This window comes from Vicugna pacos, chromosome 13, assembly GCF_048564905.1.
Source record: "Vicugna pacos chromosome 13, VicPac4, whole genome shotgun sequence".
In the NCBI taxonomy this organism is placed as follows: domain Eukaryota; kingdom Metazoa; phylum Chordata; class Mammalia; order Artiodactyla; family Camelidae; genus Vicugna; species Vicugna pacos.
The window spans coordinates 40,481,871-40,713,169 of record NC_132999.1 but is presented as its reverse complement, the minus strand read 5'-3'; the positions used below and the strand labels follow the sequence as shown (position 1 = coordinate 40,713,169).

General features: G+C 47.3%; 9 protein-coding genes, 3 long non-coding RNA genes and 2 other non-coding genes across 23 annotated transcripts; 6 read left to right on the top strand and 8 right to left on the bottom strand.

Moving 5' to 3' along the window:
- Positions 1–27,644: 27,644 nt before the first annotated feature.
- On the bottom strand, positions 27,645–35,259 carry AIRIM (AFG2 interacting ribosome maturation factor). Its single transcript, XM_006212670.4, has 5 exons — positions 34,985–35,259; positions 34,502–34,779; positions 32,238–32,417; positions 30,195–30,313; positions 27,645–30,022 (listed from the first exon to the last, which is right to left on the bottom strand). Exons 2-5 carry the CDS (start codon positions 34,774–34,776, stop codon positions 29,985–29,987), a joined length of 612 nt encoding a protein of 203 aa, XP_006212732.1. The 5' UTR covers positions 34,777–34,779; positions 34,985–35,259; the 3' UTR covers positions 27,645–29,984.
- A 165-nt stretch (positions 35,260–35,424) lies between these two features.
- On the top strand, positions 35,425–48,208 carry CDCA8 (cell division cycle associated 8). Its single transcript, XM_006212669.4, has 11 exons — positions 35,425–35,528; positions 35,690–35,802; positions 35,944–36,072; positions 37,892–37,932; positions 39,169–39,241; positions 41,033–41,115; positions 42,548–42,612; positions 43,517–43,612; positions 44,750–44,876; positions 45,615–45,701; positions 46,871–48,208. Exons 2-11 carry the CDS (start codon positions 35,706–35,708, stop codon positions 46,913–46,915), a joined length of 843 nt encoding a protein of 280 aa, XP_006212731.1. The 5' UTR covers positions 35,425–35,528; positions 35,690–35,705; the 3' UTR covers positions 46,916–48,208.
- Positions 48,209–48,803: 595 nt separating this feature from the next.
- EPHA10 (EPH receptor A10) lies at positions 48,804–87,522 on the bottom strand. The gene is made up of 17 exons (XM_031684047.2): positions 87,417–87,522; positions 85,243–85,307; positions 83,833–84,511; positions 78,004–78,159; positions 77,155–77,505; positions 64,569–64,702; positions 61,799–61,970; positions 58,826–58,934; positions 55,406–55,467; positions 55,134–55,259; positions 53,928–54,113; positions 53,444–53,505; positions 53,003–53,206; positions 52,625–52,774; positions 52,186–52,379; positions 51,413–51,568; positions 48,804–51,264 (listed from the first exon to the last, which is right to left on the bottom strand). The coding sequence occupies exons 1-17, from the start codon at positions 87,520–87,522 to the stop codon at positions 51,150–51,152; spliced, it is 3,027 nt and encodes a 1,008-aa protein (XP_031539907.2). The 3' UTR covers positions 48,804–51,149.
- On the top strand, positions 77,402–81,146 carry LOC140700709 (uncharacterized). Of its 3 annotated transcripts, none has more exons than XR_012079268.1 (4): positions 77,402–77,482; positions 79,089–79,154; positions 80,695–80,822; positions 80,906–81,146. It is a non-coding gene; the product is annotated as an uncharacterized lncRNA (long non-coding RNA). The 3 variants fall into 3 exon arrangements; XR_012079270.1 differs by having other exon boundaries at positions 77,410–77,528; XR_012079269.1 differs by having other exon boundaries at positions 77,410–77,532.
- Positions 85,413–86,941, top strand: LOC140700710 (uncharacterized). The gene is made up of 3 exons (XR_012079271.1): positions 85,413–85,487; positions 86,462–86,578; positions 86,668–86,941. It is a non-coding gene; the product is annotated as an uncharacterized lncRNA (long non-coding RNA).
- Positions 87,523–93,877: 6,355 nt separating the features above from the next.
- Positions 93,878–93,950, top strand: TRNAV-GAC (transfer RNA valine (anticodon GAC)). The gene has a single exon. It is a non-coding gene; the product is annotated as a tRNA-Val (tRNA).
- Positions 93,951–106,926: 12,976 nt separating this feature from the next.
- On the top strand, positions 106,927–113,206 carry MANEAL (mannosidase endo-alpha like). Of its 2 annotated transcripts, none has more exons than XM_072974734.1 (4): positions 106,927–107,567; positions 108,755–108,864; positions 109,721–109,797; positions 110,915–113,206. In XM_072974734.1, exons 1-4 carry the CDS (start codon positions 107,015–107,017, stop codon positions 111,549–111,551), a joined length of 1,377 nt encoding a protein of 458 aa, XP_072830835.1. In that variant the 5' UTR covers positions 106,927–107,014; the 3' UTR covers positions 111,552–113,206. The 2 variants fall into 2 exon arrangements, with proteins under 2 accessions (XP_072830835.1, XP_072830836.1); XM_072974735.1 differs by lacking the exon at positions 106,927–107,567 and adding an exon at positions 107,815–107,858.
- On the bottom strand, positions 110,796–111,612 carry LOC116282975 (uncharacterized). Its single transcript, XR_004192524.2, has 3 exons — positions 111,489–111,612; positions 111,153–111,283; positions 110,796–110,941 (listed from the first exon to the last, which is right to left on the bottom strand). It is a non-coding gene; the product is annotated as an uncharacterized lncRNA (long non-coding RNA).
- Positions 113,207–113,700: 494 nt separating the features above from the next.
- YRDC (yrdC N6-threonylcarbamoyltransferase domain containing) lies at positions 113,701–117,297 on the bottom strand. The gene is made up of 5 exons (XM_072974736.1): positions 116,906–117,297; positions 116,242–116,356; positions 115,999–116,118; positions 114,435–114,577; positions 113,701–114,106 (listed from the first exon to the last, which is right to left on the bottom strand). Exons 1-5 carry the CDS (start codon positions 117,295–117,297, stop codon positions 114,031–114,033), a joined length of 846 nt encoding a protein of 281 aa, XP_072830837.1. The 3' UTR covers positions 113,701–114,030.
- Positions 117,298–117,395: 98 nt separating this feature from the next.
- Positions 117,396–118,567, top strand: C13H1orf122 (chromosome 13 C1orf122 homolog). Its single transcript, XM_072974737.1, has 3 exons — positions 117,396–117,557; positions 117,649–117,850; positions 118,092–118,567. Exons 1-3 carry the CDS (start codon positions 117,523–117,525, stop codon positions 118,185–118,187), a joined length of 333 nt encoding a protein of 110 aa, XP_072830838.1. The 5' UTR covers positions 117,396–117,522; the 3' UTR covers positions 118,188–118,567.
- Positions 118,568–123,655: 5,088 nt separating this feature from the next.
- On the bottom strand, positions 123,656–158,796 carry MTF1 (metal regulatory transcription factor 1). Of its 3 annotated transcripts, none has more exons than XM_006212663.4 (11): positions 158,706–158,796; positions 156,613–157,071; positions 142,678–142,916; positions 141,728–141,859; positions 139,630–139,703; positions 139,054–139,190; positions 135,772–135,849; positions 130,878–130,974; positions 129,580–130,175; positions 125,819–125,882; positions 123,656–124,411 (listed from the first exon to the last, which is right to left on the bottom strand). In XM_006212663.4, exons 2-11 carry the CDS (start codon positions 157,018–157,020, stop codon positions 123,984–123,986), a joined length of 2,253 nt encoding a protein of 750 aa, XP_006212725.2. In that variant the 5' UTR covers positions 157,021–157,071; positions 158,706–158,796; the 3' UTR covers positions 123,656–123,983. The 3 variants fall into 3 exon arrangements, with proteins under 3 accessions (XP_006212725.2, XP_015101982.2, XP_072830834.1); XM_015246496.3 differs by having other exon boundaries at positions 125,819–125,879; XM_072974733.1 differs by lacking the exon at positions 158,706–158,796 and adding an exon at positions 158,411–158,505.
- A 1,042-nt stretch (positions 158,797–159,838) lies between these two features.
- INPP5B (inositol polyphosphate-5-phosphatase B) lies at positions 159,839–200,064 on the bottom strand. 5 transcript variants are annotated; one of them, XM_015246494.3, is made up of 24 exons: positions 199,995–200,064; positions 199,281–199,362; positions 198,799–198,893; positions 197,832–197,929; positions 197,655–197,684; positions 196,293–196,403; positions 193,081–193,443; positions 179,968–180,064; positions 178,077–178,244; positions 177,096–177,197; positions 176,164–176,278; positions 175,714–175,830; positions 174,896–175,083; positions 173,253–173,364; positions 171,049–171,158; positions 170,079–170,214; positions 168,070–168,180; positions 166,979–167,141; positions 165,760–165,995; positions 164,164–164,277; positions 162,780–162,864; positions 162,291–162,418; positions 160,945–161,056; positions 159,839–160,679 (listed from the first exon to the last, which is right to left on the bottom strand). In XM_015246494.3, exons 2-24 carry the CDS (start codon positions 199,335–199,337, stop codon positions 160,564–160,566), a joined length of 2,964 nt encoding a protein of 987 aa, XP_015101980.2. In that variant the 5' UTR covers positions 199,338–199,362; positions 199,995–200,064; the 3' UTR covers positions 159,839–160,563. The 5 variants fall into 5 exon arrangements, with proteins under 5 accessions (XP_015101980.2, XP_031539918.2, XP_072830831.1 ...); XM_031684058.2 differs by lacking the exons at positions 197,832–197,929; positions 198,799–198,893; positions 199,281–199,362; positions 199,995–200,064 and having other exon boundaries at positions 179,968–180,060; positions 193,299–193,443; XM_072974730.1 differs by lacking the exons at positions 196,293–196,403; positions 197,655–197,684; positions 197,832–197,929; ... (1 more) ...; positions 199,281–199,362; positions 199,995–200,064 and adding an exon at positions 180,532–180,557 and having other exon boundaries at positions 178,077–178,240; positions 193,081–193,138.
- TRNAA-GGC (transfer RNA alanine (anticodon GGC)) lies at positions 178,642–178,714 on the bottom strand. Its single transcript has one exon. It is a non-coding gene; the product is annotated as a tRNA-Ala (tRNA).
- Positions 200,065–208,614: 8,550 nt separating the features above from the next.
- Positions 208,615–227,890, bottom strand: SF3A3 (splicing factor 3a subunit 3). Its single transcript, XM_072974732.1, has 17 exons — positions 227,626–227,890; positions 227,304–227,351; positions 225,913–225,965; positions 225,685–225,790; positions 223,426–223,498; positions 222,964–223,055; positions 221,970–222,052; positions 221,070–221,208; positions 220,036–220,104; positions 219,414–219,481; positions 219,148–219,255; positions 218,262–218,331; positions 216,079–216,243; positions 215,873–215,983; positions 215,015–215,105; positions 209,950–210,005; positions 208,615–208,901 (listed from the first exon to the last, which is right to left on the bottom strand). Exons 1-17 carry the CDS (start codon positions 227,719–227,721, stop codon positions 208,824–208,826), a joined length of 1,506 nt encoding a protein of 501 aa, XP_072830833.1. The 5' UTR covers positions 227,722–227,890; the 3' UTR covers positions 208,615–208,823.
- Between the last annotated feature and the right edge of the window lie 3,409 nt (positions 227,891–231,299).

Genomic DNA, 231,299 nt, shown 5'->3' with positions numbered 1-231,299 from the left:
TTTCTTTAAAAAATTGAAATATAGTTGAATTATAATATTGTGTTAGTTTCTGGCATACAGCATAGTGATTCAGTTCTACATATATATTCTTTTTCACCATATGGTACTACAAGATATTGAATATAGCTCCCTGTGCTATACAGTATAAACTTGTTGTTTATCTATTTTCTCTATAGTGGTGTGTATCTGCCAGTCCCAAACTCTCATCTTATCCCTCCCCATCTCTTTCCCCCTGCCAGTAACCGTAAGTTTGTTTTCTATATCTGTGAGTCTCTTTCTGTTTTGTTAAAAAGTTCATTTGTATCATTTTTTAGATTCCACATACAAGTGATGTCATACAGTATTTGTCTTTCTCTATCTGACTTACTTCACTTAGTATGATAATCTCTAGGTCCATCCATGTTGCTGCAAATAGCATTATTTCATTCTTTTTTATGGCTGAGTAATGTTCTATTGTATAAATATACCACATCTTCTTTATCCAGTCATCTGTCAGTGGACATTTAGGTTGCTTCCTTGTCTTGACTATTGCAAATAGTGCTGCTGTGAACACTGGGGTGCATGTATCTTTTCACATTAGCGTTTTCTCTGGACATATGCCCAGGAATGCAATTGCTGGATCATATGATAACTCTATTTTAAGTTTTTTAAGGAATCTCTGTACTGTTTTCATAGTGGCTACACCAAATTACATTCAAGGTGGCCGTGTTTGAGGTTGTCCTTTTCATGATGATTTTACCTACACTGTGTATTCTCTTTAAAGGAAAAAAAAAACTTTGCTAATTTGATAGGCAGGGATGTTATCACTGCTTTAATTTGCCTTTCTTTGATAATTTATAAGATGGAATATATTTTACACATGTCTCCCACTAAACATTTATAATCTCTCTCCTGTGAATTAAAAAAAATTTTGAGGTGTAGTTGATATATAGCAATACTCTCTCCTGAGAATTTTGTATCCATATCATTTGTCCATTAATCTACTGAGGTTTTTGTGAGGGTCTTCCCCTTAATTTGTATAAGATCCTTAGATGGTGAGACTATTCATTATTTGCTGGTCATATTTACTGCAACTGTTCCCCCAGACTGTTGTTTGCCCTTTACCTCAGATTACATTATTTTGCCCCATGGGGCTCCTGGGTATACATCCATTCTCCTGGTGAGACCATGAGTCCCCAAAAGTAGGCAGCGACCGGACCTCAGATATTTCCCAAATCTCTCAGATCCTTGTCAGGGTCTTGAGCACAAAGCAGGTTTCTAATAAATCATTTTCCAGGATCCAGACAGGCCTAGTTTTTCTATTTACCAGGCTGTGTGACCTCGAGCAAGTCACTTAACCTCTCTGAGCCTCAGATGAAGATACTATAACATGGAGCTAATGATTGCACCTGCCTCATAGAGTTATGAGAGAATAAAAGGTATAAATGCATTTGTTTGCTATATATTGAGAGTGCTGGGCTGGGCATTGGGGTTACAACACTGAAAAAAACTGAGAAAAATCTCTGCCCTCATGGAGTTAAATTCTGGTATGTACAGACTAACATGTTCATTGCCTTGAGACAAGGCCTGGCACATAGTAGGGCCTCAATCAATATTTACTTCTTACCCTCTCCTCCCACATGTTATTTCCTGGGTTATTCCCCTCTCCTGGCCTGCTCATTTTCTCCACAGTTCTTGACTTCAGCTCAAATACCTGTAAAAGCTTCTTTGAGGAAAGGAACAGAGTGGATGCATGGCTGCAACCCCTACAGCTGTGCAATAGTTAAAAGCAGAGCAGTAACATGTGCCTTGGAATGGGGAGGGGAAGCAGGGCTCATGTCCTGATGGCCTCCTGTGGCTGGGAGGAGAGATCCCTGTCAGATGGCACTGGGCAGCTCCAAGCGTCACCAGCACTGCCTGCTACCCAGCGGCATCCCTTCCTCCCCAGGAGCCCATGGTCCTTTGGACTCAGGGGATTGACAGGAAGACTGGGAGAGTCCGGGGAGGTTTTCGGTGGGGGGGTGCTGCCCTTCCTCATCTAGGCAGAACCCCTCCTACTGGGATAGAGGCCCAGGTGGGAATGTCTGCTGAAGGAAGAAATTCCCCAGGGTGCGGAGCGGGGATAGGTCTCCTGGCTGCAGGATGGAGTCAGCAAGCTCTCACTCAGCTCCTACTGAGGGCCAGGCCCTTGGGTGGCATGCTTTCAGTGGGTCCTCACCACAAAACCTATGTCCTGCCCGTTTTGCAGGGAGCAAACCAAAGCTTGCTCAGGGAGGTGAAGAGCTTTGCCCCCAATTACGGAGCAAGTTAGCAGCTGAGAGGATCTGAACTTGGGTCTGTTCTGACTCCAAGAACAGAGGAGAGAAGAAGGAGGAGTCCTCAGTTTGCCTAAGAGCCCAGAGCTCGGGCGGGGAAGGGAAAGGAGCTGGGGGCCTCTGGCAGCGGGGCTGGGCCTCAGACCGCACCACACACACACATATGCCAGGCTGGCTGCTCTGGGCTCATCGAGGTCCAGCAAGGAAAACCCCTTTCCCACTTGCTTTGGAGTCTGAGTGCGGGCAGCAGGGGCCATGGCTCGTGGACAGCAGGAGGGCTGGCCTGGGGGACGCAGTGGGGGCACAGTGGCCTTGGAGACCCCACTCCTCGCTCTCTGGGTGTTGGAGCTTCTCTGCCCCACAGCAGTCCACCGCTATGCACACCCTACTTGGGGTTCCGGGGGCCTGGTGGAGGGTCGACTGAGCCTGCCTGTGCACCCCAAGCAGGAGCGGCCCTGGGTTGGTCTGGCTGGGCCATGATAGAATCCACCTGTGGTTGGTGGGGACTGGGGTAGGTGGGAGGGCAGAGAGAGAGGGGCTCTCGTTTCCAAGTTCATGGCCCAGATCTGGGGACTTGGGCTGGTGAACAGGAGGTGCCAACGAATGGACCATCCAGGCAGAGGAGTCATCACCCTGACCTTTCACGCCCTTCCCCAAGAGCCTCCCTTTCACCTGGAACTGCTTGAGGATTCCTCCAGAGGTGGGGTGACCGGGGTGAGCATGGCCAAGCATTGAGAGAGGTGTTTATCATCTCTCTGCCCTGCTTACCCCAGGTCCCGAGTTGGGTGGGGCTGTCTCCCCTGCCCCAACCCCACAATAGTGCAGCCAGCCTGCTCAGAAGCTGGAGAGAGGATGACTTCCTCCCTCAGCCCCCACCCCAGCATTCTAGCCCTGGTCCCTGTGAACCCAGACCTTTCCCTACCTAGCTAATCCCCAGCCCTTCCCTGGGCGTTTCAATGTGTGGGGCTGGGTATGAATGTGTGATGAGCTGGGAGGAGAGTGCCGCTGTGCGCTGTGGGGGTGGAGTGTGTAGGGAAATGTGCGTGTGTTAAGGATTGTATATGGGGGAGGTTTTGCTCCTGAGCACGCGTGCCTTCATTTATGCCTGCTCATGTGTGTGTGTGTGTGTTGGGCTGGGCTGCTGAGCAGGCATGCACGTCCAGCTGCATGCATCTGTGGGGAGAGGGCGGGGGGAATCAAGAATCGCAGGACTTCAAGGTCCCCAGGGAACCTAGAGATCTTTCAGTCCCACTCTGTGCTTGAGTACTTAGCATAGGACCAAACACGTGTGGGTGTGCGTGTGTGCAGGGGAAGGCGGAAGTAGCAGCAGTGACAATGACCCATCCGTGTTCTGGTCCAGGAGCACCCGCTCACTGCCAGGCACCAGGCCAGGTGCTCACCCATGAGATGTGAACCAGCACGATAGCCCCATGAAGTAAAGAAGGAGAGGACATCCTTTATAAACAAGGGAACTGAAGCTCAGAGGACTCAGCACAGTCACTGGACTCAGAGGGTCAGCGTCCAGACTGGAAGCCAGGACTTGATCTGCCCCCACCCCCTACCCCTGGAGCTGTGAAGCTCACCTGTGACCTGTAAGGGATTGAGATAGTGGAGGACCTGGGTGGCGGGCCCACAAGAGGACAGGTGCAGAGCTGTGCACTCTGGGGGGCGGTGTTGACTGGGTGTGTTGGGTTTGAGCACATCTGTGGAAGCTGAGAAGCAGGGCGTGTGCAGTGAAAGTGAGTGGGGTGTGAGTGTGTCAAGGATGCAGGGAGGACTGCGAGGGTCTGGGGGGGGGGCCCAGTCCATGTGCTTTTGAGTGAGGGTGTGTGAAACGCATGGAGTTTTCCTTTTTTCTTTCTCTTCTCTAACTTCAACCAGGAACAGATGTCTGAGCAAGCTAACGAATTGGAAACATCTGAAACAACTGTCCGAGCTGAAGCATAATAAATAGAGCTTTCATCACATTCCCAGAAAGGGGGTCGCTGGGGACGGGCTCCGGGGAGCATTGAGAGGGGCTGGGGGTTGAGAGTAGCCTGAGGATGGGTGGGTGGAAAGAGAGACACACCAGTCTCCCCTCCCCTGCCAGGGAAGGATGGGAAGACAGACCTGTACCCAGCGCCTCCTAGCATCCACAGGCCTCAGTTTTCCTATTTGTGTCGCTGGCTTGGTGTTCATTCTGGGGAGGGAGACCTGGCACCCTAAGGTAGAAACATTTTTAATTTGGAAACAGGCTGACAGTTGGTTAGACATGGGCCTGAGGGCATAAGCCAGGCCTGAGAAACCCTCAGACACATAGGAACCCTGGCCCCCGGCCCTGCGCTCCTTGGGCCTGGCCTCTGCACTCAATGCACACACAAGTTCTCCTGCTGGATTTTAGCTTTCTAAAGGAAGGCACGCTGCCTTTCCTGTCCCCAGATATGTCCATTTGAAGGGTCTGATAAAATTACAGCAGGGCTGGGTAGCGGGGTGATGTGCAGGCAGGGGCTTGGAGAGGGGTATTGGACATGGGGTGTCCTGGCAGGCCTCGCCCTCACCCCTCATGATGGCTTCGGCCCAGGCCCACATCTGCTGCAGCTGCAGACACACGTTCCTGAGCGCTGCCCAGAGAATGGAGACCTGGAGGCCTTGTTCTGACAGGAGCCAGATGCAGTGCCCAGGAATTCCAGGGAAAGAGAGATGCGAAGAGGTGGGCCCCAAGAAATAGGGTCTTTAGGCGAGGCAAGCAAGAGGCTGGATATGGGAGAAGGTCAGACCACAGGCTCAGGATGGACAAGGGTGGTCCAGAAATTTGAGCTCCAGACATTTTGATCTCAGATCACAGGGGTTGCATCTCAAAGGGAGGGCACTGAGGGCCTGTCCCCAGCCTGCCAGTTCATGCCTGGGTCTCTGTTCGGGGGTCCTCTGTGGTAGTAGAAAAGAAAACTTCCCGTGACCCTCCAAAGCCAGAGCATCCTGAGTCTCCACCAGCTGTGTGACCTTGGCCACCTCTGCAAGCTGCTGGCCTCAGTGTCTCTCTGTGAAATGGGGTACATTAGCTCCCATCTCGCAAGGTTGCTACAGAGTCCACAGAATGAAGTGTGATTGTCCACTGAAGGAACTAGAGAAAGATCAATATTCCATCCAGCAAATAACAACTGAGGGCTTACCCTGGGCCAGGCTCTGGGCTAAATCCTGGAGTTTATAACAGTGATCTAGACATCCTACCCTCCAGGCCTTGGCACACGCTCTTCCCTCTGCCTGGAACACCCTTCTTCCAGCTCTTTACCTGACTACTCCTCCTCACCCTTCAGACTCACCTTGAATGCCCCTTTCTCAGGGGGCCCGTCTCCAATCCTCTGCCCAGGTTAGGACTCCGTGATTTGTGCTCCCCTAAAGTCCTGCCTTCACCCACTACAAACAAGCATCATACGTTACTGTGACTACTTGATCAAGGACGACACCCCATCCCACCCCCTGGCCCCTAAGAATTTGAGCTCTATGTCGCCACTACTCACTGCCATGTCCCCAGCCTTCAGGGTCTGGTATGCGACTGTACATTCTTTTAAGCTAGCATTTCCACGCATTTACCATGTGCCAGGTGATGTTCTATGAGATTTACACGTATAATAACTCATTCGGTCTTAACAGTCCTGAGGAGGGTACTATTATTATCCATCTTTTAGCGAAGAGAATTAATGGCCCCAGCTTATGCAGGTAGTAACAAATGACTGAATGAATGAATGAGTGAACAAATGAATGACATAAAATAAGGTCACCACCTAGTGAAGGAGGCAGATAATTGGTTACAATACAGAGAGATAAGTTGCAGTCCAGGAGCTGTGGAAGGCTCTACCCCAGGAATGAACGAGGGGAGTCATTAACAGAGCCCAAGTGACCTGGAGCTCAGGCCTCGGGCCCCAATAGAAGGAAGTCTTGTTCTAGATCACTTTCAAGGTGATCTTTCTGGTCCCTCTGGCCTCGGATGCTCAGACAGGCGGGGCCTCTCCCTTTACACAATCCCGGTGCCTTCCCTCCCTGCCCTCTCAAAACCCAGGCCCCCGCCTTTCCCTTCTAAGCTCTCCTGCCCAGACTAGGGGGACCAGATCAGCCACCCTGCTCGGGTGTGCTCACCTGTGCCTGCCTTGGTCCCCACCCCACCTCTTCCCTGTCTGCTGAGGGCATCATGGGGACAGGTGCCAGGGCCTCTTGCTCCTCCCGCTTTGTCCGAGCAAACAAATAAGCCGAACGTTCTCAGCTTGGATGAGACAAGGTGTCCTCCCTGATCCAAACCAATGCTTCTCCTTGGCAAGGGCCTCTGTGAATCCTCCCACCCGCCCACCGACCCTCACAGATCCTTTCTTTTGAGAGCCAGCCCCAGGCCCCAGCACCTCAGGTTGAGTAACCGAAGGCAGTTCCCAAAGGACCAGAGCAACAAGGTCCGTCTGACAAAAGTCAGATTTCGTGAGAACTCCTTGACCTTGGAGCTGAGACCGAGAGCTGCGTATCTCTGTGGGTTGCAGCCGCTGGGGAGAGCTGGGGAGGGCTCGCCAGGCAGGGGCTGGACAAGTGCATTTTCAAAGTCCCTTCCAGCGCTGGAACCCTAGGGTTTTTTGCTTGTAACCCTGCCCTGAGAATGAGGACACGCCTGAGTGTGTCTGCTACGGGCGTCGGTGTGTGTATCTATGCATGTGCCTGTTGACATGTGTGTACCTGAGCGTGTGCCCCAGAAGTGTGTGTCAGTGACTCTAAGTGACTACATAGAGTGGCTGCGGTATGTGTCCCTGTGTATTAGTACATGGCATTGTGTGCGGATGGACTGGAAGTACAGACATCTGTGTGTCTGCGGGGCTGCGGGGCGCAGGGGGTGGCGGGGGATGGCTGATGCTGGTGTGCACATGCGTGAGTCAGTAACTGGGAGTGAGGGTCGCACTTAGGTCTCTGGGTGCTTATGCGGCTGTGACAGACGTGTATATGCTGTGGGATGTGATGGGAACACTGGCGGCTTAACAGTCACACCCTGTCCTGTCCCCAGGGGGTGCCTGGCTCAGACTCACAGAGAGGGTTTCAGAACCTTTGAGAAGGTAGCATCCGGGCCCCCTCACAGTCATCCAGACAGACCCGCTGGGTGGGGAGGAAACCAGAGCCTTCGGAGGCTCCCGTGGCCCTAACTCAGTTACACGCTCATTACACAGCTTCTCCACTGTGAACCTGGCATTGTGGAACAGGGCGGGGTTCAGCCTGCCCCCTACCCTCACTGGCTCTGCAGCCCCCACGCTGTCCTCCTGCTGGGTGTGGGGAAAGGCTGAGGATGGAGACCTGGTCTTGGAAGACTGTCCTGAGGGACCCAGACCTGCCCTGGGGAGCCCTAATCTGAGGGGAGTTAACTAGATGAGCCCAGGGCTGGATGACTCTTCCATCCTCCAGACAGATGCAGATGAAGCTCCACCGGCTCCTGCTCTAAAGGACTTCTCTCAGGAAGCCCGTTCCCTGTCCCCCTGGGCCGGCACTCAGGGAGGGCTGGGGGCACAGCGGCTGTGTCCAGTGTGCTGGGAGTCACCCCGGGAGGTGGGAGAGGCCTGACTGCTCTTCTCGCACGAGATGTGCACTTACTCACACCCCCAAACCTTCACAATTTGTGTGGTTTGCAAAACCCAACGCCAGCCTAATGAGAAGCACATTCCCTCCCAGCAGAAGCTGAGAGAGGGCGGCTCAGCGCCCCGCCACCCGAGGGAGGGCCTCGGAGCCAGAGGAGAGAAGGCCCGTCCATCCCTCTGCCCACCCTCTCCAGCCCCCTCCTCTCTCCTCTTTCCCCTACAACAGGGTCCCCAGGCCTTCACTTTCCCTCCTGGGGGGGTCATTTGGGAGCCAGATGTGGAGCTCCAGCCTCTGCTAGGGAGGGGAGCAGCGGGAGGGAGAGAGAGAAGGGCCTTTGGAATCAAACAGATGTAAACACTGGAATTTGGGCTCCACTACTTACTTGCACACAAACTGTGTGATCTTGGGCAAGTATCTGAACCTTTCTGAGCCTTCACAGCAACGCTCAAGGGTTGCCAAAGATTATAAAGTAGATCGTGAATGCAACACCTGGGAAGCAGTGCCTGACACAGTAGGTGCTCCATGCCTGGAGACTCCGCAGGGATGGAGAGGACAGAGAAAACCTGGGGGAACGTTTAGCTAGTGCAGCAGCAGGCTCCGTGGGTCGGGGAAGGCGATGGCTGGGTGCTGAGAGCCCCGGGCCTGTGGGAATTCCAGCTCTGCCTCTGATGCTTCCTCGGGGGCTGCGCGCAGGTCCTGGACAGTGGAGTGGCTGCTGCAGGGCAGGCGCCAACTACCTGAGCTCAGATCCAGCTCCACACTTACCAGGTGTGACCGCAGACAAGACAGTTCCTTCTCCAAGCTGTGCTTTTCTTCTCCCTAAAGCAGAGAGGATAATAGCGCTACCTACCCCAGCCTGGTGATGTGAGAAGTAAATTCCTGTAAGGGCTCCCAGCTCTGATTGGTGCTTGGTAAGCCTGCAAAGAAATTTGTTTCTCTCTCCTTAATCTATTTAAAGTTATCTGATCAAGACTGATCTAATCACTACACACAGTATCTTATTTAACCCTTAAAATACCCTGTGGTCAACCCAAGTGTCCATCAACTGGTGAATGGATGGAGCATATGGGGTGCACCCATAAACAGAAGCCCACTCAGTAGTTAGAGGGGTGACGGCCTGCTACCTGCTACAATACGGATGCATCTCAAAACATGATGCTAAATGAGCAAAGCCTGACACTGAAGACCACGTACTATATGGTTCCATTTATAGGCGATGTCCAGAAAAGGCAAATCCATAAAGATAGAAAATAGATTAGTAGGTGCCTGAGATACAGAGTGGCGACATGCACATGAGGGATATTGGGGGGGGTGATAGAAATATTCTGAAATTGGACTGTGGTGATAGTTGCACAACTCTGGACATTTACTAAAGATCCTCGAATTGTACACTTAAAGCGGCTGGGTTTTACTAGAGAATTTTATAACTCAAGAAAGCTCTTTAAAAAAAAACCTATGAGATAAACATTCTTAGCACTTTACCCTTAGAAAAAATTTGTAGTAAATTTCTGGAATTCAACGCCAAGTTTGTTTGCTTCCAAACCCTTTCATTTGGGAGAGAAAAGAAAAAACCAAAAAACAACCTGAGATGGACAATCTCTGACCCCAGTTTCCTCCCTGCTTAGGAGCCAAGAACTGGCTCAGAGAAGTGAGGTGAGGAACAAGAAGGGGGCCTGGACCCTAGAACAGTCATTCCCTGGGGAAGGCGACGTGATACTCCCAGTTCTGCCCCATGGGCCGTGGGCACTTTACCAGGTGCCACTGAGTTCTCGCTGCCACTGTCCCCCCGCCCACATATACACACACAACATGTAATATATATATATAAGGCCATGTTCTGAGCATCTACGAAGCTCCAGGCTTTGCACTCAGGATTGCACAGACATTATTTCTACACTTCAAGGTGATGCCACAAAATAAGAACTATTATTTCCATTTTGCAGTTGAGGAAAGTGAGGCTCAAGGAGATGAGGGAGCTTGCTCAAGGCCATGCTGCTGTGCACCAGGTGTGACTTGAAACACAGCCTAAAGTTCCAACGCTTCCTTTCCCCCACCTATACCAAGCTGCCCCGAATTTCTCCATCTATGTCTCTCGGGCTCTCAGTCTCTATGCCAACCTCCTTCTATCTCTGTCTTCCCAGCTCCCTCTTCGATCAGTCTGTCTTTTCTTTGTCTCTCTTTGCTTGTCTCTGTCTCTCAGCCTCTCTGTCTCTGTCTCTGGGTGTGTGTGTGTGTCTCTGTCCCTGGCTCATTTATTTTTTAATAACCACAATAATGAGAAAAGCTCCTTTCCGACCCTCCTGGGGAGGGAGACAAAAGGAGGGGAGCCTGGGGAAGAGGGGGAGGGATAACCTCCCCTCTTGCTCCTGAGAAATTTAATAAAGGGCCTGAGAAAGTGCTGGGCTCCACGGCTGGCCAGTACCCTGGGAAAGGGGGCAGCCCCCTCCCCCATCACAGAAACGGCTCTGCACGGGCCTGGGGTCAGGGGAGGGAATGTCTCTGTGCTGGGCCCCCCTTCTCCAGCTCACAGGCTTTATCTCTCCCCTCCCTGCTGGTGGGAGCCGTTCCCCCAGCTAATCCGCCCCTGAATATGGTCCATACCAGACTCCCTCCCCTTGACCCAGACCTGCCAGCTTTCCCAGGAGAGCTGCTCAGAGAGGAGAATCACTCAGGAATTGTAGCCTCTGGCCTCACAGGAGGTCAGGCAGTCCAGCCCCCTGCCTTCTGCTGTGTCCAGGCCAGTCCCCCACTAAGCCATGCCCAGCCCCTCCACCCCCTGCTAATGTCTGGCAAGAAGGGACTGGGCTTGCCCACCCCCATCCTGGCCTGCACTGATGCCTAAACATTCAGCTGGTCCTGAGAACCTCCCCAAAGGCCCCTAGCTCCTGGCTGGAGAGCCCAGGATCCCGGGAGGGTGAAGGCTCAGCCTTCCCCCTGCTCCCTTGAGGACCAGCATCGGCCGGGCCAGAGAGAACCGGTTACAGGTGTTCCTCTGCCAGTCCCCAGCCCCAGCTCAACCTCCCAGGGAGACTTGGAGAGGAGCATAGCAGGTGGAGGAATGCCCTGGTCCAATCTCCTCACATGACTGACATGGCCCCACAGTGAGGAGCAGCATGCTGATAAGATGAGGCCAACTCATCAGACAGAACATTGAGGCCAAGTCCAGTGGTGCACATGGGCACATCCAGCTCCCCACCCAGGAATGCGCTCCAGGGTCCTGTCTGCCCAGGGAGGCTGTGGGCCTTGAGGCTGCCCAGGCATAGTTAATCTGCAGTTCCCAGGTGTTTGGACAGCCTTTCCCAAGCTGGGAAACCACACTCTGGCAGAGCTTACAGCATCTCTCACCTGGCCAGGAACTGGAAGGAGAGGCTGGGGAGCTGGAGCTTGGGACACTCCACCAGGCCCAGGGCTGAGTTCCGGGGACCGAGGGAAAGTAACAATGACAGCTTACTCCAGAGAGCTTGCAAAGTGCCATGTACTGTGTTAGTGCGTTACCTCACTACATCCTCATAGCAGCACAACGTGCTATCTGCACTTTAAAGGTGAGAAAATTAGAGGTACAGAGAGAAATTGGGTTCCTTGTCTAAGGTTATATAGCCAATCAAGAAGAGAGACACAATCCAAACCCAGCATTGAACGGCACTGAATGGAGCCCAGCTGATGCCAAGGCCCAGGCAGGACTGCTTGCCAAGGCCCAGGCAGGACTGCTTGCCCAGGGATAACGAGACATCCTTCTTGTCTCAAGGAGCTCACAGACAAGAGAAGAAGGAAAGTGGGGCTGGGGTGCTGGGAGGGGCTGGGAGGGGCACTAGGGTGGGAGCCAAGGGACAGAGCGTTTCAGAGATGGCTGGAGCTGGGACTTAGTCCTACTTCGTTAGAAATAGGAAGGCAGAGCAGTGACCTCACAGGCACTGCTGACAGATGCCGGCTGCAGACAGGATCTGTCCAGATTAGCAGAGCTGTCTGGTGCCCATGGACAGCCAGAAAGAGCCCACACTCCTGCACACCTGGGCTGAAGGGCTGACCTTGCCTTTCCTGGGCCCTCTTGCCTCGGGCCATGGGCAGAGGAAGGGAAAAAGGGGCCAAGAGATGGAACGGGGAGATAGGCGCATCCCCAGCTCCCAGCCTGACTCTGCTCTGTGGCAGGGCCTGCCCTGGACATTGTGGGGGTGTTAGATGAGGCTACTGGGGGAGCTCCCTGCCCCCCTTGAGGAACTGACTATCTGGCATCCTAGAATCTTTTCAGAGAGCTGTGGCCATGGGAAGCAGAGTGTGGTGGGTACAGAAGGGGAGGCAGATGAGCCAACGCCAGAGAGTCCGAGCGGCCAAAGGCCCCTCTTCAGCTGTAGGACGACGTGGTGAGGGGAGGCCTGTCTGCTTCCTTTTCTAAGTCTGTAGGAGCAGAGATCAGAAAAGTAAAATATTTCCCAAATACCTTACCCCATTGGCAAAGCACTCTGTGCTTTTTAAGACCTTTCCTTGTTCTCTCAGATTATTTTGGTTCCTCCAATCATTCAAGACAAGGATTATAAACTCCATTTTAAAAAAGAACCCGAGGCCCAGAGAGGTAAAGATCTCTGCCTGAAGATGCACAGCCTGTGAGGAGCAGTATGCAAAAGCTGTGTCTCCCAGCTCCTTGTCCAGGGTGGAGTGGGGGACCCTGGTAGATGGCAAAGTTGGATGAACTTAGGGGCGAGCTGAGCTGGTTCTGATCCCCTCTCTTCCCAGCAGGCAGCTGCAGGTGGATGGGCACAGCTCCCACCTGGAGTTTAGCACCAGCCCCATAGCAGCCGATGGGCAAGTGAGGCTTTTCAGGACACGCACGTGTTTCCACTTTCACTGGAGTTGGGAACTAATAGCAGAAAACCTGTGAAGCTGCTAATGGGATAATAGAGAAAGTATTTATTTATTTTTCGAAGGGGCCTGCAAGGAGCTGGGGCAGGCTCAGTGTGAGGCCACGGAGGCGGGAGGTCAGCCTGCTGTGAACAGGGATTAAGCAGACACCGCGGAATGAGGGGGTTTCCGAAGCAGAGGCAGGAGGCAGGGTCTGGTCGGGTGCTCTCAAAGTCAGCTCCCCCTGGGGAGGGCAAGGCTGGCCTGAGGACTCAAGTCGCTTCTTGGCAGGGGCATTCGTGCGCTGAGCTGTCCCTCTGCACCTGCCCCTTGCCATCCCCACCCAAGGTGCTGGCCCTCGGGAGGCCATTACATCGATCTGCCTCTAGGCAATGTGTCCCCAAGACCTCCTGAGGAAAGCCCAGGGAGCCATCTCCCTTCCTGGGCAGCTCCAGGAGGAAGGTGGCTTTTACTGCTCTTTCAGGTAGAGCCGGGACCACCCACAGGTAGCTAGTTCTATTTGAGAAATGTCTTCTTTGTGAGCAAGGCACCATGGGCCTAGCCTCTCTGGTCCCTGCTGTTGAATTAGATGTCAACACCTTTCCAGCAGATAATACTGCCCTTGGACTTCCCGATCCTAACCCACTTGGGAGCCCCATTGAACTTGAGGGCAACAAGTCCCTTAGAGGTCATGAGGTCCTGTGGCTTTTGGCCGTGGGTTTGGGGGAGGCTAAGCAGGTGGGACCCCAGACCCGCCCCCACCTCAACCAGAGCAGCGCCACTTTGATTTGTTTTATGCATCGACATTCCAACTCAGGTTTCTTGCTAAAATACTAAAGTGTCCATTACTGGAAAAAACAAAAAGCATTTAACTATCCCTGCCCTTGCCCACTCTGTGTGGCGAGTAACTCAGGGCTCAGAGAGAAGAGGCTTACCCGAGGCCACACAAAGCTGGAACTTGACTGCAAGCCCCCTGCCTCCTGGCCCGGTGCTGTCCCTCTCCCTGCTGCTGGAGTAACCAGCGTGACTTCCGGAAACAGAGAAAGACTGAGAACGGCTCTTTAGGGAGTGAGGAGGCAGGAAGGAGTGTGCCGGTTGGTGTTCCCTGGGCCCTTGTGAGGTTTTTGCTTTGTCCTCTCTGGGTCACACAAGGCATACACAGCAGAGATGACAGTGATCACTGGGGTGGAGGCAGTGAGGATGCAGTGGCTCGTCTGCGGTCCAGCTGGGAGGCCTCTGCCTTTGGAGCTGACCCAGACTGAAGATGCGCCCTCCCTCCCTGCAGAACTGCCCCTTCTCACTGGCCTGCCGGGTGGCAAGCTGTTCTGGCCCAGGTTCTAGGGTCCTCTGTCCACACCAGGCTGAGTTCCCCCTTTCAACCCCAGCCCAGTCCGGGAAGGCAAAGGTTCTAGAGATTCCCACCCCGACCCTGCCAGGGAGGTATTTCAGAATTCTCAACGCCCCACACCATGCACCCAGCTGGTGAGAGCTCACCCCAATTCGTTGCCAGTGCCTCTCCACCGGGAAAGCTCTTAAGATTCCGGTCAGATGCAGGCCTGCTTCGCCAAGCCCCGGATCACCACAACTACATTCTACTTCCTGGGGAACATGTGCTTGACATTTGTCAGTTTCATTTCCAACCCGCCCCCTGCCCCCACGTGCTTTCCTGTTCTGGTCCCTCGTGCAGCCTTGTCCTGAGGGGAGCGAGGAGAGGCATCAGGGAGGACACCCATCTGCTTCCGCCCTGCCTGGCTCTGGGACAACCGGCTTAAGTTATTCCTGGAGATTTAGGCAGACATCAGGAAGAATTCCTGACCACAGGGGCTTCTAAATTGGAATGGGAGCTAGAGGAAGATGGTGAAATCATTGGCCCTGGAGACATTCCATGGGGGCTGGGCATGAAGGAGGGTCTGAGGGACTGTCCAGGGTGGAGGTAGGTCACCTCCTAGAGGCCCCAGCCTTACACCTGACCACAGGCCCAAAGTCTGTGCCTCACCCCTTTGACAAGTATTTGTTGAACATCTGCTTGGTACCAGGCATCCACTAGGTTCTGGAGGAGAGCAGACAACAAAAGACACTGTGCCTGCCCATCTTAGGTCATGGATAAGGAACCCTGCAACTTCAAGATTTGCATTGTTAGTGACAGACAAAGAATGAGGAGCTAAGGACCCAGTCTAGAAGGGAACTGGGGAAGACTTCCTGGAGGAAGAGTTTCTTAGCTAAGACTAGAAAAAGAGGGAAGGCAGTAAACAGAGAAGATCCTGGAAAGATGTCACCCAGGGCCCGAGTCCCTTGGAGATAGACCCAGAAGCTCAGCTGGGGTGGTGTCAAGGAGCCTCTTTCCTTTCACTGGTGATTTTTTTTTAAATGGATAGCCTAGTGAAGGGAAAAATAAAATCACCGGACCACACAAATAATAGTAACTGGCTGGATGTTCCTATCAACATTATATTTTTAGCCCAGTGCTTGGCACACAGGAGGACCTCAATACACATTTGTTAAATGGACAAGACATTTGGTCGGTCTGGAACTCAGCCCTCCTACCTGTCCTCTTGCTCCTCCAAAACTGCAACTTGTCTCAGCTTAGAACCCCACCAAGGAGAGAATTAACCTCCAAAGCATTCCAAGTCATGTTTTTACCAGGCCTTTCTCCTACTACTGTGTCCTACAAGGGAGCAAAAAGGATGACAGCCATTGTGTACTGAGTGCTTACCATGTGCCTGGCACCGTTCTAATCACTTTACATGTTTTACCTCATTTAGTCCTCATAATTGTCACATGAGGTGGGCTGTTTCATGGTCTCTTTTTTTTCACACATTTTACACATCAGGAAGTTGAAGCACAGAGAGGTTACGGATCTTACCCAAGGTCACACAGCTAGGACATAGGTGGAAAGAAGCACTTTCTGTGTCGCTCGCTATAGGGTATCAGGCATAGGTGGGTCTTTTCACTCTTAGGATAATTAAGAAACATAGGTATCATCATCCCCTTTTGACAAACAAGAAAACCAAAGCTCAGGGAGTTAGTTAACTTACCTAACCTGGACTCCTCCTCGGGAATTTGGCCCCCAATAGGGTGCTCTCTCTCCCCTGCACCCCATCGGTTCCCTGGGGCCTTTCCTGAACGGGGGTGCAAACAGCTGCCCCTGGCAAGCTGTGGGGAGGAAACAACTCCAGGAGGAGAGCTGGCCCAGGGACTCGCCAACAGGATTTATGTCCTGTCCAGGGTGGACAGTTTGGCTGCTGTATGAAAGGCTGAGCAGAGCTCAAAGATGGAACTTATTCCCATTAAACGATTGCAAATGTCATGCAGCACGGCCTCAGAGCTCCTTGCGCACGCACCCAGGCGGCTGGAGGCCAGGCCGCTCGTACAAGCATGCCCACTGACCTCATGGTTATTCCTAATGCAATTAGAGCCCTCTAGGAGACAGTGGGTTCCGACACAGAGCCTGAGCAACGTGCTGTCCGGGGGACACTGGGGCCCCTCCTGCTTGAGAGATGGCGCTGGGACAGAGGGTGTTGTTCTAATTAATTGAATGAGATCTGTTCCAATGCAGATGGATGCAAAAATTACCTGCAGATGTGACTATGCACAACCATTTTAACTGTCCGGGCTGTCACGCAGGCCCGGGGAGCCAGGGCCTCTAAGAGCAGATTCATTTCATGCAGCCCCCTGCCTCCGGGCAGGGTAGACTTGTACCAGAGTGAGCTGATGAGTGATTGCTACCTCTTTAGGGCTTCCCAGCCATCAGTGCTTCTCGGTCCTGGGTTGTCCAGAGGTCCAGCTGGCCGGGTGGGGCTCCCAGGGGTCCTGGCTAATGGCCTCGTGGAGAGCTTCTGCAGAGGCACTGGGAAGCAAGGCGCCAGTGGTCCTCTGTGCAGGCTCCCGAGGGCCAAAGTCCTCTTCCACGTGCTCTGTAAAGCCCACCACCCTGGGTCTTTGAATCCCTATGCATTTTGGGGTTGTGAAAAAATGGTAACACATTAAAAAAAAAAAAAGACAGCTATAGCAGTAGTTCCCACACTGATGACACAAGACCTAGAAGAATATTGACTCATTCATTCATTTCGGCGCCCATGAGTCTCCAAACTCTGTTCCTCACTGAGATCAGACCTGGCCCTGTCCTAGAGGAGCTTACAGTCCAAGGAAAGGAGATGGATATATAAATAGCCAGGTAGGTCAGAATGGCCGCCATTAAAAAGTCCACAAAGAATAAATGCTGGAGAGGGTGTGGAGAAAAAGGAACCCTCCCACACTACTGGTGAAAATGTAGTTTGGTGCAGCCACTGTGGAAACAGTATGGAGATTCCTTAAAAAACTAAAAATAGATTTACCCTATGATACAGCAATTCCACTCCTGGGCATACATCTAGGGAAACTCCAAATTGGAAAGATACATGCACCCCAGTGTTCATAGCAGCACTATTTACAATAGCCAAGTCATGGAAGCAACCTAAATGTCCATTGGCAGATGATTGGACAAAGAAGATGTGGTATCTTTATACAATGGAACATTACTCGGCCATAAAAAAGAATAAAATAATGCCACTTGCAGCAACATGGATGGACCTAGAGATTATCATTAAATGAGGTCGGACAGAGAAAGAAAAATATCATGATATCACTTATATGTGGAATCTAAAAAATCATACAAGTGAACTTACTTACAAAACAGAAAGAGACTCACAGACATAGAAAACAAACTTAAGGTTACCAAAGGGGAAAGGGCAGGGGTAGGGATAAATTGGGAGTTTGGGATTAGCAGATACAAACTAGGTACAGAATAGATAAGCAACAAGGATCTACTCTACAGCATGGGGAAATATATTCAATAACTTGTAACAGCCTATAATGAAAAAGAATATAGATGTATGCCTGAATCACCAAGCTGTACACCAGAAACCAACACAACATTGTAAATTAACTATACTTCAATAAAAAATAAAAATAAAAAAATAAATAGCCAGTTACCACAAAGTGGGATGGGCTGTTCTACTGGAAGACAGGGTACTATGGGGATTTAGATGAGGGAGGTGACTCAGCCTGGGTGGTCAAGGTTGACTTTACGAAGGAGATGATGTTTCAATTGAGCCCTGAAAGGTGAAAAGAATCACCCTCCAGGTGGATGAGGAGAGCAGGGCATCCTTGGCAGGAGAACCCCTGTGAACAAAGGCTCAGTGACAGAGGTGATCTGAGGAATGCTGGGAGATGAAGCGGGCGTGGTGGGCTAAGGAGGGTCCTTGAATACCAGGCTGAAGAGTTTGAGTCTCTACCTACTCTGGGAATCTTTGAAAGATTTCAGGAGTCAGTGGATACATGGTTAGATTTATGTATGTTCTAGAGTGATCCTCTTGACAGAGGGGGGACTGAAAGGAGAGAGACTGGAAGCAGAGGCCAGCAATAGTCCTGGTAGTGAGAAAGGAAAAGAAAATGACAGATTTGTGAAAGGTGTGGACAATGCCACCATCTTGGGGACTGATATGCAGGAGCCGGGGCAGGGGGACCAGAAGGCAGAAAAGAGGGAGGAGTCAAGGCTGATGAGGGTGGGAGGAAGGGAGCCACGGGGGAAGGAGGAGGAGGACCCTCAAGGCACCACTGCCCAGTGGTCTGGTTCAGGGAACTAGGATTTCCGTGTTATAATCCTGGCTGCTTGCAGAAGTGTTTTGAGGGCTTCTCTTCTATTTCCCCACATCAAGTCAGAATGTTAATTCCCACCCCTTTTTCCATCCATTTCCTCTCAATATGGTGAAGATAACTGAGAAACATTTGGGGGAAGGTATCAGGAGCACTTTGAGGGGAATCACTGGGTAAAGTCAGTCTATTTGGTGTTTTCTGAGCCCTCTGGAACCACTCTGGGTGAGGGGCAGAGAAATTTCAAGCCCAGCCTTGCCACTGAGCCCAGCAGCTTCCTTACTCAGCATCCTTAGTGGCCGTCCAAACGTTCCCCTCCCTCTTCAAGTCTCCGCCTGCCTGATCTCCCTTTCTGCAAACCACCTTGCCTGCTACCTGCCATCCAGATGACACTCTTTCCACTTCCTACCCTCTCCCCAAACTCACTGTAACTATTTCTGTCCTTCTCTCTCCAGGTCCTGAGCCAGCCTCTCTAGGATGCCATTAACCATCCCCTCTCAGCCTACACAAAATTTCCTGTCTCCTCCATCCTAAAAGACCCCCTCTGCATCTCCTTCAAGCTATTTTCCTCCTGAAAGTCTTTCTGCACACATCCCTTCCATGTCTTCATCTTTTTTCACCCCTCAACCTACTTCAAACCAGTGTTGAACCCAACTCAAGAAACCCAACTTACAGAGGTCACAGCCATCCTCATCCTGCGTGACCCCTCTGCACTCTTCCCAGCCCAGACCTTCCTTCCTTCTTGAAATGGTCTTCTTTCTTGGCCCCTGACCCCCAGGACTTGCTAGCTCTGCTCTGAGCCTCTCTGACAGCAACTTGGGCCATGTCCTGCAGCTTGGGATTCCCCAGCCAATTTCCATGGATGGCTTTTCTCCTTTCTGCACACATGCTCCCAAAGCTTTATCACTGTAGCCTTGACTCCTCTAGTGATGTCCAAACCCATCTATCCAGAAGCCAGGTGGACACCTCCCACCCTTGACACTGCTCATATTCTGTCCTCCACCACCCACCCTAAAACTCACCCAGCTCCTGTGTCCCCTGCCCTGGTGAATGGCCAGCAAGCTGGCACCATCCTCCCCTGCTCCCTGCATTTGATTTATCACCAGGTCCTGTTGACTCCATCTTCCAGATGTCTCTGGAATCGACTTCTCTCCATCTCCGCTGCTGTCATCTTGTTCAATCTTTTATCTCACACCTGGACAGCCTCCCGGTCCTCCTCTGCCTGAAGTAGTCCTCCCTCCAAATCCCTGCTTGTCTGGTCTCTGCCTTCCCCTCCCACCTCATCTGCCACCAACTCCTTTCTCTCTTCACTCTAGACCCCTTGCCTTCCTGCTCTTTCCTAAACACACCGAGCTCGTTTCCATCGCAGGACCCTATGGAAGCTTTTTCCACCAGATTAGCAGTTTTCAAACCTTTTGGTCTTATGACTCCGTGACATTCTTTAAAATCGGGGACATCAAAGAGCTTCTGTTTGTGTTCATGTGGGTTGTATCTATCAACATTTGCCAAAATAGACATTAAATCTGAGAATGTTTTAAAACACCAGAACACACAATCACATGCCTCGTTAGCTGTCAGAGTGATGATGTCACTAAATGCCACAGGGCATCTGAAAACTCCCTGGTACGCTCTTGAGAGAGTAAGAGTGGAAAAGGCAAATAGCATCTTAGCACAGCCAGCCCTCTGTATCCACAGTTATGCATCTGTAAATTCAACCAACCAAGGATTGGAAAAAATCGGGGGGAAAAATTCCAGAAAGTTCCAAAAAGCAAAACTTGAATTGACCACATCGGCAACTATTTACATAGCATTTACACTGTATTAGGTATTATAAGTAATTTAGAGATGATTTAAGGGAGATGATTTAAAGTATACATGAGGATGTGCATAGGTTATATGTAAATAGTACAACATTTTATATAAAGGACTTGAATACCTGTGGATTTTGGTATCCTGGAGGGGGTCCCAGAACCAACCCCCCATGGATACCAAGAGACAGCTGGGTTATAAAACATTTCTACCCTGCAGATCCCCTGCAAGGGTCTCGGAGTCCCCGGGCGACACTTTGAGAACTCACACCCATCTGCCTCCTTCACTGCATTACTGCTCCATATTCCTTACAGCACTTACCACCACCTGCAATTCCCCACTTTCTTGCCTGCTTACTGTCTCCCCACTAGAATCCAAGGCTCCTAAGGGTAGAGGCCCAGACCCCTGTTCACCTCGGAGCCCAGCACAGTGCCTGACTTATGGTGACACTCAGAAACAAGATTCTTAAATAAATGAGTTGTATAAAATCAGTTGTTCTCTGCCTTTGCTGTGTATTAAAGTCACGGGGAGGGGATGCTTTTAAAATTCCTGCATCCCAGCCAATTAAATCAAAATCTTGGGGTGGACATCAGTGCTTTACAAATCTCCCCCAGTGATTCCAGTTGCAGCCAAGAATAAGAACCACTGGCCTTAATTCTTCAGTTCTCACTGAGGGAACGACTGTTTATTCCTTGCTTGGTGGGAGCTGCACAGGGTCTAAATGATGCCCACTCCATCCCTTGCCTTCTCCTGCTGGGCCAGGCAGCCAGGCTGAGGGGCGGGGATGGAAGAAGCTGAGTCTGGGGTCCTCCACTGAAAGTTAAGTGACTTCTCACAGCCGGGGCCTTGGGTCAATGTGCTCGCTGGGGTAGACAGCTTGCACCAGTGGTACTGGTTAGTCTCCTAAGCAGGTCTCGGGGCGTGCTGCACTGTGCGCTTTCCACCATGCAGTCGTGTGAAATTCTGGTACTTGGGCAACTCGTGGAGCATGATGGTGACTTCAGTAGATAGAGGTAGACATCAGACAGGTCCCAGATAGCCCTGAGCAGCGAGGTGGCTCACATCCACCGGCTTTGCCTCTGAAGTGTAGCCAGGTATAGCCAGGAAATGACACACCTGCTCCTACCTGAGTCAGGCTTCCCTCACTGAGCAGTCCCTAGAACTCCTGCCTGCATCAGGGAGTCGCAGGCCTTGCTGTGAACCACTCAGATGGGGAGATGGGGAGGGGTGGGCGGGTAGGGAGAGGTGAGGTGTCAGCCACCATCCCACGCATCCTGCACTTTGCCAGCTCCGCTCCACTCCTGGGCTCGCTTCCTCCCAGCAGTTGTCAGAAGCAGATAAAGGTCTCCATTGCACAGGGGAGGAAGCTGAGGCCCAGAGAGGTCTCACTGCCTTGCCTAAGGGCACTGGCCAGGTCTGTCTTAGATGGCTAGGTAGTGGATTGAAACACTGGAGTTCCTCAAGGATTCAAATCCCGAGTCAGCTATGTAACCTTCAGTCGAGTCACCTGCCCCTCCTCAGTTAGTCTCATCTGTAAAACGAAGGAGATATAACTCACAGGGTGATTGTGCTGGATATCAAAGCCCCGAACATTAGCCTGAAGCAGGGAAACTGCTCAACAGTGATTCGCGTGTAATTCTTCTTGGGCTCCCAAACCCCTCTTCTTTCCATCACAGTCTGCTGCTTCTCGGAGGAGCATGGCCTGTAATTGTACATGGTTTGAAGTTCTTTTACATTAGCCCACTGAATCCCTGCAGCAGCCCTGTGAAGTTGAAACCTTTGTCTACCACCCTGCTTTCTTTTTGCTTTTTTGGTGAAGACACTGGGGTCCAGAGAGGTCAGGTCACTGGCTGAGGTCCTGCAGAGGTGAGCGGCAGGTGTCCCAACTCCCTGTCCAGAAGCTTCTCCACTGTGCACTGCAGCAGTGGCCACAGAGGTCTGTGGCTGACCCCAGCCCCCAGGAGAGGTTCCGCCCTGGATTCTCTGAGAAGGAGAGGAGCGGGGAAGCCCGAAGTGGGACAGGGTGCAGAAAAGAGGGTGGAGCTATGTCCTTGATGTGGCGGCTGGGCCCAGCCGGGGCTGTCGCCAGTCCTGGGGTTTGGCTGGGACAGCAACCACCACTTCCGCCGGTGAGGCAATGCCGGGTGGATCTGGGAAGCCCAGCCAGGCAGGGCTGGCGAAGGGAGGATGTTCTGCCTCGCCTGGCCAGTGGCTCTTTGTCATTGGAGTAGGGGTCCACTCCTATCCTGTTTCACTTCCGTCACCTGGCCCTGCTCCCAGGCACAGAGAGCCAGGGCCCAGACCTCAGCCCAGAGGGTACCCAACAGAGGAGAAAAGGCCTCAGCCTCCAGTCCTCCAGAGGGTGGAGGGAGAATAAAACCAAGAATTATTAAGAACCTACTGTGTGCTGGGCCCGATCCTCTGTGCTTTGAATGAATTAGCACACTTAATTTTCACAACAGCCCAGTGAGTCAGGGGTTATTATCCTCATTTCACAGGAAGAGATTAAAGCCAAGGCCCCAGTCCTAGGTGGTAGAGCTGGGATTCTGCCAAAGCTCGTCATCTTTCTAGGACACCATGGCTTCACAGGAATCCACCCCCACCCCTTGCACCAGCCCACCAGGTGGGGCAGATGTACCTTCCCTGGGCCAGGCAGCTGCAAAGGCCTCTGCAGCATTTCTGCTGCTTGGTTCAGTCCCCAGAGGTGCCGAGTCCCTGGCTGGGCCGGTAGGTTTGTAAGGATGGATATAAAACATGAAGTGATAGAGATCCAACGAATGTGCTGAGAAAGGCAGGCTTACTCCGAGTAGGGGAAAGAGAGAAGACATTATAGAGTAGATGGTGTCCTAGTTGGGCTTGGAGAAATAAGGTGGGTCCCCTTTCCCAGGGCAAGGAACTGTGTCTTGCCTTCGGGGTGGAGGTGGGGGTTAGCAGCTGTTTTTTCTAGCAGAGGCCTCAGCCCCTCCACCAGAGCAGGCCACTTCCTCCTAGCAGAGGGCATTAACTCCAAGTCTTTTCTGGAAGGTGATGCACGGCCAGGAGCAGGTGACGACACTTAATGAGTCAGGTTGGAAGAGGCCATTTCAGGGCCTTTAGAGATGCTGTCACGTGATAGGGAGTGGCTATAACCGGAAGACAAGGTAATGGGAGCCATGGGGAGTGAGGCAAGGCCAGATTCCTCGTTAACAGGTAAGGAACCTGCTCTCCACCGACTTGGACTTGGTAGGTGACAGAGGGTCTGACCACAGCTCTGGGGCAGCTCCTTGCAGTAGGGCCAGAGGGAAGTGGGGCAGGGCCAGTGACATCATTTGCAGGGCCCCGTGCAGAATGAGAACTTGGCCTTTGTTCAGAAACTATTAAGAATTTCAAGAGGGCAACAGCAAAGCATTAGGGCAAGCTGGGGGACCCTTGTAAGCATGGGTCACACACCCAGGAAGCTGCCCTGAAGTGGGGTCTAGGGAGAGTGAGCAAAAGATGAGGCCATGATGGGTAGCCCCAGGGATCTTCTACGGCCCCTGACCCAAACCAAGAGACCCTGTAAACAGAGAGGTGAATAATCTGAACGCAAAGCCTGGGCCACACAGCATTTCCTAGACAAACAGCCTGCTTCACTAAGGTGTTTGTGGCTTTCCCAAGTAACCAGTCCACCTCCTCCAACCAGCATCCTCAGAGACTCCAGGTCTTGCCTTATTTGGAGGAGGGAGGGCATTTAAATTTCCTGTGTTGGGGGAGCTTGAAATGCTGGGAAAAGATGTCATGCTTGGAGACCATCCGGGGAAAAGGCCTCTGGAGATGTTCCTTTAATTTACAGAACTGACAACCGAGGATTGTGGCCTTTGGCAAGTACAAAGGGTGATGGCCCAGAAAAGAATCGCAGTATTAATAATGGGCTTGGTTGGCACCATCCTCCTGTCCCCGGCCCTGGGGTTCGTGGGGCTGGGAAGCCTGATCTCTGTTTCAGCAGTGGGATCAAAACCAGCTTTCAGGGCAACATAAGCCAGACATAATTTTTAGCACAGACGTAACTTTCTAGTTCCTTTTTCCTACCCCTCATTTTTCAGTTGCCTTTAAAGAGGCCGCAGAGAACTGAAAAACAAATCCAAGTTTAAAGAGACAAGTGCAAAAATGCAAACTGGGCAAGGGGACAGAGCCGCCAGCTGGACAAAATGTGCCTGGAAAACAGCATCCTCTGCTTGGCAGGTGCCGGGGATTTATGGTTGAGTTTTGCAGACGTTTCATCGCGTTATGAGCCAGCTCAGGAGACCCTCATAAAACTCTGCTTATATGAAAAGAACAAACGAGCTGATAAAAGTCAGCTGCTGCCTATAAACACGCTGTGGGGATTGCAATTGAGTGGTGGATTTATTAGTCTGGGCTCTCTGTGCAAATTAAGAACTACTCCGCATGTCTGAATCGGGAAGATGCTGCTCCCTGCTCACATGATGGCAAACGGGCCAGGCTGACCACCTCCCCCGTCACTTACTCCATTTGAGACCAGAGGGAAGATTCTCGATGAGTTTAAGATGCTGGAGATCTACTCTTAGGTTCCCTCTTCTTGCCTCCCACAAAAACCCATGGAAAGGCTCCATAGCTCTCTGGCCACTGCATTACTGGCACATCTTTTATGACAACAGGTCTCACAAGGGGCTTATGTATCTGCTGGGGCCTACTAACTGTGCACTTCGCCCTTAAACATCGTTCTATCACCGGCAATTAGTTCTGTGCTGGGCACACATGGAGGTCTCTAAATGAATGTATCTGGATGAGGCAGACTGTAAGGAGCCATGTACATCAGTTACTGCTACCCGACTCCAAACAGCATAGAGGGGTTGGGAGAACAGAGCTGAGATGCCTGCTGGAATTGAGAACCAGCGAGGAGCTGGGAAGCAACAAAAACGGAAGAAGGGGTGCAATGAGGGAGTTATTCAGGCTGGTTGCTTCCCCAGGGAAGCACGACCTTTGTGGTTATTCTACTCTCTCTCTCTGCTGTTGTTTTTTCTCTGGATTAAGGCTATTTCTTAAATAATGACCCTGCAAGAGAATGAGGGGGTACCTGATAAGGATACAGCTACCTCGCCCCTGCCCACATGTACTGGATCAGAATCTCTGGGGCTGGAGCCCTCATGTGCTGGACCAGGTACCAGTCTCAGAAAAAATGACTCTCCTTTGCACTCGATAGAAACCAAGAAGGTGCCTTCCAGGAATGCTGGGGAGGAGGGAGAGTGCTTGGAAGGACTGGCTTTCTCCTCCCAGCCCCTGGCATAAAGGGCAAAAGTGTAAGACTCTGGCAGACAGCCTCAGGACTCACTCCAGCCCTCCTGGCTATGGGATCGGAAGGGAGGGTAACTGGCATGGTTGCAGCTCCCTCAGCCTCAGGTGCCCCTGCCAAGCCAGATGGGGCAGCGCTGTACTCAGTGCTTTGTTTGGAGGACTCAGGTCCCACGTGTGGCTGGGTATTAAGGAAACCAACTCTTGCCACAGCTGAGGAGGTGTTAGGGATGCTTTTGCCTCTGTGGCAGAGAGGAAATGGTGATATAAAAGAAAGACCCTTTATACCAGAACCTGGAAAACCCTGGGACAAATCCAGGCAATGTCACTTACCAGCTGTGGGCACTGAGAAAATCACTGTGTTTCTCAGAGCATCTTTGTTTCATTGCTTGTGAAGGGCTGAGGAAGATGTTGAAGAGCATAGCCCAGAGCTACAAACTTGGTAGATGACTAATAAACCTTAAGTGAATTTTCAGGCCCTTAAATGTTCATAAATTTACCAAAAACCCTCACATACTTCCTCCCACTTGAGCCTTACAACTCTGTAAGGATTGATATCATCATCTCATTGAACAAACAAACCGAAACTCAGAAGAAATAACTTGCCCAAAATCACCTGGCTAGTAAGAGACTGACCTGAGATTTGGACCCCGATGTGGGTCACTAGCAATTTTGCAGGGTTACCCCGGAGCTGGTTATCAACACACTAGCTCCTTCCCCTCATCCCTGAATCTGCTCCTCCAGATGTGCACTCTCCCTACCTTCTCACAGGGAGAAGGAATTGCAAATAACCCAGTGCTCAAACAGGTTGGCGATGGTACCCAGCTCCCATCATCCTGACTACGTCAGAGAGACCGTACAGCCTGGACCCTCCCTGGGCAGGGACAAGTCTTTCTCTTCAAAGCCTAGGATCCCACAGGCTTTGAAAACCCCCTACCCTGCCTGAGAGAAGAATCTTGAGGTCAATTCTAAATGCAGATAGGGTAGAGACAGGAAAGAAGCATAAGTTCATTTCTCCCAACAGATTGTCTCCCTAACAGGGAAGAAGGTCCTGACTACCAAGGGTCTATTTCCCCAACAGAGAAAATGACTCACATTTGATATCTCAATCCACAGGCCAGTGGCATGCTTAAAGGAAGAGAGCTAGACGTAGTCCCACCACGATTCTCCCTAAATTAGTTTATAAACTTAGTACAATTCCAGTAAAACTACCAAGAGAATTCTTTTACTGGGGGTGAGTGGGTGGGGTGGGATTAGCTAATTGAAAATTCCAGGGGAGGAAAAGCATAATGAGCAGGGGTGGGAGTTCGAGGGAGGGTTGCTGAAACCTAACAGATACTCACTTTAGAAAGAACCCAAATGGCCATCAGTAAAGTGCTGGTTAAATAAAGTTACCCACACAACAGAAAACTATGCAACTGTTTTAGAAAAAAATGAAGCTCTATGTATTCACACAGAATGATCTCTAAGATAAAGTGGGAAAAATGAGGTACAAAACTGGGTCTGTAGCATGCTACTATCTGTGTAAAGTTATGGAGAAAATACAAAAACATACTTGCTTGTATTTTTCATCTATTACTGTAGAACAAATTACCCCAAAACTTAATGACTTAGAACAAACAATTATTATCAGCTTCCTTGGGTCGGAAATCCAGGAACAGCTGAACTGGTTGTTTTTGGCTTAGGTCCCTATGAGGTCCCAGCTAAGCAGTTAGCTGGGGCTGTGGTCTCATCTGAAGGCTCAGCTCGGGGAAGAGGGTCTGCTTCCAACCTCACTTGTGGTTGCTGGCTGGCATCTGTCTGTCACATGAGCTCTCCACAGGGCTGCCTCACAGCCTTGAAGCTAAATTCCCCCAAGAGAGTGAGCGACAGCACTCAAGACAGAAGCCACAGTCTTTTTCCATAGCCTAGTTTAACCACTTCTACCATCTTCTCCTCATTAGAAGAAAATCAGTAAGGCCAGCCCACCCTGAAGGGCAGGGGAGTATACAAGGGTGTGGATCACTGGCATCACTGGGGCTATCACAGAGGACAACCACCCCGGGACTTATACAGGCAAAGAACATTTTTAGAAGGACACACTGGAAACATTTAACACTAGCTGCCTCCAAGGAGGGGAACTGAGTAACATGGTAGGGGTGAACTTTTCACTGAATATACACTTGTGCCCTTTGAATCTGGTATAGTGTGAATGTACCACTTCTTCAAAAAATAAACCAAACTTATTTTAAATTTAAACAGAACATTAGAAGGATAGCAATTTAATAGAAGAGAAGCTAAGAAGGAACAATTATACTTCAATAATACATAGTTATTACTTAGCACCATAAACACACTTAAATCAATTTACAGTATGATTACTTGTTTCAATGAGGGAAGTTTAAAAAGCTCTTTATCATACTCACACAGATGCACACACCAACAAGCAACTCCCATTTACAGAACAAAATACATACTCCTGAGCCAGGCATTCAGGGCTCTTCACAAATTCATTCCAGTCCACCTGCACAGACCCATTTCCTGCCACTCTTCTGTCTGCCTACGGGCTCTGGCGACCTGCTAGACTGAACTATTACTATTCAGTCTGTCCCAGTTCTAGGGGTACAAGCTTTCCATTCCTTGCCAAACACTGCCTTTGCTTAGACTGTCTCTGTGCATTCAGTGCCCTGCACTCCTCCCCGAGCCCAAGAAAAATCAGCCTCGAGGCCCGACTCACATGTCGATGTCACCATGAAGTAGTCCCAAAAGCAGTTAGTTGTCACCTCTATACTCCCACGGAATTCTGTTATTTCAAATACTTCTGTTATTGTATTACATCTGTTCAACTTAAAGTCTGGTCCTTGGATCATCACCATCAGCTGGGACCTCATCAGAAATGCAGAGTCCAGGGCCACACCCCAGACCTACAGAATCAGAATCTAAATTTTAACAAGATACCAGTGATTTATATGCACATTCAAGTTTGAGAAACACTGGTTGGACTATAAGCCTTTCTAGGGCTCTCCACCTCTCTCCCCAGAACACATCATAAGACCTGATACTGAAATGTCTTTTTTTAAAGTTCTTACTTTTTTTTCAGTCCATGCTAAGCATGCACTCTACCATTGAGCTATTTTCCTCCCCATCCCCAAATGTCTTAAGTTCTATTTACAACTCTTATGTATGTGATAGAATTGATAAAAAAAATTCCTGGAAGAATATACACATTATTAAAAACAGCTATCCAGTAGGTGGATAACGTGCATTTTCACTTTCTGTAATAGTTCAATTTTTCACAGTCAGAATGTGTTATCCTTAAGGTAGAAAAACGTGAAGTTTTGGAAAAATATATGTAAAATATAAGACATAATACATGAATATAATGGTATATAATATATAAAATGGTACATAATGGCACTGACCTATATTCACAAATATGAAAAACTGGCCAACTATATTAAGGGTTTTTTTTAAAAAAGACAACTTAAATAATAGACAATGATACCCTATTTGTTTTGTTAAAAAAATTGTGAATATGGACGTTGAAAAGATACATATCAAAATATCTCTGGTGGATCTTGTTTTATACTTTTCTACATTTTAAATGTTTTCTACAATTTTCTTAAAAAGCACATATCATTTTTGTAATAAAAATAAGTCATTTTCATTTTGAAAATATCTATATTCTTTTAAGCCCCTTCACATCCAATGATCCCTATTTTTACATCGGTCTAGGAAGTTGGCAGGTCTGGCCTGTCCATGACCACCTCACACATAAAGGCACTGGGCCTCAGAAACACAACCCTGATCATGCGACTCTGGGCTGGTGTTCCTTCTCTGGCCCATGCAGCTACTCCCAGATCAGTGGACTGTGGCAAGTCAGTTGCTAGCTTTGGTTAAAATAAAAAGAACCCCTGTTATTTTAGGAGTCCCACTATCCGCAGTTACTTACTCTTAGGTAGCAAGAGCAATAGGGGAACCCCTCCAAAGACAAAGCATTCAGAGTAATTCATGCAGCACCACCTCCCCCTGGTGGCAGGCTCTGGAAACTGGAATTGTCTTGATAAGGAACTATTTCAGTTGGAGGACCATTACTGTTTTCCATCAACATCACCTCTACTTCCTTAAATCATCAAGCCACTTTCTCTTTTGTCAAACAGTCAGGTGTCAACACAAATACATGAAGCCAGGACCTGGTGTCAACGAGGCGCAGAGCTCTGGATGGTGCCGAGGGCAGTGCCACTCTCCACCCTCACCCCATCCTTTCCTTCCTTACCCCTTCTGTGGCTGTTGCTTCTGCCCTCAGAGTTCTCCTGCACCACCTTTCCTGCAGCCTCTTTGCCTCTGTCCACTCCCCTGAGCCTTAGGAAAGGGCAAGGGGTGACCACGTACCCTCAGCCATGAGCTGGTATGAAGAAGCCCCAACATCAGAAACTTCTAGCACAATCCTCCCAAAAGCCCATCCTCCGGCTCGAGGCACTGATACTTCCAGCGAGTCAGGTTGCGATGCTAACACATCTTTAGAAATACCAGAGTACAGCAATGTCGGTCTTCAACTGTGTCCCCTGGTCTCCAGAGAAACACACAGCTTCTTCACTCTTCCAGGAAGAAGGAAACATTCAATAGGATATCTGGAACACGAAGAGAGAAAACACGTGGCACACCACCTCTCCAGAAAGCACGAACCATCAGAGTTACAGAAGATACAGAGGCACTGTGAGGGCGTCTCTACCGCTTCCAGAGAGGCGAGACACAGAAAGAAAGGAGGGGAGGAGACACGAAGGACTGAGTGCAAACCAGTACCTCGTACAAGGTCTGGGTGTTCGTCTTCTGAAATTCGGTCCCAGGCTGTGGGCAAAGCTTGGATGTTTCCCAAGTCTCCCCACTCGACAGAGGACAGGAGGTACTTCCTCTTCAGGTACCTTCCTGGGAGTTAAGGAAGGTCTTCAAAAAGAAAGTAAAATACGTTGAAGGTGGAAAACACGCCGGAGAGAGCTCCAGGGAGCTAGAAAGTTGTGAAAGAGCAGCTCGCACTACACTCACCAGGTGGGCAGGACTTGCCTGTGCTACAGATCTTTACTGAGCCCCTCTTTACACACGTGGCCCCGGGCTGCGGGGTAAAGGGCGGAAACACTGCCACTGCCATCTGGGATCTCACCGTAGTGAGGAAAAACCCAGAAACTGAAAAGCAAGATTCTAAATGACAGGAAAGATAAAGCTCAGTGAAGTTGAGGATGAATTCATCCCCTTTAGAGGACAGCAGAACGATTCCAACTGGTAGGAATAGCTGAAGCCAAGGCCCAGAAGTGAGGAAGCACGAATGGATTCAGGGATTCAGGGACAGTACATCTTCCAGCGTGACTGGCATGGAACGACGTGGAGTAATAGGAAAGGCGGCCCGGAGGGCAGCTGGGACAGGAACACAAAGACCAATGTGGGGTCCTGCACTTTTCACCCTTGAAGCAACAGAAGTTACTGAAAACTCCTGTACAAGCAACAGGATCAGAACGACACTTCCTGAAGAGATCTCTGGAGTGTGGCCACTAACTAGGGGTGGCTTAGAGGGAAAGAAGCCAGAGACCAAAAAACATGTGATAAAGAAGCCAAGTGAGAGGTAAGAAACCATGGGAGAAGCAGTGGGGACAGAGAAGGAAAATGCAAGAAGCACCAGGGAGACAGAATGGAAGGACACGACAGACGACCTTGCAAACGTTCTCAGAACAGCACCTGGCACGTGACAAGCGCCCAGTGATGCTGGCCACAGCGACTGCTCCCACTGTCAACACTGCTGTTGCCACCATTGCTGCTGCTGCCACTGTTGCAATTTAAAAAGAAAACAGAGCGGGAAAGGGGGAAGCTGCTGCTTCAATTTCCAGGCTAAGTGATTAAACGGGGTTGACTCTACAAGTGAAGGGAAAAGGAGCTGAAGGCAAGGGCTGGACAGAGTTCAGTTCTCCATCTGCGCTTGCAGTTCTGTGAGGTTCCAGTTGGCGGCACCTGCAGGAAATGGAAAATCAAGAAGAGGGGCAAGAGTAAAGGCTGGGTTTGGGAGTGATTCAAACAAGGCAGAAACCTCAGCCAGAGGAAGGATGTGGGTATCAGGCAAGAAACATCGAAGAAGGTGAGAGGACTCCAACTAACGGGCCTTTCTGCATCCACGCAAATCTTCCCTCAGAACACAGGTGGGCGATTCTACCGAAAACAGGTCCGTCCAGGTTACTCCTCTACTCGGAACCTCCTATAGCTTTCCATCTCACTCAGAGTAAAAGCTAAAATCCTTTCAAAGACCTCAGAGGCCCTACCAGGTCTAGCCCCATCTGTCTGACCGCATCTCCTGTTAGACACCCCACTCCCCGCCCTGCTATTTCCTGAACATACAGGGCTCACTCTCACATCAGGGCCTTTGCCCTTGGTGTTTCTTCTGCCTGGGACACTCTTCCCTCAAATAAACACACGGTTCTCTCCCTCACCCTTTCCAGGTCTTTTCTCAAATACCACTTTCTCACCAAGGCCTGCCCTGCCCACCCTATTTAAAATCACAAGTGCACCCTTCACCCCTTACTTTCCCCACTCCACGCTTTGTTTTCCTGCATGGCATTAATCACCACCTGACATTCTATACATCTTCCTTTTTCTAACGCCCATCTCCTAGCACCTAGAACAATGCCTGGCAAGTAGCAGCTACTCAATAAATGAGTTGAGGAATGACTGTACAAAGGAATGCAGGAAGAATCCAGGTTCAGGAACCAAAGAGAAATGACCCATACTATATATTTTGTGAAAACTGAAATTAAAAAGACTTCCTGGAATAGCTCTGGGACGACCTGAAATGTTTGCAAAGGATACGAATTTCGATAATGTCTCTCAATATCTTGCAACCACTCCAACATTTCAGACACGGAGGGGCTCGTGGCTGAAGCCTGCAGGACAGCGCCCACACCGAGGGCGTCTGCATGCTGCTCGTAGATCTGAAGCACGTGTTCCACGTGGCTGCTGACCACATCACGCACCTTGAGGAGGGCGTCTCTGGGGTAAAGAGTCGGATTTAGGCAATATCATGAGAAAGACCTAAGGCGGGGTCCCTCACCCTCAGCACTATGGACATTTTGGACCAGATTCTCTGTGGTGGAGGGCTGCCTTCTGGGCTGTAAGATGTCCAGCAGCATCCCTGGCCTCTACCCACTTGATGACATGTCCCCACCCTTCTCCCAAGTAGTGACAATCAGTAATGTCTACAGAAGTAGCCAGACATCCCAATGGAGAAAACTGCTTCCAAATGAGACCCACCGCTCTAGGGAGATTGGTGGTGGTGCCTTGGAGGTAGGGGTGGCTCAAGAATTAAGAACTGACTTAAAGAGGGGAAGGCTGAGATATATGGCTCTCAAAGCTGTGTGATGAGCCCAGCTGCCAAAGAAAGTAAAGACCAAGCGGCATTTCTGGGGCTGCCATAAAGCCATACAAGAAGAGAAGATGCTCACACAGTCCCTTGCCATGTACGTGAAAGGGAATTAGCAAGAGGTAACTGATGCATCAGAACAGTACTCTTCATATGCCACTTCGCCTCATCTAAGTGAATTCTTGAATGGGTAAAGTTTGGGCTCTTGATGCACAAAGACTACTGTGGATTTTACAGAAGTTACTCATCCTCAATCACAGATAAAAATGGTCTCTAAATTTTATTCACTGTGCATCCTGAGTACCTGGAACATCGAGACTGGCACAGGACAACAAACACTTGTCTGATGAATGAATGAATGAATGAATGAACAGGACTTTGTGATGATTAAATGCAGTAATGCATATTAAGTGCTTAGGGAAGTGCCCGGCTATGGGAAATTGTTATTATTCCACTGGTAACTCGAAGGGGCCCAGCCACCAAGATGAAGGCTACAATGTCCCTAAGGGCAAGGCATTCCCAAGCATAGAATTGCAGCTTTCAAAAATGACCGTGACTCACAATTTAAAAATAGACTGAAAATGACAGCCCGATACCCACACACAAGTGGCTAATCAATTGAAACAAAAGTTCACTATCTTAGAACATTCCATGACATAATTTAATTGACAATCTCTTCTACTCAACTAAGGAACTAAGTCTGGTTCACTGTGGTATTCCCAGCACCCGTGCTTGGCATCTCATAGATGTTTAATGAGTGTTTTTTGTACAAATGAATACAAAGAAGGCCCTCATCTTTGACAGTTTTCTATTAGGCTATGAAACAGACTCTATACACTAGGACCTTTTATCCTGGTCAAGGAGAGACTATATATGCCCTGTCTCTTTTCTATCCTCAAATACCTGTAACTCTAAGCTAGAGAGCCTAACAGTAGGCATGATAAGACCCCAGAGAGGTGCTGCTCCTGGCACAAAGACACCAATGTACAGCGGAACAAAGTGGTGGTTAAGAGCTCTGGCCTTGGTGTCAGACACACTTGCGTTAGAATCCCAGCTTTACTATTTATTAACTGTGTGACCATAGGCAATCTGCTTGAGCCTCAGTGTCCTCACCTGAAAAATGGGATTAAGTGAGGTTAAGTCACAGAGGTGCTGAAAATATTTTATGAGATAATATGTGTAAAACCCTTAGCTCTGGCACCTATAGCTTCAAGCTGCTTTTTATGAAAGAAAAACTGTAAACGAGGGTTAATAAGTTTTCTCCATTGCTCTTCCATTCTGCTTTGGTAACTTTTACCAAGTCCACGACTGCCATGCCTGGCCTAACAAGGGAAATGCCAGAAAATGGCTTTTTGACAGAGGTCCCATTGCAATAAATGGAAAGGAGTTATGGCTCAGACTCCCAAGTACCATACTCTCAAGTAAGGAGAAAAACACCCTTCTGACTGATTCGAGCTTACTAAACACCCAGTTTAAAAAAAAATCTTTCCTCCAAGAAGCTCTCCCTTCTGAGAAATATGGCCTACCTCTGTCTATGGAGTGTGTATCTAATTTTAATTTAACCTGAGCACCCAACCCCCACACCTCGTGGCCTTTCTCTTGCCTTCTGAAACAGCCTGCACTCTACGGAGTACGTATCTCTCCAAATAAATCTATCTATACTAAAAAGAAAAAAAATCTTTCCACCAAGAACGAGCGTCACTGAGCCTCTTACAGCCTCTCCCATAACTTGTCCAGGACAATGTCACCAGCCGCCAGCTGCTTGCGCCTCAGCCGCTCCTTTAAGTCTGGGAAAGCCCGCAGTGACGGCACATCCTCAAATCGCAGATTCTGTGCTGCCTGCAGCTGCTCTGCCAAGTTGCTGAGGGAGGTCAGGAGGGGCGGGCAATCCCTAAGAATGCTCTGCCACAGGCCCTGCTGCTCCTCCACCACGGGAAAGCACTTCCTCAGGGCCTCCTGCACAGCAAACAAGGGCCCGTCTTGAGTCATCTTCTGTTAGGAAAACAAAACAAAACCAGAAAGAAAAAACAAACAAACAAAAAAACCAGCATTAGGGTCCCAAGTAGGCAGGGGAAGTACCGGGTCAAGGATGGGAGTTATTTCTGTTCTCAGGTGAGATGCAGCTAAACCAGGGTTTCTCCGGGTAGGGCCGTCTATCCCTCCCGACAGGAGTTCCTAGCGCGAGGCGTTGTCTTACCTTTAGAGGGGCTTCTGGAAGGCAGGGCCCCTGCTTCCCACCTCGGGAGGATTTCCCAAGTATCCCTCGGAGGTTCGTCCGGGCTAGAGCGGTCTCCTGTTTTAGACTGCAGCTTCCCCAGGCCGACTCGTGCTTCCGAAGCTAGAATCTTCTCTCCTCTCCTTGAGGCTGCGGGTCACTTTCCCTAAACCAGAGGGAAAACTTAAAGCTAAAGCAATCAATGCTTCAGGCCCTTCCAGAGCCGCCAACATGCCCCCCGCCACCTATCTGCGCATGCCCCAACGTTGCTACTAAGTCGCGAAAATATGTCGTAAAACCGCAATGCCTTCTGGGTGCTGTAGTCTACGTGAGGACTGGCTGCCGGATCGCGGAGCTTCCCTGTGATTGGTTATCGTGGGACTCTCCTAAGACGGCGGCTTCTTACTGGTTAGCCTGTGGCAGTTTGAATTTGGTGGAGGCGGTCGCACGTCCGGTTAGTCCCAGAGCCGCTCCCTCTCCCCTGAAGCCGCCAGGAGTTTCCCGGCCCCTGTTTCGGGACACACAGGTGGGTGCCTCGCGAATCCTTTAAGCGCAGGCCCTGAAGGGCAGGGGTCCCCCTCTAAACCCTCTCGGGTGCCCTCCGCCCTCTCCCGCCCCTTCGCGGACCCCTTTCCCTCCCCATCTCTGCCGCTGACGTCTGGTGGCTCGGCACCCCGCTCCCCGCAGCCTTCATCGAAGCGCCATGGCTCCGGCTAGGAAGGGCGGCAGTCGGGGAGCCAAGACCAACTCGCTACGGAGCCGAAAGCTCGCCTCCTTTCTTAAGGACTTCGATCGTGAAGGTAAGGGGCGGAGCCCGCCTCGTCGCGGGCATCTGGGACAATCACTGAGTGCTGGCGGCGAGTTGGGGCTCAGGCAGCACGGATTCCAGGCCCCATTTGCTGCCCGGTGACCTGTGTCCTGTCCGCTCTGCCCTCTCTCAGTGCAAATACGATCCAAGCAAATTCAGTCAGACAGGCAGAACCTCCTCAAGGAGATGGATAACCTGTACAACATCGAGATCCTGCGACTCCCCAAGGCGCTGCGCGAGATGAACTGGCTCGACTACTTTGGTAAGAGCTGCTAGAGCTTCCCCAGGCCTGGGCCCGGAGCCCCTCTGTGGTTACCATGACAGCCTTCATCTTCTTAGTTGGTTCTCCATGGTCGCTATAGGAAATTGCAGCCCTACCCCTTACCTCCGCTCTCTGTCTCACCTCCCTGCTTTATTTTTCTCCATAGCTCTTACCTTCATCCGCCTCTGCAGTAGGCAAATGTTTTCTCTAAAGGACCAGATAGTAAATATTGTAGGCTTTGTGGGCCAGAGGGTTCTCTGTTGCAACTACTCAGCTTTGCTGTGTACAGTTCCAAAACAGCTGTAATAAATGGGCGTGGCTGTATTCCAAGAAAAATTTACTTATGGGCACACTGAAATGTGAATTTCACATTGATTTCTTGTGTCATGAAGTACTTTTTTTCTTTGATTTTTTTATCCAGCCGTTAAAAAAAAAAACGAATGAATGAATAACTTGATTTATTACCAGAGCTCAGACAGAAGGATAACCTCAAGAAGCTCTTTCTGCAGCTTATGGGAATTGCCAATTTAAAAATGGACAAATGAAATTGTAAAGTGCAAGGACTCAAGAATCTTCCTGGCAAGAGAAAAATCCCAGCCTTTTCCCCACTCCTTTGATAAATGTCCAAGGAAATGCAAGAGGCTGTCCTTTCTGCTGCGTTACCCTTTCTGTAACTATTTGCCTTATTGCTAATTACTCAGTATGTAGTCTCCTTCCTGAATAGAAAATGCATGTTCTACTCACATAGTAGACATTTAATGACCCTTTTGACTTTCCCTTTTACTTATTAATTTATTCATGCATTTCTACAAATGTTCATTGAACCTATGTTAATCATAATGCTAGGTGCTAAAGATGCACCGGGAAATAAAACAGACATTGTCCTTGCCCCAGGAACTTAGAAGTTAGTAGAGAAGGATCATGTGAAGTATTTGGACGTGATTGTATAATTAAAACTATAAGTACTACGAAAGAGAATAGGGTAGTGGTCAGTAAGCATGTTTATACAGTGCTTCCTCTGCCAGACAGGCGTTGTACCAAGTGTTTTGCATATATTAACTAATTTTATCATAAGAACTATGTTAATTATTAATATTATTCCTGTTTTATAGATGACAAGATTATGAAGGTCTCATAAGTTCATTAGTGTCAGAATCTACTTGAACCCAGGCATTCTGTTTCCAGAGCCTGAGTTCTTAACTATTATACAGGATACTATTAGTATTTCCAGCAGGAGGATCTAACCTAAGTTTTTATTCTACGTTTAAATCTTACGAATATCTCATCATTCAACACACATTTACTACATACCTGCTCTATGACATATTTTGGCCAGAAGCTATGGATATTATCTCTGTCCCCAAGCAATTCAGTTCAATGTCTGGGTGGGCACTTCAACAGCTTGAATCATTTGTTGGGTGTGATGAGAGTGAGCAACCCGTTCAGCACATTGCAGCAATCTGTGTGAGAGAAAAATAAGCAGAGTTTGGGGTTCGAGCTGAGTTTTGAAGGATGAATTAGAAATGCATTGGGTGCAGAGGAGTATTTTGTGCAGAGGAAATAAGTACCAGGGCACTGAGTCATGAGAGACAGTGACACACTTTGGAAATAACAGGAACTTTGGTGTGGTGGAACCTAGAAGAGGGCATGAGAGGAATGGGTCGAGGTTGGAGAAAGATTTGAGTAGGTTGTAAAGTTTCTTGAATGTTGAGCCAAGGGCATAATCTGGTCCAGTTTTAGAGTGATAACTGATTGTATTAGGGAAAATTGGTTTATTATGAAAATCTGACAGTAACTAAACAAAATATTCTTTTCAAAGCCCTCGGAGGAAACAAGCGGGCCCTGGAAGAGGCAGCAACAGTAAGTGACTTGTCCTATTTTTAAACTGTGGATTAGTTTTTAAGTTCAGTGGGTGCTAACTGTGGAAGATGTTCCATAGGGGACATCATCTATGTCAAATGAAAAAATTACAGTTGTCAAATATTGAGTACAGGAAGGACAAATAGTTTTGAGCCCTAAAAAGGGAGACAGTTCTGCTTTTGGCAGGTTTCTTGCAGCAATTTGCCCTGACCTCTGCAGGGAAAGTACAAAGTCCAGGTTCCTTTAAGTCTCTAGGTCATGACGGGTGATCTGGCCTGCTACATAACAAAGGGCCAATTGCTTTATCCTTTCATACTGTAGAAGCTCTCCTCTTGCTTGGGACTCTCCGGATTCCCCATCCCATCGCGCCTCCTTCCTCCCAGTATGAGTACCAGGACTGAAGGCTGTAGGATGGGGAGGCAGAATAAAGAGTTGGTAGATCTGTACTGCCTGTTACAATAGCCACCAGCCACATGTGGCTATTTAAATTAATAAAATAAAATATGCAGTTCCTCAGACACACTGGCCAGATGTTTGGTAGCCAGTGTCTGTTCCATCTTATATTAAATCAAGTACAGCATTGTTTCTTTTTGAGGGGGGGGTAGTAATTATGTTTATTTATTTATTTTTCGAGGTAGTACTGGGAACTGAACCTAGGACCTGGTGCATGCTAAGCGTGCACTCTACCACTGAGCTACACCCTCCTCTCGCTAAAGTAGTAGCGTTTGTAATAGCAAAAGACTGTAAACAGAAGATTGGGCAAATCCATTGTGATAGAGTCACAGAGTGAGACTTTATATAGCAGTGAAAACAAATTAACTGCAACCACAAAGAATGGTCAAGAACAAAATCAAGTTAAATACTGTCTAAGCACATAAACATTTTTGGAGAAATACATACACACACACATAGACTCAACCTTGTTTTAAGAAAATGGAATGGTAGTGATTATCTCTGGGGAATGACAGAGTTAGGAGGCTGGTTACCTTACGGGGAGAGAAAAGAAATAAGAACAGGGAGAAATACATAGCTAGAGGCACATTATTGGCAATGTTTTAGGCCTTGGGTTGACTGGTAGGCTTATGAGAGTTTATTATATTGTGTTACAACAAACATGTAATAATCTTTTATATGTATCAAAGAATATGTTTTTAAATGAATTGTTTTTAATCTTAAAATATTGTTCCTTGTATTTGATGGCATATACCTAGTGTTTTCTGGCTGTGTTTGTCACAGGCTGACCTGGATATCACAGAAATAAACAAACTAACAGCAGAAGCTATTCAGACACCCCTGAAATCTGCTAGAAGTGAGTACTTTTCAAAACCCCTTGTTGAACTGAGAGAGCTGAGGCCAGGGTTGTTGGCCAGCTGCTTAGGGAGGCCTCATTGGAGGAGACTCTTCCTTCTAGTGTCTGCTCCTCAGTCTTGTAAATCCAGAAATTTGATTTTGGCCTCTGTATTCAGTTAATTGTATGCGGGACTGATAACTAATAAAACTCTGCAGACCAATGTGTGAGCTAAAGGGAAGGTGGGGGACGGGAAACTCCTGGAAACCAAACATTGTTGCCTGCCTGTTTCCCTGAGTTAGAGAGATGAGCACGCTTTAGAGAGGTGTTATAAGACGTGGTAGGACCAGCTGAGACTCTCCCTGAGACAGCTGTGAAAGGACCAGCTTCCTCAGCACATAGTTCCATGTTACTCAATTCAGTGATCCATCCATGTAAAATTCTCCCACATACACGCCCCACACTCTGAGAAACACTGTCCTACAAGGAAAGTTTTGGGGAAGCCAGGCTGTAATTAGTGAGCGTAGGCTCAGGCCAGGATGGGCTCTCTTATGGACCTGATGTCGCTGTTATCAAGCTCTGGTAGCTCAACGCATTCCAACTTTTGTGAGAATGGACCTGACCCGAGGCCTGAATTCCAGGGCTGGCCCACCAGGCACATTCTCCACCAGGCAGGGCCAGAAACACCATCCAGGTCTTACTCCAGCTTGCTTTCTGATTTCCACTTTTTTTTTTCTGACTTGGTGGACGCAGGACAGGGTGGGGTTTCTGATTTTGCCAATGGGACCTAAACACACTAGGACCCATGCCAAACAACAACAGAAATGGGTTTTGTGCTGTCTTGACCACTGGACTTCAGTTACATTGTAAGCTATCAAAAAAAAAAAATATATATATATATATATACTTATATTCTTACTTGTATCAGTTTAGGGGGAAAAAAAAGCTTAAAAGTCATTTAGTCTAATCTCTCCTCTCACAGTTAAATTTCTCTGTGGAATTTCTCTGTTGAATCCCTGCTTGGGATTTTCTAGCCAATGGTTGTACATATTTAGCAATGAGACACTCCACCTTTTATCACTATGGTGGTTAGAACATTTGTTCTAATTTTGAATCAAAAGTTCCTTGTGGTATCTCCATATTAATATGGTCCTGCCCTTTGAGGTCCCATAGAGCTATCTTCTCTATGACAACCCCTTAAATATTAAAAATTGGTATTATCTCCTCTGGAATCATCCATCTTAAACATCCCTCAAATTCCTCTTCCTCCTAAGATGACCATTGTAATAAGTAGTAATACTTATTATAATGTGTGTTCAAGTACCATCCAAAGGACTTAACATTCATTCATCCTATAAATACTTAATAAACACTTATAAGCACAATTCTAGGTTTGGGGATACAGGAATAAATAACAAAGACCCTGTTTTTATGGAGCATACATTCTAGGCCTCATAATATCCCTATAAAGTGACTCTTCCCTTTTATAAATGAGGTAAAGTGAGGCATCACCACGAAAGCCATATGACCTAGTGAGTGGCAGGGCCAGGCCTCAGGCTCAAGGCCATCTGACTCCAGGGTCTATGCTCTTAACCAGAATACTGGGCTGCCCATACAAGGCATTACACGGGGCTTCTTAACCACTCTTGTTAGTTTCCTTTGTCTAAACCCTCTTTTTTAAGGTCATCTTTATATTACATCTATTTCTTGATTAGAGCCTAAGATTGCCTAAGTTTTATTTCCTATAAGAAATGTTGAATGCATACAAGTTTGTTCTCATGAGGAAATCACTCTATTAAAACTTTCTTATAGCACGAAAGGTAATGCAAGTGGATGACATGATAATGGAAGAAGAGGAGGAAGAAAGTAAAAATAAGAATCCTCAAACCGCACGAGTAAGTAGGCAATCAGCTTCAGGGCTGGAGACTGTCAGGAGAAGAGGAAACACTTAAAACACAGTGTTGTTGTGTGCTCTCCCCTGCCCCCTGCCCCCCGAGCTCACAGAGTTTAGTAGAGAAGATCCCACTTAAATGGCTGACAGCAAAAGCAGTAACAGAAGCGTGTACAAAGTGCAGGGAACGTAGAAAAGGAAGCGATTAAATCCTACCAACCCCCCGTAGGACACAGTGAGAGAGATTTCACCAGCTGGAGAAGAAAGGGAAGGGCATTCCAGGAAGAGGTATGAACGTGCCCGTTTAAGGAACCAGGAAGCAGTTCGGTATGGCTGGGACATAAGCTATGAGGGTAATCTGGGGAGAGCAGGGGCCAGATAATGAATAGCCTTGTGCACCCAGCTTGGAAGTTGCAATTTCATGAAGTAGGTCATGGTAAGTGACATGACCAGATTGGTATTTCAGAACGATATTCAGGATAAACAGGAGGGAGAAAAGCTAGAGACAAGGAAACCAGTTGTGAGGCTGCTTGAATTCTTGAACTGAGACACTAACTGTATAAAAAGAAAAGGAATGGCTTCGGGATAAGTTTTACAAGGAAGAGTGGGCAAGATTGCTGGAGGAAAGGAGGGACCAGAGGCAACTGAGTAGCTTCTAGCTTAGGCAACTGCCATCTGATGGGATGTGGGGTCACAGGAGGGTTAGGGCGAAGGGGAGCAGTTCATGTGTCAGTCATTTGATATGCTGAGTGTTTACTACTTCCCCAGGGTGTCCAGTCCAGACAGAAGTCTCAGCCTGGCGCTCGGGGAGAAGCAAGAGATTGAGAGACACTGACTCCCAGATCTTTAGGTGGTTGTACCAGTGTGGGAGTCAAGGTTGTGCAGGGAGAGTGTGGAGGGGGAGGCTGAGAATGGACACTGGAAGGGAAGGGAGAAAGAGCAGCTCGAGAGGCAGACTACAGAGGGCCAGCCAGGGAAGCGGGAGTGGCGGGTTGATCTTGGAAGACAAGGAAGGACTGTCCGAAGGTAAGGAGTGATTCTTGGCAGGCAGCTCCGAGGACTCAGCAAGGGTGAGGACTTGCTGAGGGTTCCTCGGACTGGGCACCCCAGTGCCCTTAGTGACCTTCACGGCAGCACTTTATGAGGGGGTGGGGCAGGGTGGGGGGACCAACCAGGCTGCACTCAGTTCAAAAGAGTGTTACTTTTAATCTTGGTCAAAGTTTTTAATCTTGGTCGAAATCGTCTATTTTGAAGTCTCAGCCAGTATAAATTCTCAATTGCTCAGTTATGTTCTGTATTATTTAAGTCACGGGATTCTCTGAGATAGACCTTCTGATGTTCAGTATTAGATTTCTTTCCCAGAGCTGGTACCCCTCTCCCTTACCTTTCCTTGCAGGGCTTTTTGTAACCTCAGTTTCATTTGATTGTGACTTCAGGTTAAAAGGTGTCCTCCATCCAAGAAGAGAACTCGGTCCATACAAGGAAAAAGCAAAAATAAAAGGTAACAGGTTTTCCAAATTTAGATATGTTTTTGGTTTTATTGGAGAGCCACGTTCATCATGGCAGAAACAGGCGATGAAAGGGCTTTTGTGACTCGTATTTAAGCAGAGCTTAACATCGTTGGATCCTTGAGGATCCGAGCTGAGGAGCCTGTAGAAGTGAGCTTACCCAACACCGCCTCCAGTTCTTCCTGCCCACATTCTCTGTCCTCCCCAACTTTTTTTTTTTGAATGCAAACAGGGGGATTGAGTCAGAAACACAGTAAGCACTGCCTAGTCAGTTGACCGACAGTCCACATGCAGAGCTACTGCACAGTCGGGCACAAAGTGGCTGTCACCTCCGTGTAGTTAGTTTCTTGAAAGTATCCTCCTGGTCCTGCTAAGTCATGAATCGCCATGGACTTGGCTTGCTTATGTTGGAAGTCGGGGAGAGGATCTGCATCTCAGCCAGCTCAGGAAAGTAGTCACTGGGGCGTGCATGGGAAGGGGTGAGCCCCTCCCATTTCTCCCTGGGCTGTGGTAGCTGCCTGGCCAGAGGACGAGAGCTCCAGCCACAGGCCTGTAGGTTGCTGAGGGACTGTCTCTTTCCTCATGTTCTGTTAGCTTGATTGAGAAGTCAGATTCTGGAGGCTGACTGCCTGGGTTCCAAGTTCTGGCTCTGCCCTCAGTGGCTGTGTAATCTGGGGCAAATTACTTAACTCAGTCTGCCTGGGTTTCTGCATCTGGATATGAGGATGATAGTGGTGCTTCTCACAGGGCGGCTGGAAGGGCTGCATGAGTTGATGTGTGTAAGGTGCCCAGGACAGTCCCTCCAGGTCCGAGCTCTCCAAGCGGTACCTGCCTCTGCGGCTGCTGTCTCTGGACCTGAGAGTTGGCTCACCTCTGATGGCTGTTTCTCACCTGTAGGTCAAGCCATTGTACCACCGTTACCCCAGCTGTGGGCCGACTGGAGTTGTCTATGGTGAAACCAACTCCGGGCCTGACACCCAGGTTTGACTCAAGGTGAGTACTGCGAGCAGCACTTCCCTTAGATTTTGATGGGAGCCCAACATTCGACATCCATCCAAAAGAAGGGTGTTTAAGAAAATACTAGGAGGCCCTCTCAGAGGAGGGGAGCCACCTGGGCCTCCCAGTGTTCGCCTCTCCCCTGAGTGCGAGGTCACCTGTTTTCAGTGACAAAATGATTTTTTCATCTGATGAGGGAGGAGACAAGCCTGTCTCTGATGATAGGAGGCTGATAGTAACTATTTTGGTCTTTTCTGATTCTGATCAAGCTCTTTTTTAATGGGCAGATACTCTCCCATACCCTTGATAGGAGTGAAAACTAACACCACCTTTTGGGAGACTAATATAAACAAGGATGTTCTTGTATTGTAAATTAATCCCTTCCATAGCGCTAGTCACCTAGACAGGAAGTGCTGATGGCCATTAAAAAGTAGGTGGATCTGCATGTGCTGATGGGAAAGAGCTTCATGAGCAGGAGCATCTCCGAACAGGTTGCAGAACAGCGTGTCCTGGGTGGTCCCTTTTGACAGAAGTGTCTAGAAGGATGCATAAGGAGCTGAGAGTGCTTATCTGGGGTGAGGAGAGTGAGAAAGACTTACCATCTACTTCTAATTCTCACTCTCCCTTAACTGTTTGTTTTTCCCCATGAGCATATAGCAAAGGACATTTAGGGGAAAACAGATGGCAACATTTTAAAGGTCTTGAGAAAGTCAGTTTGGGAATTAATATAATGATGTCATCTCTGAATCATCCTCCTTTGACCCTGGCAAATTCCTCTTGATGGAAGCACTTATCCGCTCTTGGACATACATTAACCACAGTTTATTTCTGGCCTTGTGGATGGATGGATGGATGGATGGATGGATGGATGACTGGCATCCATATGGAGCTTTGGACCTAAAATTTACATGGATAAGAACTGACTTCGCTAGATGTATGTTTGATAATTACAACCTCCTCTCTCCAGCTGTGTGTAGTCATTACTGCTTTTTAACCCTAAATTTAGAACTCGCCTTCTTAGAAATGTGATTTGAAAATTGCAGCTTGAGGCCAGATGGGGTTTGGAAGAGCTCATAGCGCCTGGTGTCATTCGATCTGCCAAGCCATCCTTACAGAGATTTTCCCACTTTCTAGGGTCTTCAAGACCCCGGGCCTACGTACTCCAGCAGCCAGAGAGCGGATTTACAACATTTCCCTGAATGGCAGCCCTCTTGCCGACAGCAAAGAGATTTTCCTCACCGTGCCAGTGGGAGGCGGAGAAGTAAGTGTTCCAGAGGGAAGTCAGGCCACAGTGTGCTGCTTACTCAGCGTTTTTCTTTCTTGTCCACCATCCACTTCTCCCCCAGAACCCAGAGTCCTTCTGGTTGCATGGATCCTGATCTCCACAGTTCTGTAGGACTCAGAACCCAGTTTCCCCTCCCAGGTTAGAGCTCCAGACTGGGAAGATCCTTGCCCAGCTCTGGGTTCCATTTGTTCATCATGCACATTTGCCCACCTGTCTGGTAGCAGTTTTAAGAAGTATAGAAGACATTCCTGCCTTTGAGAAGCAGTTCTGCAGTCAAGATAGGCTCCCAATTAACCATAACATCATGAGATGAGTGCGGTAATGGAGATACTAAAGGCAGGGCAGAGGAAGGCACTATGAGGTGTGTGTTTAGCCTAGAAAGGGGAGCGTGAGCCGTGTCTTCCATCTTGTATACCTTCGAGGGGGTCTGAAGCAGGCTGAGCAGAGCAAGTTGCTGACCTCACCTCTTGTGGGGGAGGGATGGTTTATCTCAGATGAGGTCTGCAGGGCATTTCTAAGCTGATGTCAGGCAGATCCAGCCACTGGCTCAATTCTAAGTCACTGTCTCCTTAGGGCTAATCCCCCTCTTGTCTGCTTGGTCACCCCCCACCGCAAGGGCAGGACATCAGGTGGACCCCCAGGACACACTGGGCTGCTGGGTGGAGATTCCTGCCCTGGGACATGTGCCAGTTTAACCCTTTCCCCCACACACAGAGCATGCGGTTATTGGCCAGTGACTTGCAGAGGATTGATATCGCGCAGCTGGATCCAGAGGCGCTGGGAAACATTAAGAAGCTCTCCGTAAGTCTTGTGCTCATCTCCGCACTAGGATGCCTCCAGTCACCTTCTGGGTTTAGCTGTTCTTAGGATTGCCTTTTGGGTCTCGGCTAGTGCTTTACATTTACAACTGTGTGGTCTTTCCGCCAAGGGATTTTGACTGTTAACCTGCTTGCCTGGCAGCAGTTCTGTCCCTAAACTGATGTGTTTTGATCCATCCCGGAATGCCTGCCACAGAAGTTCCACAACAGGATCAAAATTCTGCCTAAGTTCTGCCTCATTCAGGCAGTCAGTGCCTGTATGTTAGGGCGCCATTGACCCCCAGGAACTGAAACTTCTTCACAGAAGTTTAGGAACAGGGCAAGGGGCTTGTTACAAGGAATCCCACAGAATCAGAGAAAATGCTGACCAGCCAGGCCCTCTGAGTGGGGGGACCGCCAGCGCTGCGGGTTTGTGGGGCCCTGCGCTGGTGCGCCCGCTCCCTCAGAGCTCGTCTCTAGGGCCCGAGCAGGGACTTCTCCTGCCCCTCACCCCCCTCTCAGCAGGTAACCTTCTCCACAAGGCTCTTGCTTCTTTCTCCCTTAATTTGGTTCTGCGTGTGGCTTTAGGTAGCTACACTTGCCACTCTGGCTCTGTTGTTCAACGTGGACTGTCCACTTTCAGTCCTCATTTAAATTCTTAAGAAGTGTTGAAGCAGCTCGGCTTTGGTCAGACAGGGCTCGCTGGTGCCGTCGGCATGGTCTTCGGTGGCGGACGGGAGCGCTTGGTACAAATTTGACAGCTGTGGCATCCTCTGCAGGGGGGCGGGGGAGGTGAAAGGTACATCCCAGGAAGGGGGCAAGGGTGGAGCTGCTTTCCCAGACTTGTCCTACAGAATGCAGGCCCAGTGCAGAGATCACGCACACCCAGCCACGAACCTGCTGACCCCCGTCATTAACTGGCTGACAGCATACTGTTTTCAAATTCTACCTTCACTGGCTCATTTGAGATGTTATTTTGCACCTTTGTTCAGGTGAGAAGTGGAGATTCAGAAAGGTTAATTGGTTTGTGTTACAAATAGAGAACAGAGGGCTGAGATTCACTCAGACCTGCCTGACCCCAAATCCAGTGCTACCTGAGCAGACTGAGTGGCTCCCTGGGCCAGTGTGCCTGGCACCGTCTCCTATAAATGACCTCTCTCCTTTTTCTTTCAGAGCCGTCTTGCTCAAATCTGCAGCAGCATTCGGACTCACAAATGAGGCTGCCATTCCAAGAAACCAAATTTGACAGGACGGATCTTCACTGGGTACTTCTGGGACCCTCAAGGGACCTGTTCTCTTTGGGCTTATTGTTTGAGTGTGAAGTTCCAGAGCACAAGTGTTCCTCTTGGAGAATTCAGGAAGCAGGAAGACACTGTTCTCGCTCAGTTAGATACAACTTTGCTACTGACGCCTCCCAACCCAGGTGACAAAGACACTGCCTCTGTGTCCCTGCAGCCCAAACTTCCTGTCATCCTCCCGGCTGGATTCTCCTTCCTGCTCTCGGAGCTGCCCCCCTGCCTCCTAGAACTCCATGTCCTCTTTGCCCTACCCTGGCTCCGGTGGGGGCCGCGTGGAGGAGCCTCGCGTCCTCTGGAAGACTGCCTGCTCACCCTCATCAGAGAGCCCTCTGCAGCTGGTGTTTCCGCTCTGTTTGCTTGAGGCTGGGAGCTTCAGGCTCAGAGAGGTGAGCTCCATGAGAGGGCGGCGCCAGGAAGCTGGGAGGGACTGTGCACATGGGGCCAGGACCTGTCACAGCAGTGACCCCTGCAGGACACCTCCCCCTTCCCTCGCCCAGCCCCTCCTTCCTCCTGGGCTGGGTACTGACAGGACCCTGGACTCTTCCACCCGCCATGACCAGTAGTTTTCTTTCAGGCTGACTTGTGGAATAGTATTTTTTATTTTCCCTGTTTACCAAAGACCAAAAGTTGGTTTGGAGGCAGTTTCCCTGTCTTGCTCCTCTACCTCTCCAGTTAGTGGGAATCCGGATAAGGGAATCCAGGGCTTAGACTAGCCTGGGGTTTTTACATGACTGGCCGCAGAGGGGCTCTAAGCTCTCCGTGGTCCAGTGGTCCCGTCAGGTTTGTAGACTTCGCAGAGAGCGCTTCTCTCTTAGGTCCACCACGGGAGCGGGTGTAGCTCACCTGGGGGCCTCTGCCCTGGCGCGGGCTGTTATGTGGGCACCGAGCTCGCTGCACTCCAGCCAGCACCTCTGCCCCAAAGAACCATGGCACGTGGTCCAAGAATGTGGGAGCTGAGTTCCCACCCCAAGCTTGAGAGCGCCGTGTTCTGTGTGTGGCTCTTTGTTGTACTCTGTATTATTTTGCTACATAACCATTATAGTAATCCAGTCCTGTTCAAGTCGTGTTCTTTCTGAGTTGTCTTATTCTCCCTTTCCTGAGACTTTTGTACATATTGTTTGCCTGAGTAAAGCTATCTGTAAGCTGATTTATTCTAATCAGAGCTACTGAAAGGTACCTGTTTTCAATAAATTGTGGGTTTGCTTTTATTTGATATTCAGCCTGCCTGTCACCTCCAAGCTGTGCTGCTCAGACTAGAGACAGTTCTGGAGCTGAGGCTGTTGGAGGGGGGTGGGGGGGTGGTCTTTGAACAGCTACTTTCCTCAGAAGATTTGAAAACCTTTACTTCAGGAAGAATCTCTCTAGTATCTGAAGATGGGGCATACATTTCAGCTCGGTCCAAAATCGAACTTGTCATTTCCCACCTTCCCTCACATCCTGCTCAGCCTGCCCTCTCCTCTCCTTATGTGGTCTATCTCAGGGAATGTCACTGCCACTGAATGTTGCCTCCACCAAGAAGCCTTCCTTGGTTTACTGCTCCTGAGAGGAGGCAGCATCCTTCTCCACACTCCCTGGCCACCCAGTACTCACTCCTATTGTTGCCCTGATCCCACTGTCCTGTCATGTTTCCTAAATGCGTCCCTTGCTAGACTGAGGGATCTTTCATGGCAGGGACGGTCCAATTTGTCTCTATGCAAAGAGATATCAGACACAAACTTTGGAGACCCCTCCCTACGGGGTGGGGGGCAGAAACACTCCCACGCACATTACTTAATGGTTATGCAGTTGTCACTGACAGAGGCACCATATCACAGACAAGTTTTTATTACTTTGTCCTGCATATAGAACCCAAGAAATATAAAAACATCTCCAGAATTAGTTAATGGAACCACTTCCCCCACCCCCCCAACCAGCCCCTTCCCTCCCTGGATGGGCTCAGATAGGGGTGCTGGGGGCTTGCAGGCCACCTCTCTCTATCCAGTGAATAAGTTCCGTATAAAAATAGATCTGTAGAGGGCTCCCAGGGAGCCATCAGCCCGCATCACACTCGCACCTGTGCAGGGCTGAGACCTGGGACCCTTCAGGATTCTGGGACCTCACTCCTCAGTGAAAGGGAGGTCTACCCTGGACACCGAAGTCCTGCCAACACAGCCAGGGCACTCTGGAACAGCGTGGGGAGGGGACTTTGACCTTCAGAGCATGACTGATGTAGCTGGAGACAGGCATGAGGCTCCCTCCACCGAGATAGGATGCTGGTGTGTCCTTCCCAGGCTTCCCTGGGGGCAGTGGGGGCAGAGCCTGGAGCGCACTGGCATGGGGCCCTCCAGCCCTGTCAAAGGTGGAAGCAGTATCTCGGCCTCCCCTAGTGCCCCCAAGGACACTGAGCTGGGGCAGGTGCTCAGGAGATGGGGGACGTGGTGGGGGGACTCCTGCCCTGCTGGCAGAGCGAGGCCAAAGGCACTGCTGGGAGGCACCATCCCCCCACAACTGGGTGCTCCCCAAAGATGCGCTGCATCTTCCAGCCTCCAGGCTCCTTCTCATGCTGGTGTCTCTGCTCGGACTCCTCGTATCCTAGGCTCTCCATCTTGGCCTGTGGAAAACTCCACCGACCCTCAGGAAAGAGCCCTCCCCCAACCACTTCCAAGGCCCTGTTCAATGTATGCGTCAGACTCCCAGCCAGGGAACCTTTCCAGACAGCCCTCCATAGACACACATCAAGAGCATCCATCTGCCCCTCCCACCCACCAGCCTACAGGCCCCAAGTTCTCCTGTGGGGGACATATAGTACTTCGAGGAACCTGAACTCATCTCTCTGCTTTGCCTGAGCCCTCCAAGGACTGGCTGTGTCTCATTCACCCCTTCCTGCACCTTTGGTCTCCTTCCAACCCCTATCGCACGCAGCCAAATCCAGAGCAGGCATATGTCAGGGGTGACCCTATCCAGAACTAGCTGCCTTTCTGCTGTCCTATGAAAACCCTGGCCTCATCATTATGCCTGCCTCTGGGAAGCCCTCTTGGATAAGGACCTCTGGAGTCAGCTCAGTGCTGTCAGTTCTGCCAGAGCTCCGCAGAGGTCGTAGGGAGGAGGCACTCCACGGGAGGCTGGGTGGTGCAGGGGGCGGAGCTGGGTTACCTCAGAGTACCCCTGGGCTGCCCCGGGAAAGAGTGTTGGTTTTACAAGGCAGAACTAAGGACTCTCCAGAGCCAACCTCAGCCCTGGATAGGGAGCTGGGAACCAGGGTTCAATGCCAGCTCTGGCCCTTGGTTTTCCCACCTGTACAGTGAGTGTCAGACCAGCCTGTTAAGAGAGAGAAGCTCTATCTCCGAGAGTCACATCCTCACCAACCCCCAAGCCTCGGGAGCAAAGCTTTTGGGACCCCGGGGAGAAAACACCTCCCCTCGTGCTCTTCCCAGATACCCTGGCCAGTGAGTTAATAAAAGGAATGCAAAGGGAAGGCCTAGAGGGGCCTCAGGGGAGCACCAGGACCCTCACCCTCACCCCAGATGGTCAGCCCAAGGGTAGGGGAAGCAGAAATCAGCTCCTGAGTCTAGGGCCCGTGGGGTCCAGCCCCTGACCCAGCACCAGCTTTGCCTGCTTGAGCCTCCGGACCAGGGTTCAGACCTCCCAGCTGGAGCCGAGGGAGCTGAGGACCCGCGGCCTGTCATAATGGGCTGCCAGGAAGCTGTGGCCACTGTGAGGTCTAACAGTAGCTCAGCACATCAGGGGCCCATGCTGGCTGCTGGCCAATGGTCTGTGGGAAAATGGGGCACCCACTGGGGTAGGCCCCAGATCCCAGTGGGTGTGGAAGACCGAGGGGCATGAACCGGGTGATTTAAAGCTACGTCTTCCTCCCTGCCCCTGCCCACCTTGGTCTCTGAGACCCTGAATTTTCTCCCACTGTAATTTCAGGGGTCCTCCCCAGGTTTTGAATCTTTATCCCAGAGGGACTGAGTCAGCCAAGGTGTTCAGACTGGGGCAAACGGGAGGAAAAGGCAGTGAAATGGGGGGAACGAAGGCCCCGCACAAGCTCTGGGCCCAAGTGGAGAGAGAGAGCTCTCACTTACACACCAGTGGAGCACAGTTTGCCAGGATCCCTGGCAGGGCTGGGGGGCTAGAGCCCCCCCTGGAGTCCTGGCCAGGAAGGGCTGGGCCACTCACACCTGCACCCCCTGGCCCTGCATTTGGAGAACCCGGGCCCGCAGGGCACTGATCCCGCTGAGGAGATCCTCCCGGTGTTCCGCAGACGAGATGCCCAGGCTCACCAGGTCCCTGCAAAGAGGGGTCGGGGGTCAGACCCAGCTGGCCCCACCCTGCTTCTGCCCTCCTTCCCCCAGCCTGGACAGGGAAGGCCCTGCAATCAGGACAGGCTGGGCCTCCCAGGCAGGCAGGGGCAGGGCCCCGGGTTTCTTAGACTCACTGCGCAGTCATGGCGGCCACGGCCTCCAGGCTCCCGTAGCCGGCAGCAGCGAAGCTGTCCTTGTAGCGGCCCAGGTCCAGGGCCTCCAGCCACGCGCCCACGGAGCCAAAGGAGGGGAAGGTGGAGAAGGCACGGTCCGCCAGGGGCGTGGGAGGCCTGGGAAGCAGAGCAGCCGCAGTCAGTCCACAGCAGGGACCTGGTGCCCAGACCTTGTCACTCCCCTGAGGAGAGGCCATCTGAGAAAGGACAGGAGAAGGGGAAGATGACCGAACCCCAGGGCAGACCTGGCTCCCACAGGGACCAGCACTCTCAGAGCAGGCAAGGAGTCACAGAACTCGGGCAGGTGGAGAGTGCGTGGCGCAGGAGCCAGCTAACAGTACGGGGAGTATGTGCAACAGTCTTGAGGGAGGCTATACCTAAGACAGTTTGGGAGGTGACGCATATTGGGGTCAACTAATGCTAATTTCACTTACATAATATTGGAACTACAGATTTGTTAGGACTGTTACCACATTTATTTATGTGGTCTTTGTATTTGGGATACATGGGGCAAAACCCAGGACAAGCAGAAGTGACTAAGGTGAAAAGTCCTATGTGCCTAAGGCCGGTGGGAGAATTAGATCATATGGGGCAACCGGGTGGGCAGTCGTACCTGGACAGGTGGAGTAGGACAGGTGGGGAGGCGATTCGTGGACAGATGAGAGTTCAGCTGTATCTGGTATGGGTGGGGATAGATGGAAATGTACCTGGGACAAGTGAGGTGACAGCTATACCTGGGACAGGTGGTGTCAGCACACTTCGGGGGTTCTGGGTCCTGCACCATCTTGCTCAGGATGCCGTGGATCTGGGAGAACCTGGGCCGCTCCCCTGGGTCCTTCTGCCAGCAGTCAAGCATCAGTCGGTGCAGGGGGTTGGGGCAGTTCCTGGGGGGTGGCAGCCGGAAGCCGTCCTCCACAGCTTTGATCACCTGGGCCACGGAGGTGGGGGCAGACAGGAGGTTTTAGGTACCCCCGACACACACACCCACACACACCCCATTCCAAGAAAGACTCAAGTGGTAGCCCGGCAAGACTGGAAATAAGAAGACAGTGAAAAGGGACCTGGGGCTAAGAGGTCAAGAGTCCATGAGCAGAGGTCAGGGAGCTGGGGTCTGAGGTCAGAGGGCAACAGGATCAGAGGGCGAGGAACTGGAGCCACAACGGTGCCACTCACGTCTTGACCAGACATGTCCCAGTAGGGCCGCTCCCCAAAGGCCATCACCTCCCACATGACGACACCGAAGCTCCACACATCACTGGCAGAGCTGAAGTGGCCAAACTGAAGTGTCTCAGGGGCGGCCCATAGCGCCGGGCTCCGGCCACTCTGTGGGCAGGCAGGCAGGTCAGGGGCAGGAGGGGACAGGGTCACACCCAGGGTTCCCCACCCACAGAGCCCCAGATCCAGCCCCACCTGCTGTCCTCCCTGCTGCTCACCTAGGGAAGGCACACCCACACTGGCATGGACAACCGCATGGAGGGGCAGGAGTGACCTTGACCCGGCAGGGAGGGGGGAAGTGGAGAGCTGGGGACTCCGGTGATGGGGATCCCTCACCATGGTGGTGTAGACAGCCTCTGCTCGGTCCCGAGGTCCCCGGCCAAAGCCGGAGATCTTGCAGATGAGGCCACTGCTGACCAGCACGCGGCGGGCTGCCAGGCCCCGGTGGACGTAGCCCATTTCCGACAGATACTTCATGGCCGACGCCAGGCCGGGCAGCAGCCCCATCAGCTGCCCGGCCACGAGCTGGCCCTCATGCCGCTGTGAGAGAGGAGGAGGCCGAGGCTGGGCTGCACTCTCACTTCCCCTGTTGCTGTGTGACCCCAGGGAAGTCACCTGGCCCTCTCTGGGCTTCCATCTGTCCCGTGACCTGAAAGGTCAGCCTGGCCAGTGGACACCTCAATGGGGAAGAAGACCAACTCCAAGTCCCAGCAAAAGGAAAAGTGAGAGGCCGAGAATAGCCTCATCATCAGTACCCCCGGGGCCCAGGCCACTCACCCTGAGGAAGCCGTCCAGGGCCCCGTGGCTCATGTACTCGGTGACAATCATCAATGTGCTTCCTGTGCCCAGGACAGGGAACACACACACTAAGGTGCCTGCTGCCCTCTGCACACACACATGCTCCCCCAACCTGGGCCTCAGAGCCACGATAGCCAGAACCAAGGCCAAGTTCCCGGTCTTGCCACCCTCCCAAGGACTCTCTGTGCTGAAGAACAAGAGGTAGAGTCTGAGGGGGACAAAGGCCAAGATTAGGAGCTGCAGTGAGTTAAATGAGAAAGATCACTGAAGGTCCAAGAGATCCACCCCCACCGAACATCACCACACATCTAGAGGCTACCCCAGGGCAGCGAAAGGGAGCTGAGCCCTGCTGTCCGTGCTGGGCAGGGTGGGCCTCCCTCTCACGGCTGAGTGGAGGGCCTGGGGGCACCCCATCTCCCACCCTGCCATCTCCCCCCAACCCCAGTGAAGCCCCAGGCCCTACCTCGGGTGACCACGCCCTCCAGCCGCACCACGTGGCTGTGGTCGAACTGGCCCAGGGTGAGGGCCTCGGCCAGGAAGCTGAGCCTCTGGGAGTCGGAGCAGCCCTCCCGCAACGTGTGCACGGCCACGCGGAGCTCCTGGCGGCCGGGCAGCTGCAGGCAGCCGCAGCACAGCTCCCCAAACCGCCCTGTGGGGAAACACACGTCAGACACCACCCTGGAGGCCATCCCCAAGGCCAGCCCGGGCAGGGTGAGCCAAGGAGAAAGCAGCTTCTGGATCATGGGCCGTTTCTGGCCCAGGACTCAGGGCACCTGAGTTCAAATCTTGGTAAACTGAGTATCAGCTGTGGGAAGTGGGCTTCTGCTCTTTCGCTCTTTTGACCTCAGTTTTCTTCTCTGTGAAATGGGGAGTCCTCCCTGCCTGCCTCAGCAGGAAATTCCAAAGCTTCAAAGGGAAGATGTTGCACACGCCAGCACCTGGAAGGCTATGAAAGCCCAGCATGATTCAGGCAGGGTGACGATGGCATCTGTCCTGCCACGCTGCCCCTTTCTGGCTTCTGCCCAGAGGGTCTGCTGCTGGTGCCAGGGAAGAGCGTCGGGCTCCTGGTGAAAGCGGCTGCCTTCTCTGAGCACAGGGACTGAGGATTTGTAGATGGGAAGAAGGGAAGCCAGGAGGCAGACAGTGTGCCCATTTAATGGATGAGAAACTGAGGCTCAGAGCAGAAGAGAGGCATGCCCCTGGTCACACAGCTGGCCAGGACTAGCGCTCAGGTATGCTTGGTCCCTCAGTTTGTAAAGGCCCCTCCCACTGCCCCAAGAAAGCCTGGGACTAAACTTTTGCCAGTGGCAGTCTGCAGAGGCCACCTCTGAAGGGGCCTGAAAGGAGGGAGCTCTGACCTTGAGGACCAGCAGAGAGAAGGCAGGCAGGGTCACTGATGCCTCTGCCGCCTCCTTCCCCAGGGACCCTGCTGGGCAGAGGTCTGGCTAGGTGTGGAGGTGGGGTTTCCTGGACAGGGCGGGGACTGGGTGGTGGCGGGGCCTCCAGCAACGGGGGGGGGGGGGGGGGGACGGGGGACGGACGACTTGGGGGTAGAGGTGGTTTTACAGGATAGAGGTGGGGTGGAGTGGAGGAGGGGCTTCTACAGGGGGCAGGAAGGCACAGAGGCAGGGCTCCCCAACAGACAGGGCTTCCAGGGTGCCCAGCTCACCTGTCCCAAGGCTCTTTTCCAGGGTGACACTTTTTGCATCCAGCTCCTTGGCAAACAGGTGAACAGCCTGTAGTGGGTCCCCACAGCTCTGGGGGTCCAGGAATGTGCGGCGGGTTGGCACTTTGACTGGGAAGGCAGAGAGGAGAGGCATGTGAGGAGAGGGGCCTCCCTGGCTGGAGGGATAGGGGTTTATGCAATGACAGCGAGGAAGAGGATTGCAGAGTGAGGCGGGGTGGTAGCTGCCCTGCCCCAGCCAGGCCCAGACAACTCACAGTGGAAATACAGCTCCTCTTCATCATGGGCGTCCCGACCTCCTTTGCCATAGCTGCAGGGCCTGGGGGTGGGGGAAATGGTGCATAGTCATTCTTGGAGTGGGTGTCCCAGCCCTTCCCATCTCACCAGTACTCAGGGCAGCACCTCTTTGTCCCTTCGAAAGGACAAGGTCTGTGCCCCTGGGGAGGGACCTTCTTGTCCTGCTGGTTTGAAGCTTCTCCCCACAACACACATATAACCTTGGCCCCGGGCCTAAACCCTCACCCCCTCAGCATTCTGAGTTATTTTCACTTTGAGACAAAATGAATTCTTGCAACTTCAGCGCTAGCCAAATCCATGCCCTGACTTTTATGCCCAAGCTGCCCCTTGCCTATAGCCGAACAAAACAGGCAGATCTTGAACCCCGGGGCAAGCTTCTGGTCTAGTCAAGGAAAAAGCAAACAAACAAGAAAAACAAAACTCAGCAAGTGAACCAAAAGCCATTCACAGGTCCAAGCAGGGGAGAAGGGCAGTGCACGGTGGAAACACATAACAGATGGACCTCGCATGGCCGGGGCCATGAGGATGGTTTCCTGAGACAAAGGCAGCCATGGACCAAAGGACTGCATCACAATCAACAAAGTCACACACAGGCTGGCATCTGGGGTCCCCTGAGGCAGGGCTTTGCTGGCCCAGATAAAGGCTTTGGTTTTTGTTCTGGCGGAGGCGGGGAGGGGCGGGGGAGCCCCTGAGGGGTTCTGAGCAGGGGAGTGAGGTGGTTCAATTTGCATTCTAGGAAGATCCTCCCAGCTGCTGCTGTTGTCTCTGCATGAGAAGGCGGTGGCTCCCGCTATGGGGTGACTATGGATACGGAGAAAAGTCAGAGGACTCGAGCCACATTTAGGTGACAGGGCTTGGAGATCACTGGAAGGCAGAAAGGGAACGAGAGAAGGCAGGAACAACTCGTGGTGTTCCGGCTTGCCCAGCGGAGTACGTGGGATACCATTTACCCAGACAGAGACATGACAAGTTCTCGTTTAGACATCTGAGTTGGCAGGGATGGTCGGTGAGTAGGGAGTCAGCTATGTGCGTGTCTGGAGTTTGGAAGAGAGGTCTGCTCTGGAGATACAAGTTCCGGAGCTGGGAGTGTTGTCCAGGGAGAGGAAGGAGCCTGAGAAGTGGGACGAGGAACAAGTCTGAGGACCCCCACCATTTAGAGATTGGGGAGAGGAGAAGGAAGCCATGAGGCGATTGTGAAAGAACCTTCAAGAGACACTGGAGGGAAAAAGAAGGGCAGTCGGCCGGCGGTGCTGTCACAGGAACCAAGGAAAGAAAAAGTGGAGCGGAGGAGCGAGGTCACGTGGTGGCTCAAGGAGGCGGGACAAGGGGAGGCTGGAGAGAGGACCACATTTCAGTACTAGCAGGAAAGGGGAGAGCTGTCACAGAGGTTGAAGTGGTCACTCTGGTGGTCACCCGCGTGGGCTGTGGACTTCCACGGCACAGACTGTTTTCAGCCCCTCCAGTCACTGTCTGTGGGACCAGGCTGCTCAGCTGTCTCTTTAATAAAATCAGGATAAAGGCAGATAGCACTGGTGCAAAGAGCTTACTAAGCGCTCAGTAAATGTCAGCTATTACATGGGGAAGAATGGGACATTATAAATAGCAACAGGCTCCTGAGATGGTGGGAAGGGGTGGGTTCCGGTCACAGGCAGAAGGACTGATTCCGGCAAGGAGGATGGCACCTCTTTTAGAGCAAAAGGAGGGAGAGGATGGGTGCAGAGAGGCAGATGTGGCTGAGGAAGGGAGCTGCGGGGATGGGGGGTCTGCAGGGCGACAGCGGAACTGGAGTCACCATCTGGGGTGATGGCTCGGTCCCCGTCAGGAGATGGGAGAGGGCGGCTGAGGTGGAACAGGAGAGAAAACCCTTGAAAACAAGGAAGTCAGAAAACCCAGAGGCCAAGGAGTGGGGCAGGTTGTCCAATGGCTACTGAAGTCACCCAGCATGGAGGCAGGATGTCCATGAACCAGGGGAACAGCTGGGAGAGGTGGGGAAGGATGAAGGGGACAACGCTGAGTGGATGGAGGAGCGGCAGAGAAAACGAGAACTTTCCACTGGATGACACCCTGTAGTGAGAAGCAGGGTGAGCCAGGATGGACTGGGGAGGAAAAGGGGAGGTGAAGAGGCCACTGCACAGAGGGTCCTGCAGAGAGTAGAGAGGAGATGGGCAAGGAAAACGTTACAAAGCTGGGCCACGCCTGCCGGAGAGCTACTCCTCTCTGTCCATCAGTGCTGATTCTCCCCATGTTGATGCTGTTAGACATTGAGCAGGTTTTGAAATCCACTGCTGGCTCACTCTGCCTGCTCTATTACATCTGTCTCCGAGGCACTCCTGGGCAGCTGCTCCTGTGCCACAGAGGGTGCCTGGAGAGGCCCTCCTTGCTTGCCTCACTTCCCTGTCCTCCTCCTGTTTCCCTGAGCCCCTGAGCTCACCACCGGGACAGGAAGGAGCTTCAGCCTTTCTGGCTCACCTGGCCCCGGGAAAGAGCTAGCTCCCAGACCTGAGGGTCAAGGACCGCTCCTCCTCAGCCACCGCAGTGCGTCATTCAAGGCCAATTAAATAGTCCCATCCGTGCCAAGTGAAATCTCTCTGTCCCTCCAGCCCACAGGCAACCCCAGGATGCTGACACATGGCTCCCCAGCCAGCCCATTTCTCTCCTCTGCTCCCCTACTCCAGCCCGTCGCCTGTAGACTTGCCAACCTCTCCCGCCTGCTGACCTCAGCCCTAGCCTGGAACCTGCCTGGGGTGCCTCTGCATGTGGCAGCGTGGCCCTGGGAAGAAGGGGCATATACACGCCATGAGGTTTCTGCTGGGTGCGGAAGGCTGCAGTCTACACTGAGCCAGACCCAAGCTCCCCATCTTCCCCCTCTTCCCATCCCTTGCTCTGCCCACTCTGCTGCAAGCTTCCTTCTGCTGGGGGCTGGGGGTTTCTGGCTTACGAGTTCCCCTCCCTGTACTCCCTTCTCCCACACACATCCACACACACACAATTTCTGCCTTTCTTCCCTTTGCCTGTGTTCAAGGGCCTCCAGATCCCGTGGGAACAGGGGCTAGGGGCCTCTGAGTGCCTCAGGAGGATCCTAATCACACCAGAGCAGCCGGTGCTTGATTCCATCCTCAGCGATGCCTTCTGACATTTAATGAGTTAAGGAGCTAAATCCCCTTCATCCCAGAGCAGCAGAGCTCGCTGCAGTGCTGGCTGCCGCAGCAGCAGTGTGGCGGGGGAGGGGCCATGTGCCAGCCATGCCTGTACCGACACAGGGGTGTGCAAATCCGCATGCGTGCACGTGCAGGTCCAGATACAGGTGCCAGTGAGCACGTGTTCATGCGCATGGAGATGCGGCCCACCAGGGGTCAGCCAGGCTGGGACCAGCCACCTACCTCCTCCAAATGGCCAGCACACTCATCACAGAGCCTAGGACGAGGAGGGCTGAGATGGTCACCACGGTCACGACGACTGCAGGGCTCTGGTCCCTGGACCTGGAGGCAGCTGGGAGGAAAACCACAACATTGAGGCAGGAAAAGGACCAGGCTCCTGGGTCAGCCCCAGGACAGACTCCTGTCCTCATCCCACTGCAGGTGTCCCATAGCACCTCCGCTGTATGGAGGCGGAGAGTGGCAAGATATGAAGCTAGAGGGGGTGAGAAGATGAAGGGAACAGGGGGAGGAGACAGAACGTGAAAGGCCTTGAACACTAGACCAATGCTAGGCCAGGAGTGTGAGCTTTATCCTGAGGGTAGCAGGGAGTCAGGAGCTTTGGACAGGGCTTCTGCCCATGGGGAAAGGAATGAGGGTATCTGCTTGGTGGGGAGCAGGGAAGGAGGGAAGGTGCTTGAGAGAGGGGAAGCTTTGGGGTAACTATCAAGAATGGGGGAAATGCTGCACAGCCCTGAAGACTAAACTGAGATTAGGAAAATACACCTCTGCAGGCAGCCTGGGAATGGGACAGAGGAAGACATCCAAGTCTGGGGACAAGCGGGGGGGGGGGGGGCGCAAATGCAGCATGATGTCTAGGGAATGAGGACCAGCAGAACCGGGGAGTGTTTCTGTTCTGCCAGGAGAATCTGCGGTGGCTCAGGAGAGACGGGAGAGACGGAAGAGACTGGAGAGACGGCAGTAGGGCCAGATGGCTGAGAGCCTGGGAGATGAGGTCAGATCCCAAGAACTGCTTTGAGGATGTCACAGAGCAAGTCAGGAGGGACAGAAGAGGAAGGGAGAGTTAGAGGCCAACAAGGTCAGGGTCAAAGAGGGGATTTCAGAGTCCACGTTTCCAGAGGAGGGGAACAAGGTCCAGGGTCTGGCTGGTGGCAGAAGGTGGTGGAATTTTGGACTGTTTGAAATGCGGTGTCCACGTGGACACAGAAATGGAGGATGGAGATAAACAGCGATTGTGGTCGGTGGCCTCCGAGATGGCCCTTCTGGAACCTCCACCTCCGGGTATTCATTCCCCGTGGGTGTGGGCTGCACATAGTCACCGGCTTCTAACGAACAGAACACGGCAAAAGTGATGGGATGTCATTCAAACATTAGGTTACAAGAGATCATGGCATCTATCTTGGGCAACCTCTTGCTCTCTCTCTCACTCAGTCTCTGGAAGAATCTAGTTGCTGGACTATGAATAGCCCTTGGAGAAGCCCAGGAGGCATGTGTCTGTCTCCAGAAAACAGCCAGCAAGAGCCCAAGTGGGGAGGCAGATGCCCCACTTCCCCCAGGTAAGCCTGAGGTGACTGCAGCCCCAGAGGAGACCTTGATTATAGCCTTGTGTGAGACCTGAGGCAGGTGGTACCCATCTAAGCTGCATCTGTATTCCAGACCCACAGAAACAATGAGATAATACATGTCTGTTGTTTTCAGTTGCTGAGTTTTGGGGAAATTTGCTACACAGCAGTAGGTAACTAATACAGCATGGCTCTTCATTGTGATTGGGATTTGGGGTCACAGCTCAATGGAAAAAGTGCTCTGCAGATTGGGAGAACCACTCCACATAGCCAGGGGCCACAGCAAAGGAGGCCGGGAGCTGGGCAGTGTCTACCAGCTGAGAAGCACCAAGTTAACAGAAGTCATCGGCCCTCTTTAGCCAACGGCCGCCATCTCCTGCCCTCCGCCACACCCACTCCAGCCCCACCCGCGAGTCTTCATTCGGATGGCTTCCTCTATCCAAAATGCCTTCCCTGCCCATCTCCACATGCTCAGATGTTCCCCAGCCTTCAAGACCCAGCTCTAATCTCCTCTTGCCTGCACCTTGCTGAGGTCTGGCAGAGACAGGCATTCAAGCGAGAAGTGCTGTCTCCTTCCCAGAACTCAGACTCCCTCAACATTTTATCTCCACCTCCCTACGGGCTCAGAACTCTTCCTATCTTGGATTAGACTCGTGTAGCAGGTTGGAAAGGATGATTATCTTGACAGCTGGTGCCAGGATGCCTCTTAGGGGGAGCTGCCTTTGTCCGGGAAAATACTTTCACGAGCTGCACGGGGTAGATAGAGGTGAGATCCCAAGGGCTGGGTTAGCAGCAGGAGAGCAGCAGAAGAGAGCGCTCAGTGCTCTGCAGGCATCAGGAAGGGGCGTGGGGGCGGGTGGGGAGAAGAGGAACTGGGAGGGCAGAGGAGGGAGGAGAGGGTGGCACAATGCCCTAGAGAGGCTGGAGCTGCTTTAGAATCGGGATATCTGATGTTCAGCAACTGTTTTCTTTTGTTTTGATAACAGCTTGATTGAGAAATTATTCACATACCATACAATTCCCCCGCTGAGAGTGTGCAGTTCTCACCATGTTTGATTTTGTTTATCGCGGCAGTTGCAATTCCCCTTCCGGTGCCTCAACCCTCAGGGAAGGCTGGATGCTAGGGTGCCGGACCTCAGGGCCTGGCAGTCCAGAGGGTGAGCTGGGCCTGACCTCTCTACTTCACACTCTAAGGCCTAGTGGGAGGAGGGACAGGGTCCCCCGTTTGAGTCTGTATCGTGGCAGAGAGAAAGTAGCAGAATGGAAACAAAGATTTAGTGGTCACGAGCAAGAAGCAACCAGGAGACTAAACTCCTCCCAGGAAGAGAGCAGGAATCTTGGAAAAGGCACATGATGTTTAGCCGAGACAGGAGGTCCTAAGAGGCAGGGAGACACCAGCTGAGACCTGGGTTATAGTTGTTCATGGACCCCTCCCCTGTGAGTTCCTCCAGGACGGGTATGCAGTCTAACTTCTATCACCGAATAGGCACTACATGCTGGATTCCAAATTCAATCATCAATTATGCTGTAAGTAAACTTCTGCAGATTCCCTCAACTGCACAGATAATCCCCCTCAATTTGCCTCCATGCTCCAGCCGCGGGCTGGGTTTTCTCTCTACTTGCCCATGTCACTTACCCTCCCCTGGGGTCTGCACTTCGATGCTGGGGTTGAAGCTCTGGGTCTCCCAGGAGGGCCCAGGGGAAGCCGCCCGGATCTGAAAGACGTAGCGGGTAGCCGGCTTCAGGTTGGTGACGGTGACCGCAGGCGCCCCTGTCTTCACCGTGGAGTAAGCCTGCTCACTCTGACCCTGGGGAGGAACCAAGAAGTGAGGCCCAGGCCCAGGGCCGGACCCACGCTCCTGGGAGGATGATGAGGGAAAAGGAGCAGGGAGGTGGGAGAAGTACCCTTAGGGGGCATCCCGTTTGTCTTGGGGAGAATCTTACGGGTTTCTTCCACGGAATCCCCAACACCTTTCTCCACCACGAGTTCCCACTCATACCCAGTAGTACTTATAGCTGAGAACAGTCCCACCTCTGAGTAAGAGAAACTTTAGAGAAGGTGCTAGCCTTCTCGGGGATGCCAGGATGAAGGACATCAGGGCCTGGTGGTCCAGAGGGTGATCTGATCCCTCAGAGGAAAGAATAAGAAAATGAGCCCTGACACCTGCCCGGCCCTTGTTGGCTCCCAGAGCTTTTCCTTCCCCTTGGCCTCTGACTTTCACACTGTCCTGCAAGGCACAGATTCACAGACAAGGAATCAGGTGCAAAGCAGTAGAGAGGCTCTTTCCCAGCCCCTCTCTCCCTCCAGAGAGTGGGGATAGCAACAGCTGTCACTGAGGGCCACTCACTGCCAGCTGCAGGGCTCGATCCTATAGGAGCCAACTTCTACAACCTTCACAACAGCATTTCTATCTCCTTTTATAGGTAAGGGTCACATCAGGGAAGGGTCAGGGTGACACCTCCTCAATTCCTTCGGGTCCCATGCTTTGTGCTCTATACCACGCTGCCTCCAACACATCTGATGATGGTGACATGTGTGCTAGAGAGGCTGCCGTCCTTTCGTCTCTGCCCGTAACTCCTTTTTAGAGCCTTGCTACACGCACAACCCCCAGAGGTGCGCCTCCCATATACCTGTGGCCCCAGTGCTCTCGTCACAGTATGCAGGAATCAGGGCAGACTGACCCCAGCTGGCCAGTCAGTCTCCCTTCCAGGCATTTGAACAAATCGGGGGACGACAGTGAGGTAGATTGCTGCAGGACCTCTGGGATGGGGCAGGCTCCAGGTGGCGGGGAGGGGGAAAGGAGCGTGGCTGCCAGCCTCGCAGCTGCAGCCGTGAGATGCTGTGAGCAAGCCCACCTGCAGCGGAGGTGAGGCTCGTGTGGAGAGAAGTCAGGATGAAGAGTTTGTGACTCCAGCAATGCTACTGGTTATCGGGCCCCATGAGATGTTTCTGAAGCCTTTCAAACACACAGCCCCTTTTGTACTGGCTCTGCTTTTCAAGGGTTTTTGTTCCCAGAAAATTCGCACTCCCGAAGGGCCTGGGAGCATCCACCCAGCTCAGCGCTGGGGCTGTATCTGTGCTCTGATCTCTTTCTAAGCGACCACTGCATGCCTAGCTCCTTCCCAGTGACTGTCCCCGCCTCATCTAGACATCAGGGATTCCCACAGCTCTGTCCAGACCACTTTTCTCCCTCACATCACCACCTCCCACAGTCATCCCTTCCCATCCCCTGGCTTCAGCTCCCATCTCTATGCTGAAAGCTCCCAACTCTCTCTCTCTCCCCAGGCCAGGCCTCTCCCTGGAGCATCAGACCTGTGAGTCCACCTGGATGTCCCCTGGCCCCCGAATACTCCATGAGCAAAACCAAGCTCACCCTCTTGTCCCAAACCCGCTCCCCCTGCTCAGTGTTCTGCACCTCAGCCAGTGCCACCCCATCCTGCAGGTTGCCCGGGTCAAACTCCCAACAGAGACTCAGAAGTCCCTCCTCCTTCCTATTCAACCTTGCCTGCTCCCAACTCACACACTTCTCCTATTCAAAAACCGTTATCTGATTCAGCAAAGAAGTCCCTGGAGTCACGTAGGAGGGAGTGAAGTTCTGACACATGTATTGCTAAGTAGAAGGCAAGGCTTCGCTTTAATGAATACAATTTGCACCAAGGAGAGAATCAGTGTAATCGCAGATTGCATATCAAATTCAACGACAATAAACTTATGGGGAAAAGAGATCGTGGGCTGGGATGTAACTCTCTCTGTCAAACTACAGACTGACAACAGATACAAGAGGTCAGCAAAAATCAGCACAAGAGTATTATCCTGTAAGAATCAATTGGCGATATGGAGTTTACAATAAGCATTGTATATTTTCTGTTATTATTTGCAAATGATGGGTTACACATTCTTCACACCAGTCAAATTATAGTAACAATGCATACGCTCATTGTTCTATAGAGCTGGCCGTTAAACATTCACCAGCTCACTGCCAGCCGCAGGGCACCACCTGACCTAGCAGCCTGCTCCCACAGTAGTACCATTTTGTAAAAATTGAAACAATACATTTCTGCATTCTTTTTCTTAAAAAGGTTGCAAATTGTATGTACATGATTCTGCTGCATGAAATCTCAGTCAGCCCCTAGAGGCTTTTTGTCAACTGGAAATACTAGGCAACAGTAGTGAAAACGGAGATGGCCAGTGATGAACGGAGACCTGGGGAGAGAGGGCAAGCAGCGTGGTCCATGGTGTGGAGGGGACAGGAAGAAACGCCAGCTGGGGAGGTCACTTAGGGAGACCAAAGAGATGCTTAGAAAGAAAGAACTTTGGCTGGGAGGAGCTGGTGGAAGCCAGCGGGAGAGAGGGGCGGATCACAGCCGGGAATGCAGCCCCAGGTCCCTCCCAGACCCAGACTCACCTTCTCGTAGTATCTGATCTCATACTCCGTGCCGTTGGCCCCCGGGGCTCCAGCAGTGATGGGCTCCCGCCAGGACAGGGACACACTCTGGGGCTCCACTCGGTCCCTGCGGATCTCATCCTCCTCCCAGGGCGCTGAAAGTAAGTAATGCCAGGTTCTGGACTCAGATCTGAATGTACTGCAGGGTTAGGGGGCGGAAAGGCGGGACAGGCGGGGATTACCGGTGGGGGCCATGGGAGCACATTGGGGCGGGGCCAAGGGTAGGTGGGCGGGGCAAGAGGCTCCTGATGAGCGAGGCCTGAGGGATAAACTCTGTGAGACTAGAGGAAAAGGAGACTGCTCTCACCCCACTGCTCTCTGCTTCCTGGCTCCTAACAGGAAAGCACAGGCCACGGGCTGCTTGCCCACCCCCTACACTAAAGCTTCCCTCATGGTGGCTGGTTCTAATCCCCCAGGATCTTTCTACACTTTCTGTGGTTTGGAGACATTAGAGAGCACAGGCAGCAGGAAGACAAGCTACTTAACTACTCCAACGGTCTGGTCAAGAGGCAATATGCTCAACAAACTAGGAACAGAAGGAAACTACCTCAACATAATAAAGGCCGTATATGAAAAGCCCACGCTAACATCACACTCAGTGGTGGAAAACTGAAAGCTTTCCCTTGAAGATCAGGAATTAGGCAAGGATGCCTGCTCTTGCCACTTCTGTTCAACATAGTACTGGAAGTCCTAGACAGAGCAGTTAGGCAGGAAAAAGAAATAAAAGGCATCCAGATGGGAAAGGAGGAAGTAAAAATGATCTCTGTCCACAGATGACATAATCTTACACGTAGAAAGCCCTGAAGATTCCACGAAAAAACATTGTTACAACTAATAAATGAATAGAGCAAAGTTGCAGGATACAAAATCGAATGTAAAAATCAGCTGCCCTTCTACATGCTAACAATGAACAGTCTGAAATGGAAATTAAGAAAAACAATCTCATTTACAATAGCATCACAAAGAATAAAATATTTAGCATCAAAAATAAAAAATAAAAAAATTAACCAAAAAATAAATTTAAAAAAGCAAAAGACTTGCACACGAAAACTACAAAGCACTGCTGGAAAGAAAGGAGACATGAATTGAAAGACATCTATGTTTATGGAGTTTAGACTTCATATTGTTAAAATGTCCATACTACCCAAAGTGACCTATAAATTCAATGCAATTCCTATCAAAATCCCAGTAGCATTTTTTGCAGAAATAGAAAAAAATATTCTAAAATTCATATGGACTCTCAAAAGACCATGAATAATCCAAATGAGCTTGAAAAAGAAATACAAATCTGGAAGTCTCTTATTTTTTAACTTCAAAATGTTACAAAGCTATGGTAAACAAAACAGCATGATAATACTGGCATAAAGACAGAAATGTAGACCAATAGAACGGAACAGAGAGCCCAGAACTAAACCCTCACATATGTGATTAAATGCCTCTCCACAAAGGTGCCCAAGGCCACGCAATGGGAAAAGGAAAGTCTCTTCAATAAATGGTGCTGGAAAAATTGAATGACCACATGCAAAAGAATGAAGTGGGGCCCTTGCCTTACACCACACAGAAAAATGAACCCAAAATGAGTTACAGACCTAAATGTAAGACCTGAAACTATAAAACTCCTAGAATAAAATAGAGAGGAAAACTTCATGATATTGGATTTAGCAATGATTTCTCAGATAGGACAACAAAAGCACAGGCAACAAAAGCAAAAATAGAAAAATGGCTCCAAACCAAACTTCCCTGCACAGTAAAGGAAACAATTAGCAAAGTGAAAAAGCAGCCTATGGAATGGGGGGAATATTTGCTAACCACATATCTGATAAGAGGTTAATGTCCAGAATATATATAAAGAACTACAATTCATAAGACTGAGTAGTATTCCATTGTATGTATGTGTATGTGTGTATATATATATATATTTTTTTAATCTGCTCATCCATTGATGGACACTTATGTTGTTTCTGTATCTTGACTACTGCAATCTACAATAAACATGGAAGTGCATATTAAAAAAAAAACTACATTTCAACAACAACAACATCAAATAACCCAATTCAAAAATGGGCAGAGTTGGGGGAGGGTATAGCTCAGTGGTAGAGTGCGTGCCTAGCATGCGCAAGATCCTGGGTTTATTCCCCAGTACCTCCATTAAGAGATAAATAAATTTAAAAAAACTAATTATCTCCCCTCCAAAAAATGGGCAGAGGACTTGAATCGGTAGTTCTCTAAAAAAGATATGCAAATAGCCAATAAGCACATGAAAAGATGCTCAATAGCACTAACCATTAGAGAAATGCAAATCAAAACAAGGAGATAGCACCTCATATCTGTTAGGATGGCCACTATCAAAAACAAACAAAACAGAATAGAAAACAGCAAGTGTTGGCAAGGCTGTGAAGAAATTGGAACCCTGTGCACTGTTGGTGGGAATGTAAATTAGTGCAACCACCGTGAAATACACTATGAAGGTTGTTTTAAAAAATGAAAATAGAACTACCATGTAATCTAAAAATCCCACTTCTGAGTCTGTATCTCAAGGAAATGAAATCACAATTTTGAAGAGATTTCTGCACTCCCATGTTCACTGCAACATTATTCACAATACCCAAGATGTAGAAACAAACCAAATGTCTGTTGACGGATGAATGGATAAAGACAAGAAAATTAAAATTATTATATGTATATATTTAATGATATGTCATGAAGCCATTAAAAAAAGAAAGAAATCCTGCCATTAGCAAAAATACAGATGAACTCTGAGGGCATTATGCTAAGTGAAACAAGACATGGAAATTCAAATACCGTATGACCTCACTATTATGTAGAGTCTAAGAAAGCCAAACTCATAGAAACAGAGAGTAGACTGGTTTTTGCCAAGAGCTAGGAGATGGGGGAAATGGGGAGATGTTGGCCAAAAATACAAACTTCCAATTATAAAATGAGTAAGTTCTGGGGATCTAATGTATAGTATGGTACACTTGAAAGTTGCTAAGAGAGATCTTCAGTGTTCTCACCACACAAGCATGAAACGTAACTACATGAGGTGATGGATGTGTTAACTACCCTTACCGTGGTAATCATTTCACAATATACACATGCACCCAATCATCACCGTGTACAACTTAAACTTATACAATGTTATATGTCAATTACATCTCAATAAAGCTGAAAAAGAGAGAAAACATGGTCTCGACATACAATGGGAAATTGTTCAGCCTAAAAAAAGGAAATCTCGTCACATGCTACAACATCAACTTTGAGGACATTATGCTAAGTAAAATAAGTCAGTCACAAAAAGACAGATATTGCATGACTCCACCTATACAAGATACCTAAAGTCATCAAACCCTTAGTAGAATAGTGGCTGCCGGGGCTGGGGGCAGGAGGAAAGAGGAGTTGTTTAATGTTCATAGAGTTTGAATTTTGCAAGATGCAAAAGTTCTAGAGGTGTTTTGCACAATAACATGCCTATAGCTAACACTAGTGCACTGTACACATAAAAATGGTTAATACGGTAAATTTTATGTCATATGTTTTTTACCACAATAAAAAAAATTGATGTCCAGATCACACAACCCAAGTCAATTAAATCATAATCTCTATGGGGTGGGACTCAGGCATTAGTATCTTTTTTTTTTTAAAGCTTCCAGTGATTCCAATGTGCAGACTATTTTGAGAACCACTAGTCTAGTCCAGATGACGTTGGTAGGACAGTAGCAAACAAACAAACATAAAAAGATGCAATAATGCTGGAACTAAGGCAGGTACCATCAGGTTACTGGGAGGAAAGATCATGGCTTCAATTTAGGTGTATTGAGCAGAGGGGTTCCCAAGAGAAGATGCTGGAAAGGCAGCCAGTGGTTCTGAGGCTCACAGAAGGTATCTGGGAGGGAGATGGAGATCCCAGAGCTAATGGAAGGTGACCTGAAGACACTGCCCAGGAGAAGGCACAGAAAGAGAGAAGGAAACGCTTTCAGGAAATCAGCCTCCAAAACAACCAAATTTAAGAGGCAGGCAAAGGAAGAGGAGCTTGGAAAGGAGGAGCCAGAGAGGTAGGAAGAAAACCAGGAGCAAACCAGGCCACAGAAGCCCAGGGACGAGAACATTCAGGAAAGTTCTCTCCTGACTCTTTCCGTTATTAACCTCTAGTCTTCAAGCAAGAGCCTCAGCTTCCTCATGTGTCGATTGCAAACAGTAACGACCTCATTAGGCTTGTGGTGAGAATTTGATGAAGTAACACATATGAAGAGCTTAGCACAATACCCTTCACAGAGCAAGCACTCAATACAAGTTTATCTGTAAGGGGAGCTGCTGGCGGGCAGTGTCATATGCTGAGAAGAGAGAGGGGAAGATGATGGTTCAAAGTGCCCACTGTCTTTAACAATGTGGAGGCTCCTGGTGACTTCAGGGGACTGAGGGGAAGTCGGCAGCAGGTGGCAATGGGCCAAGGAAGTGGAGACAAGGGCTTATATGGCTTGCTCTTTGAAAAGTGCGTGAATGCGGCTTCCAGTTTTAAATGGTAACCATCTAGCAGCCCTCAGCTCCAGTCTCTCCCAAATTCTAATACCTAAAGATACAGAAAGAGTTGAAAACACAGAACGTCACCATAAACTAGTCTTGATGGCTGATTGCCAGATTGGAGGGAGGGGGAGCAGAGTGGCATATTTCCACCTGTGATAAAACCAATGGAAACAGACTGAAAAATGCAATTGTAGTAACCCCCCAGGCTATGCTGCCCACAGAGTGACATGGCCTCCCATCCTAAAAATAACTTGAAAGATCCTTTATCCTTCCTCCCACTGTCTGACTCTTTAAAAAAAAAAAAAAAGCAAGGTCTTTGTCAACGGGACAACGCACAGACATCATGCTATCGCTTAGTTGTTTTGGAGGAAAAGTGTTCTTCCCTGTTCCCAGAGAGAGCCTCTTCAGCCTAAATGCACTTGGAGATGGCAGATCCCGGACAAGGTGTAGGTACCAAAGGGAGAACAGTGAAGAAACATCCTAGGAAGTGGCACAATCCCTTGTACAAGCAGATAGAGGGCAGGGAAAGGAAAGAGCTAGAAATGTCATTTTTAAAAACATTTGTTGAAAGCTATCAGATGGCTAGGATATAGAGGTAGAAGATTCAGCCAGCACCCAAGTGGGACCAAGACTACAGAAGACACTTATTGGAAATCTATTCAACAGCCATGTCCCCTTCCCTGCTGGCTGAGCCCAGTTTTTGATTCAGGGTCTAGGGTCTCCCCACCCCCAGGTGACTCAGGTTAATTCTGATGGTTCTAAAACACCTGCATGCACTCACTCCCTTTACCAATAATTGGGCTAGGGTTGGGTTTATAATCCTGTTCTGCCCAACTTAACGAGAAATCACCTAAGGGAAGGAGGGATTCTGGGAAAGATTTCTTGCTCTTAAAGAGACATCTGCAAGGAAGAAACAGTTCTTTTTCTGCCCTGCATCACTAGGATGTGATGTCTGGAACTGCTGCAACCAACTTGCCACCTTAAGGGAGCCAGCCTGTTATAAGGATGGCAGAGTGTAGAGGCAGAAAGAACTTGGGTCCTCGAGAACACTGTTGAGCTGCTCAATTAACAAAGCTCTAATTCTACTCTTCTTAGGTAAGCTAGGAGATCATGCCAGTTGCGTGTCATTTGGATTAAGATGTATTGTTACTTGCAGCTAAAAGCCTTACAAACCGTCCGAAGGACAATTCACATATCTTGGTTTTTTGGTTTTTGGTTTCTGCAAACATCAAGAACAAGTAAACAGAAACACCAAAAATGGGGCATATGAAAAAATATTTCTGAATAAGCAAAAAAATTGTTATTCTGAAGACTCAGGAGGAGCAGATCTTTAAGAGTCATTTAGCACGACAGTCAGAAGAACAAGTGAGGAGGCTGTCTGGCATCTTCAAGAAGATGAAAGAAAACACAGCCTCCTGAAGTAGAAACAGAAGGCCACGAAGAGAAAACAGATGGAGAAGAAAAAGAAACAGAATGGGATGAGATTAAAGTGGAGAAGGTGAGAAAGGCTTGTAGGGAAACTAAATGCACATTAGCAAAATTGAAAAGAAAATTCATTATAAGTATAAGGAGCTTAACAAAATCACAAGCAGAATGGGAAATTTAAACTGCTTAGTCTTTGGAACATCAAGTAGACAGTAAGAAGGAAATGGTGGGGATAGGGTATAGCTCAGTGCAAGAGAGCATGCTTAGCATGCACCAGGTCCCAGTTCAATTCCCGATGCCTCCATTAAAAAAAAAATATATATATATATAATACATATATATATATAAAACCTCTTTCATACTATATATATATATATATACCCAATTACCTACCCCCCACGCTATATATGGAGAGAGAAAGAGAAAGAAAACATCCCAGTTCAAAAATAATACACATTGCTTCAAAGTAGCCATGGAGTTGTTAAAATGTTTACTATATCTTAGCCCGCAAAGAAAACCTCAATGGTTATTTTAAAAAGCAAAAAATTGTACAAACCTTTTTTCTCTAAACATGAAGCAGTAAAATGAGAAACAAAAAGATGACAAAATGAAAGCAAGTCAACCAGAAATTAAAACACATTCTCTAAAATAATCTTAGTCAAAACTATACTAGAAGAAAACATAGGTCTACATTTTCATGACCTTGACTGAGGCAGTGGGTTCTTAAACATGCAACCAAAAGCACAAGCAACCAAAGAAAAAAATTAAGTGGACTTGATCAAAATTTAAAACTTTTGAGTTTCAAAGGATACCACTCAGGAAAGTGAAAGACAGGTGGCTGACAGAGGTGGGGAGTGAGGGGCAGGCAAAATGGGTGAAGGTGGTCAAAAGGTACAAACTTTCTGTTATAAAATAAATAAGTTCTAGGGATGTAATGTGCAGCATGGTGACTAGAGTTAGCAATACTACACTATATATTTGAAAATTGCTAAAAGTAGATCTTTAAAGTTCTCATCACAAGGAAATAAATTTGTAACAATGTGGGTTATGGATGTTCTAGACTTATTGTGGTGATCATTCTACAACATATACAAATATCAAATCATTATGTTGTATATATGAAATTAACATTATGTTAAATGTAATTATATCTCAACTGGAGAAAAAGTGAGTGACAACCCACAAAGTAGGAGAAAATATTTGCAAATCATGTATCATAATGGTTGTTATATGTTGAACTGTGTGTCCTAGTACCTCTAGAATATAACTTTATTTGGAAATAGGGTCTTCACAGAGGTAATAATGTTAACATGAGGTCATTTGTGTGGGCTCTAATCCAGTGTGACTGGTGTGCTTATGAGAAGAGAGAAATTTAGACAGAGAGACAGACATTCATAGAAGGAAGATGATGTGAAGACACACAGGATAAAGAGGGCCATGTGATTGGGGTGATGTGCCTACAAGCCAAGAAAGGCCAAGGACTGCCAGCAAACACCAGAGGCTAGAAGGAAGGAAGAATTCTCCCCTAGAGCAGTCAGAGAGAGCACGACCCTGCTGACATCTTGATTTCAAATTTCTAGATTCCAGAAGTGTGAGACAATAAATTTCTTTTGTTTTAAGCCACCCAGTTCTTTGTGCTTTGTTATACAGCACTCCTAGGAAAGGTCTAGTATCCAGAATATATATGTTAGGGGGAAAAAAAACCCTCTTATAACTCAATGACAAAAAGAAAACCCAGCACGTGAAAAGATGTCATTAGCGGAATGCAAATTGAAACCGCAATGAGCTACCACTTCACAGCCACCAGAATGGCCATCATTTAAATCAGCAAGACAAACAATAACGAGTGTTGGTGAGGATGTGGAGAAACTGGAACACTTGTACATTGCTGGTGGGAATGTAAAAAGGTATAGTTGCTTTGGAAGACAGTTTGACAATTCCTCAAAAAGTTAAGCAGCTCCTCAAAAAGATAAAAAGTTTCCATATGTATTGGTCAGCTCAGGCTGCCATAACAAGAGACTACAGATGGGGTGGCTTAAACAACAAAAATTTATTTCCTCCCAGCCCTAGAGGCTAGAAATCCCAGATGATACTTGCAGATTTATATTTGTATTCTAGTGAGGGCTCTCTTCCTGACTTGCAGACAGCCACCTCCTTGCTGTGTCCTCACTTGGCCTTTCCTCTGTGTTTTCAGAGAGAGAGCAAAGGAGCTCTGATGTCTCTTCCTCTTCTGGTAAGGACAACAGTCCTTGAGATTAGGGCCCCTCCCTTATGATCTCATAAACCTTAATTATTTCCTTAATGGCCTTATCTCCAAATGCAATCACACCGGGGGTTAGGGCTTCAACATATGAATTTAGGGGAGACAATTCTGTCTATAACACCATGTGATCTAGCAATTCCACTCCTAAGTATATAGCCAAGAGAACTGAAAAACCTATGTTTCCACAAAAACTTGAACATGAATGTAAATAGCAGCATTATTCATAATAGCCAAAAAGTAGAAACTGCCCAAAGTCTATAAACTGAATAAATAAACAAAACTGTGATATATTCATACACTAGAATATTAGCCATAAAAAGGAATGGCATACTGATACATGCTAAACATTGACAAACCTTGAAAACATTATGCTAAGTGAAAAAAGCCAGACACAGAAGTCTACATATCGTATAATTCCATGTACATAAAATGCCCAGAATTGGCAAATCCATAAAGGCAGAAAGTAGATTAGTGGTTGTTAGGGGCCGGAGAGTGGTAGGAGGAATGGAGAGTGACCGTTAATGGGTTTCTTTGGGGGGTGATGAAAATGTTCTGAAACAAGATAGTTAGCGATAGTTGCAAAGGAAAAACAACTGAATTGTACACTTTAAAAGATACGTGAAATTTTATGGTATGTGAATTATATCTACAAAAAAAGACAGTACTAACGATGTGATATATTATATATAAAAACATACTGGATGTGACCAAAGCTACACTTAGAGGAAAATTTATAGGCTTAAAATACTAAAACTATAATATAAAAACGAAGCACTAAACTCACCTAGAAAAAGACTTCAGGAAAGCAGGAGGATGGTATTAATAAAGATAAAAACCATAAAATAAGTGACAAAAGTATAGAGCAGTGAAATTGATAAATTCAAAAGCTGATTATTTGTCATAACCAATAAAAAAAACTTCTGGCAAGAATACTCAAGAGAAAAAGGAATAGGCAGAAGACTTAAATAGAAGACATTTCTCCAAAGAAGACATACCGATGGCCAATAGGCACATGAAAAGATGCTCAATATTGCTAATTATTAGAGAAATGCAAATCAAAACTACAATGAAGTAACACCTCACACCAGTCAGAACAAAGGCCATCATTAAAAAGTCTACAAATAATAAATGTTGGAGAGGGTGTAGAGAAAAGGGACCCCTCCTTCACTGTTGGTGGGAATGTAAACTGGTGCAGCCACTATGGGGAACAGTATTGAGATTCCTTAAAAAGCTAAAAATAGAGTTAACATATGATCTAGCAATGCCACTCTTGGGCATTTATCCAGAGAAAACTCTAATTCAAAAAGATACATGTGCCCCAACATTCGTAGCAGCACTATTTACAACAGCCAAGACATGGAAGCAACCTGAATGTCCATCAACAGAGGAATGGGTAAAGAAGTTGTGATATATATATATATATATATATATATATATATATATATATATATATAAATAAAATACAACACAGCCATAAAAAAGAATGAAATAATGCCATTTGCAGCAACATGGATGGACCTAGAGATTATCATATTATGGGAAGAAAGTCAAACAAAGACAAATATCATGTGATATCACTTATATATGGAATCTTTAAAAAAATGATACAAGTAAACTTATTTACAAACCAGAAATAGATTTACAGCCATACAAAACAAACTGTGGTTACCAAAGGGGAAAAGGTAGGGAGGGATAAACTAGGAGTTTGGGATTAACATATACAAACTACTCTATATAAAACAAACAAAAAACAAGGACCTACTGTATAGCACAGGGACCTATATTCAATATCTTATAATATCCTATAATGAAAAAGACTCTGAAAAAGAATATATATATACACACACACACACACACACACACACACAGATATGTATGCATATCTGTGTGTGTGTATATATATATATATATATATACACACACACACACACACACACACACATATATGTATGCATATCTGAATCACTTTGCTACACCTGAAAAACACAACACTGTAAGTCAACTGTACTTCAATAAAAAACTTAAAAATAAATTTAAAAAAAAGTTGACTGTGGCTTGGACAGATGATCCAAGCCAAGATGAATCTGTTTTTTTTTTTTTTAAAGAAGTTATGGAAAAGATAGAGAATATCATCAAACAGAGACCAGAAGAAGGAACAGGGCCCAGAACGTTTCCCAGGCAGTTTTGCATGCCTTCAAAGAATGATAATTATGCTATTTAAACTGTTCCAGAGCAGAGAAAAAGAAGAGATTATTTCCAATGACTTTTTCAAAGCCAGCATTACCAAAATGTTAAAACTTGACAAAGAACACAATAATTAAAAAAAAAAACCCACTAATCTCTCTTATAAATGTAGATGGAAAAAAATCAAAATATAAGCAAATTAATTCAGCAAATGTTAAAAGAATAATACCCTCATATCTAGTAGTGTATAATCTAGAAATGCAAAAAGAGCTTACATTGAAAAATCTGTTAATAGAATTCACCATACTGACAGGTCAAAGGAGAAAAAACCATGTGGTCATCTTGAAAGATGCTTAAGAAGCATTTTGTAAAATTAACATCCATTGCTGATTTTTTTTTTAAGTTCTAGTAAAAAGTGAAAGTAATATATGGTCAAGAGGCTAAAAGCACAGGGCTTTGGCGGTAGACAGACCTGAGTTCAAAGATGGGTCTCGACCACTATGCTAACTTTGGAAAATTCACTTGGCCTCTCAGTTTCATCATTTGAAAGACGATTATCATTCCATTTAAGCGAATTAATATAAAAAAATTCACATTGCACAGTGCCCAACACAGAGCAGCACTCAATCAGTGGCAGCTTAGTATTTTTATTAATGAAATAGAAACAAAGAATACGTCCTTATAAATCCATCTGTACCAAGATTGTTAATAGAAAGTACCAGATAAAAACTTGTATTACATGTATCATGCAAAAGGGACTTTATAATAGATAGTTCTAGATATGGATACAGAGAGAAAAAAATCTGGAAGGATGTACTCCAAGATATTAGTTATGTACCTCTGGTTAATAGGATTATGGATGCTTTTTCTTTCTCTGTACCGAATTTTGTAAAATGGAAACGCAATGGCAAATGTTAAATCACAATAGAGAGAGTAAAACAAGTAAACAGAACAAAACTGTTGTTCCAGAAAACCAGACAAATTGGAAAATCTCTCCCCAAAGGCAGAGGAAATGGATTAAGAGCCGAAAATGACAAAGGAAGTGACAAGATTTGAGAATCAGAAAATGGATGTACAACCTAAGGCTTAGAGAGATTCTTAAGAGAGAGATTGGAGCTTTCAGAAGTTCTAGTCAAAGCAATAACTAAAAAAATTTTTTTCCCAGGAAAACAGAAAAAAGGTGTGTAGATCAAAAGTTTTACTATGTTCTAGCCAAACTCAATGAAAAGAGATCAATATTGGTTAAATTTTATTTTCACCAGTAGGGTAAAGTATTATACAAACATCCCACGCATGCTCACATTTATACCCAAGTTGCTTACAAAAGAAAGAAAATGACCCCGGCCTCAGAATTCTCTGCAACACAACTGCCAGAAGACAGGGAAGCAGAGTCACAAACCAATCATATGTTCTCAGATACGAAAAGACTCAGAAACCATACCACTCACTGATCTTTCTTGCAAAGGATACTTGAAGGATTACTTGATGGTGTACCCCAGCTGAGTGAGAGACAAATCAAATTAAATGTCAAGAATGAGGAAGGCATAGTATAAAAAGATTGTAGGTCTTCATTTATTCATCTCAGTTCCAGACTCCAAAACATGACCGTCGTGTATTGACCAGTGAATTCTATCGCCCCTGCAGTATGACCCTCTGGGCTTCCTCGCCCTTTTCCAGGACCGGGAAAGAGATGACTCATGCAGCAAAACCCTTGCAGAGGCCGAGAGTCAGAGGAAACAGGACACACCAGGTCCCTCTTTCTAAGACAGGAGGGGAGGAATGATTCTGCTTCCTACTGAAATTTTTGAAAAGGGAGGGCAAAAGATCGAGAGACTTTCCACCTCTTTTTCGGGGAAATGAGTAGTAAGGCAACTGCGGTTGTGAATGTGGAGCAAAGGCTTCCAGCGAGGTCAGGAGAAGGAAGAGCACGCACTGGCTCCGGCAGACTCGCTGAACACTCATAATCTCTCTGGCCCAGGGGCACAGTCACCTGCATCCTCAATCCCTCCCCCGTGGCCTTCTGGACCCCCTCGGTGGGAGGTTTTGGTGCCCGGCGCTGATCTGAAACCCGCGACCGAGGTTTATCTGGAGTGGCTGCAGGCCGTGGGGATGCTCGCGGTGCGCGGGACGGGGAAGCACGCGGGGCGGCCTTACCCCCGGGCCCGGTGGAGACGGTGACCTGCGCGTAGGTGGCTCCCGCGGCGGCCGCCGGGCCCGACACGCCGTTGAGCGCCGCTACGCGCACGGTGTAGCGGGCGCCGGGCCGCAGGTGCAGCAGCGTGGCGGCGCGCTCCCGCAGCCCCGCCTGGCGCGGCAAGAAGGCCACGCGCGGCCCGCACGGCTCGCAGGCGCCCGCCGGGCCCTCGCGGCCGCAGCGCAGGCACAGCAGCGAGTAGGTGACGTCCGAGCGGCCGCCCGAGTCCGCCGGCGGCAGCCAGCGCAGCCGCAGCGCCAGCGGCGAGCGGCTCAGGCTGTACTGCAGGTCCCGCGGCGCCGAAGGCGGCCCTGGAGGCACAGGGGCGGCCGCCGTCAGTAGGCGGCTGCGGGAAGGAGGCGCGGGGTGGGGGGCGTGGGGGCAGCGAGGCGGGACAGGGCCAGTGAGGAGCGGGATGTGGGAGTGGGGCGCGGTCAGTGAGAGGGTGGGAGGACGTTAGCGGGGGGACGAGGATGAGGATCTGGGGACCGAGCGGGCTGTAAGGGACGGGAGTCCCCCTCCTGCCTGGAGAGTCCGGAGAGGCCAGGGCGGGAACGGTGCGGGGGGGTCCACTCTATGATCCCCCAAGAAGCCTAACCTCATCCCTCTCTCTGTGGTCCTGTTCTTCCAACCCTAGGCCCCGGCCCCTATCCCTCCCCAGCAGGCTCCCCTCCCTCCACCCCACCAACCAGGTCGCTGGCCCCACATGCGCCTTGGTGCTCCCTGCCCTCACCAACGCCTCGACCACGCCTTTTTGAACCGCCCCCTCCCTGCCCGGCCTCTGGAAGGCATTCAGGAGAGGGACTCACGGGTGCAGGACGCCGAGGGCGGGTCGGTGGGTGAGCGCGCGTAGCTGTCTTGGCACACGCAGAACGTGGAAGCGTTTTCCAGGGCCCGGCTGTGCTCGGGGCAGGGCGAGCAGAGGGGCCGCCGCGGGGACACCTTGTAAAACCCTGGGGGACAGGCTGCGGGGAGGAACTGCGTGAGGAGGGGGCTCCTCCACAGCTTCTTGCTCCCCCACTGTCCTGACTGCCTCATTAGGGGGCTTATATCCTCGAATTCTGATGGGGAATGGAGTGGGGGGACCACTCAGCTACTCCAGCACTGAACAACCCAGTATTACCTAACCCTTACTAAGCCCCTAATGTGTGAACACGAGTATTTCACTCTTAGTAATTCATTAAATGCTCACAACCACCTGTGAGGTATGTATATTAGCCTCATTTTTCAAATGAGGAAACTAAGGCTCAGAGAGGTTAAGTAACTTGCCCCAAGTCCCACAGCTAGTAAATAGTGGGAGTCCAACACAAGCAAACTGGTTTCAGACCCCACACCATACTGCCCTGACGCCCACCAGAAGAAAAAAATGCCAAGCTTTCCAGTCTTGGTGTGAGAGCAGAAAAGAGGTGCCTCCAAGGGGTGTTCCCCGGTTACCCAGGACAGACACCCTCCCACTCCCAGTTACAAACACTCTGACACAGACACTGTTGTCAGAGCTCACCCTCCCACCACCACTATTTGGGGTTAATGCATCATAAATCCTCAACTGACACATTTGGTTCCAATTTGAGAGAAGAGCCAGCCAGGTGGAGAGAGAAAGTTCTAGGTTCTACCCTTGACACATCATCAGTTACTTTGCTACTCTCACTTCCCTTCCCCCAGAACTCGTTTGTTAAGAGCACAGGCTTTTGTATCTAAACAACCTGGGTTTGCAGCTGTTTTGTACCCCTTATCTGCTGTGTGGCTTTGGGAAAGTTGGTCGACCTCTCTGAGGTTTGTAGAGAACACTTATCTCCAAAAGGTGGTTGGGGGATTGAGATAAAACAGGCAAACCGCTTACAGCACAGACAACATTTACACAATAATGGGAGTAATTACTATTCCTCCATCTCAGGCCTGAAGTGGAAACAGCTAAACACCCACTTTAAAAAATTTCTCACCAGCTGGGCCCAGGACGGAGGTAAATGGCTCCTAGCCCTCTTCTCAGAGCTGGGGTGGTCCACACCTTGCTCCCTGCCCCTGCCAGGACTTCTCTATCCCTCTCCTCTAGTGTAGCGGGTTGTGGAAGGCTGGCTGCTCTCCAGTCCCAGGAAGACATAGTACAGCAGAAGGGGTGTAGATTAGCCCTTGGGAAGAACTTTCAGGCTGTCCAGGAGAAGAGGGCAAGGGAACTGAGGGTTCCCATTATCTGGAAGGCTTAATCTTGGGAGGGTCCATCTCACCTAGCATCCTGGGCTTAGGGCAGCTTTAGGCAGGGCCTCGGAAGCCCAGGAACCTTTAGAAATCTCTGCCTTCAGAACAAAGCGTGGAACTCACTAACATCATGGCCTCCCGAGCAACAGTAACTCGTGCTGGAACTCAGGAGACCTGGGTTCCAATGTTACCTCTGCCACTTCCAGCATCTCTCTGGCCTCAAGAAACCCTCAGTCAAATGTGAAGCATGACCTGCCCACCTCTGTTTGCTGAGTCTCACAGCAGAGGGGAAAGAATGCTGGAGGCTCCCTTTCTCCATGTGCATGTGGGCATCTGGGGTCCCAGGGATGGGTGGCCCCATTAGACACTGGTTACCAAGAGACTGTGTTTAGAAGAGGGTTGTACTGAGGGGAGGACTCAGGAAGTGACTCCTGACTTCTGGCCCCTCCCTCTCTTCCTCAAGGTCAGAGTCACAATTGCAGGATTCGTCTAGTTCAACTCCCAGTGGCCCTCAGGCATCTTTCCTAGCAGTAGCCACTGTCTTTGCTCAGATACTTGGTAATGGGGAGCCCACCTTCTGCTGGGGCTGCCTCTGCTGCTGGCAGTTAGAAAGTTCTGTTGAGCCCAGATCAGCCTCCCTGCGTGGCACCCGCCTCATGCCACCATGACAGGGTCTCAGTGTGCCCTGTGGAGCCATAGTATGTCTGCTTGGGTCCCTCTGCTCCAGGGCAGTCCTACAGAGATTTGAAGACATGGGTCATACACCCTGATTTCCCCCCAAGGGAAACCCCAAGTCTTTCAGTAATTGCTCTAGTGGCTGGGAGAGGAAGAACAAAAGTCCGGGTCATCTGCCTTTAGAGAGATCTCTGTATTTAGCAGCAGAAGGCATGCGGAAGGCCTTCACTTTCTAAATACAAATCTGACCATTTCACTTCCCTTTTTAAAACTCTCCAACAGCTCCACAATGCCAATGCCCTGCTCCCACCCTGCCATGCCACACTGAACTCTTCTTTCCGCACTTCGCACTTCGGGGTCTTGTCCCTTCTCTCCTGGCAAACTCCTATGTTTTTCAAAACCCCAGTTCAAAATAATACCTCCCTTGAGAAGCTTTCCCTGGCATCCTCTCCAGTTCCCTCCTCTCAGAGGCAAAGTTGATGCTGTTACAAATGGCCTTTATCTGGTCTCAGCCTAAGTCAGAAGTGGGATTGGATTCCTAACTGTGTATCTGTCTCTCTCGTTGCCCAGAGTGTATCCAAACCCCTTCCTCCAGCCCCTGATCCATTCATTCCACATTTTTTTTTTTTTAGCGTCTACTATGAGCCAGCTGCTGTTCTGGACACTGGAGCGACAGCAGTGAATAAGACAGACCAGCATCCCACTGTCCACTGGTACAGATGCCTTCCTCCTACCTCACAGGGACAGGGGAGGCCATCAGGTGATTATTCTCTCAATGCCTGGTTCTCAAATCCACCAACTCCTCCATCCACACCCATCTTCCCTCTCCTTCCTTCCTTCCAGATTTGCAAGAGGGGTGAGTCCCACTCCAGTTGAAGATCAGCCCCTCCTTCCCTCTGGATCTCACCCTTCACCTCCTCCCAGACTACCTTCATTCAGGCATCTCACCTCCTGATTCTTACCCTGCTCTTGTCTACCAGCACTTCCCCCTGACAGTACAGGGAGTGGAGCTTTAAAAGCAGTCCACTTTAGGGTGCGGGCAGTAGGGCACTGTCTGCAAAACCAATAAAACTGACAAAACATGGCCTGCTTTTTGTTAGCAGCATGCATCAGCAATTCTGACCCACATCGGTAATAAAATACTTCTCCTTGAGGCCAGCCGCTCCCACCCCGCCCCCCATTTGGTACCCCTCTGGCTCCTGCCCTCATCATGTAAACAAGGCTCCCACCTACAGTAGAAAACCTCTTTCCACCCAATGTCCTCCCCAAGACATGCCACCCTCTCCTCCCCTTTCAAACCGAGCCTCCAGAGAGGGTGTACCTTCCCTGGCTCTAGTTCTGGCTTCCTTCATCCTACCCACTGCAGCAGGTCACTCTCTCTGTCATTCAGCTGAGACTGCTCTCACCAGGCAGACACTGGCCAATCCACACCTTACCTGACTGCTCACCAGTGCTGCAGGCCATTCCCTCCTAGACATCTTATTGCCTTTGACTACCATGAAATCACACTCTCCTCCAGCCTCTGATCACTGCCTTGCAGTCTTTCATGGGCTCCATTTCTCCCACTTCGCCTTATGTGTTACTCTTCTGTGAGACGTCATCATTGGCCCTCTTGCTTCTTACCCCATACATTCTCCCTGGTCTGTCCCCACCACACCCGCGACTTTAAGTAGCATCTCTCTCTGTTGCTGAGCTCCCAACCCATGTTCTAGCTACCTCTACTTGAAGGCACCATGGAAACCATCAATTTCATAGGTCCATCCATGATCTGCATTCTCTACCCCAGTGAATTACTCTATCCATTCAGTCCTCCAGATGCATATAAGTCAAAAAGACTCCTTTCTCCTCCGGGATCACATGGTCACCAAGTGCTGTGGATGCTTTCTCGTTATCACATCCATCCTCATCTCTCAATGATCCCTGCCACTGCCTTAGTTCAGACCTTGTGCTCTTTCTCCTGAACTATTGGATCATCTTCTTTCCTCGTCTTCTGGTCTCTATTCTTTCCTTCTCCAATCCTTTCTTTGTAATTGTAGCTCGAGTTATCTTTTGAAAATAGAAATCTGAATATGTCACCTCTCTGCTTCAAATCCTCCCTAATGATCTAAAGTCTAAAGTCTAAGCTCTTTATCCCAGTGTTCAAGGCCCTTCATGATTTGCCCCTACCCCTCTCCAGCCCCATCACCCCTCACACCCCCAAATGCCCCCTGCTCCGGCCATGCTAACTTACCAAGCCCCAACCATGCTACGTTCTCTCCTGCCCCTGTGCTTCTGCACACAATCTCTCAACCCAGAATGCTCTCAGCTGTCTGGAAGAAAGGGCTTCTCACCATCTCTCTCCACCCTTAGAATTGGGTTCTCCAGTCTCCAGGATCCCTCAGCTTTCTATTGATACATATCACACCCTATAATGACTGCTCATTCACACAATACATTTCCATTGGGCACCTACCATATGTCCTGTTATGGACATTGGAGCTGCTGAGACTAATACAACCCATTGCCTGAGCTCAAGAAGTTCCTAGTCCAGTGGTGGAAATACACATAAGTAGGTCACTGCTTATACCATGGAGTGAGTACAGAAATAGAGGTTTGGAGAGCACAGAGGTAGATCGCAACCTTACCTGGAGAGCTCAGGAAAGTTCATGTCTCCAAGCCCCTTACTGAACCACAAGTTCCCCCAGGGAAGGGATGGTGAAATTCATCTATATACATATAGTAAACCCTCAATAAATGCAGATGGTGTGTTCTCAATTCATATTGAATGGATAACTGAACAAAGAAATGAGAGCAAGTTTAGTCACCGCCCCCTGCCCTGTCTTCCCACCACTGTATTAATCCCTCTATTAGACCATATATCACCCTGTCGTGATTTTTAAATTTTTACATCTCCATCTAGGCTGTTAGGTTCTCAAGAGTTGAGATTGTGCCTGATTCATTTCTGTTGCCCTGGCACCCAGAAAAGGGCCTGGTTTAGAAAAAGTATCACTTGATCTTTCTCCATTAAGTGCACACATCCATCCCCCATTCTTACCCTCAATTCAGAAAGCCACAAATAGGGGAAAGAAGAGAAGGTCTGATCCTGGGGCCCCCTACAGACCAAAGAGCCCAACAGAACCGCAACATGGAGGCTCCCCCTAGGGCGCACAGTGACTCTAGTTCAGAGAAGTGGGTGGGATCTTAGCAGTCATCTAGTGCAGCCTCCCAATCTCTTGCCCTCTCCAGCTCATGTTGTTGACTTGCATGTTGTCAGTGACAGGGAGCTCACTCTCTATAATGTACCCAATCCCACTAGCCCCTTGCTCGAGGAGTTGGACTACTGTAGTGCTCTTCTTTATGCATAAGGGAGGCAGGATGGTGTAGTGGAAAGAACTTGAGAGTTGGGCAAATTTGGATTCAAATTCTGGTTCCCCATTTCCTAACTGCAGGTGAGGGGTTAATCCCTCTGAGCCTGTTTCCTCATCTGCGAAATAGGGATAATGATGACTTTATTGCTCTGAATAAGTGAGAAGACCTGTGTGAGGTGCTTGTCGTGGTGCCTGAAATATAGGTCCCTGATGCTTCTTATATGGAGTCAATGCACCTCCCTCAACTTCACTCACTGGTTCTGGCTGCGGTCACTGGAAGCGCCACAGAAAGTCACAACTCTGGGCTCCACAGCCTACGGCTTCCCCACTCCCCACCCTGCCTCTTTCATCTAGTGCACACTCTCTCCCAACTGCCATCTGCGTGCTACACTTCCACACCACACCCCCCAGAGCGCTGGATACCTTCACAGATGTCACCACGTTCCTGGAATCCCGCACTGCAGCTGCAGCGGCCCACGGGCACCAGCCACTCGCCATCGGCGCCGCAGTGCATGCGCGGGGGGCTGTCGGGCTCCCCTTCTGAGTGCGCCACGCACGTTCCGGTCACCTCCACCAGCGTGGAGAAGGCGCTCTCGGCTGCGGTGGCTGGGAACGCCGCCAGGCCCCGCACCGTGGCGCGGCACTGCTTGTAGTAGACGCGCACGGAGACCAGCGCCACGCATGCGCCCACGTCCTGGAAGGCCAGGTGGAAACCTCGCCGGCTGAGCGGACCAATCTCCCGCACCTCTGTGTTCAGCTTCATCTTGCGTTCGCCCAAGTCCCCCTGAGTGAAGCTCTCGTCTGCCGCGATCGTGTCAATCTTGCGGGGCCTGTTGCCCGCTGTGCGGGGACGCCCGCGACCCAGATCGGCTTCGGTTTCCAGGTAGTAGACATTGAAAGTCTCCTTGCAGGTGCCCGCGGCTCCTGGGATGCTGCTGCAGTCGCGCAGTGTGAACTGCAGCTCCACGAATATGCGCTGCCCTCGGCCACGGCTGATCCAGCCAGTCTGCAACCAGTTGTCCTGGTTGGGCTCCAACACGTTGCACACCTGGTATGTGCGGATGGGACGGTCGTGTTCGTCCACGCCGCTAATCTCCTCCCACTGGGGTGTAGAACAAAGATGTAGGCAGCTCAGAGCCAAGGCGCCCCCAAGAGGTCAAGTCCTGGCGGTGATTCGGGCTGAACCCCCCCCCCCCTTCCCCTTCATTCTGCATTCTCTTCTCCCCTCCTTCCCCATATCCACCCCTGAAATTACAAGACACAGAGATGGGAGAAATGTTGGAGACAATTGATGCGGAAACTGAGGCTCCAGAGAGAGGTAACTTGAGTGTATACATACGTCGAGTTAGTAGCAGAGCTGGAGAGCTAGTGGAGGTAGAGGTGGAGAGCTAGGAATGGGGTCTCCTGACACGCAGCGTCTTTCCTCGACACCAAGCTGCTCTTACACCATCACATCTCCCCACCACTACCTCAAGTTTCCAAGCCTCTTTTTGTATTCCAGGTCTTTCTTGTTCTGTCAATCCACCCATCAACAACACTGCTTGGAGGGTCTACAGAGTGCAAGGCCCCGTCCAGCATTGGCTCCATCCAGATGCCATATTTCTGTTCCTAGACACGGCTAGCTCTCTTCTCACTTATCTTTTTGCTTTTTTTTTTTTTCCTGACCGAAGACTCAATGTTTTCTAATAGGCCACTCTGGCCTGAAGCCAGGGCTGGTGGAGACCACATGCTCCGAGGAGCATTTTGATCTGATGTAACCATGAGGAGCTAAAAGTTCTGAGTCCTGGATCACCAGAGTGTCCTAGGGACAGGGAGGGAAAGGCTTACACTTACCCCATTACTCGGCAGTGCAGTCCAGCCCAGCTCAGCCTGGGAGGCTTTGGAATCCAGGAGGATGACTAGAGAGAGGGGAGAACAGAAATGCCAGAGAACTAGAAGTTCAGGAGGGTGAGATCCTTGGTAAGTTCACTTCATATTTGCTAACAGGGAAAATGAAGACTGTGGCGAAGGACACGGACAACTTTTCCCCACACCACACTTCCTCACAAGGGGTGTGAGGCGCTCTAGTCTAAAGACAGGTAATCACAATGATTAGGAGGGAGCCTATATTAGTTTCCTGTAGCTTCTCTAACAAATTACCGCAGACTTAATGGCTTAAAACAAAACAAAACAAATTGTTATCTTACAGTTCTGGAGGTCAGAAGTTGAAAATCAGTTTCACTGGTCTAAAGTCAGGGTGTTGGCAGGACTGGTCCCTTCTGGAGGCTCAAAGGGGAAAATCCACTTCCTTGCCTTCTTCAGCTTCTAGTAGCCACCTGGATTCCTTGGCTTGTGGCTGCTTCCTCCATTTTCAAATCACATCATTCCAATCTCTGCTTCTGTCATCTCATTGCCTTCTCCTCCATCTCTAACTCCTCCTGTGTCCCTCTTATGAGGATCGTTGTGATTACAGTTGGGCCCACCCATATAATCTAGGGTAATCTCTCCATCTCAAGATCCTTAACCACATTTGCAAAGCCTATTGCTATTTATGATAACATTCACAGGTTCTGGGGATTAGGATGTGGAAATATTTGGGGAGCCATTATTCAGCCTGACTCAGAATCCATGACAAGTACTCTAAGACTGGTTCTAAAAATGGGAGGGGGATGTCAGTGATCCACTCACCTTCCCAGGTTCCCTAAATTATAACTGAATGTCAAGAAGAGGGAGAAAAAGGATTCCTATATATACCCCTGAATTCACTTATACTCTCGGGGTTCTTCTGAGGTCTTGGGTCACCAGGGATGGAGGAAACTTGAAGCTTATTAGTTTGACTCTCAGGGCCTCCGGGGAAAACGAAGTGGAGAGACCCTGACAGCAGCAAGAGAAGTGAAAATCTCTCATCTCCTCAGCCAGGGCCTTGGTCAGGGGCTGTCACCTCCACTGCCTTTGAAAGACTGTCAGGGCTCCTTTAATATGTGAAACCACGACCCCTCCTACACAAGAGAGGCTTGGAGTCACTTTCTTCCCCCAGAAGGCATCTGACCAGCAGTCTGAATTCTGCTCTTAGTATCAGTCCCAGAGAAGCACTGGTCTGGACAGCACCGCAGCAGCTCAGAGTCCAGGCCATCCCCAAATCTCGGAAGATTACTCATCTGGAGATTAAGAAAGGAGGTGGGACTCCAAGGTGAGAACATTTAACAGGGTTGGCCCAAGAGGCATCAGCGACAGTGGGCAGGACCGCTGACAGCTTCCCGATTTCTGTTTAACTGACAGCACATCAGAATTGCATATTGGAAAGCATCAGAGATCCAGCGCCCTGACCAATCCCTCAGCCAACGCCTCAGATTCCAGTTCTTCCGGAATCTGCACCTGGATATTACGCCTCTGGACTCAACTGATTGTACAGCTCCCCCAGATTCAGAGTCAGGGGCAAGACGCGGGCTCTGGTACAGCTGACAGCCCGAAACCTGGCAACGCGGTTTGCGCTCGTTAGTCTTACGCTTCAAATTCAGCACTGCGGACAGCTCCCTGGTCAGCACGTCGGGCAGCTCCGGGACACAGAACCCACCCTCCGTCCTCCGCCTCCAGCCGCCCCACCAGCGCTCTACCTCCTGTTTGCCACGCAGTGATCCCCTAGCCACCGGCTGTTCGGGCTCCATTCTGTCTCCCCATGCTCCGATCTCACCTCCGCATCTCCCTGCCCCCACACCTCCCACCTCCAATCGCTCAGCCTGTCCGTCTCACCAGCCTCTGAACGGCCGCCTCTGGCTCCCACGGTTTCTGGTCTCTTTCTTCCCTAGCCTCCCAGGTCTCCAGTCCCCGAGTTCCTCAATGTTCCTCTCTTTTTCAATGCTTAGCCACCTTTTTTCTCTGCCTCTCCAGTTCTTTGCTTCTCGCTGCCCGCTTGCTTCAAACCCCAATACAGACTCTAGTCTCTCCATACACTCCTTCCCCCAGCACCCCACTTCTCCAGCCTCCTATGTTTTGGCATCCCAGGCTCCAAGAACAACCACCAGTCTCACCTTCCTCGGCAGTCCCGGGCCTCCCTGGTCCCAAAAGCAAGGCGAGACAGAGCGGCATCAGGCAGACAAACTGGCGCAGCCGATGTGGGCCGGCTCTGGTCTCCATGGTCCGCAGACCGAGCTGTCAGTGTGGCGGCGGCTCAAGCCGCGCCAGCCCCAGCACCGCTGAGCAGTGCCCCCAGACCCCAGCACCGGCTAGGGGCGGAATCTCGCCGGTGACCATCATCCATGAGGACCAATCACTAGGCACCGCCGCGAGAAGCCCACCAATCTTTGCCAGGGGTGGAGTTTCATAGGCCAGAGGCGGAACAGAGAATTGGAGGGGGGAAGGAGGGGGTCCCGCCAATCTCCAAACCGTGGGGGTGGGGCAGCGCTGAGTGCTGACAGGGCTCATGGGGAGGGGGATGAGTTGGCGTTGGTGGCCCAGAGCACTGTACCTTAGCCTCTTGTTCCTGAGAAGTAGACAATGTGGGCGTGGCTTAAGGAGGAGCGAACCTCGGAGAGGCAGCGACACCTGCAGCCTCTGAGCTAACGTGGAAGACCCCTCGTTCCCAGGAATTGCAGGAGGGTTTTGAATCCTGGTGTCCTGACCCCAAGCTCTAGGGAGCTCCTCTATCTCCCAGGCCTTGTCTTCTCCCTGTGTCTGCGGCTCCTGGTGTCTCGTGGCTCGGTCCCGCCCCCTTTTCTCCCCGCCCTCTTCACACACACACACACACAGACACACACACACAGCGGCTGGCGAAAGGGGCCAAGCCCGACTCCGAGAGCTATTCGAGAAAGAAGAGTAAAGTGGAAGACAGACTCCCACCTACTAGCAGCTCTTCTGAGGCTGGGAAATCATGTGGACGCCAGCATGGGCGGTGATAGATTTTGCATGAATGATTGGTTCCTTAGGTCCTTGCTCCTGCTACCAGGACAGGCAGTGCTCTCTACAGGCACCCCTTTCCCCAGCGGGCTCAGAGCCTGGAGTTCCTCCCTTTATAAATACCCACCTCTCTGCCCACACCAGGGGACTGGTGAGGAGCGCGGTGGCCAGCGAGAGAGGAGGAGCATCTCGCAGAGTTCACCCAACGCTGAAGAAGCCTCAAGGAAACGTGGGACACGACCTCTATCTAGTGAAGGTCATTTATGTGCTTGCTGAGGGTTCAAGGCGTTGTTGGTGGGAAGGGCTGGGGCCCTCCAGGAGGAGGGAGGCGGCTATTGAGCGCCACCATCTGGGCTGAACTTGAGCGGAGAAAGCTCCACCCACCCTATGGTTTTTTAGAGCTTTTTTCTTGGGGAACCCAACCTCTGTCCTTTGGAGGCTACAGTAGCTGGAGAAGCCTTGAGAGTGAGTGGGAATCCTGCGTGGCCGGAATATCTGCGCATTTTGTGTATATGTACACCACACCCCTTCAGTCAGCACTTACTGGGTGCCATGCCCTGTGCTGAGGATACCTGGGTGAATCACCCTGTCCCTGCCATACATAGTCCATACCTCCCTGAGCACCAAACAGAATTAAATTTCCTGGCATCATGGAACACTACCATTTACAAGCGCTTTCATGTGTCATTTCTGTGTGTGTGTGTGTGTGTGTGTGTGTGTGTGTGTTATGTGTACATGCATACTTGCTAGTTCACAGACACACTTGCTGGACAGCAGCAGTAGACAGAGTGGCTGTGAGGAATTGGGCTACTTTGCCCATAGAAAGAAAGGTCATCAGGAGGGGCTGAGGCTCCGAGACCGCAGGAGGCGGAAGCTCTGAGGAAGCAGGAGGTGTGGCATCCTGCCGGCCTGTGGATGCAGGCGGGGCCTCTGAAATCAGACGTACCTGAAGAAGGGCTCTTACACCCCCACCTCCTTCGCATCTGTATTCTCCTCACGCTCGATTTTCCCCTCCCCCTCCCCCCAGCGCTGGGAGATGGTATTTTTAGAAGCTGCTTAGAGACCCAGGACTCCTTTCATTTCACAATGAGTCCTCACTCAACCACTCTTCATCCCTCTCTTCAAAAACGGAGTCCCATCCCATTTGCAGTCTCTAAAGCCCCTGCCTGAGCTCCAGAGACTTTAGCCCAGAGGTTCAGATCTATGTGCGAAAACAAAATGCAGACGCCCTATGATCCTCACAAGGATCGTTCAGAAGCCAAACAGATGGGGGAAATTGTCTGGGGAAAACCACATAGGAGGCCCCAACAAACCCCTGGCTGTTAGGAGTCTCATTCCCGCCTTCTCCCACCACACACACCTGCAGGCACCTTAGGGCAATCACCAGACTGAGGTCCCCAGAAAGAGGGGAAAAAGAGGAAAAGAAGGAGAGAAATAAACCTTCTCTTTCTTCCTCTGAACAGTTCACTTATAATAAAATCAGAGCGGAGAAGCCCCGGTGTGTGTGGATATATGCAAATCATTCAGATCTTAATAATAGTTGCTCCAAGGTCGACACCACTCTCACCAAGAGGCAGTGGAATAGACACCTCAGTGAAGAAATTCAGGAGGGCTTTAGATGGAGACTACACTGTGGCTTATTGCAAAGTTTAAGTGCTAGGGGCCAGTCAACCAGAGGCGAGGTTAGATCCCTCCCTGGATTAGCAAACTCAAGGGTTGGGGCTCAGGGGATTCTGGCCATGGTGCTTAATTAACTGAGCTGGAGTACCACTGTCACTCTTCTCTGTCTGTGTTGCTGAACATACCAGGTTCCGGACCCTCCATTTTCAACTGCACCTGGGACTTCTCTGCTGCTGCACTCAGGCCTCTCGGCCCACCTCTCCAGTCTATAACCAAGATCCAACTATTCGAGTTTCCAGGAGACAAACAGCCAGCCTTACTCCCTGGAGTAAGAATGAAGGAGCCTGGAACCCATCCAGAAATTCCAATATTCTCTTCTCCTTTCCAACTCCATATGAAGTAATGATGGCAGAAATGTTTCTCTCTACTTCTGCTTCACTACCTCCAGGACGATGGACAAATACCTGTTGGAGCTGAGCAGTTTAATCCAACATCCAAATAAAGAGAATTGGATTTCCAGGAAGCAGATTCAACTTTACTGCAACTTCCATCCCCCAATTTTTGAAAGCTACAAATCTAGGGGCTGAAAATTTGACCTCCTCCTTTTGCACAGATGCAGAAAGTAAGTTTGTCCTGGCTGCACAGAGAAAACCATCACCTCCATGAAGAAGACTAAGATTGCGCCAGAGAAATCAGGGCAAAGCCCTGCTCTCAGGGAAAAGGACAGGAAGGATACAAAGAGCAGTGGGGAGCCCTGCTGCTTTAAGAAACATCTCTGATTTGTCTCTTTCCTCTTCCATTCTGTCTTTCATTCTCCAGTTTAAGAAAGAAATAAACATACATAGGGTTATTTTTTTTCCTAGGACAATCGACTCACAGGCAAAAATCATGTTTAAATTTTATTTTCTAAGATAAAGGAAATATCAAACATTTAATTTATTGACTTAGAAAATTAAGAAGCAAAACCTTTACATTATCAAACACAACTGCTTAGCCTTTATAAGCCTCTACTCCCGCACCCTTCCACCCTGTAAAATAAGGATAAAAACACTTTCAGAGTTATTGTGGGGTCAGAATATAATTTATATGTATGGCCCAGCACAGGGCTTGGCACGTATTTCTGATACATTTTATTATTCAACACCATGGTTAATTAAGGTGAAAAACAGAAGAAAGGAAAAGATAAAGGAAGGTTAGGTGATGAGGTAGGAGGAGAGAGACAGAGAATTAGGCAGTCATAGAGGAAAAGATAGAATGAAGGATAAAGAAAGAGACAGCTCTTTGAGATGAATGTGGCTAGAAAGCACAGGACCCTGGAGGAAATGTGCTTGAAGAGACAAGAGTGTCATCAGGGCAGGCTGGCTGGCCAGCTGCCAAGTGGCCTCAGAGGTGACATTTACCTTGGTGAATTCATCATGGTCCACGCTCATAAATTTGACTTGAACAGCACTAAGAGAGAGCCTATATATTGGAGGGTTGGGAAGTAGATGGTACTAACTCAGCTCCTAGCTTGCTATCTGAGCAAAAGAACCAATGCATTAATATACGATGAGAAATGGAACTGCCAAAGGGGCCAGAATGCTCACGTTGCCCTGTCTAGCAAATTCTTCCCCTGTAGGAAAATGTGCACAGGAAGCCAATTTAGGATGTGAAATAGAGAAGGGAGTCGTATGGTTTAAATATTTGATGACATCAGGCTCTAGTAGCCTTATGCCTCCAAATCCCCAGTGAGGAGAAACCTGCCACTGGCACCTGAGTGACTGCAGCATGGGCCAGGTCTGGGAGCGGGATCCACCAACATGTACTTCTCTGACTTTTTTTAACTGTTGTTTTTTTTTTTAATGGAGGTACTGGGGTTTGAACTCAAGACCTCTTGCATGCTAAGGATGCGCTCTACCACTGAGCTATACTGCCCCACCCCTCTAACTGCTTTTTTAATCCTAGTTCCATTTCTGAGCAGTCCATTTTAAGACTGAAGCAGCCCTTTTAAATTTAAATGACCAAAGTAACATAAACTAATAAAAATATCATAAGTAAAAAGTGAAAATTTTTTCCATTCATTCCACCCCATAAAGTTCCATTTTAAAATTTAAACCATGTTAGCAGATTGAAACATACCTTCCCTAATATTTTCTATGCACACACACACACACACACACACATCCTTTTATTTACAGAAAATAAATATATCTGTTAGTGAAGTAAACAGCATTGATTGTCTACTCAATACTTTGGTCCTCTCATATTTTTAATTGCTTAGAGAGCCCTAAATTTGTTTGGATGTTCACCTACTGCAGTCTTTTGCTCAGAGAAGATCTCATCAAGTTCAGGGATGAGTAAAGATTGTTATGGATAATCATTTTGATCCCATTCCACGTGTCAGGGTTAGCTTAGGCATGGACATGAGATACAACCAGGCCTTCTGACTGGGGATTCTCCTAGTAGAAAGAGATGCATGACAGTCTATATCCCACTTACTCTCTATAAATCATGCCTGCACTTGACACCTGGAGTTGCTGCAACCATCATGACATCATCAAGGGAGCTATCTCAACAATTTCAGTTAGGAGTTTTCAGCTGCATTTAACTGGAAACCCAATTAAACTGGCTTAAACAAAAATGAGAAAAGTTTTTGGTTTCTGTAACAGCATGGGGTGATCTGTGTAAAACAGCCAGATTTTGCATTGGGACTGTGGTGGAATGTTAGGTAATCACCAAACTTGGGTATTCTAAAAAAGGAATGCAATTGCAGTCCTAGGACTGAAAAATACCGTCATGAATTTAACACAACAGATGGACCTAACAGCAGATTAGACACAGCTCACTCTAGGATTAAAGAGTTGGGAGACAGGTCGGTATAAACTATCCATACTGAAGTACATAGAGAGAAAAGAATGAAAAATATAGGTAAGAGAGTTATAGACATCTGGGACATGGTGAAAAAGCCTAAATACAAGAAATTAGAGTCCTAGAAAGACAGAAGAGAGAGGATAGGGAAAAAGCAATATTTGAAGACAGTAGTTGAAAATTTTCTGAAACTGATGAAAGACATATACTTAATCCCAAGGAAGATAGACACAAAGGAAACCACACCTAAGCACCTCATCGGAAAACTGCTGCAAACCAAAAACAAAGAAAAAAGCAATTAGAGAGAAAAAAGCCATATTACTTCCAAAGGAACAACACTAAGACTAACAACTGACTCACCAACATAAATTATAAAATCCAGAAGATGATAGAAAGGCATCTTTAAATGCTGAAAGAAAACAACAGTTAACCTAAAATTCTATACCCAATGAAAATATCTTTCAAAAATGAAAGAAAAATACATACATTTTCTGACCTGATCAAAACCTGAAAAAAATCATTCATCCACGGGCCCACACTAATAGAAATACTAAAGGGAATTTTTAAAACAGAATGAAAATAAACCCAAAAGGAAGTATGGATATGCAGGAAGAAATAAAGAACAATGGAAAGGGTAAATACATGGGTAAAAGTAAGTGGACAATGACTGTATAAAGCAGTAAGGTCTTGTGGAGTTTTAAACATGCAGAATTAAACCACCACCACAAAAATGGCACACAGTGTGGGAACAGAGAAATGAAGATATTTTAAGATGCTTGCATTGTTCAGGAAATGGTGAAAGAATTAATTTATATTGAGCTTTAACAAGTCAATGATACATACTGTAATCACCATGGTAATCATGGAGAAACAGTTTTAAATTATATATGCAAAAGAAGTGATATAGTGGAATACAGAATAATAAAAACAATCCGAAAAACGTTTTTGAAAAAGAGAAAGAAAAGGAACATAGAACATATGGGAGAAACAGAAAACAAATACTATGATATCTTTGACACACAAATATTTAAGTACCTATTTTAAATATAAGCGGACTAAACACCCATATTAAAAAAGAGTGTTAGATTGGTTTTAAAAAGCAACTCTTTACTGCTTTAAAAAATCTTGGGGAGGGTATAGCTCAGTGGTAGAGTGCACGCTTGACACGCACGAGGACCTGGGTTCAATCCCCAGTACCTCCATTAAAATGAATACATAAATAAACCTAATTACCTCTCCCCACCAAAAAAGAAAAAAAAATCTTAAATATAAGAATACAGGTAGATTAAAGTTTGTAAAAGACATACTATACAAACAGTAGCTAAAAGAAAATCAGTTAAGCTAAACTAATATAATGCAAATTAGACTTTAAGGCAGCATCACCAGATACTGCATAATGTATAAAATGCCAATAAACTAGGAAGAAGAACAATTCTAAATTTGTATGCACCTAATAAAACAACCTCAAAGCATATAAAAGCACATCATACATACCACACCTCCAGGTCTGCAGTATAAAGAGCAATGAGCTTAGGGTCCTGGGAATCCGAGAAAATAGAATTTGTGTAGAGGAATGAATGTGGAAGACAGAGTGCATCCAGGGATCTGAGCATAGCCAAAGAATATCCGTGTAATTAACTGCCAGCTCCTGCAACAGACAAACCTCCAAATTTCAGTGACTTAATTCAACAAATTTACTTCTAGCTTTCGTTACCTGTCTGGTAAGGTAGGAACTCTGCTCATTCACAATCCTTATGGAAAGAGGCTGACAAAGGCTTTGTCACCTTGACTCTGCACCATCAGGAACATGTGACAGGGAAAGGGGGATGGATGAGACACACAAATTCTTAACTGCCTCAGCTCAAAAGTAACACAAGTCACTTCTGCTCACAGATCATTGGCTAGATCCAGTCACATGGCCCCATTCTAACTGCAAGTGCTACCAAGTCCAAGCTCATACTGCTCGCTGCAGGACCAGCCAATAAATGGAGAGATGAGTTGTTGGGGCAAGGAATAGTGACTTTATTCAGAAAGACAGCAGACCGAGAATATGGTGCACTAGTGTCCCAAAGAACCATCATCTCCAAGTTAGAATTCAGGCTTTTTTTTTTTTAATACTAAAAGAGAAGAGGGTAAAGTCCTGGCTCCAGCCAGACTCTGGAGGGGATGTGTTACTTTCTTCCTTCCTGCAGCCACTCACAGATGGGCCTGGTCAGGTTGCTTCTTGTGAGCTAAACAAAGGTATTTTACCTTAACGTTCACCACCTGGGCAGCAGGGTTCCCAGAGATGGGCCATTATGTGTAATTTAAGCTTATAGGCAACATCCCTTTAGTGATTAACTTGTAATAGAATGCAAAGGTTTTTCCCTATTATGCAAGGAGAACTACACAAATGTAGGGAAGCATATGGGATTTTTAGTGCGTACTCTCTCTGTCACAGAGAGTCCCCAAATCCTTAGAGGAAAATATGTTCTTTCTTGGTACATGGCATTATTTGAAAATTGTGTTTAAAAAATCTTGTTTTCCATGTATAACTGAAAAATTGTGCTCTACACTGGAATTTGACACAACATTGTAAAATGACTATAACTCAATAAAAAAAGTTTTTAAAAAATCCTGTTTTCTATTTTCCCAGTAATCTCTCAGTTGTTCTGCCTTTAAAATATCTTCCATCTCTCAATCTCTCTCTCCTTCACCCTCTTCTTTTTGTATCAGTTTTCCATTGCTGTGCTAACAAATCACCACACATTTATTTCCTTACAGTTTCCATGGGTCAGGTCTGGGCACAGCTTAGGTAAGTCCTCTGCACAAGGTCTCACAGGCAACAATCAAGACGTCGGCTAGACTGCATTCTCATCCAAGGCTCAACGGGGGAAGGGCCTGCTTCCAAGGTCATTCAGGTTGTTGGCAGAATTCATTTCCTTTTGGCTGTAGGGCTGAGGAGACTGACTCTTTGCTAGCTGTGAGATGGAATCTCTGCCACTCGAGATTCTCAACATGGCCAGTCACTTCATCAAGCCCACAGAAGAGTCTCTCACCTCAGGGGACATCCTGCCTCTCTTTTAAGGACTTCTTCATCATTAATTCAGAATAATCTCCGTTTTCATTGACTCAGACTCAAATTGAATTGGGACCTTAATTTCATCTACAGATTGTCTTTGCCATATTCTGTTGTCCAGAAGCAAGCCACAGGTCCCACCCACACTCACGGGGAAGGAGTTTCAGAAGGATGTGAACACCGGTGAACAGGAATCATGGTGACCACTCTAGGGTCTGTCTGCCACAGACAGAAATATTTAAACCTACTCAAGTGAAGAGAAGAGTCATATGGTGGATGGAAATATCTCCCAAGAATGAACTGGACAACGTGCTGGGAAATGGAGCTGGGTCTAGGAGCAGTTAGATACCGAGGCAGCTAAGGTCTCCTTTTATTTTTTCCCCTACTATTTGACTTTAAATTTCTTCTTCTTCCAGTTTTATTGAGACATAACTGACATACAGCACTATATAAGTTTAAGGGGTACAGCGTAATGATTAACTGACATACATCATGACATGATGGCCACAATAAGCTTAGTGAATATCCATCATCTCATACAGATACAAAATTAAAGACATAGAAAAAATATTTTTCCTTGTGATGAGAACTTTTAGGATTTCAACTTTCATACATAACATACAGCAGTGTTAATTAAACACATCATATTGTACATTACATATTTAGTACTTATTTATCTTATAATTGGAAGTTTGTACATTTTGATTGCCTTCATCCAATCCCTGCCCCACTGACCTCTGCCTTGGTAATCACAAATCTGATCTCTTCTAGGAGTTTGTTTTTGAAGTATAATTGACCTACAGCATTCTGTTAGTTCCTGTTACACAACAATCATTTGATATTTCTATATATTTCAAAGTGATCACAATAATAATGTCTAGTTATGATAGGTTGCCATCCAAAGATTTACATAATTATTGACTACGCTCCCCACAGTGTACATTTCATACCTGTGGCTCATTTATTTTGTAACTAGAAATTTGTACCTCTTACTCTCCCTCACCTATTTCACTCCTTCCCTTGCTCTCTCCTTTAAAAAAAAAAGTCTTTTGCTTGCTCTCTTTTCCTCTTTCCTCCTAGGGTCAGATGGTCTCTGGTTCCTTCTTCCACAGTGTGCATAGTTTATGCATTTTCCGCTTTGTGGACAGAGTGCTCCCCTCAGCCTCCTCACAGCATCTGCCCCTCATGGCTCTGGTCTGCCCGTGGCACTGCCTTGTCATAGTGTCTACTGGCTTCTGCTGTGGCCCTGACTCTGCATGATCTTTCAACTTATCTCCCCAGGGCTAATTGTGGCAAATTCTTGGGGGAAGAATCTAATTGCTTAGCTTGGATCAAATGTCTGTTACTGATCCAAAAAGCTGTGGTCAGGGGAACAGGGTCATCTTGTATAAAGAGGTCACTTAAACAGGAGGGTGTGAGTGAGAAGGCATCCCAGTTCACGTCTTTTATGTCATTCTTGCATCAAACTGGACAGCAGCAGTGGGGAGGTTATAGCTCGCGGGTAGAGTTCATACCTAGCATACACGAGGTCCTGGTTCAATCCATTAAAAAAATAAGTAAAATAAACCTAATTACCTTCCCCTGCAAAAGAAAACAATACTGGACGGCAGCAAATGGAGGTGGACAGTCCTTGCCAGTGGCCTCGGCTTACCCTGGTAGCTGCTCTGGTCCTTACAGCATTATACGGAAAGCCCGTGAAGGCATGAAACTTATTTGTCTTGTCAATTGTTGTATCTTCAGTAGCTAGAACCATGCCTGGCATATAGTGTGCACCCAACTGATATGTATTGAATGGGTGAATGGGAATTTTAATAACAAGATTCAGTATTTCCCTCCAAACTCCCTTTCCCAGAAACTAAAATACTGCAGAGAAGTCAAATTGCTTTCCCCTCCGAACTACAAAATCTGACTGTAGATTTCACTGCTCCCTTTTCTCAGGGTTAAGTGTTGGGCTGAAATGTGAGCACAATGGAGAAAAGTACGTAGGAGGGTGTGTGCCGAGAGGTTGGTGAGGATAATTACTCTATTGGGTGGACTGGATTGAAATAGAATTCTTGATGAAGGGGTAAGAAGTAGGAGCAGAAAGGTCAGGGCAGGATGTACATCTTTCTGTCTTGGTGGAGACCAGAGTGATCTCGAACTAGCACAGCTTGTCCTTATAATGACATCTCTCAGACACAATGAACCCACCCTGAGCCTGGACCCTGTGCCCCGCTGTTTGTTGCATTAACGCTTGCTGCTGGTTCTGTGCCAAACGTGCGTTAAGTGCTCTGTTTCATTTGGTCCTTACTACAAAGGTAAAAGATGGCTATTCACGTACATTTGCTCCTTCACTTCCCATCCAAGACTCTAAAAGAGTTATTTACCTTCACTTATCCATTTAATTTGTTTAAATTCACTTTCATTTTTAATCAAAGTGATACTATATGTAATAGTAAAACTCACATACTACTACAAGGCTCATTATAAAAATAAAAAGACCCCGCTTCTTCCCTCCCACCCCCACGTCCATCCCTGAGTTTCATCCCCCAGAGCTTTCAACACTTGTGATTGTATCTCCTGGTGTTTCCTCACATTTACGGAAGATGGTACAGAGTCTGTAAGTGGGCTGCCTTCCTGCTCCTACTCGGCTCTATAAGCCATGGGGCATGGTCAGCCAGGGGGTTGATGAGGCCTCTAGCATATACAAAGTAGCTCCTAAACAACTCACCTAACATTTACTAGTTCAGCAGACAGTACTGCACTGTTTAAGAGCACAGGCAGACACAGGCTCAAATCCTAGCCCAGTCTCACTCTACATCTCTAAGCCTTTGTTTTGTCACCTGTAGAGTGGGGCATGACAACACTCGTAACAAGACTGATACAAAGGTCAGAGTGTGGGTGCGGGCAGTCAGGTGTCCTCAGACATGGCGCCTGCTCCATTCCATCAGAGACACCACGTCTGGAGGAGGTCTCGAAAGATGGGTGAATTTGAACACAGGGAAAAAGAAAGCCTATTACAGAAAAGAGAAGAATGAAAGTGCAGACTTACAGGCAGAGATGAACATGGTGTGTTCGAAGAACAGTGAAGGTAGACTCATGTAACTTGAACGTTGGGTCCTTTTTATGTGTAAGGGGTCATGTCAGATAGGCAGTGAGGAGAGTAGTGGAGAGTAGTGAGGAGTGTGAGCAGCAGGCAAAATGGATGGATTTGGGCAAGGGGCACGCTCAGGTGTGGTGTAATCAAGCTTTGCCTGATGCTCCAGAGACCTGACTATGAGAGTTCTCAGAGAAGTAATGGAATTTGAGCCTCATGAGATAGTTAGATTAGATGGTCCCTTACAATCCTAATGTTCTATCATTTCTATCCTATAGGCTTGATACAGTGACAGTGAAAATACAGAAAAAGAGAAAGAATTTAAGTGTTTTGCAAATAGCATCCATACGACTTGGTCACCATTTGGACCCTGGGAGTAAAAAAGTGCACCAAGCGTGACTAAAGTTTGAATATGGGTGTCTAAGAGATTGGAGTGCCCCTGGATGGGGAAATGGATAGTGGAAATGATTGTAAAACTTGCAAAGGAAAAGTTCTAGTTGCAGGAAGGGTAACAGCTCTGTGGTAGAGTGTACGCTTAGCATGCACAAGGTCCTAGGTTCAATCCCCAGTACCTTCATTAAAAAAAAAGAAAGAAAATTCTAGTAGATGCATGAAGAACAGACCAGGCATGTTCCTGTCTCTAGGACTTTGAGCTTGCTACTCTCTCTGCCTGGAACTCCTCTTCCAAACATCGGCGTGGTTTCCTGTATGTCTCCCTTCAAGTTATCTTCGAAGTGAGCTCTGATCAACATATTAAAAATTACAAAACTTCCCTGCCCTGGCACTCCCTCTCTCCAACTCTTGATTTGCTTTTCTCTGTAGAACTTATCCTCCCCTGGCCATTCCATTTTTTTCCATTGATTGATAGACACTCCGATATGGGAACTGTGTAGAAACAGTATTCCAAGCGAAGATAGATTTGCTTTATCGTTGTGTTGGACAGTTTAGGAAAAACACCTAATAAAAATACATAAAACAAATCAAATGGTGTAAAAAGGGAAATTATTAACTCCAGGGGAGAAACAAAAATTGTACAAGAAAAGAAGTGTAATCATGATTCATACTTGGCTCAATGGTGAAAAATACTAAAGAAAACATTGTATCCACTAGGGAGTTAACCTAAAATCATAATACTGCCACATGGCACAACAAAAGAGGAGAATGCGAGGGGGCTATAGATCAGGGTTTCTATCAATTTCTATCAGTTCCTGGAGATGTCCATCCTGGGCATCTTCTTCCCTCTCTTGGGGGCAGATTGCATTTTAGTCTTCCACAGCTGTCATCCTGGGGCTCCCCGGAGCTTTTCGTCTGTTAGATTTCCTTTTTATAAGATCTCAAGTTTCCCATCACCTTTTTTCAGTTGCCCTCTCATTATATCCTTTGGTGGCTTCCTGAGAAAGAGGGCATAGGAGAAAAAAAAATTGAGACCTTGTGTACCTAAAAAGTCTTGATTCTTCTCCTCACACTTTTTAAACTGGTTATAGAATTCTAGGTTCAACGCTATTTTCCCTCAGCATTTTGGAGGCAACTCCCCTCTGTCTTTTTGGTTTCCAGTGTCATTCTAATTCCAAATCCCTGGCATCTGACATTTTTCCGCCCCCAGAGCTTTTGGATCTTCTCTTTGTTTTCAGCATCCTAAAATTTCATAATGATGAAATCGCTCGCCGGGAGGGCTATTGCAATCCAGAAAGTCGTGTCTGGGAAACTTTCTTGTATGAGTTGATAATTTCTCCTTTCAACGTCATCTATCCTTCCCTTGTGGAATTTGTATTAGACATAGAATCCAGGGTTGGTCGTTTAATTTTTCCCATTTTCCTTCCAAATTCCATCTTCAGGATTTATTATGTATTCATATATTATGTGTGTGAGTGTGTATGTATGTATGTATGTATGAGTGTATTTAACTTCCCAGGAGATTCTTTGGCTTTATCATCCAAACTTTCTATTAACATTTTAAATTTCAGCTCTCCTGTGTTTTAATTTCCCAAAGTTCTTTCTTGCTCTGCGATCAACATTTCCCCTCCTTTATAAAGCATCCCGTTCTTGTTTCACGAATGCACAGTCACTGGGCTATTAGATGGCAGCCTTTTGCCTGTTTTATTTGGCTAGCGAATTCTTCCTGAGTCCTCCAATCTAGTTGCTCTTGCTCTCTTGCTCTTTCTTTCGTGTTTGTTGGCTTATTTTTATCTCTGCCTTCATACAAGAGGCTTTCACTAAATGTCTGGGGATCATTGGCTGGTCACTGTTGTTGGAGCGAGGCACTAGGAAGCTGATTAAGGACCTGAAGCACGGGGCAGACTTGCTGACTCGTGTTTCACTCTGGGCTGATCAGGTAGTGAGCTGGCTTTTCAGTATGTGTAGGATTTTTTCTCAAGGGCCTTTCTTTCTCTCCAGAGGAGAGTCACTTGGACTTCTGCTTACAAGGAAGCTTTCCAGGGGCTGGTCTTCCTACCACTTCTTATGCATAGGCCACTCATTCCCCTGGATTTCAGCATGGCACCCCGTCTCTACCTTTGCTGTTGCTTGGTGCTCAGGAATCTGGACGCTGTCTTACTCTTCCGCAGAGTAAAACTGCCATCTCTTGTCATAGTGCGGGCGGGTGGCTGTCTCAACATAGTCCAAGTTCTGTGAGGAATAAGGGAGAATAGACGCTGGGCAGCTGTGGGAGGTATTCTTGGCTGTTTACTCAATCCCCATTTCCCCCTTCTTTCTGATTTTGCTCACCCTTCTCTGAATGGCCTTAGCAAGAGATTGGCTTAGGCATGAGTCTATGACACAGTTCTGGTCAATGAGAAATGATGGGACGTTGACTGGGAGCCTCTCAAAGTTTCTCTTACACTTGAAAAGTCTTATAGGACAGCCATTTCCTCCTCTGCACCTGAATATTGTCATGTGGGTATTCAATGCTTCGAATTGCTTCCATCCTTTTTCAACCATGAGGCAAAGGCCAAAGAAACCACAGATTATATGATGTCCCAATGTCTTCGAACCACCGGCTTAACCATCTGTAACACTAGCTTCCCCACAGGCTACTCAAAAAGTGGGGTAATAAGCCCACTGTATTTTAAGTCCCCAAATGTGGTCTGAGGCCAACAGAATCACCACCTGAGATCTTATTAGAAATTCAGAATCTCAGGCCTCACCCCCGGCCTGCTGAAGTAAAATCTGCATTTTAAGAGAATTCCCAAGGGTTGCTTTTAAATTTTGTGATGCGCTGCTTTAAGCCATATTTAGCTATTTCCCTTGTTATTTGCAGTTGAACACCTTCTAACTGATAGAGTGGATGGAGCAAACGCCTTTCAAGCCACGTGTCACATCTCTTTGGCCCACTTTGATTTCAGCAACAGCTTCTGTGGTAGGCAGAATTCAAAAGGTGTCCCCACCACCAAGATTCCCATCCTGTGGCTATTCATTCTAACACGAATCTAGTTAATGCTATGAAGGGATTTTGCAGATGGGGTTAAGGTTACTAATCAGCTGACCTAGAAATAGGGAAATTATCCTAAAGTATCCCTGGGCCTAATGTCTCTTATGAGCCCTTAACAGTAGAAGAGAAAGGTAGGAGAGATATGCAGAAGAAGAAGTCTGAGAGATTCTAAGTGAGGTCTGGGCCTGACATTGCTGGCTTGAAGATGGAGGAAGGGGCCACTAGAGGGTGACGAAGACCCCCAACTGACAGTCAGCAAGAAAACAGGGACCTCAGTCCTACAGTTGCATAGAAATGAATTCTGTCAATGATCTGGGGCACGGATTCATTCCTAATACTCCACAAAGCAGCACAGTCCTGCCAACACTTGGACTAAGCAGAGACCCAGCTGAGTCACATTGTGCCTGGACTTTTGACTTCCACTGGGTGGTAATACATTTTTTTTTTTAATGGAGGTTCTGGGGATTGAACCCAGGATCTCGCGCATGCTAAGCAGGCACTGTACCACTGAGCTATGCCCATCCCCTGACAATACATTTTTGTGCTGTTTTAAGCTACTAAATTTGTGGCAATTTGTTATGACAGCCCAGTCAGGGTAGACAGTTCTGTGCAAGCCAAAACTTACTTCTCACTGGCAGCATCCCAGTTCCAATATACAATGTGTCTTTCTGCCTTAAATCTTGCCTCAGGAGCTCTTCTGATACCAGGGGAGCCTATCTGGGACAAAGGAGACGAGAAGTGTGAGGAACCTAATAGCCCTAGAGAAAACACTCAACCAGTAGATCCCAGGGCCAGTAGATAACTCTTAACCTTGAACTTCTTAATTCTAGGAAGCATTTGTACACTTCTCAGAAGTCCTGGTGGAGCCAAGGCCCCATTATCTATGGCAGCAACCTCAATAGTCTCATTCTCCACAATTCCTCATTCTTGCTTCCTAGAATGACCTCCCAAATGATCTCCCCGCTCCCAAGTCCCTTTCTCAATCTCTGCTTGAGATTGATACGTGTGAAAATAAAGGAAAACCTAAGTAAATGGAGTCAGAAGACCAGGAAGGGGAGTGCTCATGCATATACCACTCAACCATACAGATCCCAAATGGAAGAGAGGGTGCCTTCCTTCTTCAACAGGAAGTGACACTGTTCAGTTACTGTAGCAGGAGGAATAAAGATTTTCTCCTGCCTGGCAATAGCTCAGCCAATGAGAGTCTGCACATCTCAGCCAATGAAAAGCCACTATGCTTCAGACTCTCAGTTTCCTCCAATGGACTTTTTGTTTCTAACAGCCCCTCCCAACTTTTCCTTCTCTGTAAAGTTTCTTCTCCTTTGCTTTATCAGGACTTGCATGTGGTTCCCCAAATAGTTGCAACTCTTTGCTGCTTCTGAATAAACCTGTTTTGCTGGCAAAACAACTGTTTTAGGTTAACACAGAGAATCAAAAAAGTCTGCTCCATGAGCTCATCTTGCTGAGAATAATGGTAACTTACTAGATTATTTCACTGTTTCACACTGAAAACCAGGTCTCAGGGAAGACAAATCAGGAACTCCATACCACTAAGTTCTTCTCTGTCCCGTGTTCCTTTTCTTTTAATGGTATTACCATTTGAGAGAAAGATTGAATCTATCCTCAGCTCCAGGGAGAAAAATCCCAAAGGACTGTAATTGAGGACCCTTGGGTCAGTGTCCATGATTGGTACAATGGAAAACAGGGTGCTACTGCTGGTTCATTTTGGGTCAGAATTCTAGCCCTGGATCAAAACATTATGGATAGGTGGTAGTGTCAAGGACTCCAGGCAAGGCCAGTGGGGACCACCATTGTGTTGCAGGGCAGTCCCAGAAACAGAATGATCTGAGCCAGGGAACCTTCCCACTAGTTATCTAAAACCACACTACCCGCCCCCAATTCTCTCACTTCCTCTTTAATGATTCTGTCTCAGTTTTCTTCACGAGTTCTTCTTCCTCTGCTCAACCCATAAATGCTGAGGTCCCTGAGGGTTCCATTCTTGCTCTTTCTCTTTTATTCTTACTCATTCTCAGAGTCAGCTATTTCCATGGTAGACATTATGGTCTTCTCCCCAACATTTTTTTTCTCTGTTATCTTTTTTTTTTTTAGTTAAAGTATAGATGATTTACAATGTTGTGTTAATTCCTGGTGTACAGCAAAGTGATTCAGTTTTATACATATATAATATACATAATAATATATGTATACATAATATAATGTATAACATAATAATATATGTACATGTATTTTTTCATTCATTTCCATTATATGTTTTTACAAGATATTGAATATAGCTCCCTGTGCTATACAGTAGGTCCTTGTTTATCTTCCCCAATATTTAATTCACTTCAAAATTTAATCTAATCGAGTCATGGTAATTCCATTCCCCCTTGGCAAAATCTGTTAGGGTTGAACAGGACTAAATTATATTAGACCAATAAGATTCAAAGAAATGCTTGCTTAAGACTTCTGGGAAAGAGAAATCAGTCTTCCTGTTGTCTGTTGGGTGGGAAAAGGAAGCATGCAGCCTCAGCTGTCTGTGGCAGTCATTTTGTGTTATGAGTGGAGCCGGTTTTGGTAGGAGGTCAATGATGGGGACATCAGCGCAGTGAGATGGGAAATATCTCAGGTTCTTAATGACATGGTTGAACGTGGTCATCTACCCACTCTGCCTTTCCACTGGACTTTCTGCTCTGTGAGATGCAAGGTTTCCACATTGCGTAAGCCAGTTTGATTCAGGTGTTTGCTATTGAAGCTGAAAGCATTCTACTTAATTCACACCACTGTGAAATAAAATTCATATTTTGTGGCAAGATAAGAAAAATTTAAACCTAAAAAAGTTTCTCTGCTGTCTCCCCTACCCCTGCATTGTGTATTTGCATTAGGCATCGACCAAACCTTCCCCTTTGGCAGAAATACCTGCTCAACCACAAAGAGCAACATTCTCCCAGCATCAATAAGACAGCTCCTTAAAGATAACATTCCTTCTTAATAAGGGGTCACAGGGTGCTTAGATCTGGGTTATGTAAACTATCAATAATACAACATTTAATGTACAGCCCTCTGTCTCAAAAAACTTATGTAACTGTGCCTCGACTTCTAACAAGGGGAACAATTCTCAGAGCTTTCTGAGATGCTCGTCCTGGTTATAATCTTCAAATTTGGCTCAAATAAAATTTTCCATTTCTTTCTTAGATAGACTGATTAATTTTTCATTGACACTACCATGAATTCTCTCAAAAGCACATTCCTGGGCTACAAACCTACTCACATTTCCCAACCCCGCTCCTCCTCTTCCTGGCTTTCCTACAATTCATCTACTTAAGAAATAAATACTCGGTGCCTACTATTATGCCAAGCTGTTTTAGACACTGTAGATATCGTAGTTGATGAAACAAAGTTGCTGTCTTAATGGACCAGTGAAGGAGGCAGACAATTAAAAAAACAAAAAAAAGCCCGATTTTCTGAATGAATGAAATAATGAATAATACAGACTAGGAACTTAATGTTGAGTGAAAAACTTATCACTGTTCTATACTTCAATTAAAAAAAAAAGACTTAGGCTATTTCCAAAAAAAAAAAAAAAAAAGAAGAAGAAGAAGAAGAAGAAAAGAAGAAGAAAGAAAAACTTATCACTGTCTATACAATATCACCCAGAGTCTGGTATTCACTCAACAAGCAACCCAGGGAACAGAGTGTCAGATCCTGTTCTCCAAGCCCTTGGAATCTGAAAAGGTAAAAATGTGACTCAGGGCCTGCACTCTGGAGCTCAGAGTCCAGAAAGAACTTGGAATATGTGTTGACTGCTGATTTTGTCAGGCCCTGTAAAAAGAGCTTTATGGTAACCATCTCATTTACTCCTCACTGACTATAGGAGGTTGTCCAAGGACAGAAAGCTTGGCAGAACGCTTGGGACAACAGACCTGAGACCAGGCAGGCTGGACAAGAGCTTTGGCACCCAGTCCTGACCCCTGGGTTTAGGCCCAGTCCGTGTGACCTTGCAGAAGTCAGTCTCTCTGGTCCCTCCATGCTCTAGCCAGTGTCTGAAGTGTCTGATTCCTGGGGTTTTTCCGGCGCCCCTTTAACCCGGGCTTCAGAGGCTGCCCAGGGTTTTTAAGAGTCGGTCCGAGGGATGAGGGACCTGGAGCAAAGGAGGAAGGTCACTGAGATCAGTAGGGAGGGGGTCGGTGAAGTCCGTAAAGAGGGATCAGCGGGGAAGGAGGTCGTAGGAGAGAGGGACAACCACAGACCCTGCTTTCTTTCCCAGTCTTCTGCTCCCACGTCCTCCAGCACCGCCACCCGGACCTTCTCTTAGGCTGTGGAAGGAGGGCATTCCCTTTCCCCTACCGGGTCCCTCCACCGCTTCCCCAGGCTGAAAGGCGACACATCCTTCGCGAACCAAGCGACTTGACTTAGGCCCCTGCTCGTTTGGCCCGGGAACTCGCAGCTCGGCTCATCTCTCCTCCAGGTCCACTCCCCCTGCGGCGCGCGACCACTTGGTCTGCGCCGCCTGCATTCTCTGTGTGCGGGGCCCGCCCGCACTGCGGGGGAGAGTCCGGGAGCCGCCCACGCCGCGCTCCGCGCTCGGCGTCGGCGTCTTCTTGGGACGCGCGCGGGCTGAGGGACGCGCGGGAGCCGGGCGGGCAGCCATGGCGCGGCGCGCGGGGAGGTAGCCCGGCGGGACCCCGGGAGCGCGGGGGCCGCCATGGCCCGGCGGCGGCGCCGCGCCTGTATCGGGCTGTTCCTGGTACTGCTTTTCGCCTTCGGCACCCTCATGGGCCTGCGCACGCTCAAGGCTCCGGACGGACTCCCGGCGCTGGGCCCGGGCCTGGAGCTGGCGCCCTTTGAGAGACGCCCAGAGGGGGCCCCCGCGCCCGCTGCCCGGGCCCCGGCCGCCCCCGCCGCCCCGCCGCCGCCGCCGCCGCCGCCGCCCCGCACCGCGGGCCCGGGCAGCTCCCCGGGGCCGGCCCCCGCGGAGGCCGAGCCCGCTCCCGGGCAGAGTCTGCGCGTCTACTCGGACCTGCACGCCTTCTACTACTCGTGGTACGGGAGCCCGCGGCGTGAGGGCCACTACATTCACTGGGACCACGTCATGGTGCCGCACTGGGACCCCAAGATCTCGGCCAGCTATCCCCGCGGACGACACAGCCCCCCCGATGACTTGGGCTCCAGCTTCTACCCAGAACTGGGGCCTTACAGCTCCCGGGACCCCGACGTCCTGCGGGAGCACATGACCCAGCTAAAGGAAGCCGCCATCGGTGAGTTCCAGTCCCCCGCAATCCTGGGCCCCCAGCCTCGTCCTTATTCGTTCCCACACCCCAACTTCCACTGCTCCTATCACCCAGCCTTTGGTCCCATTTACTGATCAGCCTGGCTTCTTACCCCTTCTCTTCTAGAATTCTCATTCAATGCTCACCAAGAGGCACTCCCCATCTTCTAGTATTGAATCCTCCACCTCTGCCCTCTGCCCCAACACAATCCAGGGCCTTTTGCTAGAGCGGAATTGCTGGGAGGGCCAGTGGAAGGAGTTTGCACCAGGGCTGTCCCAGGTAGGGACAGTGAGGAGAGAAGGGCAGTCTTCATGTCTGTTGGGTTTCTAGGTTTGGGTAAGTGAAGTCTGGGGTTCAGAGCAGTAGAACCTGGGATACCCTCTGCTTTCACACCAGGCACAGAGTAGAGCAGCACTCCTTTCTACTTTTGTTGGCTACAGAAAGGAAAGTTTGCCCACGTTACATGATGGACTGTGCTCTATTTGCAGTAAGGGGCCCGGGAGCTTTTCATCAAGAACTCTGCTTGAAAAGAAGTCCCTCTGGAGGCAGGCTGGGGTGGGGAGGCTCACTTATTTCAGATTTTGTCACTGAATTCTGCTGGATTTTACGGTACATTTCTGTTTCTCTGGAAATGTGTAGTGAATAGGGGAAAAATGGAATGCCAGATACAATGGTGGGAGGTATTCACAGATAAATAGCACAGAGGCCATCCCTCTGGATTCTACAGTCTCGAGGAGCAGGCAGTTGAGACAAATGTTATTTCCCACGGGAAGCATAAAATGACCTCCGCTCAGGGCTCCTCTCCCTGTGGGACCTCAGAGGTGCGCCTCTCTTCCAGAGATAGGACTGTCGCTTCCAGGTGGGTGTGGCATTGTCCACCCATTTCTCTTTGCTTAACTGCTTGCTAATGCAGGCCACAGGCCGGCTGGGGCCTTTAGGCCCCTTCCTGGCCGGAAATATTAGGTTTCCCGCAGCTGCTGCGCTTCAGCACCGCGGGCGTGGACAGCTCCAAGATGCGAGGCTCTGGGATCTGAGTTGCAGGAAGAGAACCTGGCAGGAGCCTCGCTCAAGGTTTCATTAAGAAACCGTTTGGCAGTTGAAGATGGTTTGTGAGGAAACAAATCTGTTGTGAGGGTACTGTGTGTCTCCCAAGTAACCTCTGTGTTGTGTCTCAGGCGTTCTGGTCCTGTCCTGGTATCCGCCTGGCATGGCTGATGATAACGGGGAACCCTCAGATGACCTGGTGCCCGCCATTCTGGACACCGCCCATCAGTATAACATCCAGGTGAGTCTCCAAGAAGAGATTAAATGCTCTCTGGCTCATTCTCGAGAGTTCCCCTCTTCTGCCCACAGGGATAGTGCCTACTAGAGATCTTGGCGTTAGCGCAGGTATGCAAATACACAGCAAGTGCGGGGTTGGGGTTGAGAGTCTAATGAATAGTGCCTATGTCACTCTTATTTTTTGAGTTCTGAAAAAAAAATTTGGGAAAACCAAATATATAAGAATTGGGAGACTAAATAAAAATCATAGTTATAGAGGTAAGGTTGGAGACCCTGACCCTGGAAAGAGGGCAGACAAGCCCTCAACTCCCTAGTGGGAGGCTTCAGGGAGTAAAGCACAACATGTACTCTTAGCGGGCAGGCTCACTTTCAAGAGGAGGGCTAAAGCTGTCCAGTTGTTTACCCCTCATGTACCAGTCAAATAAGTCATTCCCCTCACCCATGGCAAAGAAGAAAAAGGATGAAGAGGAGCCCCACTCCTGTTCCCAAGCCCATCACTGACACGTTAAACGAATCTGGCGCATTTTTGCATTGACACAGCTTCAGTATGCTTCTTCCCACAGTTTCAGGCAGCTAGTGCCAATCACTGGAAGCTGGCACATCACTTGAAACCTGTTAGCCATCCTGCAACAGCCCATCAGAATGATTCCCAGAGGCCCTGCTGTAGGAGATGGAAAAACTTCTGTCCTCCTTTTTTTGGCCCTGAGGGCAGTGGTTGCTTTCATTTATATTGTGCCCACGACTGCCAGGTCTCTCCTGAACTCAGCCTCTTCTTCAGGCCATGTTTGGAGCACGAGCCTTATAGGTTGTGGCCCTTGGACAGATCCTCACCTGACCAGTATCTCCTCTGTTTGTGGCAGGTGGCCTTCCACATCCAACCCTACAAGGGCCGGGATGACATCACTCTGCATGACAACATCAAGTACATTATTGACACGTAAGGCTGCTCTGGGGCCTGGACTTTGGTGGGGGTCAAAATGGGGGCAGGGAAAGAAGATTTGGAGGTGCAGGTTAAGAGAAAAAAGGGCAGAATGCCTGTGTCCCCAGCAACTGTTTTATAGTAAAAGAGTACTGGGCTTGGAGATGGCACCCTGGGTTTGAATTCTAGTTCTGTGGCCTCCAATTTGTGATTGGAGGTCAGCCTCTTAACCTGAGTCTCGTGAGAGTTACATGAGCTAATATAGGTGAAAGTGGCTTGTACGGTGCTTGCACATTTCATTCATTCATTTATTCAAAAAATATTTATTGAGTGCCTTCAGGTGTCCAGGCACTGTCCTAAGTCCCAGTTGTACAGTAATAGGTAGGACTAGCAAAATTTACCTTCTAGTGTGTGTTGGCGATACAGTAGAGCAGACAGTAGTTACAGATGACAAATCATACAGTGATTCATGCTATGAAAACCTAGTATCAGCATAAAGCAGGGTGTTGTGTTAGCATGTGCCCAAGAAACTACTTTAGAATGGGTGGTCAAGTGAAGCTCTCTGAGACGACATGTGAGCCAGCATCTGAATGGAGAGTCGGCTCTGCAAAGATCTGGGGCAGGCAGAAAACTCCAGGCAGAGAGCTGTCAGCTCCAAAGGCCATACCATGGGTGAAGCTTGACAGCAGCCAGTGTAGCCACAGTGTAAAGATAGCTGGCGTAATAGCAGGAATGGAGGTGGACAGGGCCACATGGAGTAAATGGGGCTGTGGAGGTCTTGGTAAGGAGCAGTCAGATCTGATTTACTGGATTACAGGGAGGTGGAAGTGGGGGCCGGGAGACCATTTAGGGGGCTGTTGATGGGTGCAGTCCAGATGGAAGACGGAAGATGGTGGTAGCTTGGCCTAAGGCAGGGAAGTAAGGCTTGAACAGAGGAATGACAAGGCTGGGGAGAGGGAAGGAGAGAGGGAACTCAGTTGTTGCTTAGAGGCATGAGTCCAACTGTGGAGACTGGCTGGATGCAAAATTGTACTTGGGCGTCAGGAAAGATCTCCTCCAAGGCTGGCGCTCCAGCTGTGCTGGCTTCTTTCATCCCAGGCTGCCGGCTCAGGCTCTTCTTTCTCCTGCTCCTCAGGTATGGCTCCCATGGTGCATTTTACCGCTATAAGAACAGCATGGGTAAGAGCCTCCCACTCTTTTACATCTACGACTCCTACCTGACATCCCCCGAAGCCTGGGCCCACCTCCTGACACCAAACGGCCCCCACTCAATCCGCAACACCCCCTACGATGGGGTCTTCATAGCACTGCTGGTGGAGGAGGGCCACACCCACGACATCCTGGCCGCTGGATTTGATGGCATGTACACCTACTTTGCCTCCAACGGTTTTTCCTTCGGCTCCTCCCATCAGAACTGGAAAGCTGTGAAGAACTTTTGTGATGCCAACAACCTCATGTTCATTCCCAGCGTAGGGCCTGGCTACATCGACACCAGCATCCGGCCCTGGAACAACCACAATACGCGAAACAGGGTCAATGGCAAGTACTATGAGACAGCCCTGCAGGCGGCCCTGACAGTGAGGCCCGAGATTGTCTCGATCACCTCTTTCAATGAGTGGCACGAGGGCACCCAGATTGAGAAGGCCATTCCCAAGAAGACGCCGACTCGGCTGTATCTGGATTACCTGCCCCATCAGCCCAGCCTGTACCTGGAGCTGACGCGCCGCTGGGCAGAGCACTTCATCAAGGAGAAGGAGCAGTGGCTGATGTGAGGGGCCTGCAAGCACGGGCATGAGGTGCTAATGTCCCAGCCTCACCGGAAGATGTCACCCCTTGGGTGTGGTTGGGTGCTTCTGGGCCCATCAAGCCAGGGCCCATGGAGAACAGAGCTAGTTCCTTAGGCAAGTGGTGCCGGGGTGCCCTGCAGGGACAGGAGATTAGGTGGTATTCAGAGAGGGAACCCCAGGAGCTGGCAGGTGACTGGATTTAGCCCAAGGCAGCTCCACATCCTCAGTCAGAACACTTTAAAAATAATCCCTTCTAGCTTGGAACTCAGCTGGTGTCGTTGAGTCACCAAGTCACTGTTCTTAGAAGGATGTCAGGGCTCTGGGCTAGCATGCACCCCGCTTCCTTCTGCCAGCCTGCGTCCTCTCCAGGCCTTCTTCCCACATCCTCTGTCATCTCCAAGTTAGGGAACCATATTTGAGACTTTCTAAAAAGGGAAGTTCTTGATTTAAGCTCTTCCCAGTAGATTTATGAACCCAATTATCAGGAAATAATCCTGAGCATTCACACATTCACACAACACATACCAGTCGAGCACCTTACGACGTGCCAGGTGCTGGGGGAAACCTTGACCAGGAATGGTTCCTGTCTTCCTAAGCTTACAGGATCCCACCTCCCTTGTTCGGTGTGGCCTTGTAGCTAGTGCCTAAGCACGGCTATAGGCATTTCCTTTTTGCAGTTTTGCCCAGTGCTGGGAGTTCAGTTCTTTCTCCTCTAAGAAAATACCTCTGTGCTCCAGAGCCTCCGTTTTCCCGAATGGATATTTAGCTCCAGGGAGAGGACCAGGACTCCCCTCTCCCTTTAGCTGTCTGAACTGAACGAGGCCCTCTCACTAGAGCCGTTTTCAGTGCTGCTGTGATTTGTATTGAATATGATGTGGTGTTCTGATTCTTAAGTCAGCTTTCCTCTTGCTCCCTTCAAGACTTCACAAACTCTGACCCCCTCAGTCAGATTCTGTGACAAACTGACATGTGGGATGGGCTGGCCACAGTGCAAGATTGCTTAAGGAATTAGTAGTTTAAAATAAGATTTCTAGAAGGAATAATCTAACAAACCAATTTTTTTTATAAATAAACTAATATGCTAATTGCAGGGACCCTCAAAGCAGGCCCTTGGACGCTCTGTTGGCAAGATTCTTAGGATCTACTTGAAAATCTGTACATTGGAAATCACTGTATTGGGAAATTAATGGGCTCAAGACTGAATCCCAACTCTGGAACCTGGGGTGCAAGGTGGGAGGTGAGGACGTGGGCCCTCCTGGTCTCAAAGACCCCCAGCTCATTAGACAACAGATACTAAAACCCCACCAACAGATGGGGCAGACCTGGACCCCTCACTGTGACTTAGTTGGGGAAATCAAGGCAGGTGGGGATAGGTGAAAAGTGCTGGATGGTGACCTGGAGTAATTTATAGAAGGGAGTAACACTGAGGCTTCGTTTGACATATATACACAAAACACAAGAAATGTGCTAAGACCAGGGGGCAGGGGCAGTCATTCTCACGCACTGCTGATGGCAATGCAACTTAATTCAGTTCTTCTAAGGCCAATCTGTATCAAGAGCCATAAAAATGTCCATACACTTTGACCCAGTAACCTTACCCCAAGGAGATAATTCGGAAGAAAATAAAGCATTTACAAAGATGTTTAAAAGCAGTATTATTTCCTATTAAAGAAAAAAACAAAGTTGAAACACCCAACAGTAATTATGTTTAACACTTGGTATACATCTGAACAAAGATAAAGGCTGCTGAGTAGACACTGGATTTAAATAAAGATTTTACAGGTATAATTTATTATAATTCATATTATGAATAAATAAGAAAAAAGTGGCTGAAAAAGATAGTAGAGCTTTGTTTCCCAATATTCTTTAATTTGGAACCCCCGCAATCCCCACCTCCCCCCAGCTGAGCTTACTTCCCACCATTAAAACAAAATGACGCCTCTGCCAGGCAGTTACAGCACAGCACTGGACCCCTGGTTCACAGGAAGCTCTGCAATCTTGTATCTTGACCTGCTTCCCGCTTTAGGAGTAGAGACTCATGCCTTTGGTCACCTGAGACTTTTAAAAACACCAGCTGGTGCTTTAACTGGCTTGGGCCTTAAATGCCACCACCCACCAGAGAAGAGGCTCTCACTTGATTCCAAATTTGTTATTTATTTTTCAAAAATCTGAAGAAGAAACTTATCAAAACAAGGCCCTCCTGGGAATGTTCTTCAAGTCTATTCAGCTTTTGGCTGATACATGAAATTACAGATAATACATCAAACTTCTCCAACCAAGGTGTGAGCTTAACCAGCAGCTTCAGAGGCCGGGTCTGCAGTGTTGGGAAAGAAACTTTGCCTTGAAAAGGCAGACTAGTAACACTGTAGCCCCAGCGGCCTCTGCAAATGAGGCCTTGCCAGCCACCAGAAGACAGACACATAGTGTCCAGCACCAGTCCTTGGGCCCTCCCTCCTCAGGAGCTTCAGGAGCAGGATCCGGGTGAGGGTGAGGGGAGCAGCCCATACTTCTGGAGGATGGCTGTAGTGCTCTCCAGGGCACTGAGGATGAAATGGAGGACAGTTAGGGTTTGACTTTTCAAAGCCTGGGACCCGCCAGAGTCTGGCGACCAGGGACCTCTAAACTCTTCCATCTTCCTATGCTCTGTTCATCAAACCCTTGATGAATCCTGAAAAATCCAGCAAAGGCTAGCAAACTTAGTTCCATTCCACCCACCACTTCTCTAAACCTGCCTACCCTCACCTCGGGGCAAGACAGGAGTGACAACTTGTTATCAAAGCTTTTTTTTTTGCTTTTGTTTTCCTTTTTTTTCCCCCAGCTGCTAGCCTCCCTCAAATCCTATCCCAGTGCCACAGAAAGGAGACTCACCAACCAGGACGAATGATGCCAAACTTTCCAGGTACAGACAAGTCAACCACGGTAGAGCCTAGTCGGCATTTAGGGCTCTGGCCATCCCCAATTGGTCCCCCATCAATGACCAAAGACAAGTGAGGCCAGAGATCTTGGAATTCCTGAGAAGAGGGAGAGAAAGAGCATGGATACTACCCCTGGCATCTGCAACACTGTCATACTGCCCAGGGCTCATTAGTAAGACAAAGGCCACATAGCTCTAAAAAGGAGGCATCTTCCTCCATGCAGGGGAAGGAACCTCATTTAGTTAAGGTCACCTGTAGCAAGGACACTGCATTTGCACCTAGGACACTGCATCCTATGAGGTTTGGAGCCCCAACCCCTAGGTTAGCACCCCAAGTAACATGTATTTAGAGCATAAAGAAAACCTTGCTATGCCAAGAGGAAATGCCCCATATTGCTATACTTCAGGAATTATAAATGCGATGATCAGGGTCCTAGCGGGGAGTCCAGAGCTGTGGGCTCCCCCCTCAACTTTCCATCAAAACTGTGTGTGACTGTATGCAAGTTACTTTACCTGGGGCTGTAAAAGAAGGAGGCTGGACTAGATGGTCATTAACGGTCCTTCCAGCTCTACCACTCTGATCCTAGATCTCAGTATAACTCTGGATCAGGGTAGGAGAGAAAGACTGGGTGGACTCTGTAAGTGCATGTCATCCGTGCCCAAGCCTGGAGCTAGGGCAAGATTTTCCCTTCAGAACTGTGGACTGAATTGTTAACTGAGCCAGAGCACCACTCCCCACCCCAACCTGTCATGAAGACACTGCAGTGGCAGTTGCACCTGGGAATTTGGGATGGGGGATCATAAATACCAGTTACTATCTTGGATGGGTCAACTACTTGCCGAAAAGGTAAGACTCACCACCCCTACTGCCTAGGGTATAGCCACCAGGACCAAGTAAAGCTTGCAGTCTGAAAATAAGAAGGGACACTGGGCTCTCACCAAAGCCCCTCGACCCACTCTCAATAGGTATGGGCATGGAAACCCCATCACTTTACTATGTTCCACATCTAAGTTCAGTAAGAAGGAAGTGTGCTAAGTCAAACTGCTTTGTGTCCTCATTCATTCTAAGCTATTCAGCCAAGACAGGATTAGGATGATCCTTTCTTTGACGTGGCTTGTGGCAGAGGTAAGAGAACAGGACCAGGAGTCCCTGGGATAAGTGATTTAACTTTTCAGAGTCTTAAGTTTCTTTACAACGACTTATATAAAGACTTACCGCCTAACTCTGTTCTCCAACAGCTGCTACCCTCACAAAAATGGGAAAAAAATAGACTATACTTACATGTCTTAACCTTAAGAAGACTGAAAAAATATCATCTCCCCTCACCTCTCAAAATTTATAAAACTTTTCTGAGATTCTTTACTTTGGATTCCCCCACCCTAAGTGGGCAGACTTCCCACCATTAGACCAAAAGAGTGACTCTCCTGCCAGGCAATTCTACTGAACCATCCACCCCTCTGGTTCAGAGGAACTGTGACCTAGTGATGTTTCCACGTGGAGGACTGGGTAATTCTCACCTCGACCTTCAGAGAGCTGGCCTGGGAGCTGAGGTTGGCGCTGGTGAGAGCAAGTGGTCCCCCAAATACCTGGGCCAAGTCCTGCATGAAGGCATGATCAGGGATCCGGATGCCTACAAGCTGTGAGGTAAGGAGAAAGGGGATCGTCAGAAAGGTTGGAAGGGGTGGGGGAGGGGTCTGGCCTGGATCCTAGTGAAAGCCAAACGGAAGGAGCCTGGGGACACAGGAGGAAGTCTGACTCACAGGAGTGAAGGGGTTCAGGTCCTTGTTGAGCTCCTCTGAGCGCTCCATCACCAGCGTCACTGGTCCTGGCAACAGGTCGTTCAGGAGCCCCTCAGGTACTCTCACATGGCAGTACCTAGAAAACAAAAGGGGCACAAATTCAACCAAATGAAAAGTACTGCTAGTCCAATTCCAGACTCCAGGCAGATCTAGTAGAGGTTACCTCAGGGACTACAATGAGACCGCCTGTCTTCCCTCTTCACCTCCCAAAAGCTTGAGCAGAAAGTGGGGCTTCAGAGGAGCACCCCAGGCTTGGAGTCCACCTGCCTCTGGTCTCCGAGGCCAGCTGCATCACTAGCACACTCCGTGTTGTATTTTCTTCACGGCACTCCCTACTAAATTAAGCTACCGTGTCCCCCACTTTTCCCTTAAACCGTGGGAGTCCCCCTATTACCACAAAAGCGCCAGAAGAACAGGGACCCCGCCTGCCTCGTTCATCGCTGCGCCCCTGATCTCGTTCGAGGACTGGCAGACGCTAAGTACTCCATACACAGTTCCAGTTCCGGATTCCTGGGTGAGCCTGGACAAGCCCCTCCCGCTCTCTGCGCCTCAGTCTCCCAAGCCTGTCACCGGAAACCCCTCCCGTGGTGCCGCCCCCAGCGGGGCCGGGTCGGGGCGGCCTCACCTGTAGACGTCGGCCACGCGGCCCAGGCATACGGCCAGCGGCTTGATCTCGTTGCGGCCCTTGATGCGGTACACGGCGCTTAGTGCCTCCGAGCAGCTCGCCGAGCAGGCCAGGCCGTACAGCGTGTCAGTGGGGACGGCCACCACGGCGCCGGCGCGCAGCTCGGCCACGGCGGCCCGCAGCGCCTCGGTCCAGCCGGCGCGCTCCAGGTTTGCGGCCCGCAAGGCCCCGCTCCCCGGGAGCCGCAGCAGCCGAGCCCCCGGCGCCGCCGGAGCGGGGCTCGGCGGGCGAAGGAGACGCTCTCTCCGGGCGGAGCCCGCCGGCCCCTCGCTCAACCCCATGCTGGCAGCCACCGCGGCCCTCAGCCCCCTGCACGGACGCACCGAAGACATCCGCCCACGCCCGTTTCCGGGAGGAAGTGACGAGCCCAGCCAGCTTCCGGTCCGGGAGGCTCGGCCCCACCTCCGCGCCGGGCAACTTAAAGGGACCGCGACCCCCCGGAGGATTGAAGGAGACCGGTGGGGACGGGGCGGGGCGCAGCTTTGCGGAGCCTTAGCGCAGTGCTGGGAAGGGGGGGCGGCTGAAAGGGGGGCGGTGGTCGGGCCGCGCAGGCGGAGATGGAATGGGGCCCGGGCTCAGACTGGTCACGGGGGTGAGAGGGGACCCGTCGGGGCGGGGGGGAAGGGGCTCCGACCCCGCGCAAGCGCCGACCCTGACCGTCTGTCTCGCTCTCTCCCGGGCAGGGAGGCTGCCGGCGTGGACCGTGGGAAGGCGGGGCTGGGGCTCGGCGGGAGGCCACCCCCGCAGCCGCCCCGGGATGAGCGCGCCCAGCAGCTGCTGGACGCGGTGGAGCAGCGGCAGCGGCAGCTTCTGGACACCATCGCCGCCTGCGAGGAGATGCTGCGGCAGCTGGGCCGCCGGCGCTCGGAGCCGGCTGGTGGCGGGGTCAGTGGCCACCCCAAGCTGGGCCTGGGAGGTGGGGACTGCCCACTGGCCGCACTTGCTAAGCCCTAGCTTCCCCTGGAGGGTGGAAGTGCCTCCACAGCTTTACCCCCTACGCCTTTCAAATGGGCGAGAGGCTTTGAAAAAGTTAAGTGCTAGCCAGATGCCAAGTGGCCATCTCTTGTGGGGCCTAGTCCAAGGCCTTTCCTCCTAGCCTCACTTTTTTCCCCCCTGCTCCAACCAGAACGTCTCAGCCAAACCTGGAGCACCCTCCCAGCCAGCTGTCTCCGCCAGAGGTGGCTTTCCAAAGGATACTGGCGATGGAGCTGCGGAGCCCTGACCATCCCCGAGGCGGGCGCCCTGACTTCTCTCCCTCCCCGGGGCTGGTGGCTGGACTCTAAACAATTCCCTTTACAATAAAGGGGCCAGTCCTCACAGGCAGTGGCTGGTACTTGGCTCTCAGCCTGGGGTGGCAGCTCTGCTAGCAGCTGGGTTCACTCCCACTTCATCCTGGCTGAAGGCAGTGCTGAGCTTTGAAATGTAGCCAGCGAATACCCAGTCTGATTACCCGGATTTGGGCGGACCAACAGTGCTCGCCAGCGTGGTCTGGCCTGCTTTGGGGGATCCGGTGGTGTTACATGTCCATTTCATGCTTTGGGGGCTCCTAGCCCCACAGAACACTTTTAGCAGAGCCTTGATTAAAAGGAAACCTGCAGACTCTCCTGGTGACCGACCCTTCCTTTCTGTCCCCTCTCTAAGACTTTGATGGCTGGGGAGGAGGGGGAAGTAGTTGAAAATTGTCAACCATGGGTGGGGTTGGGAAGAAATGCCACAGATGCTACCAGATTTAAATAAGCATTTAATTAGGATTTCATTAGTATTTAATATTGCTTTTTCAATTCCAAAAAGTTAAATTTTCACTTCTTAGCAGATATTTTAAAGTACAATATTAAGTTTATACAAAATGAGCAATTAAGCAAACACTATTATTTCACATTCTTCAAAAATACAAATTCATATTTATTCTTTTTTGGGTTTGGAGGTTTCTTCCTTTGGAAGTACTGAACCTGTAACGTTTTCATATCGCTCAGTGAAGTCCGTTGTTCCCATGTTTCACACTTAAATAAATTTGATAGGCTTTTACATAATTCAAATAAAACTATTTGGGATTTTAAAAACTGTCGCCAAGACCTCTGGCCAATGACTAGTGTGTGTCAAAAAAACAAAGCTCTCGTGGGTCTTGCCTCTCCTGGCCAGAAGGTCTGAGCCAGAGATTTAGCAAAAACCTATTTCCAGCCACCTTCCCCAAACAGGGACTAGGAGTTCACAGGGAAAGGGAACTCTAACCCTTGAACTCTAACCCCCACCCCTACATTCTCCAAAACACAACAAAGGATGTAGACTGTTGAGTCAAACAGTGCCCTGGGGAGGCCTGAGGACACAAGGGAAAAGGGCAAGAGAGGCCTCTTGGCACCACTAGGAGGATAACAAGGGTATTGCAGAAAACACCCCTGGCTTTTGGTGAAAAAAGATTTTATGAAAAATTTCCCCATAAGAAAACGAGTAGAAACTGCGTTGAGCTGAGAAAGTGACATGCCATTTTCACCCAATTTGAGGCCCAGAAGGCACACCACCAAAAGGGCAGTGTGTGGTTTTAAACTTTGCTTCCAGTAAAAAAGCTTGTACTATGTACATATTGACATAAAGATCCAGTTTAATTTGCATTTTTCAGTGCAGACTGAGAAGCCCTCTCTTGAATAGGAGTAACAGTGAGAAATGCCCAAACTGATCATCAGCTTCCCCAAAGGCATGAGAAGAAGCACGGTACCCTTTCCCTCACCCCTCAAAATATGCAAGAGGAAACAGGCTGAACTGACTACCAATCAGAAATATGTGTAATTCTGTTTTGTTGCCTCTCCCCTCCCCAGCATTTAGGAATAGACAATTTCCCATCTATGTCACAGCAGAACCATTTGCATATTGGATCTATGGAGCTCTGTCTGCTTTGGCTTAAGGATATTTTAAAACTTCTGTATTCTTTAGCAGCCTGAGAATTGAAGATAAAATGGAGAGGGGAGAGGGGGAAGAGGGGGAGTGGGGGGAAGGAAGAAAGTTGTTAAAGCAGATTATTAACAGCTTTCTTTACTGGATTTAATGAGGCTGGAGGCCTTTTTGCTTGAAGAGCCAACAGGGCTGGGATGGGGAGCAGTATGGAAATGGCTCATGTTACCCTCCACCCTACCCCTGCCACTACCACCATCACCTCCCCAAACATATTTCTGATTGGTGGTGTAGGAAAACTGTAAATTCATTAGCAATAATGTTGCAGTTCCACAAATCAATGGTTTCAGTGACTCTGGAGAAGTCTTTAAAGACGTGATTACAAATATAAAAGTCTAAAAGGTGCCAGGTGTCTACCTAGGAACAACCTGTTTCTTCCTTTCAGGCATCACTGTGTAATGGTTAAGGGTCTGGGGAATGGCAAGGGACCAAGAAGTGATGAAAAAGGGCCTCAGTCAGCAGAAGGAAACAGGACCTGCAGCAGTTCTTCAGAGAGCCTGAGGGGGCGCCCTTGGGCACACAGGGAAGGCTTGCATAGATTGAGCAGTTGATAAGAATGCATAATAGTGTTTCCCTATGGACAGCCTCATAGCACGGGCTGATCGAGTGGAAAAATGCAGCCAGGCCAGGGCCACATGGGACAACAACCGTCAAGCTACACATATTGCACCAAGGTAAGTGCTTTTCTTTTCACACCTCAATTTAACTTTTTTTTCTGAGCAAAAAATAAAAACTTTGTGAAAGTATATATATGTATGTATATATATACACACACACACATACATACACACACACACACACACACACACAAAGAAATTGCAGCAACTGGGTTAAAGATAAAATAACCTAAAGTGCTTTTTTACTTTATTATTTCTGTAATATACCAATATGAGGTTCTGCAAACTTGTCCCTTTGGACACATTCAGCATTATACAAAGTCTCTCAGGAAAACCCACCCACCCTCCATTATCCCCATCAGTCCACTGCCTTGACCCTGAAGGTAAAACTCTCCAATCTACTGACTCTCCTGGAGGTGGTGAAGTCCCTTGCTTCCACCCAGAGAGGTCTTCACACCTTAGAGCCCTTCCTGGGCTTTGTACGGTCATCTCCTTATTAAGGTGGGGTGGTGGTGGTTTGCTGAATGACACCAACTCCTGTTGTCAAACTAGTGATGCCCCCACAAGGCTGGCCAGACTGCCAGGAAAGGCAGGGCCAAATTCACTAAGGCAGTTTGGCGGTGCCAGCCAAAGCTTCCTACCACCTCCTAAGCCCATGAACTCCAGTTCCTGGTGCTGACTAGCACCCTGTAAAGGGGCAGTAGAGCTGGAGATGCCAGTGGGAGCTGGAAGTCTCAGTCTACAGGGTGAAAATGATTAAGGTTATCATGGGAAGAAAAAAGGCTTGATTTCACCTGCCGGAAGTCGGCAAACCTTCTCTAACCTCAACCTCCATCCATTCCTAGGTTTGGAAACCACTCTCCACAAAGGCCCTCTGTGGCTCCACTTTAGCCAGCAGCCCTTTCTTCTTCAAGGTTCTTGGCACTAAAAGCCAGGCTGAAAGAAGGGGGTGGGTGGAGGGGGAGGGTACTAGAAGACAGAGAAGGAAAGGAGAGACTGCCTACCCTGTGGAGTAAACCTGCCCTTTACAACTACTCGCTGGCATTTTAAGCACACTCCTGATTTTTCAAAAGCCGACTGGATCTGATAACCCCCCTTGTAAACTCAAGTCACCCTCAAAAGGCAGATACTTCAACTAGAAAAATCTGTCAACCTAAACACTGTTTCTTCATCACCCCCAAACTTTGGACAGCGGAAAAGCCACTGACCTGGGCAGGCCCAGCACAAGCACAGCCTAGATGAACCAGAAAGAAGCAATATTTAAACTATGGGTGATTCCAATGGCCTTCCCTGGGCTTCTGTTTCCCAACTCAGCAACCAGGGAACCGAATCTCAGGTGAGCCTAGGGATGGGCACATGAGGAGGGAATCTGAGACCCCACCATGCTACTCTCTCTCAGAAGGTGTACAGAAAATAGCCAGGATCCTACCTCAAAGCTTCTTATGGGTGCGAGGCCCAAAGACAGCCAAGGACAACCCACATTTCAGCAGTTGCTTTTCTGGGAAGACGAACCTACTGTGGTAACACAAGTTTCCTCTTGCCTTATCTACTTCTGCTGAGGTCAGTGGTCACCAGAACCCACCAGCCTTTTGGACAGGGGAGTGCAGAGGGTCAAAAAGAAACTGATTCTCCCGACTAGACTCTTAGAATGAGAACCACCAGCTGCTTGTAAGTTACGCTCATTTCCTCTCATGGCAGTAACATTTACCACCACTGCCCTCTTGTCCGAATCTGTCCTTGAACATCCTGTCAAAGGCAGGGTGTCTGGCTCCCAGGTAAATGATCTACTCTAGACACTGTCTTGGCTGGCCTTGAGTAATGGCTCAGAGAACAGGAGAGAGACAAACGCAGATCTCATTACCTCAGGGGCTGGGAAAGGAAGGCAAAATACAGCTGCTTTCTGCCCGACATCATTGACTCGGAGGGGCAGCCAGGTTTGTGGAATCCTGCTCCTGGCTCAAGGCAGGGAAGGGGCCTTGGGAGGCAGAGGCCTAGTCTAGACCTTGGGCCATGCCTAGTTTCTGGGCTTGGAGAGCACGCATGACTAAATGAATATAGCCACTTGAGAGAAACTTTCAATTTTAGCGTGGATTGTATTTTATGTTTTATTTTAAGAGGCAATGACTCGGAGCCAAAGGCAGACAGATGGATATAATTCTACACACAAATCAAAAAAAATTTTTTTTCCTATAACACAACTTAATGCAACATTCCAAATGAGATAACTTATTGCAACATTTCAGGCTTTTTGGTGGGAGGGGAAGTTTTTGTTTTACCCTGAGTAGAAGATCATCGCTTTGTGTTTTTTTTTTTTCTTTTTTGTTTGTTTAGAAATCATATGACTAAGCTGAGCAAGTCACATCCTTCTTTGCACTGTACTAGGCTGTATACAAAATCCCGCGGGGTGAGAGGTGGAGCCGGGAGGGGCAACCAAAAGCCTGGCTGGAACCTGGAACCAGGAGACCTGGCCCGCTGATGACATGCTGCCCGAACAAAACTCCGGTAAAGCCACACCTTCTCCTGATCAGCAAAATGCAGCTCTTCTGCTCTGAGAAAGAAGATACCATTCAAGGAAGGCAGACCACCGACCAGCAACTAGCCATAAGCCATGTGTCCACGCTAGGACAGAGCAGGGATGTTCCCTAAGAAAAAAAATCACTGTGATCTGCAAGTCCTGGCAACCAACCAATGGAGAGAGCCAGCGAACCAGGAAGGCAAAGACTGTGATCGTGTTGCTGGAGCCTGCTCTGCACACGTGTCATTGACAGAGAGCAGTCAACAACTTGCCTAGGGCCCCTGCGAAGAAGCAGACCATCCCCACTGTCTCAGGCCAGGCTTTCAGCTGCCCGTTTGTGCTGCAGCTGGCTGCAGGGCACCTGCCACCATCACCCTGAGCTCCACCGACACCAAGCACAGACGACAAAACCATCTCACCATCTCACCGTCTGACCTGCCTTTGCCACCTCCCTCTCTGATGGAGTGAGGATCTGGCCTTCCAAGCAAGCTTCAGCCTTGGTCTCAAAAGACACACCAGGAGGAGCAACATCCGACACACTGAACTCTACTGCCCAGACCACAAAGACTGCAGTGCACGTGATGGGCAGCATCAGATTGATGGAAACCACAACCCTTTCATTTAGAATTTTTATGCATACGAGTAACCTTAACTTCCAAGTTCACATGACAATAAGCAAAAGTGACATACAGTGCAGCCAAACAGTTCATTTATAACTTAGCTTTTTTTCGTTTTGTTTTTTTTGTTTTTTTCCAAAGATCAGTTCCTTAAAAATGGATGCTCCTGGGATATGAATAGAGAAAATACATCTGAAAGGTGAGGATTTCAAACAGTAGATTTCTTCATCCTTCATCCTTCAAACTGCTGACCCCATGATGGTAGGCATCGCACTTTCTGCTCCCTGCTCGTCCTCTTGTCCCAGAGATGAGCACTTCTGGGCCTTTCACTTGGAGAAGCTGCTGGTCAGGCCCATCTCCTCCTCTTCCTGCAGTAGTGCTTCAATGGGGATCAGATTGGACGAGGTGTCCAGGCTCTGGAGAGACAGAAACTCTGACATATCCACGGCACGTAGTGTTTCTGTCTGAGGGTCTGAAGGAGTCACTGCTTGACTGCTTGGCTCACAGGAAGAGGATGCAGCAGAGGACGAAAGGGGGATGGGGGGCGGGGAAAAGGTCTGTGGTGGGAGCTTCAGGCTGGGCCCATCGGGACGCTGGGGGCTCAGCTCTGGAGGGGGTGGGGAGGAACAGCCCTTCCTCCTGCTGGCTGCCCGCTCCTTGGCAGAGTCCCGGCACGCACACTGACACTGACAGGCCTCCTCTTGTTTGATGATGATCACAGGAACACTGAGGCCAATCTGCTGGACAGCGCTCCCTGCGAGAGAGGCGAGAGAGACTGCTCTTCAAGTAGCCGCAGGGCGAGGGCAAGAGGGACAGGAGGGTAAAAGGCTAGCTGAGAGCTGAGCACCATGGAGGCAGGAAGGACGGGAAGGCTGGAAGCCACGCTCCAGGATCTGTGCTGCTTTCAACTGGACCATGTTCCTCCTCAGGTAAAAAGCCTCTGACATGCCCCAACCCCTCCACGACAGAGTCCCTCTTCCTTGGAAGGCCACACACCACCTTAGATGCACCCTGTATTTCCAGCTTCATTTCTGGCCATTCTCCCATGCCAGCCACGGCGGACACCTCCCTTCTCCTGACAGGTTCTTCACAGCTCTCGGCTTAGGGGCTCTTCCCTTTGCCTAAATGCTTACTCTTACCTCTGAACACCCAGCATCCTCTCCTGATGCCTCCAGGTAGTGTCTGCAGCGGGCTTATACCTAAGGACCAGCATGAGGACCACTGGCACAGAGCTACCTACTCCACATTGTATGGACCCTTTAGTCCAGCCTGCCCCGGAGCTCTGAGCTTAGCTTTGCTCTGAACTTAGGATCTCTTGCTTAGCTTTGCAGGCCTCTGATACACAGTCAGTAACTCTCTGCACCCCACCAGCCTTGCGTGCATGCACACTCCTGGGTTTTGCGTACCTGCGTTGTACACACGCACACTCTGAATTCAGACAGACTTTGTGTGTCTCAAAAGAGCTAGAGACCAAGGGGCAGGAGAAAAGACTGGGAGTCAGGAGGCCTCAGAACTAGCTTTGGCTCTTTCACAAACTCACTTATGACTGCGGGAGTCAAGTAATCTTTCAGGGTCCGAGTTTCTTAATCTATAAGGTAAAGAGTTTGAGAAAAGGACAAGGATCTACCGTATAGCACAGGCAACTATACTCAATTTCTTGTAATAACATATAATGGAAAATAATCTGAAGAGGAAAAATATATATGTATGTATATGTATAACTGAACCACTTTGCTGTACACCTGAAACTAACATTGTAAGTCAACTACACTGCAATTAAAAAAAAAAAAGTTTGAGATCTTTCAGCATTATAGGAGTCTCTGACCCAGATGCTGTTTCATTACTGTAATTAGAAAAGAGTCCAGTGAATTAACAGCTGCTCTCTTTAGCATTAACTGTGATTCAAACCTTTTTTTTTGGCTACATTAAAGGCTATATCTGAAAGGGAAAGAGCCATTACTAGTTACAGAATGTTAAATGTGGTATTAAGTCATAAGTGCAGTAACTTTCAAGAGTTGTGAGAGTATGAAATACTCTGATAAAAAATGTGATAAATTTAATTTTAAATTTAAAAAACTGGGGGCAAAGAAACAATCAACTAACTGCCCACAAGGAGCCCACAGAGTTGACTTTCTTTTAAAACTAACACAGAATCACATACCTGTGCTACTGGCTACTGGTACTGCAGTGGTAAAAAACACCTTCTCAACTTTAGATGCTTGCTGCTGGAAAAAAAAAAAAATCACATTATGGCCACTCAAATAAGGCAGATCTCCAAGGACCTGAAGCCTCCCAATTGTAATGGTCATCCAAGGGGACAGAGAACTCTCAGTGTCCAGGGATTTTTGCACTAAGCCATGTTTTGTTTGCACTCTGACATGAGGTCACCACACTGGTTGACATTCAGTGCTGACAATGTAGCTGGCTTTGTCCTGTATTCCTTGGCTGTCTCCCAGCTGCCTATTCCAGTTGGTTCTATGTGCTCAAAGTCTCCTCTAAGGCTGCTTTTTTCAAGTGGATGGTCTCCTCAGAGGGAGCCCCAGGGCGAGCTTCCCCTCTAAGCTCTCCACTCCCCGCTGCCCTGCAACATGTCTATGAGACTGGAAAGTTCTTTTTCCCCCCTCAAGGACTAAGCTGCATGTTCAGGATGGGCTAGGACTTCCTCTCATAGGCAGAAGACCTCCCACAAAGGTCCTGGGCAGCGTGCTGTAAGCTGCACGGGGCAGCTGCTCCAGGGTGGGCCCTGGACTCAGCCACACCTGGATTCAAGTCCAAGCTTGGCCACTTATTAGTTGATGAGGTCAGGCAGGTAATTTAACCTCTTAGAGTCTTGGTTTTCTCACCTGTCAAAATTGGGATGACAACCAAAGAATCTCCCCCAGGACTCCCAGAGGATGAAATGAGGTGATGCATGTGGAGCCCTTGGCAAATCATGGGTATTCAGCAAACACTAGCTATTTATAGGATTTCTAAGTTAGACTATAAAGTTGTGCCCAGAAATCACCCCCTCACCTTAGTATACTTCCTAATCAATTGGCTATAGGGGTTCTGCTTTCATCATCTTTTTATTTTTTTTATTTTTAATTTTTTAAATTAGATTTTTATTTATTCATCTTTAATGGAGGTACTGGGGACTAAACGCAGGACCTTATGCATACTAGGCATGCATTCTGCCACTAAGCTATACCCTCCCCTCCTTGCTTTCTTCAAGTCTTATCTTTTTAGGGCTTCATCTTTCATCCCTTTAAGGAAAAAAAAAAGCGCTTCTAAAATGCATCTAGAAGGAATATGAAAACTTCTGGCTAAGTCACAGGCAATGACACTATAAAATAATGATGGAGAAATGAGACCCATATTTAAATACATGAAAATGAATTGAGTGGAAAAGGAAGGAGCTGATCCATGCAGTTCCTCAGGGCAGATCTAGGAAAAGAAGATTAAAAAGTACACAGAGGCATGTGGTTGCCAGAGGGGAGTAGAGAAATAGGTGAGCGAGATTAAGAAGTATAAACATCTAGTTGCAAGATAAATGAGTCATGAGTATGAAATGTACAGTGTGAGGAATATAGTTAATAACTATGTAAATCTCTGGATGGTGACATATCATAACTAGACTTATTACAGTGATCATTTTGAAATGTATGAAACTATTGAATCCCTATGTTGTGCAACTAACATAGGTAGGTCAATCACACTTCAAAAACAAACAAACTCATAGGAAAAGAGATCAGATTCATGGTTACCAGAGGAGGGGCAGCGGGGATGGTGGTAGGGGTAACTGGATGAAGGCAGTCAAAAGGTCCAAACTTCAGTTATAAGATAAGTAAATACTAGGATGTAACGTACAATGTGATACACAAGATTGACCCTGCTGTATGTTCTGTCTGAAAGTTTTTAAAGAATAAGTCCTAAGCGCTCTCATCACACACAATATCTTTTCCTATTTTTTAAATTTTGTATCTATATGAAACATCCACTAAACTTACTGTGATGATCACTTCATGACATCTGTAAATCAAATTATTATGCTGTACATCTTAAACTTACACAGTGCTGTAGTCAATTATATCTCAACAAAACTGGAAGAAAAAAATAAAGAAAAAATGCCACTATCATAAATGAGAAAGTAGGATCATTTTCCGTACATAGCCACCAGCAAATCTAAGTAAATAAAAATGAGAGTAGTGAAAACAATTTTAAATAATGAGAACAACAGTAACAATAACAAAACCCAACTACATGGAGGCAGACTAGGTCCTAAAGCTGGAGAGACCTTGCCAGTGACCCTGGCCATCTGAAAATGGAATTAGGTTGCCTCCAGAGGTGCCTGGCACCTCATTTATGGAGTCTGAATGCTCTATTTAGCCCTAAACTACCTTTCCAGTTTGTCTGATGGTGTCATACATCTATCCAGAGTTTCTCCAACTTAGTAGATATTTTCCTCCATCTAGTTTCTACTCACACCTGAAGGCTCACCTGACCCATATGGCCACCCAACAAGCCTTTAGTCTGAACCCCTCATCTGGCAGCACAATGTAGCCGTCAAGAGCAGGGGGTCTGGGATTGGTCTGTCTATGCTCAAATCCCAGCTTATGAGCTGTGTGACCTGGGGCTAGTCACTTAACTTCTCTGGGCCTCAGCTTTCCAGTGGTAAAATCCTATCTACCTCTTAGGATTGTTGTGATTAAATGAGTAACGCATTTAAATGTACTTAGCATAGTGGGTGACATTTAGAGATACAGACATATAGAGACAATAAAAAGATCAGTGTTGCTGGAGGAGTGGGGAGAGGGAGATGGGACAAAGAAGTGAAGCAGAGGAGATTGTTAGGGGGTGAAACTATTCTGGATATTCTAATGGTAGATATATGACATCACCCATTTGTAAAAACCCACAGAATCCCACTGTACCAAGAGTGAACCCTATGGTAAACTACGAACTTTAGTTAATAATAATGTACCGATATTAATTCACCAACTGTAACAAACACACCACACTGAAGCAAGATGTTAATAATAGGGGAAACTAGGCTGTTGGGGAGCAGGATGGGGGTTATAGGAAGTGTACGGAAATTCTCTGTATTATCTATTCAACAAAACCTAAAAAAAAAAAAAGATCTAAAAATAAGGTAGCTAAGGTAATGACTGGCACATGCTAGATCCTCAATTTTTAAAAGGGCTTAGGGAGCACTGTAAAGGCCATACACATAACAAGGGCTCGATAAATCACAACTGTTGTCATTTTTTTATTACTTTTATGATCTGACACTTTGCCTACTGGTAAAGTTAACTAACTTTCTTTCAGACACTTAGACTCTTTAATCAGAATATAAGTTTTTATGAAAAAGAGATCATGGCCTTTTCACTTTCCTATGTGCCCGAGAGCACCCTGTGTGGTATCTGGTGCACAGCAGGCCCTCAGTGTGTTCAACTGAGCGGCCAAGTCATCTCCTTAGTCATCCAGACTGAACGTTTTGGTAGAAAATGGCCATACAGTGGGCTCTGGGAGCACAGAGGGTTTCTCTGACTTGGCTGCTGCTGTCTGGTTCCCTCTGAGGGGTCCTATCAGTCCCTTCACCTCGGTCTAGACTCTGCCTTGGAGAAGGACTGGCTTTCCTGAAGCGCCCCTGGGTCTCCAGGATTTGTTGCCTGCGTCCCTGTCCTAGCTGAGGGGATTGGACTGCAGCTGGCGTGTCTGTCCGAGTGCCCACTGCTAGGTAAACCTGAAGGCTGTCTCTCCGCCTCCTTATTGGACGCACTGACCGCAGCATTCCCTGGGTTTACAGCACTTGGTTATGGGGGAAATGACTAAGTTTCGGGGTGGATACAATAGCCACTTGCTTTTTTGAAGTAAAAGCCTCTGAATGCATCACCTATGGAAACACACGTCATCCTACTGGATCCGTGCATACATAATACTTACCATTTGTTCTTGGGTTTGCGGTGAACTGGTGGCACCATTTAATATCCACTGTAAGTTCTGTTCTCCCATGACTAGGCTGGGCTGCAGGATAGCCGTGCTGGGAGTCGGGGTAATGGTTATAGTGGGATTACCAGTTAGGACAGAGTTGGCATCCAGGGGCAGAGTCTGGACCATGGCTGGCAAGGGCTCAGTAGTACTTTGTGGGTGGGGCGGTGCTGCCATGGCTGATGCCACTGCTGCTGCCGATGCCAAAGCCCCAGCAACAACAGAAAGTCCTGGTACGATGGGCTGCGGGGCCTGGGGGTGCGGAAGAAACTCTTGATGATTAGCAGCAAACTGTGTGCTGTGGGGAACAGGCACTTCTGGAGGTTGTAAGAGAGCAGGGGGGTTGCCAAATGCAGCTTGCTGGGAACCAGTTCCTAGGGAGGGAGCAGGCAGAGGAGCAGACGGTGCCGAGGCTGGTAGCAGAGACTGGGGTGGCTCGGGGATGCCAGGCTGCAGTATAAGTGGAAGAGATAAAGATGCTGAATTTCTTGTGGATGGCGGAACATCACTGACTGACTCTGCATCACCATTAAAACTTTCAATCAAGGCAGCTGGCAAGAAAAAGAAATAGAAATATATATACATATTCCAAGCCTTATGTGAGCCACAAAAACACGGTCATTATGGGCTACACCAAAGACAGGTGAAGTCTGTTAGAGCCAATTCCTTCACTGCTAGCAGGCCAGCCTGCTGCTTTTCATATAATGACATCTCTGGTCAAAGTACCAGGCTTCACAATCAACCTCACTTTCTAAACGTGAAGACCTAGTACAACTCTAACCATAGAAATAAGTGTCCTACAACTTTTCTGTAAAAGAGACTAGACATCCTTTTTGGCGTGACCAGTGAACACAATTTCTGACTGCCGTGAAGCTTCAGGGACAGATTTTCATTTAAACAGTTTGATCTACGTGTCTGAAGTTTGGTTCGCGGATCGTACCCACTCATGAACAGGGTGTCACATCAGAAGAAAGGGCTCACCACTACAACCTCCCATTTTTCAAAGCCAACAAGAGCTTTTGGAAAAAGGGACCTTCTTCTCTTGAGGGTGCAGGGAAAGTAGATCCTCAAGTAAACCCTTGATGAAAGAAGAAGATGGACCTAGACTGAAAAAACCTATCCTTTTCTGACCCATGGAAAGAACATTTCAAAGGAACTGAAATGTTTCACTGTGCGTGTTATCCAGTGTGTCAGCAGCTGTGGGTTCCCGTTCCCAGTGCTGAGGTGTAGCAGGAAGAGTCTGGATGACAAACCTGTCTGTTGAGGATCTCCCTGAATTGCCATATCATCTGACTTCTGGAACATTGGTCCAAAAAGGATTGCTGGTGAAACTGTGCTGAGATTCTGGCCCTGTGTCAAAGAGACAGACAAAGATGAGAGGCTTGCCATCAGAAAGCAACTCTTCACCACGAGAGGACAAAGAGCAGTGGAACCAGAACGCTCTTTGGATATGCTTGTCTCTAACTTCTCCTTCCCCGAGGTGACATTTCCCTAAACCTCAGACACTGAGGACGTAGCTCCTCATATACTCTAAAGCTGGCATCAACAAACTCACTTGCTGGCTGAATGCCTGTTTTTGTAAGTAAAGTTGCCCTGGAACAGGCACTCCTGTTCATTTCTGGAAGGTCTATGTGGCTTTTGCACCACAAAGGCAGAGCTGAGGAGCTGTGACAGAATGCCTGGCCCTTTACAAAAAAGTTTACTGATCCTTGCTCTAAAAGACCAAATTCTACATAAAAACGGTGTTGTATATGATAACTATGTAAGTTTAAAAAGCTGAAGTTCTAAACTGTTCTTAGAAACAATGAAAGGTAAATATTTGTAAATTTTAAAAAACTGGTGTTGTATAATATCTATTTCTTGAAACTTGCTTTTCCCATGTAATAATAATATATTGTGAATACCTTTCAAGGTTATTACATAACATCTGATATTCCGATATGATATGATATTCGCATTTTGTAGGGCAGGAGTGACAAAGACAACCACCTCCAAAGTCCAGGGAGCGACAGAAATTCGTGAAGCAGAGGGCAGGGCCGGGGACACCTTGGCAAACCAGGGAGCCCGCGCCCTCGGCCACAGGCCTGAGCTGAAGGTGACACACATGCTGAGGGTTACCAAAGCTCACCAACCGTCCAAAATTTGGATTTTTATGTGAAATCCACTGATTTATAATTAAAAGCAAGTAACTGAAACAATTTAAAAGCACTGCATAGACCACGCAAAACCTATCTTCAGGCCAGATTTCGACCTGGTGCCAACTTGTGCTTTAAGGGCATTTCGCAACAACTCTGCTTCTGGGAGGGAAAAGGACCCGCGTGGGGCTGGGCGGAAGTGTGGTGAGCAGAGCTGCCCTCCAATCTACAGGGCCTTACACACGAAACTGCCCACTTGAGCCAAGAGGGGCCAATCATTCTCACATGTCCCATCACTGGCAGAACAAGAGGGGAAGTTCAGTGGTGCTGATTGCCACCGTGACAGAAGCTGAAGGCAGAAATCTATGTAAGGCTTCCAGCTTCCAGTTCGGAGGGAGTTAAGAATCACAGGCCAAGTCAGTGCCTTCAAACTTCCCATCAGGTTAAAAAGTAAGAAATATGTTACATATACACTGATTTCACATTACATACATATCCGTACGTATAACTGAAACAAAAGTCTATGACACAGAGCATATCCTTACTATGTGCAATGTCTTCTGATCTTTTCTCTTCTGTTGATGTCCTTAAAATGCTGATTATAAACCACTATTTTATAACCCAATAAAGAGGGGCCACCCAGTTGGAAACATCGTGAGCAAACAACCACCATGAAGCTGTAAGCTCTGCAACTTTCTCATGGTTGTTATTTTTGTCCCACCTGTTTACGAATCATTATCAGGAATGACACTGTTAAAAAGGAACGAGTCCATGTGACTTCAAAGGATTATGCTCAACAATGTTCAGAGCAGCACTGTCATAATGGCTCCAAACTAGAAACTGCCCCAGCGCCCAAGGGCAGTAGACAGAACAAACTGTGATACACTCAGTGTAATACTGTTCAACAATGAGAATGAATGATCTATGACTATCTGTGACAATAATGGATTAACGTCTTAAAGTGTTGCAGGAAAGAAGCCAGCACAAATAACTATGTGCCGTGTGATTCCAATTACACAAAACACAAAAACAGGCAAAATTCCTCTTGGGCTGTTAGAAGTCAGGATAGTGGGGCTCCTTAGGGAGAAGTAATGTGGTTAGAGGGCCTGAAGGGAGCTCCTGGGGTGCTGGGAAAGTTGTTTTTTGATTTGGGTGCCAGGTATATGGATGTGAGAAATGATGATGATTCACCAAGCTGTATATTTATGATAGGCCTACTTTTCTGTATGTATATTACACCTCAATAAAAAGCTTTTTTTTTCTTTTAATTTAAAAAAAAAGAAAAAAGGCAAGTGCTGAGGGGACTGTGACTTAGCCACTGGCAGGCCCCAGAGAAACAACCCTGGGAGCAAACTGAATGGGAACCGCCCAGCAAAGTAGAGACAAGGACAGGCTGGGCCCTGGCCCTTGGAGCAAAGAGCCACCAGGACACTGGGCTTTTGGGGCGCAGGATGGATCCTGAAGCTCAGGAGCCAACATCTCCCCCGCCACTTCCACCCAAGTTCACTTTGAAGACATACAGAACAATGTGGCTGCCCAGGAACCTGTAAAATGATGATCTCATAAAAATATATCGTTTGATTTTAATCATTCATCATTTTGTTTTAAAGCAAAGCAAAGCACAAGTAATCCTGTTACTTCCAGAACTGTGGCCTTAGTTTGAAAGACTAAAAATGAGCCTATTTCCAATTCTGGGACAAATAAACACTGGGTGACAAGCAGACAACAGGTAATTTGATCCCCAGAGAAAGAGCAAGGCTCTCTCTTGTGGCTATAAACTGTGGTAGAAAAAACAGGTCCTCACTGTCCCCTCATATGATTCCTCACCTGGTGACCCCTGGGCTCTAGGAAGTTCCTCAGTCATATATCCCAGCTCTGGCCAGGGAGTGGACACCTATACCATTTAACATGACCTCTGAGATTAAGGAGCCATTAAACCCAGAAATCTTAGGTTGTGTGGCTCAAAGGGCAATCTAGGCCACCCAGTGTTGAAATTTCTTTTAGAGTATCAGCTCTGAAATGTGAATATGCAAAACAATCCCATGAAGTGCTATTTCCTTCCTGTTCTTCTTTGTTCTTCACGTTGGTTAATTTCTATTGCTCTGTTTAACTGATTCCTTCTTCTGTCATTTCCAATCTGCTGTTAAGCCCAGCCAGGGAATTTTAAAATTTTAATACATTTTCAGTTCCAGAATTTCCACTTGGTACATTTTTTAGAGTTTCTATTTCTCTGCTGAGATTTCCTATTTATTCAATCATTACAAGCACATTCTGTTATGCGCTCGAGCATTTAAGAGCTACTTAAAAATCCTTGTCTGCTAATTCTAATATCTGGCTCATCGTGGGGTCGGTCTCCAAAGATTACCTTTTCTCTTGAGTAGGAGTAATGCTTTCCTGTGTCTTCTTACGTTTGCTAATTTTGGATAACCCTAGACATTGCAAATGATATGTTGTAGAGACTCAGGACTCTTGTTACACTTCTTAGAAGAGTATTTGGTTGTTTGCTTTAACGTTCTGGTGACTTGGCCATGCTCTGACCCCAAGCTCTATCTTCCCTGCAGTGGGTGGCAGCTGTCATCTCTGTGCAGTTCTTCAGCCTCTGCTGGACTGCTGGGGTCTGCCCCACGCGTTCAGAGTTCAGGGGTCAATTAGCAATCTGGACGGAGTTTATACACAGAACTTGGGGCTTCGCCTTTGTGGCGCTCTCCTTTCCAGGCCATCCCCGCTGACTTTCCAGGTGCCGTGGTAGCCCTGAACTCTGTCCCAGGTTAGTCAAGCCAGGAAGATTGAGTGTTTACTGAGTTTGGGCCATCTTTTTTGGTATCACGTGAGACTTGCTCTGATCAGGATGGATAAGCCACACAACCTGAAATCCATCCAGTGCCTTTGCTATCCTCCAAGTGGCCCCTTCTTCCAAGTGTACCTCTGCCTGCTTGTTGCTTGCTGGTGTCTTTAAGTAGTTGTTTTTTATATTTTGCTCAGCATATATAATTGTTCTCTGTGGGAGGGCTGGTCTGATAAGAGCAATTCTGCCCTTACCAGAAGAACCCAGGCCTTGGCCTGCTAATATAAAAATGCAGTGTCAGGTGCCCCTCCCAGAGGATACTGACTCTGGGCCTGGGTGGGGCCCAAGAACCGAGATCTTTAGAAGGGCTGCAGATGACTCCACCTTCACACTTTGGGAAACACTTTCTCACAACATTCCTGAGTCATTCAGTCTCAGTTCAAATACTTCCTACCACGTGGATTCCGCCTTACTTTTATGCATATACTCACAGAAAATCTAACTTAAGCTGTATTTATTTACGAAAAACACAAAATACGCACATTTAACAACCAGAATCGGTGACACAGTAAAGCTCACAGATCCTCTTGAAGGAACGTAAGTTCAGGATTCATGCAGTGCTTTGCAAGGCACATCATGGAGCCAAGGGAATGGCAGGGAAACTCCAAACTGGGAACCACAGCAAGCAGATCAAGAGACACAGGGGCTGTCCCTTAGCAGAGGGCCTGGAGAGGAGGCCCCCTTCAGAACTCCAGTCTAGCGAGCTCAAAGAAAGGAGAAGACTGACTCGGGTCAGACTGGCAGGGCTTGAGAAAAGTCTGGAAACTGGAATCCGGGCTCCCCTTTACCGTGGACTAATTTTAAGCTTCTTAAAGACAGACCACACCTACTTTCCCACCGCTACAGGCTCAGCGCCAGCACTCTGCCCGCAGGAGCAGGCACTCAATAAATATTTGCTAAGTGAATAAAGAAAGACATTTTCTGGGGCAGGAGGTTATCAAGTGAGCGATCTGGGTCAAAAGGCACTAGGCGTCAGAGAGAACAGCCTCTCCCAGGAGAGCTCTTATCAGGAAACAAAACCAAAACCAAAAAACCCTGTATGGTTAGTAACTGAACACAAATAAATCTGAAAGACTTCAAAGATTGGCTTTCCTCAATTTTCCCACCAAAGGGAGGGCTCGATATTTGCCCTTATTTTTCTAGCACCCACATTACAGGCATACTTACTGTATTGGAATTTTCTTGAAATTCAGAATCTGTGGACAGAAGGCTCAAATTCCTCAGACAAAGTGAGTGATTTGTATCCTGTGAAAGAAAATAGAAAATTCTAATTGAGAAATGAAAAAAATTAGGATTTATAATAGCCTATCATGCAATAAAACACTTGACTACAGTGTCCCTAAGGTTCCAAATGTCTAGATGTGTTACCAAGAGAGGTAAAAACCACTTAAAGCAAAGGCTATGTGAATTATTTCAACTTTTAAAATCCTGATATTCTTAAGAAGATTCTCTTACATTTCTTAAAAGATGGTTAACAGAGTTTAAGAATTACATCATAACTCAGGCTACAGAGTAACAAAAGCTATAATAAAAAATCAATAATATTTGTATAATTGGTCTTCTCATTGAGAAAGTGATTTCACATGACCTCATTCACTAGTCATATAAATCTTTGAAGTATTCATATTCTCATTTTATTTTTTAAATTAAAAATTTTTTAATTTACACATTACCATTTTAAATATGAGAAAATTAATGCTAAGACTTGCAGTAAACTGTCCAAAATCACACAGCTAATTAGCATAACACAAACCCAGTGCTTCTGACTGAAAGGCCATCTTCCTTCCAGTATATCACTGTGTCCCAGCATGGGCATCTCAGGGATCCTTACCCAGAGCGGTGCTGGGGAGTACCTATTTAGATACAGCTGCCTGGGCTAACTCTGAACCCTGGATTCTTAGAATGCAAGTTGTAGTTCCATACTTTACATGGTAACCCTGCTTTACCTCATGAATCAGACGTTCATGCACAACTTTACATGGTAACCCTGCTTTACCTCGTGAATCAGATGTTCATGCACACATTCAACAAAAATTCATTAAGCATCTACTATGTATTAGGTACTGTTCTAGGCCCAGGGATACAATAATAAACGAAGCAAAGTTGCTGCCACCAGAGAGCTTACATTCTAGTTGGGGAGGGTGTCAAAAAAAAAATATATATAGTATACAAGGTGATGATAACTACTATGGAGAGTAAAAGGAGCAGGGAATGCCAGGGTAGGAGCTGCCCTTTTATTCGTTAGGGAAGGCCTCTTAGATAAGGTGGCATTTGAGTAGATACTGAAGGAAAGAGGGCATGGGCCAGGCACGTATGTGGGGAAAGTATTCCAAGCAGAGGGTATAGCAAGTGCAAAGGCCCTGAGGCAGGAGTGAGCTTCCCTTGTTCAAGGAACCACAAGGTGGACAGTATGCCTGAGGTGAAAGGAAGACATGTAAATTAGGTCAGAGAAGTGACTAGGCCAGAGTGTCCACGGCCTTCTGGACTTTTGTAAGATTTTGACTTTGACATTAAGTGACACAAGAAGCTACTGAAGGGTTATGAGCCTAGGACTGACATGATTTGCCTTATGGTTTTGAAAGATCAAGGCAGAGTAGGAGTGGGGAGAGGAGGGGAAAAGGTGCTAAGAAAACCATTTAGCAGTTACTGCAATTATCCAGGCAAAAAACGACAGTGGCTTGAATGAAGTAATCAGAAGAAACGATCAGATTCTAGATCATGTTCTCAAGGTAGACTAACAGACTTTGCTGGTAGGTGTGGAGTATGAGGGGGAAAAAAACAAACAAACAGGAGTCAAGAACAACTCTAAGATTTTTGGCCCGTGCCACTAGAAAAACAGAGGTGCTGTTTACTAAGATGCGGAAGACTGCAGGAGGGACGGGTTGGGACACGCCAAGATTGGGAAAAGGGGAAGACAGCTGGATGGAGATGTCAAGTGGGAGGCTGAACACACAAGTCTAAAGTTCAGGAAGAAGTCTGGCTGGGGATATAAATTTAGGACTCAAAGGCAATCTCAGTGGCATTGAAAGCCTGAGACTAGAGGGGACATTCCTTCCCCTGGGGAGTGAAAAGCCTTCCAGAGAAGGTGAGGTCTGGGCCCGGTGCACTGGGGCACTGCAAGAGTGCTGCTGGCAAGAAACCGTCGTCGGACTGTCACAAAAACGAGAGAATTGATCACGACTTCATAAATGCTGCTTAGTGGACAAAGACTCTCAAATCTTAACATTTTTATTGGGTTTTAGAAGAGCCTGAGGCACAAAGGAGCCACATGCCTCAGGTCACATGATTAATGGTGGCGCTTGGATGGGAATTCACACTCTTCACAACCAATGCTGTTTTGCCTCTTACAACACTGGCGTCAAGAACCAGGCTCTGGAATCAGACCACCTGCCTGAAGTAGACTAAGCTTTGGATACTTGAGTTTCTCCTTGCCTCAAGTTTCTTTATCAGTAACATGGGAATAATAACAGTATTGGCATCCTGTGAGTGAGAAAATTCATACAACAGCCCTTGCACAGTACTGGGCACGTAGTAAACATTCAGTAAATATTAGTTGCTATTACTAATAAAACACAGGGGAGAGTCCTTTTAAAGGGATCCTCTACTGATGAAAAATTAGAAACCACAGAATTAAAAGTATGCTGTCTCTTCCCAAATCAAAACTATATTACACATAACTAAATATAATTTGAAAAGAAACGTATTATATACTTTAAGAACCTTGTTACTCGAAACGGGGTTGGTGTGCTTCAGTTTCTTTATCTATGAATTAGTAAAATAATAACAGTACTCACTTCCTAGGTTTAAAAGATGTAAGGGAAGTGCCCAATACCATGTCAGAAGTGGTAACAGTAAATTTATCCCAGCATCTCTCTGGAAAGAAGTAGCAGAGGAGAGGGAAATATGGTGGGAGGGTTTGTAAAGAACAGACAAAACTGCCTAAAGCTCTGCAGAGGCTTGTTCTGTGGTTCAGGGACTTACAGCGGCGGCTCTCACATTTTCTGGTCTACGGACAATTCAAAAGGGCAAGGGACCCCCGCAGACTCTGCTTGGTTCTCCAATGATAGATTAATTAACAGATGTGTGAAGCACATCATTAACTTGTGTTCCAAAGTCAAGTCCAAACATACCATTTTATAGACATGAATGGGAAAATAACACCCTTTGAGAGCACCCTTCGGAGGACATTCTGAGGCCTCTGGTTTCAAGACATCTCTTCCACCACACCTGAAGGAAGGGCAGGGCTGAATCGGAGGCTGAAGCACAGGGAGCCTGGCGAAACTTCCGGCTTCCACCACCTCATCACAGAGATAAAGATCTTGACACTGACTTCTTCCCTCTCACTGACCAATTTAGAGAGAAGGCATTTTAACCTTTTATTCTGATACACAAACAACTGTTACTGCTCTGAGGTGCTTAGATCATAACAAGAGACTAAAGACTGCACACCTCTGATCCATTGTGATTTAGAAGTGCACCGTACGAGTGTCCTTTGTTATCGTGACCTTTCATGTGACTTTTGAGACTGTACTGAGTGCTGAATGTTTTCTCACAGCCATTACTGGGGCAGAAAAAGGGTCTTTCACCTGCAAGAATGATAAACAGTGTTAATTTTACCATAAAAGCATTTCACTGGATTAAGACAGCTACTTTCCCCTAATAGAGGAAAGTAAATATTCTAATGAAGGTTCAAGTAATAAACTGGATAAATTACACGTTAATCATCGCAGTCCTAATATTTGAGCAAAGCACTGAGAATGGCCTGTTCCTGGGAAGTTTAAAGAGACTAGTTTTCTTTTTCTCAGATTCCTTTTGGAGTATCTGTGTACTGGCTTTATTTTTTAAGGCTGGACTCCTGTGTCCAACCTTTAGATCCCTTTTAGCTCTGAAAGAAATTCAAACATTACAGGTGAAGGCTAAGCTGATTAGGCTTGCTCTCTCCACAAAGCTCTACAGTCTGAGTGGAAACACAGATATTTATTAGCTCAACGAAGGTTAAAAGATATAAAACTAGCCTAAACTCACCAGTATGTGTACGGACGTGAGTTTTAAGGTGGTGGCTTGCTGCAAATGCTTTTCCACAGCCATCATGATCACACCTAAATAAGTTGTTCAAGCAAAGAGGACAGCAATCATTAGCTAATAGACCTTTATCTTCAGTATCTCTTGTAAATATAAATTTAAATTAAAACAACTGCTCAGAACACTAAGATCAGATTGATGAAATTGGCTTCACAGATGGGAATGATGGTAGGTCCCTGGAAAAATAAGTGACAAATCTAAGATCAGAGGGAGCTGATGGTCCAGGATGAGTATTTCTTGTCCTACAGGCAAGGCACATGTTGAGAGCCCTAACAATAAAAGCCTTCGGGGGAATAACACAATAGAAGTCTATGGACAATGAGAACACACGTGGGAAATTTACTGAAAACAGAATAGGAGGAGTATCAGTAGTGGGTACAGAGGCTCTCATGCAAGCATGGAGCTAGAACAAAATCAGTCAGAGCACACAGGCTGTAGTATAATCATCTATAATCAGCGTGGAGAGCTTTTCTCTTTCACTTCCTCCATAACCAAAGCTAGAGGGAATCTTTCCCGCCTCAGAAGTCCTAGGGCGTTTATCACACGCTGCTTTTATGACACCAGTCATTTCCAATCTTCCTTTATCTCCATGTGCATACATCTGTTATCTGTTCTCCTAGATTGTAAACTCTTTGAGGGCAGGGTCCACGGAGTTCTTTACATCTGCTGTAGCTCTTGCACATAGCAGGCATTCAGTAATTATTTATATGAATAAATGCATTTGCTTATAAGCCAAAATATTTTAAGTAGAAAGCTTCTCTAAAGCACTTTACTCTTTAATTACATGTAATCCTTGTGTCTAAAGCCCCATCTAACATTCAAGAAAAATTAGCAGTTTTAATCATTACAAAAATGCATGTGATTGGATAGAAATCAGAGTCCCCTTAACAGTCCTACAGGGAAAAAGGAACCTAAGCTTCACCTAAGATTCACCTAAGGAACCTAAGATTCTGCACAGTAACCAACTAGGATCTAAATACTCTTGCTTTCAGAGGGGCCAAGGCTGAGGAATGCATCTGTAATTTTTTGTTTGTTTGTTTAATCTTTGCATCTATAATTTTTAAAACACAATTTCATTTAATTGGTGTTTAAGAGCTCATTGTCCCTGAAAGCTTTTAGATTTCTCGGTATCCTAGTGAGATGAGTGATTTGAGAACAGAAAAGTAGCGTATCTAATGCTGTGAACGTAACAGCAATCTCTCCTGCCAAAATTCAGACATTGTTTATGGGCAATTCTCAGTAACATATCTACATGATATTTAGGGGGAATCTTTACAAACTGAAATCTCATTAAAAAATGTCATAGGATCATCCCAAAGTTGTTTTTCAATCTCTACTGAATGCCCAGAACCATGCTTTATGCTACAAGCAAAAAAAGGAGATGATACAACTCCTTCCTTTAAGCTTACATTTATATCTATATCTATTAAACATGTGTGTACATATTTATATAAATTGAAATCTACAGATAGAAGTGCATGCTCCTATATCACTGTATATACACATGACATGTTACAAAGCAACAACTGAATGAATAATAAAATAAAATACCTGCACCACTAGCCTAAGCATTCCTACTCCTCATTTTCCCTCCCGTCCCCTCCCTTCCTCCTCACCTCTTCCTAGGTAGAAAGCCCTTCCCCTGTGCTCAAAGCACTTTCAGCATCTCAGTCTCAGATCCTGTCTGGTTACTTGTGGTTCATTTCCAGCAGACTAAGGTTCTCAAGAGGAGGGCCTTTGTTTTAGTATTTCTCTAGCACTGATCAAAGTACCCACCACATAAGTGAGTTTCAACAAACACCTCTTGAAAATAAAGGGAAAAAAATGAGGCAGAGAGGCCATCATTCACACAGGAGGGGTGCTCCTGGAATCCATCACCACTCCTCCAATCTGCAGTAGCTGGCGATAGCTAGCCTGGGGAGAGCAGGCGCTGCCAAAGAACTAGTGAAAGGAATTTCCTTTCCACTTTGAAACATTTTAGAGTCCATCAAGACACCAGCTGAAACCTGGTCGGGGACAAATAGAAAACAGTAAGACTCACCGAAATGGCTTTTCTCCTGTATGGGTTCGAATGTGCTTCCTCAGATCACTGAGTGTGGTGAAGTACTTGCTGCAGCCTTCAGATTCACAGTTAAACGTCTTCCCTGTGTGAAGCCTCTGATGTGCTTTCAGCCTGCAAGACATCCCAGAGAAACCCGCTTTGTTGCCACGTACTACGGAGCCTTCCACGTCAGCTTAGTGCCGTAGGATCAAGTGCATGTCATGTGAATTCTGTATCCATCATGTATTAGTAACATGAGTATCCAACATTTGGTGCTCAAGGAGAAATTCAGAGAGGTAGATAGCACGGTGCTATGAGTGTGACTCTGGAGTCACGCTGCCTGGGACTCAAATTCTAGTCTCACTCCCTACCAGAAGGAGGACCTTGAACCAGTTACAAAACCTCTCTGCGCTTCCTTTTCCTCATCAGCTGCTGTGATGATTAGCACTCAGAACACTGCTGAGCACACAGTGAGTGCTTAAGTGATAGCTATTATTATGTTTGCTATTTTAAACCCGATGTTGCAGACTAATACAAGTCTCCTGATACAAGTGGTGGAAAAGAGAAATGGCTACTGAGTGGCCCACTCCCCACTTCTTGGGGGTAGAAAAAAGTTAACATTCCAGGGGAGGCAGGAAAGAAAATCAAAGAAATTTTAGTACCAAGATCCTTAGGCCAACAAGAGATATTCCTCTATGCCAAATATTAAAGTCCTCAGGCCAAGATATCATTTCAGGAGATACAAACCCCAACACAAATGTACTCTGATTTTTAACCAACTCAACACATGTCAATATTTAAGTACCAAGTTCCTCTAATGAACTGTCAACAGTTGAGCCTCACTGTCCTCTTTAAGGCCCTGGAAGTGAACATCTGTCCCGCGCAGGGAGAGCTCTGCCATCTTGACAGAGGTGGGGGCGGAGGCTGGCAGTGCAGGGGAAGGCGCCGACCTGTACAGTGTGTTGAACGCCTTCTCACAGCCCTGCACGTCACACTCAAATGGCTTCTCCTTCGTGTGCACTCGCACGTGGATCCTGAGGCTGTACGAGGTGAGGAAGGCCTTGCCGCAGCCCTCCTGGTTGCAGACAAACGTGTACTCCCCTCGGTGAGTCTTCTGGTGGGTGCGCAGGTTGCCTGCTGTGCTGTAGGTACGGGGACAGCCCTCAAAGGTGCACTGGTACCGCTTTACCTGGCAGACAGAGGACACTTCATCAGAAGAGCAGCCCAGGGCCTAACTGCCCCCAGAGCTCGGCTCTCAGGAGATAACGGATGAGACAACACGTTTGTATCATAAATACAGAAAGCAACCTCTAACCCTCGTTGATCAAATTACACCTGGACAAGAAATGATGAGAGGAGTAGGGAAGAGACAAGCTTGCAGGTAGGTAAATGCTCTAAATGAACACAAGCATGGTGTTTTCAGACTCAAGTAAACATCTGTCCTCTAAAGATGAGCATATACTATTACAGCCACCCATATTCAAACACAATTTGACTTTGTTGTAGGGTCTGATTGAACATCCTGCCTTCTGGCACTATATCTTGCTTGGAACTGACCAATGTTAAATTGCGTCTAAAACATTCTGAAATTTATATACTCAGTCAGAGGTACACTAGCTCAGTTACATACTAGCACAGTTTCCACTGCATATTTTCAGGTCTGCAAATTTTTTAAAAAAATGTATCATGAATTTCTTGGAATATCTGGTACTACAACATTTTTCAAACTGCCGGCCTCTTGGTTTCCTTTAATGACCACCCTTCTTGAAAGGGTGTTGTACACAGGGGTCTCCGTTCCCTACAGGGCCCATGTAACCACTCGGCAAGGTGGCCTTCCTGTGTGAAATTATTCTCTTGAGTTTCCTGGTGGTCAAACTCTTTCTTCCTGTCCCATTTTCCTTTAGCATTTGAAAAGATATCTTCATGGACGATGCCCTCTCCTTCTGAGAACCTGTCCTTCACTGACAGCAATTCCTGGGGGCTCTCTTTATCTTCCTCTCTAACTCTCTCCTTTCTTTAACCTCTATATGTAGGTTTAGTCCCAGACTTCTCTCTCATCTCCCAAGCCTTCCTCATCTCTCCACTGGAGCAGGGGAAACAGCACAGACTTGGCTGCAGAAGTCTGAATTCTGGCACTTATGTTTAGGACTTTTCACTTCTCTGAACTTCAGGGTTTTTTTATTTCTCTCTCTCTCTCTCTCTTTTTTTTTCCATCACAGACAAGCCAGGGTGACAACAACCTATACATTACAGAACATTCTCAACTTTCTCTCTTTTAATGGAAGTACTGGGGATTGAACCCAGGACCTCGTGCGTGCTGAGCTCTACCACTGAGCTATACCTACCCCCGGGTGTTTATTTCTAAAAGGCAAATCTGAATGCCTGCCCTGTCTCATAGTGCTTCTGGGCGGAACAAAATGAGACAAATCATTAGGGGGAGGGTATAGCTCAAGTGGTAGAGCACATGCTTAGCACGCATAAGGTCCTGGGTTCGGTTCTCCAGTGCCTCCTCTAAAGATAAATAAGCCTAATTACTCCCCCTGCCAAAATAAAAATAATACAATAATAAAATGAGACAAATCATTTGTGAAAAGGCTTTGGCAACTACCTGATGCTATCCATATCAGGGTACTAAGTACCGCCCATTCTTCAGCTTCTGCAAACATCTTCATCCTTTAATCATGACCTTTCTGCAAAGCCTCAGTCCGTATCTCTCACCACACTACTGGCTTTCATTCAGCAGTTAATGAACTACTATGTCCTAGACAACAAGCTAGATACCACAGGGAAAAAAGTGGAAAAGACAAAACTCTCTGCTTTTAAGGAGCACCAGTTATACGGAGGCAGACATGCACCAATTCTTACACACAGTGCCGAGTGTGACAACGGACACACAGCCATGGCGCCTGAGGAACATAAAAAAGGGAAAGCTAACCCTTTTCAGAAAGACTAGAATCAGTGAAGGCTCAGAAGCCGAGGTACTCGCCTGTAACTGAGGGGGGCTGTTTGTCTGTCTGTTTTTTAGGGACAAACTGCAAGAGATGGGCATTCCAAAAAGAGTTAACACCTGGAGAACTATATGGAAAGATGAACGAGCATGCTGGTACAGTGAGCCACAAACACACCTGTAGTAAGTAGGAGACGGGAAGTGGAATCTAGACAAGTAAGGTGAAGCCTCCTTAGTTAAGCTGTGCAGTAGAGGGAAAGGACAATGGGGGGCCATCGATAGATTTTAACCAAGATAGAAATACAATCAGACTTCGGGTTTAGAAGAGATCATTCTGGAAGCCTGTGGAAGATAGACTGTAAGAGTAAAAGAATAGAAGAAGGGGTAGAGATTAAGAGAAGAGGGACAAGAGTTCAAGACAGAGATGAAAAGAATCTGAACTAGGGAAGTGACAGCGGACATTACGAGGGATGGATTCCAGAGGAATTAAAGGGAGAGAAATGACTGGTAGTTGTGACAACTGGGTGCTGAGGAGTGGCAGGGGTGGGAGAGAGGCCAAGTCAAGATCAATTCCCAAGATTATGACTTGGATACCTAAACAGATGGTCACATACCAATTTTGGACTGGATGGGGGTAGGGGGAGAGATGATGAGTTGGGTTGGAGGTGCTGCCTGGACTTCTGGGTGGAAATGTCTGGTAGACAGTCAGACACATAGGCTATGGCAGGAGTGTCTGGTACACAGAGAATAGCTAGCCGCACTGTACATGAAAGTCGGCTGGCTCTACCACTTACTGTGTAGCCTTGGGAAAATTACTTAAGCTCACTAAGCCTGTTTCCTCTTTATAACATGGAGGAAACAAAATCAATCTTTTTAGGGTTGTTGGAAGAATTAGGAATAATTTATATAAATTATTTCAATATAGGGACTGGCATATGGTAGGTATTCAATCAAATACTGGCTAAGAGGACAAAGGATGGGCCCCTGAATGTCACCAGTATTTAAGGAACTGGTAAAAGAAGAGAAGCCATTGACAGGAAAGTGGGAGACAGGACTAGGAAATTAGGGAGAGAAGCAAAGGAAAAGGATGTCACAGAAGCCGAAAGAAAAAGGGTCTCAAGGAATAGAGAATGATTAAACTGTTATATGTCACAGAAAACAGGAAGATAAGGGCTGGGGAAAATACTGGATCCAACAGCTAGGAATTCACCAATGACTCAGCCAGACTAGTTGTAATGGACAGATGAAGTCAGAAATCTGGATTAAGGTGAAGAAATGAAAGGGGGGGATAGAGATTGGAGATGGAGAACAGAAGTCCAAGTGGATGAAGTTGGGTTTGTTTATCTTAAGTGGGATAGGTCTTGAACATATCTGGAAGGAGAAAGGTCCTGGAAGGAAGAAGCCAAGAATCTGGGAGGAACATAAAGAGGACAAGGAAGTTTAAAATCTCAAATAGGAATAAGGACATTCAGTTTCAGAGAACAGAAGGTCTGAGATGAGGACAGGTATGACTCAGGGTGGACCACGTTTCTGGGAAAGGGCCAAAAAAAAAAAAACGCAAATATGTTAGACCTCGTGGGCCACATGGTCTCTGTTACAGCCACTCAACTCTGCAGCTGTATGTGAAAGTAACCACAGACAGTACATAAATGGACAAGCAAGGCTGTGCTCCAAAAAAAACTTTATTTATGGACAATAAAATCTGAACTTCACATCATTTTCATATATAATGAAAATATTGTTCTTTTGATTTTAAAAATAATTTTAAAACGTAAAAACCATTCTACAAAATCGAGCATCTGTACGGATTTCGCCTGTAGACCAGTTTGCCAAACCCTAAAACCTGTAGGGGCAGGGAAGGAAAGGCTAGACTCCTCCTGTCTCCCCTCTGGCTCTCACCTGCCCAACCCCCAACAGGATCTTGCACACGTCTTTAGGTTTCGTAGGCAAGCACTCATTCAGCCCTCTCCCCTCCCCATGCCACAAAGGAAGTGCTCCATTAACATCTGCTGCACCGACCTGCTGACCAGGCATCCTCATGTCTCTGTGCCTAGTTTTAAACCCAATCATTGCCAGATTTATTCTAGAACAGTGTTCTACACATGCCATCTCTGCTCAGATGATAAAGTCCCAATGCCCTAGCCACGAATTCAAAGTCCTTCCCAGGTCCTCTTCTGTCACTAGTCCAACAGCAGGCTCTGTTTAGGCCTACAGGCCACAGTACCCTCTTCCTTAACGGCTACCCTGAATTCCCACTCACCTACCTTTGCTCTCTCCTTTCTCCCTAGTAGGAATGCCTGGCTCCTTTCTTCTCAGCTTTTCTGAGCCTCTGTCTCCCTGCCATTCAAGCCTCACTCCCTCAAAGGCCCTCCACTATCACTCGGTATCTCTGTGACAGCACCCTTCTCTGAATTCCAATAATATTTAACTGTATCACTCATCTGACACTTAGCTTCCATGGTTGACTATCCTCTCATGAATATGTCCTGATTTCTCATCAAAACCAAAAACCTCTTTGGTGCTGCAAGCTAGAGATTTCAAAATGATCACTGACCAGAAAAGAGAAGCAGGACTACGAATCTGTAACAACGGAGTCTGCATGTCTCAATCAAGGAGCTCAGGACAATGGCGAACGACAAAAGCAGAATTTCACTCCTAAGATGCTACAGCAGCTGATAATTTTATAAGTAAGAAATGCCATCGATAATTAACTACCCACCCCAGTCTCTCCACTCTGCCAACCCCTGCTCCCATCTAGGTTTTCTTTCTTGGCCAATCAACCTTCCACTGAATGTTCCATCCTCAAGGACCTCTTCCCTGACCCCCACCCCAAAATAGGACAGGTATCCTTATTACAGGTTCTCACAGCTTCCTGTATTTCTTTAAAGCACATAGTATCAGTAAGATTAAATAATTACAGGATTTAACAATTTACATAATCATCTATTTAGTTGCTAGGCACAGTAGCAGCTGGAAAACAGGAGGCACTAAATAAATATCTGTGGATTTACATGAATAAATGAAGTCCTACTCTCCTGTTGGACTGTAGGTGCCATGAGAGCAGGGACCACATCCGTCTTGTCACTGCCACAGCCACCAGTGCCAGGCTCATTGAGAAGCGACTCAGATTCACTGAGTGAAGGAATGGGTGACTAAACACACAAACAAAACCAAACTAGCAGGACTTAGGGTTGAAGAAAGTCATGGTAAGGACTACAAGTGACAAAGGAACAGAGTTTCAAGGACGATGGTCAACCAGGTCAAGTGGAGCAGAGGAGACTGATGAAGCATCTCTTGGATTCAGCCAACTCACAAGGTCAGAACTGCCCCAGCAGGACTAGCTTCATTGGAGGGGTGGGAGCAGGAGCCAGACTGTAACCAGCTGAGAAGTCGGGGAAAAGTGAGGAGCTGGAGACAGTGAATATAACTAGTCTTTCAAGAAATGGCTGAGAAGAGAGAGAGAGGAGAGAAAGTTAGGAGAGGACCCAGGCTGTGGGAGGTATTTGTATTTAAAGGTGGGACAGGTGCCTGTCAAAGCAAACACTCCCCAATAATATACCGAATAAACGAGTAACCTCGCCCCATCTGGAGGGAGGCACTAAATGGAAGTCACTATTCTGTGTCTTTCAGAATCATTTTTAAATAGCACCAAGTTTCACAAAAAGGGAAAACTAAACCTCTTCAAACTGGATCAGGGCAGGAAGTTGCAAAAAACACGGTTACACAGAGGAGGTATTGCACCATTTGGTACATTTAAATACAATTAAGGATTATCATGCATGCATGTATTTTAAAAAATTATGTTTCCAGGGATTATATTGTCCCAGGTGCTGGGAATACAGAAAAAATTGCCCCTACTCTCAGTGAGCTCAAAGTTAAGAGGTGAATCAAACGAACAGACAAGAACAATATGGTATGAGAAGTTGTACTGGTAACGGATGTTAGAATATAGAGAAATATAAAGAAAAACTCAGAAAAAGAAACTTAGACTAAGAAAAACTTAGTCTTGGGATGATTAAGAAAAGCTTCTTGAAGGAGGCGATGCCCAAGCTGAACTAAAAGAACCTGAGGGACAGGTGACATGTAATTAATTTGCCTATTGAAATTAATGAGAGCATCTATACTAGAAACATAATGTCATCAAAGATTCCACTGGAAAACACATTTCTCCAGAAGAGCTTAAGAACCGTGTCACTTTAATTTCCTTGTATGGCCTCAAATGGCTGTGGATGACTAAGTTAAGGAGACTGGAGCAGCACAGGAAAGGCTCACAGAGGACAGGGTCTAATGCCAGTAATGGGCAGGAGGCACGAGCTCTCAGAGAACTGAGGCTGATTTATAAAACGTTCTGAGTGGGTCTAGAACAGAGAAACAGTTGACAAAGATGATTTCCCTGTTCTGCTAAAAGGACCAGAGAAGGAAAGGTGAATGAGACAAACAAAAACGAGAAAATCAAACACTGGAACTCCAGGAGACAAAAGCTTAAAAAAATTCAGAAAAGAAAAAAGGCTGGGTTTCTGCTGGAGGAAAAAGAAACAAGCCCAAGTAATGTGTAATACTACACACTAACAGCACCGTCCTCAATAAGGAAAGGGAAGTCTGATTCTGAGCACCCAGAGTATGAACATTGTTTAAAATTTTTTAGTTTTTTTTTTTTTGCGGGGGTGGTAATTAGGCTTATTTATTTATTTACTTTTAGAGGGGGTACTGGGGATTGAACCCAGGACCTTGTGTATGTTAAGCATGCACTTTTCCTTGTGAGCTATACTTTCCCCCCCTTGAACATTCTTATATATGAGTAATTGGCTTGGCTGTTATGGCTGGAGGAGCTGCCCCTTCCTCCCATCACTAGGGACTTCCTAGCCCTCTCCCCAGTACAAACTCTGTTCCCACACTAGCAATGATCTCCTTTCTCCTACTCCACAATGTGAGCCAAAGAGCTGAACTAGAAATAGAAGAGCTCTAACTGACCTCCACTGCCACTGCAGAGCTGAAGTCATACAGCTGTTCTCCACACTTCAACCCTTTACCTTTACAGAACTAATGCCATCCTGGTGCCCCTCATTTCTCAGCCTTTTCCACAGCCAGCAGGTCTCAGTGTCTGATTCTCCCCTCTGTCTTTGCAAAGGTGACATGTTATGATAGAAGAGCACAGGCTTTGGCATCTAGAAAGTCTCAGTGCAAATCTCAACTCTACACTTCGTAGTTGTATGTGGCTAAGCCTCCATTTTCTCATCTGAAAAATGAGAACTAATAGTACCTATAAGACTGTTAGGAAAACTAAATACAAAACTACAATAGAGCGCCTAACACAGTGATTAGCATACAGCAGGTACACAACAGATGCTAGCCATCTTACCCTCTCGTCACTGCCACCGCTGGCATAACAGGAGTCCTCATTCTTTAGCTGTGAGAGCCCTCAGCTTATGAGACCAGTAAGTCCTGGGGATGTAATGTACAGCATGGTCACTGCAGTTAATAATTCTGTATTGTGGGGTGGGGGTACAGCTCATTGGTAGAGTGCATGCTTGGCATGCACAAGGTCCTGGGTTCAATCCCCAGTACCTCTGTTATGGGGAAATAAACCCCAAAACTGTATTGTATATTTGAAGGTTGCTAAGAGAGTAGATCTCAAAAGATCTCATCATGAGAAAAAAAGTTGTAACTATGCATGGTGATGAATGTTGACTAGATTTATCAGGATGATTATTTTGTAGTATATACAAATACTGAATCATTATATGATGTTATGTGTCAACTGTATGTCAATTTTTAAAAATTAAAAATCATTTTTAGGTGGGTGGTATAGCTTAGTGGTAGAGTATGTGCTTAGCATGCACAAGGTTCTGTGTTCAACCCCCAGTACCTCCATTAAAAAAAACTTTTAAAAATAATAATAATTTTTAAAAAGAACCCCCAGCTTTGCCTGGTGCCCTGACTGTCTACTATGGAAGCAATAACTCTCAAGAGCCTGCTGCTAAAGAAGTCCAAGAAGTCCAAGGGACAGACTATGAGCGTGGAATGTTACCTGCGGCAAGGGCTGAACTGAGAACCCTGCAGTGGGACTCCAAACACCTTCTCCTTGTAAAACATGGTTATAAACAGTGGTTCACACTCCACAGTAGTATTAATATGACAGTTCAGCAAGTTAGGGTTACCGGGTTCCAGGGAACTCAAACACAATTTAGAACCTTGTTTTAGGAGAAAATGTTTCCCGAAGAGTTCCTAACAAAGACAATTTTAATCTTTTCTTTAACAGGAGATTACCTCTGTATCTCCTTCAAGAACCATGTGGGCCTATGAGGAAGAAAAAGTAAAATGAACATTCAGTGAACAACCACCATGCACCAGACACTATGCTAAATGCTTTATGCATACACTGTTGTATATTTATATATGAATAAACCTCATTTAATCTTCACAAAACGCAATGGGATATTTTCATTTCAATTTTACAAAAGAGGAAACAGAGCAGCTTGGCCCAGGCCACGAAGTATATACCAGAACAAAGATGGAACCCAGGTTTAAATTATCCCTTCGCACATCACAGAAGAAATAGTTTTAAGGATAAGCTTCATTTAAATAAGGGCAAAACATTAACATTCAGATTCTTTCTCTAATGTCCTACAACAGCAAAATTTTAGCAATACTCAACAGGTACAGCCTATATAAAATGAAAATTTGAGAACTGTTATTCCTGCAGCACCATATTGGAAAACCAGTAGGAACACAAAACCACCCTTGTCCCTTTTCCAAGCCAGTGGGCTCTGTGATGGAAATGCTGACGGCTGCAGAGAGGTATGGAACACACTCGCAGGCACACGGGGACAGCGCTCAAAGGGCTTCCCCTGGTGGCAGACAGAAAACGCTTCCTGCCCTGGTGTCCCACCAAACCTAAACCTCGCGCACACAGCCTCTGGCAGTCTCCCTTCTAGACTCTGAGTCCCTCAGGGCAGGGGTGACTTCTTTGTCCTTCCTGATATTTGACAAAAGTAAATAAGTAAAAGCTTGTGGAAAGAAAGAATGAATCCTTAACACTAGAATTTCAAGCAGACACAGTCGCAGTCCTAGTTCTGAATGGTCATCCCGTGGGAGTTCAGAGGGACTAGGGAAGGAATGTAGCCACAGTGTGCAAAGATGAGATGTGGGTGGGTCCACTCTGAAGAGTCAGTAACAACCTGGTTTGTCTCAGTGCATCATTCCACTGCCTGAGGGATTGATAATGAGGAAGGAGATTGGAACAGGGTCTCCCGAGGTACAGGACACATTGCAAAAAGGCTTGAAACACTGGAGTCAAATCTTACCCCCTTATTCTTATACTTAAAATAAATCTCTTGGAGTGTCACTGACCAACCCAGCAAGCAGCCTAATTCATAAAGCATCACTGTAACTGTGCTTCTTGGGGTAAAAAAATGTCCTTTCCCGATCAATGCACTGGAATACTTGGGTGCAGCAGAAAGAACATATTTGGTATGTGATTGCTGGGCTTCTTCACACTTCTTGGCCAACCATCCAGCAGAAAAATGCAAGGTTAGTCAGCGATGGGTGGGGTAGGGGGGATGTTATATTCACTGATGTGGTTCAGAGGTAGCTGAACAGGTAACCAGACAGTCCCGGCAGGTTCACAGATGCAAGGAAGTTTGAGAAACCACTGACTGAATGAACCAACTAAATGAAACACAGCTTTAGAAACCCGGAGTAGAAAGGCATTAAAGGAGCAACGCTTAAGAAGGCTGATCCTGAGCAGAATGACAGTATTTGGATTTGAGATTTTTCAAAGCTACCAGATCAACAGGTAGACATTAGTAAAGAAGGAAGTATGAGAATAAGACATGTGGAATTTGAATCGGAATGACCAGTGGCTCTGTGGAAAAAGACAGTACCTGTAGCAAGGTTCTGGTTGGTTTATTTTTGCGCAAGACAAGCATGAGGGAAAAAAAAAAAAGAAGTAACAGGTAAGCCAACCACAAGCTATAGGAAACAATGGAACAATCAAGGGTAAACAGGAAAATCAAGCTAAAATCTGACTCAGAAAATAAGCTGCTTAGGAAGCCAAGAAGACTAACTAGTTATCAAATGATTTGATTTCTCAAGAGTAATGCCTGGGCATAGAGATGGAGAAAAAGACCAAGTTTTGTTTTTTTATTTTTTTTTAAACAAAGGTTAGTAGGGGGCGGGGAAGTATGAAATTCCGAAGTGTGTTATCTAATAGTCATAAACATTGGCCTCTTCAAGCCAATTAAATGGTTTTCAATGCCAAAAAATAAAATGACATCGCTATTAAAGCAAAAAACTACAGTAAGATGGTGCTTCAGTCAGGCAAGTCTCCTGAATACCTGGTCATGGGGTAAGATTTCAAAGACTGAAAAACCACTGCTGCTTCTCCCCCAACCCCCAACCAATCCCACACCCAATAATTTCAAAAACAGTTTCTAGGGGGAAGGGTATAGCTAAGTGGTAAAGTGCATGCTTAGCATTCAGGAGGTCCTGGGTTCAATCCTCAGTACCTCCTTTAAATAAATAAATAAATAAACCTAATTCCACTCACCACCAAAAAAAATAAGTTTCTAGAACCTTCCATTTAGGTCCCTTGGATAGAGTGGGAAAACATGGTGGGAGGAAAGTACAGTGAGCTACATCCGTGGTAGACTGAACCAGGTGCTTACAAGTGCCCTTGACCCTGTCCTATTCCACGTGATTATCAACGACCAGAAGACAGGAATGGTAAACCAGGCTTGCAAGAAGGACGAAGTGGGAAAGTGACAGCTCCAATCACTGATTGCATAGTCATTCCTTCCCTACCATCTTCTCCCTTCCTGCCTGATCAGCACTTCCCAAAATGTGTTCCACAAAACATTGGCTGTGGAAATGAGACTTGAAAAATGGTTTTCCAAGTTCAGAATATTTGGAGAATTCTGCATTTCCTTCCTTCTTATTTTCAGAAGCTCTTGAGAAATCTCATACTAATAAACAAACCTCTGTCTTAATGTTTCCCAAACATTTGCTTTTGACACAGTCTTACACAGTAATCATTAACTGAGGATGGCCCAAAGTTTAAGTCCTCAGCCATATTCAGCTTTCCCTCTGCGAAAGAAATGATTCAATCTCCTTAAGTTACTACTGCCTCATCACTCTTCTTCCTCCAACTACCATATTTAAAAAAAAGAAAAAAAAAACCTTGACACTTCCTGCCTCCTGTTTCCTCACCACCCACTCACTTCTCCATCACTTGAAATCTGCTTCAGCCCCCAGTGCTCCAGTGAAAGTCTTCCTATGTGATCATCTGCGCAAACAGCAAAACTAATGGCTTCTCTTCAGTCCCTCGGTCCCTCCGCAGTCACAAAGGAATACTTACACTTCTTGAATCTCTCTTCCCTCGGTTTCCACAACACTGTTTTCCACCCATCCCTGGGACTATGTGATCTTTGGTTCCTCTTTCTCTTTCTAAAATGCCTTAAATTCTCAGAATCAACTCTTACTTCTCCCTTGGGTAATTTGCCCACAGTTTGAACTACTGCCCCTTCATGGATCCACAAATCTAATCCCAAGCCACGTCCTTGACTTCAGATCCACATTCCCAAAGGGCTTCTCAACTTGTTCACTCCACTTTTCTCCAAGGACTATACATACATTCAATGTACTCCAACCAAACTCATCCATTTCCCCACCAGACTTTCTCCCCTGCCTGTCTTCTTGATTCCTGTTATGGAATCACCATTCCTGGAGGCTAAGGGGGACAGGAGAGTCAGCCGCTTTCTCCTCAGCAAGCCCAGAGCGCTCTGAATATGCCTCAAAGTACCTATAACAGTGGGCTCTACTTAACTCACTTCCTAGATTTGAAGGTCCATCAGTCATCTATGTGGTCCCTGTGCTAAGAGGCAGAAGAAACTCAACACACTTGGAAAAATGGATGAATCCTTTGACTCATACCCAGTTCATGGCTCCAGTAATATACCAAGTTCTCTTATATTTCAACAGAAGTTCTGGATTCTTTCCACACTATCCTTCATCAGAATCAAATGAAATCACAAACCTAAACTACAACTATTTCCCAACTGGGCAGTCAAGCTACCACGGCTACCAGAACAAACTTTCTAAAATGCTACTCTAACCACATCACTCCCTGGCTCCGACACCTTCAGTGGTTTCCCGCTATTTCCAGAACACAGTCCAAGTCCACTGGCATGCTACCACTGCCTTCCACGTCTGGATCTCTGCTACCTTGCCGCCCTGATCTTCTACAACTCCCTATGTTCTAGTCTCAAGGTAGTGTGGGTAGCCCACTGACTATTTTGTAAGTAAAGTTTTATTGGAATACAGTTAATTGACATTTGTCAGATAATCCAGTATTTGTTGTACGCAGCTGTTCTGTGCACTGTAGAAAGTTTAACGGGATCTCTGGGCTCTACCCGCTAGATTCCAGTAGGACTTCCCCAGTGTGACAACCAAAAATGTCTCCGAACATTGTCAAATGTCTCCTGGGGGACAAAACTGCCCCCAGTTAAGAACCACTATTCTAGAGATTTCCAAGTGCAAGCTAACAGTAAGATGTCACTGCTAATAAAATCTAAATCATATAGTAATTGTAGTACAGTGTCCAGATTAAGAGATAAAGAGTCGCACGGTATTCAGTGCTTGTTGACTCACACTTGTAAGATTGTGTCAATCACGAATTTTAAGAGGACTTTGGAAAACTGGAACTCGTACAAGCAAAGGTGACCAGGCTGATGAGAAACTTGGGGGAAAAGGTTCTAAGAGGGATATTTTAAGAGAATGGAGGTGTTTAGCCTGCACAGGAGAAGATGCAGAGAAATCCATGATCTTTAACTACTTGATGGGTTGTCCTAAGGGAGGAAGCTTGCTGTTCAGGGAGGAAGCTTGCTGTTCAGAAAGGGAGAACTAGAACCAGTGGGCAGCAGCTACAGGAGGGCAGATTTTGGCTCCATGCGAACAAAAGCTTTCTAACAATCAGAGGTGGCCAACAAATGTATGAGGCTGAACTGTGAAACACTATGCTCTCCTCATTCTGGAAGTGTTCAGGCAGAGACCAGAGGACTTGATGTCAGAGGTGCTGTGGAGAGTCTCCTGCATGAGATGGGAGGTAAAACAAGCTGGTTTCACTAAGGATCGTTTTGCTCTGAGATTCTAAGGCTAGCAAAGGAAAACCACAGGCTGTGAAAAATAAAATTCTCCAGTTTCAAGACCTTAATTACAGCAAAAGGGAAAACAATCTGGCTAAACGATTCACTCTATGGCTGTTTGGTAACATCTACGTTTAGTCCCTGGCACTGCAATTACCGGTCATCGGGCTTTTTCTTGTCGACCTGTAATTAGTTCCTGGATAACATATGTCACTACCTTTAACCACATCTTTTATTCTGTTAATTACACCACTAGTACAATTTGTTCAACGTATTACAGTTTTCAAAGCACTGTAATATGCCTTACCTCATTCAACATTAGCCAAATCTGAGCATGAAAATTTTAGATAACCCGCTCTCATTTACTGTATCTAGTCTGAGTTGCTTACGAAAGAAAGCTATCCTTTATTATTCACTAAACGTTCACTAACAAAGCATATTCCAGCAAATACTCATCTCTCCCAAACAAATCGTTTATACACTACCCAGAGATAAGCCAAATCCAGTTATCTCCACATCAGAAACATGGGTTTACCTCTGTGAAACTTCTATTTTATTTATGATTTGGGGAGGAAATTTTGAAAAACTAATTTAGTTGTCCCCAGTTTCACTGCGGTCATAGAAACCAGAAGTTCCAGAAAGCAGTCACAACAAAATGTGAAGCATCTACAGTAAGCAAAGCCATTGTAGGGCCTCATTCCCGGGACTCGTATACTCCCCAGCTGAAACAGCCAAGAAGAACCGTGTAAGGACTTTCCCCAAAGCCACAATGCGCCCTCACCCACTGCTTTACTTACTTCTTTACGTTTCGTTTCTGGACATTCCGACTGCAGAGTGAGGGTTGCACCTTCAATATTTCTTGGCATGGGAGTGGAACCAGGGTTTATTGTCAAATGGATCTGATCTGGAGAGATAATGTGTTGCACGTAACCCTGGGACATCGCTTCATGATCTATTAGGTGAAAGCCCTCTTCACCCCCTACTAGAAAAGGCAAGTGTTCTCCGCACTGTCCATCGTCATCTTCGTCCTCCAAAGTGCCAGGGTCCTGCTCAATGAGAACAGTCGTCCTATCATACACAGTTCCAGATGAGGAAGGCACCAGTCCGTTCTTATCCACAAACCTGAGCATCTTGTCGTCGGGGGTCAGCTCATCTTCCTCTGCCTCAAAGTAGCTGATGCTGTCGTCTGGACTGTGTTCCCCCATGGTTCAATCGTGCTCAGCCCAGCTGTGAGAACTGGAAAGGTAGTGTCCTGTCTGCAACAGAACAAATCCAGAGTCAGATCCACACCCCAGGACCCAGGGACCCCCTCAACAACCACATGGCTCTTTTCTCCTCTCGTTTCAAGAGCAGGCAAAGGAAGTAAAAAATCACCTTCCTTGGGAATAATTTTATTTTAAGCTTAAGTTTAAAATCCATTAGGTCATTCTGAAGGAAAAACAATGCCTTTTTTTAAAAAATGGAAGTAATAAGTAGCAGTTTATAAGACCTTCCAAATATGCCCTACTGTCAAAATCTTTAAAAGTTGGTCAGAATATCTAATGGAAGAAATAGGAGCAAACTGCTTTAAGGCTGAGTTGCTATAAATCTTTAAGGAAACTCAACCTAAATATCCCCCAAATCAGACCAGAGGCAGTACAGTTTATGGCGGAAAGGGCAGGGCTTTGGAGGCAGGGCCACTTCCCTACAAATCCAGGCTTTACTACGTACTACTTGGGTAACTCTTCTATGCCTCACTTTTCTCATATGTAAGGCGGGACTGGTAATTCCTGTTCTCACAAAGTTGTTACGTGGAGTAAACGAGATAATGTATGTTACAGCACAATGTCAGACAACAGCAGAGGAATTAAGTGTGAACTTGTTCTCTTCTTCTGAGAACAGATGTCTCAGCTTCTGGGTAGAAGGGCTGATCCCTAATCAGGCATATCTAACGAAGATCACTTTGTCTATTTATCTCCTAAAACAATCTGGTGTCCACTAGAAGCTATAGCGTACTCTCTACAATGAGGGAACGATGAGTCTTAGTTTTGTTTCTACTGCCCTAAGCACAGTACACTGCCGCTAGGAGTTCAGGAAATGTCAGTTGAATGAATGAAAGATCTGCAGATATACCCTCTTGGAAAGATATACTCTCTTGACGAAAATACCAAATTTGAACTTTTCCTGTTCTGGAACAGTGACTCTTCTTTTACCTGCAAACACACAGGTTCTACAAACATGGGTTTGGTGGACAGAACAGAGAATTTTAAAATAATCAGCACATCACTTTTAGTTTTCAGTCTAGCTTTGCACTTTATCTGTCTCTTCTGCTCTGGATTAGAAAGTGAACCTTTACGCAGTAGGGAGGCTAGACAGAGTGGTAGTTACCAGAGACAAGCCAAGGGATCTGATCCGGGAGGAACCGGCCCGACCCCTTGCTCTGGCTTACGCAACCCCGTAGATGCACATTTTGCTGCATCTGAGAAGAGAGATAAGAGCACTGGGGGCCCCAATGGGCTGCCCCGGCACCACAGGCGGCAACGCGGAGACCAACTGTCCCGAACAAACAAGACCAGGAGGCTTGAGGGGGGCAAACGAGAAGTACAAACGGAGCACCTCTGAGAAAGCTGGGAAAAGGAACCTGTCTGGGATAGCCCCCAGCCCAGGGCTACACGGAAAAACCCGAGGACGGGCTGGGGGGCTCCAAGCCCAGCAAGGAGGGGCAGGGTCCGGATCTCCATGGAAACAGGGGAGGGGGGCTGGATACCCATCCCCATGGAAACGGAGGAGGGGTGGGGTCCCTATGGTGACCAGACTGGGGTCCCTACTAGGAAACGCTTCAGGAGAGACCCTAAGTCCCGCGCCCCCCAGGAAGTCCCCAGCCCAGGCCGCGTCTAGTTTCGCCTTTTACCTCCGCGGCTCCCGGCAACGGCGGCGGCGGCAGCAGCTTCTCCCCTCCCCAGCGGCACCATGATTGCCCCCACCTTCCCCGAACGTCACTTCCGCTTCCGCTTTCCGGAGGAAGGAGGAGATACCGACTCCGCCTCCCCTGGCTCTTCTGGTTGGTTTAGCCGGTGTGGAGCCCGAGCTCGAGCCTCCAATTGGCGAGCGGGAGGGGTGGGGCGGGGCACCGCGGAGACCTCGCGGGGCAGTGAGTTTGTCCCGCGCGGCTAGTGCCTGCCTTGTCCTCCTCTTGCCGGGAGTCAGAGCTCCGCTCCAGATGCACCGGACTCGAGGGAAAGGCATCGAACTCCCAGTCACTAATTCAAAGTAGCCTCAGGCCGGCCTGCGCTGCCCTCGCCCTGGCAGCCTCAACCGCAAACGGAAGGACCATGGTTAGCCGCAGAATTACCGCAAGGAGGGATTCCCGGATTTTTCTTTCTGTGGCCCGTTTCCTCTCCAACAAAGTTAATTTGGGCACGAGGGTCCAAGAAAGGGAGATTGGACCCCATTGGCCGAAATAGGGGGTATTCCGGGCCTGCCCAGAGGATGCCGCCACCGCTTCCCTGTCTCACAAGCTCTCTCAAGACGCCCAGCTCCCTTCCTCCTCACGCTCCTGCCCAGGCGTCTGTCCCAACTTTTTCCCGTGCAGAGGATTGTCGGCTTCCACGAGACTCGTGCCCGGGCCAATCAACACCACCTACTGGCCATTCCTTCTTTAACCTTTCACATTGTCATTCTACTGGTCCGTTTCTAAATCACTTCACACTGCCAAGAAGTAGTGAGTAGTGTTCCAAGAAGCGATTTTGCACGTGCCTTCACTGCTCCTGATATGTAAATGCCTGGAAGATCTAGCTGGCAGAACCTCTCAGCAGCCGTTGCATGTTTTCCCCATAAGCCACAAACCTCAGGAACTAGATCGAGGTCAAGGGGTGGGGGTTGTGCCTGTATTCTCTCTTGCTTGAAAAAAGTGGATAGCAGCTGTTATAACCAGACTGCCAGGCAGATACCTCTTTGGCCTCTGACCAGCTGCCCCAGTGCCTAAACCACAAGGTCCAGCTGCTGAGAGCTGCCATCTCTTAAAAGATAAAACATACAAACAACCACTGTTAAAAATACATTTATCATTAAAATATATTACACATATGAGAGAGGGAATGCATTATATACAGTCTGGAAGATTTCTTGGCCCAGAAAATTCCACTTGTTTCACCAGAACACCAAATTTCTTCAGTACTTTCATTTTCAAGCCACTGTATTGCCCTTGGAGGCTGAGTGGTCAGCTCCAGAGTTGTTGAGCCATATCTGAGGGGGTGGGGGGCTTTGCATATGCATACACACGTCTTCAGACAGAGCGCTGGAAGCACCTGGGGTGACTGTGACCTGTTTATCCAGCAGCTTCCATTTGCATTCTTGCCGTCCAGCTCATTCATCCTTCAGGACTCCAAAGTTTGTTCAAATATCTGATCATGGGGAGCTCAGCCCAAGCTACAGGGAAGGTACTGTATGCCCTGGAGGCAGGCTGAGTGAGCACAAGAAGTATGGTTGTTTAAACATTAAAAAAAAAATAGAGATCTATCTGTTAAATAACTAAAGTTGAATGCTGAATGTCAGTTTTATTGTGGTGGATCTCCCCTCGTGTCTTCACAACTCGCAGCAGCATGGAGTGTGACAGCCATGCTGGGCAGGGCAGTCTGGGCTCAGGAGACAGGCAGCTGCCACGCTTGCTTCCAAGTGGGCTCCCATCCTTTTAAGGCAGCTCTTGAGCTGAAACAGGTGGGGCTGGTAATTGGCCGCCTCAGGCAAAAGAGGAGGGGCGATGCAGAGGCTCAGGGTGAGTTGCAGAGGAACTGGTGAATAAATTCTTGAGCCTTCTTCTTCTCTGCCATTTCAAGCTTTTGGTCACCGGCTGGGTTTCGAAGCAGTAAGCTACCAAATATGCTAGCTGCATGGAAAACACAAAAAACAAAGGATTCAGCAAAAAAAAGTGTGACTTATTCTCCTGTTCTTAGGAGTTGGGGGGGGGGGTTGCCCCAAAGCAGTATTTTCTGCTTAAAAAAAAAAACAAAAAACCTATTTGAGGATAAACTTTGCTCAGAGCTTGAGAACTTAGTTCTACTTCAGTGGACTTGGGACCTTCCTCAACCACAGTTCTCATGACGAGTCTCTCAGTCTGCAGAGGTGCTTTCCACACACACTTGGCTACTTACCTAGAATATTATCATCCAAGTGATTTTTTGTTGAATTTTTCAGCAGTTCTTGCAAAAACGCCATCAAGTAGGTGAAGACATTTCTGTGGCATGCGGGGAGGGTAGTGATGACCTGAAAGAAGGAGAACTGGGATTTGTCTTTTTGTTCCTTCAATCATTTGTCAATTGCCTGCTGTATTCCAGGGAACTGAGTACGTGATCCAAGTACATGAGTAAAACTGTGCACAGAAACCTTGATCACACTTACCACTTGGCACAAGTGCCAAAAGAACAGTGCAGATCAAGTGCTTCGTGAATTTAGAGGTCACATTTCTAACTGCATGTTGTCAAAAGACTTAAGGGAACAGAAAATGTTTTCACTGGGTCTTGAATATAAGAAGATTGGACTTGCAGAGGTAAGGACTAGGGTATTTAGGGCAAAAGAAAATGCAGAAAAAGGTAAGATAAGGAAAACAGCGAGATAAGAAGAGAGAATATATTGTGAAAAGCCCCTTTTGGCAGGAGCATTGGTGTGTGAACAGCCCTAAGCCTGGAAGGGTTGATCAGGGTAGAATTCAGTGAGTACTCTGGCTATCTGCATATCAGAATCAGTGGGGAAGCCTGTACAAAGTCTATTCCAGAAGAGATTTTGGTTCAGTGGACGCAGGGTAAGGCTCCAGAACCTGTATTATTAGCATGTTTTCCAGATTATTCTACTATGGCCTGATACATAAGTGAATGACTAGAGTAGATCATAAAAACTCCCAAACATTTGTTCAAGAAAATCCTTATTTGTGGGATGAGGATAGCTCAGTGGTAGAGGGCATGCTCAGCAAGCATGAGGTCCTGGGTTCAATCCCCAGTAGCTCTATTTAAATAAACAAATAAAAACCTAATTACCCCCTCTAAAATAATTTAAATATGAATTAATTTTTTTAAAATCCTTAATTGGCAATGGAGAGCATTTCTGACCAATGGCATCATGAAGAGAGTTTTAGAACCCACAATCTGATGGCAGCAGGCAAACCAAATCAGCAAGAGAGCCTGAATGCAGGGTCTTGAACCAAGGCGAATGGAAGAGAATGGAAGAAAGAAGAGGAGCAATAGACCAAAGAGACTGAGCGTGTGGGAGGTGAGGGGAGGAGGAGTCAGAAATGACTCAGGTTCTGGGTTGAGTCACTAAAATTAAGGGGATGCCATTAAGAGAAAAAGGGACATGAGAGGAAGAACAGGTTTGGGAAGGAAAGACTTGGTGTTGAGTTTCTAAGATACTGCGTTTAGGGGACGGCACCCACTTTGTTCCCTCAGAGCCCCACGAGACCTGGTGCTGCAACCTGTACAAGCTGATGGGCAAGGCTTCCCCTCACCTGTTTACTTGCTGTGAGGTTGCCAGAACATTCCAAGCAGGTGCGGTAGGCACTATAACAGATGACGGGCTCCGGCAAGCTCTCCAGGAAAAGCAGCAAGGCTTCAGCTACAGAATGATTGCTGGCAGCTTCGGGCCCATCGTTAAGGAAGAGGTGATGCTGCTGCTATGGTCACGGTTGGGAAAAGGCCTAGGAGCCAGCACACGCCAGGGTGCTGCCTGCTCGGCCTGGCTCTCTGCTCAGAGGTGGGGTGCAAGCCCGACATCTCAAAGGGGCCAAGCAGTCTGTCAGATTAGCTAGACCCCCCTGAATTCCTCCTATATTGGCTGCTTAAAATTGTAACATCTTCTCTAAGCAAACTTTAAGAAAAACATGACAGCTGAGGACACACTGTCTGATGTTGAGCCTTAAAATATCCTATCCTTTTCCTCACCTCTTACTCATAACCATACACACATACACACACGCACACAAATGTTGAAAGGATACAGAGGGTATCAATCATTCCAGTATCCAAACAATCCCTGATATGCTCAAATTCCCACCTCAGGCCTGGCTGCTGAAACAGATCTTCCTGGAAAAGGGAACAAAGTCACAAAATAATTACATTCTCTGAAAAGCAGCAGTGATTTCCTGACTTAGAAGTATTATCACGAGCAGCAGTACAAAAAGGGGCAGAGTAGTGAGACCTTGGAATCACCCCGGCAGACAGTCTGACGCCGGGTGATGTGGCTAATTCATCTCTCAGGCCTTCCCAGGCGCACTCCCACAACAGGTCTTTATAGGACACCTATTATAAAACTATGAGCTGGGCGTGCAACATATACAACAGTAAGATCCAACTGAAGGGAAGAGCTGAAAGTAGCTATGTTTCCTGCAGTGTTATGGAGGGATTAACCAGAAAAAGAAAAAACTGAAGACAATATAAGATGGAGAAAGTTAAAAAGGCCCCTCAGTACTCTGAAAATGAGATTATGGCAAAAAAGGTATTTCCATTAGTGCTAGGATCCTGTACATTCATTTGTTTTACAAAATGACTTAATGCCCCATGACTGTGAACAATAACAACATTACATGTATTGCTCAAAAGTTACACCTGAAAGGAGCTCAACAGAGAAGGTAGACTCGCACAGTCCTTCAGAAAGTGACTTCTATAGCCAGATGCCCTGGGTTCGCATCCCCATCCTGCCCGTTTGTCAGCTTTGGGGCCCTGACCAAGTTATTTAACATTTCTGGGAATGTGTTTACTCCTTTGCGAACTAAATGAGGCAATGCTGTAAAACACTTAGAATAGTTTTTGGTACGCTGTAATGCTCAATAAACGTGAGGCGAGAGAGACTAGCCTAAGAATGTCCATTGCTCTGAGTGGCAGAGCTATGGCAGATTATAGAGTTTCTACTGGTCTCCCTGGGACCCAGATAAATGAGTCAGTGGATCTGACCAACCTGACCTCATGAAGCTTGCCCAGCTCAGTCTAGAAATCAGGCTTCCTGACTCATGGCCCAGTGGTTCCACCTAGTCCCTGCCTCTGTCTGGCCTGTCAGCAAGTGAGCCCCTCCCATTCCCAGAAACTGGTGAGAGTTCCTGAAAAGGAGAGCAAGCGGACATCCTGAGAAGCGACCAGATGGCTTTCTACCTGGGGGACCCAAGAAGCCAGGGGAGGGAACATGCTGTACAAGGCTGCTTCTCCGGGGTGGAGCCAAGTACTGTAGGTACTAGCAGGGTCTGTCCCTCATTCACTCCCTGGGGGAAGAGCAGCTTCCCACAGGTTCCACAGGGTAAAAGCTTTTCGTGCCCAGAGTTCTCGGGGCTGATGCTCTTTCTCAAGGCAGCCTGGTCTCCATCAGGTCTGACTGTTTTCACCACCACCCACCTGCTGGACAGCGTTTCGGTACAGGTAATCAACCATCATCCAGAGCTCTTTGGGGATTTCCATGGATTTCTCCAACTGGCTCCCATCATCTTCAGTGTGGAGCTGCATCAGAGTCTGAAACGAAATAAAAAGCATGATAAGGCAGGGAGGGTATATAGCTCAGCGGTAGAGCACATGCTTAGCATGCACGAGGGCCTGGATTTAATCCTCAGTACCTCCATTAAAAGAAAAAAAGGCAAGATAAGAAGGTCCACCAATGAAACTTCCGACAGGCTGACTTCAGGAGAACATAGGATATGGGGACAGAAAACCCATGGAAGAAGGGAAGCGTTTCCATGCCCCTAAGCAAACATTCCATAGGCAAAAATGAGACCAAGTGGCATAATCAAGGTACAAAAAGTGACTTTTGAGAAATGGGATTGGCTTATGACAAGTAGTTTCAATGAGTTTTCATCATTTTAGAAAAAGCATCCTGCCTATAGCATTTCACTGTCAGAACCAGAGAGACAGTGTGGCCTGGTGAAAAATGAGCACAGACTTGGGAATTCAAAAACCCAAGTGCAAGGTCCAGGTCCAGTGTTAACTCGCCATGTGACCCGTGACAAACCACTCCTCTTATTGGGCCTCTGTTTTCATCTCTAATATGGAGAGGACAGAGTTCAAGAGTCCCGAAATTAAAAAAGGCAATGGACGGGGGAGGGTACAGCTCAGTGGTAGAGTGTGTGCCTAGCACGCATGAGGTCCTGGGTTCATTCTGCAGTATCTCCATTAAATAAATAAATACATAAATAAACCTAATTACCCACCCAAAAAATAATTAATTAAAAATGACATGGAGGAAAAGGAAAAGCATACCTATTACCAAAAATCTGCTCCAAACCAGCTCCCCTGTATTATAATTGTCTCCCTAGAAGCCTTTTAAAGCTCAGAAAATTTAGTTTAGGATGATAAATGACCAAGTGATGATTAAAACAGAAAAAGGAGTAAAATCATGGGTCAGGGAAATTTCATGATCTTAGTATCCACAGCTGAGTTTATCTAATTTATTATGTATGAAAGACCAAAAAACAGAGCATAACATTTTGCAACTTTTCACATCAGGAGGTGGAGTCTGTCCCCATCCCTAGAATCTGGGCTGACTTCACAACTCGTTCTGACTGAAATGGCATCATGTGAGTTTGGGAGCTGGGGCCACAAGGCTTTCTGCTCTCATACTCTTGCTGCCACTTAGGGAAGCCTGGGCCAGCCAACTGACTGATGAGAGCCCATGTGGAGGCAGATGCCAACGCTAAGACAAGTCAGGGAGGCCTCCTCCAACCCTTTAGCCATCACAGCGGCCATCTGATTGCAACCACACAGATGAGCCTAGGTGAGACCAGCAGAAGAGCCACACTGGAAACTCACAGTCATGAGAAGCAATAACATGCTATTGTTTTAAACCACTGAAAATGTCAGGGTGTTTGTTAAAGAGCAATATATAACCGCTGGAATCAGGAAACTCTAGGAAGGCTAGTAAGTTCTCAGGTCTCTGAGATATCCTGTTTGATGGGCTTGGCTGCTACAATTCTAGATGGCTCTTTGTGGCACGTAACTCACCAGCTCTCTAATGGTCTCTAGCGGCAGGTCCAAGATGGGCTCCTTCATGTGGCACAATGTATGGATGGGAGATCCGAAACAGCTGGGCAGGTAGTTCCCAGACACAGACAAAAAGTAATCTTTTCCCCTGTCCAAGTGTAAAACCAGGATGTCCTCAATTTTGTCTTCACCCGAGTTGAGCTTTGTAGCTGTGGTCTTATTTACAAATAGTGCCAATTTAATTTCAATGGCAGTATCTGAAAAAAAAAATTAAAGGAATGCTGGTTGGTGGGAGGCCAAGAGGAAAGTGGGGAGAGAAGACAGCCGGGAAGAGGGTCAGACACACAGGGACGGGGAGAGGAAATAAGAAGTGTCGGCCAACCAATAAGAATTTACACATTGGGCACTCGGGAGACACATGAACGAGGAGATTATAATCCAAGGGGGAGTGTGAAAACAACAAAAACATGAATAGGCAACTGAGGTCCCAGCTCCAGCTAGAAGTTATCTGGGGAGGAGGGCAGGGACACCAGGGGAGGTCATCAGGTTTGTTTATTTTTTATGTATTTATGTTTAATGGCAGTACTAGGGGTTGAACCCAGGACCTATGCATGCTGAGCAGGCGCTCTACCCCTGAGCTATACCCTCCCCTCAAGCTAGAAGTTATTAATACAATAAAAAAGGCATGGATCAAAACAGCTTGCCCTGAGCCAGGTTCAGATGAAGACATCTGACCCGGTAGAAAAGATAACACACTACTAGCCTGTGAACTGTCTACAAAACATGCTTAAGCCCTCTGCCTCACAGCACAACACCGAGTGCCACGGAGAAGTCAGGGGAAAGACATGGGTGGTATCTTCCAGGGCCAGATAACATTTCTGGATTATCGCCCTACTGTCTTTCCTCACAAGAGCAGATAGCTGGGAGTTGATTACAGTAAGGCAGACAGTGAAAACGGTTCCCTTAACAGCAGCACCTGCTTTACAGCAATCTTGTGTTTCCTCTTTCTGTGAAATTACAGAACATACACATGACTGAGAATACTTCTGAAACTGAACTCATGCTCCTCACTATTTGAAATTTTATTTGTGGATGGTTCATCCACAGAGCTTTTAAAAAGTTTCAGGCAGACAACCAAACACTCAGAGACAAAAAGCTCGTATCAGGAAAATGAGCAAAGATAGGCAGGGTAGGGTGTTCCCCATACCAGCAACCAGGAACCTGGGAACAGCGGCCTTACTTGGCAGGAGGAAGCCCCGGCTGGGGTTGGCATGCAGCCACTGCTTACAGTAAGACTCTTCATTGGGCTTGTTGATGAATTCAAACTGACATGGTACTTGTCCGTTCTGAATGGTAAAGGATTCTACTTGCAACTGCATGTACTTCACATTCTGAAAAGAGAACTGGGAACAAGCCCAGGACCAGTCAGACCAGCACCCTCTCCTTGGCAACCTGCCCAGCCACCCCAACTGGGCAATCCTTGCCCTTTCTGGAAAAAAAAAAAAAAAAAACCAAGGACTGTCTTTTCCCAACCATGTTTCTGCTCTAAGTATTTACCCAGGAGGCCACAGCTACCACTGAAGACCAGCTGTGGCCTCCTGCCACAAAAAAATCCCCAAACTCAAAAAACTCACGTGGGTTTCATAAATAAGTTTCCTGAAGGAATCAAATTTTAAAAATTCTCTACCCAAAGACCACTTCCAAAACACCCTTCACCAATTCCACTCCCAAACATGAAAACCAAGCTCATTCTTCCAAGTAGTTGGACATCTATCTTAGAAATACCCTCACCATAAATTCTCATTTAATGGACTTTTTGGTATGGTCAATTCTGAATGAGCCATGCTGTGGTACTTCCATGAAAAATCTTTAGCCCTGACCTGACTTCTCCCAATGCCCTTGACCTTTCCATACTGCCTCCCCTCCCATCAACTCATATGTACCCAAAACTTGGGACTCAATTTAACCTCAAAGCATCAGTAAGAAGACAAACCCAACGTAAGTATATGCAGCAGCTACACTAAAATCAAATGAAACACATTTTGGATCCTCTGTGCCATCATTTAACTCATGGATGGCCCATGTGTGGGTGAAATAGATGAACCACAAAAGGCTGCAGGCTTCTGGTTGAGAAGGTTAGGAGATAAAATCTAAACCAATGACCCCGCTCTTGTCGGCTAGCATCCTCAGCCTCACTTTATCTAGAAGCGGCTGATCGAGGAAGACTCGAGTCCAGCAGTTGATGGGTGCCTCTTGGGATGCTGAGCCCTGGCAGACGAGGTTTAAGTTCTAGGAAGAGAAGAGCCCGATGCCCTGGCAGGTCCTTCCTACCTCTCGCTTGGAGAGGGACACAGAAGGAATGTTGGCGTTTTCCAACTTATCCAGGGAGCGAACAATCTCCTCCAGAGTCTTCCGATAAAGCTCTTCATTTACAACCCTCACCTGGAAGGGAAACAGCGGAGACTGAGAGCCTTGTCTTGGGCCCACTTCCTCTTTTTCAGTATCCAGGACATTCACGGCCTTGGGAAATAGTAGTTGATGGCAAAGCAGGCAGTGAACACTAAATACATTTAGTTAATTAACAAAGAACCCAACTAACAATAGACGTAGAAGCGTCCCCCAGAGGCAAAGCTTCTGGTAAAATCATCCGCTCCCTGGTGAGCAGTAAGAAGATGCAGGGGTGAAAGCTCGGTTGGCAGTTCTGCCGGGTCTTAGGCCCAGGGCAGAAAGATGCCCAGGGCCTGGCTCTGCTATGCCTGCTGCTGCCAATGGCCCTGCAGCGAGGAGCTTCTCTAGGGCTTTGACTTAAAGCAGTGTTTCTCAAGCTCCATCAGCCAAGATTTTTGTCAGGCTTTCCCTTCTGTATTTTGAATTACAAACACAATTCTTGTCATTTTCCAACAACAAAACCTTAGTTATAACATTCATTAGGCTTTGTTCAAACCACCCACACCTGCATAGATTCTGTTGTGCCTCTACCTGCACCCTTGAGAACTGGTGATATAAAGACAGAAGTCACTGAAGAAGAGATGCAAGTGGAGAGTAAATAAAAAGGTATTCAACTTCACTAGTCATCAGGGAAGTGTGAGCTAAAATAACGGAGTATCTTTCTCTTTTGGCTCACTAGGTTGGTAAAAATTCAAAAGACTGATAAAACCCAGTGGGTGAGGGTATAGCTCAGTGGTAGGGCATGTGCTTAGCATGCACGAGGTCCTGGGTTCAATCCCCAGTACCTCCATTAAAAAAAAAAAACAACAAAAACTATGTTGTACACCAAAAATCAATGTAACAGTGTAAATCAACTATAGTTCAATAAAAAAATTTTTTTTAATTAAAAAAAGATTTATGGGAAGGAGGATAGAGCTCAAGCACTAAAGCACATGCTTAGCATGCACTAGGTCCTGGGTTCAATCCCCAGTACCGCCTCTAAAATTAAATAAATAAATAAACCTAATTACCACCCGAGCCCAAAAAAAAAAGAATAAAGAAAAGATTGATAAAACCCACTATTAGCCAGGCTGTGGGAAAATAAGCTCATACATGGTTGACAGAAGTGTAAAATGGTAAGGACTGTGGGAGGATAATTTAACAGGCTCCAATTAAGTCAGAATACATTTTTCTTTGAACCACTCATTTCACCTTTAGGGATTTTATACTACAGAAATATTCACTCTGGTATACAAAGATATATGTGAAGGGTGGTCACTACAGCAATGCATATAATAGCAAAGTTTTGGAAACAGCTTAAATGGTCAATATATACACTATGGTTCACCCATAATATGAAATATTTTGCAGACTTTAAAAATAATGAGGAGTTGGGGGTAGGTACAGCTCAGTGGTAGAGCGCATGCTTAGCATGCATGAGGTCCTGGGTCCAATTTCTAGCACCTCCGCTAAACAATAAAAAAATCAAATAGATTTTTTAAAAAAGGAAAAAAAAAACCAAGGAGTTAAAAAGAAATGAGGGGGGAGCTCTACCTCTACTGACAAAGAAAGATCCTCGTAAAACACAGTGGGGAAAAACGATGTTCTCAGAACAATATGCATGATATGTCTCTTTCACAAAAAGGGAAACACTTCTTTTATGTTATATGACACACATTTGCATAGAAAAAGGTCTGGAAAGATACAGTCCAAAAAGCAAAGGACAACTTCCATGTATGTAGAAACGGACAAGTCTAAAAAATGATTATGAATTAAATTAGATAAAAACCATTTCTAAAAGGAGCTTCCCCACACTCAAGGTGGGAGGAGAAGACCAGAACAACCAAGATGGTCTCGGCTCTGAGAAGCGACCCCTGGAGAACGATTACAACGGGCACCAGCTGCCCACCTACCCCGATGTCAAACACTGAGCTGACGGGCTTGTGGTCACTGGTCTGCAGGGCCATGTGGCTCTGGTAGCTCAGCTGGGTGATGTTCTTCCCTTTCCAGAGGACCCGGTCACACCAGGCAGGAGCACGACACTTCTCACTGCAACACAAAGTCCACACTGGGAGGAGCCCTCCCGGGCCCGGCAGCACCCACTGCCTGGCTAGCGCCCTGGCTCAGCTGGGAGTGACAGTCCACGCGGCCGGCGACCTGAGACGGCAGGAGTGATCTGGGCCCACCGAGGGGTGACGTGCATCCTGGGGCTACCACCCAAAACGACTACAAAAGTGCAAAGCCAAACCACTGTCCAGAACGATTCTCTGCTCTCTCGCCTCCTATGGGGACCAGGCAAGAGTCAAAGCAATCTGAGAGTAAGTCCTCTGTGGTCCTCAAAAGACGGTGGTTAAAACAGGCTGTGAATGCCGACTGCTTGGGTTCAAATCCTGCTTCTATGTTTGCCTGCTTGGGAGGCTCTTTAATTTTTTTGTGTTTCAGCTCTCTGATCTATACAATGAAGATAATACATCACACTTACTTTTCAGTGGGTTGTTCAGAAGATTAGATGAGATAATACAAGTAAAGTGTATTGAGTAGTGCGTGGCATCCCAATGGCACTAATAAAAAATATGAACTACTATGTAACGACCAAGTACAAGCTAAGTATTTTGGAATCACCTTATCACCCTAAGCACCACTGAAAGGGAAGTAAGTCTCAAGAAGCGTTACAGAACAAAGGCAAAGGCAGTCCAGGAGAAAACATGTGGGAAGGCAGGCAGCTTAATGAGCAGATACTGGGAGAAAGTGTTTGACCCGAGTGCAAAGTGTGGGGAGGAAGTGGCAGGAAACCCATCTTCTTCCTTAGGTCCATGAGGGCAAGTGCTCCCCTAACATTCTCAGTTTCCATTTGCTCAGCCCCTGAAGCAACCTCTGACCTACCTGGTATCCCAGTCGTTGGAGCCCGTATCGTACTTGTAGGTAGGTTGGAATGTGAGCTCGCCCTCTTCAAAGCCTTCAAAGACAGCCTTTGCAGCCACCTGAGCTCTCAGCTATACAAAAAGATGGAAGAATAAAAAAAAAATACAAAAACACCTCAGAATAAAAACGGCAAACCTTGAATCATCAGAGGAAAGGAAATCAATCTGGAATCCAAGCCCTGCCCCAAAAGAAAAGGCCCCTGAGACAGCTATTCTGTAAGAGCTTGAGTTATTTAACCCCTAAGAAGAGGAGCATGCTGACCATTCCTTCACCTGTTTTTAAGGCTCTTTTGATAAAAGTGTACCCGCATCCCAGGGGCCTGAGTACCATCTTACTGAGATGCCCCTAGGAGGACTAGATCCCTGTGGACATAGGGTTTTCCTCTTGCAGGTATCAGGCACTTCATCTGTGCAGCACAGTCGTTCCAATTACACAGAGGGATGTAACTGCACAGAAAAAGGTCTGGAAAGATACAAACCAAAAAGCAAAGGGGCACTTCCATGTATGTAGAAATATACAGTAGAAACATACCCAAATCTTTATGAATCAAGTTTAAAGTAAAACAATTTTTCAAAAGAGTTTGCCAAATTAGTTACATGACCTAGGGGAAGCTCTGTGCCTTGGTTTCCCCATCTGTAAATTCGGATTTATGATAGAATCTGCCTCACAGGATTGTTGCAAAGATGAACTGTCAGCTTAGAACAGTGCCTGACACATTACGATAACTAGCATCCTTTCCACCCACTGCACTCATTCTAAGAGCTTCTTCTCAGCAAGGGGTCAAAACCACACGTGCTCCTGCTTCCTCCCTGGAGCACCAAGCCTGGCGCTGCATGGACTAAAGAACTCTCAGCTCTAACTCTGGACACAGGGTCAGCTATCCAGGGGACAACAGTTGACAAATTCCCCAAAATATGAATTCCTAAAAGAAAAAACAACTATTAAGGAAAAAGCAACAGGAAACAGTAAAAATTCAGGTTTTAGTGTAAGATGATTCTTAAATGAGTAAATACAGACCTTAAAACCATCTGGAAAGCAGAGAAACACACAAAATGGTCCTATTACTTAAGGAAAGACCAGAAAAGAAGGCAAGAGGAGATGGGTGTCAAACTACCAGGGAAATGGGAATGCCGCAGTCCAGAAAACAGAGGCATAGACAGAGAGTTATAGACCAGACTGGGATAAGGCTGAGATGGGGGTTAAAGAGAATATTTTACCAAGGAAGAAGAGAAAAATGGGTCAATAAAGAGATTATTCCATAAAGAAAGACGCAGCAACGTTGCGATTCTTTTTACCCCTTCAACTGATATGCACTGGGGGAAAAATAAAGGTAACAGAAAGATTTACATGAATGACAATACGGAGGTGATTAAAAGGGAGATACAGACTAAAAAGAAAAAGGACTTTAACATTCTGAGCAACTCTGGCTGCTTGAACAGTTTTGAAATCTGTTGAGAGGAGCAGCCTGAAGAAAGTCAGAAACAGACTCCTCTTGTCCTGGGGAACGGCTAAGGCTGTGAGAAAGCAGCGCTAACCCAGACAGTGGTGGGGAACAGTGGGATACAGAACGGATTCCTGTCAGAGGTGAAGAGACCCCCCTCAGATAAAGAGTTTGCTCCTGGGGGAGGGTATAGCTCAGTGGTAGACCGTGTGCTTAGCAAGCATGGGGTCCTGGGTTCAATCTCCAGTACCTCCATTAGAAAAAAAAAGTTTTTTTAATAAAATAAAATTATAAAGAGAAAAAAGAGTGGTCCTTCACTCTGGACAGGTCTGGTGAGGAGCAGCAGCGGGGAGAGAGTGGGAGGCTCATTCAAAACATCAGTGAATCATCTTAAGTACACTAAGTGTCTTCTCTATGAGAGGCTTGGCACCCTTTCGGCCCCAACTTGAATGACTGAATGAATGAACAAACGAACGAATGGGCAGAACGAATGGGCACACATAAGAGAGAGACTGGCTCCGGCCCCTGAGGGCCACAAGCCTCAGGGGAAGAGCTGGTGGGCAGACAGCTGTGGGGGAGGGAAATGCGGATGGGAGGACAGAATGACCGAAACGAAACCTCCCAAGACAAGGAGGAAGAGATTGAGAGTTGGGAAGGCGGGCTTTTCTGTGCCCTCACGTGGGGGGACGGCTGCCTGAAGAGGGCCCAGGGGGGCCATCGGTACCTGGTCATAAGCATACAGGGTTTGAAAGGCCTTCTCTTCGATGAGTTTTTTCACTTTTTCCACATCCAGCTCTTCTATCCTGTAGTTGAGGTCCCCCAGCCACAAGATCACACTGTGAGGACAGAGCACAAAGGTCACAGGGTTTAGGAGGGACTCTGCCCATCCAATTCTCTCCAGCGAGCTTCTGACACAACACCCACGATGCTCCACCTCTGGGGAGCTGGGCAGGGAAGGGACATGGACGCTCAGGAAATGTTCCTCTTGCCATCCCATTGAACACCGTGTCCAACATGCTGCTTGCTCAGTTATCTTGGTCCAAGTTCACTGGACACAGCCTTGAGTTCTCCTTGACTACTGTATTCTTGTATGATTGGAAAGATAACCTAATAAGATCTAAAAGCAAGGCAAAAATTTACTTCATTCCTGGAAAGAGGCAAAAAAGATCCAAGTATCGGGAGTCACATCAGTCCCCCAGGAAGCTAAATCAGATGATGCCACAATGTCACCTCTGACTCCACGCACACCCCAGTCCACGAAACACACTCTCAGCCTTTGTTTCTGGAGCTGAGCTCCTTGGAAACAAAGCTCCACTTTCCAGCGGAGTCTGGGTTTAACCACCGCCGTGTCATTGGTTAGCTCTTTCGGCAGAGTGTGACAGATGTCTCATTACACCTGCTGCTTTGGGAAAATGATCACTGCATGCTCCCAGGTGACACTGCACATCCCACAAAGACCAATGCTGCTCTATCTAAAGCCACAACCCAGATCATCAGAGAATCTGCATGGCAGTGAACCCGCCCCAGAATAAATGCAACCAGAAGCTAAAAGCAGACACACCGACATGCAAGCCGAAACCTCACAACTAGGACTCTGCAGGGTCAGCAGGACAGAAGAGGCAGTCCCTGCTAGGTTCCCGGGAGAGGGAAAGCCATCCCATCAGCTTCCAGAACATCAGTGAGCTCAAGACAGCTCTACCACTGCAGCCGGCGGGACGAGAGGCTTGGTTCTGTGTCCTCCTGGGCAGGTGCCACGGCCCCAGTGGCTTCTTTCCTTGTTATAAAAGAAGTGGCACCAGCTTCCAAGGTTACTGTCAAGTCTGAAATTCTAATACGCCTTGAATTTAGACAGACAGCAAGTACTAGAGATAAATGAAATAAAGAGAATCAACAAAAGGCAGCACAACGTGCTCCAAGCAGCTGCAACTGTGACTTTTGTCAAGCTGAAACAAGAGGCAAAAAAGACAAAGTGAAGACAGACAAATGCAGCCCAGGTCTCAAAGACATGTGCTTCTGGAAAGGACGGGTGGACAGAACTGCAAAACATACTTCTGAAACCTCGGCTTGAGATGCCTGCACTGTGGTTGCTTTTCTCCCGATGCTGTGCCGAGGCAGACCCCTATTAAAATAAATCTGACACGTTTCCCAGGAACAAATGGTGTTTGAGAAAGACTCTACAGGTCTGCCGGATAGTAGGTTAGGAAACTAAAAGTTTCAAAGAGATGTAACCCATGTGTAACTGACAGCTGGCTGGAGTTCCGGCTCCAGCAGTGGGCAGCCTTCCCGAGTCACCCCCAATGAAGCTGAGAGCCTGTAGCCCTGCACCTCAGGCCTGGCCAGCTGTTTGGCGTGGAAGCCCAGACTCACTCGTGCTTGCTGATGGTGAGAGGGGGCAGGCTTGGGTCCAACTGGCAAAACTGCATTCGAGAGCAAATGTCTTTATAGTCCTGGTTCCTCCTCTCATACTCCTCCGTGTGGGCTGCCAAGTGGGAATTCACCACGCAGATACTGGTGTTGTGGAACTGGAACCTGATCGCCACTCCTCCTTTGTTACCCTATGGAAAGGAGCCCCCAGAAAGACCGGTTCACAACTTAACTGTGTTTGTCATTTAAACCCTGCCAACTTTCAACATGAGCTCTCTTAGTCTGCACAATGACGCTGGAGGGTAAGCAAAGAACGTTGCTGTCTATATTTTACAGGTAAGGAAACAAATCCAAGAAAGCAGAAGGACTAGCCAGTCAGTGACGAAGGTGAGTCCACTTTCCACATGCTCTCCATTCTCCATGGGAAACTAAGCTCTTGTAACAGAATCTAAAAACAGGACTTAAACCGCTTCGAGAAGAGAAAATTGCAAACCTATTATCAGCATTCTTTCTTTTTCTTTGTGACCAAACACAGCTTGCAACATGTGTGACACATTAACTGGGAGGATCAGCTAGAGGCTCTGGTATGGCCTGAACACGAAGACGGGGGCTCGTTGGGCAAATCAGCTGGCAAGTCACTAAAATATGATTACTAAATGGTCTGCTCAATCTAGCCCCGCTAGGTCACGTGGGTACAGATCACCTCAAGATGCCAGCACCCTGAAACTGGGACACATGCAGTCCTGGTATCATAAGAATTGGGGTTGGAACCTTAGGGATCAAGGCCCTCAATGTGCCAGACGTACCAACCAGGAACTCACCATCCTCCCCATGATCCCCGTCCCCACAGTCTCCGCTTCCACTTCTGAGATGTGCGCTGCATGTTCCTGTTTGACATATAACAGTAGCATAATCCCGACCAGTCGGATGAGCTTCACCTGGAAAAGAGACAAACATTCAGGTCATGGCATTAAGTTGGAGTCGAAAGTAAAGGTGGGCCTGAAGGTAGCTGAGCGCATTGCTGTATCTCCTCCTCCACACTGGGACACAGGGTGATCACCCCAGCGACTCAGTGAGCACGTACGTGACAACCTTGACAGCCCACAAGTGCCAAGACCTGACTCTTTCCCACCCAGAGACGCCTCTTCTAGGGGGACCTGGAACTGAAAATCGCAGGATCATTAGGACTGGCTTTTGCTAAAAGTCAAACATTACCCCAGGATCCCCCACATGGCAACATAAAATGAGAAGGTCCCTGACTCCTCTCTTACCTTTGCGTATTTGGCATCTGGATGAAGACTGTCTGATACAGCTTTAAACCACTCTTCCTCTTTTGGGGTGTCATGGAAGAAAAAGGCTTCCTTACTCAGATCAAGCTCCTGGAACCTATTAGGAGAAGCAAGCAGTCAGAGAGCAGAGGAAGGTAATGTACTAGGTGGGAGGCTCGTTCTCAGCTCGGTGTAGGTGTAGAAGGCCTAGCTTTTTAGCTAAACTGCAGGACCCTCAGGAGGGAAGAAAAATGAACACCTAGAGCCAAGAGACTAAATTCCAAGGAAATTATTGACCAGGTGCTTTCAGAAGCAGCAGCCTATTTCTCCTTCGTAACCAGCCTCAAGTAGTTGGAAATGTCTTCATTTTACCTCTGGGATCACCAGCTCACACAAGCACCAAGCGGTAAACGGGTCCAACCTAGGTCTGCACACGTTCCCAATTCTAGGCCCTTTCCACTTTACCCCCCAGGCTCCTCTGCTGCCCCTCCCCATCAACAGTGCCCAGTACAGTCCTGAGAAGACAGGAAGTGTGAGAAAAGAAAAACTGACCGCTAGGGCCTTTTTTATTACTATTATCTATTTTTTTTTAGCTAACCTTCCTTTCCTAGCAAAAGATATTTTTGCTTTGTGACCAACCAAGTGTTGAACGTCTAAGCAATGAAATTCAGTTCAGGGCACACTGATTTTGAACAGAGGGTTAACACTAAAACTTTGATCTTAGCATTTAAATGCCAAGCACATCACTTTAATGGTGCCAGAAATGTGTTTACTATGAGGAAGAACATCAGAGAAGCAGTTGTTAGTAAGTACGTGTTCATTTTTCAAAACTTTCACCTGCTGTGAAGACTCAGTTACACATCCTCGTCCCCCTCCCTTCAACCACAGCCATACGTTCTTGAAAACGCAGAGCCCAGTAGAAAAGAAGCGCTCACCCTACACAGTATACGTCCGGGGCCTGGATACCATCACTGAGCCAGGGCCGGAGGCACTCTTTGGGGGACTGTCCATTCACGTTGTACGTTCCCACAAAAAACCTGTCACCAGAGACAACCAGTCGGTCACTCAGGAGGACTATGGACATGACAGGGAAAGCATTTTATGCTGATTCTGCCTGGTTTCGGTCTCCCTGGAGTGGAATTTGGAGGCATAAGAAATGTCACATCTAATCTGGACCAATGACGGGCACCAAGGGGTGACTTGCAGTCTGCTGTGATATTTGTTGCTTTTGTGATGACTTCAAATAGTTGAGACCCGCCCTGCACATTCCTGCTTAGCTTTGACAGCCATTAGAGAGTCATAATCCACAAAATGACTGTTTTCTGTGTATCCCACTGAACTGGAAAAAAAAAAAAGTACCATGGCAATTGCTTTTGGAAGGAAAGCAACGCCAGTGTTCCCCACAGCTCACATTTATGTCCCTAGAAGTGACATTACTTTGTCATATAGTCCCGATGCAAGCATTTAAAAAGATCTGGAAGAATCCTGCACCCTTTATTCATATAACTTTCAGTAAACTTGTCTAAAAAGATAACTAAACATTAACTCCATCTGACTGCTTTCAATTCAAAGGAATTTCTTCAAAGACCAAGAATGACCAAGGGGTACACAGAGGGAGATGCAAAAATCAGGATCTCTCTCCTTCTTCTGTGCTCGTGAATCTCCTCAAATATTTCTGCGGCTATTTGCGAGCTGTGCCACTCCCACTACGCCACACCTCCCACAGTGCCTGCCCAGAGAAGCCACCGAATAAATGCCTGCTAAGGAAGAATGAAAGGAATCACTCACTTAGAAAATGATGGGAGAGATTCTGTAGAGGATTTGCTTTCAAATCCAGGGTATGGGGGAAGCGCTTACATTTCGGAGAGCTGAGTGATCGGTTTGCTATGGAAACAGTCTAAGAGCCGGCTGGCTACCTGAAGCTCTGGATATAGGTATAATCCTCTTCTTTCTGCATTAGCTGTGATTTCACTATTGTATCTCGCAGTCCAAACTTCTGCACCGATAAAATATGAGCCTTGTCTGATACTGTGATAGTGGAGGAGCGAACCATGTCGGTTATTTCAGATTTGGATTTATTCTGTCTAGAAAAGCAACAGAAAAAAAAAGTTATTTTTTAATCATATTTTGATGAGTCCTCCATGACAAAATACATGACTATAAAGCCAGGAGTTTCCACACACAAGCATCTGAATCACAGGAGACTACAAAGGCTAAAGTAAAACTTATTTGCTAAAATAACACTTTCTATGTAGAACAACCTTATATGTTGTTGACTGTATAGGACATTGGTCCAGAGATTCTTCTGATAATAATTTCATAGAATCTCAGACTAGAAGGAGACTTGGAAGATAATTTAATCTAATCACTTCATTTTTCTTTTCTTTTCTTTTCTTTTTGGTAGGGGGGTGGTTAATTAGGTTTGTTTGTTTATTTGTTTGTTTGTTTTAGAGGAGGTACTTATTTATATATTTATTTTAGAGGAGGTACTGGGGACTGAACCCAGGACCCCATGCATGCCAAGCATGCGCTCTACCACTTGAGCTATACCTCCTCCCCTTCATTTTTCAAATGAGAAAAGTAAGACCCAGCGTCATCAATGATTCACACAGCTGGAAGGTGGCAGAGTATGAATCAGAACTCCGTTTTGACATTGCTCTTTCTGGATCCTGATTCTCATAACAAGACTATAAAACTATCTAGATCCTTTGACTTGATAATTCTACTGACTCTCTATTCTATGGGAATAATCTGAAAAAGAAGGCAATGAAAACTTATATTTTATTATTTGTGTAGTTTTCATAGTCATCCTAAAAATTATTCAAATGCCAACATTTAAAGTTAAGCAAAATTTCACATATTTACATGACAGAATCCTAACAGCCAAAAAACCTTTGTTGAAGATTACTTAATGAATTAAGATATACAAAACACCTTAAACAATTTCTGCCATCGAATAAAAGCCACTTAAGTGTTTAATAACATATGGTCATGCACACACTAATTAAGGCTATGTAAAATGCATCTATGCATACCAAGAAGGCTCAAAACTGAATTGAGAATGATAGATCTGGCTACATTTGAAGTTCAGGCATTGGGGTGGGGGGTACAGCTCAGTGGTAGAGTGTGTGCTTAGCATGCACGAGGTCCTGGGTTCAATCACCAGTACCTCTATTAACGAAAAAAAAAAAAAAGAAGAAGAAGAAGAAAGAAAGAAGGAAAAGGAAAAAAAATTAAGTTAATGGATTGTTCATTGCTGTTTAAGTGCATAACTTAAATATTTACACAAATAAGAAAGTTTTTATCTTGACCAGGTGATTCTGGTTATGATCAGTAGGGGGCACTGCAGAACAGACTAAATACAACAGCAAATCACAAAAAAGGTATAAATAATAAACGGGAAAAACTTGTCAGAGTCAGGAAACTCCTACAAGAATGGGAGTGAGAAATCAAAATGTTTCTAATCTACACTTCTAATCTACACTTCTAAGGGTTAGACTGCCAGTTTCAAATCCTAGATCTGCCACTTGCTAGTTCTGGATCTTGAGTAAGTTATATGTTTCTTCCTTGCCTGTTTCCTTAGTTGTAAAACAGAGAAAATAATGGTACCTACTTCTTTAGGTTAAAATAAGGTGATCCACGTAAGTGTGCGGTGCTTGGCACACACAGTAAATGTTCAGTAAAAGTCTAACATTTCTTAGGCCCACTACCCTGAGACGGTGTACACCAGGCACAGTAATGGTCTCAGTTCCATGGTGAGGAAACCTTTGGCCCTAAGGGGCACAAGTGAAGGGAGAGCTTCCTTACCTTGGGAGCAAGTTTTCTGGTTTATCCTGACCCCGGGAGCTTTGGTCCACAAGCAGACCTTTCCCATTTGGCTTCGAATCATCAAAGGAAGAACTACCTACGGGGGGGGGGGGGGAAGGAATTAAAACATACTTACATACGCTTTAATGTACAGACCACAGCTTCTCAAATTGGAGTCTAGGAATTACTGGTGGTTCACATACTGCTTAAAAGCACAGGAAAGGTCACAGACCGTTACAAAGACGGGGAATTAAGTAGTTCATCCAGATGTCTTTACTTCTGAAAACAAAACTCTCCCAGCTAATCTGACTCCCTTTTCTTAGAGGTGGAGTGCACCATAGAAAGAATAAAGCTAAGAAATCTGCAGGCCTAAATTCCATCACCAGCTCTGCTGTTTATTACTCTTTCGACTTTAGGCAAGTCATCTCACCTCTCCTGATCTCAGCAACTTGACCTGTCCTGCCTTCCTTACAGGTTTATCATAGGGATCGCATAGTTGACCCGTGAGTAAGCGCTTTGAAAGCCACACAACATATTATAAAATATAACGTAGTGATGTCTCACCATTTACTGCGAGTGAGTCTTCAATTCTGAGGAGGAAAAAGGCAAGGGTCAGAGAAGTAAAATCAGGAAGGGCCTAAATGCTCGAGAGCATGAGAAGGGCTTGTCATTGTCAACCAATCGCCTAGAAAACAAGGAGCCCAAGGACTTGCAACCACGAAACATTTGGGGGAAGTCGCTAAACCAAGATAAGCCAGACAAGGAAAAGCAATCTGCTGACATGTTGCTTCTCTGCTCCTTACAAGCCAAATCCCTTGTCAACAGGGAACCACACGAAGAGGCCACGAGAGATGCCGCTTCGATGCACAAGGTACAAGGAGCACTGGGGGTGTGAAACATCACTAAGGAATTCTGCTCTGAAGACTGTTACTAAACATGGATTTGCCAGCCATGCATTCACGGGAACCGGAGGGGGGAAAAAAAAAAAACAAAACTCTGGGGCTGAAAAAGTAAACAGTCATTTAACACGTGAAAGTAATTATGGTTCAATACTCCCAGCTCTGGTGTCACTCTACTAGCCTAGGTTACTGACAATTCCCTGGAATAACTACAAAAACCTCACCTGGTATCCCCACCTCCTCCCTCACCCCACCCTCTCTAATCCAATCCCTACACCGTGGCCAGAGGATTTTTTTTTTTTTTGAAAAAGTAAATCTGATGACATGGCTTAAAAGCTTTTAACAGCTCCCCACTGGATAAACCCAAACCCCATAACGGGGCTGCCAAGTCTCTTCCTAGTCTGGACCCTGCCCACCTCTCCAGCCACAGCACTCACCACAGCCCCCTGGGGAGCACTCCCTCCTTGAATGCCATACTCTGAGCAGTTATACAAACAGCCTATCAGAAACCAACTTCCTTCTTCCTCCCTCTGCTTTAGGCAGCTAACCCCTACCCCTCCTGTGGCCGGGAGGAAAGCAAACCTTTTCTGGAAAGGGCCAGAGGGTAGATGTCCCAGGCTTTGCAGGCTACATGGCCTCTGCCACTTTTCAACTCTGCCATTACAGTGTAAGAGCAGCTGTAAGTGTGGCTGTATTCCAATAAAACTTCACAGTCACTGATATGTACACATCGTCATTTTCATGTGTCACAAAACATTCTTCTCTTTTAATTCTTTTCGAACGTTTAAAAATGTAGAAACTATTCTGAGCTCATGGGCTGTACAAAAGCAGGCAGCAGGCTGGATTTGGCCCACGGGACTGTAGTTAGCCAACCCCTGGTGTAGGGCACATCTTAGAGGCCATTTCTTCCAAGAAGCCTTCTCTGACTCCTCCTAGGCTGTTCAGAGGCAGGGACTTTGTCATCTTTATGTTATTTCCCAGGGACTAGGAACAGAACCTGGTGCACAGTATGTCCTCAGTGTGTTAAATACAAGTATCAGGAGACATAAATTGAAGTCTACTCTACCTTCATCTTCCTGTGTCACAAAGTTACTTCCTCTCTTGGGGTCTGACTTTCTTCATCTCTAAAGTAGAGACTTTAATACAAATATCTCATGGGGCTTTACAACATGCAAAGACAAACAGGGATGATGGTTAGATTTTGCTTCTGTGTGTCAATGCTTTCTGAGGACTCCTTCAGGACATCTCCTGGGGACAAGTGGTTTGTCCCTGTGAATTCAGCTTCTGTCCCAGAGTGTGCAGTAGAAAACCACCTTGCCAACCTGCACCTCATCAATGACCTCACCCCACATCCCTCCCTGGACTCAGTCCAGCAAGAACCGGAATATCTTCATTCATGACTTCACGTATGGAAACTTGAAGGCATAACTGGGGGGATTTCCAGCCACAGGGCAGTCTTCTCGGAATCTCATCTCCCCTGAATCTGGCACGGAAGCTGGCTGTCAGCAGCTCTTTACCAAGTTCACCATCGCGCAGCCCCGTGGTTCCCTCTCAGGGAAACTCATGGCTTCCTCCTCCCCTGCTTCCCTTCTCTGTCCTTTTTCCAACCTTGGGTTTCCAATCCTTTGTCTCCCAATCTAACGGGTGACACCTACTAGATTTTTGTTCCCCTTTCTCCTCATGTTTGGTCACTGAGCCCCATAAATCTTCTCTCCTAAGTATTTTTATACTGAGCTTCTCCCCTACCCCTACTGCCATGCCTTTGTCTAGGCCCTTAATATTTCTGGAAAGCATACTCAATGATTCCCTGCCGCCATTCTCACCCCCTTCAGTGCACTCTGCCAACGTCTAGAAGAAAACACAAACCTGAGCAGGTCCTTCCTGTGCGTAAAACCCCTCAATAACTTCCACCACCTTTGGTGAAACCCAAACCTCTCCGTGTGACACACAAGGGCCTTCCTAGGTGGCCCCAGACTTCCTTTCCAGGCCCACCGTCCACCCCGTGTTCAAGCCCCTTCTCTCCCACCCCTAATCCAGTCACAACGAAACCATTTATCTTTTTAAATATTGCCTCCTCATCCCACCCCTGATCCTGGGTGGAGTCTAACCACCCCTGAAGCCCACCCTCACGAGGCAAACTTCAAACTCATCCTTCAAGACTCAGCTCAGGAGTCATCTTCAAAAAAGCCCTCTCGGGGGATAGGGGTACAGCTCCGTGGCAGAGTGTGTGTTAAGCATGCACGAGGTCCTGGGTTCAATCCCCAGTACCTCCATTAACCAAAAAAAATAATTAAATAAATAAAATTTTTAAACGGATTAAAAAAAAAAGGCTTCTCTGGCCCTAGCCCTCTCCCTCTCTTCTCACACACCCAGTGCTTACCTCTATCAAGGCATTTATCATAATGGAACTGTAATCGTGTTTAACTCATTTTATCAACCTTTCTTCTTTAGCTAGACCAAGAAGAAGAGGAGATGGTGGGGGCGATGCTTTTTCTCTGTGGCCCCTGGCTTACCACAGTGTATGAAACACACCACGGGGCAGCAAACACACACTGAGCAAACAGCCTCAGGGCAGGGATGAAGCTCACGACCAACTTTCACTCCTGCAACTGAAACCACTTCCGGGTAAGCGCCTACCTTGTAGGTCAACCAGGGTGACAGGAGCAGCTTGATGGGGATGTATAGAAGTACAGAGTGTTCTATCTACTCTCCTGTGAATTCTGTGTGCTGCACTGCCCATCTTATAAAACCAAAACCCCTCTCAAATGCCTGGCTGCACAGACAACACGGACCCTGGAGGCTCCTTCCTTCCCCAAGCAGCAGCACAATCTAACCCTGATCCACAACCTCTTCTCGGAAATCCCTGCAGCCAAGTGTATTTTGGAATCCAAAATGTGGGGCATTTTAGAAGGATAACACATAACCCAGGCCACCTGTTACACAGCACCACCACAGTCTGAGGCAACATCCAGAAATCAAACACTTTAGTATTTCCACAGTGCAACGTATGAGTGGTAACACTTGGAGGGATAAATAAAACCTATAAATAGTCTCAAGTCAGTTCAGGCGAGTCTTACTGCCAAATTGAACTTGAGCCAAACTTACAAAAAAAAAATTTGTTTTTTCCATCTTCAGAGATTTTAGGACTTCAGGAATGCTGATAAAGGATTAAGGGTGGTAGTTAGGGGCATGGCCTGACATCTATATGCATCAGAAAGGATTGGAATGTATGTCTATGAACATAAATACCACGTCTATAAATTACACATATATGTATATATTTAGACACGTACATACACACACACGGGAAAGTCTGGAATGTATACACTGAATGTCATTAGTAGGCATTACTCAGTGGTAGGGTTTCTTTTTGCTTATAGGTACTTTCCAAGTTAGCTAAAATAAGATGTATATATACACACACACACACATATCACTATAACATAAAACACTATATATAGCGCTTTATATTAGTAATACGTATTACATAGAATACAATATAACATATTGTGCTTTATACTATAGTTATATAATATAGTATATATTATAGTAAGATATATGTATACATCTCTTGCAAAGGCTTTGGAGTCAGACTTAGGTTCCATTCCCGGCCCTGCTACTTACTAGCTGCATGACCCTGAACAAGTTATCTAACTTCTCAAAGCTTATGCTTCCTCAGCTGAACAAAGATAACTGTCTGCCTGATATGGCTGCTGTCTTCTTTTCCTATGGCTAATCGAGGCTACCCTTCACTCCATGGCCAAAAGGTGCTCTGGAAGCCAAACCAGACCTGTTGAAGGCCCAGACCTATAAAATGAACACAGGAGGCAAGGCCCCCATTTCAGTGTTTTGTAGCCAGGCCTGCCATTAACCTGGGGGCCGGGCTTTTTCAAAAATACAACCTCACACAAGGGAAAACAGCAAGCCCAAACCAAAATCCAAGTACTCTATTTCTTTTGAGAATTGCCCAAGAGGCGGTAATATTATTTCTTAATTCAGTTGCTCCTTCTGTCTCCTCCTCTTGCTCTGTCTCTGCCGCCGCAGGTCCCCCAGTTATTTATAGGTAATCCCCAGGCTCCTGACCAGATAGGTGCTATCCACTAGGGGATGAAAATGTTCCACAACTGCACTGCCCAAAACAGCAGCCACAAGCTACATGTGAACAGCTAAAATGTGGCTAGAGTAAATGAGAAACTGATTTCTTAATCTTATTTAATGAAAGTAAATTCCAAGAGCCCTACATCTTGGTCTTTCTCTTCTGCAAGTATCATCAACCAGCACAGTCCATTCTAAACAGAGCTACCCAGCTCTGTGTGAGTTCAGTCCCTCCACCGTTCACTGGGCACTTCTACAAGATGCTCTGTGTCCCAGGGAAGGCGGCGTCCCAGGTAAAACTGTGCATCAACTTCCGGGCCCTTGCCTGAGCTCTCCCTTCTGTCACCAGCACCACCATCTCCCCGTCAGCCAGGTATGCCATCCTGCTATTAGCTCACCCCTCTCCGTGGGCCCCCAGAGCCAGTCAGGCACCAGTCTCTTCATGCTCACAGCTGCCTTCCTCCAGGCCATCCTCTCCTCACCTGCCACCCCAGGAGCCTCCCAGCTAAGAAAGCTTCCCACTTCCCCCTACCCGATTTACCAATTGTGTCTTTGGCCTTGGCCAGACTGAACTCTGATTTCATCTCTCCCTGCTCTAACCACTATTACACCACTGCCTGCAGGTGAAGGTAAACTGGTTGAACTGGCATAGGAGGCCCTTGGCACATTGGTCCCGCTCTCTCTCACCATCCACCACCCAAAGACAGCCGATTCTAAACAGACAGGTTCCCCATACCTGCCGCCCTCACTCCTGCCTCCATGTGAAGGAAGCCCCTCTGACTTTCTGCCCACCTCTCCTTGGAAGTCCATCCTCAACTCCTATGCCCTACATCACCAAGGCCTCCCCAAGCACACTCGTCCTCGGCAGTCATTTCTCTGAATTCTGAAGGCCTTCCTATCTGTGTAACATGTCTGGCACTTTAAGAGAGATTTGAGTTGTTCTGGAAAAAGTCTTGGGCTCTAGAATAAAACAGACTTGGCAATTCTACTGGCTGGATCCGTAATCTCATATGAAACCCAGGCAAATTACTTCATTTACTTCCTCATTTGTAAAATAAGGGTAACACCACCAAACTTACAGAGAAGCCAAAAGGATCAACAAATGAACTTCTAAATGGGTCAAGAGCCTTGCACAATGCCTGGTACACAGCAGCCACACAGGAACTGTTCGTTCTCTTCCTAACCCCCACTGCTTGGACCATCATGACTGCCACGTCTCAAGCACCTCTTATAGCTGAGGATCGTGCTAAGTGCTTCATGTGTTATGTCTGATTATTGGCCTCATTTTACAAAGAAGGATACTGAGGTCCAGAGCAGGTAGCAGACATGCCCAAGGACACAGAGCCAAGCCAGTAAATGGCACCACTGACATTAAAACCCAGATCTGCTTGACTCCACAGTGTCCCCTTTTGCCAACATGAGCACAACATCTTCAATGAGACTATAAACTCTTACAAGTAAGTACTCTACAGATGGAAGGATTAAGTCTGCTTCGATAATAAAGCCAAAGTTCCACCATGGTCCCCACAGGTTGTGTGGGTGTGTGGCTGTCACTACTGGCTGGAGACCATGTCCTACCCTCCCTGAGCATCTACAAGACAGGTCTAGGAGTTGTTCCTTCCAATCTTCTCAGTCACTGGCCTTAGCATTCCATTCAAATTTGACACCCACACTAGAAGAACCTGCAAAACCATGTGAGCAAACCACCTGGCAATTCAAACTGGCAGGACTAATGTTTATCAGTGCTGTGTACACACCAGGGTGCCGTCCCGTGGCCTCTCTGACACGTACCACATACCAGCAAGAGATTCGTTCAGTTTACGGGGAGATAAACAAATCCAGTTCCAACTACCCAGAATCCAAGTCAGGCTGTGCTCATGGTGACAATGATGACAATGATAGTAATACTATCATGAATAACATTAATAGCAAATGCCTAAGGCTTACTACATGCCGGCATGGCTTTAACCACTTTACATACACTTAATCATCACAGCTCCTCTATGATTTAGGTGGGTTATTATTTTTTTTTTTTGGTGGGGGGAGGTAATTTGGTTTATTTATTTATTTACCTACTTTTTAGAGGAGGTACTGGGGATTGAACTCAGGACCTTGTGCATGCTAAGAATGTGCTCTACCACTTGAGCTAAACCCTCCTCCCATAGGTGGTATTATTGTATTATCTCCATTTTACAGAATAGGAGATAAACACAGAGAGGTTGAGTGACTTGCGCAAGTACACATAGCTAACAAATGGCACAGCCAGGGAATCTGGAACAAGAGCCCGTGTTCTGAATCAAAAACTACATTAACTATCAGAACAGTGTGGTGTTTAGAAAGCATTTCTGGCAGAGGAAGTCATTTGAGCACATAGACAGGGCATTATGGTAGGCTCAGAAATAAGTAATAAAAGTAGTATAAATAAGAAAAAAAGAAAAAAAAGTTTTGCTTGAGAAGCATCAGTGGATACAAAAGAAGAGTGTTGGGGTCAGGGCTCAAGCATCAGATTCAAACAGATGGCCTGAGTTCTAGTCTCACTGTCACCGACCAGGTGAGTGATCACAGGCGTGTAACCTACCCTCTCTGAGCCTCAAGTCTCTCCATCTGAAAAACAGACATGCTCTTACTTTTTCAAACTTTTGTGGCACAGCGTGAGGCTCACAGACCCACAGTAACTGCTTCATAAATGCTAGCTGCTAATAATAATACTAAATGTAATCCATTTTTATTTATCGATAAAGTTTTATTTTTTTTATTAGTAATAGATTTTTATTATCTGTATTAAGGCCAAAATGTGAGACTTTGAATGCCATGTGGAGTATGGATTTGATGCTTAAGATAAAAGGGAGCTAAGTACATAGCACACACCGGGCAGGGAACTCTGGAGAGAGGCCCATAACACAGGGCACCCAGCATCAAAAAGAGAAGAAAGAACCAGTGACTCCTACTTCAGCCTGGCTCCCACCCCAAACAGTTCTGTTACTTTCTCAAAAATCAAATAACTGTGTTTCTTTGTCTCTTTTCTCTGTTTTCTTTTCTTTCTTTTCCTTTCTTTCTTTTCCGTCTTCCTTTTTCTTTTCTCCTTTCTTTTCCCTTCTTTCTTTCTCTTCCTTCCTTTTTTTTAAAACATTTCCCATGATTTCACAGCTTAAAAAAAATGTACCATAGATTTTAACAATTAAAATAAGCAGAGACACCGCTAAAAACACATCCCAGGCTCTGCCAACCTGTAAGTCTCAGAGTCAAAATCCAATTTGCCCCCTGAAGTTAGCAAGGACTAAATCAGACCTGTTTAGCGTTCAAGGAGGAAGACCACTACCGAGCAATTACTTTTCAGCAACAGGCTGCAATGGTTAACAGGCTACTGGAGAGATGACTTGTCTTTTTCCCTCAGCTCTCCCTTCACTGGGTCTTCTGAGAACTGCCTGTGGTCTGGTGATAAAGCTGAAAGAGAAGTGGGCAAGAGCGAGCCAGGAGGGGGGTGGGGGTGGACAGAGGTGCAGAGCCCGCTTAAAGAGGAAAGGGGCAACTGTCCTTCAGGCAACAAGGCACTCAGGCGAGGAACAGTATGGGGCCTCTACAGTTCAAGGACCACAGACATTTTCTGAGCACCTACTGATGTACGCGGCTTTAGGCTGGCATTCGGGGAGGTGAGAGGATGTAAAATGCTGAGGGCAGTAAGTATGAGCTTGTCAAAATGCATCTCAATAAACAGCCAACCCAGAGACACAAAAGCAGAGATAATTATTTACCCATAAATAATAAGCAGTCAGGTTTGAAGTCAGAGGAAATGAAGGTGAATCGGGGCAGAGAAGACTGGGAGAGGGGGCAGGGAGGAGGGGGCTGAGGCCAGGCCACGCAGGACTTGAACACCACACTCAAGAATCTGAACTTCATTCCACAGGCAACAGGGAGTGGCGCAGCATTTCAAGTCCACCAACAAAACAGCAGGGCGTGATACAAGTTCTGTCCTAAGGAGAGGCCCAAGGGACAGGGAGATTTCAGGGCAGGAAGACTTGCGAGCGGACCACAGCACTAGTGCAAGTAAGAGGACACCAACATGAACTGTGGGCATTTTTAGTTGTTGGGGTTTTTTGGGGGGAGTGGGTAGATAATTAGGTTTGTTGGTTTGTTTTAATGGAGGTACTGGGGACTGAACCCAGGACCTCGTGCATGCTAAGCACGTGCTCTACCACTGAGCTAGACCCTCCCCTTCCCCCAACACGAACTCTGGGGCTTTAAATTTTTCATTTTCAAAAAAATTTTAAAACTACAGAAAAAGAATGGACAGAATTTGGTTATCAGACATAAGAGGAGAGGGAAGAGTTGATGACCCAGGTTTTTTAATGATTACACTGACAAAAAAGAAACTGGAGGGAGGGAAGGCGTAAAGAAGAGAATGGATGTAGTTATTTGGAAGAAACGGGTGTAGGAAAGGCCATGAAGAGGGCGGCCAGGTTCTAAGCTCTTGCAGGCAGGCATGCACAAGTCCTAAATGTGTTTCCCAGAGGACAGCACCCCAGAATAATTCAGCATTCCTTCAGTCCTCTGAGACCTACTAGAAGGCAAACACGCACTCCCATTTTACAGATGGAAGAGATGAAAGTCAAGAGGCACGTCCAGTAAGATACCAAGGAAAGGAAAATACAGATTCAAGTATCCAGGCCACTGAGACATACACTCTGCTCACACCCTCAGCATTCATATTTGGTTGCTTTAGTTCACATACGCACCACCGGTAAAGTCTGCAAATCTGTTGCTGCAGATTTTAAGCAGCAAAGAAGACATGCAAGCTAGAGAGCTTCTGTGTCCCAACACTTTCTTTTCTCTAATAACATCCATGCCTCCCTCTTCCCAAACCTTCTGTCCCTGAGGACTTTCCGTGCAAAGCTCCCCTTCTGAGTGACTGTCTGTGGGTCACCTCTCTTGCTCTAGGCTCCCAGTGGAGGATTCCAAAACAAACTGTTTTCTGAAGGGAAAGGAAAGTCTTCAGGGGCTTCTCCTGCTTCAGAAACAAACCCAAGGTGAGATGGGACCAAGAGGGAAAATGGAGAAGGGGACAACAAAACGAGGAAGAAAAATGAACACAGTTCTCTTTTGTTTAAAGAAACAGAGGGAGCCAAATTAATTTGCTTAGGAACCTGCAGCTTCCCACAAAGGTGGGGATGATGGGCAAGATGTCCATATGCAGGATAAACAGCTAGGAAAATGCATTTTCTCCATGCTTAAAAGGGTATGTTGGTCAAAGATTTAACTTATTAAGGGGATGGGCTGGGGGCAGGGGGAGGAGGGGGAGGATGCGGAGCAGGGAGACCAACCGACCAACTGACCCAGGGGCTGTTTTTCCAACATTCTCACTGGCTTCCATCCTTGTAATCTAGGTTACCCTTCATGCTACCCTGAGATATAAATAGCATTCATTTCCTTTCTCAGGCCACACTGTAATGCTGTATTTCCTGGGTCCAAAGGAAAAAATTCTCATAGCCCATCTCTTTCTGAATTTGAGTTACTCCAAAGCTACCTCACTTTGAATCAACCGTGGAATAACAAAACCACTTCAAAAGACCCAAATTTGTTTGTTACTAGCATCTTGTTAAATTAGCCCCGAACAGCCCCAGTGGGACTTCTGAGTAGCTGTTTCCTTTCAAGTGCATAGCTCAGAATCCAGAACACAGCTCCAGGTCTTTGTTGTGCCCTGGATGAGGCAGGCAAATATTTTACACAATGACAGGGAAGAGTACTGAGCCCGAGGCTGGATCCCCCAGGGGGTTTTCTGGATAAGTGCACTTTCAGTTGCAAGATGAAAACAAGGCATTTCTCTTTATTTCTTTTTAAGGAAAGAAAAAGCCACACAAAGAAGAGCAGTTAAATAAGTGAAGAAGCAGAAAAGCCCCTACTTATAACAGCTTACTTGTCTGAGACCCGTGTAAGGTCTCAGCAGCTGAAGGGGCCAAGAGAATCAAATGAACAGGTCGTCACTCAACCAGAAGCCTGACAGCTCACTTCAACATCGTGACTTAGCTCAGAGACACCGGTCTGACCCTGAACCCATGGACTCCAGTCTAATACTAGCTGCACTACCCTTTTCTACAATCCCTATCAAGCTTGGCCTGACATCCCTGAACTCAGGAGAAACAAATTAAGGAAAAGAATGAACATTTTGGAGAGAAACATCCAAGTGAGATCTTTCCTTTCTCTACCAAGACAGAGGCAAGCAGTGAAGACCAGATTCACTTTGCCCCCTAAACACCTAGGCCTCAGCTCACCCCACAAGGTCCCCTGTCCTGCTGAGTCGATCTTACACTCTCTTACCTCTATGAATTGTCACATCCCTCTCTGTCAGACTGTCAGCTCCTTGGGGAAGCCCTGTGTCCCCTGATGTGCATCACAAATAGCATTTTAAAGCAGTCTCTGGGTTGGTTCCCCAGGCTATCAGGAAGTGGGTATTTTGATGACATGCATATGGGAAGCCCCAAATTTGCTATTTCCCTGGGGTCTGGACAGTCCCAAACATCCAAAGGAGGCCCAAAGGGTTCCTCCTACCTGTTGTAGGTGTTACGCCCCTCCCCTGAGGCCAACGCAACTCAGAGCTGACCCAAACACAACTGGGGGCTTGGTACCTTTTCTTACCAATGAGCAATTTAGCAATTAATAGTATAATCCACTTAGGGTGGGTATTATGATGGGGACAAATCATTTCAAATTAAAACCTTGATAACAACTCCTCACCAGCATGTGGCTAGTTTCTGGTTTTTGAAAGGTCACAAAAGATTCTTCGATCCCTTTGCATTTACCACCCAGGGGCAGACAACTGAAGCGGAGAAAGCGCTCCCCACACCTGGCTCTGGTGTGCTGGCTAAAAAGACAGAACCCACCTCTTCCTGTTGCCATTGGGCCTGTCCTCCACCAACTGTCTGGGTGCTGACAGTCTCTTTCGATGGGGCAAGGAGAGGATGTGTTCTTAATCTTAAAGTCTCACCTGTCCTAGCACCATAGCCCAGAATGTCATGGAAACTGACGCAACAGCTGTCTCAAGATCAGCACTTCGAGTGAGCTGAGATAAGCCCACGAAAGATGCAAACTATCAGCACCATCAGATGCTGTGACCACGTCTTGTGGTGGCTGCAGTGAAGGAAAAGCATACGCACGGAGGAAGTCCTTTGCTCGCTTCGTTTCCTCTCATTTTACAAACTTGTGCAACACACTATCCCCCTCTGCCTGCCCCTCATAGTTTCCAAGCCTTGTAAGAGTAAGTGGAGTGAGGGCCCACGCTTACACAGCTACTTGACAGTTCTCAAGCAAATGGCTGAGAAGAGGGAGCACAAGTGGATACTAGTGGTCATGCCAAAGCTTGGGTGTAACTGTAGCCATATGGGCACACCCAGGAGAAAAAAATCCCAGGGAGCCCTGGCAGAAAACCTAGGAGCTGGACAGAAAATACAGGTCTGCAGGTCGTCCCAACGCACCAGGCTGACCCAAATTTCAGCCCTGAGACTCTAGCTCTCCAAAAGACAACCTCCTGCTTAACAATTGGCCTTTTGTGCTGCAGGACATTATCCCACAAGCGCTGGGTGGAAAAAAAAATCAAGTCCTTTTCACCTGTAACCTCATCGTGGCCTCCAGTTCCAGGGTGGACAAGGCTCTCCTGGACTCCAGGTCTGTGCACCGCCCAATCTCTCAGAACAGCTGAGGATTTACAAGAGAGCCAGGCAGCCCCGATACACACACACCAACTCTCACGCCAAGGAAGGCTCTGTCGTGGGGAGTGCACCCCGACAAGTCAAACTCGAAGGTCAGGATGGAGAAACAGGCTCAGAGAGGGGCACCGACCCGCCCCAAGTCACACAGAGAGTCAGGAATGGAGCTTTACTACAACTGCAACCTCGGCCCGGGATTCTTGAGTACCCCACTGCCACTCTCCTGCCCTCATCACTCCCGGCTAAGAGTAACTAACATCCCCACAGCGCTTCCCCAGTGTCCCCGCCTCTCCAGGGCCGAGACCTTGGTCTTTGCCCCGTGCGTCCACCGGCCAACCCGCAGACCCTGCCCGCCCGAAGGACAGGCCCGCCACCACCCCCGGCCCAGAGCCCCAGCTCAGCTTCCCACCCTCCCGCCGGACCTGCAGAGTCGCGCTCCCGGGAGCCTGCGGCGGCGGACATTTCCCTGCCTGCTTCCTCAAGCTCTTCATCACGCCGCCCGCGCCGCCCCACCCGCTCCGCCCCCCAGAGGGGTCCGCCCCCGCGTGCCATCCCGCCAATCGAAGGCCGGTCTGCTCCATAGCTCCGCCCCTGAAGCCGGGCCTCCTCCAATCCCCTTCGCGCCTGCCAAGACCGATACCTGCCTCCGCCAATTCTGGCACTCCCAGGCCAGGTGCCTGGGGCCGAGTTCCAAACGCGCGTCGCGGGAGGCTCGGGCTCCCGCCTGGCGCACCTGTATCGAGACAGCCACAGGAACTCAGGATCTGGGGTCGCGGGGTCCAAGCCTGTGGAAGGAACAAGGATGAATACTGAGCCACAGGCTTGAAGAGCCAGTTCCACCTCTGCATGATTGACCGTGAGCAAATCGCTCAGCTTCTCCAGGGAGGCTCCAAACCTTTTCCCCTCGCTCACAGGGTAGGTCTGAGATTCAAATACAATAATAAACATGAAAACAAGAGTCCTCTACCAAAACAGACCCGTGCCACTCTTCCAACCTTCTGGTAACTATGTGCCAAGGTCTATGCTTCATATATATATGAAACCTCCTTAATTCTCACAACTAACTTTAGGAGGTAGGGAACTATTATCCCTTGACAACTCTTATCCCATGGCAACTGAGCTCAGAGAGGTGATGTCTGAGGTCGAAGAGCGAGTGGCAGATGAGAATGCAAATAGATGCCTGTACCAGGGAGTGGGCTGAGGGCTTTAACTACCCATAATCTCAGTCAGCAACTCGCAAATCACTCCAAAAAATACACTTTGTAAGTAAAAGCAGTGTGTTTGTCATGAAATATGCCGCCTTCAAGACAGGTCTGCTGGTCCCTCCTTAACCAGATTGTCACTCTTCCTTCCTAGAAATTCTTGAGTCCTCTCTGCCTCTCACTTAAACCCGGGTCTCTCTGACTCCCCAAAACTTGCTGTTTCTTATGCTATCCTCCTGCTCCCCTTGTAGAACTGCATGAACCTGACCAAGCTGGATTCCCAAGGGCATCATAAATGAAGAGACTTGGGTCCCATGACTGACAATGGCACCATCACACAGCTCTTAAGTTATCTTCAGCACTTATGTACTATTAACCCATACTGGGCCTCATCTGATCCTCACAAAACTCTTGGGAGTAAGTAGTAGGTAAAGCAAGCCCATATTCCATTATACAAATAATAAAGCTAAGGCTCAAAGAAATAAAATATATGGTCCACATTCACAACTAGGAACTGGCAGAGCTAGAATCTGAACTGAAATCTCCGGACTTCGTAGGCTTTGGACTTAAAACCTGGAGTTCCAAACCTGGTCCTATTTCTTCAAATGATGAGTGGACTTGAGTAAGTTACTGTGTCTCAGTTTACTCTCTGTGTCAGCTTACTCATCAAATAAACAGGATATCTACTCTTTAGTATCGCTCAAAAGACTGAGCAGGAGAGCATGGTAGTTGTGTGTTGTCTAGCTGTCTAGAAAAATGGACGGCATATAGTAGGTACTCAGTTAATATTGGCCAATTCTTTTCACTAACTGTGTGGTCTCTTGACCAAGGCACTTCTGCTCCCTGGCCTTTTCTGCTGCATATTACCCACCACGGACTGGGTGGGAAAAACCTACTTCCTTCCACCTGTAACCTCCTCCTGGACTCTGGTCCCTTTATCTGTAAAATGCAAGGGTTGGGCTGATGAATTTCCAAGAGCTGTCTGCCCTGAGAGTCCCCTCTCACCCAAATCCCTCCCTGAGAAAGTCCATATCGCGACAGCTGCTCAGAGAAGTTGAGTGAGTGCAGTTTCCCTACTGATTACCTCATGTGCGGACTCCAGGAGGAAGAGTGGGTAAGGGCACTGAGAGACAGATACCTCCTGCATGTTAAGCATGCAGCTCTACCACTTGAGCTATACCTCCCCCCAACACGGCTGTATGTTATCTATGAAAGTTGAAAAGGGAGTTCTCATCACAAGGAAAAAATTTTTCTATTTCTTTAATTGTATATCTATATGAGATAATGGATGCTCACTAAACTTATTGTGGTCATCATTTCATGATGAATGTTAGTCAAATCATTATGCTGTATACTGTAAATTTACACAGTGTAGTATGTCAATTATAGCTAAATAAAGCTAGAAGAAAAAAGTCTACAAAACCAAAGTTCAGAGAGGTGAGGTGTTTGGCCCAAAGTCACACAGCTAAGGACCAGCAAAGATAGGTTTTAAATACAAAAGGGGGTGGAGCTTCAAAGTCTGTGCTCTTTGCTGATTACCATTGTTCCTTCTCCCACAATTACCCATGACACTCATGAAACAGGTTATCCTTATTAGTTGAAATTTCCAAGATAAATTTCCTCCTGCTTCTAAAATAAACTTGAAGCCCCTTAACTAGGCATTCAAGACTCCATCATCTTCTTTCCTTTTCCCACACACCCCAGTTTGCACCCACCATCAGTCCCCTTCCTACATACTGAGTGAACTAAGTTGGAGCCCCGAGACATTCAGTCTCCATGGTGAGACCAGATAGAAAGGGAGCCCTCCCCCTGTTCCTGCAGCCCACAAGATGTCAGCTAGAAAGGAAACAAGTAACAGCCTTGTGTCAACAGTGAAGCCCCAGCACCTGGTGGTTAGAATTTGCATGTTCTATAGCTGATCCTTTGTTTTGTACAAACTCTCCTTTACCTGCCTGGCCCATCTCCCAGTAGAAACAAATTCTGCCCTAAAGGCAACTAACCTCTCACTGCTAGGTCAAAGCTAGACCATTTTCATATCTGCTGTGGGGGACGGAGCAGGGTTCAAGGGCAGGAGAGCTCTTAATGGCAGGCTTCCCTTGGTTCTAGCTGTGGTTGGCAGACAGAGGGAAGATGGGCCTCTAGAAGCTGCTGACCCTGCTCACTTGGAAAAAATTCTGCATCAGAATCACAGCCCACCCATGCAGCCCTACTGGAGTTAAAACTCAGTCCAGAAATGAGAAAACAGATATGCAAACATTGTGACTGGCTGGTGGCCTGGGGGCACTGTGGCCTCCTGCCAGCAGCTTGGAGAGGGCACAGACACTGTGGAGTGTGTGTCCAAAATGTGCCAAGTCAACTGGTGGTGGGGAGGTCAGTACCCAGCCAACCCCTCCCTCCCACCCCACCTCCAGGGAGCCTGAAGTCTTACTTACCTGGGTGGGCCCTGGAGACTTCCTGGAGGAACATTCTAGTGTGGGAACCAAAGGGGAGATGGAATACCAGGCTGAGCTCTGCTGTGTCCAGCTGGACAGTCACATCTGAGCCTGCACAGGGGTGGGGGTCGGGGGCAGGAAATGAGCCCTTGGCTCCAGGATGCTTAGGTGCATCTTGAGGCTGGAGTCCCCAGGCTGGAGAATCAGCAGCCCAAGCTCCCAAAGCCCCTTTGGCCCTTTAAGCAATTCACTAAAGGCTGCTGCTGGGGCAATAAGGAAGCCCTCTGTACCCTTGGCTCCAAATTAACATCACCCTCAGTCTATAAAGGGGATAGACCTTACTGAATAGTCAGTAAGCCTCAACACAACACTACAGGATGGAGCCAGAAGAGAACAAGTTCTCGACCCAGTTTACCCTCCAAGTGGAATGAAAAGCAGTCAGAGGTGGACAGAGGAGCTGTCCATCCGTTAGTCTCCCTGGCTGTGCCAGGCACAGGCTAGGCATTGGGAATGCCACGGTGAAGAGAACAGGCATGGCCTGTCTTCAGGAAGCTAGACTGTGGACAGTGTCTGGCTCATAGGGTAACCCCTGCACCCGGCAGGCCCATGGTGAGCATCCAAAACATGCGCTGAATGAGTAGGACCCACCTAGCAGAGTGCTCAAGGGCGTGGGCGCCAGAGTCTGGATCCTGAGTTTGAATCCTGGTTCCACTACTTGCTGAGTTACTTTATTTCTCTGGGCCTCAGTTATCTTGTCCATAAAATGGGGATGAAAGCAGTGATGACCCCATAGAATTGTTGCCAGGAAAGCTCTTAACATACAGCCTGGCACAAGGTCATTGATTAAATATTCATTTCTATGACTATTATGATTATTACTTTTACTACCATCACTACAGTCTAGCAAAGAAGACTGACATTAAATAGGGCTCTATAAATAATCAAATCACTGTGAGTGGCAGAGAGGTAGCAAGGATGAGAAAAAGGAATGTGTATCAGTGAGATACAAACAACCTCAGGGGTTCAACCAAAGCTTTCCTGGCGAAAGTCAGTGTGACCTAAAACCCTGGAGGGTGAGTGGCTAGGTGAAAAGAGGAGTGAGGGCTTTCAGGAGGAGGGAGCAGCGTGTGCAAGGGCTCCGTGGTGAGAACGCGCGTCATGTTTGAGGTGATGGAAGCAATCCAGAGGCATCCAAGCGCAGCCAGCAGGATAGAGAGTGATGGGAGAGAGGGGCGGGACCAGACCCTGCACCGTCTTGCCAACAGAAGGCTACTAGAGGATGCTCTGACTTCACAGGGCTCCTCTCTCTGCAGATCCCGTACCCCTGGCCCCAACCAGGACTCAGACGAAAGGACCACTCACCAAGAATGTAGAGTTCACCCTCTGGGGACACTGTGGGGAGGGAAGAGAAAAGGCCCTTAGCAATTGATCACCCCAGCCCCAGCATCGTCCAGGCTCCCACTGCCCGACCCCGAACAAGGACAGAATTGATCTGGGGGCCCAGAGGAGAGGGATTACACCGCCTAACCCCCGTGGCACCTTGTTCCAGCGTGAAATCCCGCGAGATCGGCACTATCTGGTCCAAGGAGACATCGTCCCCGGTAATGGCCATCCTCCGGTGCGCATACAGGAAGAGACTGAGGGCAGGAAGCAGAGTGAGGACAGGGCACCCATCCTTCCAGCCCATCGTGGAAGCCTCAGGGTGCTTGTACTCCCTCCTTGATCCCCAGGGCTATGCTGGTGGTGCCCAGCCAGGCACAAACCTCATGCCTCGGTCCCCAGTGCCCAGCAGTGACTGCAGTTTTATGGATAGATCATCAGGGTCATCCAAGCTGAACCTGTCCCATTTGGGGAGCCCCTGCTTTGTCGGTAAAACCTATGCTTGATCGTTTCCTTGTGCATTCTAGCACTGCTTGTGACAAGATCAGAGCAAACTTAGCTTTCCCCTCTCCCTCCCTGAACCTCCATTCTTCCACCTGTAAAGTGAGAGGACTGGATTAGAAAATGTCTTTGGCTCCTCCCTCCCACCCTGAGGGTTCACTTTCTGTCTGTGAGACCTTTGCTATGTATCAATTATTCTGTCTCTGCTTTGATGTAATATGTGGGCATTTATGAAGTGTTTTAGTGTTTTAAACATTTTACGTGTAGTAACTCATTTTATTCTTTGGACACATTGAGGTACAGAGGAATAAACAATTTGCTCAAGATCACATGGTTGGGAAGTAACAAAGCCTGGATTTGAACCCAGTCAGGCCCCGGGGCTCGAGGTCTGGAGCAGTACATTAAACAGTCTCTTGAGAAGCTGCTACATCAGAATTTGAGGATTATATGACCTAATAATACATAGGACTTGGAACATAGTGTTCAAAAAATATTAACTATCATTATTACATTTATTTTAGAAGCCTCAGACTCTGTCCTAGAGGGATGGATGGACTCCATCTGAAGGGACAGTTGAGAATAAACCCCAGGACCCAGACAGGCAAGTACCAAACCCGTGACTTACGCGTGTTCCTGGCCACCACCTTCCGGGCGGTAGCGCACGAGTCCCAGGAGGCGGCTCTGCCTGCTGTCCCCCTCACACAGCACACCTTGCACTGCCTGCTGCTCAGGGTCAAGGAAAACTGAAGGGAAGCTGGCAGCCAAGCCTCTCCCAACCCAGCCCGCCCCATCTTCCCAGCCTTGCCCTGCCCTCACCCACACAGATTCACTGGGTGAAGGTCGCTCAACCTCTCTGACCATTCCTCATCTGTAAAATGGGAATAGTAATCCCCAACTTCACAAGAGGTGGGAGGATAACTGAGTATTCAAAGCACTCAGCAGAGAGTCCAGGACTGAGTAAGTACTTAGGGGATACTGTGTTCCTTCTCCCCCTGATGATGGAGAGAGGGAGGCAAGCAGATAGACAAGGCAACACCTGCCATTCCACTTCCCAAGGCCCCTGGCAGGCCCGGGGGCTGGGAGCTGGGCGCCCACCAGGAAGGATATGATGATACAGTACTCCTCCTCGGCCAGTGTCTCCTGGATTGCCACAGACTGGTCCATGCCGGGCCCGGCTGAGCAGACACACCTAGGGGAGGGCAGATGAGAGCTCCCTTGGTCAACAAGCCACCTAGGAGGTGATGGAGCTGCTTCAGAGGGCTCTCCCTCCCCCTCCCCCTTCCCTCTAGAATGGGCCTTTTAGTTTCTAGGGAGAGGGGCCATCCCTTGCCTCTGGTGGGAAGCACAATTTGCTGTATCGCCCTTTGGAAGGGCATCCAGTCGTTTCTAAGTGGGGTCCAGTCTACTTGTTGGACATGGGGTGCCTTGTCCCATTACTGGAGAGAAGGACACGGTCCCCCTGGGACGGGGCTCTGCCTCCTTTTTGGGGGAGTAGTATTAGTCCTATTGGTACCTCTCTGGGAGGTGCCAGGGGTGTATCTGCATGGGGTTGGAGGAACATCCTGTTACTCCCAGGAAAGAAGCATCTCATCCTGGACAAGGACCCCAGTCCTGTTCCTCTTTCCTTGGAGATGATAAAAGTGTCCTGTTGCTCCTTGGCCCTCCCCCACAGCCCAGCAGGCCCCATTGCATCAGCCACAGGCTGGGGGGGTGTCCGGTTCTGACAGCCTCGGACAGGAGTCCCAGCCCTCAGCTTGCCCATCCCTGCCTTGGCTTTCCTGCTCCACACCTGCTCCCCGGCCCCCTGCCATTGCCGCCTACCTCCTGAGCTGTCACCGCTGCTGAGTGTGCGGAACACTACGCCCCGGGCCCCCATCAGTGACTACATTTCCCAGGAGCCCCCGCGCCACAGGATGGTCAGCCAGCCTGCAAGTCCCAGCATGCTCGCGCCAATAGTAGGAGGGTCTCCCTGCCCCCGTTAACTCCTTAGGTCCCGGGATGCGCCGGGCTCCCTATTCTGGGAAGGTTTTCCTAAGGACTGCCCTCGCCTCACCCTCGGCCCTCTAAGTCATGGGGCCAGAGCTGCCCTCTAAGTCATGGGGCCAGAGCTCCCCTCTGCCCAGGGCCAGGAAGGAAGATAATCACTTTAAGGGGCGAAATTTTCTCCTCAATTGCAACCTCAACTCCTCTCCACCGAGGCAGGCCAACACTGGCCTCTACTGAAACTCTTCCTCCCCAGATAACCACCCGTCCTGGCTTAAAGGAGAACAATACTATGAAGAACCACCACCCCATTTTCCAGGTGGAGAAACTGAGGCTCAAAGAGGTTAAGCAATTTGACCAAGGCCCTGCAGCTAGCAGAGTGGCAAAACGGGGCCTCAGCTGAAAGTGTGACTCCAACTTCTGTGCCATCGACACTGCCACACGCTGCTGTATTTCCTCCCTTAGTGTCAGTGGTGTGTGTGAGGTGTGTGAGGTGGGAGTGGCCGGTCACGCCTGCCTCAGGGGGCTATTTGAGGATAAGAGATGTGAGTGCACTTTGTAGAGGGTGTCACCCTGTTCCTATGCAGTACTGAGACATGGGAGGGGGCCCTCCAGGTCTCAAGACAGCCCGAGGGTGCACTTTGTTGTTCTCCAGCACCTTCCAGACTCACTGGCTGGGGCACCCAGGCAAGGTCTTCCTCCTTTGGGGCCTTGATTTCTCCACCTACGATAAGTTTGCTCCAAATGGACAAACAGGACCAGTGCAGATCCAAGATCCAAGCATCCAAGACGGGTCTCTCTCAGCCTAATGGCCGTTTGACTAAGCTGAAAGCTCCCTGAAGACAGGCTGTGTCTTTTCCTTGTCACCCCAGGGTAATTTCTGGCATCCAGCTGACCCTCAGAACATGTTGATTGATTAGTGAATTATCTTAATGAAACCACCTTCTCTCAAGCTTTGACCCAAATTGAAACATCATTGCTGGGGAAGGAGTGACCATGTGACTTCAAACTTGTCCCCCTTTCTCTTGCCCTAAGCTGAGAGCTGCTACCCTAGTGGCCAGTCCAAGTTTGCGTACGTAAACCTCTTCCAAAAACAGACATCACCTTCTTCCAGTCTTCTTTGTTTCCTGGAAATATCCACAGCACACATGGAGCTCAAGTTTATTTGAATTTGGTTTCAAAGTTGTGTGGGGCATGAAGGGAAGGGGTAAGGACAAAGGGGGTGGGGGTGGTCACTGAAGGAAAGCAAGGGAACCTCAATTCCATACCCCCTCTTTATGTCAAAGGCTGGGGAGGATCTGGGAAAAGTAAATGGGACCGGGAATTTTTTACGGATGAAGGAACTGTCCCTGCAGGACTTTGGGGTCCTCCCACTTGATGGGGGTCAGACTGGAAATTGTTCAGTTTCTCCAGACAAACCCCAGCCCCTCCTTGGGAGTGGAGATTAGGCCCCGCCCCCTCGGAAAGCATCACATTCAGTCCTATGCCCTGGGAGTCTCTAGCGCAGAGCTGTGGACTTGATATATCCTTTTCACTAAAGCTACAGCTACAGAACAGAGCTGGGGGTGGGCCTGGGACTTGCACAGTCTACAGTGTCTTCCTGGCTGCCACTCCCTGATTCTGCTGGGCTGAGCTAGGGGAGGAGGAGCAGCAGCAGGGCAGAGTGGAGAAGCCACAGCGTGGCCCCAGCCAGGATCCAGTGCAGGGGGCTCCTGATGGCCCCTGGGGCTGCCCCGTTGTTGATGAGGTTCCCAGCCAGCTGGAGGCAGCTGCCTGAGGCTGAGGCTTGGCAGCACTCCTGGTAGCAGGGCTGAGCCACAGCCCTGTGACACCTGGTGGTCCCTGCCACACAGGCCTGGCTGCACCCTGCAGCGTAGCCTGAGCTGGACCTTTACAGCTACAAGAAGAGATGGGACCATTTATCCTCCCCTTGCCTTCATTCTCTGTTCACAGAGGCAGAAAATGTTAACTGGGGCCATAGGTTGAGTGGAACTTCCCTGGACCCCTAGCTCCCTCCACACGAGGCCAACCAGCCAGTCCCCAGAGAACACACAGCGTGATCAGAAATAAGGGGCATGTAATGGAGACTTGGAAGATTGCTGCTGCTGCTGCCCTGGATTTCAGCATAATGCAGAGCTAAGAGGGTGGAGCATGCTAGACCTCAGGCAGCCTGGCCCCTAGCAAGTCTAGCTCCAGCCGGGTTCAGCTGCTGACCCACTCTGTCCCGGCAGGAGAAGAGAGGCCTGCAGTTCTGAGGGAGGGCAGCATCCCCGATCTTGGAGCCTCCTAGGAGCCTGCCTCACAGAAGTCCTCAGGGCACCCGGCCACAGCTTTCTGCCCTTTGACACACTGCCTTGGCAGAAGGTGGAACCGATTTTACCCTGGAAGAGAAAGTGAAAAGAAGGGTGAGGGGTGGGGAGCTCTGTGAACTCTCAACGGAGGCGGGGCTGGGGCCCCACCCTGCCTGTCCCACTGACACCAGCCACCAGGAACAGTCCATTCCTGTCTGCACCTCCCAGAGCAGGCAGGTTGGGTCAGACACTCACATTTCTCTTGGGGGCTAGCGGGATAGGTGATGGTCACCGGGGGTAGAGTGGAAAGTAGCTTGTCCTCTGGGATGGTCAGGTGGCCTAGGCCTGGGAGCAGAGCAGGGCTGCCTGGGGAAGTGCTGTGACACTTCTGCTGGGGGACAATTCCTCTGCAAAGTCCCAGCCACCACCCCAAGGGAGGGCATCTTGTGTGTGGGCATCATAATCTGAAAGGCCCTCATCTCCACCACCCTGGAGCGGCACAGGACCTTGCTCCGGTATCCTTGCTCTTGTGGGGAGGGGAACACTGACTCAGCTGGGCGGGGGAAGGAGGGGAGTTGGGACGGGAAATCCAAAAGGGGTGGGGTATGAATAAGGAGGATAGACCTCAAAGATCAGGGTCAGCCTGACAAGGTTTAAAGGTTAGGTTTTGATAGAGGTTGTGGAGGTTGGTGAAAATAGCTCAGATTTGGGGGCCTGTCAAAGAGTGGGGTTCACAGCTGGGGGTTAGTGGGTGGGCAAGGCTCAGGGCTGGGGACAGGTGGGGTGGGGCTCAGAGCTTAGGGGCTAATGGGAGGAGGAGTCAGAGTCAGGGGCAATGGCAGAGGGGCCCCGAGTTAGAGGACCATGGAGGAGGGGTCCAGAGCTGCAGGCTGGTGGGGCTGTGTCACCAAAGCTTGAGAGCCAGGCAGAGCAGCCACCCCTGCAGCATTGCAGAGAGCAGGGGCCTGGGCTGGGGCTGAGTGGTTGGCCCAGCAAGGGCTGGGACCAGTTTCATTTCTGCCCTCACAGCTGAGGCTGCACCTGCCCATGTAGAGGGAAGCACTGAGTTGACTCAGCTGGGTAGAGAGTGCCTGTGAGTCCAGGAGGTCTCATCTCCAGGCATCCCACACACTGACTCCTCTCCCTCCCATTTCAGCATCTCACTCCCAGCACCTTACTCTACATACCCGAATGTCAGCACCCCTCTCAACCCTGCAACAGTCCCTCCTGGCAGCATCCTGCCTGGGCCTCCCTGTCCCCAACAGCAGCCCCCCTCCCACACCTCCTCGCAGGGGTGCTCCACCATTTAGTTGGAGAACCCTGCCTCCTAGTAGCACGCCTCTCTGAAGCAGTGGAAACTGTGGCTTATCTGTGGGAGGGTTTGAACTCTGTGGCCCCAGCTCCCATGGGTGAAGGCCTCCAGGAAACTCTCTTTGCCTTCATATGCTGCTTACCTGGACAGGAGCAGGGGTCAGCTGATTTCTCGCCAGGTTCTGAGCTACTAGTAAGAACAGCAGGAGGACTGGTAGGAGGAACAGGAGAGAGGAGACCACTGCAGGGAGTCATCAGCTCAAGAGTCAAGGTCAAGGCAGGGTCATGCAGTGGTTAAGTAGAAGAGGTCATGATGTCAGGGAGAAGAAGGGACAGCCCCAAGGCCCAGAAGTCGTCACAGATTAGGGTTGTCACAGGGTCTGGGAGAGGCTGGGGTCCCTCGGCTGAGAACAGCTACCTCTGAGCAAAGCAGCTTGATGGCTACTGTTGGCCACAGACAACTGTTGAGGGATTTCAGGAGCCGGAGAGAGTAAAGACCAGTCCTGGGCAGCCCAGGGGAGGGCTGCAAACAGGGATTCCCATTACACACTATGCAGATGAGTAAACCAAGGCTGGGAGCAGGTTGGGGGTGTGGTCAACCTGGAGGGAATAACGGATCCCAGGGGCTGGACTTTTGCTTCCTGCAAGTCATACTGTCAGAGTGACACTGAGGCCAGCATAAAGGGGCCTGCAGCCAGGTAACAGCCCCTCTGAGCGTGAATGTTGTTGTTGGCACGGCAACAGCAGCATCCCAGCCCTGAGGGGAGACAGAGCTGGAGCAGGTGCAGTGACAGGAAATAGACATCCGGTGCCTCTGATCTGGCCTCATTTACCTCTGACGTCAGGATGTGCTGGGGTGGGGTGTGGAGGGTGATGGGCTTCCTCAGAACTCAGGGCAGGGTCACAGAGAGGGTCAGAAATCGGGGCTCACCTTGTCCAGATTCTTCAGGGTTCAGACTACCCTGTCCCTAAATCAGAGCTGAGCCAAGGGCAGGACGTAGCTCTCAGACCTTGGATAGCAGGATCCCAGCTCTGTCTCCCCCAGTACGAAAGGATCAGGCCTGTTAGCGTCTGCTAAGCCCAGGTTCAAGTTTTTCCAGGCGAGGCAGACAACTGCTGGAGGTGGGAGAGGGGGGCATTATTCCCATCTTCAGGTTCAACCCTGGGAGGCTGAGCACAACCCAGCCCTCTGTGTCCCCAGGGCTAACAGGGCATGTTTCCCTGTCCTCATGGGTATAGTCCTCCATCAGCACTTCCATCACCACATCAGTCTCTCAGGTGATGGCTGCCAGGGTGATGTGAAACAGAGGGGATCCTGGAGCTAGGACCTGCCTGGGCTGGGCCCCTGCTAGCAGTGGTCTTTAATGCACGAATGGGGTGGTGTTCAGAATCCAGGGTGTGGAGGTGAGGCAGGATGGGACCCCTTGGCAATAGAGGCCACTTCTCTCTCCACCCTCACCCATCCTTACCACCGGAAGCCTCAGCCCCTCTACCACCCCCTCCCCTCCAATGCTACACTCAAGAAGCTTTTGGCAGTGGGGAGGGCGTAGCTCAATGGTATAGCGTGTACTTAGCATGCACGAGGTCCTGGGTTCAATCTCCAGTACCTCTGATAAAAAATAAGTAAGTTAATAAATAAATAAACCTAATTAACTCCCCTTCTCAAAGAAAAGAAGTGTTCTTATCCAGTCAGTACCTCTCCAAGGGGACCTCAGTCTCTGAAGGCAAACAGATTAAGAGAGGGTGCCCAAAGGTTCTACTCAGCCCTTGTGTCCTGGTGAAAGGAGGGGCCAAGACCTCCCACACAGCCTCTTTCCCCCTCCCTAGTGGGGACAGATGAGGCTGGAGGGACAGTTCAGGACAGGGACGGAAGCAGACACTCAGCTGAATCGGAAAGCTGGGCAAAGCCGAGATGGTTACCTGCTGGTCTGTGTCCGTTCTGGCTCCTGGCCCATCCCCTTTAGCCTGTACACACCTCCCTGACTAGAGAGAGTATTCCCATACCCCCTGTGCCCCACCTTCTTCCCACTGGAGACCTACTTGTGCACCTGAAGGTATGGAGGGCAACCAGTGTGTGTGCTGGAGTTGGGGAGTATCCAGGTGTGGCCCCTGGACGCTGGTGGCTGCCCCTCATTCTGTCCAATCATTTGTCTGCTCTCAGAGCTCCCTCTGATGCTGCTGCTGCCACTGGGGACACGGGCAAAGAAGGAAGCTAATGTCCAGACTGGAGCCAGAGGGAGAAAATAAAGCCAACTGGCTGATAAAGGGACCCCACTGGGACACGCTTTGTGTAGATGAGAAACCTGGCAGGTGGAGAGGGCTGTCCGAAGAGGTCAGAGGGTGGGGAGGCTAGGTCCTCCCAGGGCCCACCTGCAACGGGAGAAGGCTGTCTGGCTGATAGTGGAAAGGGTATGTGTGGGAGAGGTGGCAGGCCTACTCCGACCATGAGAACTTTGAGGTGAGGCTGCCAGAAGGCCTGGAAGGATGAAGAGGGAGGTAGCTGTCATCCCAAGGATTAAAAAATGTAAAAGTAATGCCGAGGGAAGACGAAAACCTCGCCATTGTCTGCCCCTCACTTCCCTGACACATGGGTTCCCTTTAGGATGCTCTGTCCATAGAACTTTCCAGCACAAGCTGACCCCAGGGACCAGAACAGAAGGGAAGTGGAAGGGGATGAGAGTTGAGGCCGGACACAGATTTACTTGCTGTCCTCTCAGAGGTGGGGAGTGAGGACACTCCTGCTTCTGGGAGGTTCATCCCAAGATTGGCCCCGGGGTCCAGCAGCACCAGACTGGGGGCCGACCCCAGGAACGACTCCCAGGTGCTTCCTGCCTGAGCTGGAGAGGGGAAGGCGGAGTCCTGCAGCTTTTCTGATGGAGCAGTTTTCCTCCTTGAAGAGCAAGTTGAATGACCTGCTCTCCGCAGGCAGAGCCCAGGTGGAGTTCAGACTCCAAAGATGCACTTCTGGGGATTCATGAGCTCCTGAAATTGTGTTCAAAAATGTATATGCATGTATATTTTTCTAGGAGAAAGCCTACAATTGTCTTTTTATTTCCAAAGGAATCTATGATCCTAAAAAAATTAAGAACTACTGATCTAAACCAAGAAAGAGCACCCCTCCACTCTCCCCAGCCTGGTCAGGGGGCTGAGCTGAAATCCTGTTCTTCTTGTAGAAGACCCCCCTGAAGGCCAGCTTCAGGGAGTCACCTCTGGGGAGAGCCACTTCTGGTGTAAGTTCATAGGCACCTCCATAGTAGCTCTGTGCCCTCAGGACTGGGTGGACTTGGCCACACACCATGCCGGCCTAGGTTGTGACTGCACCTCCTTACCTCTGATTCTGCTCCCACCATCTCACGGCTACCTAATTCTCAAGATTTGCAAACCCAGCTGTGCCTGGCACATGGGAGGCACTAAAAAATATGCAGGTGAATGTAACAAATGAACAAAAGAAGCCTGTGCGGTGACAGGGAAGCCCCAGGTTTCCTCCAAGGTGGCTCTGGCTCACAGGTCACAGGACGATTGCAGTCATCTGGGCGAGGGTGATGGCAGGACTGCTCTGAACCTGGTCCCACCTCCCCTCCGCACTGTGAAGAAAGTGGGTTCTCGGGATGCCCTGCTGACACTGGAGCCCTAGGTACCCACTCCTAAAAGTGAGGCTGGGAGGAATGTGATGCCTGGAAAGCAGCAGGTGGGTTCCTGGGGGGGCCCAATGCTGCTACTGCCCAACTGGACGGCTGGAGGGACATACCCTCCCATGTTTCCCATTTCCGAGGCTTTAACTCTTTTCCCAAATGGCAATGTCTCCCTGCGCTTTGGGCCCATTTTCGGTAGTATTTTTAGTTGGCTCAATTAGGTTTGATTATCTACTCACTCTGCTTCGGAAGCTCAGACCCTGGAGAGGTTGTCCAACTGGGGTTTTAAGCAAATGGAGGAGCCAAAGTACAAACGAACATGGGAGGAGTTGCCCGAGAGATGGGTTGAGGCAGGAAGGAAAATATCAACGCAGAGCCAAGTGCCACAGGGTAAGGGTGGCGAAACCCTCCTCCTGGAGATGACTGGGGCAGCAGGTGAGTGAGGGAGAAGGCCGCTCCGGAGTTAGGATATTTACAAGTAGATACATTACAAAGGAACTGAAGGTCTGGGTGCTGAGGGGCAAAGGAGGCCGGGCCCCTGGGGAGATCCTGCTCTGGAGCAGGCCCTGGCCTTCAGCTGACTGTGCCTGTGGGCAGATCCAAGCTCCCGTCTCCATTTGGGACACCAGATTCAGATCCTGAGGCAGCTGCTCAGCTTCCACCCGACACCTTGGCTATCTGGGCTTGGAGAACACAAGAATATTAACCACTTCTCAGTCAAGTAGGGATCCTACAGATGAAAAAGGCAGACAGGATCACCAAAGACTCTTGCTCTGAACTAGCAAGCAGGGGAAGTCACTTCTGCTCCTAGTCCAACTGCATGCCAGGTTGCTGTGGCCTGAAGAAGGGGCAGGGCTGCAGGCCATTCCAACTTCTTCCTTTATGCAAATAAAAAAGCAACTGTGGTGCCACAACTTTGTCCTTAGCAGAGGTCCTGGCTCACTTTCCCTACTTTCCCGAATATGTGCATGAATGGCTGACTCAGTTAAGGGCAGGGCTTATCCTGGGGTGATACTCATTTGGGGAAGTGGCAGCAAATGGGGTTGGGGAGTGAGGCTAGGTCAGATTTACCAAGTATCATATATAACATACCAGATGCTCATTAATCTTTAGTTGCTACTCAAGTTTATGAGAAAGATGTAAGGAGGTGTTAAGAACTAGAGAACTGAATTAGTCAATAATCTTGAGCTTCACTACAAAACACATTCAGAACATGGGCTGGTCTTATTTTCCAACAGAATCGTTTTTAATATAAAACAAAGATAAAACACATCTCAACCCTGCAATCTGCCAGCATGCCTTGTTTCTACAAGATGCACGCTAGTCCATAAGACTAAGTAGCAAAGAGTCTTTAGGAGCATCTGGTTGGGAAATAGAAAAAGCAGATCTTAGGGAAGCCTGGGCAAGCCCAAAAGCTGAGATGTCCCTGAACACTAGAGCAGTCCTTGTCTTTTCAGATCCTCGTAAGTCTTCTTATTCACAACATTCCCACTGGAGTCTTCATACTCTTCCTTTAAAAGGGAAAAGGAACACTGTTAGCTATGCCTCCTGGGAGACATGTTTGGAACCGACCTCTGGGTACCTGAGCTCACCCTGGCCTGACTGATAGACATTCCTGTAAGACAGCCTTTCTCAGCTGGGGTTCTGCCCTACTGCCCATGGCATCCATCAGGTATCCAGAATGGTACCAGTTATGACCGACCCTTGGGGGAAATCTGAGAAAACAGTTTATTCAAATCACTTTCTGTGTTTAAGATGAGGAACTCTGGTTGAGAAAGGCTCACTTAAGACATGGTTTTCAAATGGTTCCCAAGAACCCTAGAAACCTAGGTTTCTACCCAAGATGCCACTCTAGCATCCCACTCTAAGGATGAAAGGGAGGCAAAGAAGGCTGAGCTTCTCCACATCCAGAGTTCTGCTTTATTCTATTTTATATACTGGAGTTCTACATTACAGTTTGGAAAGGGGTTTGGTGCTAAAAAAGGAATATTGAAAACCACTGACCTCAAAGAGAGGGAGTAACTATGATATCTCACGTCCCCATCACCCCTCATCTTTGAGAACTGAGAACTCTGAGAACCCAGCACCTATGAGGACGCCTCCCACCCCACGAGAGGATCACCTCCCCTTCGATGCTCTCTGCAGTGGAGAGCTAACGTATGACATGGATTCTCAGCTTCTTAGGAATCCTCATGGCAGGGCAAGCCACAGGATACTCCTCCTTGCCACTTCAAAACCTCAGTGGGAGATGGGGGCAGGTGTAGCTCAGGGGTAGAGCTCATGTTTAGTAGTAGCATGTATGGGGTCCTGGGTTCAATCCCTAGTACCTCTATTAAAAAAAAATTTCAATGGGAAAACATAACCCATTTTAAGACACAGATTTAAAGACTGATACATTTAATATCACAAATAAATTAGGCTTAGAAGTCAAGCGCCAATTTATAGATATTGTCGCATTATACTTGTTACTGCAGGGGACCAGGGATCTTTCACCTCCCTTCTACATGGGAAGGGTGCTCTGTCGCTTAATGCGGTCCCTGATGCTACAGGAGCACTCACCTCAGTGTCAGGCTGCCATCGTTCTGACGCCTTCTGCAGTTTCAGCTTGGCCCACACTGCAGGACGAGAAACGATCAGCAATCAGATTCAACTGAGTATCTACTGGGCACGCAGTGTTACAACACATCCCTCACTAGGGTCCCCCTGAGTGCCCGCCCTTGAAACTTTTGCAGGGCCCTAACTAGAATTTTGGTTCTGGAACACCTGTGGACAAAACGCCTTCTACTGCAAAATTTACCATAACCTTTGCTTTGCTGTAAAATAAAACTGAAGACCTCTTAGAATTGAGAACTGATACTCTCAAAGGCAGAAGTTAATGTGGTACAACACATGACCTTACTGTCTTAAATTTCATAATAAAGAGAAAAAAAACACTACACATTGTCAAATGCATTTATTTAAAAAGTCTGGTGCATAAATTTCAAAAACTTCAGAAGGAAAAAAAGTGAAATATGGTAAGATAGCTGAAGAAACGCTGAAGACATTAAAACAAGAATTCCTTTTTATAAAAAATACATAAATATATATATTCTTTTTCATTACAGGTTACTACAAGCCACTGAATATAGTCCCCTGGGCTATATAGTAGGACCTTGTTGTTTATCTATTCTGTACATAGTAGTTTGTATCAGCCAATCCCAAACTCCCAATTTATCCCTCTCTCCCCACTTTCTGCCCTGGTAACCGTGTTTGTTTTCTATGTCTGAGTCTCTTTCTGTTTTGTAAATAAGTTCATTTGTGTCATGTGTTTAGATTCCACATGTAAGCGATGTCATATGGTATTTGCCCTTCTCTGTCTGACTTATTTCACTTAGTATGATAATCTCTAGGTCCATCCATGTTGCTGCAAATGGCGTTATTTCATTTGTTTTTATGGCTGAGTTGTATTCCATTGTATACACATACACCACATCTTTATCCAGTCATCTGTCAATAGACATTTAGGTTGCTTCCATGTCTTGGCTATTGTAAATAGTACTGCTATGAACACTGAGGTGCATATGCCTTTTTGAATTAGAAAAACAAGAATTCTGACAGTTCAATAACAAATTATTCCAAAGAACATGAAAAGGGAAGACGTTTATAGACACCACCATAGCTTCAGAGGTAGTGAGCAGATACGTACAAACAACTACATGCGTGGAACAGATGAGACAGGTCTGCTGCTACAGAGGTAAGATGATAAAATATTAATAGATGACAGTGAAAGGAACTACTTGATTCCTATATGCTTTCACATTTCCCATCAAGTAGAGCAATCTCCAAATTTGACAAGTTTAGAAGAAATATCCTATGGAAAAAGCTGAAGCCTAAGATGGGTGAAGAAATAATTGATGAGACAATATATAAGAAAGTGCTTAGCTCTGTGCCTGGCGTACAGATGCTCAACTAACCATCTTTTCCTTCCTTTCTAATCACCTTTAATTAACTGGTCCAGATAATATGTACACCATGAAGGAATGGAGAATTTATTATGTGCCAGGGCAGAGCCTCTTCTTATTCTCTGTCCAGGCCATTCAGGAATCAAACCCAGAGTGGTACTAAAATGACTAGGGTGAAAAAGAGCCCACATTTGCTGCCAAAACTTTGATAACTGGGGAAATGGTCTAAGTCTATCACAAGAGAATAAACAAGCTATGAGATAAAGGGAATTCCAAAAAGAAAATGGCAGTGATCAATTTAGGTTACAATACAGTATTGAATTTATGTGGCTCAAACACAAAACAAAGTGCACACAAAAGTGGCAGAAATGCAAGAGACAAAGTTTAATTACAACTGGAAATGTCAACAAAGCCTATCAGAATTCAAAATGAATAGATCTAAGTATGAAATAAAAGACCTGAATACTGAAAAGAAAATGAAACAGCCTACAAATAGAGAGGAGTACTTCTTTTCAGGTGTACATAAGTCTTTTAACAAATCACTGACTATATACTTGGACACAAATTTACAATATATTCTAAAGGCAGAAATTCTGTACCTTACTGCATGGACCAAGAAAAACAGGAATAAATAAAACAGAATTTAAAAATAGTAGTCTTATAAGCAGCTCACATGATTGAATAAGAAAAAAACAAACAACCCAATCCAAAAATGGGTAGAAGACCTACACAAGCAATTCTCCAAGGAAGATATACAAATGATCAATAGGAACATGAAAAAATGCCCAATATCACTCATCATCAGAGAAATGCAAATCAAAACCACAATGAGATTTCACCTCATACCTGTCAGTATGGCCATCATCAAAAAGACCATAGATAACAAAGGTTGGGGAGCATGTGGAGAAAGGAAACTCTTGTACACTGTTGGTGGGAATGTAAATTAGTGCAGCCACCGTGGAAAACTGTAGGGAGGTTCCTCAAAAAAAACCCTAAACATAAAACTACCATATGATCCAACAATTCCACTCCTGGGTATGTATCTGAAGAAAACAAAAACTAATTTGAAATGATACATGCACCCCAACATTCATAGCAGCCAAGATATGGAAGTAACCTAAGTGTCTATCAACAGGTGAATGATAAAAAAGACATGGTGTATACACACACACACACACACACACACACACAGAGACAATGGAATACTACTCAGCCATAAGAAGAATGAAAACTTGTCATTTGCAACAACATGGATGGATCTGGAGGGTATATGCTAACTGAAATAAGTCAGACAGAGAAAAAACAAATACAAAGACAAGTATGATATCACTTACACGTGGAATCTAAAAAATATAATAAACTAGTGAATATAACAAAAAAGAGATTGACAAATATAGAGAACTAGTGCTTACCAGCGGGGAAGGCAAGGACTGGAGGGCAAGATAGGGACAGGGGATTCAGGGGTACAAACTACTATATATAAAATAAATAAGCTACAAGGATGTATTGTACAGCAGAGAACATAGCCAATATTTTATGACTTTAAATGGAGTATGAGCCATACAAAGTTTGAATCACTATGTTGTACACCTGATATTAATATTGTAAATCAACTACAGCTCAAAAAAAGTGAATTCTTGACTAAAGATTGAAGAAAGGAACAACGAAACAAGATCAAAGAAAGTACTAATAGGAAAAAGGAAAGAGTAAAACTCAATAGAAATAAAACACCTGGTTTCCTACCTTGTCATAATAAATCAAGGAACTGTATGGGCTATTAATTAAAGAATCTTCTCAGAGTTGTCCCTTTGTTTGAAAAAGTAACCTCTATTTAAATATAAACAGTTTGACTATACTCCAATTAAAAAATAGTAAATAGTTTCAAATGACAGAAGAGAATGTAGCATGTAATCCCATTGATTTTATGCTACATATATGGTTTTGACCCCTAAATTTGACACCTGAAAGGAAAAGAAAAAGCACTTCTTTTATTTATGGACGTAAAAACATAACTTATAAATAGAATCCTAACAGGATAAATAACTACATTAAAAGAATATCTACCACCCAGTATGAAATAATTTAGGAATGCTGTTTTATCCAAGGCCTGATAAAAGTAATAGTGGTAAAAATGTTGTCATCTTTCTCTTGTGGAACATGATGATAAAATCATGAGCCAATCTTAAAAGTTAGTCTGTATCACCACAGTTTTTAAAAACAGCATCCAGGCAAATGTTACGATAAATCACAGAGAAAAAAATGTGACAATGAGTGTGTATATGTCCATGAATGACTGAAAAATTGTGCTGAACACTGGAATTTGACACAACATTGTAAAATGATTATAAATCAATAAAAAATGTTAAAAAAAAAAAAACAGCATCCAGGCAGGGATGACCTATTACCTGCATCTATTTAACATAAGACTTGGGGGGCAATGCTTAAGATAACTATCCATGAAGAGAAATAACACACAGAACAAAATTAATTAAAACATCACCTTTGTTTTTGCAGTTGGCATGATTATAAGCCTAAAATAAATGGATCAATTTCAAGATATCAAGTAACAAATTAACTCAGGCAATTTGAAGGACGTAAATACACAAAAAATGAACTGTGATCTATTTATCAGTGACATGCAGCTAGAAAACACATCTAATAATGAGACTGCATTCAAAATGCATTATGATTCTATGAAATTTCATTACTATTTTAATTTCCTCCCAACAAAGTGAAGGGCAAAAATGAAAAGAGGCTAAGTGGATAATCTGATAAGAGACATTATAATTCTGATTACAACTATATGATCCTGGCTTATAAATGATGAAGGAAAGACAAAGCTAGGAGTCCCTAAAGCTGACTGCACACAAAAAATTCAATGAAAGAGTTCCCAGAATCCACAGGTTAAGTCACGGATCAGGGAGCTCTTTAGAAGGTCATTTGTGCTTGGCTCTGCCACGGAGGATCTGAATAGCCCCAGAGTTGGGAGCCAAAGGAGTTAGCTGACCAAGCAGCCAAGTAGTGTGATACGTGTACTTGAGAGGGAGTGCCTGAAATCTGACAAAGTGGAGTGCTAATATTCCTTTCTTCACAGTCTAACTGGCTGAAAGTGAAAACATGACAGAGAAGAGATAAACCAGAAAGAAAACAAGAAGCCTGTGAGGAAGTTGCTAATGGTGCAAACAGCCACCATTGCCAGGCAAACAGGAAGCCTGACTGAGGTCCCTGGGTGCCTCAGCCACACATTCCTGGACACACACTGCACCTGGCTTTCTCTCCAAGAGGTATTTTGCTGCCACGTTGCTGTGTACCTGTTCTGTCAGCTCAGAAATAAACTTACTGAGACCGTTTCTATTTTCTCCTTCATATCTGCAGTTCTTAACACAGTAAAATCAATTCAGAAAAATATACACATACCCATTCACTCAAACTCTTCCATACAGGGGAGTTCACAGACCCCAGTTAAAAGCCCTGTTTTATACTAGCACAGAGTTCTCTTCAAAGGAGGAATAATCAGTTGCCTAACTCATCCCTTCAAAGAGCAGTAACTGTACGACTGCAGTAGTTTGTACAAATCCACCAGCTGCCACCCTCAGGCCTGCATACACCAGAGTATCAGGAAAGGGAACTGTAGGAGTGGCCCCTTGGTGTAGCCCAGGGAACAGTAAGTAAAGCTTACTTACAGGAGACGGCATCTTCAATCTGTGTCACATTAGCAAAGTGGGCAGTGTTTGGGATGCCCAAACACCTCATGCCATGAGCATGACGCCATTCCTGGGAGAAGACAGAAGTGAGAGGACAATGTGAAATGGGATTGACTGAACACAGAGAACTAACTCCATTCTACTCATAAACCCTATCCTGACCCTTTGTGAAGGCTCCACCTACTCTCTCCTGTCTCTACTCTTATTCTTTTCCTTCTAGGACCTTCTGACTGAAGACTTGGTCAAATGTCTTTTGTGTCTCCCTCCCTCCCACTATCCCCTCCAAGAACCTGTCTTTTGGATTTCCCACTTTGATCCATCTGATTCTGTAAAATTTCCAAGTACTAAGAACTGAGGGCAGAAACAAAACAAGGGTGAATCCACTTATTGGAGTACCACCCAGATAATGCGTTGTCTTAAGAATAGGTTGATACATGTCATCCTCTTCATTCCTTTTTTTCAAGAGGCAAAGACCCATTTAAGACCCAAAGAAGGAGGCAGTCAGCCCCTTTTTTGGTCCTGAGTGCTAGCAATAGGATAGAGGAATGACCAAGGAGTCAGAGACACAAAAAGAGAGAAGCAAAGAGCAAGCAAGAGAAAACGGAAATGTGGTTCAAACAGTGGAGTAGCGGAATGCCTCCAGAACTGTCTCAGGCACCACTCACGGCTGGTGTTCGTGCTAGAGGCCATGTGTCACATGCTGGACTTTAGATCCACTCCTCTCTGAGTCTCTTAAGCTCTGGACACTAGTGATCCTCTCAGGCTGCTCCTATCCCCTTCTCTAAGACTCATGTTTCATACTTCAAAGCCCAGGAGAAATGGCTCTCAATTCCTTACAGCAAAGTGCCGCTGGAAGGCCTTGGGGCCGCGGTAGGTGTAGTTGCCGCAAATCTCACAGTTATAGTTGATATTTAGGCCATGGAGCTTATACAGCCAGTAAGGAATGGGCTGGAAAGAATCAGATAAGAGAACAGTATTAGACTAACGCCTGCATCTGCTTCCAAAATAGGAGATGGGGGAAAGACGGCAGGGCTGGGACCTACCTTGCCATCCCAGCCAAGGGGCAGGTTTTTGGGGTTGTAAATGATCTCGTTCTCTTCATCTTCACTTTCGCTCTCGCTGATCTGCTCTTCCTCCTCCTCTTCTCGCTCTTCTCCTGTCCTTGCCTGTTTGCGCTGTACATTTTCATGGGTGAGATGTCGCTGTTCCTAAGTCAGGTCCATAAATGAAAAGGTATGTCAGAGAATAGTGCAGAACAAAAGGGGGAGTTTCCTATCTTCCTGTAACCCTTGCTGATCCCTTCATTTCCAAGGATCAGGTTTTCTTTCTTGTAGAACAAAGAGAAAGTCTTGCTCTCAAATCAGAACTCCTTACCAGCAGGCCTTCCCTGATCTTAACAGGAAAAGTGAAAGGATTTATATCCCTGCCTAAGTTACTCACCCCCAGACTATCACAGAACAGCAGAGAGCAGTCTCTCTCTTCTGTCTCTAAAGTGCCTCCTGAACCAGTCGTTCCTTCCCTTTCCCACTGTTACCGCCCTCACCAAGATGACAACCTTCTAATCTGCCCTGAATCTCTCCTTATTTCAGTTGAACTTCCATGTTTATTTGCTCAACAAAACCAGTCTAATGGTACACTCTGCTAAGGAACTTTCATTGGCTCTCTGCTGCTTAAAGGATAAGGTCCAAATTTCGAACATAACTTTCCAGATTTCACCCTGACCACTCATTCCTTCAAAAGGCACACCCCCGACACACTGGTTTTCTCATTGTTTACTAAGTATCTCATTTCCTTTCATAATATTTTACCTTCATGCTTGCTGTTTCGTCAACCTGGAACACTTTTTCCCCCCTTTCTACTTAGAACACTTAATTTCAATATACTACAGCATGGGTCACATTATACTGCAGTTACCTGTAGCCCCAGCCACAAAGTGGGTTTTCAAGGACAAGAGCTGTGCCACATTCACTATTGAATCCAAAGATTTGGCATAATGTCTGGAAACCAACAGGTATCAATAAATGGTGAGACCACAGTAAAAATACTGTCGGTACATAATGAGAGCAACTTCTGGAAGCCATTTTGGCTGGAATGGGCTTGAATTCCAAAGAAAATGGTGCCACCTCCTGGCAGGGAAAGCAAAATGCTCTCAAAGGAAGGAGAAGTAGTGGGTACAGCTTAGGTCAGGGCACAATTTAACCTCGCAGTCACCTTCAGAGGACTGGCAACTCAGATCGCCGCCCACACTAGCACAGCCCAAGTCCACTGTGGGAAATACAAGTGTCCCCGGGACCAATGTCTGACTAGCCGCCTTTTAGCACCAGCAGCTGTAACAGAGGGAATCAACAGCTGACCAGTGCTATAGCCACTGTACGCGTGGTCCTTAAACAAGGGCAGAATGAAACTGGCCATGGCAACGGACAAAGACCTGCAGACCAGCTATCTAAGCCAGAGCCACCCACTCAAAACACCATGTGAGCATTTGTCAAGGGAAAGGCTCTGAGAGCAGCTGAAAACTCCACAAAGCAGCCCCTGTCAGGAAGGCTGGCCCTCTGCAGGACTTCCAGAGACACCGACCACCTTCTCTGGGTTGAGTGCTGCCCTTTCTTCCACCTTCTCTTCCCTGAAATAGTCATTTCTTCCCACTCCTCCTCCTCCTCCTTTCTCTCTGAGATAAGCATCCGGGCTAAGGTAGCACCCCCTCTTTTTTTAACCCCCAACCCCTACTTCAGCTCCTTCCATAAAGAATATTCAAGGAGTAGCTCACAGCCAGCTCTGTACCATTAACCTCCTAGCCTTAATAAGTTTCTCCCAATTTTGTGAACACATATGTAATGCGTTTTCGTAGTAAGCCACACCTGAAAAGCTGCTGTGATTAGCCATTCTTATTTGCCTTTTGAGTGTCTGTTTCTTGGGTCACCTCTGCGTATACTCTGGAGCTCAGGCCAAGAATCTGGATACTATATTGAGCGGGGAGTCTATTCTCTCTGCCTAGTCTCATGGGAACTGGGCAACCTTGGGAATATCACCTAACAACAGACACCTAAGAACAGAGCAGGACAGATCTCAATGAAGGGCCAAGTCCCTGGGAGAACCCAATTTTCTGCTGAAGTAGTTTGACACCTACCCTTCCTCTTGCAATCCTAAAAAAAATCCTACAAGTTCATATTTCTCTTACTTCCATACCTTGTAACATTTACAGCCCTCAGCAAAGTCAGTTACTCACCCCAAGAATCTCTACATATTCGTAGATCTGGGCTTCCAGGAAAGCAATGTCTTTGTTCCTCTCTGTGTCTCTGAAAATAAGAAACAAACTGTATTACTAAGGGGTTCTTTTACCTAGTGCCATGTTCCCTACATTTGGGAACATCTATTCCATGAGCGTATTAAATCACAGGCACACGAGAAGTTGTCACATTGTGAAGCAAATGCTCTGTTTAGCACAGGACTTGCTGAAGTACTGAGGTTATTTCTTAGAATGCTTGGAAGCTGCCTTTCTGACTTCTTTCTAGAAGGTGAAAAACACATCCCGGTATTTAAATTCCTATCATTATAGTATATGAAGGACATGTGGTACAGGAAAGCAAGCTCTGGAACAGGCCGACTTGGGCCTAAATTCTGACCTTGCTACTTAGTAACTGTGAGGTAACAGGTGCATTCCACACCGCTTTTCTAAGTCTTTATCTGCAAAAAGTCAGGATAACAAATACCTTTCAGGGTTGTTTCAAGAATTAGGAAAACCCACATATAAAAAATACTCTGTACAAGCATGTGTCTCAAGAACAGATTCAACTGTCATTAGCAAAAATGCACATAGAAAAATATTTTTGGATCTATTCAGCCTGAATGACCTATCGAGGTAACAAAAGGTACCCAGAGCAGTTTCAACATCAGAGTTGACACTCTCTTTCAATCTCCTGACTACAGGTTGTCCTTGGTTTACAACAATGATAGGACTCTCTGCCATTAGCAGAGAAAAAGGGCAAACTGGATCTTGATGGACCAATGATGGTGATAAGACAGGCTTTAAAATTTCTGTCATGGTAAGAATTACGCATGGAAGTACAAATTTAAAACTATAAGCAGAGGTTCCCCCTCACCCCCCCACTTACCGCTTGGTGCCCTTTGACTTGGGGTTTTTGGCAAATAGGGAGGTGTCAAGTGACTCTAGGGACTTTCCTTTGGTGCTGAATAGCCTCTGGGCTCGCTCTTCCAGGGTCCTAAGGAGACACGAGGGGCAAAGGATTTCAGGGTTACTTTACCATATAAACTTGTTTATCTTTGCAGTGTGGAGTGACAAAGAATGGAATCAGAGCCACTTAGAAAATCGTGAAACACACAGTAAACCACATAGTTCTAATAGAAAAAAGTCTCTTACCCACCACACTTCAGGCCTAAAGCTAAAAGCGCAGATTTCAATCTGTCCAGACCAAGGGAGGCCAACTCCTAAATAAAAGAGACAAGTTACAATTTTATATAAATAGATTTGAGAAACAACAAATGCTCAATCTTTGGTCTTTGCAGGCTGGTGTGTGGGTGTTCCTGAAGCTGTGGCAAGACCGCACATTCCAGAGACAACCTTCTAGCAGTAAGCTCAAACTCTTCAAAGGATGACTCTGTGGTCAACTTCATACATAATCATATGGTAGTGTTCCATTACCTCCGCTACAGCTTAACATAGCTAGAAGTGTAACTGGATATACTTTCTATCCTTTGTAGATAACTGGCCCCAGGAACTGGTGTCTTATCATAGTAAGTCCTCAACATTAAAAACAGGAGATCAAGGGGGAAGGTTACAGTTCAGTGGTAGAGTGCCTGCTTAGCACGTACAAGGTCCTGGGTTTAATCTCCAGTACCTCCATTAATAAATAAATAAATATGTGCATAAATAAACCTAATTACCACCCCCATCCTGCCCCCCCCAAAAACAAACCAGGAGATCCAGTGGGCCTCTGGGGAGTGAACAGACAAGACCAGTACAGTAGCTAAAGAAAACATACCTCCCAGGAGGAGAAAGCAGAGAGGTCAAGATGGGCTCCGGCATGGGTCAGGGCACTGCTTGTCTCTTTCTGGCAAGAATAATATGATATTTGTCAAGATCAAGGTTTAGAATGAAGGTAAGGGAGCCACTTAAATTATAGGCACATCTCGGAGACACTGTAGGTTTGGTTCCAGACCACCCAGTAAAGTAAGTATCACAAATAAAGCAAGTCACACGAAATTTTTAGTTTCCCAGTGCACATAAAAGTTACATTTACACTATGCTGTAGTCTACTAAGTGTGCAACAATATTATGTCTAAAAAACAATGTACATATCTCGGTCAAAAATATTTTATTGCTAAAAACAGTTAACCATCATCTGAGCCTTCAGTGAGTCTTGGTGGTAACAAAGATCACTGATCACACATCACCATAACAAATACAACAATGAAAAAGTTCGAAATACTGCAAGAATGACCAAAATGTGACAGAGACACGAAGTGAGCAAATGCTGTTAGAAAATGGTGATAATAGAATTGCAAACCTTAAATTTGTAAAAATGCACCATCTGTGAAGTGCAAGAAAGCAAAGTATAATAAGATGAGGTGTGCCTGCACTAGGTGCTGGTTGGCCCCTTTCTTATCCACATGTATGGATAAGAACCGAATTCCTACAAGAGCAGAGCAAAAAAAACCAGATGGCCCAACTCTCCCTGAGAGTTCAGGAAAACTCAAGTTTATCCCCAGGAATGAAAATTTACAGTAAAGATTTCTAGCACAAAATTATATCAGTTTTTGGTCAGTGGGAACCACACGCAGTAAAGACATGGTTGGTGAAAATCCTGGGTCTAGCCAATGGCAAGTAGGCGCTGACAAATCTCGTTCCAAAGTACACAGAGAAAACCCAGCATACTTGGCAGAGAACATCTCATGGCCACAACAGATCCCAGGGGATCAGCATCTCATGCCCTAAAGCAGAGGCTCAAGATTAAAGTAAAATAATTTAGTCCACTTTCCTGGCATATCCGCTGCCCACGCCCTCCCTGAAGCTCACCGGCCATCCAGGAAAGGTACCGTTTTCCCACTTCTTCTCAAACTCATTCTGAATCTTCCCAAAAAGTTCATTCTGGTCTTGGAGGGGCTTCACTCTATCTGTGTAATCCTGAAGGTACTCAAGCAGCATCTCCAAGTACCTATAGGTGAACAAACAATACAGAGACAACAAGAGGGTTTCTATTTTTGAACACTGTTACGCCCTATAAAATACAAGTATAATTCCAGTGATACTAGTTTTTAAAAGTAATAATACTACTTTTTAAACTGAGCTGAAAACTGGCTTTCTCTTAATGTCATCTCAATTCTAACTTTTCCAATCTTCCTTTATCCTCATGATACAATTCCAAATACTAAAGTCTTAACTCACATAGAAAAGATTTCAGGTAAAAAGAAAATGAGAAAAAGAGAAGAAGCTAGAGCGCAGATTACTAACCAGGGACATAATGACACAAACAGAATTTAACATCTACACATCAGACCCAGGTACCTGACTTCAGTCACAATCTGAGAAAGTTTAACTTTTCCCCATTAAACTCCAAAGACACAGAGGCACCTGGGTGGGAGACATCCTTCTACAATGAGACAAAATTAGGAACAGTATGGGTCTAAGATTAGATGTGCCCACAGACACACATCTTTCCAGAGCCAGAGTTTTAAAACCATGTCATTCAAGGAGGTGGGGGTACCGCACAGTGGCAGAGTGTGTACTGGGCGTGCACGAGGTACTGGGTTCAATTCCAGTGCCCCCGTTAAGGGGGGAAAAACACCCACGCTATTCAAAATTCCTATCCTACAATAATCCTGAATGTCATTCATGTATGTCTTTCAGGCAACAAAATTCAGAACTCTGCCCTCAAACATTCTCATCAAATAATCTTCTAGTCAAATCTATGCCTACCTCTTGTACTCTGCATTCTTCCTTTCTTTAGGAATGTCAAACAACTGGTCAAAGATGGACAGGTACGTGATATAATCCAGCTTCTGGAAAGAGAAATGACAAGAGGGTCAAATAGGTGTTTGTACCAAGTTACAATATATAATCTCCAATAAATGACATCAAAATTGATCACTGCCTAACAAAGTAACAAGGCCCGGATCATTTTAGTCTTTTCCCCCGATCAATTAATTTCTTCACTAACTGGGTGTTAACTCCACTGGAGTGAGTAGAATATGAGACACATAATTAACTCTGCAAAATAAAGATCAAGGTAATAGTAAATTAAAAGAAACATTTGTTGAACACTTACTACATGACAGGCACTTGGTTAAAGACTCTGACAACCACTGCATCCTAAAATAAGGTCCTGGAAGGTGTCATTTATTCACTCATTCAATCACATATTGAACATCTTTGGATCAAGTACATGGATACAGATGAAAACATGACAGACAGATGCGGCTTAAAGTTTAGTCACAACTTTTGGGACATTTCCTTACAATGCCAAGAGAAACTTCACCATATACTTCCTTGTGACCTTTCTGAGACTCTCACATTAAATCATCTCTTATGGTAAGTTATTTTTTAATACATTTAAAAAAGATACTAAATAGCCCTTTGCTGGCAGAGATTATGTTTTTATATCTTTCATGTATTTAGTAATATGTGTGCCTCACATGGGAGCTTGATACGTATTTGTGAGTTAAAAAGTTTTTTACAAAAGCAAAATATGTCTGTTGTATTATTAAAGTAAAATTAATAAATAAAATATGTGTATTGTATTCACTATAGACATTCAACTTTCATTTTGAATACTACTTTATTCCAAGAAAGCACACCAGCTCTTTAATACCTACATAAGTTACAAAACACAAGGAAGATACTCTAAGAGCCCAGCCCAGTGTCCTGACTCACCCCTAGAATCACAGCCACTCTGCCCTCTCCTGGGTCTTACCTCAGAGGCCTTCAGGTTAATGTATTTGAGGTAACAGTCATGGAGATCGAGGTAACGACCATAGCCCTCTTCATCCGTGAACTCCACTAAATCTGAAGGAATCAGAGAAATCAATGATTCAGATCCTAAAGACGACCTTCTTAGACCTGGCTTTTCAAGTGGATTGCTCGTCTTTTGTTTCATGAAGCAGCACTTCATCCAAGTGTCTTCCCTAGGCTCATAAGGAGAACAGACTTCAGCTTTTCAGGTCACTGAATCTGAGCTAAGCTCACACAAAATGAGTATTTTTCCAAGGCCAATTTAGGATGTCAATCTAGCCTAGACACCAGCAACAAGGAAACCAGTAAGAGATCCCGGCTATAAGTTTCTCTGCAGCCATTTTCCGGGACTCTCAGGACAAATCTGAGCTCTGTCATTTACCTGTACTTCTCGTGCTGGATAGAAACGTTAAACCCTACTTACTCTGGGCCTCTTCACTTGGATTCTCTCGAGCCTTCAGGAGCTCCTCAAATTCCACTGACATTGGCACACAGATCTGATGGGAAAAAGAAAACCTCAAGTGGACTTTTCAACATAAAAGTTGCAGTATCACAGAAATGGGCTATATAGAAAGTTGAACTTCTAACGCTTTATTTGGCTTTATTTTTCATTAGGAGTGCACTTGTTTTTCACTTACTTTGCTTTTTCCTTTTCCTTTCTGCATTGTTTAATTAAAAATTGCTAAAGTAACACATGATCACAAAAACTCAAAAAACACAAGAAGACAAAATTTAAAAAAAAAATCAAAGTACCCCTTAAAAATTCTCCTGCAAATAGGTAAATATTGTCAACAGACCTTTGTTTAAATGTCAGCCATTCCCAAACTTTGCTACACATTAGAATCACCTGGGAGAGTGCTTAAAAAAAAAACCCTAATGCACCTGATACCAATTAAATCAGAATGGGGCATGGGTAGGTATCAGTACTTTGCAAAGACCCCCAGATTCAAATACACAGCAAAATGTGGAAACCACTGTTCTATGTATTTAAATATATGTATTTGTGCAAGTACATACAGGCAAGTGCAAGACTATTATTTTGTTTTCCACATAATCAGACTTATTTTTTTGCCTTAATGTATCTTGGGCAACCTCCCCATCATTCATTTAACCATTTATTCTGCATCACCTTTTTACTGGGGCTGGGATAAGGTTAACACACCAGAATGGTACTCATGGCCTCTCACTTGGTTATCAAAAGACCTAATACTCTACCCTCTAAAGGGACTGGGGAGACTTGTAGCTGTGTGAGAACACCTCCATCTGCCTCCACTTAAACTCAAGTAAGTTAGCCCCTCCTGTCTGGTATTTGTAGTCTTCTCATATTTGCATCTTCTTCCTTTAAACATGTATACCTTCCCTATGTTGCTTATAATCCTCCTGTTTCTCCTCTCCTCTTCCCTGCCAGTCTTTCAAATGCATGTTGAACACTCCACACAACTATGTCCCAATTATCCACTTGCACCCTTGTGACCACATTCCCATTTATCTGTGAACCTACTTCAACAGAGCAGCAATCCTGACAGCTACCCATCAACAACAGCTGACACAGTAATTTCCTTTCTGAAACTCATTTGCTGAGCTTTGGTAAGACAACATGACCTGGAGAGGCCATGTGACCTGAGATGGAGGCTTCCAGACTCCTCTTTAGCTAAGTACCTTATTGTGAGTGTACCCCAAGGCAGTCTCCCTTCACATTGTCTCTCCCTCCCAGAACTCTATGATTCATGGCTCCAACCATCAAGTCCACATGATACAGTTCTCAAGCCTCAGTCACCTAGCTGCTCATAGGACACTTCTACCTAGATATATCACCTGAAAATCTATGTAAATTCATTTTCCACTGCAAATGGGTTATCTCCTCCTTCCTTATTTCTATCAAGGGAACAAACTTTCAGTTACATAGTCGTGAAAGCTCAGAGTAATTGTTAACTCCACTCTCTCCACTTATCTTACAGCCATGCCTCACTCCCCCTAACCCTAGAATTCCTTTGGTCAGCTCTGCAAGATGCTTAATGGTTTCTCAAAAACTGAGATGTAATCCCTACTCCTTATAATTTTACAGTATAGTAGGGCAGACATTTACTGTCATAAAATATGATAGGATCACAAAGAAAGGAAAAATTAGGGGATGGGATAGACTAGGAAAGAATTTTCATGAAAGAGTTGCCTTTGGGTTGAATCTTGAAGGTGTAATGACCCCTGGAAATGAGTAAAAGCCTCTCTGTGCTAGCTGGATCCTCTAGGCAGCAGATTTCAAGACAGAATTAGGAGTGTAAGCAGTTTATTGGGGTGTATTACCCATGGAATATAAAAAGGAGAGAGCAAGACTGGGCAGAGACAGTCTACATCACGATGCAGATAGGACAACCCAACAGGGAGCTCCTGAGCAAAGATTACTCACTAGAAGAGTCTCACATTGGGCAGAAATAACCAGGCCGTGGTACCCCCACTGTGCTCAGCCTCTGGCTGGGGGCTGCCAAGGAAGAGAATGGCCTTAGCTTAAAGTTGAGGAAGATCCTGAAAGCACTGGAGAGCACTGGACATCAGCTAACTATGCTCCTTGCAGTTAAATGGCAAGTTCATTTTTGAAGGGACATCTGAGCGGCATCTATTTTCCTTACACCTCTCCTTTAGTATACACTTTGGGCAGGTTTGGAGAAAACACTTCCTGAGGTCATACCTCATTGGGATGCTTCCGATGGAATTCCTTTATTTGCTTGAGCCTATTATAGAATTCAGCAAACTCGTTGGGTCCTGAAATAGCATTGAGCTCCTCCTTTCGTAACCTACAATTTTGCAAAAAAAAAAAAAAAAAAAAATCCAAAGAACATGGAGCACAGAAAGTCAGTCCTTTAACCATGGTGCCTCAAAAGCACTAATTCCTGGATTGGCTGTGACTGTCACTTACCCATCCTTATCGTCATACAAATCCCTCAGGTTCCCACTGACTTCCATATACCTCTGAAAGGCAAACACAAACCCATTAGAATGAAGCAGTCTGTACAATGTAGAGCCAAGCAACCAACAAAGGCTCTCTAGTCAAAGCCCAGGGAAAACGCAAGTAATGTGTTAAAAATTCCTGTGCTTTCTAGTACCTTTAATAGACAGCACTGGTTCCTAGTTAGCTTTTAAAACAGGTCATTTTTAAGATTACCTAAGTGATGTGACTTTAGGGGTGGCAGAAAGTTCCTATATTTAACTTTCCCTAGAAGAATCATAAAACAGAGCCAAGTAAGAGAGTCATCTTTTGGTAAACAGCAGTTTCCACCCGAGACCCTCAAAGCTAAAAAAGGATGGTCCAAGATGGTTTTCACTACTTCAGAAAGTAGTGTGACTGAGGAGTGCACAGGCTAAATAAAACATCATACAGCTTCCTTTGGATTCAAACTCAACATGGTAAAAGTACACAGTCCCTTTTCCAAAACTTTTGGGGTCAGATTTGTTTCAGAATTTGGAATTTTTAAGTTCAGGAAGGTACTATACATAACACCCCTAGTGGAATCTAGAATGCATATTAATAGTTCTGCAGTGAAACCTACACCATTATTTATTAAATAGGATAAACCATAAAAAAAAAGCCTCTCATCTGTTCAGATCAAGTCAGGTTTTTGCCACCAAGTAACTACCAGAACAAACAAACAAAAAACCTTTTGTTTTCAGAGTATTTTGGATTGGGGAATTTAGACAAGGGACGAAGGGCTTGTAATGCTAATTATCTCCACCAAATCAGAAACTCTGATTAGGTCTTCTACTCCTTTCTAAACAGATTTCAAACGTGCAAGAGTAGAGAGTACAGTATAACAAACCTCCGTTTACTTATCATTTGGTTTTAACGAACATCAATATTTTGATTTTGATTAGTTTTCTAAAAGTAAGAAATTGAACTATCACTAGGAAATGCAGCGTGGTAGCCAAATATTCTTCAAATACTTCAATACAGTGTTCTGGGAGGAAAACACAAATACATAGCATTCTCTTTTGGGGAGAAGGCAGAATACCTTCTGAGCCTGAATCATTGATTCCTCATAACTACTCTGTACATCCATGAGACACGATGCTATAAGAAGGGGCATCTTTCTGAGTGTAATGAAGAATGAGTAAAAGTTCTCCATTTAGAGACGCGAACAAGGGCGGTTAAACACCCTCAGGTTTGGCAGCAGCGTGGGCATCTCAGGGCAGACGACCCGACTGGCCAATCCGGTTTCCTTGGGCCAGGGCTCTTGTTGACACCCCGCGGCCCCTTCCCCCCTCTACCTGCCCATCGAGAACCAAACAGAAGCGGACAATGGGGGCACTCACATCTTGCATGGCCCGTGTGCGGTGGTCAGAATTGATCTGGTCCCGGAGCTGAAGAAAGGCAAACGGTGACACAGACGCCGTTAGTCGGATTTCTGGAGTTGGGAAGGCCGCCCGAGGGCGGAGCTTACCCGCTCAGGTCTTAGCGGCACAGAGGCCCCGGGGGCGCTAGGCCCCGGAGGGAGGTTACCAAAGTCTGAGCTCGGCGGGGGAGCCCGGGGAGGGCGCGGGCCGTGGGGCGGGTCTGAGGGCCGAAGAAAGCTCTCAGGTTAAACACGGGATGGGGCCCAACCTCAGAGGTACCTCCTGCCCAGGCCCCACTCACCGTGGACTTCTTAGTGAGCATCTCCTTAGCCATGACGTCCATGAGCCGTTCCTTCTCCTCATGATAGCGTCGCTGCTGCTCCAGAATCGTCTCCATCTTCCTTCCTCCGCCGCGGCAACTCAACCCAGACCACCGACCCGACCGGAAACAACTCCTGCCGCCTTGCGCGCCCGCGTCCGCAAGCTGTGCGTCCGGCAGCACCAAAGTTCCGCGGCTGCCGGAAGTGCCTCGGGGACTCAGAAAAGCGAGCACTGTAGGAGATCCAGTCAGTGCTATGGAGGCGGCTGCAGTGCCCCCTGCTGGCCGGGTGTGTGTGGCGCGATGCCTAACGGTTTGCAGGTCCCTCTAGGGGGCATACAGAAACCCATTTGCTTGGCGTTAAGGAATCTAACCTGGCTTCCCCGGGCTTCCTTGGGCCCGGCGGCCCTGCTGGCAGGGTCTCGGACTGAGTATTTGAAGAGCGTGGATGGGAGCTGGGGAACCCGAACTTGGATCTCCATCTCTCAGTGTGACCTGTGACAACGTTTTTCCCTTCTCGGGATCTTCATGTCCTTGTCAATAAAATGGAGAAGATAGCGGGTTTTGTTCTTTATTTCCTTTCTCTTCTCCCTTCCTTCCTTCCTTCCTTCCTTCCTTCCTTCCTTCCTTCCTTCCTTCCTTCCTTCCTTCCTTCCTTCCTTCCTTCTTTCCGTTTCTTTCTTTCTTTCCTTCCTTCCTTCCTTTCTTTTAAAAGAAATTCGTATGTGGAAACAGCCTAATTGTCTACCAGCAGGGGCATGGTTAAAATACGGTACATCCAAGCAGTAAAATGCTATACAGCTGTTTAAAAAAGTATGAAATACCCCCCCAAAATAAAGAATAAAAAATAAATAAAAAAGAATGAAGCAAGTCTACATGTCCACTTCTAGGTGGAGAAATGAAAACTTATGTCCATTAATTCAGATGTTCATAGCAGTGTTATTCATAAACAACAAAAACTGGATGCAACTCCCAAGTCCATTAACTGGTAAATGGACAAACCAAATGTGGTGTATCCATACAATGGAATATTATATGGCAATAAAGGAATGCTATAATATGGATGAATCATGAAAACATCAACCTAAGTGAAATAAGCCAGACACACACACAAAAATGATATATTGAATGTACAGATGGCAAATCTATGGAGACAAAGTAGGTGAGTGGTTGCCAGTTGCTGGAGGAGACAGGAAATAACTGCAAAAGACAATATATCTTTGGGGGAGGGGTGATAGAAATGTTCTAAAATTGGATTATGGTGATAGTCGCACCACTCTATTAAATTTGCTAAAATTAACTGAATTGTACACTCAAATTGGGTGAATTTTATGGTATGTAATTTATACCTCAATAAAGCTGTTTAAAAAAATCTGTATAAACTCAGATGGAAAGATGACCACACAAAGTGAAAAAAGCTAAAAGCACAATAGTGTATACAAAAATAGATACACAAGGAGATTATTCCAAGTAACAGTAAACAGTGGTTGTTATGAGGAGAGACTGGAAGATCTAGTATGGTAGGGAAATTTTTCTTTGTATATGGCCAAAGTACAGCATGAAAAATTTTTTCTTAATATATACATGTATTACTGTTTTCATTTTAAAAATAAATTTAAAACTAAAAATGAAAATACACAATATGTACATGCCTACTTAAGGAAAAAGAACTAGGAGGTTATAATACGTCAAGGAGTTATTAGTGATTTTTTTTTTACCTTCTTTTTACTTTTCGGAATTCTCCAACTTTTCTACAATAAGCATGCATTGCTTTTTGTTTTTTAAAGTTAAAAAGATAACAGAGATGACTTTTGTCCTACTTGTTTATGGGGTGTTGCGTGGGTTGCATTTATGTCTGAAAATTTAAGCAAGACTTCAACCTCAGGGAGAGGCCCTCGGGCACAACTCCTCTCCAGAATTTTTTCCTGCAGCACTAGGAAAGTGGTAAGAAATTTTCGTTCGGGATTGCGGAGCCTCTGCGTGTGTCTCTTTTTTTGGGGGGGAGTGTGATGGGGTAAAGGGTTGAGATCTACCGTATTTCATCGAATATGAGACACTATCAAATGTTAACCCCATCATTATTTTTCGTTCCACTAAAAAAGAAAGAAAATAAAAATTGCCAGTTAAACTATGTCACACCTTTGATTATACACGGCATCTGGGCTTTTGAGATGTTAAATCTGAAAAATGTTTATCCTGAAATCAATGACACACGTACTTGTACATCCCTTCCTCTTAGATGGGTGGATGGACCACCTATTCAACACCATTCACCTGAGGTCTTCCTTCCCCTAAAATCTTCCCCACTCCTTCAAACCAGTCACCAAGTCCTGTCTGTTCCACTCCTGCTGCCACCTGCCTCCTTATCGCTCACCCGGACCACTACACTAGCTTCCTAATCAGCCTCCTCATCTTACCCCTCCAATCAATTATTCACGCTGCAGTGGAGTGATCTCTCATGCCCCTGCTTAAACATTTCCACTGGCTGCTTTCTCCGCAGGGTGAGGTCTGTTTAACTTGGCATTCGGCTTTTCATGTACTGGCCTCTGCCTGCCATTTTAGTCTCTTGGCACTTTCTCCGGATGAAATTACTTGCTGCTTCCCCAAAGCACCATATGTTTTTTTCTGGCCTCTGGGCCTTTGCACTAGCTGTTTTGTATGCTTGGACTACAAGTATTTATTGAACATGTAGTTAAGTGCCGGTTACCGAGAGTGGAGGAGTGAGCGAGGCAGCTGTCATGAGCCCAATCCTCACAGAGGCTGGTGGAAGAAAGAGACAAAAATGTAAACATACAATTATTATTTATAAGCAAACATGGTGGGCATTCGTAAAGGTTTGTTGAAAATGTCAACCAGAATGTTTAGGATTCGAATTGGGCGGGGGAGGCAGTGCGGAGCAGATTAGAACTCGGGACCTACCTCTGCGACTTTGGGGGAACTGACAAGTGGAGTATCCACCTCTGTGAAGTGGAAAAACGCCCGCCCCATAGGATTTCTGGGAGCACTGCGTTTGAGATACATATAATCACGCGGTTCTGCCGGACCGGAGGGGCCCCTCCCCCACAGGGTGCCGAGGGTCCGCCGCCCGGCGCGGGGCCCCCACCCCGGGAGTCCGCGGGCAGGATTTGAGCCCCTTAGCCCGCGCCGGCCGCCGGCGCGCACGAGTCGGGCTCCGACAGTCTGGACCGCGGAGCCCAGACCGCAGGCCGCCGAGAGCACAGGGGCAGGGGCGTCGGACGTCGAGTTAGGGGAGCAGCGCTCCGCCCCATCTCCCCATTTTGGGGGACAGCCCCCCTCTCTCATTCCCGCCCCCGCCCTTGAATCACGGGGGGGCGGGGCCATGACCCATTCATGCCGGGAATCGGATCCAGATGTTCCCGCGGCGCGTGCAGCTGCATCCTTGCCTTTTTTGGCAAAAAACGTGCGGCCGCGAGCGGATCCCAGGCCGCCTCCGCTAATCCTCGGGAAGAGGGGGAAGGGGGCTAGGGTCTGGGCCCAGACTGGGGATCCGCACCGGGTGCTCTGCGGGATTTGGGATGGGCTGTTAAGGGAGGGGGGCGATTGGTACCAGACGGGGAAACCCAACGTCACCCGTCCCCCTGCTCCCGTCCGGAACCACCCTCAAACCCCTCCTCTTCCCTACCCAGAGGAAAAAA

Excerpts from the sequence above, each read along its gene's own strand:
- EPHA10 (XM_031684047.2), bottom strand. The coding sequence starts at position 87,522 with ATGGAGACCAGAGCCGGCCCACATCGGCTGCGCCAGTTTGTCTGCCTG. Across the intron at positions 78,160-83,832 it reads ACGTGGTGACATCTGTGAAG|CCTGTCCCCCAGGGTTTTAC; the intron begins GTATCCAGCGCT and ends TCCTCCCCGCAG. Across the intron at positions 61,971-64,568 it reads AGATCAGATACTACGAGAAG|GGTCAGAGTGAGCAGGCTTA; the intron begins GTGAGTCTGGGT and ends GTTCCTCCCCAG.
- MTF1 (XM_006212663.4), bottom strand. The coding sequence starts at position 157,020 with ATGGGGGAACACAGTCCAGACGACAGCATCAGCTACTTTGAGGCAGAG. Across the intron at positions 139,191-139,629 it reads TCACGTCCGTACACATACTG|GTGAAAGACCCTTTTTCTGC; the intron begins GTGAGTTTAGGC and ends TCATTCTTGCAG. Across the intron at positions 130,975-135,771 it reads TTCAAGAAAATTCCAATACA|GGCCAGAATCTCAGCACAGT; the intron begins GTAAGTATGCCT and ends TCTTTGACACAG.
- INPP5B (XM_015246494.3), bottom strand. The coding sequence starts at position 199,337 with ATGGACCAGTCTGTGGCAATCCAGGAGACACTGGCCGAGGAGGAGTAC. Across the intron at positions 171,159-173,252 it reads CCCTGTATGCTTATGACCAG|CTGAGAGCTCAGGTGGCTGC; the intron begins GTACCGATGGCC and ends CTTTTTGTATAG. Across the intron at positions 162,865-164,163 it reads ACCGAAACGCTGTCCAGCAG|GAAGATCTGTTTCAGCAGCC; the intron begins GTGGGTGGTGGT and ends TCCCTTTTCCAG.
- CDCA8 (XM_006212669.4), top strand. The coding sequence starts at position 35,706 with ATGGCTCCGGCTAGGAAGGGCGGCAGTCGGGGAGCCAAGACCAACTCG. Across the intron at positions 39,242-41,032 it reads ACCCCTGAAATCTGCTAGAA|CACGAAAGGTAATGCAAGTG; the intron begins GTGAGTACTTTT and ends ACTTTCTTATAG. Across the intron at positions 41,116-42,547 it reads AGAATCCTCAAACCGCACGA|GTTAAAAGGTGTCCTCCATC; the intron begins GTAAGTAGGCAA and ends TTGTGACTTCAG.
- MANEAL (XM_072974734.1), top strand. The coding sequence starts at position 107,015 with ATGGCCCGGCGGCGGCGCCGCGCCTGTATCGGGCTGTTCCTGGTACTG. Across the intron at positions 107,568-108,754 it reads GCTAAAGGAAGCCGCCATCG|GCGTTCTGGTCCTGTCCTGG; the intron begins GTGAGTTCCAGT and ends GTTGTGTCTCAG. Across the intron at positions 108,865-109,720 it reads CCCATCAGTATAACATCCAG|GTGGCCTTCCACATCCAACC; the intron begins GTGAGTCTCCAA and ends TGTTTGTGGCAG.
- C13H1orf122 (XM_072974737.1), top strand. The coding sequence starts at position 117,523 with ATGGAATGGGGCCCGGGCTCAGACTGGTCACGGGG. Across the intron at positions 117,558-117,648 it reads GGCTCAGACTGGTCACGGGG|GGAGGCTGCCGGCGTGGACC; the intron begins GTGAGAGGGGAC and ends TCTCCCGGGCAG. Across the intron at positions 117,851-118,091 it reads CGGAGCCGGCTGGTGGCGGG|AACGTCTCAGCCAAACCTGG; the intron begins GTCAGTGGCCAC and ends TGCTCCAACCAG.
- YRDC (XM_072974736.1), bottom strand. The coding sequence starts at position 117,297 with ATGTCTTCGGTGCGTCCGTGCAGGGGGCTGAGGGCCGCGGTGGCTGCC. Across the intron at positions 116,119-116,241 it reads ACCTGAACCCCTTCACTCCT|CTTGTAGGCATCCGGATCCC; the intron begins GTGAGTCAGACT and ends CTTACCTCACAG. Across the intron at positions 114,578-115,998 it reads CCAGCTCTCTGAAGGTCGAG|GAATTCCAAGATCTCTGGCC; the intron begins GTGAGAATTACC and ends CCCTCTTCTCAG.
- AIRIM (XM_006212670.4), bottom strand. The coding sequence starts at position 34,776 with ATGACTCAAGACGGGCCCTTGTTTGCTGTGCAGGAGGCCCTGAGGAAG. Across the intron at positions 32,418-34,501 it reads GACAAGTTATGGGAGAGGCT|AGACGCCCTCCTCAAGGTGC; the intron begins GTAAGAGGCTCA and ends TCTTTACCCCAG. Across the intron at positions 30,023-30,194 it reads ACACCCAGACCTTGTACGAG|ATATCCTATTGAATGTTTCC; the intron begins GTACTGGTTTGC and ends TTCGTGTTCCAG.
- SF3A3 (XM_072974732.1), bottom strand. The coding sequence starts at position 227,721 with ATGGAGACGATTCTGGAGCAGCAGCGACGCTATCATGAGGAGAAGGAA. Across the intron at positions 222,053-222,963 it reads TTAACCTGAAGGCCTCTGAG|AAGCTGGATTATATCACGTA; the intron begins GTAAGACCCAGG and ends TTCTCTTTCCAG. Across the intron at positions 215,106-215,872 it reads CCTTCCAGCGGCACTTTGCT|GAATGGCGTCATGCTCATGG; the intron begins GTAAGGAATTGA and ends GTCTTCTCCCAG.